The following is a 227,838-nucleotide window of genomic DNA, read 5'->3' as shown; positions in this document are numbered from 1 at the left end:
TCGGCGTCTTCTGGCCTGTCGTCAACTACTGGTGAGGCCGTTCCGCGAGTGGGGGATTTGGCCCAGATTTTCCCCCTTTTGAGTGCGTCATGGATTATTATGCTTAGCGCGATTGCTACGTCATCCCCGGGCACAGGTCCGGTAACCTGGTTCGCCAGTTTTCCGGCTGAAAATATGCCGTTAGTCTTTTTCACAAAACGGTGTGAAGGACATCCCTGTGGCGCTGGTGCCTGTAGGAGATAGATACATTAAAATCAAAAGTTCCCGTCTGATCCAGGAGCAGTTGAAGGATGTGACCAACCGCTATCTTGAAATTGCTGAGGTTCGACCTTTTGGCAAAAGAGGAATTCTGTGCAGATCATCTGATTTGGATTGCGTTGCAGACTTGCTGCAGTGCAATTCTTTCGCCTCACTCCCGGTGAAAGCGTTTATTCCTGAGCAACTTGCCTGCGTAAAAGGAATAATACGCGGTGCGGATCCCTCCGCTACACCAGAGGAAATTCTTGAAGATTTCCATGAGGCCGGTGTTGGCATCCTCTCTGTTTACCGCTGCAACAGAGAGGCTGGAGGCTCTCGTATTCCAACTGAGTCAGTTATAGCGACTTTTGCGGGGTCCTCTTGCCCATGTGAAATCAAAGTCTGGCCCATTGTATACCGTGTTGACCCACTGCAGCGCCGTCCGTTACAATGTAAGAACTGCTGGCTTTTTGGTCATAGTGGCAAATCTGCAAGTCGGCAACGCGCTGCCGCGTTTGCGGTGGCGATCATGCTTCCGACGTCTGCACTTGTGAGTCATTTAGCTGTTGCCTTTGCCACTCTGATCACACAGCTGACGATCCTACCTGCCCGAAGCGTGCTGATGAACAGTCTGTCTTGGACATTGTTCAACGCGAACAGTGCTCATGTGCAGATGCTTATGCCCTTCTTGACAGACGACAGCTCGTACGCAAATGTTGTCCGCACGACCGCTGCCGATGTGGAGACAATCTTAACAAAGTCGGTCATCGCTGCGGTAGAGAAGGCTGTTGCTGGAGTACTTGACCGCATGATTAATACGTTCAGTGATGCATTATCTGAGGTAATTTCCGCGAATACTGTTTCATCGGCATTAGGTAACCTAACCTGGTCTACTGGTTCTCCATCCAATGTATCTGTTGACAATATTCAACCAATCACCCCTTCTGCCTCCACGCCTGTGAGTGTAAATGTATCTGACCCAGTCCCCCTCTCTAACGCTTGTGAGTCGGATGTTGAAATGACCACTCAATCTCAGTAGCGTCGTGCTTCTTCTTCTCCTTCTAAATCAGACTATCTGCATGTCAAGACTAAGAAAGGTTCGTCAGGAACTGCAAAGAAATCAGACGTGTTGAAAGAGGCTGTTGCTGGCTCCTTTTTATTGCAGTAATCATGGCGGGTATTTCTGTTCTCCAGTGGAATTGTCGATCTATCGCATCTTCTTAACACGATTTACACCAGCTTATTCTTCATTTTTCTCCAGACATTATTTTACTACAAGAATCGTGGCTCTCCCCAAATCGTCCTTTTGCAATTCAAAGCTACTCTGGTGATCGCCCAAATGGCAGGAGTGGAGGCTTGGTAACGTTGATTTCATCAAAACTGTACCATCGTGCTAAAGTGTCTCATAAATTAATGCAACCTGATTGTGAGATTCTTGCAGTTGACATCCTTGTGCCGCAGTGTGCCCCTGTTGCGAATATCTACTTCCCCGCAGGTGTCCACAGCACGGACGGGCTAGACGCTTTACTGCGCAACAGCAAAAATGTAGTTCTGGCTGGGGACTTCAATTCGCACCATGTTATATGGGGAGTCAGGACAGACTACAGCGGACAGTTACTTTGGTCTTGGATGTCAGCAAATGGTGTGTGTTGTTATAACAGTCGTGCCATAACTTACATGAGGGCAGATTCTCGGTCAGCTATTGATTTAACTTTAGCTGTCAATGGTTTTAGGATATCTTCGTGGTCTACAATTGACCACGGTACGTCAAGCGACCACTATCCAATCACTTTCACTATTGCGTGCAGCCCGCTTAGGGCGTCTGGTTACGCACATAAATTTGTCAATACTACACTATTCAAGAGACTTCTAGGTGAGGCCTCCTCGTCGGTTGTTCCCTCGGATAATTCTGACCGTGGTCCTCAAGTTTTAACTTCCGTGTTAGACGCCACTCGGCGATCAATCTTTACGGTTCAGTCAACCGTTAAATATAAGACTCCTTCCAACTGGTGGAATGAAGCATGCGAAAAAGCTTATCGTCAGAGGAAAGCCGCATGGAAGAGCCTAGCGCATAACCAGTGCCCTAAGAATTGGATCAAATACAAATTCTTTGCAGCATCTTTTAAAAGAACCATATCTAAGGCTAAGGATGATTGCAATGCAAATCTGAACACCTATTTGTCCAACCCAGACAATCGGAAATCTCTCTATAGATACATGGAACGTGCTAACGTGCTGCCCTCTTCTCATATCGCTCTATCCACTGTGCTGCCCCCTCGGGATGAAAAAGAACAATTGCTGTGCGTTTTCATGCCCATACTGCCTTTCCTTCGACCCCGTTCTATTCGAGTGCAGATTTTACTGAGGTCTCTGTATCTGATTTAACGTCTATAGTAAATTGTCTGCAGTCTGCTGCCCCTGGGGTTGACGGAGTGACTGTTGGCATGCTGAAGATACTAATGCAAGACTTTGCCGTGGACCTCTTGCAGATTGTCAACTTGTCTTTGGGATTCCACAAAATTGGAAGACAGCGAAAATAATTTTATTGCTAAAAGACCAGACAAAGGGTTTTGAGCTCGATAATATTCGGCCGATTGCTCTCACATCAAATTTGGTTAAGCTTGCAGAACGGGTAGTATTCAGCCGCCTCACGAATCATGTTCTCTCTCTTCGAGGCTTCAGTGAGGCTCAGATTGGTTTTTCACACTGGGTGTTCAATTTGGACCGCACACATAGACTTGGAGAGCCGTATTAGAGTTGCTATGATGCAAAAAGAGGTGTCTGCTCTGGTTACCTTAGATATTGCTAAGGCGTATGACAGCGTTGAACACAGCATCTTGCTTCAAAAACTAGCTGATGTACAACCTCCCTCGTACCTCTTTGCGTGGATAAGGGAGTTCTTAAGGGCCAGGTCTTTCTTTGCTCTAAGGGCACATTAAATTCTAACACATACGCCCAGTCCAGAGGTGTCCCACAAGGCTCCGTTCTTTCGCCGTTTTTGTTTAGCATACTAATGCGTGATATCCCCATTCACCCGGAGGTCAAAGTTTATGAGTATGCTGATGATATTGCTTTTTTTGCTTCTGCCAAAAATATTCATATCCTGTATCAATTGTTGCAGGAGTATTTAAATGCTCTTGAAGTTTGGCTCGACAGCCTGATGTTAACTTTAAATGTCAACAAGTGTGCTGCCCTTGTTTTTCCACCGTCATCCCCTCTTTACATTTCTTTGTCGTATCATTCTATCCTAATCCCACAAGTTGATTCGGTTAAATATTTGGGTATACTATATGACCCGCAGTTAGACTGGCGGCCCCATATTAAGAGCATTGTGCTTAAAGGTGAGCGTGCCCTTGGCCGGTTGGTTAGGATCAGGAACAAAAAATTTGGTATGCGTCGTGACACTTTGTTCTTTCTTTTTAAGGCCTATGTGCGGCCAATACTTGAATTCGGCTTGGTTCTCTTTTCTGGGTGCTTAAAGCACAAGCTTGAACCCCTGTTTGTTATGGAACGCCGCGCTTTGCGCCTTTGCTTAGGTCTGCCTAAATCAGTGGCTAATGCTGTGCTGTACTTGGAGGCGCGGATACCTGATCTTAATTCGAGGTTTTTTCAGCTTCTTACTGTGCGGATGTTATTCAGGTCTTTGGAGCATGTTCCTGGATTGGCTAACCCCATTTTTACAACGAACCCATCTCTATTCTTTTGTACTTCTTGGCCTAGGTACAAGCTTCCTCACGTTGTGTTCACTAATTCCCTGCTGTCAAAAATTTCCGTATCAATAAATTCTGTAGTACCAGTTATCCCCCGCCGCGCTGACCCCGTGATCTCCTTTGATGACACCCTCCCAGGAAATGCGAAAGATCTGCCTCCCAGTGTATTAAAAGAGCTTATTGAGGAGTATCTGGATAATTTTCCTAACCATATTGCCGTTTTTACAGACGCCTCCCTGCAAAATGAAAAGGCAGCCCTTGACATTTACTCAATGGCTCTTGATTGGAGCTATTCATTTCGGGCCCCTGACTATATCCCTATTTTTGTCGAGTTTCTGGCCATTGAGGTGGCCTTAATCAAAATTCCCTGCAATATCTCTCAGGTTATTATACTGTCAGACAGCCTTTCCGTCTTGACAGCATTCGAAAAATCGAGGGATACCCCTATGAGCCGTTCCCTTCGATTTTTTCTTCCACCACATATTACAGAAGTTCGTTTTCACTGGGTCCCTGGGCACTGTGGCATTGTTTCTAATGAGAGGGCTGATTATTTAGCTAAGTCCGGCCTTGGGGGACCTATTGTCCCCCTCGTACCCAATACTGTCTTCTTGACGGCAGCACGCTTCCAACGGTTCCAGCGCCTCTACTACTTGAGCCATGAGCCTCTCCTTGCTGTAGTGGATTCCCAACATCTGGCATTTCCTTGGAGTGTGCGGATGTGCAGTTCGAGGAAATGTGAGGTGTCCATGACCTTCTTGCGTTGCAGAATACCGCGACTAAATCTATCTGTGCCGATCAGGGTTATCGCTGACCAACCTTTGTGAGTCTTGTGGCAAAATAGAGTCAATAGATCACTTTTTCCTCTTTTGCCGGCGGCTCGCTTCTCTCCGCAGAACATATATACTCGGAGATCCCCCTCGCTCGACTGGGGCTCCCTCTATCTAATCATATCCTACTCTCCTTTGGGGCAATAGCCAAGGGATATGCCTTGAAATAATAATAATTGGTTTTGGGGGGAAAGGAAATGGCGCAGTATCTGTTTCATATATCGTTGGACACCTGAACCGCGCCGTAAGGGAAGGGACAAGGGAGGGAGTGAAAGAAGGGAAGAAGGAGGTGCCGTAGTGGAGGGCTCCGGAATAATTTCGACCACCTGGGGATCTTTAACGTGCACTGACATCGCACAGCACAAGGGCGCCTTAGCGTTTTTCCTCCATAAAAACGCAGCTGTCCTGAAACCTGTGTGCGATTTTATTCACGGCTATATAATTGCATCAGGTCGATTCTTATGCTAAAATGTGAATTCACGGCTTTTTCATTTCCTTTTCTTTCACCTTCTTTCTCCAAATTTGCGTCTTCACAAAATTATCCAATTACTCCACTCCTTACCCATGTGTGCTTTTGTATCAACAATGTACCCTGGCCAATCCCCATGGAGGAGAAAAAAACTTCCTTCATGCCAATCCCCCATCGTGGGTACGTGCCATTCATCCAGAGGCCATGATGATCATCATCATCATCAAATACCTGCAAAACCATGCTGCAAAAACTCCCCAAACGAATCTGGTGGCCAGGTGGCTCTGCCCTCTTGTATCAAAACATGGCCGCCGTCGGGGAGAGCCTAATGCTTGAAAGAGGTAGGTGTGGTTACGGGTTTACGTATGTATTTTATTGAAAATGTAATGACCGTCACTTTAGCGAAAGTGGAAATGCTTATCGAAACGCTTGCACCTGAAACGAATATATAGTGTAGCCTTGTGTATGCTTGGCACCGCGCCTCCCGGAGCAGAACCAGCTCGTTTGCTTCTGCTTGCGCCACTCTTATTTTGCCTGTATCTCGAATATTTATACTTCGTGCGCGCTCTGTACACGTTCGAGCAATATTTCCGCCAGTTTTCAGACTTCGGCATTCCACAACCGGCGCTAGCGATTGTGTCTTGGGCAAGCTCGAACCTTCGAATAACTGGCATTGTAACTTGTTTGGTTACTTTACAGACATCAAGCGGGCCTGCGAGCTGCTTGAGAAACTTCAGCGCAGTGAGTAACACATACCAATTGCTGGGCCGTTGGACATGCGCCGTTATTTTCTAGTACCTCATTTTATTTGCCTCTATTCGCGTGCATACGTGATGTAATGGTTGTCCTACATACCATGTTCCCAGTGTTCCTTTCACATGCTGTGTGCGCTGTGTGTACGATTTATTGTCGACACATCTGTCCATGTTATTGCTTTCAGCATTTAAGTTGAGCGCTACTGAGCGTGTGGTTGACATGCAATACTCTCCTGCGCGCTCGTACTTGACAGGTGGTGAAGTCCCAGCGCAGAAGCTAGCTGCGCTTCAAAAAGTGCTTCAGAGTGAATTTTGCAACGCCGTGCGAGAAGTCTACGAACATGTTTACGAAACTGTCGACATCTCGGGAAGTCCGGACATCCGAGCCAGCGCCACAGCCAAGGTGCGTCTTGTAAGCGGCTGGCTTACTGATCACGTGAAACGGTTTGACTTAAATCACTGTGGCTGCTCGAAGTAGACAGTAAGATCTCGGTGCTGATTGTGAATCTTGTATCACGCATTTCATCACGAGCTTTGCTGTCACTGAATTCCAGTGCTGTTATGTTACTCTGTTTTGGAATGGGAATTTAATTCCAAAAGTGACGCGTAAGGATCAAGTGAGCCTTTGGGCTGTGGTTCAGCAGTATGTTACCGAGATTGTCATAGGGAAGGTGTCTTTGTTATCAACTTGCATGAGTCTTGTTTGCATGAAAGCAAAATAAATGAGTTAACTGATAAGAAGAGTGAAGTACTTAATAAAAAAGCTTAGGCAAGGTATTCCTTCTGCCGTCCTTGGCATTGAGGTCACAGCCTGTAATGATTCGGTAAGAGCTTGGCTGGAGTACCAAAATGTTCTGTACGAGGTGCTTTGTTTGGCTCTAGCCTGACTTGCACAAGCTTTCGTTGGCTACTACAGCTGACGGCTTTGTCACTAGGTAGGAATCTGAAGTTATTTTTGTATCTAAAAAAGTAAATGACATTCCAGCAACACGTGACTCAGATAATTGGTGCCAGTTCAGTGCTGCTATTATATTGTTTCTGGCCTCTCTTGCACATGCTTTGTGCATTGTTTTGGTTCTCTTTTCATTGGTTCCGTGCTCTGCCCTTCACATTCCAGCTGTTTGATCTGTGGTTATCGTGCCAGCCTTTTTTATGACATTCCTTATGCATGCTGTGAGAGTGATGTATTATTCGTGAGCCACACTCTAGAATGATCATTTATGGGATATTGCTTTCTGTGCGCTTCCTTTGTGTGAAAGAGCAGAATGTTGATAGAAAAGCTACTGGGTAGGCAACTTTCTGCCAGCATCTGTTTGCTATCATGTCAACAAGTTGATAGAAAAGCTACTGGGTAGGCAACTTTCTGCCAGCATCTGTTTGCTATCATGTCAACAAGTGCATAGCTACAAACACAATATTAATTTATTGATTGTCGTCCTGTAAGCACTGGTTTTTTATGAATTTTCAATTTACATACATTGGTCCTGAATGCAAGATTGATACTCCTAAGAAGCAGGCTCTGTAATCTTCCCTGAAAAGTGTCCAAAGTGTTACGCAGCTTTGCAATGTATACAGCTTTCCAGGTTTTTAATAATACTGCACAAGCATTGACTGCCTGGTGCTGTGGCGTTGAGGCAAAGCAGTGCAGAAATTGGGGGAGGGAACGAGCATGTGCACTGTTCATGCTACTGGAGTGAGTGTCATCTGCGTGGCTGTTCTCCTTTAAGCGAAGCAACCTTGCGAAGCAAGTTTTCTGCCAGGTTTGTGAGAGTGCTTGCTTCTATCTGCTGCATGCCTGCGGCTCTGGATTGTTGCAAATGCGTAATGTTTCATGCAAGATGCTAGGTCCCGATTGCATATGCGGATAGTTTCTCGAAAGCGCTTGATTTTTGTAAGTGACGATTGCTACTGGTTTCTTGGGCATGCTAGGCTGTTTATCGCAATAGGGTGCTCTTTCCAGATGTCACCTGCACTATATGCAGCGCAAATAATTGGAGGGGACACTTAAGCTTTGCCTTGAGGGTATGAAGCGATAGCGTAATGGGTTCTCATATATGCAGAATTGGTCTTTCTCGCATAGATCCCTAGGAGCACTCACACCTTTCCTGGCACTGTGGTGAAGCAGTTAAGCGATGCGCCGCTGCCCTGGGATAGCAGGTGCTGCCACCGGAGGGCCTTGTGCGACCCAGGTTGCTCCGCCCGAGCGACCATTAATTAATTTAACTACCACCTGCTACTATGGGCAGGTTGTGATGATGCCGCAAGGTCACGTGACGTAGGTGGCCCACCTACCTCCTAGGTTGCTTCTCTGGGGATTTTTCATGGATTTTTTGCTCACAGTCCACACTGCTGGATTTTCTGCGACACGAGCTCTTTAACACTATCGCATTAAAAACCGTTGGTTGCAGCTTCTTGGGGCTCTGATGCATAACGACCGATGATTGGCAGGGGTTGTTTTGCACTGATCGGAACAGCCTAGCAAACGACGCTCACTACAAGAGCAGGAATAGTGAGCATGCCCTTGCCCTCACATGCTTTCTCTTCTTCATATTCAGGCGCAGCAACACAGGTCAGTCAATAAGGGAGTAATTACTCATTGGCATCCACACAAGCGCAGCCGGCTACAAAGGAAAGCTATACAGCTTGCTCAGAGACTTCGCAGGTAAAGAAGGGTTTAGGGGGATTCCCCTAAACATTTGACCAGGACAGTCGATGCTCTCGTGATACTAATAAAAATCGGAAGGCTGTACAATGAGGTGTGCAGTGGGTGGTTTTATCGTGAGACATCACAAGTGGGTCAACTAAGTGCATATGAAATGAATGCAAATGCACCCACTTGGAAGCTCAGGTGTACATTAGCCCATCCCTCCCAATGCAGGCAACAGTTGCAGCATTTGCAGCTAGTGAGGGCCATGCACACCCGCGGGTCGTCGAGTTGCCCAAGACGGATGAGGGTCTTGGCTTCAATGTGATGGGAGGCAAGGAACAGAACTCTCCGATTTATATATCGCGGATCATCCCGGGGGGCGTGGCTGACCGTCATGGGGCCCTCAAGCGCGGTGACCAACTGCTCTCGGTCAATGGTGTGGTGAGTTGTACTACTATTCTTACCAGCAACCTTGGCTTGAAGCGGCTTAAGCTTTCAGGGCCCACTTGTGAACTGTGCTGAGCAGTTGTCAGCCTGAAGTGTTTGTTCGGGAACTATGTGTGGCTCATAACTTCAGTGGAGATGCTAGGAACTATACCTTTGTGCAGCTGCTGCTTGAATGGAACAGAAACTCCTTTCAGAAACTCTGCTTCAGAAACTCCTTTGTATACTTTACGGGCGCCAACTGGCTCCACATCCTTTGTTTTGCTGGCAAATTTTCCTGAAGTTTAATGATACAGGTACTGAGTGTTTTGATGTGCCAGTGGATACATTCACAAATTTTGACTTCCTAAATTAGGAGCTTAGGGTACATTCATTTGATGATTAGAACTTCTTCGGCACCTCAGGCTTGGCGCGTTATGGCCTTGATGGCTGCTGCACTGCAAAACCCCAACATAATGCATTATACATATGTTGATATGCTACCACTGTTTTTTGTTTGTGATTTCAAAACAGCCTAAATTGGCAAAAATGCATTTTTTTATCTATGTTCTGCAGGTTCTGTTTGTTGTACGATTCAGCTTTGGGTGATTGACCCTTCATATAATGATTTCGGCTCGACCTCCTCACTCAGGAGCTGAACACAAGAGGAATTAACATTTTTTTCCTCTTCTACCTTGTACTATTAGTAATGACAGTCACTTTTCACTGTGTACGTCTTTTTGTGCTTTTGTTTGTAACCCAGTACAACAGCTTGTAGAAGTAAATAATCGTAGATCTGTCTACATTGCTTTCATTGCATTATTATAAAGTTGATTCTCGATATTTAGAAGTCGAAAGGAGTTGAACATTTGTTGGAAATGCGTGGAGTTTGAATTAAGGGCCACGTTTTTTAATACAACTGTTGCTGTCAGGACCAAAGTATCAATTCGTATAAACCAGAGGTTGGTAGCACAGTGAGGCAGCATGATGAGATGAGGACGAATGGAGAGTCAACCAAAAGGAAGGTGCTGAACTGCCTCATTCCGCTGTTTATGATGAACAAGCTCAGATCAAAATTTTAATTCATCGCAAGTTTGAATTAAGCTAGTTTCACTTAACTTAACAAAGGTCCACGCTATTATTGTTACACCTTTATTATGGTAGTGATTGCCATAGTGTGATGCGTCTGGGCACAACACCCCTACTTTGCATCCCTTTGTTGTTTTTGATCTTCCTTGTTTGTGCTGTTGCAGAGTGTGGAAGGCGAGAACCACGAGAAGGCAGTGGAGCTCCTGAAGGCAGCCCAAGGCACAGTCAAATTGGTTGTCCGCTACACCCCCAAGGTGCTGGAAGAGATGGAGATGCGATTTGACAAGCAGCGTGCCACTCGTCGTAGGGTAAATGCCTCCTGAATGCACTGAGGCATCCAGGAAGCAGTACACAACCCGTGTGGATGCGAAGGTGCTACATTTGCACTTTGCTTGCCCTTGCTTTACTGACCCTGTTGTCACAAGGAAAGTGGCTTTTGACGATACCATTCGACGTGTGACAGTTGCCGCCCCCAAGGAGCTCTGCAATGTTTTTGTTCAATTTTTCCTGCTTCTATTTTTAATCTCTCGCTATCCTTGTAACCATCTTGCTTGAGGATGGTTTGCATATGTCATTGGATAACAATTATTGTAGTGGGCCCCTCTTTTTCTTGCATGAGATGGGAGGGGAATGGACGTTTAGAAGGGCTGTATTAACAGTGAAAGTAAAAAGAAAACGTATTGTGCAGTACGGTGACGCATGGTTTGTCGAGGACCAATAAGAGTGTGGCATTGACGAAGGGTGTTGCTGGGCCCCTTTTATTTCATGGAGGTCTGAAGCATTTGGATTCATTTCTAGGCAGTGGCCCTAAGGATGGCAGCTTAAAGGTAGAAAGGCCAACAATGCATGCTACACTACAAACATGTTGCCTGTGATTAAAGCACTGTGGACATCCTCCTTTTATGCTTTGGGAAACACATGAGTGTTTAATGTTGAGGGGTGGCGTGATTTCACACTAGGTTACTGATAGATGTTGTGTTTGCCTGGGAAATGAAGTCTTATTGGAATGCCGAGTCTTTTGCCTTACTTCTGAAATCAGTGCCAGTGAGTCAGTCCAAGATTAATTTGCTCATTCTGCTGTACTTCTTTCTTGAAAGTGCAGCCCTTTTCAACTTGAATTTTGGTATGAGTTGGAAAAGTTTCTTGCTTACAAAATCAGTGTGACCTTGCTTTGATGAGTGCCACTGTGGGATATTCTTTTCTAGCCGTTATATGCTAAGCCTAGTAAAATGTGTCATCCACAGAGGGGCGTAGTGAAATCTTCAAAGTTTCTTGATTCATATCGGGTATGCTTCATAATCGATTGGTTCAGTGGCAGGTAACCGTCAAAGTTAAGAGCTACCACCTGACTTGAAGCAAGACATTTGTTGCACTAAAGCATTTGTGATTGTTGCACCCTTGCATTGCTAGTATATTTTGGGGGGTTATGTTAGACTTCTGACCCATGTGCAATGCAGGTTTTTTTTTATTATTAAATATAGTTTGCATTGATGAGGCTGGTTTGTTCAGGCCTGCAAAGCCACGTTTGTTATACAATGTACTTTCCTTAATTTGAGCTCCGCATAATTCAAATTTTCGGTCTCGTTCAAGTTCAGATTATCGACAGCTGACTCTACATGAAGCATATATTGACCATGCATGGCATAGATAACACAATTGTGCTCAAACATACTGAGTTGGTCAACAGTATCGTCAGTAATATAGATCCTTTATGATTACGAATTGCATTTAGCACTTTGTCTAAGACAGTCCGAAATCTGTCGTCAGATTGCATTACTGACTAGCCTTGCAAAAGATTCTTCATTATAATTGTGCGTAGGTTGTCAAGTTAAAGATTGTTACTTGGTAGAGCCGACTAAAACAAGATATGCATGGCCAGCATGAACCAGCTACTTGCTGTTTTTGTGCACACATTTCAGAAAGCTTGTGCACATCCTCGCCCTCCTTGCACGTATATGTGTGAGATCTCATGCAGGCAAGCTTTTTCGTGGAAGAAGGATCTTTAGAAACATCTGTTAATGTGTTTGTTCTTGGGGGCAGGCAGTGTGTATTTATAAAGTCTCATGTTGTTTGCAACTGCACTAATGTAGAGTACAAGTTTTCTTTGTATGTGACTGATGTGGGCATATGCATCTGAACGTACTTTAGTACAGCCACCTCGGAGGGGTTTATTACCCATAAATGGCACGATTTTGCGCACGGCACTTCTGACGCGCTGGTTTTAGCCCACATTCTTTTTAAGTTCACTGCAAGCAGACCCCACAGCCTTCAGGCCTCTTACTCACTTTTCATATGAATTGTGGTTAAAACGGAAAGCTTGGCTTCTTGGGTAGCTGTCCTTATCTTAACAAAGGGCGATAGAGTGCAAGGGTGAAAAGACGGGGGAAAGCTATGCGGCTTGCCCTTTTGGTGACACTGTTGCTAGTTGTTATGCATCCACTTGTTACAATCCATCGTTTGAAAAATTACTAAGTAACACTAATTTCTTTTGCTGCTGGCTTTATTTCACTGTCTGTTGGGGGAGTGGAGAGATGCATTCCAATCGAAACTAGTGGGGTTTTGCTACCAGAGGGACTCAATGTTGCTGGAGCAAGTATATAAAAAGGTATTTGCTGAAACTTACTACAGCAACTTGCTGATGTAATGTTGCATGTACTAGTAATGCATTTTTCTATGGTAGGTGCCTCACTTTGCGGCTGTGGTAACATCGGGTACTAACACTGTGCAATGTTATTTCATTTTGTTTCGTCCTTTGTCTTGTTTTGTTGTTAGCCTGTTTTTGAGAAGTGGTGCCTGCATGGTTATGTAGCTGTGAGAGCACTTGATTGGATTTCACCTGACGTTGGTATGTTAACATTATGTCTGCAATGCCTTTGCTTGGGAAACCTCATTTGAAAGCATGTTACTTTATTTTGTAGAGCTCACCATGCCTTGTGAACTACTTACTATAGCTGTGTAAAACCTTGTAAAGCTCCATATAGTTATTCTAAACACTGTATGTTCCAGATAAATATCCAAGATGAGGCCATGTGTAGCCCTATAAAGATCTTTACACACTGCTTCTGTTTGAGCCTTTTTGAAGATTCTTTAGGGTGTGTTGGAGGGAAAACATTACATACGGTTTGGAGGCCAGTTAAATCTAAACCTGCCGCATGTCCCACATGCAGCCTTGGCCGTCATTGAAGGTGAGCAGAGAACACTGTGGACTGCTGCAATGCGCATACATATGGAGGCCATCCTGTTTATACTACCAGTAGTACTGCAGTGTTTCTTTCTTTTTTTTAAGGACGGTATTTCACATTTCACGTAGGCAACACCCAATATGTTTTAGGCAGATAGCACCCATTGTATGTTTGTTAGGTAGCTTTGGTTTTGCATTATTGGTGACAGTAAATAAGGTCAACTTTGGCCATTCACTCTGTATGCAACATTCAGACCATCACAGCTTTACGGCTCATATTTGAACAGCGCAAAAAAACAACGGACACAACGAAGAAAGGACACCACAAGCGCTTGTGGTGTCCTTTCTTCGTTGTGTCCCGTTGTTTTTTTGCGCTGTTCAAATATGAATCAGTACCAACTCGCCCAGTTCGCAGCTTTAGCTTTACGGCTCACTGAAGAGCAATACAGATGGGGTGATTCATAACCAGAAGAAATTCACTGCCTTTCGCTGTAGGTGTCTGTGATGATGTCAAATGCGCGGTGTCGCGCTGGCTGCATTTTCTGTTGCATATTCTTTATTCTAAAAAAGCCATCACTCCCCCCCTCCCCGCCCCCCCTTTTTTTTTCATCTTACCTTTGCAATATCTTAATGTTTGATGACTGAGTTATTTGTAGAATTCAGGACAGGAACTGAAAGCTCACTTTGTGCAATGTACTTTTCTGCACTTTTGTTTGCGTCAACTCACAGTGCTGGGTAATCTGTTGCTGTACCATCTGCATTGTCATTTTCAAACAGACCGTAAAAATAATTGTAACAATGACAGTGCATTTGGTATACAATGATGTGAATGTAGCAGTTTTGTAATGGGTGGCTTTTCACACAAGACGACAGAGTTAGACACACATTTTCTTTGCATTTTTTCAAACATAGCTTCCATTTATTTTTATTCTCAAGTCCTACATCTCACTTTCCACACATAAAGCTCATATATATATTATGTATATGTACCTCTTCTGTATTTGCAAGTTTACATTGTTTGCATTTTGCGAATAGTGTTCGGTCCTTTCTTTAACGTTGTATGAAGGCATTTATGTGGAAATGTATGAATAAAAGAGAAAAACCACAACCTAGAGCAATGTCGTTTTGATTGATGCAAAAGCAAAGGTTCATTGTCTGCTCAAGTCTGATTGTCCCCTAGAGCGTCGAATGGTTAGATTGTTTGCCATAAAGCACCCCGAGATTGAGGTGCTAGTTAGAGTGCAAATATACCTTAACAACACAACACAGATTTTTGGGTTTTGGCTACCATATTGTTTTCGGTAAGCTTTACAGGTGATTGAAATAGCTGCTGACATAGTCATCATCAACACTGATAGCTTGTATTGCTTGTCATGTCTGATTTGCAGAGCTAGTCTGCAGTAGAGGAGGTGTTGACTCCCTGCTAAAAAGGAACAGTAATAGAAAGCCTCACAGCAACATCAACATTGACACCAACAGCCAAGGACTCATTTCGTAACATTTAATTCATTGGGCAACACTTTCTAGGAGAACAGAATAATGCAGGCAAGACTCAAACCTGGGTGTTCTAGGCCAACGTTTGAGGAATGGCTGCATCAGCTGAGCTGTGCTTATTTTCCCCATGAAAAACTATACATTCGCTTCAACAGACCTTGTATAATCAAACATGACATAATAACAATGGGGCACATGTACAAGAAACATTTCTCCTAGGGACAGCGGCAAAAACCCAAGTCCAAAATACAAGACAATATGGCGGTCCGGGCCGCTTCTAATATGCTTCACTAAGAGAGAAAACGTCCATAGATGTATCGTAGTAATGACCAAGAGTACCGTATATACAGCAGATGTACACATAAAAGTAACACCCAGACAGTTGCAGATAGTAGATAGTACACTCACATTATCACATTATTTTGATGTGTTTCGTAACAACCATGTTGCGCAGCATGAGAGAAACATTTTTTATCATGCACACATATATAGTATTTTTTTTTAGCTGTTGCTTATTACTCGTTAGACTAGTTAGTTCAGGCTGTCAACTGTCTCAACAGTTGGTTATTACTTGATGGCCTTGATGGTGGTGTCTGGATTGCATGGCCATGCTTTGGCATTTGACAGTTGTCTTTACACGGTTTATGTATGACAGGAAAGAGATTGCTTCTGGGAGTGCCGGGGAGGATCAGTATGCAAGACGGCATTTATGGTGTGCAAAAGCTTGGTGCAAAGTGCTTTTTTGGTGAACTGTTGTTACATTGATGGCACCACATTCTACAGAGTAAGACCAGGGATCAGGTGTTCAGTGTGGTTCACAGGTTTTCTTTAAGAGAAGACGGCCTTCATTTTGACCACCCTTTTGATTTTATGCTAGGAAGTATAAAAAAAGAGTCCTTGCTTTGAGCCTGCGCTTTTAAGTCTATAGGGGAGTGACAAAAAAGCAACATTCGATCGTGTAGCTGGTGCAAAAGCGGCATACTGTAATAGCCACATGAACGGCATCCACTATGTCTACATGTGTTGGTGGTATTTACAGTTTATATAACAGTTGACCTCGATGAGCTTAAGTCGAGTTTTTCAGTGGCTAGAAGTCATGACACATGACAGATGACGAAACACAAAAGCGGCATAATTGCAGTGCCTTTTTTTTTCTTTGCCAGTGAGATCTACGTGTTTCCAGACTGATCTTGACTAGCGTGGATGAGCTTTGTGTCCATTGCTCTGAGAAGGCTATCTTCGACTAGCTACTCGTATACTGTGCACTAGTCCTTACAACTGTCTGACCACCTCCGCCTTGTGTATATACACTAACACTGTACGCCTCTCGGATTAACAAGGCAATTTATCGCGCGCTACTATCCTTCGCTGCAGCTAGCTCGAAGACAGTGGTAAGTAACAGTTAACGCGAAGACATAAACCAGGCCGACAAGACGAACTGGACACCGCACTGCAAGCAACTGACAAACAACTGTGCTGGATTCCTAATGCAGGATCTTGCATAAAACTAAACGTGCCTCGCGGAAGATTCTCATGCTAAGGCCCATGGCTCCCCAGTGGCCGGATCATGCGCAGGGTGAGTTAGTTCCATAGAATCCTGTTCATGGAAAAGCTTTCTTGGTTTTCCCAGTGTTAAAGATTTGCAGTCGCGGGAGCTGCATGGCTAGGTGGTGTGTAGTGAATGTACAGCTTGTGCATCGCAGTCGAACTGCAATTTACGGGGACCAAAGGCGCATGGTGGTGCCGCCTGTGCGTGCAAGGACGCTGTTGAGCCAGTCACAGCATTTTACCTCTCCACGGCATTTTCACAAAACAAAAAAAAGGACGCCGACAGCGCGCGGAGCTTCCTGTAACGAACTGAACAGTAGGTTTGACTCGGCATGCACAGTTACCAGATGAGAAGTGGCAGGCTACCGTTATGTTGCAGCATGTTTGAAGAGCGAAGGAATGCCTGAAGCTCTACCAGTTATCTAATACCGGATGTCCTCATATGGTCCGAATGACCTCATCCTGAACAGGATATCCGGAGTATATTTCGGGTGTACGACCAAACGTCATTCATTAAGGTGTCCCAGTTTGCACGTTGCTGGACGACACGAGGATCGGCCATCCTATATAGCAGAACAATATTGTGGCACTGAACTCAAATCAAGCCAGCTTTAGTTCGTGCATACGGCTCTCAGTACATACAAACTGCAGGTTTAATTGCAAGAAACGTATATACAATAGTGATGTAATAATCATTGATTCAAGAAATTTTACACATTCAAGGTAAATTTATTGACTCTAGATGTTAAATCTTGAGGATAAATCTTATATTTGCTGTTTAACCAGGCCTTATGTACTGCATGTTTCTGGTGAGGATGAACTCAAAAGGCTTTGCGTAATTTGTTTTTGTCAGAATCGACCACAAGCGAAACAAAAAAAGCTCTATTAGAATTACTGTTGATGCTGCCCAAAATAATTCACCAAATAATGCACATTCCATTCCAAATCGTCATCTTGCGTTCCGAAAAGAGATTAAAAAGTTGCTGCAGGGCAAGTTTGAGTATGTTCTGAGGCCGGGCAAGAAAACGAGATGAGGACTTGTTGAGGATAAGTAGCGGACATACTCTGGATGTCCTGAGGACGTATTTTTGTCTGAAGTGTGCTCAGTAGACGTGGTGCAATAGGTGTGAACAGGCTTGGTGGTGCGATATGCCTTGTTCTTGTCTGCTGCGAAGTTTAATGCAAAAAAAAAATTGCACTGTCCCTTGCTTTTGAACCTGTACCATGGTTGCGGAATTGCCAGGCAGGTACGGAAAGGCTTCAGAACATTTCGGTTACGCTTTTTTTATTGCGAAGACGTAATAAACGGTGCGTACTGTTTCCGGCCAGGTGCGACAATGAAATTGACAGACACACGGTAGTTGCCAAGATAGAGTTGCAAACAGGACTAGTCTTAACACACGATTCTCAGAAAGGAATATGATGGCAGAGGAGGTGCATTGCAGCGCATTGTGCTTTACTCTCTATGCCAATAAATGTTCTGATGTAGCTTGCTAGCAGGTCAGTGAATGTTTTCATTGGCTGCGCCCCTATTGGAACCTAGCTTGAATAACATAGCGAAGGACATTGGCTGTAATTTCAGAAGGACGCAAATCGCTCTTTGGTCGCCCACGCCGCAATTGCTATTCCAAGTGCAATATGTCGTAGTTTCGCCTAGTAGTACAGCCTTTGTCAAAACTATATAGTTCACATACTGGGTTTGCTTCTGTATCATGTACTGTGGCTTGTTCCGTATCTTAATCCAAATCTTTCAATGATGTCAGGAACCTCGCCTATTCGGAGCTTAGGTCATACGGGGTCACTAGGGGGTCCCAACATCAGACTTCGAAGCAAACCCCTTGGGCTGTATATTTCTGACGAAGGCTGTATATCTAATCCTCGGCTCAAACCTCATTCACTTCACGAGCAGATGCGACGCCATAGGGTGTGTTCATGACATCACATGGCGGCACCTACTACGTTCTGACGTCGCTATAACACAAGATCGACCTTGCGTTATATCGACGTTATCACGTGGCTATGACGTTGCATACGTTCGTTACTGCAGAATTCTTGCTTGGCCATGCTCAGTTTGGGCTTTGAGGACCCGTCGTTGTGCATGCTCCGGTCTCTCGCATTTAATGCATTCACATTTCGAACGCTGGAAAGAGTAACAGGGCCCGCTGCGCGCCGGCGCAAGGGATGAACGGGATGTACAGTGAAACGCAACTTCGGCAACGAGCATTACAATAACATAGATTTGGTGCGGGTGGGGCAAAAACGCTGGAACAGCCATCTACCGAAGACTCCGACTACAGTACGCCATCTTCTAGCACCCGTAGGCTAGCGCGCGGTAGAAGCGGATATTCTAGCGAGATTGAAAGACTTGTGGGTGTGTGTGTACGTGTCCTCTTTGCGAGTTGAGAGCGTCGCCGCCCACTCCGGAGCACTGCCACTGCGACGGCGGCGCTGCGACCCCGACCAGATCGGAGCAGGTAGCGTCGGGACTGCGCGAGACATCGCGTGAGGACGCGAGGCCTCGCGCCGCCCTTGGGCGCCGGGGTTTGATCCGGGCCGGAAGCCGACAGCGTCCGCCCCATGATTACATGTTCACAATCACACTGCTATACCTACACAGTTTCATCTACGAACACTACCACTACTGTATGATGCAAGGCAAGCAATCTGGGATCGTTGTGTGCGGGTCCGTAAGTACCATTTATAATTCCTTTTCTAGCTAGAGAACAGTTTCTTAGTACGCTGAAATTTGCATGCTAAATTTCGTTTTATAGCGCCTCGAACCGACATTTCGTGAAGTATAATCGGGCGAAACTTGTAAGCAGTTAAATTTGTATAAATTTGTACAAATTATCATAAAAGTATCAGTAAATAAAAGCGTTGGCAAGGCGCGTTACGCTGAAATAAACGACAGCTATGTGTTGTGTGGTGACGCCGCTACGCACTTTTTAGCCCCACTGATCTGGGGAAACTTATTATCGTCGTGTGTAGATTAATCCTCTTTTTGAGTACTTAATCGTCGTAGATACCAGATGACGTTCCACTCGTCGCTCCTACTCCAGCTGTGAGACGCTTAGTGAACAGAACCCGCCTACGCGCGTTCCCAGATTGCATGCACGTCCGCCGAGTCTATATATCGGCGTCGCTATATGTACAGACTGTGCTGGGAGTTGTGCTTCGTCATGTGTCGTGACCACGAGGTAGGCCGTCGCACCTCACTTGTGAGGCTTCTACAGGGAAGTTGGTGCATGTAACATCGAACAGACACGCCTAACGCACGTCGCCATCCCTCTCTTTCACATTCACACAGTCAGAGTGCGGTGATAGACAACTAATGCACAAAGAACACCCCGCGCATCGGTCGGTGGGCTCCCACGTGCAGAGGACGCTTTACCGTTAAGGGGCACGCGACGGCGTCACGCCACGTGGACTTGGACAAACAACACTGCAACTACTATACAGCTCGGACAGTCGTGGTGCGTGGTATTATTATTGTTTACATTACATGCGTGTGTGCGGGTTGTGGATGAGTATTAGCTGCCGCCGCGGGCGTTTTATCACAGTTTCCTCCTCTGTATGTATTATACAGCTACTTGTGACTGCTGCATGGCAACGACGCGAGGCGTCTATCCTGCGCTAAGCTCAGTGTTGTGGGGTTTCGCCGAGACGTGTTAGCCGCGCCTGCTGTTTTTTACAGCACGCCTTTCTTTATACAGGTCCGAGCACTCTTCTTTTCCAGATGCTGGTGGCCAATGGCCGCATGAGATCAGCCAAATGGCTGGTCCGATTTGCGATTAACGGTTGGTGCCGACACTCAAGGTCCGGCCGCAGCTCGAATGCTTAAGTTATTAGATAGCAATTGCCGCGGCCGGCAGAATTCTTTTCCTTCTGTTGTTTTTATTTATTTTAAATTAAACCACTACTACTGCTACTACTACTCAAGGTAATGACTGCAGCCGTCCTGGGCTCTGCTGCCAGGTAAGGCAAACGTTGCAGATATTGCGCCATTGGAATGTTCTGTAACCGGTGAAGGAGAAAATTTAGGTTCGCGTTTTGAAGAAGCCGGAAAATAGAGATTTAGCATAACGGATACCAGACCGGCAGGGTGTCTACCGCGCATGCGCAATGACAGTCGCGCGCCCCCATGTGGCCCGCTTGCACGTTAGTCTGGACGCCCTAAATCTCCAATAAATACTACAAATCCTGCATACTGCAGGGTCGAAGACTAACATTAAAGTTTTGTAAGTGTTTGTATTAGACAGTTCTTCATCTAGCTGGTTCGTTAAGAAGTTGAAAGTCTTGGGACCGTCATAACGGCGTATGTCGCCCCCAGGCGATACCCCAGTCCTCCACTGGTGCACTGGAACAGCTGTTATGATTCATGAAGAGGGGTGAGTATAAAATGGCTGCTTGCTACGACTAGTTCTGTAGAGGTTCTGAAAAAAAAAATGCGCAAAAACGAAGCCGCGTGACAAGCAGTCTCTGTAATTGCGCGTCGTTGTGACTGCTACGTATACGAGCAAGGAAAACGCAGTACTTAAATGGTGAAGCTATACATATAAAAACGTGTGGTGTTCCCGCCTGAAACGCGCGAAATATCTGAAACTGACCGTGCGTTTTTGTCGTGCATTCACACAAAAATATTTGTTGCTGGAATTGGAACACCAAAAAAAAAAAAGAACCGTGCTGATGCCGATAAAGTTCGTGGTGGTCGCGTACACATCTAGTATACTTTCTTACCCCTGCACCAGGCACTAAAACCCGTAGCTAAAATTCTGGTCGTTACCGCCATGAAATGAGCGCTTTTCCGAGGGCGCTGGCCAGACATCAGAGCCAGATGTTCGCCACAATCGCCACATTCTTGGGCTCATTACGTTTTGCAAATAAAAGTGGTATGGTGGAGTGCGAAATTTGCAAGGCGTCGAATATTTCGTACCACTGTTTGAAGTATTATTGAGGGCAGGTGGGCATAGATTTAAAGATCACATAAGCTAGAAGTCTAGTGTGAAAATTCAATTTCGAAAGTGAAAAAGAAAAAAAAAGCATAGATGGGATTGAAGAAGGAAACGTGGTTAGGAAATTCGGGGGCATTACATATCCTCTACCACAGAACACGGTGGAACGGAATACGGATGAAATGCAACTGTTGTCGCACTTTGCACCAGGCTCTGCAGCACCACATTTGCCGCATCGTTGCACACTACACACACACATAGCGATCGGCATATCGTACCACTCACGGCGCCAAGCAGCATCAATCAGCGACAGATGAGGACCATGTACAAAAACTGCGCTTTCCACGTCAACCGCAATGCTCGGTATCAGGTGTCACTCTCGTACTTTCGATATCTAGAACGCGTGCCTTCTGCAGTATAGCACCGTTCAATCACCACTACGCACTATTTAGTGGAGCACACACGTCCAGGCACTCGGTATCGGTTCGACCCAGAGCCAAACGCCGCTTTCCCGCTGACGCTATGTGCTAGCTTTGAAACTCCCAAGACGTCCCAATATAAACAAACTCGGGAAACTAGCGCGAAACCTTTATGTTGCATACGCTGCTAAGAAGTGCAACAGCGCTCTGAATGCATTCTTTCAGTGATTGTTATAGAAGAAATGTTCTTACCTACTTGCTTTTTTTTTTCGCTAACTTTTGGTTATAGTTTGGTTGAGTTTTGGTTTTGGCTGTTTTATTCTGTTCACCAGTAGATTACATGGTTTGGTTGATATTTTCATTATTCTGCGCTTATAGCGTAGCAGTGGTTCGCTGCGTTCGTGTAACACCGAGCACATATTCGAACAGGGCTGGGTCTTGCTTCCGCAACTGAACTGTTCGATTTTGAGCCCGCACGTTGTTAAACGTGCAGCCAAACCAAGCAGCTTACACAGCGGGAATGCGCGGCAAGCGGGAATTGACTCGGGGACGACCCAGATCACTATTCTGGCAACAATCCTTAAGCACACGGACAGACATACACTAGCATCTTCAGAAACATCAGCGTAGAAACACCGAACCTTTCGTGTTGCATGCCACACTCGTGACATACGGTGCGTACGTCGAAATAACGACGACCTGTGCACCTCTTTTCACAGGTCGGCAAGTCCATCTCGCACCGTAGCAGTGGCTCTGGTCCGAGCGAAACACCGCCATGCATTCCAGACACCACGGAGCCGACGCGGACAAGCCTCTGGACCGCTGCAGCTCCTCCTTCATGTTTGGTCTCGCGTTTTGCTGTCGTTCGCGCGGGAGCCATTTTAAACGCTATATTGCTTTGTTTCGTGGTATGGCCATGCTCACATCGACTAAGTATGTATGTACACGAGGGTAAACTACCGGGAGGAGAATTGGGAAGGCGAGATAGTCCACGTATTCCGGGGTATGTGCCACACTTGCTACGCCGCGGGCCGCGGCGGCTGCCTCTGCACACGTCGCGCAGCTCACGAATTGACTCCCCCCCCCCCCCCCCCTCCTCCCACTGCCTGACTTTGTCCAGCGGGCCGAGCTATGCACTTGCGTGGTGCTCTCGCAGTTCTGTCGTATACACCAATGCTTTAAATCTCTCAGGCAGCATCTAGCCCCACAGAAGGCAGTAGAGCGAAACATGCCAGCAGAAACAGTGAGAACAACGAAACATGCGTTTCGTAGTTTGCCTGTTTAGCGAGAACATCTTTTGCATTACTGTGCATCCCCGCCGCGGTGGCTCAGTGGTTAGGGCGCTCGACTACTGATCCGGAGTTCCCGGGTTCGAACCCGACCGCGGCGGCTGCGTTTTTATGGAGGAAAAACGCTAAGGCGCCCGTGTGCTGTGCGATGTCAGTGCACGTTAAAGATCCCCAGGTGGTCGAAATTATTCCGGAGCCCTCCACTACGGCACCTATTTGTTCCTCTCTTCTTTCACTCCCTCATTTATCCCTTCCCTTAAGGCGCGGTTCAGGTGTCCAACGATATATAAGACAGATACTGCGCCATTTCCTTTCCACCAAAAACCAATTATTATTATTATTATTACTGTGCATACACCATCCAGCTTAGCAAGGGGTTATTCCAAATGGCACAAGACGACAAGCGCACTTACGACGGCGGGAGTGCCAACGTAAGCTTTCCTCTTGCAAAACTTTTGAGCTTAACCGTGGCCGCCCTCTTCGTATTTTAGACTTCAATTGAATTTCGAGTGAGCGATCCTCAGTTCGTCACTCAACGTGCGTCAGTCACGAAGAGAGGAGAGCTCTAACGCGATTCATGGTTGTTCTTGCCGCAGTTGGGCTTTTTGATTACGTAGAAAAAACAGGAAGACGAGGATAATGGGGACTCCCGTTTGAAAGATCACTGCACCGCTTCGCGCTTTCCTTTGCCCTCTGATACCAAGTGATAAACAAGAAGTGCAACTCCCTCATAGTGCCAGCTCACTGTGAAGATATGCCCTTTCATTCAGCAGCAACATTAACGTGTAAATTGTTGTGTGAGAAAATCGACAAATATTCCCAAGATTTATCTAGTACTTGTCTCCGCGTCGTTTGCACCAGTAGCTACGACTATAGCTCTCGCTTCCCCATATGACAGCTGCTGGGATAAGTAAGATGCAAAAAAAAAAAAATCTCGAGTTATCAAGTGCAGTTTTGCCATTATGATGGGTGGCATTTTTCCGCTTTGGAAAATACCTCACCAGAACTTCATTGAATGAAAAGACGTTTTAGAACGTATGGGTTGGCGTCCGCCACTGGCATCAAAAACCTTCTTGCTGGATATACGTGCGCTTGTTCTGACGCCTCTGGCTTTGAAGAGGGCATACTCATATAGTCATTGGTTTGCAGGCCGGCTTGCTTAACCGCTTCTGAAATTGCTGGACTGCTTTTGGAAAGGGCACCCACTGAGAAGTCTACTCCCGCTTTATTTTTGTTCCAACCGATTTGTTTCTTTTTCGAAGTCGACGCTTACATACTTTTCTAGCACCGAGTGACTGGTCATGACAATAGAGAGTTATAGCATAGTGCGACCCGCGATACGCTACCGCGAACCGCTTCCGCCAGACGCTACTGCGCGTGCGCAGACGCAAGCCTGTCAGCTGCGTTCTCGCCTGCCGCGTCGGGACCAGTCAGCGCGTATGTAGTGCTGCCCCGTGGAAGCGTACCATTGTAGTGGATCGCGCATCACGCTATGCTATAATTCTCTAATGGCTGTTATCTGTACCACAGCTGATGGAGCCTTTGTTTATTACTCAAACCAACTTCGCATTGCTGTCAACCCTTACCAAACCGAAACACGTCTACAAAGCAGTGCCTACAATAGCGCATGCAAGTCAAACGAAGCTGGCGTGACCTGCGTCGACTTCATAGTGATTCCGGAGGCAGCCGCGGCAGCGCGCCTCACACACGGAGGTTAGAAGGCTTTCTTGGAAGGAGGTCAGTGATGGCACAACCACTGTTCTTTTTTTTTTTGTCTTTTAACCGGCGTCTCCCCCTCTCGCTTTTTTGTTTAGTCGAAGTATTTCGTGCTAAACAGCAACGGAACCCTATAAACGGATCCTGGTGGGCTGGAGAACGTGTGGCGTGGGTTGTCTGCATGTTTTGCTATACACATGAGCGTGACCGTTCCTAACACGGTTATGTACGCCTACCGGTTAGTTTTATTCATATTAGTATTAACCTGCATCTTACCGGAATTCCACCGCGGCACTTCTTATTCCTTCGAGTTGCTACAACTGAAATGGTTTCATCTTGTTTCATCGTGCGTCTGTTTACCTCGCATTTTGGCGACGTCCTTGCGAACGCTGACTTTCAGAAACATTCCTTACTCCTTCTCAAAGGCTTCGGCTCTTCCAGGCTTTGCTGCGCGAGTCTTGCTATGTTTTTGAGGGAAAAAAAAAACTACTACTAACGTTTACCTCAACGTGCACTGGAATGTCTAAGATGTCTCTCTCTCTCGACATGCGAGTAAGGTGACAAACCATGAATCCCTTGATATCGGCTCTATGTGCAGTTATTTCGCTATCGAGACCAAGGCTGAACTCAGGCTGATCTGCTATGCCTACTGTAATACTCACCGGGTCAGCTCGGACTTGAGCTTGTTTTTATTCGACCGTTAGCGCTGCGTTAACGCGCATCCGCAAAGCACGAACAAAGATGTTGATGCCAGATGCACCGTTTAACGACACTGCCTGGCTTCGATAAGTAGAAAGCAACTCTGCTGACCGTTTTTGAGGAAAAGAAATGAAGGTAAAGAAAAAAGTATGAAAACAAACTGGCCTCGAAACATGCTCCAGCTACGGCATAGAAAATCTTCATGCTTTTATTTTTTTTTTGTGTGCCTTCGCCCGAGCTGTTTGCAACGAACTCGTCATCTTGGATATAGTTCCTCACAAAAGCTACTTCTGTACTTGAACTGAGTCGCGCGTAAAATTGATGTTATGTAACGTGAAACCTAGAGTACACTTTTGCTTTCCTTGTTTTGCTTTCTTGCTGAGATTTTGTTTTCCTTACCAAAGGAACCGAAACTAAGGCCTTTTCAAAGTGAGCAGGTCGACCTGACCCTGTAAACCTTCGGTGCGATTAACCTTCTGCGCTGCCGAGAAAAAAAAACAGAGAAAGGATACAAAGAAAGCGAACCGAGGGATCACGGCGGGGTAGGAAAAGAGCCGTGACTGGCGCAGCTGCATGCGTCGTGCGTCTCTCTCTCTCAGCCTTCGTCATCGTCTTTGTCGTCTCTCTCGTCTCCAAGCCGGGCGCTTCATCGTTCCCCATGCCGCCGACCGCGGTGGTCGCGCCGTGCGTCCTGTCGCCGGCGTCCTGTTCGTCAGCGGTCGTCGCAGTTCCTCCCTCTTGTCTGTTGCTGTCGTCGTCGCCGCCGCTCCCTCCGTGTTCGGCTCTACGGCACCTCGGCGCTGCCGCCCACGTCTTCGTAGTACCCGTCCGCTGCAAAGCGGAAAAGAAGTTCCTAGTTTTTTACTTTTGTTTCACCTGATTAAACGCTAGCACCACAACCACCACCCAGAAGGATGAAAAAGTAAGAGCGGCTGCGAAACCCAAATTTATGCCATGCTGCAGACGTTTGCTTCTCCTTGAGCACAGGTGTCGTACAGGCAAAGCACGCTTTACAGGCAAAATTTAGTTTGCTGTTTTTTTTCTTTTTTTTCATAAATGCTAAGCCAGCTTCGCATCTTAAAATAAAATATTTGACGGCATTTAGTACTTTTAACGAAGTGAAATATGTTAACATGTTTTCTATGATAACACTACGTGCAATCGGACACGCACCAATACTCGTGCTCGGCACTTCATCCTCGCTTTAGTGATGCCATTAATAGGGGTATGTGCAATGTAGAGAAACCAACTTAACAAATTATGGAAGGGGCTCGTTAAGTTGTGAGAGACCCCAGTGATAGAGGGAAGAAAGGAGGAAAGCTAGGAAGAAAAACGGGATGGCAGCGTTTCACCAAAATCGTAGAAGGCGCTTCTAAAAATTTTATGAAACATGTATTTTTGCACATCGCTGTAGCGATCGCAAGCACCGTGAGTGTTTGAGCTGGACCCGATGTCACCGCTAAGAAGGCTATTCGGAAAGCATTTTACAGGCTGACGCCGTTTAACAACAACTGCAATCTCCAAACAATAATAGCGCATCGAATGCTGTGCAGGTGCACTTCTAAGCCACGCTGCAGTGGCAGTGAAGGCATCGAATTTTCAGTGATTTTTGGAATTCGAGGCGGACTCGGTTATCGAGCTACTGCCAACAAAACGGCACGTCAATAAGGCTGAGAGTTTTTCTCAGTGTTTTCCTGTACGCGACTCGTGTTGGTGAAGAGAAAGTGTTCATATGCGCACCCTTTATTCTCCGGCTAGAAGTCCCTCTGGTCGTAGACGTCCCGTGAAGGTTCCTGAACCCGTTCCTCACGAGTTTCGTACACGGGGAAGTTTGTCTCGGCCGTGGCGCCGTACGAGGTCTGGCGCTGGAAGGACTGCTGCTGATTTTGCTGCTGCGTCGCACTGTTCGCTGTTGAGTCCTCCTTGGTGCGGAAAGGCGAACAATAAATTGGAGTCACCAAACATCGAAGCGAACCAATATCAAAGCAGGTCACTGAAATAAGCGATCACTATCATTCCACTTTCTTTTTTTCTTCTTAAGAAATTACTGATTATAGTTGAAAAAGAATAGGGAAACGCCTGTGCTGTACTTTCAATTCCAGCCAGGGACGATTTTGGCACATGAAATGTGTTTTTATCACTCTTCCCGACTCTCTCTCTCGCCCGCTAGCCTTAGTGTTTGCTGCTTCACAAGTGGACTGAGAGAGGGAATACTTCTTATCTAATGTTCAGCCTCGCGATGGGAGAGAAAGCAAATTTTAATGTTCACTTTTTCTTTCCGAGGCGTTGCTATGCCTTGGAGCATTCTCCAATTAGGATTACGCTCTACGCCGTGGGCCACCGCTGCTTCTAATTAATGCCACATAACGGCGACCAAACGGACCGAGGCGTCCAATAGGGTCCTGCTGCAGGGCGCAGGATGTGACTGGTATTGAAACGGTAGATGAGGCGATGCGAAGTGTAACCAGCAACAAAAAAAGGGAACACAAAACGTAGTAAACAGGACAGCGCTGGACTGACAGCCGATGTTTTATTGAAAGATGGCCTACCCAGGTAACCAACCAACACGTGCGTATCAGGCGCAGAAAACACCAACATGAACGCAACCTAAAACACGCGCACCTCCAGGCAATGTCGAGACAAAAAATTCTGTTACTTTCGTTCCTACACGCGCATGCTGTTTTGCGGCAACTTAAATTCCTTATTCGTAAGCAGTAGTGACGGCGCAGTGACGCAAGTGTCACTTTCTTGTAGCCGTCCAGTGTTTCTCTTTCATCTGTTTTAAGGCGAAAGCCTTTATAGGCTCATGACTCGCCAGCGGGGATGTTCGCAGAAAAGTGTCACACTATAGCTGTCAATCAAACTGGTGACGTCACCGGTGGCGTAGTATCTCGTAACTATGTATATAGTGCACTAATTATACTTAATTAATAATTCGTTAAGTATTAACTAGGTAATTAGTAATACTGGTGGTTGGTGTAGTATGTAGTAACTGGAACTCAGTATACAATAGTGCACTGCGCATGTGTGTGACGTCACTGAGTGGCGCCACCATCGTTCGAGAGGAGCGCTCCCGAGGCAATCTTGCCAGACGCCTCCTGAACCCCGATCTGGAAGGATGCTGCCTAAAAGCTCTCCTGTGCCCAGCAACCAAGCGTGCGTGCGCTAATGAACGGCAGCGACACAAGCAGCAACACCGCGCTAAAGGCTATCGCCTCACCACACTTTAGGTCAACAAAATGAAAAGTTTTTCTAGCATGGAAATCTTGTGGAATGTCGGGGCACAGTTTGTACATTGTCTACAGGGCCTTCAGATTGCAAGGCGAGCACGCGACACAAAGGATCCAAAACCGCTCTGTTTTTTGTGAATAAAGGTGAACCTAGTGTATGAGTTTCCTTACGACTGGATGCTAATGACAGGTGTGTTATTAGAAACGAAGGAAGGAAAAAATATGTTTAAAAATTAATGCTTTCTTTTTGAAAGCGTGTAAGTAGTCTCAAGTGCCCTCCGTAATATTTTTTGTCTGCGCATTGGCTGAACGTGAGAATGTTTTAGGTTACGTTCCAGGTTATTGTTTTTTGCGTCTGATACGCATACATCGTTTGGTTACCTGAGTGGTCTATCTTTCAATAAAACATCAGTTATTAGTCCAGCGCTGTCCTGTGCACTTCTTCTTGTGTTCCCGTTTCCGTTGCTGGTTACATTATGTTTGATCCACGCCAACTATCCATCCCGCATAATTGCCCCGGTGCTGCACAGGCTGCAAGTATTCTACCAAGCATTACAAGCGGAGAAGTGTGCCTCAGGGAGTACCTTGAAGGCGTTTTCGAGAGGGTTCCACGAGGGTCCTTCTTCCTCGCGGGGCGGTTCCGCCCACGATTGCTTCTCTCCCGAGGCGAAGATGGCGTAGAAGATGACGCCGCCGAAGTGGATGAGGCTCGCAATCAGGAAAACTTTCTCCCAGCGAGATGCGTCATCACCGCCGTGGATCTGTTCGGTGAACCGGTCAGAGTATATCGAGGATTAGCTGTTGCACGGCGGATCATTGACGAGTCATTACACAAGTTAATGACTACGTGGTACAATGACTGGTCATCATACGGCTTCTTAACTTGGATTCTCTAAGGACATCCAGTTCAGAGCCTTTATCAACAATCCACTTTGTGATTTGCCGAGACGCCATGTTTGTTGGCCTAAAAGAGAACACGCGACAGGTTTCGAGGAGTTTTAGCTGCAGGCGGAGCTGGTCTTGCAAAGGCCTTTCGGGTGAATCTTTCGTTTTGGTGCGGCATTTTTAACCGAACCCTTACTGCGCACTGAGCGAAGTTAATAGCGGACCAAGTTAATGGCGTGTCATTACAGATGCAACGGAGACCAAATGAACAAGACCAACCATTTCTTTTGTGTGTGTATATGTGGCTCAAGGTTGCCACGATGTTTTAAAGGCATCGTTGTCGTGTCGCACGTACCTTCTTGTCAGTAATGTACTCCACCACGATGGGGCAGAGCATGCCGGCCAGCGTGCCGACGCCATTGGACAGCCCCATCAGGATACTTGCGTACCGCGGGGCGATGTCCAGGTGGTTCACGTTGAAACCTGCAGCCGGCGAGCACGAGGTCGGAAGAGGTAAGGTCAAGTGCTGTGAGCCCGAGCCATGCTTGACCCGCCTAGTGCAGTTTTTTTTTAAATTGCAGGTTGGTTAGCTTCAAATACGGAGCCTCGTGGTGACGGATATGACAATTCATGGCGAAGCTCATAGCTCGTCTCTTAGCCAATCAGAGAGCGAGTTTTCAGTGTCGTCGTAGCTTCCGCAACGTGACGTTGTGTCGGGAGCTTTTAGTTCCGACATGCTATACGAGTATGGCGGAGCTGTTTACTTCGAAGACAGTCTTACATGGAGCTATTTCTGTATAAGAAAGGATAGGTAAAGCGGTTTGTGACGTCACAATAGTCCGAACGCTAACCATCTGCAGACATCTTTGGTTAAAAGAAACTGGGACTGTCACACGTATGTCTTGCAATAAATAGCGAAAAATGTCTCAGAGGATGTTCATTAATGAAAATCTGGCCTTGTTCCCGTGAAAAAAAAAGAAACGATTGACCGAGCTCCTGGAGACTATAAAAGCGCTTTTCTCTGCGTCCATACTTGGTTCATCTTACGAGGTTTGTTAAAAAGCACGAGCAGGAGAAAAAAAAAACTGAGATCCAAGAATAAACTGTAGTTACTTGAAAAAAATTACACGCGTCGATTTCCTTCATTTTCTCTCTCTCTTCGCTGCATGATCTCGGAAAGCTTTCTCTGGGTCTGTCAGTTTGGTCATCGCGATGGCCTACAAGACTAGTAACGCCTCCACAGGGGGAGCAGGCACATGCTGAGATGCTGCTCAGGCACAGATAGATGTTCAAGTGCGTCTTTATGCATGAACATTGAGCAGTGTATGGGTGGCGGGTCCCGGTCAGGCAAAAATTCATTTGCCTTTTGCCCTGTCATTTTAGACGCCATTTCTTAAAACAGAAAATATCAAACAAGCAAAAACAACACTCCAACCTGATATGGCGAAACCACTGAAGCCCACGGCCAAGGTCAGGGCTGAAATGGCCACTGGGGTGCTCCGGGTGTATCCCACGACCAGCAGGAACACGGCCTCCATGCCGAAGCCTGGCACGGGTAAAGGAGAAAGGAAGCGAGCGCAAGCACGACACTTGTCTTATCGTCATCATCAGTCCATCGCAGTACAAAGGCCTCTCCTGTACCCTTCCAGTTAACCCTGTCCTGCGCCAGCTGAGGCCACATTATCCCCGCAGACTTCCGTACCTCATTCGCCCTCTTGTTATTTCCTCCGAGTTTTCGTAAGTTGTTGAACAGCAACTCTCTTTCGGTTCGCATCGTGTACATCTTGGCGCAACACCGTGAAGAATACGTCAGCACTGAATATTTTATTAGCTGCCAAGGGGGAATAGCCTAGATCGTTGAGCCGTCTCGTCAAGAGAGCAAAGACTGAAGCTAGCATTACATCGTTTTCTAAGTGCTTAGCGATACGTGGAGGACAAGAGACGAGCTCTGAAAAACACTGCTGACATGTACAGGACGTAGCGCTACCTCCTTTGCATGTCAACAGTGTTTTTCTGATCTTGTGTATTCCACCTAGCTCTAATTGTTCAAAAGATGAACTGCCTAGGCAGTCTGGGCGAAACGCATTTCTTCGACAAAAGGAAAGGAGGGGGGGGGGATACCGTGGTTTTATGGTTCGTCACTGAGGCAGTTGAGCACAGAAAGCGAATCGCACGTATGCCGCGGTCAATACAGCGCAGCACATCTATGTTCGCGGAGGAATGGCGTGCGTACCTCCACAGTTGAAGATCTTCCTGACGGTTGTGGTGCTGAGTATCTGGCGGGTTCGTAGGTAGTCCGCCAACTGGCCTCCCAGGGGCACCACCAGCGTCATGAACAGGTGGGGGAGGGCGCCCACAAGGCCCGACTGCGCAGCAGGAGGGGAGTCAAGGCGGCGCGAGTTGATACGCTGACGCGAGAGCAAAAGCGGCCACGGCATTCTCGTGCGCACCCTCTCTCCACTTTTGCTAATCGCCGCAGCAACCATTATGGTACGCCTCGTGGTAGCCTACCGCTGTGATGCGGTCAACATTCATTGCGTACTATTTTGACAGCATCGACCTTTTGTGATCGATGTTGGCCGCCATTACTACGAATATGAAATTGACAGACAGCACTGTACGCTGTTTCTGAGAACAATACGCCCAGACGTAAAAAACACACACACACACACACACACACACACACACACACACACACACACACACACACACACACACACACACACACACACACACACACACACACACACACACACACACACACACACACACACACACACACACACACACACACACACACACACACACACACACACACACACACACACACACACACACACACACACACACACACACACACACACACACACACACACACACACACACACACACACACACACACACACACACACACACACACACACACACACACACACACACACACACACACACACACACACACACACACACACACACACACACACACACACACACACACACACACACACACACACACACACACACACACACACACACACACACACACACACACACACACACACACACACACACACACACACACACACACACACACACACACACACACACACACACACACACACACACACACACACACACACACACACACACACACACACACACACACACACACACACACACACACACACACACACACACACACACACACACACACACACACACACACACACACACACACACACACACACACACACACACACACACACACACACACACACACACACACACACACACACACACACACACACACACACACACACACACACACACACACACACACACACACACACACACACACACACACACACACACACACACACACACACACACACACACACACACACACACACACACACACACACACACACACACACACACACACACACACACACACACACACACACACACACACACACACACACACACACACACACACACACACACACACACACACACACACACACACACACACACACACACACACACACACACACACACACACACACACACACACACACACACACACACACACACACACACACACACACACACACACACACACACACACACACACACACACACACACACACACACACAAGCTCACAGGTCTGTTACGAGTGTGTAATGTGAATGTTTGAGTGTTAGCTGCGGTGTCAGAGCAAATAATTTTTATAGCGCTTGGTCTAAAGTACTAGGCTGTTCTCCGATGCTCGAGTGCATGTGCTTGAAAGACGAGTCGCTTTGTGCACCATGCCTTTTCCGCACAGTCTCGCCGGCTTTCTTATCGTACATACATTGGCGTAGCAGGCTACCTTGGAGCACTGCCAAGTTCGCTGAGCGAGCTACCGCCTGCGGCGCTCCCGTCATAACATAAACGCGCTGTGCGGTAACTGTGGCGCAGTGTCTTGGCGCGAGGCCAAGGTCTGTGATGCGGACTGCGCGAAACTGAGGGACGAGCTATAAATAGCTAGCGCTCTAAACACATTGTTCTATTTGAAGGGGGGATTTGCTGATGGGAAGAGACGCCAAACACATGGAGCAGCTAAGGCAGATCGAGGGGTAACCACCAACGGGCGTGGACAGCTGAGGCAGGGGCACCGACCACCCAGCTCTTTCCAATTCTCCTTTTGGATCAAGTTTTTTTTCTCTCTCTCTCTCAAGCAGGACACTCGTGCGCGGGTGATCAGCGATGATGATGAAGCGCAGCTGGCGCATGGTCTTTATCGTCTTCATTGCAATTTTTATTGCGGACGGCGCCGACGCCGGCCGACGGCGCACAACCAAGGAACGAGTTAAGCAGAGCTAACGCTCTAAAAACTATTTTTAACAGATGTCAATCTTTATAAAATCTTATCATCCGCTAAGCAGACACACATCCATGAACGTGTGCAGTTAAAAGCGTGGGTTTCGCGCTTTTCTATGAAAGTGCTAGAGAAGCCGTTGAACACATTCAAAAGATGCACAAAAAGAAGGGATTTGATTTTCGTTTTCTGGTAACGTCATAGAGCTTAGCTCAGCGCCCGTAACGACCTGTGGCGTCACTGGGGCGGAAGCTTTTTCTGTACATCTCGTGCTTCCAATTTTTTTTCGGACAGCGTTGGGCACCTTTGCAGTGCGTAAATGACGGAAGCTTAAAAAGTTACTTCATGACTTAAGAAAACTTTGCTGCGGCAGTGCCAAGCCTCGCGAACTCGTTAAGTCCCGTATTATAGCCCTGCTGTGCCTACCTTGTCCACTTCGAAGTGGAAGACCTGTCCAAAATACATGGGCTGCGATATGATGAGCAGGTAGAAGGTCCAGCTGCGGCAGAAGTTGGCCACGATGATGGCGTATACTGGCGGCGACGTGAAGATGTTCTTCCATGGGGTCGTCTTCAACTGCACACAAATGCAATGCAATGATTGTTACTTCGACGAAGTCGTAAATTTCAGCGCCGCCGCTATGGAAACGCACTCTAACATTTCTCTTAGCTATATCCTGAATAGTTGTAAAGGATAGCGAATGGCTCAACTAGACAGAATGAAATAAATATTTTGTATATGTATCACAACTTCTTTAATTCTTTAATTTCCTTTAAGCCTTTCTTTAATTGCCTTTAAACCTTGTGCAAGCTTTTGTTCTCTTTGAATAAAATGCATTGCTGCGCCTCAGTGCTTCTTATGAATTGGAACTCTTCATTGCGTATGCGTAAAAAAACAAGCACACTGTCTCCTTATGAGTGCACTGTGCACGAGTGGAACATCAACGGACACCTCACATGATTTTCTATTGTTCTCACATCAAACAGCTCTCAGTAGGGCAAAACAAAGGACACGCACAATAAAGGCAACACAATGTAGGCAGTGTTTCTTAAAACCACTAACGAAGGCTTACTCTTCCTTGTTCACTTTCGTGGCACTTCCGTCACATCCCATAAAGGGAGCAAAAGCTGGAACAAAGAAAACCCCGACACTATGTTCTATGTGACGCATGAAAAGTCATCCTGACTCAAGGTAAGACAAGAAGGATGGCGGCGACGTTGAAACAAACACTAAGGTGGAATGACAACAGCGTTTCACTCAATCATTATTGTGCGATGAAAGTTCGAATATCCTGAGGAGGGAGCATTCAATTCAGCAATGCCCCACTTGTCCGCAGGTCGCCAGCGATCGCGAAGAGATTAAATATATGCACAGCTAATTTGCGTTCCAGAGATACTTAATGGAAATAAACGTATTCCTATATTTGATATTTTTGCTAGCGGTTCGGAGCCCGTTCAGGGATTACCATTCTGCTTTTGGCCCTGGGCTCCAGGGATCTTGGAAATCCAAGAAATAAAATTCTAATTCAAATTCTAATCAGTCGACTTGAGACTCGAAAAACTTTTGCGTCACTCCTTTTTTCCTCTTTGCTGTGCCAAAATCTCCACCCATTACTCATTAGCCGCCTAGCACATAGGACAATCAAAAGCTGAGCTTTTTGTGCTCAGCCCACGTGTCCGCCCCTGCGAAGATATTCCACAGTAGCCTTGTACAGAATGACTGAAAATGCAGAAAGATTAGTTGTGTTATACGCGCATCCCATATAGCCAAGACGCATTGATGTAATCGGTGAACATTTACCTTTTTTTTTTATTGCAGCAACATGCCTGCTGGCACGAAGTATTATCTACAAGTACATACACACCGGATTCTCGAAGGGAGTTCACTAACGTTCGGTGGTGCGGACCAAAAATCCATCCTTGAACACTGACTTGCGGAGATTACAGAACGAAGTTCAAGTCATAAGCTGCTCAACCTGGCAATAAACAAGTGTCCGATGGCACGCTGTGCAAAAACAAGGGATTGTCAAAGTCGAGCATGGGCTCTCGTAAAGCTGGTTCGTTGATTTATTGCTTTAGCGCACAGAATTTGCAAAAGAGCCACGCACGATAAAGACGAGGAGCGGATGTTGAGCATGGAAGACAGCCTTGTCTGAGGTAGCCAGCAGGGCGAGCATGCAGCTGAGGGTGCCCTAGTCTCGTGCTTTGCGGTGAGCATTTATTTTGCATGGATAGGAGATGGTGCAGAGAAGCTAATGGCGAAAAATGAATGGTTGACGCTTGATCACGGATACGGGACACAAGTGAGAACCTGACGTTAAGTTGCTTTTCCCTATATTTGCTGCATCGTTGCTTGGAAATGCGCTGGCGCTGACGTCACATCGTTGCTCGATTTTACCGCCACTTAAGAAAAAACAAACAAACAAACAAAAAAGCGAAAACGAAATAAAGCATTTCGCTTCTTTGAACTACGTTGCGTCCGTTAATGAAGGTGGAGTAACAGTTGAAATTCACTGAAGACAAAGTTCCGATTCACCAGACTTCATGGAAGACAATTTTGACGCAATTAATGGTGAAGTTCTTTAGGGGCTCTATAGGAAAATTTCTTCTAATATATTCCTACTAAAAACTTCGGCTGACACTAAACACATTGGGCGTGCACCCGGGGCAGGGTAGGTTCCACTAATTTATAGTTTCGTTCTTATTTTATTGCCGTCAAGGGAATAACCGATTATAATCCAATCTTCTGAGTACCTAAATATTAATCTCATCTGTTTTTTTTTAATTCTTTCTGTCTAATGGATATGCCATTTTATAGTAGCTGCTCTCATTACAAATGTGGAGCCAAGTATTCTTGGGAGATAAAACTGTAAGAGGTTCGGTAAACTAGCTAAGAGCACGAAAGTGATGCCTAGCATGAAAATTAAGCGCCAAAGCAACGCCCGGACGAATGCAACGCAATCGAGCGGGCACTATACAAGCGCGCTTACCAAACATTACGCTGACGCAAGACAGACTTAACGCGAACTTTTTAAACGTGACACCCATTCGTCGGTGTTAAGTTCCCAGGGCGCATTATGGCTTCAGTGAACGCGTCACTCGGAGCTCGTTGTTTTAACGCGACACTACCGTTTAAAACTATGGACAGAATGAGCGGTAATCTTTCCCGAGCGGTGAAAAACACAAAGGAAGGAAAAAAACAAACAAACAACAACACAAAAGCAGTGGACGCGTGGCGGAAACGGGGCTCAACAAAAGCGTCTCTGGATGGTTTAACACGGCGCGTACCCTCCTCTAAAATTTTAATACATTTCCATAACCTTTTAGCCGAGGCTTCGTGGGTCGAGCTATGGGCGCGGCATAAAAGGAACGCAGCGACCCTTCTTTTTTACATCCATTAAGGGGGCTCTCTGATCGAGCTGTTTGTTTCTTCGGTTTCTGTGTTATTCTTTAGCTCGGTGGTGCCCTTTGTGCGTGGCTTTTAAAGAGCAGAAGAGGAGGAGAGGCTGCTGCGAGGAAAGGAACGTTCCTCCTCGCCATCTTCTTGCGCCTTCTTTTGGCGTCGTCGCTCGCTCCCGTTCATATCCGCCCAAGTCTTTGTATCGCTGCCCGGTCGACGCGTGCTGCGCGACACACAATGGAGCCGGGGCTTTTGGACCGGAACGCGGAGGGAAGAGGCGGTGGGACACGGGGCCCGCATTGGCGTGCAAGCCAGTGATGTCACGACAAGCTTGGTTTTCGAGGGAAAGCTGTGTGTGTGTGGTTTGCGCGCGAGTCTCGGTGGCGCGAGTCGGCAGTTTGCGAAATGGTGTCGGCAAGGTTTAAGGTTGAGCTCGAGTTGAGTGGACCGGTGGCTGTCAACTGTTGGAGGATCTTGAAAGCGAAGGGAATAATATTTCGTGTTCGGAAAAAAGCTCTGGACTTTGTCAGCCGTAAATCGGTTTGCTCCGCTCGTGCGCCACCTTTTATACGCTGCTGGATGAGGCTAGTCGTTAATGCTGCAAGTTGCGAAGGCCTGCTATTCATGAAAAGTCGGTCTGCTATTCATTTTAAAATTTAGATGGAGAAAGAACGGCTGTACACTCGTCCTCAGACCTGTCTAGAGCGCTCGAACAGCGTGCCGTCTGCGCTCTGCAGCGCACAGAGCGACGTCTAGCGGCAGCGCCTTGTTCGAGATTGCGCATCTTTGAGCGTCGTCTGAGCATCAGACATGCGCCATCTCGAACAAGGCGCTGCCGCTAGACGTTGCTCTGCGCGCTGTAGAGCGCAGACGGGAGAGAGTTCGAGTGCTCTAGACAGGTCTGTGGACGACTGTACGTTGTTGGTTTTCACTCTGTCCCCTTCTTCGCGTTCCGAGCATTTCCGGAGGTTGTGCCACACATTACAAAGATTGCGGGACAAGCTCTTTTAGTTCCCTTGGATACCAACACGTGGCGCATGCGGTTTAAGATTTAAAAAAAATAGCTAGTTGGCATCATCCGTGACGTAAGAAAGAGTAAGCTCCCTCACAAAATCGAAACGTACGGTTCATTGTATTTGTTTGAATTACAGTTGACTTTGTCTCCTTACGTTGAGTGACCTGAGATAAGTTCACCCTCCTGCGACACATCTGAGCCACGCCTGACATTGTGGGTGTCGGGGGGGGGGGGGGGGGAGGCTATAAAGTCAGATTCCTGCCTGTAGTATGTTGCATCTTCAAACCTGTGTATACGCTCTAATAAACCCATGAAAATATCTGTCTCAATAAAACAAGAAGTGGTCATGAAAGAACCTGAAATGCTCATATATTACACAGTCTAGAGCTTACAGCCCAGTTGTACGTTACATGGGCGGATATGGAAACGAACGAACCAAAAGAGCTTTATTAATTAGGACCTTTCTCTTTGCAAAAGTCAGTGTTTTTGATAAATTTGTAGTACGTAATACAAATTATAAGTTGAAAAACTACGGTGCGCATGGTTGGGAATACAGAATTGGCCATCCCGCTTCTCAGTTTTGCGACGTGTGTTTCATTGCTCCTCTAATAGTTAATAGCTTTCCTCTCTAGAATATTGCTTTGACACTAGCTCCGGCACTGTAATTATGGTGCAGGCCAGCTTGTTTGCTACGGCTGTGGTTTCAAGCATTTGTGATATTTTAGATTAGAATTTTGTAACTTTTACAGTTACCGCGTCTCGAAAGTTATAGGGACCGACAAGTGACCAAAATGGATTACAATATTATAATGGACATTAAAAGACCCTACCTTACATTCGTAGCATCAGACATGGTATTGCCTTTTAAACCAGGCATGCTATTTTTCAATTCGGCCCCGGAAATAGCGAAAGCGACATCTAGTGCTGTTCGGCGGTGAAGACTTGTTGATATCGCTGTGCTGCACCGTTTTACCACATATCGGGACAGATAACTAAGCCGTTGTTATAAGCAGTATATATTGTTTGCATGTTTGTTATATTCAGTTAGAGTTTGTGTTATTCTCATAACGTTTCCTGATGCGAAGAAAGTTAAACTTAAAGGACAACTGTATATGTTTTAGATAACAACGAGCCCAAAGTTGAGGTAATGTACTTGCTTTCCAGAAAATTTATTCTTAAATATTTCGCGACGTTTTTCACGCAAACGTATTTGAATCGGGTCATTGGATCAGACACCAGGCATTCCATGGGCCCTTAAAATCAGTTCTCGTTCCTTCAAGAGGTGGATATACCGAATGCAAATAGTAAGTGAATCGATACTGCTACGCACTCAGAACTGAAACGAGTGTAACTTTGAGCAATACACTCGCAACTGGTGTTCTTCATTTTGTAACCAACAGGTCTGACCTCGTACTCGTGGGCCTACTGGGTATAAATTTGTCGAGATTTCTGTGTCAAAAAGAAAGTTCTTTCTCAAGAAAGAAGCTTTGTTACGCACACTAAGGTGAGTAACTGCGAAATGTGACGATCGCAAGCGAGTTTTGTTTCCTTCATGCTCGATTATGTGTGTGCGCGTAGAGCAACGCGCTCCCTAGCGCACAAAACCGAGTACAGCCACTCCAGTGCATACATACAGACTGCTACTAGAACAGACCCCATGATATATCCGCGCCAGCGCGCAACAGCGCCTCCACAGAGGATGGGGGAAGAACTTGCGCGTCTTCTCTCGCAAAGAGCCTCCGGCAGTGTAGAGAGAAACGAGGGGGGAAGGGGGGGGGGGGGGGGGGGCGGATAGAACGGTGGCGGCCGTCGCCCGGATAGCGGCAGCAGCCGCGACGGCATAAAAGCTCTTCGCAAATGGAGTCGTCACGTGAACCCATTTGGCGACGCCGCTGCTATAGCGCGCACGCGTCAGAACAGCGGAAAGCCTCCTTCTCCTCTCAACCGAACCTCGTTTCTGATGCGCTTCCCGACTCTCACTCTCTACGCTCTGCCCGCCCGGGTGAGAGGGAGAGAAAAGGGAACGGCGCAGAACCCCCGATCGGAACCCCCCCCCCCCCCCCCTTTTTTTTTTTGAACAGCGGGACCCTGGGTTCTTTCTCTCCGGTTAGAGATGAAGGACGCCACGAAGCGGGTGTACGGCAGAAGCTTGGTCGTGTGGGTTCTCGTTTCTTTGTTTTCGAGGAGGTGCATTAGGGATGAGGGGGGAAGAAGGGGGGTGTTCCAATCCTATACTGCAAGGGAAGGGGATTTGCGAGTCGCGGTCGCGAGGGAATCAGCTCTCGCGTAGTCGCCGTCGTTGCGACGATGTGCGCTCGGCCGACTCGGTCGGTGACGATGGGTTTTTGAAAGCGCCGCCGCAGGTTCGCCTTCTGCGTAGACACGGCTTTAGAAGGCCCGGTTGTGCGAGTGGTCGTGTTCGTCGTTACAGAAGTTCCGGGCATTCCAGGCCAATGCCGGTCTCGAAGGTGCCTTCTCTTGTGCAAAATATGAGGCTTTTTTGCAACTGTTTTGGTTGTTCCACAGGACAATCAAGGGGTCTCTACCCAGCCTATGCGTTAATAATAATAATTGTTTTTTTGCGGGGGGAAAGGAAATGGCGCAGTATCTGTCTCATATATCGTTGGACACCTGAACCACGCCGTAAGGGAAGGGACAAAGAAGGGAGAGAAAGAAGAAAGGAATCTATACTGAAGCAGTATAACCTATGAAAGCAGTATAGGCTATGTGTTCAAATAAGAAATAGTTAAGCGGTAACTGCATGAAGCGATGTCCCTCGCGATGCACGTACGATGGATACAGCCGTCTCCTACATCTGCTGCCAAAACAAACGCACGAAGTGACGAGACTCAGCGGCAGGGCTATAGTGTTCTAAATTAGTACACTATGGCGTTTCAGCAGTGTTGCTCGGTTATGGCTGCTTCAGTGTTCAGTCACGTCGCGTTATCAGATGATTAGACCTTTTTAAGATTTTAAGCACCTTACACAGGCCGACCTCTTCTCATTTCCTTTCACTAAATTTACTTCTCTCTCTCTTAAGCAACATGAAGCACAATACTAGCAATGATGAAAATACACCTTTGATAATATTTGGATTTTAAATAAAATATATGGACACGAGCAGCACTGCACTGTTACGCCTAAGTACATTTCTGTGGTGCTGAAACTTGTAACGAATGAGAGACGTGCCCTACAACATTCTTTTTTGTTTCAATGCTTTTACCAGACTTTTCTATAGTCTGGTAGGATTCCAAAGACCTACCAGAAACATCAACCGCGCCGTGTGGGAAGGGATGAGAAAGGAGTGAATGAATAGATTGAGATATAGGGGCAGTAGGGGAGGGCTATGGAATGATTTCGAACACCTTGGGATCTTTAACGTGCACTGACATCGTACGGCACTCGGGCGCCTTTTGCGTTTCGCCTCCATCGAAACGCGACCGCCGCGGCCAGCTTCGAGGTTGCCGTATGTATGTGTGTGTTCGCGCGCGCGCAGATGCTAGATGCAGCGCCTAATTGTTAGGCGTCGTTATGAACTTGGGACCTATTTCTGTGCTTTCTTGAACCGCTGAACTCTTCTTGAAGTATCCGGCAAAAATGACAGCCGGAAAAATGACTAGCGGTAGCGCTTCTTCAATAAATTCGCATTAAGTTGCTGTGGTGTCTTGTAAAACTGTAGTCAGTATTTTGTTTTTAGTCTGCCAAAAGTGCGAAATGTGACGGCAAGCATTCAGTCGCTGCAAAACATTGACGGGTAAAAAAAAAAGAATGCACGAAAGTATCTCGTAATCTCCATCAGTTAATGAAGACAATCTGATTTCTTTCCACTTTTCTTCAGAACCCTGCAACGTACTGTGTCCTCCTGTGTCGGACGCTTTCATATTTTCCACCTTCATGAAAAGATTAAAAAGACGCGGGTGAGGGGGTTACTGCTTTCAATATTTGATGCATTCGGACAAGTGCGCGCAGCTTTCCTGGCGTATTCCATTTTTTCTTTCTTTTTAACTCCAGATTTTCATACTGGCACTTATTGACTTTAGCAGTCCATGAGCGAGATACGTTGTACGATGGCGTGTGCTTGGCAGAGGTGTGTGAGGAAAAAAATAAATAGAGAGAGAGAAAGAGAAGGGCAGCGAAAAGAGGGAAAGAAAGAACGAAGGAAGCAAAGAGAAAGAAAGGAAGAATGAAGGAGGGAAGAAAAAGAGAGAGAGAGAGAGGTCCCGGTGGTGTGGGGAGGGAACGGCGGCTGTCGCAATCGTGGAGCTGAGATCTCCGCGACTACACGACGAGTACGAATCGAAAGAGCCGTTGCATAAATCATGGCCTCCCTCGGCGCGCCGTGCTGACTCGCAAAGCTCCGTCTCTACACAGGCCGCCTTCCGGAGTGGTGCGGTCACAGCAACAGTCGCTCTGCCAGCGACTCTGACGTGCGTCCGAGGGACGTCGTGCCGTCTTTGTTTTTTGAAAATTTTATGCGCAGCTTCTTGCAACAACGACGTCTCACATGGACGAGATGCGGGCATGAACCTCCCGGCGCTACGTCGGGTTAACCCGGTGGTTAACCAGGCATTATGCCTGTTTATTATTCCTACCTTTGTTTTATTCTCGTTATATAAAGGTGTTTCACATAACTAGAACCAAGGCCTAAAAAAATAAAGTAGCTCTCCGCGGATGTCTGGATGCCTTCACGTGGCGCAGCTCAGGTGATTTTTTAAAACCACCTAATTAGTGAATTAGGTAGGAATAATTGTGCCAAACGTGTCATATTCGTTTTAGGCCGAGCGCTGACAGCGGCTTCGGTCGCATCTTGGACATGGTCGTTCAGAGCATGGCTTACAGTAGTACAATGCGCTAGCGCCGAGAGCACAGTCACGTTTTTTTTTTCATATTTCGCGGGATTTATTTGTCAGGATTTTGGCACGTGACTGTGCCATTTATCTTCTTGTATTGTAACACGCTTCTTGTAACGTTCACGGCCCTTGCAGGCTGCCAGCCAAATAAAGAAATAAATATTTCTCCCAAAATTGGACTATGCATGGGGTACGAAAAACAAAAAAAAATTAAGCGGCTGTTTGTGAACCTCTTGTACAGCTTAACGAAAATGTCTGGAGGCAAAACAATATGACAAATTTTGCATAATCTGAATTAACCGACTAGTAAGAATTTTAAACACTTTGAGGTGCGCTACAGGACAGCAAAAAATATGGTGTGGGTGTCGCACATTTGCGCCGTAGTTTTTTTTTTAAAGCTTTAGCTCAACTTATGTGATACACCCTGTATGTGTGATCCCAGGGTGCAAAAAAAAAAACAGGAAAAGGGAAAATTTTCAAAATAAGTAATAAATATATGTCGGCAATTTTCTTTTTCACTGCCATTTGTATTAGAGAACCTACGCAGGTTTTTCGGCCTCGCTTCGGTTTCTAGCTTAAAACTACTGCATTTTAAAAATATCCTTAATTCCCGTTTCAAGTTCAAATGAATTTTTATGTATGCATTCCCCTTACTAACGTATTTCCGAGAAAGGCAGCACTTTTTACCTAGCAAACCAGCACTGCATGGGAGGTAGTCTGAAACTTGGTTGACACCGCCTACACATAATACTTCCTTAATACTTCCTTGCTAAGTTACTTTCGAATAGAAGTTCCAGTAATAGCTTGTCCTTGCATTCAAGCGTATAGCTCAGGGCATGAAAAATTCTATTTTGTTTTGCGAATCCTGCCGCGGAGTTCTGTATTATTGCGCCCACTTCACCCGTTAATCCTATGACCTAGCCTCACCCTCGCGCTTTCTTTTTTTTCAGAAAAAAAAAGAAACAAGACAAGTAAGTGTTCGAACCCGACCGCGGCGGCTGCGTTTTTATGAAGGAAAAACGCTAAGGCGCCCGTGTGCTGTGCGATGTCAGTGCACGTTAAAGATCCCCAGGTGGTCGAACTTATTCCGGAGCCCTCCACTACGGCACCTCTTTCTTCCCTTCTTCTGACACTCCCTCCCTTGTCCCTTCCCTTACGGCGCGGTTCAGGTGTCCAACGATATATGAGACAGATACTGCGCCATTTCCTTCCCCCCCCACAAAAAAAAAACAATTAAAAAAGACAAGTAAGCCTCGTATACGCATAAAGCTTTCTTTACTGATGCATATCGCACTTGCTGCCGACGTATAGTGAAAGGGCAACGAACAAGCGCGGCACTGCGCTGGTCACAGAAAAGTGGGCTTCCTTGTAAGCGTCGTAGAAAAACACACACTCTAGGCCGGATGGCTCGTGCGTGAGTGGTGTAAACACTCCTGAGCTACTCAGGCTTAGGGCGGAAGCGTTATTTCATCGATAAATGCCAAGCACGGCAATAGGGGGGGGGGGGGGTGCTGCTGCATGCACTACGGCTATAAACGATGCGCGCTCACTGATGTCAAGTGAGAGGAGGCCGCTTGGCAACATTTGCTGGCTGAATCGCGCCCGCTTCGTAAAAAAGAATGAATGGTTCAACGGAGCAGGACTTTCAGGGTATCACTGAACTGTTGGTAAGCTGCATAGTAGTTCAATGCAGGGGGGGTAAGACAGGATTCAGTTACTGCTTATTCAGTCACTGAAGCTCATGAGTGGAAAAGAAAGAATCAGTGCATTCTGGCGTTTTTCAGCTTTCTCTTTAATACTTTTTTGTACGAAGGCAAGAATTTTTTACAGAAATGTGCGAGAGCAGGAATTTGTAACGAAGTTTCGGAAGGGCAGTACTCGTTTTATCATCTTAAAGCTATGTTTGTGCGCTGTAATAACGCTGAATAACCCGTCGAACGCATTAAACAAAAATGCTGGGGATTGTTGCAATGTTCATTTGTTCCAGATTTGTATAGAAAATTTCTGTGCAACTGCACAAGACTTCTGCCGCGCTCTAGATAAAATCTTTTCTCACTATCACAAAAACAATCGATTTTGGACAGGAAATTAGTGTGAATGGCGCAGTATATTCTTTTCTATAATATTAGGCACACGGCAAGTTCCTACCTCGAAATCACGTGTAACGCACGTTCTCAAAATTTGTTTCGTTGGAGCCGTTTTTTGATAAATATGAATATATATCAATTCGCGTCGTGCTCTTTTCAACACCTCACTGACGGGGACAAATGCGAAACATCGCAACGGGTCCCGAACTCTTTATTTCTAATCTTGTAGCTCAATATTTTAACGAACCAAACAACCGGTCGACCAAACAGCCGCTTTGAATTCTGCTAAGATTGTCCGCAGCACTGTCCAGTACTGACTACTTTTCTCACACAACTGAACAAAAGTGATGCTCAGGTAATGAGAATGAACAAAGTGAATCACTATAGCAGATAAGAACAAGTCTTCTTTATTGTCGAAATCAACAGATTACGCGCTCATATGACGTAAGACACTTGAAGGAATCTGCGATATCTCACAGAGCACGTTTAAGGGAAGCTTATATAAGTCATTTGCTGCCCCGAACATCCAAAAAGGTGAAATAAGCGCAAATAAACGAGAGTATAGCTGCAACGTTCAATATATGTGCAAGCCATAAATGCATTGACGATAACGAAACTAGCGAGAATGGGAAATAAGGCTTAGCACTTAACTGATACTCCCAAAAAAAATAACCAGCAGATGGCATTCCAATTCTTTGCCTTTGCTGAACTAATTTCGAAGAAGCTTTGCTGTCGTAATTATCACGAGTGTTAAAAAGAAAGACGGGGGACAGTACTAATTAAGAAAGGTGCGCTCTTGAAGCCTGACAGCGGTTTTTAATACAAAGCAGTTTACTACGTAGATACTATGTAGCGTCCAAAAGGGTACTCAATGTTAACCTCCAAAGATGAAGTGAGATTCGCTCTGCACGTCTTCATATCTCTACGTGATCGCGATCACCACGGCATGCACGAATCACACTTCAGTTCTTGTCAGAAGCGACTGCACACAAACGTGTATAGTCGCAGCCTTTTCTTTTCACCTTCTTACACACTGCCATGGCATAAAGTATGATGGAAAGGGTTGTAGGCACCCATTACTCGGGTTTTTACTGCGGTGTTGAGGTAAGCGTCGACTCATGCCTCTAGCATGTCCATCATCTAGATCACTCGATACATCCAGAAGTTAAAGCGGAGAAGGATGTAATACGCAAAGCTTACACCTCTCGCTTCACTCTGTAGCTCCGAACTAGCGGCGTCTCGTTCACGCGCACCGAAGGAGCCCAAGGGGCGCGCTTCTCGTCTCTAAAAGAAAATCCCGAAATGACGGACAACGGAGGACAAAGAAAATGTAGGGAAAAAAAACAAGAGAGAAGCTGTCACGCGATGCCCCGCACCAGGCGGCGTAGCCGAAGGAAGCGCTTATACAGCCGCCAACTCGGCCATATTTCATCGTTGGACCGGATGATGCCACCAGGCTTCCAAACGAGGACGAACGACCTGCCGAGACGGAGAGGCGACATAAACAACAACAAAAACAAAGCGGTTGAGGGTGGGAGGGGTCGGAACGGAGAACTGAAAGATGCGCATCCAAGCAGAGCCGCGCCAAGCAAGACAGAGCGCGATGAAACGGGAAAGTAATAACCTTGAGAGCGTCTTGTAAAGAGAAAAAAAAAAAAGATGCCGAGAGAAACGAGGAAATAAAAAGTGCATGGCGCATAGGCTGTGTCGAGACAGCCAGCTAGCAGTCTCAGTCGGGATGAGGCAGAAAACGAGGGGAGCGCCCGCCGACTCGGAGGAGAGCGTCGGGCAGCCAATGGAGGCTTTTAGGTGGCTTCTCGTCGCTCGCTTTGCGACGTCAGCCCGCCTCGCTCGACGGCGGGCGCTCTCGTCCCTTGTCTGTGCGTGTCTGTGTGTGTGTGCCGCAGCGGTCGTCCCGCGCGTATAGAGTCGCGCGTCGACTGTCGCTCGCCGAGTGCAAAGACCGGATCAAAGCCCCCCCCCCCCCCCCCTCCCCCCCCCCCCCCCCCTCCCCCCCCCCCCCCCCCCCCCCTCCCCAATGCCCGAGCCGCTTCCCAGAGGCAGTTCGGGACGTCGAGAGAGAGAGAGAGAAAAAATGCACTCAGAGGGAGAACTCGCGTCAGCTAGCGGCGACGCTCTTTCATCTTTGACTCTCTGGTGTATTCTTTATTACGCGAACTGCTTCTGCAGGTTATACTTCTTGAACGGGTATTTTTTTATTTGACTTTATTTTGCCTGCCCTGGGATTCGGCTTACCTCTCTGTGAGAAACAAAATGTCAGAAAAAAATGTATCTTTGCTGTAAATTTTTGCCGCGATATTGCTTTTTGTGTTTCTAGGCCCAGCCTTGGCGCTCGGCTTCTTACTTTTGTGCTTATCACCTAACTTATTCAACGTCCAAAATTTTATGCTTGCGTCTTCTTTATACGTAGGCCATTCGTAGATTTTTGTCCGATGCGATACACCACTTGTTTTTTTTTTTCCATGAGTCTTGGACCGGTGGGGGGGGGGGGGGGGATGTTTGTACCGCGTAAGGGTGGAGGCTTTTGGCAACGAGTGTAACGGTACTAGCAGCTACACGATGTAAGAATGACGAAGTGAGAAAAGACGACGGTCGGGGATGAATGAATGGACGGAGGGTGCGTGGGTGGTTCCGCTTTGAGAAAGAGTGACACATTATAACCGCGGCGCCGCAACGCCATCCTCCTCTCCCCTCCTCATCGTGCCATCGCTGCGTGTGAGGAGATTATTCGGTGGTTCGGACGGAGTTCCTTTATTTCATTCGTCTTACTTTTTGTTTATTCGGTGTGTCAGTGACTGCGAGGGCCTGAGTCGCGCGCATTATGTAGCGGGCTTGTATATTGGGGCAAGGAATATGAAATATCGCGTAAGCCTCGGGTGAAAAATGGCGACAGAGAGCGCTGTGGTTGGGAGCTACTTGAATGTACATGCGCTGTCTGGAGTGTGGCGAAACGCGCCTGTTGCAGAGAAGAAACGACGTAGCCTCCTATACTGCTGCGCCCTCTGCAACTCGGAGGGATGTGAGTGTGGCGCGAAAATAACTAAGATTTTTCCTAATCGAGCGAACTCATTGTGTCAACATATCCTTCAGCGCAGATCGCAGGGACGCTTCATCCTCTCCTTACAACTGTCAAAAAAAAGTCCTCGCGAGTCTCAGCAGAAAACGGTGCCCAGGAGTATTTTGCCTATCGCAATCAGCGTTTCCTGCGCCTTTCCTCAATTATAGCTTGGTACTGAACGAGCTAATTCATTTCAGCTAAGATTAACCGGATGGAAAAACGTGCGTTTTTTCGTTTTCAAAGACTTCAGCAGCAGTTTCAGTTTCAGCTGTTTGTTTACCGCGTTGAAAACAGGACTCCAAAAGAAACTAAGACACAAAAGAAAAACCGTACAATACATGACCACTTTATTTCTGGCTTCAACAGCTCTCCAAAGCTCTTTCTGCGTTCTAACGTTTTGTCTCTCCCTTTCCAATAGGCTATGATAACTTACTGGAATCTACAGAACGCCCAGCACAGCACGGAAAATATGCACAACGTCGGGCAGTCAGGCATCAACGTACCGCACTTCATCATTTTAGCCAGGGTATCCTGGCCAACATGTCCTGATCTTCTCTCAACCATGAATGTCGGCCATTGAGAGCTCTCAGTTTCCAATGACGGAATATATACATTACCTACAACGGAAACCCCCGAGGATCGACTACGAATAGACGCAGAGAAATGTAGGAATGAGCCGGGAAGAGCGTTTCAGCACTGCTCCAAGCTACTTGATGACGTCCAGCACCAACCGGTCAAGTAAGTTTGCCGTTGTTATTTTGCAGCTCACTGTGTGTTCTCGCTTGTTAAACGCGTTTCTTCTGTGAATATGAAACGGAAATACGTAACCGCGTATGTCTAGTTCATGTTTTTTATTTGCTTGAACGCAAGACATGACAATAATAAAAATATCATAAATGAAAGGAATAAAATGTTCGCGTAACTCATAATATGACTGCCTTCAGATCAAGGTGTGAGAGGCAGCTTTAGTGAGTGGTCTATCTTACGCATGGCGGCTGAGGTCTCCTGTAGCCCAGATCACCGAGAAAATAATAGTTTACCACAACGTCTCCTCCCCACCTCTTCCGAATTCTTCACGCGCAATTGGAACCCCGCCGTAAAGACAGAGCAAGCCAAAAAGAAAAGGAAATTGGGACTTAATTCATGATGTGCGCATGTGTAACATGATTCGTTAATTGTTGGTGGACATATTTACGCTGGCCAGTCACGGGAATTGTCGACGCAACCGCAAGCTGCCGGCGATTCGCAAACCCATGTTTCCCACATATAGACGCAAACGAAGACGCAACCAGAATCATGAATGGCATAGCATTTCATCACAGAGTTTCTTATGAAACAAATGATGAAACTCCGCATCAGGATCCGGGCGTGACCAGCGGCTACATACCTAAAGTGAGCAGACGGAGGCTCCGCCTATGGGCCGCGCACTCAGCTATAGTGGCGCCCTCTCTCAATCATAACGGTGTTTTGAGCAGCGCTGAGCAGTTCGTCTCAATACCAAAGGGGGTGTGACAGTCGAGTAATATTTCAGAGATAACAATGGTGATGTAAATAAATCTGTGGTGGAAGTGAGAAAAAACGATTGGAAGACTGGTAGCTCAAAAGCAGAGAGGTGACATAAGGTTAGAAGTGTAGGACTGAAAACGTATTTATTAAAAAAGTGGAGTATTTTGAGATAAATTTATATCACAATTAAACAAAAATAAAGAAAAAAAGCCAAGCATTGCGGCAACTGCCACCAATCCACTTTAGAGGGGCTCCTATCTTCTATCCTTCCATCCATCCGTCCATTCGAGCATTCGACAAAGCAGGAAGCTGGACTTCGCAGCAGATGCGGACAAGGATCTCCGATTTTGAATCCACATGAATAAATTAAATATGTCTTTTTCATTGTCGACAATGGCCAGGGTCGAGCTTGAAATGGCTGATTACCAACGACATTTGCCAGCGAACCCCGATAGAGCGGCGCTCGCAGCATGCAGTGGCTAGAAGTGGCTCACCGTTGGCGCAGTCTGGACGACGTTTCCGAGGCTGTTCTCTATGTAGATCAGCTCCGCCTGGCTGATGGTCGGATGCTTGCTCGGCTTCTCGAAGGAAAGCCACAGCCAGAACACGTACCACGTCATGCCGAACACGCCTGCGTGCACCACAAGTTTCGTCATTAAAGTGCAGATGTGGACCGGCAATTCCGACTCACTATTGGTCTAAGTAAAAGTTCAAGCAAGGCGGCCTTCTGAGCATGCGTGGTTGGCACTACAGCGCATGCGCAGAATCGACTCCCAGACTTCCGCGCGCTAGCAGAGTGGCGCCGCCATGTTGGGAATGGATTCTCGACCCGTAATAACTTTGCACTAAGGCCTAAAGTACACAGGCATCACAAATGCTATTGAGCTTTGGTGGGCAATGTGTGCTTTCCTTTGTTTTTAATGACTACATTTTCTAAAGAAATGGCGATCCGACTGTCACGGATACGCTTTTTTTTTTTTCTGTAGCATGCATTCTGTAACAAACGACACTGGGCATTTTGCAGTTTCAGCCGTAGCTTGGGTTGTAGCCGCGTTTTTAAAACACAAAACTTACCCAGTTCTCCACAGCTGCGTTTACTTTAATTACTGAGGCTGACAAGCTTCCCCAGCCTGCAGCGCCGACGTATCACAGGTTGAAGCAAGAGCTGCTAAATGTTCTCCAGTAAATCATTACCTCCGTCCCGTGTGCATTATACAATTCACGAGTTCAAGCATGATTTCACTTAAGAAGGCGGCACTGGCAGAGCCCAGACGTAGAGCTTCAGACTCAGAAGACCTTCAATGTTTCAGAAGTAACAGAATAGTATTTCTTCTTCCGATATAGTGGAAGCTATTCTGATTAGTAATACCGGGCGCATCGTTCTTTCGGGTTTATTTTAGTAAATGCGAATTAGCAGGTACGCATCTGAAGAACCTTTTGTCAGTGAGTCGAGATGCATCGCCTAAACTGTAACTGACGATGCTCACTGTTGTGCAGTCAGTATATTTCACCTGAAGCTATTCACTATTTTCCGAGAGGCGCGGTTAGCAATGTCCTCTCCAAAAATATTAGCGCTGGTCAGCTTCACAAGAAATGTTTTGTTTTATATAAAGTTTGACCGCGATGGGTAACTTATATTGTTGCTTTAAATATCATATATTTTGTCGCAACGTTTACTTGCTCAAAAAACACCCCAGGACGTTAATGTCGTTGGAGCGAAACAAATTGGACGTTGGCGGAAGCGGCCGCGTACTGAGGAAGTAGGCAGGGTCAGTATAGCGCAACTATTATCCCGCTTTTAGGAGATACCGTTTCAATCCTATTTCTTGCAGCGCCGAGTGCCAGGTCGCGGCGATAGCCGGAATCGTGGCGTCGCTTGATCAAATAATGACAAACGACAAGCAAAACTAAACAAAATTAGGACATAGTAGTTGCATCATAGCAGAGAAGCAGTGTCAGTGCAAAACACCACTGGCCACTAAATGATGGATGCTTGCTGCGGGTGACACTTGTGGATCGGTGTCTGCACCTCGGCGTGAACTCACCGTAGAAATAGAAGCAGGCCTGCCACCCTACGTAGTCGGTTAGGATGCCCGAAAGAGGCATGCCGACTACGGCGCCAGCGTACGAGCCTGGAAGAAGGAAGAAGAAAAAAGAATGAATGAATGAATGATTGGACGTTAGAGTGGAGAACGTCACACTTCAGAGCCCGAGCCAATAGGACGTGACCTTAAGAAATGCGAAACAGAAGTAAAAGTTTCCCTACCATACAAGCCCGTGGCTTACTAAGCTAGTCGAAGCGACGCCAGCTTTTCTAGAGCTCTCAAACTTTTCTTTTTTTTGTGTGTGTGCAAAATACAAGTTTGCTCTGCCTGTCCAACGATATATGAGACAGATACTGCGCCATTTCCTTTCCCCCAAAAACCAATTATTATTGCTCTGCCTGGCAGTCACTGTTCTTTCTTGTCGTCTTTAGACACTTGATGATACGAAGGTTGCAGCGCTCACTCGCTACATCTTCTTCTGCACTGTTTTTTTTTATGCCGTTTCATGGCTGTTATATCATGAACTCTTTTATTTTAAGCAAGGAGGAAAAGTTTAGCATACGCACCGTCTAAGGGACGATTGCATAAATTAGCCAAATAGGGCTAATCTGCGAGTGGAACCGTTTAGCATTTGTTTTCTATCGTGAGTTCTATTCGCGGCCAACTGTAAGCGTCAGTTCGACAAATGTCGGGCATAATGAGGCAAATGTACAAAATCGCTATATTTATAAACATAATGAACAAGCCTATGCCGTAAAAGCTGAGAAACCTAGTGTTGTGAAAAGCCAGAAACTATCCGATGGGGGGAGAGGGGAGGGGGGTAGCCTTTAACAGCGAGACCATATCCGGTACATTGTTTCGCGCTTTACCGAAGTGTCACGTATTTGATATCAGCGTGCTAAAAGCGCAGGAAGCGAACGGTTGTCCGCTGCTTTGTGCAGATCCACTGTTTCAAAGCCAGTTCTCATGTCAAACTAACCTTCACCATGTTGTTATTTTATACCCCATTATAGCCAGGTTGTGCTGCACGCACTTGTAGCAGAACTTGTTTCAAAATGTCTTTTGTGTCGAAAGCGCTGCGGTTAAAAATAAACTAGGAGAGCAGTAAACCCGCGCTCACCACAGAAGGCAAACGTGGCTAGTCGACTCCTCTCCAAGGGCGGCGCCCAATGTCTCCAGATGCCGTGACACGCCGGATACGTCACGCCCTGCGTCGGAAAGAGACGAATCGATGTCACAGTGGACAGGGTGAGAAACCCTTCACCAACTTCCTGAGCTGCACGTGCAAGTTTTTGCGGCCTGCTAATTTAATACTGCTTTGCCACTGACCAAAGGCGCGCGGACTAACGTAACCTTCCCGAACAACCCATTGGGACGCAGGAAAGAAATAATACTTGCATTAACAAGCTCCAGTGCGCCCATCAACCGAAGGTGCGACGACACATGGCGACGTCGGCAGAGAAGTGATCACCTTGCTTTCACCGCCTGAACTGAACTGAGGCAGCAGCCTGAAACATCCTATACAAGGTGTTTCAGGGAAGACTAGGTAATTTTCATAAATAGGCTTTTTGGGCTAACGATACGTCTTTTGCGGCGTAGTATTATCAGTGTTGGCGGACACCGGAAACCCGGTGAATTGTTTTAAGTATTAAGCTAGTTCACTAATTACTGATAATTAACTTTTTAACTGTTACATTTGGGCAACTGGTTGTTCGAACATTTGTAGCCGGTCGTTAGTAATAGCCATATCAGTTTTTATATTTGCGAAAACGCGATTACCCTCGCCGCTATGGCTCGAGAAAATCTGGCTGCATCGTGCGAAAATACACGAGTTTTCGAAAGCATGCAGGCAAAGCAACCCCTTCAGTGCACGTAACTAGTCGAAGAAGCCAAATTTTTGTCGAGCCACAGCGCCAAGGGTAATCGCATTTTCGAAATTCGGAAAACCGATATGGCTATTACTAACGACCGGCTACAAATCTGTGTTGCACCTAGACGCCTAACTTCAATATTTAAAGAGGTAATTATTAAAAAGTAGTTAACCAGCTTACCGCTTAAAACGATTCGCCGGTGTTCTGGGGCCCAACAACACTGGTAATAATGTGCTGGAAAAGCCACGTTTTTATCTAAAAAAAAACCTATTTTGAGAATTACTTTAAGCCTTTCCTGAAACACCTGGTACACGGCGGTTCTTGTCGTCATTCAAGGGGATGGGTGAGCCAGCCACTGACTGGGCGGTGAGTATATATACAGGAAATCGCGCTTAGCTGTTTATAACTACGTTCATATTCGCGCAGAAACCACGTTACGCGCTACGCTCCACAAGCGAATCGGTCGGTGAATAATGAGCTACCCCGTGCGAGGCTCTATTCTAAACGCTGGCCGTAGGGGCGGCATATGCCACTCTCCAACTTGCGTCTAACATTTGCAGGAGAAGCTGTTTCTTTCTCCTGAAGCAGCCATATTTTCACGTCCGTCGCAAGCGCCGCTCGAGTGATCGCTCAGAAGACTACGACCGTGTCCAGCTATAGGCGCAGTTACCGCGCCGATGAATAACGCTCCCGCCGCTGTGGCGACTCCGGCGCAGGCAGCGTCCTGCTTATTTGCGCGATTACGCAAACATCTCGATAAGGCCGCCGCTCCCGCCAGCCGCCGCCTCTGCGTGTTATTCGCCGTCCGGAACAACCATTTCCCTGATACGATCGGGCATGCTCCCCGAAGACTGGGCCAGCGCAGAGGGGGGGGGGGGGGGGGGGGGGGGGGTCAGCGAGGCAACCATCGCGACCGGCGTCTGCGTTGATTGCTAGCGGCATCCATATCGCCCAACTGTGGCGGTGGATGATGTGGAAGGGAGCGTCCGTTTGAGGGAGGGGGAGGGGAGCATGACGGCGTGTGTTCATGTAGGAGCGATATGATTGCAGCCGCCGAGATGCGCCGGGCTTGTCTCGCGGGAGCGCCGGTGCTCGCCCGAGCGGCTGCGAGTTGCGTGAGGCCGCGGCAAATGCCGGGAGACTTCGCTTAGCTTATGGCCCAAATTGCGTCTTCGAATGTGGTCATGGTAGCTCCAACTCTGGCGAGTAAGGCACTGCTTTCGAGCTGGCGCTCCGTGGCTTACGTCCCTCGGTGAAAAGCTGTTGTGTTCGCGGAGTACGGGATGCCCTTACAGGTAGGACCTTTTTGAAATTCTCTTATAACGTACACCGACCGTCAAAAGTCTTGCGGACACAAAATTTCCTTTTCATTCGTGTAACAGAGCGTTCGAGGCACCCGTCAAGTTTAAACTTCTGTAAGGAGATAACAACTCCTATACCAGCCTTTCAAGGCGCTTCGGTCTTTAAGGGCGCCGTGAGTGCTACAGGAGGTGGCTCAAAAGCAGACCATCCGGCCCGAAGAATTTCGGCTAAGATTCTGCATTGAAATGTATGGGGTAGGTATGGTGTGTGTTTGTGGGTATGGCGATCGTGCGTGCGTGCGCACGCACGCACGCACGCACGCACGCACGCACGCACGCACGCACGCACGCACACACACACACACACACACACACACACACACACACACACACACACACACACACACACGCACGCACGCGCACACACAACCGCACGCACACGCGCGCACACGCACACACACACACACGCACGCACGCGCACACACACACACCATACCTACCACATACCTCGCATGTCTCCGTTTTGCTATACGCAGGCAGGAAAACCTTTCCGGATCCTTGTCTAGCTTTTACCTTATTTACATCGCGAACTTTTGAGAACGGAGAATGAAGTCCCAACGATTGGTGAAACAAACAAACGCATAAAACAATGAACCTACCTCAACGAGACCCTGGAGAATTCGGACCATCATGACCATGGTGAAGCCAATCTGGGCCGCTCCAGGAATGAGCATGTTGAGGAACGCCGACACGGCTATGGCGGTGCCAAAGACCCTGTGCGAACAGGGGAAGGAATAAGTCCTGCGCTCAGGTAACAGCAACAGTTCTATGCGGAGCCTGATAATGCAAGATATTGCGCTGGAACAAAGCACATTGTACGTTTATATATTTATAGTATTTCTGCGATACGCACACCGCCACTCGGGCAATACTCGTAGGGAGCAACGGTAACAACGTTTTACAAGACAACTTGCGGCAACCACGCTGAGGAAAATAATTCAACACGAAAGATACGGAAAGCAATTATATAAAAGGGAATGAACGCTTGGTGCCAAGAAGATGTTTGAGAGAACAAATCTGATATTTTCGGTAGCAGATATAACGTATTGAAAACAAACAAAACAATCTCTATGCACAAACAATACAATACAGTATTTAATACAGTACACATTGCAGATTGCAACACGTAGTTAAAATCTGAACAAAGAGAAACGATATATGCCTTTCATTCCAAACGAAATCCTCAGGCAGCGCATTCTATCCTCTTATTGTCCTCGGGAAGAATGAATCACCCGTGAGCGAATGAATCACGCGGAGTACACACTCAAGTTGGCTTGCATCGATAGATTACAACGCTATCGAATGGGAAAGCGGCTAGTTCCTCTTAAAAGGAACTTTTTGTAACCTAGAAAGCACACACATATAAATGAAATACAGGTATCGCCGCCACCGGCTGTTTTCAGAAACGAATAGCGATGACGTCCAACACTTCCTCACACGGATCTCCGAGGCTAGGCTGCGATCACGCCTCGGAGCGATCATGGCGTTCTATTCTGTCTTGACGTCACGCATTTGAATACAGTGGCAGGAAAAAAAATCTCATTTTTAAATCCCATTTTCTTAGCAATAAATGATTATTTTGCTGCCGAAGAAATATCAACATACCCAGAAAGCGCCAAGCAGTCGATGTTTACTGAGAACAAAAAATTGTATGGAGTTGCACTCATTGTCCTTTAAAAAGATTTAGTCGAGAGTTTCCTTCAGTCATATTGGCTTGTCAAGATATACAAAGGCAACAAGAGATACCGATTTTTGTTGTTGCCAGCATATCCCGTTTCCTTTGTGCCTTTGTCGTCGTTGGTTCCTTTGCGCTACATCTATCAATGATGTCTCACCGACCGGCCCACATGAAGGTACTAATTAATGATTTAGCCTCCTTTCTGTCTCCTAACGGGCAGGGGTTCTTATTCCAGCGTGATTTCTGTTTCAGACATATTCGAGAAAGGGTCGTAGTTATTAGTTATGACGCAAGCCGCCTTATATAGAATCATTTCTAATTTCGCTGATAAGGATCTCAGACGTCCTTTAAAGGATTCCATGTATAACATGCATAGTTTGGGACTGATTGCAGGTTAGAAAAATAAAGGATTAATTAACTTCCTAGCAGGCATCTTTAAAGTTTCTGCTTTTGAAATGGAACATTTGCTAGCGTTCGACATCTGTCCAATGTATCCAATGCATCCAATGTGTTTTGGGGAAACCTTCAACGTGTAGCAGATATGAATTACGGAGTAATTAATGTCTTGTAGCCATATTTCTGCATTCATGTGGTTCCTAATGAGTAACTACATCCTAGTTTACATATGTGCTTGTTATTTATAGCGTATTTTTTGAAGAAAACTCCTTAACATTTACACTCATGTGAGCGCGTGATTACTCTTTCTGATATTTATGTTCATATTCCAACTTTCTCACCGGCTGTGTTGTATGCAATTACTTCTGTACAATTCTCGCGTCTTGTATTGAATTAATTTATGCGAATAGCAGCGATCCAAAATACGCTTAGACGAGGGACTCCAGAACTAACTGGATCAGGAGATGAGTTATAATCTTTGAGATCGGCACAAAGGCCCTGACATTTTACATAATTATTTATTCAATTACGAAGGATACTAATAACGTTTAATGTTGGAAGTTTAATATTAAACGGTTACAGTCAGTTTTTAAAATTCAGAAATGATGCATGTACTTAGTTGATATCAAACAACAGTGTTTGCTATGTTATGATGCAATTTAACTTGCTACGCGCAACACGAACGACCCCCACGCTGGTATGGCGTGAAAAAGTTATTAGACTCAAGGTATTTAAGTAATTCACAATATATTATGCGCGAAAAGTCTGCAACGAATTGATATTGGAGATACGGGCTTGTAGTCTTCAGTTAATTTTTGATAGTGGATTTAAAGAGAGGGCCCTGACTGTTTCTTGTCTTGATGTGTTCGTAGCAGCTCATACGTAGCAACCTTTGCGGGTTCAGGTAACCAGATATAGTTGAAGGCTTTTTTATTGCGTTACAGCGAGCAGTGAGGGGAATGGAGGAGACTGGGCACCTGTTGGCGGGGTATTTGGCTGCGAGGAATCCGCCGGGCACCTGCGTGATGAGGTATCCCCAGAAGAAAGACGAGTCGATCACTCCGATGGTCTCTGGTGACCAGTCGAACTCTGCTCTCTGCACAGAACAAAAACGGACTTCGCTTACTAGTTACGTAGCCCTCGTGATGACGCCAACAAAGACGAGCGCACACATTCGTTCAGATTCTTGACAAGTTTAAAACGCTGAACTAACTGCAAAGCAAGGGTGAAGCTATTAGCATAGAACATTTAGAAATGGAGCGTAAAAAAAAAGAAAGGAAAATAATTAAGATTGAAAATATTTGATAATTTGCCACCGCATATTTTTTTTTCGCTATGATATTTCTTTGTATTTTTCGGCCAAATGTTTTTCTATAGCTTTAGGGTTTTAATTCTTCACGGTGTGGACAGTCAGTCGTCCTTGCAGGTGTGCATTACGTTTTCGGGAACACAGCCCTCAACACTCTCTGAATGTAATCCCCGCGCCATATGTACTGGAGGGCTTCTGAAACACTTTTTGTTCAGCCCTTGATAATTTATTTTCAGCTTCCTATTGTTTTTGTCTCTTCCTGGCTTTTGTCCCGTCTGAGCAGATTTTCCCGCGTTGTTTAAAATAGAACGTCATCGCTTGCCGGTTTCCGTGTGAGAGATGGACTAGTTTACGAGTCAACTGATTCTAGAATAAGAAAATGCACAAGATAGAACGGATGAGACTAGTCAAGTGTGTAGAGTCGCACTTGCTCTTGTGCTATCCTGCGCAATGTAGATATTCCGCAAGGAGAGCTAGAGCCATAGAGGCTAATTAGAAGACATCCGCATTGCAGAAAGTTTTCAGCCCTGGTAAAGACGACAACGATGGCTAAATGATACTTCTGACCTAATGAGTATTATCGTCAGAGAATACCTACAGAATACTCACAGAACCTCAAGAATAACTTCAAAGTATACTTGTACAATAACAACTCGGTCAATCTTTCAGGCAGTGAAGTTGTGGCGCAAATGAAATGAAGCGCGAAAATAAGAGGCTCACAATTGTTGTAACCCCCCCCCCCCCCTCCCCCAGATGATGCTCGTTCGCTCAAGAGGAGAAGAGCTGTAGGTGAGGTACCAAAGCAGTCAGCTATCGAAGAGTGCCCCACTCTGTCGAGCCAAACTATGGATGGCAATATTGCGGCCAGAGCCGTATCCGTAAGGCGCTAACGATTTATCCGATAGGCTGAATTCACCCAAATGAGATGGCGGTGCTTCGGGCAGAAGGTAACTAATTGTGTGCGGGTGGTCAGTGTGTCTCACTTGCCGCGGTGGCTAAGTGGTTAGGGCGCTCGGCTACTGATCCGTAGTTCCCGGGCTCGAACCCGACCGCGGCGGCTGCGTTTTTATGGAGGCAAAACACTAAGGCGCCCGTGCGCTGTGCGATGTCAATGCACGTTAAAGATCTCCAGGTGGTCGAAATTATTCGGAGCCCTCCACTACGGCACCTCTCTCTTCTTTCACTCCTTCCTTTATCCCTTCTTTTACGGCGCGGTTGAGGTGTCCGCCGGTATATGAGACAGATACTGCGCCATTTCCTTTTCCCCAAAACCAATTATTATTATTATTATTAATATTATTATTATTATTATTATTATTATTATTATTATTATTATTATTATTATTATTTTATTATTATTTAGTGTGTCTCCTCCTCTTCCCTTTTTGAGATAAAAACGCTCTCATTAATAAATATATAAGCCCATCAGCGCTGTAGCACGTTCGACGTATTTCTTGGCACGCTCGCCGTACGAATAGCTTTTCTTCTAGAGTGGGCGCCTAAAGAGTTAGCGGCATTCACAACGTATTCATCGTTGCGGTGGTACTGCTTTCGTAAGGAGACGAGCTCGGCTGTGCCGTCGCGGTGGCTTCAAATATTAGTTCTCACTCGCAGGGGCATGCGCCGCTTCTTTCTTAAGTGCGCCTCAAGAAGTGCGTAATCACGGCATTCTTGGGCCAGTGATCACGCGCAGCCTTCATATTGGATTCCCAGGCCTCTTTGGCTATTTTTTCTGCCAGCGGGGCGCGTGAGAGGCGACCCACTGCCTGGAAGTTGTTTTAAATGTGCAGGTAAGTATACGGGGAGCATGAAAGGAGTTCGAGGGGGAGGAGGGAGAATGTGTGGAGTACTGGGAGGCCAACTTCATTTTTACCTTGCACTACCTTGCAAAGGCATTGAAGAGGTGTCATGTGTGTAGAGGAAAAATACGCAGAAAAAACAGAACAATGTAATGCTTATCACACACACACACCTGGAGAACTACCGCTGAGTGCATGCTGATGAAGTGTACCCTAGTAGCTTGCGGAGTTCTTAACTAAGGAGTCCATCCACCTAACTCGTCCAACATTTAAAAAGCTTATCAAGTTTCATCTCTCTCTCACTCTCTCTCTCTCTCTTTGTGTTGCTTCGACCAGATTCAACCGCGTCTTATTTGGAGCAATCATTGAAGACAAAAGCAAAAAAGGATCACTAAATGTATCGTATATAACTTGAAAGCAACCGAAGCAGAATGAATAATCTCGCGTGCCTTCCGTTTTTTTTTTGCGGTTAGGTCGAATAGCCGTCCGTGGAATTGCCGCAAACGTCTCAAGGCATAATGGCTGACAAACCGGGGCGACCAACGCAGCTGATAGCACGTTTAAAAAAACTCGCAGCCTATGCCCAAACTATACTTGCGCCTCAAAGTTTCTCAGCGCACTGCAATCTGCGTTGCGCTCTTGGTCGGAAATCGCTTTGTTTAGTCGCAGAAAGCATCACTGGTTCCTTGATTGGCGGATTACAGCTCAAAGAAACAGACGGGATGACTGTCTGCGTCACTCTCCTGACGTTCATGTTTCTTTGCTTTGTAATCCACCATTCAAGATGCACGAACCACTTGGAGCCGCAAGGTGCCCAACATTATGCACAGGAATGGAGCTAAATCATTAAGTTTTTTTGTGAATATTTTTGTTTTTCTTCTCGTTTTTTTTTATTACGGACGACTCACTTTACGTACACATTTGCCCTAGAACAAAACTGTTCACATTAACGAAGCACGACTGTATAAATAAGAATTCTTTTTATATTTTCTCTATTCCATTCTTATTCCACTCCATGCAAGAGTGGTCAACGCCGGCGATAGTTGAGTGCAGCGTACAGGTGCCTGCAAGGTTTTTCAGAGCGTGCAAGTCACGACAAAGCCTATTTTCTTGGCAGGCTGACAGCGCAGCCACGAACTGCTTCCCTGAGCGACCTTCGCAATACACCGCTATTAAATGCCAGGCCGCGCTTCTATATATGCAGCAGGGAAATGCAGCTTTTTCGAGCTTTCCGTGCTCCGAAAACTTCTGAGGTCACGTGCACGTCGCTTCAGCGAGTGACGAAGAACGAATAAAAAATACCGATGAAATCTGATTGCTATGATTGGCTGTTTGTGGTCCCTTATGCGTAATTTTGTCTCAACTTAGACCGAAAAGCAGCAGTGACCTGCGTTTTTGTCGCGATACTTTCTATTTTGTTTTAAATCTACAACACAGTCAGGATCAGTGAGCGCATCAAGTAGGAATGGCAGTAACAAAACGAAAAGAGAAGATACAGGAGAAGGAGGGGAGAAAATGAGGTGCGAAATAGGTGCCGCGGCGTCGTTGGGGCGAGTCGCGGCGAGACCAGTAATCCGGGCGGGCCTCGCTCCCCTTTGGGGACCCGAGATTGTCCCTTAATCCCGCTTAATCCGGCCGCGAATCCGCGGCGTGACGAATTGCAGGGCCACCCCGCGCCCAACCCGGAATTCGTTCCACCCACGGCAGCTCGTGCACGCACGGGCGCGCGCTTGTTGTGCTCTTGTGAAGAGGGAGAGAGGGAAAGAAGGAAATAAAGGCGGGAACGGAAATAGAAACTTTTATTCTTCTTTGTGCGAACTTTGTGTGGTCGCTCCGGCATTTGAGTCCGTGAAGCCTTTTTTCTTTTTTTGCGGGGTGTCCCAACGTATCACAGCCAGAGCTTTCAGATGGACATTATATTTTTAACGCGATAGCTTCAAAGGCCCCGTTCAGCAGAAAATCAGGTGTCGTCGCTGTGAGCGAAAAATCACGAGCCTGGATCTGTCACGTGGTCCCCAGAGAGCAACGTAGGAAGCAGGTGGCCCATCTATGTCATGTGACCTTGCGGTGTGTTCATAACCTGTCCACCAGATAGTGAGCAGACTGCCCACCGTAGCAGGTGGCAGTTAAATTAATGATTGGTCGCGAGAAGTTGTCCCTGAGGAGCAACCTGGATCGTACAAGGCCCACCGCTGGTAGCTCCTGCCATCGCAAGGCAGTGGCGCATCGCTTAACCGCTGCACTATTGCGCCAGAATCTATGAATGTAAAGTAGAGAATGGCCTTCTGAATTTATGGGAATTAACCCACTACGCTGTGGCGTTATACCCTTAGGGTGGAGCTTAAGTGTTCCCTACAATTTCTGCTTTGTGTCTCAAACAGGAATGAATGGGGCTATGCTTTCCTAACAACTTCTATTCGATAGGTGCCCAGAAAGCAATCTGCAAAGTCACGCGACAAGCTTTGTCGCTGTGCTACAGTTAGATAAATAAACAGGGGAAAAAATTACAGCCACTTATCTCCAGGTTACGACGAGTAATGAGCGTCAGTTGGTTCGTGAAATGATTAGCACAATTATGACGCCAGGCATGAGGGTATACGGCGATTGTGTTTATGTTATGAGAGGATTATAATGAGTGCCACGGAACTTGACTACATAAGCACAAATAGCCGCTGCAGCCTATGAATGTTTGGGTGGATTCTTGGCTGAAGGAAAGTGCCGCACACACTCGACTTTGATAGGGTGTGGCTCCTGCACGAAAGCGGCATTTTTAGTTCACATTATGCCACATTCCTGGGGAAATACTTCATCGTATCATGCAGTTTGACGCTACATCTGGCGCATGGTTGCCGATACGTTCAAGGTTCTTTATTACTCTCGCTGTCGCCGTTGTTGGCGTCCGGCTCTTCACTAACCGCGTAAATGAAGTCATCTTCGGTTCCGTCCATTGAATTCTAAATTGCTGTAGCTTTAAAACTTTTAACAACAATGTCCGGGCACACTGCACTCCACGAATTCAAACTCCACGAGCAGACGTGTTGAAGTGATGCTCTTCTTCGCCTTGGTGTCGGCGTCACTTTATAGTCGGCCGACGCCGTGTACACTGTGCACTGGCGTCTAAATCCTGCTTTAAACGTCACACAGCTGCACAGCGCTTCATGCTGGAAGACGATAACAATCATAGAAATAGGCAATTTTCGTCATCTCGCAGCTCGGGGGGGGGGGGGGGGGCACATCACAGCGTATGTATTTCGGTGCCAAAAGCAGAGCACTCACACCGTAGATGTTCGATTGTCTGTTCACATCCACATATGTCACAGGCAGGACTGTCGGCCTTGCCAATGCGGAAGGAGTATTGCTTTGTAAAGCAACACCGAGCCACAGGCGGTTCAGCAATGTTGCTACAGGAAGATGAAGACATAATCAGGGGCCAGATGTGCTGACGCGACGATTGAAAAACTCGTCCGTGTTTCACGCAGCAAGTGTGAGCTCCCTAGCTAAGGTGCGAAGCCTACCCGCTGCGTAAACTCTTGATATAGAAATAGTGACTTGAAGTCCGTAGTTGGGGGCAGATCAGGTGGCTTCGTCCATACGGTGGTTTCCTGTTACGCCGCAGTGTCCTGGCAGCCATTGAAAAACAACTTTATCGTGAATTTTGGTTATTACGCTGTGGAACAGTTCGCGGAGTTGTCTAAAGAGCTGTTCATGCGAACCCCGACGTAGTGCAGCTTGCGGGCTTTGGAGGCCTGCTTCGGAATCTGATGAAAAAAGGACGATTCCTGTGGGTCTTCGTTGCTTATTAACTGAACTGCATCCCGAAGGGCAGCTAGTTCTGCATCCTTCGAAGAGATGTGGTAGGTTGTCTTCACCTTGATCAAGATGGACTTTGCTGGGACGACCACACACCTTGTAGAACTGGTGGAGTTAACTGAGTTGTCTAAAGTAGATGTGTATGCGGCGACTGTGTATCGAATGCAGGTGTTCTAACCTGACCTGCTTTAGAATAGCCGATAATACACCGCCTTTCTTTGTAATGCCGCGTATAGTAGGGTGCACACGAGTCTGATGCAGACTACATAATGCCGACGGTGATCTTGAAGGGGGGGGGGGGGGGTAAATTGTGAGGGCAGATAGGCGCGATGGGCATCACGGACTTTGGCGAAAGTAGTCGTGGCCTGATTGCCGGAAGAGTTGCGGGGTTTTGACAGAAGACCCAAGTGAGATGCCGCATATATGTTCTCACAGTATCAAGAGCCATGTATGTAGTAAATGGATGCTCCCGGGCGATGATAACAGTTGCTGCTGTAGAAGCGCATTTCGGCAGTCCAAGGCACGTACGGAGAGCTTGCGCTTGCACACTTTGGAGAACCTGGATGTTTTTCTTCCTAACGTTAAAGCGTGCGGGAAGGTTGTGGAGTAAGAAGCCCAGGCATAGCCAATTGTACAGTTGTAGCATCTATCGCACGGCTGCGCCCCCTGACTTTCCCCGAGGAAGGAGGGGACGTGCACGACCGCGGCCACTCTGTTTTTCATGTTGAAGATGTGTGTACTCCACGAGAGATTTTGGTCAATGATTACTCCCAGGATGCGACGGCTTCTGTCGTAGAGAACGGCTTCACCACCTGTACATATGACGTAAGGAACCGAGGTGGTGCTGCTTTAAAAGCCTACGTGCTGCTTCGGGATGTTAAATTTGCGCGACATTCTTTTTGGACGGCACAAAACCGAAAGAGTTTAAGTTACGATATTCTGCAGTATTTGCTATTGGCTTTTTTCTGAACAAAATATTAAGATAACATTTAGATGTCGGGAGAGCTTGCCTGCAGAAAAGCAGGCGAGATGTCACTGTACGAGCTCTGACAGCCTGCTCTCGGGTTTCGCGTGGTGCGCTGGCGGTGCGGCGGCCGCCACTGTCTATCTTCCTCTTTACAATTACTCCCAAGAGAAAAAGGAAGCCATAACATGGGGACAACAAGACACACGGGTCGTAGCGTGGATTGGGACGACACAAACACGTTATTATCACGTTCACGTCGTCGTTGCTCTGAGGCAGGCATTGCCAGTTTTCCGATGCAGCTTACTGGCGAAATGTGCTCGAAGACGCAGCAGGATACGGGATACTTTATCAGAAGTTTTGAGGAGAGGAAAGGTGTGGTAGAAGGTACACGAAGCCAGATTTGTGAGCCGGTTAGAGTACTGTAAGGAGCGCAGGTGGCATCAGAGCGGAAGTTTTGACGCCCCTGCTCAGCGTTAGTGGTGAGCGACCGAGAGATCTGACGGAATTCCTCTGTGTGCTGGGAAGCTTGAGAGACGGTTGTGCACTCGGATGCATCGAGCGGAGAGGAAGGTGAGAAGCCAGTGGTCCTCTGCATGGTGGTGTTTTAGGCGTATGCGACTAAGGGTAATATCATGTCCCAGATTGATCAGAAGCCAGGTACACAGACGCCATGTGGCCTTAGGTGTATTAAATCATTCTGTCATACTGTTACCCTGTAGATGGTAGGCCGGAACCGTTGAGTGAATGTCGTCGCCAGAAGAGATTTGAAGACCTTACAGAAAGACGGCTCCTCGATTACTCAGCAGCCCGCGGGGCGCTCTGTGGCAAAGGATGAGTGGTGCAAGATCTAAGATGTAACGCGTGGACTGCCGGTGGCAGTGTGCAACAGTCCGAAGGGCGGCTACCGTACAAAGATGATGAGGAGGTTACGTTGAAAGCCAAGGAATGCGCAACCGGAGAGTAGTTGCCAAGAGAACCTCCCAAGAGGCGGTTGCCGTGAAAGGATGAGGAAGGGGGTACCGTAGGAGGAGGAGAAGAAAAGTTACCATGCAAAGAGGAGGGAATGGTGAGAGTGAAAAAATGTGTAATCGGAGGGTGTTCGTCACCGGAACCCCCCGAAAGTTGATTGGAGAGCGGAGCGGTGTGTAGCCGGAAGGCGGTTCCAACCACAAGAGCCTGGAGGGTGCCTACTGCGGAAGGAGGGAGGACATGTGGCCAGGGCGGAGGGACGGTGCTACCCGAGGAGAGACTCAGCGTCAGTGACTCTACGCACCCCGAACGGCAGACCGGAGGGGAGTGCTAGTCGAAGAACGAATATGCGTTAAAAACTGAAAACAGTGCTACACATATATGCATATCGCTCTCGAATTCCTCATCTCGGCATATCGCAAAAAGAAAACACCTCAGCAGCTTTCGTAGAATCTCGCTTAGCCCAATAGTAACTGTTCTGTGAGTTTTTCTTTCGGCAGCAAAAACAAGATGCGGCGACATTGATCTCCTGAAAAAAATGATCCGGGGTATAAATTCGGAATTGCAGCTTCTTTGGATCGATAAGGCAATACTTATCATGGCTATGCTACATTGCTCAAGTCAACACCGTGTAGTGCTACAACAGGGATCTGGCGTTGCAACGCAAATGCGCTGCTATATTACTGCTTCCAGGCGATCGCGCCTTATGTTGCAATGCCGCGCATTTCTCTATGAATAGAGCGTTGCGACTGCAATGTACGAAGAGGATGGGCACTCTAGACGATTGCTTCTCATATATATTGCTGCGCAGTTCAGAGAGGTCGCATTCTAATTTCGAAAGCAAAGCCAGGTACGAGCGCTCTGTGAACTGGTAAAGGAACCTTCGCGAAGCTGGGGAATAGCGATGACGAAATGAAAGCCTGCCCTTCTCACCCTCTGAAATGGGAATAAAGCTCTATAAGAGTGGCACATTGGAAAGCTACCGAAGATAACGGTAGATGCGCATGTATAAAAGAAGAGGGAAAGAAGAAGGAATTGTTTAATGGAAAGAGTACTCAGAAACTGGTTCATCCAAATGACAAACGTTTTGAACCAATAATAATTTTCAGCGAAGAAAAAGATTAAAATAGAAAACAAAAACGAAACAAAGGCAGATACGAATAAATAAATAACAAACAAGAAAGACATGCGCAAGTGCAACGCTCACGAATATGGGCGAGCGAGGAGTGAAAAAAAATGCAAGGTCTGGTGACGTTAACTCAAATGACGATTTATGGCTAATCGGTTTGACAGCGCAGCGAGGTGGGGAAAGAAAAAAGATGGGTGTAACATTGAGAGACAGGAAGCAGGCCGTGTGGGAGGGAATAAACGGGTTAATGACATCCTAGAGGAAATCAAAAACAATGGGCTTGGTCAGGGCATGTAGTGCGAAGGCAAGATAACCGATCGTCACTTGGGATAACGGACTGGATTTAAAGAGAAGGCAAGCGTATAGCAGGGGGGGGGGGGGGGGTGCATAAAGTTAGATTGGCGGTGAGATTAAGAAGTTTGCGAGGATACGGTGACCACAGCTGCCAATGGACAAGATTAATCTGCAAAACATGGGAGAGACATTTGCCCTTCAGTGAGCGTAGCCAGGCTGATGATGGTGATGATGATGGTTGGAGTTGGTAACCTAGAGTCGCAGCCCGCAAGAGAGGCGCTACATACTACAGGCAGCCCGTAGAACATAGAAGGAAGCGGTACTCGCCTGTGTCTCCGAGTTGTTGGCGGTCATCTTGACGATGGCGACGCCCATGTTGCATCGGATGCCGAAGGAGATGAGGAACCCGAGGGAGCTGAGCAGCGCCACCGTGAACCGCTTGGAGAGGTCGCAGCAGGGGCAGTTGGGCTCCAGGTAGCGGCGCCAGGTCTTGCCGCCCTCGGCGCCCGGCTCCGGCCCGGGGGCGCCACCTTCGTAGTACTCCTCCTGGAGCTCGTCATGCTTCATGAAGCCCTTCTCGTCCTCCTGCTTCTTCAGCCGCCTGCGCAATGACCGACCAAAGTGGCGCATTCAGTGCGCGTCTTCGTCACCTCTCCCTGACAGCTCTATTCTCCTCCTTCAGTCGGAGCATACCGGGTGTTTCAGCGAACACTTTCAAAAACTTCAAAAATACGCTTTTTCAGGTGAAGATATGGCATTGCGACATAGTATCACCAGTGCTGGCGGACACCAGAAAACCGATGAATCGTCTTAAGTATTAAGGTGGTTACTTAATTTTTAATAATTATCTTTTTAACTATTGTAGTTAGCCGTCTAGTTACAAGCTAGATTTTCAGCCAGTCGTTAGTAAAAGCCATATCAGTTTTTAGAATTTTGAAAATGTGGTTATTCTTGGCGCTGTGGCTCGACAAAATTTGGCTTTTTCGACTAGGTACCTTCACTGGGGGTTGCTTTGCCTGCATACTTTCGAAAACGCATGTATTTTCGCGCGATGCAGCCAAATTTTCTCGAGCCATACCGGCGAGGGTAATCGCGTTCGAAATTCTAAAAAAATGGCATGGCTATAACGACCGGCTACAAATCTTTAACTGGAACTAGGCGCCTGCCTCTGATAGTCAAAAAGTTAGTTATTAATAATAGTTAACCAGCTTATTACTTCACACGACTCACCGATTTTCTGGTACCCGCCAACATTGGTAATATTATGCAGGAAAAGCCATATTTTTACCCCAAAGACTTTTTTGAAAATGTTTGAAAGTGTTCGTGGAAACACGCGCTATATGAACGTCGCAATCAATCAATCAATCAATCAATCAATCAATCAATCAATCAATCAATCAATCAATCAATCAATCAATCAATCAATCAATCAGTTACATTTTGTAGTTGTTTTTGTGATCAAAGTTTCGAAGGAGTTCGCGAAATAGTTCGATATATTGATAACTCGATATATGAAAAATGACAATAGCTAAATTTATCTTCAAGCAAGAATACATCCCGCAAACGCTAGTGACGCGCTTCATGCACCGACGCGCCTCTGGCCGATGCGCTAGCAACACGCCACTCGCTAGGCGTTGCTAGGCCTAAACTGTTTCGCATCGATGCCATCGATGCCGCAGTTGACTGTTCTTTAGAATTAGTCACTAACTATTAAAGATGTCTGATCCCATTACCAGTGCGCTATAAATAAAATAATCGCTCATTAATCTAAAGGCGCACTTGGTATCTCTAATGCCTTCGGCAACGGAACGAGCGAAGCACGCCAAACGACGGCCACCGCTAATCTTCAGTCATGTTGGCTTCAGCGCACGGCAGCTATGTGACGTAGAAAATTAGTACAAGAGACCGAAGGCCACCCTTAAGCACACCACATGTTCACCTTGTCATGCAGTTTCACAGCGCTAGCGCTGACAGCAAGGGCCCAAGGCCGAGCAACTGACCCGTCTAAGCATGCGAAAAATTACCAGAGAGTGCCGTTAGGAGAAGCGCCACTTACAAGGGCACGGCGCGCCGTTCGATATGTCGAACTACCTGCGAAATTCGAGTTGGACATACTGCGCAAATTTTCTATACCTTTGCACCAAATTTTCAAAGGGATAATCTGTGTGTTCCATGTAGCCAATCATTCGAAATATTTGGGCTCGACTTATTTTGTATTCCACCACAAAACGACTAATCATATTTACATCTCTGCACAGCATAACTAGCGCGAAGAAAAAAAAAATCCGGGGAACAAGTTTAAGAAAAACCGGACTTCTACCCTTTATCTAACTTAAGACGCTCAAAATTTTAGACCCTTCCGCCTGAATCTAGAGACGCCACCCCACTGCACAGCTCGGATAGGCACACTTTCCACTTTTTGGAGGTACGCGTTGATGTTGATTCACATGCTTATTAAGATGGGAGTATTTACCCAGATGAAAAACTGAAATACAGATACTCCTGGCAAAGCACACTTCACTACTTGCACACTAGCCGTAAATTTTCTTTCTTCACACAGCTTCCACACTGCACATGGCTTTTTCCTTTTACATAGTACTGCATCGGCATAAGCCGTCGGCCGGCCCACTCTAGTTCATTTTGAAGCTTTATTGAGATTAACGGCAAATGAAGAACACACCCGGTGGAAGGCTCTTCTGAGACGCTGAGCCAGTGTAGTTTAACTGGTCTGTTTTCTGTATCACCTTTGGAGTAGCCGTTTTTGACTATTTACGAATGTGCAAAATTTTAAACCAGTCCATCCATGAAGTTATTAATTTTTGAAACGTGTATTCATTGTTTGCTTGACTGCAGCGATTTAAACAAAAAGTGACAAAGTTGTAGGCAGGGCAAAAGTGTATGTATATGAGAACTATTCTTTATAGCACCACGGTTATATAATGCTCGGAACCTTTATACTTGGCACTTCGCTGACTCTTCCTAGATATTCGCCTAGATGATAGGTGTCAATGGAGATAGCGCTCGTGAGGAGAAAATATGTCGGTTTCTAGAAACTTTAAACCTATTTTGTTTTTCATGCGCTCTGCAGCCAAAAGGACGGTGGAAGCAGATCGTGCAGGCGCCTTTGCTCGTATTTGATTGATGTCACAGAGGAACTGGCTGCCTCATATTTACTTATTTCTGCCATGAAGCTTCGAACGCCAACTCTTGTTTTGCCTGCTATTCGTGGCGGCGATGTACTACGCAGGACAAAATGATAGCAGAATAATGAGGTGCTACGTTTGCTCTTGATCAATGAGAGCAAAAAACACATATATGACGCACAAAACAAACATTAGAAAGCGCAACCTTCAAAATTTTTTTTCCCTTTTTTGTGAACGCTCTGCATATAGGTCAGATCTAGTCATCTCAGAGCAATAAACGTTGCGATGATGTTCTGAGGAATCGATAAAGTTTGTTTAGCAGACTCAGGGATCAATACTGATTATCTTCGACCTGCACTCGGTGTAAACATGCCGTGAATAGCGACATGGCATTATTATTATTATTTTGGCGCGACGAGAATATAACTAAGAGCTCCATGGAGTTATTTCGTGCTACTTGTAGGTCATGGGTTACCTGTTCAGTGTGGCAGTTATGTTATAGTAACGGTGAAGGCTGTTGTGAAAGTTTTTTTTTTCACTTTTTTTTCAGACTGAAAAATTTTGGGACGTAATACCAGTCGCCTAGTCAGAAAGCACGCTAAATATAACGGCGCACGTCATAGATCTACTGCGAATGCTTAGTTTCTGCCCGGAGGAAATAGCAACTTCCAATAGTGCAGTCGAGAGTGTTCGGAAAGGGAGGCGCAAGTTATTATTTTTACAACGTCTATAATTCAGTCACGCCGAGCTGCTTCTAAGAGTACTTAGTGAAACGGTGTGCTGTGTTGCCCAAATACAGTGAAGTGACGCGGGCGGGTAATGAACTCCGTGTTATCTGTCATTAAAAACCCTGCAAGTTGACACACACAAAAAACCTCACAACGTAACATTTGCGAGGTATGGTGCATTGAATGTGTACCACATCATTACTCATTAGAATAGGCTGCAAAATGTATATGCCCGTAGTTTCAAACACTCAGACCGGAAGAGCGATCAGAAACAACAGGTTAGATATCAGGAGATGTTCTTTGAATGTAGCTTCCGCAGTATACGAGATAAGGAGAGAGAGGGAGAGAATAAACAGTTATTTCTAAAAAGGAGACCGGAGCGGATTGTGGATGGGGTCCTCAGTCCAAGACTCCAGTGGCTTCCGCCGACGTTTTGGCGATGGCGACTAGCGCCTCCTGGTCTTCCAGGGTGCCGCTGGCCAGCGTCACCTACCACTGCTCCAGCGCCGCGTTATGCGGCTTTAATTGGTTCGGTTTATCTGAGCATTTCCATATAATGTGCGTGAATTTGGGAGTATAGTCGCACCAAGGACATGTATCTGCGTATAATATTGAGGGAATTTTGTGCAGGTGGTGAAGATTAGGGAAAGTGAGCGTTTGGTTGCGTCTTAGGCGCGAGGTAAGTAAATTGGGGATATTGCGGGTAGAAGTACTTATTGCTGTGTCCCTTTCTACCCGTTATTATGGCTGGTTTGCGGCCCCTACAAATCCCGTGTCGCTTCGGTGTTTTGAACTGCGCATTTACGACAGCATTTTTAATTCACAGACGTAATAAAGATTGATCCAAAGAAAGGTGGATGAACACAGCAGATGCCGGCATAAGAAATAAGAGAAGGTATTGCAAAAAATGGTAGGCAGAGAAAGTAGAAAAATTATGGAGGAGACAGAAATCTCATGCTGCACGTGCCTGTAAAGCGTGCTTTTTTGCAGCACTACTGTATGCGCAAAAATGCACGCTTTACAGGTGCTTTTGGAATAATAGTGCCGAATCGACCAGCCTAAAGGTTCCTGAACGGGTCACCAAAGGGGAATACTAAATGAGGCTAGACTGATAGGTTCGCGTTATGTGATAGCAAATATGTTAATTTTACAAGACGCGAAGCTTTAATAAGCCAGAAATTGCGTAAAAGCGAAGTACAGGTGGCGCCGGCACGTGCGGATTCGTACAACTGCGGCTAGTAACGTATTTATGAGCGTTCTCGAGGAGCACTATTTCGCCGTCAATGGGCAAGTGCCGTCTAAATACGAAGAAAGCAACGTGGCATGCGCAGCCAAAAATTCAAAGAATCTCTTAATTAAAACAGCGGAAATTCGACGAAGGACAAGAAGGCTAGACGCAAAAACGAATGCCGGATCTTTCGCCTCACATTCTGTGCGTTCAGATTGCATGTGGTCGCTATGCGCGGCAAGTTCAGAAACGCAAACTTTCAACGGTATTCACTTTCTGTTGTCCTGCTTGGCGGCCGGTGAAGCGGTTTCGTTCTCACTACAGCCATCGAATCGGCTTCCTTGTGCAGGCTGTGTGGGTGTTCTGAAACTTCAAATCTTCTGCTTTCTTTTTTCAGTAGGCGGTCATGCAGAAACCAGCATGCGTGCATGTCATCGACTGTGATGCATGATGCAAGCGCGTGGTCTTCCATGTGTTCTGCGCAATGAAAAGGCGGATTTGCTTTGAGGTGTGCTGATAAATATATGAGAAGTATACCACATTCACGCACCATTATCTCTAATTTGGCTCATTAAAGGATAAAGTTCCCCAGCGCGGGTCATAACGCATGTGGTACGCGAGGAACCGGCACGCGAGGAATTATTTTAGTGCCTTTCATTCGAGTTCTCTATCTCTACGGCGAAGCTGCAGCACACGGGTGCGGTATGCAGCTGAACTGGTTTTAAAGGTGAACGCGCTTCCGCAAGTAGAATGTTCAGCCAGCTGATCCGCCTTTTTCGAGATCTTGCGTTAATTCCCTGTGGACAGCTCGACAGCTATAGCCTACAGGCGGCAGACTACTGTTGGGCTGAACGTATTCTCAATCTTTTCTGCTTACAAACCACGGGAGGCAATCCATGATCACGTGCATCGCAACAACCACAGAAGAATCAATCACAAGAGTTGCCTGTGATCACGCTTACTGCGTAGTCAGTCAGCTGTCATATACATACTTGTGGCTTGCATACCAAGCCACCGTTACAGCGTGTAAGGGTAGCTGTTCCAGTCTCACAGGAGATTCCCTTGATTTAGCGTGACATGCTCAACCAATATTCAAATACCATTTACAAAGGGCAGTGGTCGTTTGGTGCCCAGCTTTCGCCGGGTGCAAGTCAGAGAAAGAATCGGAGTCAAAGGTTCAGGAACAAAAACAATCTTTATGCGGAAAATGTACTATACAGAGGGATTACAAATCACTCACAACAACTACTTCAAAGTGTTCTACAGAACAATGCGACATATGCGAAACAATATTTATTAGAGTCTACATTACAGAGTAAAACCTTCCAAATAGAGTGTCCTAATGCACCAGAGATGTAAACAAAAAGGAAACACAAATTTTTCGTGGTGCACTGCGACAGTCATACGGCCGGAAGATCACGATGGGGCCTTGCTGAAGACTGGCATGCGCTGCCTCGCAGATCCGTGCCTGGGCATCTGTGGTGTTGAATACCGGGAGTCGTGCGAGAGCGTTTCTTTGAAGTCAAACTACGGTACGAACCAGCCGCCGGCGCTAAACGCCCTTAGTTATAGCGAGCGCCGCGTCTCTTAGTCACATCGTGCCAAGGCAGGCGCGCACACACACGCAACATCTACATTACAAGCGCGCTCTCACCCCCCCCCCCCCCCCCCCCACCGCTCTAAGTGACCGGCTTCGAAGAATTCTCCAGAAAGTCTAAGTCGTTTCTTCTCTTACCGAGCGCCACCGCTTCCGAGCAAAGTAAACAGGGTACAGAGCGGTGGTGTCCCATCTTTCAATTTTTTCATGCAATGTTCTTATTTTTTTTATGCGATGTTTCATGCCCGTTATGTGGCAGGGCATAAAGGGTATGAAAGGAGGAATGATGAGGGTGTTTAAATAAATAAAAAAAATTTTGAATGATGTAATAAAATCAAGGAGGGAACGATGATGTGGTCCCTGTGTCTAATCGATATATGAATCCGATGAGAGACCCACTGCCGCCAGGTGCCGATTCCATCTTTTTTTCGTCCTTGCCTAAAAGTTGCGCTGTGATGTATTCCTAGCTTTATCACTTAACTCGCGCGAGACTTTGCACCCTCCGCCGGTCATCAGTGGAATTTTCTACGCAGTTCTCGCACTTTCTACGGCGTAAGTGAGCATGTTTTCGTTACTGCCACTCCCCCGTTTTATATGTGCGAAGACCTATGCGGCATCAACAAACACGCGATAATCAACATTATAGCGCGCCGTTTGGTGAGCAGTGCGCTTTAAAGTTTTCATTGAGATGTGGTGTTGGATAAAATGCATTAGAGCGCGACTGCTGCACGCGTGCTTTTGAGGATCCATCGAAGCTTACGCGTAAACTTCACGACAGGACGCCACGCACCGAGGGCGACACGCAGGCGTCTTCATCGTCGATGTAAGCATGCGTGCGTGAGCGCGACAAGCAGTCTGTTCTGCAATGTGCGGCTGCCCTAGGTTACTTCACGTACTCTACTGTACGAGCACGCTGTAGAGAAACGCAGTGCACGCAATGCAGCAAGTAGCCTCTGCCTTTCAGTAGGAGAGGGGAGTCTGAGGCGAAAAGCATTTGCACCTTGCAGCCGTGAAACTGATCTGTGGACTCTGTCGACTATCGGTTTCCGGTCCCCTTTCAGGTCTTTTGAAGTGGCGCCTCTGTTTGGTCGGAGAACTCTATAGCAAATGTTTCATAGAAATGACGTAGCTGTGCTCAATTTTCGCAGGTGGTTTTGAATGTGGAAAGGCTTCGGGACATTCGTTTGCGATTTTCTCAGCAACGCAACCACCTTTCTGGGCAGGAAAATACGTCGTTAGTGGTCGCGACGAATATCTATTCATTTTGCTTAGTTTTTTGTTTCCTTCTAGTGTTCCTTATAGGTCACATATTTGACGCATACTTGTCGAAGAGGCGGAAAAAAGAATCTGGAGTACAAAGTTTTTGAGTGTTTTTAAAGGAGTTTAATATAATAGAGAATAAGAGATTAAGTAACCCGCACAACCCAGAGGTGGGTCTGCTACGTTTCGAAGGGTGGGTGAAAAGTTAGAAATTAGCAGCTCATTGTCAAAGACAATGCTAAATCGAAGCCCACTTTGACGAAACGCATAGCGTATTTCTCTAAACATATGACCTAAAAGGAATGCCTAACTTTCGAACCGTCTGCTTCGGCAGCGGATGGCTGTGCAGCCAATCATGTAAAAAGAAAAGCGCCTGCCCCTCAGCAATATAACAAGGGTGGCAACGAAGCTTCTTGGTTGTCCTGTCGAAACCCCAGGCATTACAGACTGGGCCTCCCGCCATTCTACTGAGGATGTACGCTCGTACAAAAAAACAAGAAAAAAATTGCCGACATGAATGATCATGCAGGCTTGGGCGCTCGTTGCATTGATATTCATACTTACCGTATTTATTTTAATACACTCTGCCAGCAGACATATGACTGAAGCTATTTTGGAATGAATTCAGTGTGACAGACATGACAAAAGACAGAAGATATAAGCGCGCGCATGTCCTGTCCATCTGCAGTCTTTTGTTGTCTCTGTCGCGCTACATGCATTCCCAAATAGCAGGATGTACTAACTCGCCCTGCTGAAAGATTTACTGAAAATGTCAGCGTCATCTTCACCATTATCATTAGTCTACCTTCTTGAAACAGCTCGAACAAAGACGAGCACAAAAGACAAGAAAGCGAACGACACGGCGCTGCGCCGTGTCGTTCGCTTTCTTGTCTTTTGTGCTCGTCTTTGTTCGCGCTGTTTATTCAAGATGCTTAACCAACTAGCCCGCCAAAACGTGTTAACGCAGTCTACCTTCGTCTACTGTGGTGCAGAGGCCTCTCTCACATCCCACCAAATAGCCATATGATGTGCCTGCTGCGGCCTCCTTACCCCGCAGTCTTGCTAATCTCATGCGGCCACCCGACCTTCTGACACCCTCTGCTATGTTTGCCCTGCCTTGGAATTCACTCCGTTACCTTAAGGAATCATTGGTTCTTTTGCCTTTGCATGGTGCCGATGTAGTTTTCATTGAGGATGACGATTAGTACATTCGTAGTATTTCGCTATTTTTTTTCTTCACTTTTTTCTTCAGCGGAGCCATCATGTCTTGATATTCAGAATCTGAAATGCCCTGCCATTCAGCAATTTTGCAAGAGGAAACCATCTTCCAGTAATACACGTCCGTCACACGAGCAAATTCATTTTCAGCTTCAACGATTGACACTCGCCTTCATTGTTATTCGTGCAGTGTCTCACGATGAACTTCAGTGAAGCTCGCTGCAGAACACACCCGCCTCGAAGTAAGCTCGGCGAAGTCACCTCGCCCAGCTTGAACTCAATCAATTCAGGCTGTCCACGTGCGCAGTCAACCTCTCTGAGCGGCGAAAATTTGGCAAAATGCCCGCGAGGGCATAGTTCGGGGGAATTATTCGGTGCAGTACCGACGTCGTCTAGGCCAAGCAGACGGGCCACCACCGTCGGTACATACAGCTGCTATGTACTACGGCCGTTTCGTGACTGTAAACAATTTTCGCCCCATAGAAAAGCCTTTGAGCCAGAAAGCGAGTGTATTGGTGTGTCATAAAACGCATTAAATTGCGCTGGTGGAAAAGAGTTTACAGGTTCATAACAAGAGCACTGAGTTGTAACATGTTTTAGTGTGTTTCTTGGCAGGCGTTCTTCATGCTTGTCTGTACATCCGATTATTAAAAAAAAACTCGCGAAATTTGCTTTTACTTGCAATATGAGGCCTTAAAAAAGCCGTCAAGCACACATTTCATGAGGTGAAATGCACTCGGCGAAACTGACACCAAATTTTCCTCTCTCTCATGAGCTAGACAGTCAAATGACGACTCAATTTTTTTAGCAGTCTGGCGTGGATCATATGCATTAGCGTATAAACGATCATCATTCTCAGTGCAGTAAAAATTTGCTATCGATTCGCGCACTCTGTGGGAAACTCTCGACTGCTCAGCCAAAGTCGACAAACCCTGTCGCAGATACAACAGCAACTCAAGAGGCAAGGGCATGGTCGCATTTTCCCTGGAGCCACAGGGCTTGTCTCGACCAGAAATACCCCGGATAGCAGCGTTGAGCCACCCCAACGGATTCCATCTGCACCGTATCTGCCGCAGCAACGCTGCTCTTAACGAAACACGGCACATATCCCCCGTTCCCCCAGCCTCTGCTCTCGGAGGCCCCGGTTATTGAGTACGCAACCACGTTTGTCTTTGTTTCTGCTGCGTGTGGGCTGTCACCGTAGTGCTCCTGCCTTGTCGATTGGCTTTGCGAGATACGCACTCCGACAGCCGTGGCTGGGTGAGAGTGCACGGCACAGAGATTGCTTTCACGGTGGTGGCGGCGGTGCTTGCGACACGCAGCACTGTTTCGTAACGTTGCGATGTTGCGGAAACATGTGCCTTGGATCGGGTTTGTTATAAAGTAGAGTACGTATTATCTTACGCTGCTTACATTGTGCAAAAAAACAAAAACAAATGCGTTGTAGAAAGTTTTGATAGTAATGAAAAGACGTTTCATTAAATATATCTTAATAAATAAATAAATTCACTCTATTCGCTATTAGATATTCTGGTTCACGGTGCTGTGTGAGTAGATGCATCTCTTCCTAAACACAGCTAAAGTATTTTATAATTAGAGCTCAATGAATGAATGAATGAATGAATGAATGAATGAATGAATGAATGAATGAATGAATGAATGAATGAATGAATGAATGAATGAATGAATTAGATATTCTGGTTGACGGTGCTATGTGAGTACATGTATCTCTTCCTAAACACAGCTTAAGTATTTTATACTTAGAGCTCAATGAATGAATGAATGAATGAATGAATGAATGAATGAATGAATGAATGAATGAATGAATGAATGAATGAATTAGATATTCTTGTTGACGGTGCTGTGTGAGTACATGTATCTCTTCCTAAACACAGCTTAAGTATTTTATACTTAGAGCTCAATGAATGAATGAATGAATGAATGAATGAATGAATGAATGAATGAATGAATGAATGAATGAATGCAATTACCTGCCTGTAGGCCCTGCGTTCAGCTAGTTCGCATTTAAATTATTGTAGCTATGCTAAAATGATACAGTAAAGAATGTACCTCTACCTTCTTCCTTTCTCCCTGACGCTCCCCTCTTTATTCCCTATCCCTGTCTCCTCCCTGACCTTTTCATTCCCTCTGGCCGCAGCTCAGACGCTTCAGGCTTCGATAGGAAGTGCCGCATTTAGCAAGAATCTTTGTATTTCGTTTTTATTTATTTTTGAAAAATCGCTAGGAAGAACAAAGAAGAATGATGGGCTTCATGAAATAATAACATCCCGCAGTGCGCATTTTCGTTTCGCTCAAACGCAGCATATTGTCATGCGCACATAAAGAACTTAGAAGCTCTGGCATTATGGCGCGCCGTTTCATGCGCGCGACCTTTTTAGTTCGCCCACGACAAGCATTTCGCTCATTCTTATAGTTCGCACCGCGAACTGTCGTGGTACTGATAAGAATTTTAAACACGCAGAGCTAGAAATTACGCCTTTATTATTCACCGCTCTCAGTTTCTGTGTTTTGCCGGCATATAATTTTTAAGATTTTGCGTTGCATCTGCATATTACATCGCGAGCTGCCGCGTCTTGCATGCCATGCTTAGAGACGCCAGAGCAACGCTGCCTGCTAGCTAAAAAGCCTAAAAAAAGCTTATTGATAAATAATATCACGCCACCGCCTCCGCCTGTATTAAAAACGCAAGCGTGGGCAGCGAGCAAAGATGTCAAGGGGAGCGAGAATATTGCTTCCTTGTATTAAGAATAATGTCGCTGTCGTGTTGCGTGCATTCTGCTCTGCTGGAACTAGTCCTTCGTGCCGAAAAACGCGTGAAAATAAATTCGGTGTCAGCTTCGTTGCTGTGTAGTTTTTATGCCTCGGTTAAACATTGAAATAGTAAAAATTTTGCTTTATTTACTGGCCGACTCAGTTTTACAGTGTTCAGTCAAAGTATCAATTTTGTGTCATTGAATTACTTAAAAGTCGCAATGAGACAAGAGAACTCAGTTTCTAAACAGTGGGTGCTGTGCAAAAGCAGTGAAACTGCAAAAAGTCAGAATGCCTGAACATCCGCTCAGTGTCTGCGATCGGCTGGCGTCTGCAATTTGAATGCTAATAAATGGCCCGTAATATTTACAATATTAAGTAAGGGCTACAGTAAAAATGCCCGTGCGCTTTTTCATCTTTTCAAGTTATTACTGTCTCTGTCTGTCGATGCATTTAATAAAAAGCAGAACGGAACTAATTGCCGCGGCGCATGTCGCAATGAGCGGCTGGCACCTGAGTTACAGTGGTTCGCATTTGGTCATTCAATGAGACTGCTGTCTTCGCTGATAACATTCCCGCTTTCCTGAGACCTCGCGGTTGGATTTCCCGCACTAAGCAGGCGCCCTTGTGTTTGTGAGCGTCGAGCTCAAGCGCTCATATAAAGCAGCAGTATCGTAAAAATGCGCTAGATTTTACAATGGCCTGCGAGCAAGGAGTCAAACTTTATTTCTACGGCTTCTCCTTCTCCTCGCTGCCTTTAGTCTATAACGTGCCTTAGCGTGAACTTGGTCACACTTAAATGTCTCTACGACGTTTAGCAGCGTGTGATACGTAGGGTTTATTGTCCTAAAGCTGTTCCTGGGTCATGAGAGAAATCGTAGTGGAGGGTTACGGATTATATCGACCTCCTGAGGTTCTTTAACGTACACTGATATTGCGCACCACACGATGATGTCTTGCTGGGATTCGATCCCGCGACTTTGGGCCTGGAGCCAAAAGCCATAGCCATTAAGCAACCAAGATGGGTGACGTCTGGCCGGGATCGGATTGGGAGCTACATCATCTTTATTACATGTGCACTACGATGCTATCAGAGAAATGGTCGCTAATTTCGTTTCAGTTCTTCACCGCATATTCGGTGACTGTTTGCGAGGAACCTTCGCGTTTTCATGAATGTACCAGGGGGCGTCGAGTTTTTTTGAAATTTGCGGCGTCCCTCCATCCTACCTTTAGAAGCACCACGATAGGTTGTGGCATGTCGTCACAATTTTCGTTCGGCAGCACGAGATGAGCACCGTTCTCTATGTAAGGTAACTTTCAGCCCGTTATAATTAATGCCATGGGTTGGGGCACTTTATATTTAATACTTTTTCTCTGTCCCAACAAGTTTTTGTCGAGAACCTTCGAGCCTGTGTAGGCGGTGGAACACACAGCGTTGCACAGCGCTAAAGAAAGTCTAGTTCTTGACGTCTGAGATATAATTTTTTTTGCTGATAGAACGTTTAAGTTCCGCAAAAGAATAAGCACTACTCAGTTCTCCTAATGTTGCACCAAAATATTTCGTAACAAAAAATATAAAATTACGAAAGGCCCGGAGTGGTGGAACCTTCGTAGTTACAGTAATAGTTATAGTTATGTAACCTCATCATGTTGTACGGGATTGTACGGATAGCTCATTTTTTTTATCAAGACATGCGCGTGCTGTGTTTTTGAAGCCGCAGTGACGGTGACAATAACTGATGGGCGCGAAAGTGATGACAATGTACTCCTTGAATTGCATAGGTGGAGAAGAATGGGAGCTCAATTGTAATTAATTGGCACCGGAGGGAATTCGTCTCTGCTGCTTCTAATGTGGTGACTGACCTCAGACGACAGTAATTCCTGCGTGTTTTGCAGACAAAACATGAAGAGCACTCCAGTGAGCTGACCAGACTGATACGACAGGAACAGTCAAAACCCATTCCCTGCTATCTTTGTAGAAGAGGGCAGCAAAATATTGAGAATGACCTGGGAAGCCCCAAGTGACCCTTCAATGACGTATTAAGGGACGCGCGGAGGGCTATCGGGGGCCATAGGGAAACGCATCAATGCCTTGGCGTCCCAGGGCTGTCATCTCGCCCCAGGAGGTCGAATACAATAGGCCATAAAGGGCGCAACTACGCACAAAGCGAATCGCATCTACGGAAGAAGTGCGGCTAAACCCAGAAGCCGTGAACGTGTTAAACAAAGAGCCTGGTCTCGGTCTTTGCTAGAAAAGCCTGTAGAGTGCTGTGAGGGGAGGGCCTCTGGCCTCCAGGGGGTTTCTGTTCCCTCGGGAAGTCGGAGCTTTGTTTTTCCCTTGGCAGGAAAGCGAGTCCCGAAATCCGCAAGGCGAGTAATTTAGAATGATACGAAGAAAAACAACACCGAAGAATAAATTCCGCCAATGGTACGCCGAAAGACAGGCCGAAGCAGAGAGGGGAGTGGAGTGAAACTCAACGATACAAAAAGGCCCGCAACCTCAGTCTGTAGACTATGTATACGAGAAGAGAAAAAATTGGGGTGGGGGGGGGGGGGGGTAGTGGGAGGGTACGATCCATCAGCGCCTGTAGAGCGGAATCCACTTTCGGGGTGCGCGCCTATGCGTGACACAGTGACGTCATCTGCATTCTGAGTGGAGCCTCAGCGTTCTCAGGTGGCGCTCTTGTTTCGCGCAGACAGATCGGAACGAAGCTTGACAGGAGCGGCGTTGTGCCGCTTGCTTTTTTTTGTTATACTGTTTTTCTTTCCTATCTTATTTCTTTATTGAATCGGTGTCAAACCGCTGCTTACAAAATCACGCTTTGTCATGAGCGCCGTGACTGTGGTTCTTCAGCGTTGTTCAACGAGATTTTAACCTCGTACAGTGTTATTTGGAAAACAAATATTTGCATTTACGTCACAATCATTCCTCATACGAATTCTGACGAACAAAAAGTGCCTCGCAGCATGGGGCAGCAAAACGAACAGCCTCATCCGAATAGAGGTGTAAACCTGCATATACAAATCAACATTGAAGAAGTACCAATAAACTTGCTCTTATAGCCCGTGAAAACTTCACGTCAGGTTCTTCGCCTATTCATTGAAGGAAAGGCAGTATTTCAGCCTAGTGAAAAGCTGTCACTGACGTCACATTGTCCAAAGTGTAGGAAAATGAGCAGCTGTCTACTGACATGTGCATGAGGGCGCCATTCTTTTCAGGTCTGGTGTTTCTAAGCACAAAAAATGTAAACATTGCATAGGGTGTGTATTTTTATAAAACGCGATACTATGTACGATACAGTGAAAGCTTGTTTTGATCAGCGCTTTTATACAGCACACGTTGCGATTCGCTGGTAGTACTTCTGATACGCAAACTCTAATACGAAGTCGATAAGCGTGATTCCATCATGTGGACTCTTATTTTTATACATTCGTCTTGTTTGAGCGAAAGATATCTGCTAGGGGCTGCCAAAATTGCGTCCCTGAACTCGCTGGGAAAAGGGAAAGAGCGGCGCATTTTTCAGTGTCCGGACAACCGAAAAGCCGGGCCGCCAATGACGGTGTCTATATAGGCGGGAGATGCGTCGGGGTGAGGAGAAGGGGAACCCGAAAGCATTGTAGCTATAGAGTACAATTTAATTAACTCTGTCCCCGCGGTTTGGAGCGCGAGGAGGGGTGGTCGCGGATACCAGACCAGCCAAAAGCAGCGAAGGGAAAAGGCGGGAAAGAGTGAGAGATTAAAAAGCGGCCCCGAATGACTGCGCTACGCTGCTTTTGGGGAAATAGGGAGCCGGAGAAAATGAGGGAAGCGAGGAGTGCATGGAGAGGGAGCGGCGCTGTGAAGAGAGGTGGCCGCCGCTCATCCATTTATGCATAGAGACCTCGTGGTATGAATGCGATAAGGATCTATGGATGGGGATGTTCCGGACAGGGGAAAAAGGAAAACAGGGTGGGGAAACCAAGGGGGGTGGGGAGTTGATGGGGCGTTCGCGGCAACAAGGGTCGGAGGAGGGGGCCGGTTGGGAAGGGTGATACTCGGGTACTACTTGCGTGGCCCGACAGAGGGCGGCACATTCAGAGTTCCCCCATTGTTTTCAGTCCAGAAAGATTCGCCCACGTCGGGACAGTATGTCCTCAACATGCCCTCGACTGTTTTGCTTTGTCTGTCACGCACTGCGGGTCATAGTGAATGCCGATTTTCAGGAAGTTTCAGCGGTACAGGCAGGGCATCTTTCAGTGCAAGCGCAAGCTTGACTGCTGCGTTGCTGAAACCTTGACCTTTCATGTACAACCACAGCGTGCGGAATCGGGGACGTGTAATCATTGCTATGCGTTTTTATTACGACGCCGCAAAGAAAGCGTTGTACAAGGTTATCAACGATTTGTCTGCGCGGGCTTAGTGTGGTTGCTGAACATTGTAACTGAAGTCTTTATGAACGCGATAGCGTTAAAGGCCCTGTTACGCAGAACATCCGGCGTCGGCGTTGTCGACGTTGTGAGCGATAAATAGGGGGCCCAAGCCAAGCAGCCACCCTCGGAGAAGCAAACCTAGGTGGGCAACGTTGGTCATGTGACTTTGTGGGATCATCACAATGTACCCACCGGATTGTGAGCTATCTAACCACTCTCGTAGTAACAGTTTAATGTTTGATCGCGAGAGTTTGCTCGGGGAGGGCAACTTGGGTCGCACTGGCGCATGCCTTAACCGCTGCACTGTTGCGCACAGAGTGGTATGAGGACTTCCAGGGACCTATTAATGCAAAGTTTAGAGTGACCATTTCCCCATATAAGGGCATTAACTCATTAACGCTATCCCGTCATATCCTTAAGGCGGAGCTTAAGAGCCCCTCAACTTTTTTTGTGTGTGTTTAGCGCTGGAATAGGGGCACTCACACGGCCATTACCATTGCCAGCTGATCGTTTCTGCTTGCCACAAAGACGTACTGAAACAAGTCTATTTTTGGTGACTGTCGTGTAAATAACAGAGAAGCTTCAAGAAACATGCACTACAGACCACGTAATGAAAGTAAATAGGACAGCTAGTAAGCACACAACTAGTTTAAGCAGCTTTGTCAGCGTTAACTTCCTACAGCCGAGTAAAAAGAAAAGTGAAGTTCACGCAGCTAGAGTATTCCAATGATAACTGATATTAGCATTTTCACTTCTCGGTCTGGTTACTCCTCCTCACCAGAATTTTACGCTCACATACGTTTAAAAAATATATAAGGACGAGGGTCTTGGCCACCCAATCAGCGCCCTCGTTCCTCGCACATAAAAGATGCGACAAAGCCCGAAGATTTTGTATCTTTTGAAAGCCTGTACTAGTGCTTGGGCGGCCGGTTCTATCCCTAAATCAGGCATGGTGGCTTTTATTGCTTTATTTTCTCAGCGCGCGTGAAGATTCGCGCATTTGAAACAGCTGAGTCTGGAAATGATGTTCTGTTCAGTGTGCACGCTTCCGGATGTCCGTCGAACCCCTAATCTATACGTTATGCCCGTGGGCGGCACCAGTTCTTTCATGTCGCGCAGCTTAGTGACCTCGCGATTGCAGTGTTGTGCGACACGGACACCTAACGATGACCTTGAAGGTTCGAAAGTATACTGAAGCCTTACTAAAGCCCTCACCGAACAATTTATGGTGTAGCACGGGCGCATAACCAGGAAGCCGTTCGTTGCTTCATCGGGGACACGGCCACCCAACAGCATAAATGATTCTCTCCATCAAAACCATGAATCACCATGGAACCTATTCTCTTGAACCAAAGAATTGCATTTGTGGAGACCAGCATAGTCTGATTTCCTTCGCCTCAAGCAACAGACGACCACAAAGAACAAAAACGCCACGTGGGGAGGCCTACATGCAGAACTAGAATAGACACGTCAAGCAGAGGCTTCACGACGTAGTTCTTCCCGAGCACACATAGGTGAAAACAGAACTACCATTAAGTAAGTTATACAAAGAGTTATCGCGTCTTTTCGCACTCGTAGTAAAGGCCTGTCAGGGCCCCTTGAAACCCACACCACTCCTCTTATACAACGAGGGAAAACTCTCGGACCTCCCTTCTCTCTTGGGATGAAGAAGCGAGAGCTGTGTCCCGCCTACCCCCATCGCTCATAGGTGGCGCTCACTCCCTGATCCACCGAAAACTTTCCTAGCCCACTGAAAAGCAGTGGGCTAGGAAAGTTTTCAGGTACCTGTATATAAGGAATGTTGACACGAAATGGAAAAAGCGAACTAGAAAATTGACAAGCAATTATCTGGACAGCAGTAGATGGGCAAATCAGCAATTATCGGTTAAGAAAAAGGTTAAAGAAACCGATAGAGCTCTGTGCAAAACAGGGATGCTGACGAAATCAGCACTGCCCAAAAGTGCCATACTTTTTTTTCCTAACTTTACGCGCTAATCACGTCTCCGGATTCAGCTTGAAATGACAAGCAGCTTACTTCGATAAGTAACAAACATCTACGACATTGGGGACGCTGAGGCGCACTTCCTGCGCCACACGTCGCTTTTTGCTGGCCTCCTCGATGCTGAGCTGCCTGTGAGCTGGAAGTCGAAAACTTGGCTCCAGCTCACTTCCGGCGAACAGGAAGCGGGGGACGCCAGAGTTGGCGGCAGCTAAGACGGGAGCGAACGGGAAGTGAGCTTGCGGAGGTTGTGAGCTTCAGGTATTTACTACGTCCACCGCGTAATGCGAGCAGCGCATGATGCCCGAACAAAGCAAAAACAAGAAAAATGTGCTGCGGCAGCAGTAGATATTCGACGTTCGCGATGCTTATACGCGAGCTAAGAATAGGGTGGATACCATATACAGGGGGGGGGGGGGGGGGGAGATGCCGGAGGCAGCAAGCAGCAGTAAAGCTCTCGCCATGAAGCGGCGCGTGTCAGGACACGGGCGAAGCCTTTGCCGACGATGCTGGAAGCCGTACGAGAGGAAGGTATGCGCAAAGCCGTCAGCCGCACCGGAAGAGCACCTGAGCCACTGGAGCGCTCAATAACCCGAGCAACGCGCGCCGATCTCGTCATGAATTGTTCAACGGCTTGGTCCAAAATACCATTAAACATATATTAGGTTTTGTCATTTAGGTTTATTGCATTAAAATTGGTTTCTTGATGCAGCACTGGTTATTTTTTCTACTAAGAGTACTTCTTCCGTTGCTTAAGTCCAAGAGCTTAGCTCGACAAAAAAAAAATGCGTGGGTGACCTTATTAAAGCACCCCGGAGATCCGCAGTGCGCCCACAAATTAAAAAGGTAGAGGCGGCGATGAAAGAGCGCGCAAGCCTTGAATACAATGTGTTTTAAATTAAAAATTGCGTGCTAGTCTGTACTACGCTAGGACTACCCCACTTGAGGAATGCATGCGTGCATATTGCGTCTTGTTTCGTTGCCGTGCTTATACTCGCACAGAGCGTCGTCAGTAAACAAATCGACGGGGCCGCACTGGGCGCCGTACCCCAGGATGGCAACCGCGCGTCCCATCCAGGCCGCTGCGTTGGGCTTTGCATTTGGCGCCTACGTCGCGGTGGCTCAGTGGTTTGCGCACTGGTCTACTGAGCCGGAGTGCTAGGGTTCGAACCCGGCCTCGGCGGCCGTGTTTCGATGGAGGCAAAGCGCTGAAGGCGCCGTATGTGCTGCTCGATATCAGTGCATGTTAAGGATCCACAGGTGGTCGAAATTGTTCTGGAGTCCTCCACTACGGCGCCCGTTTCTCTCATTTTTTATTTTATTCCCATCTTCCTCCTTTCGCTCACGGCGCGGTCGAGGTGTCCACTGAGATGCGAGACAGTTACTGCACAATTTCACTTCCTGAAAACCAATTTTAACGGAACAGCGTACCCGCCGCGGCGGCTCAGTGGTTAGGGCGCTCGGCTACTGATCCGGAGTTCCCGGGTTCGAACCCGACCGCGGCGGTTGCGTTTTTATGGACGCAAAACTCTAAGGCGCCCGCGTGCTGTGCGATGTCAGTGCACGTTAAAGATCCCCAGGTGGTCGAAATTATTCCGGAGCCTTCGACTAGGGCACCTCTTTATTCCTTTCTTCTTTCACTGTCTTCTTTATCCCTTCCCTTACGGCGCGGTTGAGGTGTCCACTGAGATGCGAGACAGTTACTGCACAATTTCACTTCCTCAAAACCAATTTTAACGGAACAGCGTTAACGGTAAGTTAGCGCCATCGCCGGTGTGTGAGGAGAAGCCGGATTGGTCGATGGGGTCGTGGCGTCACACGTGGAGCTCACTAGAGACGCGCGAAATCATTGAAGCATTTTAAGTCCACAATCATTGCGTAAAATGCGTCAGCAATCTTTCCGTCACGTTAAATGATAAAAAGAAAGGATATCTTGCCTCCCACTTGACATAGAAGCCATCTTTCTGGCTGCGTTTTCAAATCTGTTTTTAATATCTGTTTGATTGTTGGCTTTCACTGCATGTATCTACCTTTCTGTTCTTGAACAAATTAAGTTGTTAGTGAGCGCTTTTCCTGTCTATGTCCCGTAGCAGGTGTGCTGTTCCTCTACAATGAATTATAGATAAGCCCTACATGGTCAATCAGTACATACAGGTCGTGTAGAGCAGAGCAAAGTCTCATTCTTATCAGGCTCCACGTCAATAAAGAAAGTCCAATTTTTTTTTTCATTTATACCTTAAATGTAAGCTCTGAAGCCATTTCTACAGCATTTTAGATGCCGATCGCAGAAGCCTATTATTCTTACTTGATTGAATAGAGTTACGTCCGCGTTACAGGTATCGTTCACTCAGCGAGTCCATCTGATCACCCGTGCAGATTGTGCTGTATAAAACAATAAAAAAGACCAAACATATGCTTGTCTGAGGCTAGATAACGCCGGAAGCATCAGAATAGTGTCAGCCACATAGCATTAAAATGAATACCATATTGTGCATAATTCGCTCAGTGAAACCAGGTTGACTCCACGATAAGACGCATCCCAGTGTCTCCTGTAGCACAATGAAATTTTTGGTAATACTGCCCTTGTGTTGTCACATGATGATGACGTCCTGATATTTGCGCGTGGTTGAGTGAATAAAAATAGCCGCTTGGTGGCGCTAGTTTATGTAAATGATGTCCTACGCCCCTGTATGTTTTGCGTCGCACAGCCAAGCTTAAGTCACCGGTCAACACCGGAGATATCAGCCATTAGAAAATTAAATGAATAAAATATCGTGAAAAATCCTCCAAAGAAGCAAGAAACACGTATCAAACGTGCTTGTGAATGCACGAGTGCCAAAATGCATTTATCTTTCGCCTGACTCGCTTCACCCGAAAGGCACTGGAAGAGGAGTCTGCAGCGTAGCGCCTGCATCAGTGATGACTGAAATAATTCCTCGTCCTCTCTGTGCAGTTACGAAGGAGCTGAGTACCACATTCGACGTATGTATTAGAAAAGCAACATTCGTCTCTCATTTATACATTCAACAGCCCGCATTCGAAAGACAGTGTTTCATTTCCCTCGGTGTTCCATTTACGCGCTAACAGCGGCGCTTTGCGGCATCAATTTTTACTCCGTCGTTTATCGCCACTAACCGCTCGCGAACTTGCGCCGTTGAGTGCGACTCCTTCGACGCAGCCCGAGAGGAAATGTACGACGCCGAATACGGCCGCCGACGCTCTTCCATCGCGCGCAGAGAACGTCATTCATAAATGACGATCACTTCGAGCGCCTCGCTCGAGGAAGCGAAGGTTCGCGCCAGCGAGCTAAAAGCAGCGCGGGCTCCAGTGGTAAGTCCTGTTGCGAAAAGGACGGGGAAAAAAGAATAAAAAAGGGGGGAGGAGATACGACCGACAGTTAAGGGAATCAACGTGACTTGAGGATTTTATGGGCGCCTTTCGACAGAGTAGGGGCGGGCAAAGGCGGTGCGTGACCGTGTTATTACGTAAGAACGGCGTGCCGCTTTGGGGCCGCTCGATGCGAAGGGGGAGCCCGTATTCACGGTTGTCTTATATGCGCCAGGGGTTGTTGCCTATCCCCCTTCTTCGCACCCCTCGACCACCTTTCTGGCTGCTTTCTTCTTTCATTTGTATTGCTTAATGTCACTGCGCCTACTTCGTATACACTGGTCGCTGACATAGGGGTTGGATACATTCAAACCCGCTGGAGGGGCACGGTCCGAAGCGGTCGGGGAGCCCTGGAAAGGGAAGAAGAGTGGTGGTCGTGGCAAGCGTTGCTCCCCCCCTTAACCTCGTGGGACGTTCCTATATGCGGACGTGAAGGGGGAAAAGAGGAGGAGTATGTCCTATAATCCCCTTTAATCCTTTCCTGAAAAGCACTCCGCTATTCCCCTTCCTATTCCCCTTCACGGCGCCGTCCGACCATGGCCCCCTGTTCCTCTCTTTTCTAAATATCTTTTTTTGTGCTGGATGAAGCTCCGCGATGCTCTCGAACGACGTTAGAGACGGCTAGGAGCCCAGCGACGACCGCAAAACGCTGACCTCAAGTCCCGGGCCGTCAGGAACAACGTTGCGCTCAGAGGGGAATGAACGAAAAGAAAGAAAACAAAAATGCAAAGAAAGAAAGAAAAGAGAAACAGCATGAAGAAGCCGAGAGGGAAAGATTTCTCGGTTCGGACTCGGGCGCTGCACGCTAAAGACTACGTACATGTACAGACTGCCAACTTGGGGACGGGAGATGAAGGAGAACGGAATGTGAATGTGAGCTTAAACGTCTACACGTCATGCTGCTCTTCTTTCTTTTTTTTGTTTCCCGTTTTTTTTTTACATCCTGCGTTCCCGGGACACGGAGAGCGGAGGTGCGTTCGACGCGGGTGGCAACGTTGGCGAGTGGAAAATGGGGAAGGGATTTCGGGAGTTAGGGATCAAGCACGGGGGAGTTTGGGCTCTATGGGAAGGCGAGAGTAGCGTGAAGGCGCTAAGCCCCTGGCCGTGAAGAACCTGGGAGAGCGCGTCGTGTGCGGTTGCGGGGCTCTGTACGGACGTCACCGAGATGAATGGTCGACGGAAGAGAGAAAGGAGGAGAGGAGGCCGCGCGGCGGCTGTCTTTCCGTCCCGGCAGTTCTCCCGAACGAGAAGCGTTGTGCCACCCGCTGTGGCTGTTGCTAGCGCCGCGAGCTTTTTGTCATTCGTGCGAGGGTTGTAGCCCCGCAGCTTTTATCCTGCGTGAATTTAATGAAGATTGAAGCGAAGAACATTGGTTCAGTCGACTCCCCGGAAAACTCGCTCGCACAGGGCCGAATGAGAAATGAAAATTGAGAGTCGTTGATACGCAATAAAACAAGAGAATACACAGAAAAAATAGAACAGGAAAAGGCGGACGCAGAGTGCTTCCGCTTCTCTGCATCCTGATGTACAACCGACTCTGCAAAACCACCGTTTTCTCAATGCATGAATCGTGAGAACGAGATAATGTTATTGCAAAACAATCAAGCTCTACCAATATATGATAAAGTATACTGCCATGGGTTCAATCTTGTCTTCAGCAGGGTGGCTCTGGAGAGTAGAGGAGCTTCATTACCTGTTCGTATCAATATTTCGTGTGGATCTGCTGCATAAAATAATGTAGAAAAACTGGAAGCAACAAAAATAAAGCTTTATCATCGTCCCTTAATTAACGTCCTCCGGACTCTTGTAAATCTATATACCCTCTTGCGAACTACGTATCATGGAAGCAAAAGTTTTCTTGTCCAATATAACTCAACGAGAAAGATACGTCGATGATTAGCGTAGTGTACATAATATCCTAAGAATAGAGGATAAAGGACGCGTACTGCTACTTGGATGGGGGCAGGTTCTCGAAAAATAAGCTCGGCATATGGGCAAAAATTGAACGCTGTAAAGTCGTCTTGACAAGCAGTTGGCAAAGTAGCAAAAGATAAAACCCAAGGGCACCTAATACCGCTTTATTAAAACAAACCCACCAGGGGTGGTGGAGTAGCTGTAGTAATCAAATCCGACATAGAAAACGTTCGTCTTTCTGACCTAGACGACGTAGAATGTTTATGCTTAAAGGTGAAGCTATTTGGGCATGTCCTCTTATTGTATGCAGTATATAGACCACGAGAGTCGACGCCTGATCTTCTAATAAAACTAAGGGATCATATGGCACATTACAGCAAATATAAGATGATAGTGGTTGGGGACTTCAACTTTTCATGTATTGACAGGGACCATTTGCTTTCCACTGCCGACTCTGCAATTGATTCCAATACTACGTTTGATGTCATATTTGAGAATAATCTCGTTCAAATTATCAGTAAGCCTACACGTGTAGGCAATTCGCCTAGTTCTATTCTTGATTTAGTTTTTCTTCATACTTTTTATGATTATGAAGTGTCTGTGGATTCCGGCTTATTCGATCATAAAATGGTACCTATCTGCCTAGCACTTGCTCCCAAGTCTGTAAAAAATGACCCAGTGGTTAAAACAGAGAAAGATTTTGAGCGTGCTGACGACGATGCTGACTTCTCTGATGATGATGCTACTGTCTTTTGGAACAAATTTAAGAATTTAGGCCACTTTGTTAGAGTAATTTCGTACCTGACAAAATAAAGAAAACGGCCAAACATACGCCATGGATGAACAGGCATATAATACATTTAAAACGGAAGGCCAAACGCCTACGCAAGAAAAGAACAGCATAACATGGTTTCAGCGAAGCTCGCGCAGCTCTTTCCGACGTCATTATACGTGAGAAGTCTTTTTATTTTAACACTACTCTTCCGAACATCATTTCTGAGGATCCTACATGGCTTCTGGAAGTTTATGAAGAAATGCAAAAGGCATGTGCAACAAATATCTCACAACGGTGCAGTAATCACTAATCCCAAGGTTATTGCACAATAATTTAACCAATATTTTCACAGTGTTTTCTCCACGCCCGCTGAACCTTCATTTTCTACATTCCCGTCACACTTCCCGAATGTCAGTGATTTGATTTCGCATGAAGGAGTGGGTGGTGAACATGCTGCTCAGACTTAAAGTTAAATATTCACCGGGACCTGATGCTATGCCAGGCGCATTCCTTCGCCGTTTCGCTGAAACACTGAGCAAATTCCTCGTAGTTATATTTCCAGCTTCCATTAGAAATGCATCCATACCTGACGATTGGAAGACTGCACGTGTGGTGCCCGTCCTGTGGAAGGGTGGCCCACTTTCTTTGTCCAACTACCGCCCCATATCTATATTATGCTATTCTTGTAAATTCATGGAGCACATCGTGGCTGACCTCATTTCAAAATTTTTTCAAGAAAACAACATGCTGCCGCAACACCAGCATGGCTTTAGGAAAAAGTTTTGTACGATTACTCAGTGACCATATTTCCCTTTCTTGCTTCCGTCGTGGACAGGGACGGCCAGGTAGACTTAATTTTCTTAGATTTCAGCAAGGCTTTCGACATAGTACTCTATTAAATTAAGAAACTTCAACTGATAGGACTGCCAGATTTTATTATTGCTTGGGTATCAGTGTATTTAACACAACGCAAACAGTACGTAACTATTAACGGAGATGATTCTTGTGCTCTTCCGGTCCCATCTGGTGTCCCTCAGGGCAGTATGCTTGGGCCGCTGCTGTTTTTGATATATTGCAACGATATTGTTGATGTGGTTGATGAACCTGTACAGATACGCATGCACGCTGATGACTGTATTATTTTCAATGAGATCCGGTCAACTGACGATCAAGCAATACTAAACACGTCCCTTAATAACACGTCCACGCATGGTGTAATCAATGGGGCGTGAAACTTAACTTTGAAAACACTGTCCTACTACGTGTTACAAGAAAACTTAATCCATTCATATGCTCTTTTTCTCTGGGTTCCACAGAAGTTACTCAAGTAAACGAATATAAATATCTCGGTGCTACATTAACAAACCACCTAAGCTGTAACACTCACATTCCTAACACTTGCTCGTCTGCCTTACAAAAGCTTTGTTTGTTTCGCCATAAACTAAAAGATACACCACTTCAGGTTAAGAGACTGGCATACGAAACCTTTATAAGGACTAAATTGCAATATGCGTGCATCGTATGGGATCCCTATACTATCACTAACATAAAAACACTTAAGCGAATCCAAAGGAAAGCTGTGCGGTTCATGTCTTCGCAATACAATCGAACTGCTTCAGTCTCTGCATTAATGCAGTCGAATTTAATACCAACCCTTCAGTCCCGGCGCAAGTTTCTTCGGTTGAAATTATTATTTTTGTTATTTAACCGTAAACTTGGAATAAATTCTTCACCGTATCTTATACAACAGATCATCAGACGAACTCGACACTCCCACCCCCTTTCTCTGACCCCGTACATTGCAAAGACAAACTTATTTCAGCAGTCTTTCTTTCCGCAAGCCATCAGTGATTGGAACAGCTTGCCAGCTTCGTGTGTACGGTCTCTTGACCTGATAAGTGACCATTGTTAGTTTTTTTAGCTTGTTTTGTTAGCTTGTTTTTTTGCCTTTTCTTGTGATTTCCCGCTGCTCGTGTTCTGTTTGCATTTTGGTATTATTGCCCAATTTGTGATCGGTTTCTGTAAACCACTCCTGCTTGGGCCTCACGGCCGTCAGTATGTCATAAACAAATAAACATAAATAAATAAATGTTTTGGCAACGAGATGACATTAGAAGCTGTTGATGCTGGCGAAGTCACGTTTCTTCTGGTGACGTTAATTCTTTTTACCGAATAAGAGTACTGCGGTCTTGAGACGTCACTTCTCTCCAGCCAATGAGCTAATTTTATGACCGACGACGCATTTTAAAAAAAAGGAGATACACATTCGAAACCCTGGATGAATTTACTGCCTTAAAGCATTCCCGCCGATCGCCCATAGCTGATGTGCTCCTCCGAAGCTGGTTCCCGTTCTTCCCGCTCCCACCTGGGAAGCAAGAAAAGCCAACACCCCTAACTACGCGGCGGGGTACGCAAAAGATAATGAGAGAAGGACGTTACATTCACCGCATCAAAATCCTGTCGTTGAATCTCGCGTTGCACACTGGTAACCGTCCTGTAGGCGTTTTGTTTTGTTTTTTAATGTAGTGACTAGCAAAAATTCAGCTGCCGTAAATTTGGTGCATAGCCCAGTGAAATGAACATGACTTTGTGTCATGCCGCTACATTTGACATAACTTTGTCGTTCAGTGCGTTCATCACGTATAGCTCATTGACCAAGGTGGCGTGTTTGTTCGGTCACGGCGAATGAAAATAAAAAGCATGTACACAGGTTTGGTTACATGAGAAGTGAAATGAGTGCATCTATCCAGGTGTCATGCATGTTGACGACCGGCCAAGACGTTGTCCACCACCATGGTGGATGTTTTCCATTAGCGTTTAGTTTCTTTCGGTAGGGTTTCTATCGTCTTTCTTCCCTCCCTTCATCTTTTAGTATCTTAAGTTTTTACAATTCACCCCTGGTTATGATAGCGCAGCACGTGTCGTTTCTCTACAAAAAAGGAAAACCTTCATGATGAATGAATAGCTGTCAGTTTGCGCTTTGTGTGTCGCGTCATTTGTTTCGTGTTCGTTAGTAAAGTGTACAGCCCGTTTTATGTAACGAACTAGGCCCAGTTCTCCAACTTTTCGCCTTCTCCAGCTCTGTCACCAGCGACCTCCGCACAGCAGGCACAGCGCGTATCATCTGGAAAAGCTTTACCAAAATACACCATCGAAACGAACCCTTTTTGCTGACTCATGCTTGTGGTAATTTAATTCACGCTGCTTTAAGCAGAAATTATGGTTTGGTTTATAGGGGTTTAACATCCCAAAGCGACTCGGGCTATGAGAGACGCCCTAGTGAAGGGCTCCGGAAATTTGAACCACCTGGGGCTCTTTAACGTGCACTGACATCGCACAGCGCACGGGCCTCTAGAATTTCGCCTCCATCGAAATTCGACCACCGCGGCTGAGATCGAACCCGCGTCTTACAGGTCAGCAGCCGAGCGCCATAACCACTCAGTCACCGCGGTGGCGTAGGCAGAAATGACAATTCACGGTTATAGAATCCCACTCCATGCATAGGACGCTTTGAAACTGGGCTGGTACGATTCGAGACATTGAGAGAATTGAGTTTCTTGGATGGACGCAGGTTCGCAATTTCTACTTCCATCTGAATGCCGACGACGCCAAGAAACCGTATCTCAGCTTGGCGCCGCACATACCAAAAGTAATCTCGGGAAGATTGGGCAAGAAAGCAGCCGTAGCAGTTCTTTCTGCAACAGACCACCAACAATTTTCTATACCTTTCTCGAGTGCTGCCATTATGCGAACGAGAGGAGAGCGCTCAAGGTAATTTCGAATGACTTGACTCCCGCCTTTGTTTTGGACACCTGGATGAAAGTGATCCAAGACCAGTGCGAAGGCTCAAATTTTTGTTTTGTAGCGATAACTACATTACGGTAGCATTTCGAGCCTTCAGCGTGGCGGCGCCGCCACGCTGTCGCGTGGTTGGTCACGTGGTGTGGAGCAGCTGCCGGCGGCGTGAAGCCGTGGCTGATCACGTGGTTGGTCACGTGACCAAGTTCCACTCGGCTAGCTGTAGCCATCGCGTCACTCCAGGTTTAACGAAAGCTAAATCTCCGGCATTTTTTTTTTATGTGAAACGTGTCTGAAGATCATGTCGCGGATTTGTCTGACACGCCTGCTAGCTAATGTGTTGTGGACGTGTTCATTGTGTTGCTAACACCGCATGCTGGTCATTGTAATATAACGTTACTCTCTCTCGTTTTCTCTTTCCACCTCTTGCTATCATCCCTCGTTCCTCTACCTTTTCCTCTGTGTGACGTAGTAGGCGAGAGACGCGTTTCTCCGGCCGATCTCTTTACCATTCATCTCGTTAAAGCTCCCTTCATGTCTCCTGCCTTTCGCTATACTGTTATACGTGGAGTATTGCGTTTAGAAGCGCATTCAAACCCAACTTGAAGCAACAAGAATGTTGCTTCGGGCCGAAAGCTATTCGAGAAACGGCCCTACCAAGCCATACTCCGGCTGCCTAAGTCAATACGGGGTGACTAGATACGAGAATGATAGCAACGCCGTTCCCGTACTCAGCGAGGCTATACAAGAATGCTGCAGGCACTCTGCCGTCGAGCGGCATTGCTTCGGACCGCTCGAGAAGACCGGAAAGAGGGGGGTGATATTTAGAGCAACAACACTGAGCAAGAGCGGCGCTGGCACACTCAGCAATATCCGATCCCCTCTGTCGGAAGAGAAGGCGTCGATTGAGGACGTCGACACCCAGGCTGGAGCTCTCCATCCTCTCCTTCCCCTGTATGTGTATACACAGTCGCTGTGGCGACCCACCCAACACACGTACGAATGGGAGCTACGTCCAGGGGCTTGTAACTGATGGAGAGGGGGAGAGGATTCGAGGCCGAACCGGAAATGGACCGCTTTGAGAGGCGGAAGTCAGAGCGGCCGGCCCCGTACAGACGCGAAGCGGTGCCGCGGGAGATGCGCGTGGCAGCTGGCGACCGGGGATCTGCCCCGTGGAGTGGCGGCGATGTTGTCAGTGGAGGGAGCCGAAGAGTAAGGGATATATCCACAGGGATGTGCCGCCAGCGAAGATATTAGCCGGTCTAGTAAGTTACGCTATTTTTTTTATTCGAGATTTTTGCCATTAGGCATAATGAGAAAGGGAGAGAAAGTTAGAAGAAGGAGTGTAAACAAGCATATATCAGCAAATAAACAAAAACTAAAATAAAAGCGTGAGCTTAATGTCTGCGAACGAAGTAGGAGGTGCCGGCGAGCGATTATCGTAAACTACTCGTTTTGTTTCTGTGTGGGCAGCAACGAACGAACAAACTAGAAGGGCACTGTAAAAAAACCAATGGAAGAGCAGAAAAAAGAATAGGAGTAATTAACGGTGGTATAACATGGCACAGGCTCAATGAGTTCATCATTCATGGCGCGGCTATAGATGTTTTCCTGACTGCAAAGAGTATACTTTCTCTTGCGCAGAGAGATATTTATATACTAGCAGGTGTATTTTTCGTGGAGCGTGGGTGATGAAAGGTGCGCGCATATGGATTATAAAAAAGTTTTTCATGCTCGTGCGCGTGCGAACGTGTGTAATGATGAGCATTTATTTCATTTATCAACAAAATGTGCAAGTGGTGAAAAAGGGCGGCGGAGAAAAAGCTGCAAGTTTCGCAGCCTGACAAAAGCCCTGTCCGCCCCTCGAGCAGTGACAGGCTCTAATAGTATATGTAAAAAACGCGCATGCACACACACACTAATATAAAAAAAAAAACGTAATCGATGCTGATCAAGAGTTACAAAGACAGAAATACCACTCAGATCTATCATTTATGATAACATATGTTGTAACAGAAAACTGTCGAAATAGGACATGGTTATCAAATATGTAAATCTTGGAAGGCAGATGCATGTAGTACACAAGAGGCACAGAAAAACACGATTGCACTTATAATTGAATATTTCATTCAGTTTTGTCTAGTGAAATGTGATGCATATTACCTACAAGAATAATTCTGTTAGGCGCCGATTATTTAGTGTCAATACATCGAAACCTAGTTGATCATACTCCCAATTTGAGATCGTCCGCGTATCTGGGGCTAATTTCATGACGCGTCCTGTATTCTACTGGCTCTACAGCAAGATATTAGGTTTGGTAATTTCTTATCCTGGAGAGCACTAGGTCTGAACTATGAATCGAATGAAGGTTGCGATTTGAATCCAAACTATGTTTTCTAAAGTAATTGAACCTTCACAGCATGAATCCAAAAACCGCGGTACTTGTGACGCAAAGTGCCGCAGAGCGTTGCTAGTTTTCATGCCTGTTACCACGAGCTTGCAACTAGGAACGTTTATGCGCCAGCCAGGCTCGACCGCGTCGGAAATTTACGGTGTGCAGAACTGTCGACTTCCTTCTGTGAATTCCTGGCTTCGACAACGCAAAGAGAAAATGCCTAATTGATGCGCAGTTAGAACACAATTATCGGCGAAAGGTAAATAATGGAGACAAAGCAGCTAGGAATATGAACAACGATAATGTGTCAGTACCTTTAAATCACTTTGTCAAGCATTTTGCAATTTAATGCCCAGTCCACTGCCGATTTCACATCGTCTGTAACAGCCAGATGGCGATTCGGCAAGATGGAAATGAGAAGCCGGGTAATCGTGTTTCTGATGAGAACAGTCTGTCCCATGAAGCGGAGCGCTCGTGGGCAAAATGTTCTCATCTTCCTAATTTTTTTTAATCATCGGAGTCGCCATTACAGCTCCGCTGTAGGTTCCAGCACACCTAACGCCAGATTGTGCGACAAAGAACGCGCGTCCTCAATTCGTCGAAGCCAATCGCAAGACATGCTGCATACATTTGAAGGACGTTGGATGTGCCAAAATTAGACACGTTGTGGCAGGTACCAGAAACATTAAGCAAAAAAAGTGAAATTCGAAGATAACGTAAGCGTTTTTCTCGCCACAACAAGATTCTTACGGTCGTGCCTTTCGCAATAGCGTGGCAAGTTGTAACGTCGTAACGCAACTATTTCAAAATCCCTCAAACAATTAAAAATGACTTAAAGGCTATGAAGTTCGAATTCCTTAGTGCAAAAATATTTCTGGTGCACAACGTTTTCTGTTTGCACACCTGCCAGAAGTTCCTGTCACCATTAATGATTACCCCTTTAGCATTTCGGACGAGTACTAGCGATGAGATCGGAAAATCGCTTCACTGTTACGGCGCAATTTCTTTCTGCGCATACAGAAGCTAAATGTGCAGCGTGAATTACAGCTGCCTATACCAAGCAGAAGAAAGGCGCACCTGTCTTTTGTTTCCAAATTCCACCACTGTTTGCGCACAGGGCACGCATCAGGCGTTCGTGATAAGTTGCGTGTCCTTCAAGGAGATATGGCTTCGTTGGAACGCACGAAGAACTTAGATGGTTAAGGAAAGACAGCAACTAGGGAAACGCAGCGGCAAACTGCCGCATTGGCACCTCATTCCCTGCTCTGGCGATGCCTTGCCAGCCAGCAGGATGGAGCCGAGCGGGCAGACAGCGACGTTGGACCGTGTCCAAAAACGGGAGGTCGGGGACGAGCGAGCAAAGGAAAGGGGGAGAAAGGGCCGCACCGCAGGGGTCCGGGGGAGCGGAAAGGGCACTGGGGGGAGCGGCGTGGCCCCATTCCCTCTCCCCAGAGCAACGCTCGCTCCCTTTTCCCGCTCCCGTCCTGATGTCATCGCTTTGATGTGTGTCCCCATTTTGCGAGCTCGAATGTGTGTCGATAAATCGATGGCCGCCGGGAGATTGAGAGAGCGCGGCGCGGGCGGGACGACGGCCACGGGTCTTCCCCTCCTCCTCATCCCGCTCCTCCCTTTCCTCCCGTCGGATCCTCCGGCTCCGCTGTCCTTGCGGTGGTTGCGAGGGCGACTAGCTGCTCCCTTCTGCGTCCGTCGGCCGGGGAATGATGATGAAGCCGATCCCCGTCCTGCCTGGCTCTATCGCCGAGCCAACCTCTACGCAACCCGCCCTCCCCCTCCCCTGTCCCTTTCTCCCTGATCTTTGCGACCGCCGGCCGTTTCCGAACGAGAAAAGGCTGCGTATCGCCGTCGGACGTAGGATGCCGCAACCCGGAGCGCCTGCTTTGAGCGGCGGGGGGCTTTAAATCGAGTTTACGGGCGGCTCGTTCCAATATTCTGTCATTTTATTGTTATTTTGGTCTCTTTTCTTCCCTCTTTCTTTTTTGTCCATTTCTTTCGGTCTGTACTCTGTGGTGGTGGGCTCTTTGGCTGGGCAGATCTGGAGAGACCCAGTTTCCATACACGTCGCGAGTGCATGATAAACACCGCGCCACTCCGGCGCTCTCTGGTCGTATTTAGGGCGTATCTGGGTTTCTTCATCGATGCTTTGCTCGGTGTTTTGTTGCAGTATTTCGCAATGTAGAGAATTCTGACGCGCAAGAGATGTGTCTCCTCCGGCCGCAATATAGAGCGCCATTATCGTTCTTTGCTTACCCGTGCCGTTAGCGCTGCTGAGTTTCAGGGGTCAAGCGAGGCTTAAAAAAATGCTGTATTTATCCCTAACTTTCAGTACTGAGTCCCTGTCGAACAGCTGTGAGCTGTGTACCGCAGCAATACTGGCTGTGGTGTCATAAATACACGCTGTTCTCTGACCTCGTAAAGCTCATCCCTTTCCATTTTATACTATGGCGTAAGGATCTCGTTCTTCGGAAACCCGGCGTCATAAGAAAAAGAAATCCCAGAATTCCTGAAATAAAACATATAAAGCTGAAATTGCCGGCATTGGGGTTCGAACGCAGGCACTCTGCGTGCCTGACGGGTGCGCAAAGCACACGCCACGAAGGGTTCTCTCTTTTTTTTAAAACATGGTATTTATTACAATGATACTCATATGCCACGAAAGGCCTTTAATTAAAGCATGTGAGAGGCACCTAGTGAACGCGTTGTGGTGTGTATGACTTAGTAACCTGTGTTTGGGATGTGTACTGATCTTAAAGTAATTGAAAACCGAACAAATATTAATATGCAAATTATGCGTCAGTAATCGCATGGAATAAAAAGGCGGTACTATGGTGCTTTCTTGTACTGACACAAATGGTGTTTATGTGTATGCAACCTGGATAGTGATTGATGATTGTTAATCGATAATTATGATTGATAATCGGTAATATGATCAGTAATTATGATTGTAATCGATGACCGTGACCGGTAATATGATTGCGGATTGGTAATCCGTGAGAAATGAGAAAGAAACCGAATAAAAAGAGAAAAAAAAAGGAGGTGAAGTCGCTATCGCGTCTACTCTTAAGTCCAAGCTTAAGCGTCCTTCTATATTTTCTTGCTGCTTTACGCAAGCCTGAACTTCGAGAGTTTCGTCTTTTTCTAGAGCCGTTTTGATTCTTTCGCTCAGCCTCGAAGCTATTGGCCTGGACGTGTCATGAAGTCCGAAACGTCGTGGTCTGTTTAGCCTTCCGTCAGTTTAGTCTTAGGAGGCCTGCTTTTACCGCGCAGGCGGAAGTTCCGTGCCAGCAACCGCTTGAACGCACGCACACGTGCGCAGCCACACACATACATAATGACAGACGCATTCACACACACAACCGCACATTTTTCGTCAGCGTGTACTCACTTGACGAGGTCCGGTGGTGGCAGGTTTTTGAGCGCCTTGATGGTCGGCATCTCCAGCGACTCGCCGCCACCGTCCGGCAATCGTCTGCGCGAGAGAAAGACTTCATCTTAGTATGCACCAGAAGAATTCACTCAAAACGACGTGAACAAATTGCGCTTGTAATGGACATTGATGGAAACAAGTTTTGTCGTTTGAATCAAATCAAGCGAAACCAAATGAGAATTTCTTCATCTTTCCTTAGTACATGAGTTTTTCCTGTCCAACCTAAGCACAGCGTGCTTGTTGGTTGTTCAGGCAGTACGGTGAATCACCGAATGTGTACAAAAAATATAAACAAAATAATGACATTAGGCACACTAGTACGTGCGTATTATGCAAAAATTATGTATAAATATAGAGCAAATAGGAATACAACTCGAAAAAAGAAAGGAAAGATGAACAGCGGACATCATAACAGCTTGAAATGAGCCATATCTAAACAACTCTAAAATCTGAAGCAAAAACTGGGAAAGTCGAATACAGCATGCAAGAGGACATCATTGATTTATCTGCAAGGATGAACACCATTTTCTTTTTGCTTTGGTCATTTTACGTTTAGTTTTGGAACTCCAAAACTCTTCGCCTAGTTCATTGAATTTTGTGGCATGTAACATCTCATTATGTTTTCCCATAATCTGTAAAGCATCGTGGCTTAATAAAAATTTTTATTTTTAATAAAGATGAAAATGATCTTTAGCTGTGATCACGTTACCAGCATCATGGAAGACCAAAACCAAGTTCATTTAGAAAACCAACTGTGGCTTTTTCACACAAGTGCACCCCACGGCACAAGAGGCTCTGCCTCCTGTGTCTGTCGTAGTCACCATCAGTGGAAGGAGCACCTTGCCAGCATCCACCGCACAACTAAGATCCGGTGCGGTGACGAGGTCGGTGTTCATGAAGTTCAGCGCTGTTGTAGCCTGAATGCGACGGTGACAACGCAGTGTGAGTTTACCTGCATCCGGCTCCTTCCCTTTTTCGGAAGGCCAGCCGTAAACTGCCTCGGCCGAGAATGTTCTGCCGTTTCCTCTACGCATTACACGCTAGGTAATAAGACAACCATTCACCTTTAGACAAAAGTCAAGTTGGGTGGTGAGGATATCTATTGGGATATAGGGTGGTCATGACTGGCAAACGGTAGGGATAATCGGAGATCAGTGGAAGATGTTTTTGTCATGCAACGGGTATTAATCGGGCTGAACGTGATGATGATGATGCTGTTGATGACATGCTGTAATCGGAAAGCGCCTATATAAAACATGTCCAAGAAGAGGGCTTAGTCGGGCTGGTTGGTGCAGTCAGCGGATGTGTCTGTGTTCTTCTGTTCTTCCCCGTCTGCTAGCGCTCTTCAGTCGTTTCCATAAAATATATGCATGCGCCGAGGAAACTAGAGAATGCAAGCTCAAAGCGCATGTGCTAGGGTGTTTGCTCCTACAAGGAAAGCAGAATTATGTGTGGCGAAGACGGTGTAAGGCTTGGCGGAACATAATTAAGTAGCTTGAATTTACAGAGTTGTACTGACCGGCCTTGTCAACGCAAACCCAGTGTTGTTTGTTGCAGACGGCAGTACCCTAATATCCAAGTCACTGCCGAAGCAACGTTTTGCCAACGATAGCAAAGCACGGTGGAAACCTCTAACAAAGAAATTAACGCGGATTCGGAAAGTTTAGGAATACTCCAGTTCATCAGTCAGTTTTCTTTCCGTATATTTTGAACTATTTTAACACATCGGGACAAAAGTTCCTCAGCTCTTAATAAAAAAAGAACAAATATTAAAAAGCAACAAGTAACGTGCATTTGCAGAAGATGCAAGCATTTGTAACAGTCATACATGGTTGATACGGCTATCGTCTAGGCGTGTAAGAAGAAACTATTGTTAAGCCAAAACGTCGCTCGTCTTAAAACAAGCTGTCGAAAAATACGCACAACTATACAGAACGCCTTCATAAAAGTCAAACATGGCGCAAAGTGAATGGCAGGGACGTTGCGTGCCATGTGCCGGGAACAAGTCACTTGGACCGTATGGTCCCTTGCACCGCCATTGTGTCGAGTCACTTGATTCCTGTGGAAGGCAGGGATTATGCAAACAATCTGCGGAGTCTTTCTAAAGACCCTCGTCTCCGCACTCTGGTTTGGATTACTTTTTGTTCGCGATCGGATTAGCGGAGGCTGAAACAAAGGAGTTATCGGCTCGCGAAAACTTCCCCGAGCATTCCCCAATCCCCTGGGGGCAACCCCGATGACAGGATAATCTGTCGAGCGTATCGACGTAAAACAAACGTAATCTCTTCGGCATACACGCGCGAAGGTCAAGGAGGAAGCACCGGCTGCCTTTCATACAAAGGACGCGAGCATACTTTCTTTCTATCTTTGTTTGTTTGTTTGTTTGTTTCTTTCTTTCTTTCTTTCTTCCTTTCTTTTTTCTTTCTTTCTTTCCTTCTTTCGTTCTTTCTTTCTTTCCTTCTTTCTTTCTTTCTTTCCTTCTTTCTTTCCTTCTTTCTTTCTTTCTTCTTTTCTTTCTTTCTTCCTTTCTTTCTTTCTTTCTTTCTTTCTTCTTTCCTTCCTTTCTTTCTTTCTTTCTTTCCTTCTTTCTTTCTTTCTTTTTCTTTCTTTCTTTCTTTCTTTCCTTCTTTCCTTCCTTCCTTCCTTCCTTCCTTCTTTCTTTCTTTCTTTCCTTCTTTCTTCCTTTTCTTTCTTTCTTCTTTCCTTTCTTTCTTTCCTTCTTTCCTTCTTTCTTACTTTCTTTTCTTTCTTCCTTTCTTCCTTTCCTTCTTTCCTCCTTTCTTTCTTCTTTTCTTTCTTTCTTTCTTTCTCCCTTTCCTTCTTTCTTTCTTTCTTTCCTTCTTTCTTTCCTTCTTTCTTTCTTTCTTCTTTTCTTTCTTTCTTCCCTTCTTTCTTTCCTTCTTTCTTCCTTTCTTTCTTTCTTCTTTCCTTTCTTTCTTTCTTTCTTTCTTTCCTTCTTTCTTTCTTTTCTTTCTTTCATTCTTTCTTTCTTTCTTTCTTTCCTTCCTTCCTTCCTTCCTTCCTTCCTTCCTTCTTTCTTTCTTTCTTTCCTTCTTTCTTCCTTTTCTTTCTTTCTTCTTTCCTTTCTTTCTTTCCTTCTTTCTTTCTTTCTTACTTTCTTTTCTTTCTTCCTTTCTTCCTTTCCTTCTTTCTTCCTTTCTTTCTTCTTTTCTTTCTTTCTTTCTTTCTCCCTTTCCTTCTTTCTTTATTTCTTTCCTTCTTTCTTTCTTTCTTCCTTTCTTTCTTTCTTCCTTTCTTCTTCTTTTCTTTCCTTCTTTCCTTCTTTCTTCCTTTCTTCTTTCCTTCTTTCTTTCTTCTTTTCTTTCTTTCTTTCCTTCTTTCTTCCTTTCTTCCTTTCCTTCTTTCTTTCTTTCTTTCTTTCTTCCTTTCTCTCTTTCTTTCTTTCTTCGGTCAATTATTTGACCAAGCATCAATGACAGAGAAACAATCAACCGAACAGATTTAGACAGAAGTGGCCGCTTTTTTCCGGTTCCTAGACAGCTGATTGCTAAAATGAAGACAGGATAGATAGAATTTTCTTCAGGGGATTTTACGCAGCAGTGAGAAAATGGCTGTGGAGGCAAGCTCCCGATAAGCAACAGCAAGGTGTGGAAAAAAAATGGAAAAAGCAGTTTTATTACACAGGAAGAGTCAGGCAACGCGAAAGTACGAGGACGGCTACGATAGGCAGACAGAACTGGCGCTTTCTTCCTGCACGTCAGGAATGCGTTAGTGTTTTTTAGACAGTGTAAATATTCAGACCGTACTAATAACAAGGAATATTTAATGCGTAATTTAAATAACATGTTTGGTAAAATAAAACACCGATAGGCCCTTTAATTTCTTTCTTTCTGCAAAGCCCCTTATTTCATCTGCGTGCCACGGTTTTCTTTGTTACTTCGCATAAAGCCGACAGCTATAGAGTGACGGGACACTGTGTTACTACTACCCTCTTCTGCTACTTTATTCTGATTCTTTCTGCAGTTGGAGCAGTCATGCGGTACCTTTTAGAGGTAAAGGTCTACTTCACCACCAAAGCTGCAAAATCCGGGCCATCGCTAAACCCTTGACCTTCACCTTGAATAAATAAATAAATATTTGCCGCGAATGAGATTCGAACTCGGGGCGGCGCGAGCATACCAGCTTCGCCGGCCACTGCAACTAAGCTGTTACCGCCGCCGGTCACGCCTCGTGTTAAACTGCAACGCACTCTCACGCTGTGCATTGCACATCGTCGTCTACATCAACTTCAACTGCGGCGCGAACAAATCATATCAGCTTAACCTCGATGAGAGCTTGACCTGAGTCTGATATCGTCACCAGACGTGCCATCGACCCAGCAAAGCAAAACCAAGAGCCAATCACGCTAAACAAACACGTGCTTTCTCACGTCTACTGTGTTAGCTACGTTAAAACTCTTTTTTGTTTATGGTGCAGTCGAAGTTCGAGGTCTGTATAAGAATGGGAGGTAATTGAGCCTCCATAAAGTGCTACAGTCAAACGCCGCAAATCTGGACCCTTTTTCTCGCAGCATACGCCTTGGGCAAGCAGTACATGCAAGTGTGCCGGTGTGCTTTCCTTCTATCTGCAGCGACGTTGCGCTTACACACGTGGCTGCGCCTCTCTGTCTCCGCGCATCCCGCGGGTGAAACATGAAAGAGGGCGAGACTCATTCCCTGTTGTCTTCACGCCGAGCCAGTAAATAAGCGAGGGTGCATGCCGGGAGATGAGGAACGTTGAGGAAGGTCCACACGACACGAAAGCTTCGCCCTGAAGACGTGAAGATGCAATGAAAACGAGCTACGCCGGAAGGACAGGAGAAGAAAAAAGAAAGCGAACCCATATAGAGATCAGGAGGAGAGAGGAACACAGAAGAATGCCACGCGACCCTGCGGCGCCTGATGAAGTTTCCCTTCGCGCCTGGTTAGCTTCATTGTGGCGTGGGAATAGGGCGCGCGCTGGTCTCCGGCTAAGCCGATTAACGGGACCGAGGGGAGGCGGCTGCTGCTGCTGGGGGGGAGTCGCGTTCAGGGGAATAGAAGGGAGGGTTGGGGTTCGGTCGTCCTTGTGGTGCGCCGCTGTGATGCCCGCCAAGGAGGCTCCTCGGACACGTTGTTAGGTGTGATGCCGCTTGAGGTGTCCGTGCGCGAGGACACCCCAAGCACCGTCACACCTAACAACGTCACAGAATCACACCTAACAAGCACTCCAACCGGTATACCGAACCATGTTGTCAGTATACCGGTTGGAACGCTCCGCTGTCCCTTGATCTTAGTGATTTTAAGGAATGCCGCACAACGGGATCATAAGTACAGTCTCGCACGAGAAGGTGCGCTGTGGGCATGGCGGAATACTCGCTGTGCCACGTACAGGCGCTGTGCCGGTGCGTAGTACTACGAGGTGACGCATGCTTCAGTGCAGACAGTGGATTATTTTAAACAACCGCTCCGTCGCTCGTACTGCGGGGAGCGTGACGAAACGGAAGACAATGCTAGGTGTAGTGATGTTTAGTTCTAAAAGGTGACAAACAGAGGTTGTTGATGCGTTAGCAATACCAAATTTAAACAACGCGAAGACGAGGACCGAAAGCAAAACACTGTTAGCGCTGTCATTTTAAAGTGTTTCGCTATGCCTCGTAGCCTTCGCACTGTCTCCGTCATTAATCGCACGTTTCCGGCTAATCGGCTGGCTATGGCTTGACGCAAAGCGTCTAGAATAAAACTCCCAAAAGTTTCGCCCTCTACCACGGCTGATATTTGAGGGCTATAGCTGTGCCGATAATATTTCCGGTGGCATTCCTCGCAGCACCATGTACAAAAGAAGCGCCTTACACATGCCATAGTTTTCATAAACGAGACACTGAGCACAGCACGGCGTATTGACGTGTTAACGTAAGCGTTCACCCACAAAGTACGTGTGCCCTCATTTTTTTTTTCCATGCGAGAGAAAAAAAAAATCTCAGCCATTTTTTTTTCTGTATTCAGATTAAAAGCAAAAGCGGTGACCCCGACCAAACTCTTGTACGCGAAAAAGATTTCCAACGCCCTCAAGAACAGAAGTTCATTAAAGTAGCCCACCGCTCATATCTCGAGTATAAACAAAGCTACTCCTGCTTTAACGGCCCGTCACAAGAGCACCGAGTGGGTCGCTATACGAGTGGGCTGCGCGAAGAGAAACAGTGCTCGCATAAAAATAAAAGCGACAAACACACGCAATGAAGCGAGAAAACGCGCTAAAAATAAATCGGGGGCGAGCGATGTTGTTTCGCTGCGGGTTATCATGGCGCGCTTATTGCAGTGCAGCTTGGTGAGCCCATATTGCTACAGTGAGTGCCTCTTCCGTTTGCCTCACCCCCATCTCCACCCATCCTCCCCCCGCTCTCTTTCCCGCTCTTTACAACCTCACTCATACAAAGGCTATGCGCGTGAAGAGCAACGCGCGCGGCGGGCGAGCCGGAACGCATTAGCATTAAGAGAGGCCCGCATTAGCCAGCCGCGTACTGCTGGATACCCCAGTTCCTCAGCCGTCCTGCTGCGCCCTTGTTTGCAAGCGGTGCCGAGCTCCGGTCACGGGAGTCCCTCGACGCCCCGCGTCCGTCAGATAACAGGTGTGCCGCCAGCGTAGTACAACACCTTTCCGCGAGACACCGCGATACATGTTCGCTATGCGCACTCGTTTCCCCGGTCGAAGCGACTGCGAGAGAGTGAGAAAAAAAGGCAGGGGTGAGGGGGAACTTTTGGGTGAGAGAAGGATGATACGTGACCTGGAAGCTTTCGAGGACAGGAAAGCAGTTGGAACAATCCAAGACGACGAAATACGCGTGGGCTGCGACGACCCTCGATGCGTGCCTTCAGTCAAAGAACAGGTAAAAGCCGCCGTGCCGGCAAACGGACTGAAGGAGGGCAATAGAGAGAAAAAGGGCAGAGAAAGAGAAAGAACGCCGAAGCGAGGAAGGCGAGGCGAGAGAGGCGAGCCGATCGGGCCGAGGCATCCACCCTCGGGCGCCTCGCCTTCTGACTCGTTAATCTTTCGGGATTCGCTCCCTAACGAGCTAATGGAGTTTCGATGTTCGAGCGTCGGCGCGAACCGCTTAGTCTCCCCTGCAACCGGCGTCTTCTCTTTTTCTGTTTTTTTTTGGCCCGCGGAGCTCAGATCAGTGATGCTTCTCAGCCTGCTGTGCAGTTCTCTCGTGACTGGGTGACTATTTTTTCTCCTTTCGGCTTGTTGGCTTCAAAGTGACGCCAACACGCTTCCCCTTTTTTTTCTCTTATTTCCTTTATTCTATCGCGCCCTCGTGGGATGATGATCTCTCCGGGTTTCTTTTGAGCATCCTCATCGGAAGCGTCAGTGTTGCGTGTCGATGTGAGCCGGCGGGCTGTTGGAGAGCAACAGAGTACTCTTCTCTTTATGCGCCGCATAGATCCACTACTCGTGACACCCGGCGCATGCGCAGGACGATAGCTCTTCAGTGTAGTTGCGTGGCTGTCAACATCTCCCGCCGCCAGTCGTATTCCGGCATGTATAATGGACGCCTAAAGGACTACTTTTCTGCACCCTGCTTTACCATCCACGCTTTATATTTCTTTTTTTTTGGTGCTTCATTTTTTTTTAAATCCCCGACGTTACCGACGCACAATTGCTGCCCTCGCCAATTTCTGAAGCCGACCGAAATATGCAGTCGCCGGTATTCTCTGTTTTATTACTATGCATACGCTGCACCCTGATTATACGGACTCGTAACGCGGTACTTCCGTCAGCGTTGGAAAGTCAGCGTTTTTTTTTCTTTTCTCTTTCTACATGACTCGCGCGTAGGTGGAACTCAACTACCGCTGGTTATGAGGTGCCCTTTCTATTTATTTAGTTTCGCTACCGTATCAAGTTGCCGTGAAGGCTTCAAAACACTACGCGAAGGAAATCTGGGATGAGAGTTTTGAGTGACGTTCCTGATTGAGATAAATTTTATAGATGCTCATAACGCGTCGTGTCGAAGTTAGCCGAAACCCGATAAAGAACTTTTAATGCATGCTCTAAATGACGTACCTAATTAAGAAAAATGAGGTGCTCAACTTCCAGGAGTACTAAGTTCGGTGAAGGCTGAATAAAATGAGCTCGATCTTCTTTCTTCATTGCCTCGCTGTTCGCCTACAAGCGTTGCAGGAAGTCTCAAGCACTGGATGCATCAGGTAAACAAGCATAAAATAATCAGCAAACGATGTTCAGTAAAATAGGAGAGTTATATAGAGTTCTGTGGTGCACAAGGACACAGGAATATGATGCACTAAATACAGGATTAAACATGCTCAACATCCTTAAATAATGAATTTATTTAACATGCATACTTCTTATATCACCTTCAAAGCGAGTGAGGGGCTTACAAGTGCGGCTTCTCCAAGGAATAGGTTAGGGATCAATAAGAAAAAAAACATTAAGAGAATTAACATTAAGATGCCTAAGCTTCATGCATTTCTGGTAGCTTTTTGCTCTAGGCAGATGGAATGTGTGGAACCACCAGATTAGTTGCTCCTGCTAGCCACAGCGCTTCAAGCTGGGCAAAAATATGTGATGGTTTACACTTCCAGAGGACGTGTAATTTTGGTAAGTGAAAATGGCGTGTAGTGTCTTTTAAACGCTAAACGCTTGTAGAACGAGTCAGGCAGGGATGACCTGCGCGATGAGTGATCGCAGTGCCCTTGAAAGCATAGCACGTTTCTGACCAAACACGCATGGCTTCTCTCGATGTGCCAGTAATCAGACTTCGAAGGAAAAAGCATGCACTCTTATCCGCTAGGTTTTAATCGGGCACTTAATTTATTAACTGTAAAAACACCTTTCAGTAGACTCCATCAGGAGATTTTGTAGCGATAGCTACATTACGGTAGCATTTCGAGCCTTCAGTGTGGCGGCGCCGCCACCCTGTGACTGCGCCGCCACGCTGTCGCGTGGTTGGTCACGTGATGCGGAGCAGCTGCCGGCGGCGCGGAGCCGTGGCTGATCACGTGTTTCGTCACGTGTTTGGTCACGTGACCAAGTTCCACTCAGCCAGCTCTAGCTGTCGCGTCACTCCAGGTTTAACCAGTGCTGAACCACCGCGAATTTTTTTGATTAATTACTGCCCAGAAAAAAAAAAACACCGGTTCTGCCCTTGTTCCTGCGAGTTTTTGGCATATTATTATGTTTTCCGAAACGAAACTCAGGAAAATATGTTAACTCGCTAAGTAGCTGCGACCATTCGGGATACTGAGTTTGTTCAGCATACATGTTGCTAACCACCGCATAACGCTTTCGAATAGGAGACTTTGTTGTCGGTGGTTCCTCTGCAGGATTGTATATTATGCGACTCTTCCACAGATTGAACGTGGGTCTACAAGTGCTGTCTTGTAGTAAATAGGAAACCTGATGTTAGTGCCGCAGCACGCGCTGAGTTACCAAGGTGCAAGGAAAGCGACCTCACGTTGAGACGTGAGGAATACGAAGAGAGTAGCAATGACCGCGAAACAGGCGCAGACCAATGCGAGTACGTTTTCATTCTGGATATTTCTTGCTTAGCTACTGTGTCCGCTACTTGATAAGCTGAATTTCTTTTCTTGTAGTCTTTGGGCGCCGCTGTGTCTCGGTGGCTATAGTGCTTGGCTGCTGCCCCAAAAGATTCAGGTTCGATCCCGGCCGGGGCGGTCACATTTTGATGAAGGCGAAATGCTTGACCCGTGCACCGTGCATTGTCAATGCACGTTAAGGAACCCCAGGAGGTAGAAATTATCCGGAGTCCTCCACTCCGGCGTCCTTCATAGCCTAAGTCGCTTTGGGACGGTAAGCCCCATAAACGTAAACTTTCTTGCGGTCATTTTTACAGCTAAATCTGCGACATAATCGAGTCACGCTGGTGTCATTTTGATTTGCGGTCACATGACAGGAGGTACAGTCTCGTGGCAACGGGGCACACACGGTCCCGTCAAGCATCACACGGCCACACGCGGACCAGTGACGCAGGATGTGCGGGATTCGTACAGGAATGGCCGAAGGCACTGTGCACTAGCTCGCTCTCCCGTCCACACTGGCTGCTTCTGCTGATTTACATAGCTGAATCCACACGACAGAATTCATGGGATGCACATTCTACGAGCAGGCCTGACCTATCTCCAAGCGTGGCTTCTCGTTAGGGTATACTCAGCCCATAGTTGTCTAAAGTATTTTCGCAGCAAAAACTTGAGCCGTATTAAAGGCAGAGCGAAAACTGTACTCACCGACTTTCTCTCTCTCTCTCTCTCCCTCGCTTATTATATGCTCCGTGGAATAAAAAAAGAAACTAGGGCGAATACAGCTAAAAGATACAACGGTCGGGCACAAGACAGACGAAGCGTGTCCTCTTGAATCTACATCGTCGCGAAATTAGAGAGAACGTGAGAGGGAGAAAGAACACCATTTCGAGCTGTGCATACCGCGCGTGTCCACCACTGTTTCGCACATAACGCGGCCGCGAAAGAGACTACGCGCTCACGCTATGTCTGTCGCTGCGAGTCGTCGGTCGCCATGGAAACCGCGACGCAGACGAGAGGTGATGCGATTTCCTAGCGGCGGGACTGCGCACTCTCCTCTTTCTTCCCTCTTTTCGCTATCAAAAAAAAAAAGAGCCGCTATAAGAAAAAGAAAGAAGGAAGAAGAAATAACTTGCAAAGGAAGAATGGGGAGAGGACGGAAGAGAACACTGGCGAGGGAGTAGGGAATGTGTAGGGAAGAGGGCTGGAGAGAAGGCAACCACTTTAGCGCGAGATTCTTCCGATCTAATCAAGCCGTGCCAAACTCGGTTTCTCAGCCGCTGCTCACGCAGCTTCCAGTCGAGAAGGGAAGGCTGGAAAGAGGGGAGATGGGGAAGTGGGGAAGGCTGTCCAGTTCGGAACGGGTGGAAGAGGCCGCTGGCTGCCCGAAGTGCTCGGCGCGCAACCGCCGCGCATCTTACCGGAATAGAAGGACTTGGGAAATGGAAAAGCGTCGAGGGGAAGTGGGTAGGAAGAGGAGAAGGGGTAGGATAAATCCCGCCGCCAGCTGGAAAGGGCCGTGAGGACGGCAACAGAGAGCTCAATATAGAAAGCCTCGACTCAGTAAAAATAAAAGCAGAATGCACCATCGGCTGAAGCACTAAATCTCGAGCAACAAAGCAAAGGAGATAGAAATAGTTCGGAGGGGCTCGCTTTACAATTGCACGTTCCGGTAGTGTGTGTGCGTGGGTTCACGTGTGATAGGGAAATAAAAGGGGAAAAAAACTGAGCCCCCGAAAGAGGAACACGCAAGAAGCCAGGGGAGAAGTAAATTAAGGAAGCAGAGCCCCGAGCAAGGGGACGTGGAAGGGCGCGCTAAGACGCTGAGGTTGCGTGGAAATGACTCCGGCCCGAGAGATAAGACAGCTTTTAAAGATTGATTGCCCTGCCCGTTCTCCGGCGTTGTTTGGGTCGCTCGATGCTGTTTATACATGTGCGGTTGCTGCGAAAGGCCGCGGAAAAAACAATGGGGCTGCACGGGATGAAAGTGATGGTCGGAGAAAGAGTGAGAGGAGGTTGTGACACGTCTGGTGTCGAAAAGATGTGCCACGTACTCTGCCGCTCAATAGAGAGTAAGAAAACAGCAAGGAAAATAAATGAGAAAAGCCGATTGCGGGGCAGATATCTCTTTTTGAAAAGGTCTTCATTCAGGATCTTTTCTTTTCAATAGAAATAGAGTAGCCAGAAAGTGGGCTACGGTAATGAATTTTTTAGATTCGGATTTTTTTTATTGTTTTCCTGCAGGCAAAGAGAGAGCCTTCGAGGTGGGTCGCATGCAGCGAGCAGTATATACATATTTTCTAAACCTACAGGCGATTTCTTGTACCTCGGATCTGTTCAGGTATTGCTAAAGGCTTTCTCACCTCGCGTTTCCTGGCGAAAGCGTATGAACTCTAAGTTTTAATTTTTTTACCTAGTATTTGTATATTCTCGAGAGTTGCTGCGAAAAACTACATTTTTTTTTCACAAGGACGCTGCGAATCTTCACAGTAATCAGACAAATTCATGCACAAGACTAGTGAAACAGAATACGTTTCATTAAACTTTCAGGCATATTGGGCCGAAAATTTTCGTACGAAATTAAACCCATGCAAGCGTAAAAGCAAAGAGATTATACAACACTATCCTTTTTTCGAGTTAAAAAAAACAGCATCCGGTGGGTGTGATTCGAGGCCAACTTCTCAAAAAGAAAAAAAAATGGTTAGAGTAGATGCTCATTCGAGTGAATGCCCTGACGGGTGTTACACGTTAACTGGGCACATAATCAATTCCTGTCATTGCATGTTAGTCTGCTGAACCTTTTCTTACCCTCACTGTGGCTTGTTATGACCTTGTATTTCTAACGCGATAACGAAGGACACCTGATTAATTTCGAACAGCTGAGGCTGAGTAGCGATCTTTTATCTGGGGTTATTTAACGTGCACTGACGTCGCACAGCAGTCGGGCATGCAAATGTGACCGCAGCGGCTGGGGTTCGAACCAGAGGCTTAGTGCTCAGCAGCCGACGCCGCAGCCGCCCCTGTGGGCCACAGTTCAAATTTCCAACGGATTGAAGCGTGGTGGTCTTCGGCGCACATTTGAGGTGGTTCGTGAGCACTACTGCTCTGTACTTGCGTAAATCAGAGTGGGACAGAAGCACACAAGGGAGCGTAACGGATAACCAAAAGCGCGAATGGCTCTACAATTAATAAATGTTGACACACATATAGATGGCGCCAGAGGTAGATAATTTCACGCCACTGATCCCCGCATAACTTTATTTACTAAAAAAGTTCGCTATTTGTGTAGTCAACGTAATCTGCTCTAAAGAAAAGCTTCATCATTCAACGAGCGTTATGATAGCTGACAAATATCTATATTGTCGCGGTTCAAACCACCCGGTTAAAGAGAGGTGATTTATTAGGAAATACGATTACAAAACTTAAAGCTCTTCTGACCAGTTAGGGCAAAAAAAAAGTGATAATGATGGAGGTTAGACAGGTAGCCAGAAATGTTTTTCGGGGGAAGGGTCGAAGACAACTTTTTTTTATTAAGGTGGACGGAGGTTAGATAAGCTGGTTAGATAAGCCAGCAGCCCTTCTCAGTGCAACATGAAACACAAATTGGCCGTGAAACATATTGACTAGCGCAAACACAGACATGGACCAAAGTAAGAGTAACATTGGTGCTGTTGGCACGTGTTGTCGGTATTGCTGCAGGTCTCTCGTGCTGGTTTTAGCTTCCGGATAAGTTTTCATCTGATACAGACCACACACCCTTTTTATGTTTAACTTTTAGATCCTCCTCGTTTTTCGTTTGTGTTTCGCGCCGCATTAGAGCACCCTATCAAGTTAGATTTCAGTTATCTTGTATTGCTAGATGTCTTCGGGGTGCTCCCGAGGGCGTGCTCCTTGTTCATTTTGTTCCATCAAGCTTCATTTTCTTCATCGTCTTTACGCGACAGCAACTGATAGGTGGCACTGGTGGCGCAGAAGGACAGTCTAGCGTGTGTCCTGTCTCTTACTCTTACTTTGGTCCCTGTCTGTGTTTGCGCTAGTCAATATGTTTCACTGCGACAACCAACTAGCCCAAATGAAATATTTAACAAATTGGCTGCCGCAGCGGCGTCGGTGCTTGTTCCCTGTATGCTACGATGATGGTCAAGCTCTCTGCAAAACGGAATGGAGCTTTTTGCATGCCAGCTTATCTTGAGAGGTGGCTTTGTCTCAGTAACGTTCACCACGCATTCGCCACCGCTCCCGTTACACGTCTGCCTCGTCGTTCTCGATACGAGCCTCGTTTAGTAGAGCGGCAAGGCGAGCGGTTTCTCTTGGAGGATAACCTTCCAGGGAGGAGAGGTTCCTCCCCGCCTCCTTCGATTGAGCGCGTCGGCGGCGCATCGTCCGCGCCCCCTTCTCTTTCATCGGCGTCCCGGCTTTCGCTCCGCGCAGCATGGTGGTGGGCCGGCCCTGCGCTTTAATTATGCCGGCTTTAATCAGCGCCGCCGCCGCCGCCGGCGCATGGCACGAGCGGGAAAGCGGCGGCTGCCTTATCGGCCCGTACGTCAGCGCCGCCGCGTCATTCAATTATTCACGCCAGCTTGCGTGCGGGAAGGGACGCCGTCCTGGAGCCCGAGCTTGAGCTGATAGGGTCTGCCGCGGCCGATGACGTAGAAGGATGCGCTCTTTTTTGCTTGTCTGCTTTTTTGACGCCCCTCATGTACCGGATGATGAGCCGGAGCATGGATGCTTGTCTGCTGGAAGGGTTACGGAGTAATCGTTGCAAGTTTATTGTGTGTTGCTAGAGGCAGCGATAGCGCTGCAACATTACCGTGTCTCGTGAATGCTGGAGTAGAAGAGTAAGTAGAGGTGAACGAAACCTGGCAGGCCTTGCAGCAGAGCTCAACATTTGCGGCTGCTATAACGGATCATGAGTCGGGCGGTGCGAAAGTGTGGAAGGTTCCTTGCTGGAGGAGAGAATAGGGCGACCTCAGGTAACGCTGCTTGTGCAGTATTGGGCTTATAATGGTACCGCAATCCATCATGCATGCTCAACTAAGAGAGTAAACAAGAGGGGATGAAACCTTGCCGGCAGTGCAGTATATAGGTTAAAAATGGAGGGAAATTAAGATAAAATGATTGAAGAAAGTGAAGAAAACTGTGAAAACACTCAGAAGTCGATCAGTGCATTAAGAAGTTAAGCACGCAATCATCAAGTCGGGGTACGGCAGTGTTTTTAAACAAGTATGACAAAGCAGAAAGTGCAAAAGTTGATAAAGTTCTTTAGAAACTACAGTGATCTTCGATTTCGTGTTGTCGGTTTTCATCAGATCTTCGATGTTAAAAAGAAAACAATGTAAGAAATCACTTCTCTCATAACTTACAATCAGAACACAATGCCCATATGACCAACTACTTTTGCGAAAAAGTTTTCAACTTTGTTTTTCGTACTTGCTGATTACGAGTCACAAAATCGAACTAAAAACGCATATACTGGCACTGTGATCTAAATACTCTTATTGCAACAAAATAAAAACTATGGAGTGCAAATTTAGAGATTTTTTCAAGAGCTTCAGGGAAAGTAATTTTAGTTAAATGACCCTATTTTTCGTGGCATGCTCTAGAGTATTTCAAAACAAAACATGAACTGCTCTTTCAGAAGCCGGATTTCGCCAAATGACACCAATTGTTCATTCTCAAGCTGGAAACCTTTTCGTAGAAAACGCAGTTACCCTTTTTAGAACTGTTCAGGTTGTGGTACTTTCTCTGCGTTCCAAAATATTTGGGGCCACGTATCGTTTCTTTCAAGTCAAGGCTGGCATAGCTTGTAGAAATTGATTGCCGTTGCCTGGATTTCGCTCGCGGCTCATAGAAGTAACGCCTACTAACTAATCGAAAGACAACCGCTAAGGTCTGCGAATATTAAGCACTGAGACAACCGAATAGTTTTATAATAGTATAAAATTGGAAATCTGACTGATGTGCACAATTCTTGGATCAAGAGGTTGAATTTCGTGGTCCAAACCCATCCTGGAATACAATGCAGGCGCACACTCTGAAGACTTGTGTGACACTAGACAGCACTATAAGCAGGTCTTCGTGGTGCAATATTTATTGCAAAAAAAAAACGTGCTAGAGACAAAAGAGGGTGGCACACGGAGAAGCGAGATCAGCTTGGCTTTGAATAATCAAGAGAGAGTGCTCATTCATGGATGAATCGTGTATGTTGCCGCGCATATAACTGAGAAGGCTTGCGACGACTGAAGCTGTTAAACCAGTAATTTAAGCTTAGCCAACGTCACGACGCGTTAAACCGTCGAGTTCCGGCATTTACATAAAGTTTTTCCTATCCTATATCAAGCTTGCATTATTTATTTTCTCCTACTTTAATTACTTAACTTACAGTACCTACTTGAGGTACGTGTTCTTAACCTAAACGTACTTACTTGAACTAAACCTTTATAGAGCCTACTTTAAGCCAGTGCCTTAAAAATCAGTACAGTGCATGTTAAGCCAGTTAACTGAAAGTCTGCTAAGCTAGATTTACAGTACTGTTTAGGGAGTGAACGACAGGGTGGTAAATGTTTATGGGGTTTAACGTCCCAAAGCGACTCGGGCTATGAGGAACGCCGTAGTGGAGGGCTGCAGGCAATTTCGACTACCTGGGGATTTTTAACGTGCCCTGAACTCGCACAGTACACGAAAATTTTGCCTCCATCGAAAGGTGACCGCTGCGGCCGGAATCGAACCCGCGTCTTTCGGGCCAGCAGCCGAGCACCATGACCACTGAGCCGCCGGGGCTGCGTGGTGCACGTTTCCTTCAGCACAACGGCGACTCTTTCAACAAGCTGTAGAATGTATCACTTCCCTGAAACGCCGCACTAGCCAAGGTTTATACGCGTAGTAATAAGGCGAATTTTAGCGTACCGTTCTTTTTTAATGGTAAAGAAAACTGCGCCCCAATTTAAAGTACATGATTCAAGTGAAAGCAATTTTTTTTCGCTTCTGAAATCGAAATGAGATTATCATTTTTTCCTATCGCCCATCGTGTGCATGCAAAACAAAAACTGGCGGGGCACTTAAGCTCCGCCTTAAGGGTATGACTTGGCAGCGCTAATGGGTTAGTGTCCATATATGCGGAATTGGTCATTCTCTACTTAACGTTCATAGATCTCTGGGAGTCCTCATACCACTACTGTCCATCGCTGCAGAGGTCAAGCGACGGGCCACTGCTCCGGCAGGTGGCTGTTTCAAACACAGCCGCTGGTGAGGCTTGTGAGACCCGAGGTTGCTCTTCCCGAGCCACCTTTCACGACCAATCATTAATTTAACTGCCGCCTGCCACGGTGGGTAGGTAGCGATGACGTCACAAGGTTGCGCGACCTAGGTGGCAGGTGGGCCACCTGCTTTTTCGCTCACGCCGACGGCGATGACGACGGGTTTACTGCTGAACGGGACCCTCAACGCTGTCGCGTTAATAGGCAGTCTCTTAACCTAACCTCCGCAGCGTCCTGCGTTCTTCGGTGGCGTCCTCAGGACCCCCGTGCGGCCAGGGCTGTTTTCAGGTTGTGAGGACTGCAGTGCGAGCAAGACGAGCCAGCGGGGCGACCGAGGAGGATGGGGTGGAGGGGGAGATGCGACTGGGGGACCGGGTGAGAGAGGGCGCCGGGTACCGTGGGCGGTTTAGAAGCCAGCCAGCCTGCCGCTGCAGCAGCAGCAGCCACCGCCGCCATGTGCGGGCCCATCGATCGGGCCGCTCTGCCGCAGTGCACGGGAAAGGTGAGCGCGCACAATGGCGACACCGCGACCGCCGCCGCCGATGACGATGACGGGTCCGCCCGGGACATGGAGTCACGCGCAGACGGCCCTCGCGTGGTCCGCAGGGGACCGTAAGTTGGAGCAAGAGCTCGCAGGGACGGGGCCACGATAAGATAAGCAAACGACACAAGCGCACGCTCATACATAGCAACCTGTGGCGGGAGATGTGACTGTGGGGCCGGAGGCCATCACAACCTCACAGGGATCACTGCAGTGGGATCGAGTCGAGCTTAGCGAGCTTCTCCCAAGCGTTGGCTCCCACCCCGAGGTACCTAGGCTCCAAAGGGGGGACGCTTGTACCCTTCGGTGACAGGTGGGTGCCCGGCGGAAAGGAGTCGAACCCCCCTTCTCCCGCAGCTTAAGGTGGCGTTTAGCCAACTACGCCACTACTATATATGAATAGAATGAATAGAAATTAACTTATGAAGCACCGGTAATATCACTAGGTGCACACGGAAAACATAAATTGCTGGGACGCCTAATCATCTTCATCCGATCACAGTGCGTTAGCATTAGGTCACCTCCTTGCTTGAAGATGCCAGGTTTCCGGTTTAACGCATCGACCAGCGAAAGACGATTGGCATTGGCTGATTGGCCCTCCACACTGGCAGATGCTTGACAGGTGACAGGTGGTGTACACAGCACTACATCGTACACATTTACTTCACGGTGGAGCTTCTAATGCTAAAGCTTTCAAAATAAAAGCCAAAACAATAAAGGAAAACCACGTCTTGCGGAACTATTGTGGTTGCATAACTGGCCACAATAGCGCAAAAGTACAGAGATGTATGAAATTGAGCAGACAAGAAGAACGCCCACTCTGCAGTAGAAATTTATTCGTAAATAATTAATTGCATACCCCACTAAACACAAGATAAAAACAGAAAACAAGACTGAGCAGCAATATCTGCACCTTTTGCTTTGACAACGTAGGTGAGCGCAACAGCAACAATTTCCACACCGTTAAGTTCGCGTAAGGAGACCCAGCTGTGTTCCCGCACCAACTGGCTCAGATGTTCTTACCGCATGGTGTTGAGCGGTACCGACTTTAAGGCACTCTTTCTTCACAGACATAGCATTTAACTGCTCTCTGTGAACAACTTTCTTTATTCATGTGAATGCGGGAGGCGCAACTTCTGTGTGACTGTTCATGTTTTATTGCCGTCCTAATGAGAAATGTTACCGACCTGATGCATTACCAGGCAAATATCTCCAGCTACTTCTTCCTCCGTTTGGGCAATTTGGTCAAGCATATCGAAATTTGGAAGGACTGCAGAGGCATGGATGATCGAAAATCTCACAGCGTTCTGCAACGTCGCCCACGTCTTTGTGACTCCTCAGAGCGTCGGCATTCGCAGGCATGGACCGTTTGGTCCTGTTGGGATGACGGAAATGTGCACACGCACAGATGACTAGAAAAAAAAGTGAAATTACGGTTTAACTTCGACTTGGACCTGCCCTTGTTCTGTGTTGTTCTCTATTTTGTGCGCATAAATTTTTGGCTGGAAAAAATCGTCTTTAATGTCTCCTTGAGTCAAGTTGAATGGCTTCAAACCAAAGCTGTACGCCATCATATAAAATTCCTGCTTCTACGAGTTCCTGACTTATGGTTTTGTCATCAACACATCTACTCGCCATCCTGGTCCAGGTAAGGTCGTCGAGAAAGTGCGTGTCTTGGCGTGGTCACCAGCGCGATCCCTCGATTTCGATGAGGCGTACACCCGCTAGTAAGAGTGAAAAATTTGTGAGCTTCGTGAGTTGAGTTATGATTAACACCAACAGCAATCGTTCCGTTTTTAGAAATGCGTTTCTTTGGGAAGCGTGCCCTGAAGACTGAAATATGAAAACAGTAAGAGACAAACGCCGAATAATGCGCTTTATGGTACTCTCCGACGCCGTTAAGAAACTGTTGCAGCAATTTGCACGAAACTTCTTTTACGTTGTGTATTAGCCTCGTTCATCAGTGAGTTAAAATGTTAAAATTAGTGCCAGAAGCCATGAGCACAGTCGTTGCGATTTAATCTCGCGTACAACAGAGTGGAGTGGCAACCTGCTGTCTTCTTCATGCGCTTCGATCGTGGTCGCTTGTCTACCTGTTAAGAGCTACCTTTAAAACTTTTTTTTCAAAATCATATTTTCTTACGTTATTACACAGCCGAATCAATTTCCCCGATACAGGCTATTCTTGAGTCTGATGTTGCATAAGTATGGTTATATAACGCCTGGAGAGAAGGATGTATGACGGCTTTTGGTGGGATGCCCGTGGAAACTGTACACTATGCACTCTAGTATAACCTAAACCACGTATTGTACTAGAAACTCTACCTTATATTCTCCAGGATGTGAGGCGGCATAACTTGCGAGTATATATTCATTAGCTCTTATGAAACAATTTCCAAGCTCGCTGTATATTCTTAGGAGGCAAAGGGATAAGGTGGCCCAACTTGAGCTATTTTCGCATCGCGCTCGCAATTTATCTTATTTTTCATAACATTATCTCTCAATGTGCTAAGCTTCAGGGGCTCAGAAACAGCTGCGAATAGAAAGAAAAGACAAAACAAAGAAGAATAGAGGCTAAACAAACGTACATTATTTATTTCGCCCACACATCAAATATTCTCTCCGCGTGGCCCCAGCGGCGAACTAATGCGTGTGCGCACCTACCTGGCTGCAGCGTAAAACGGATTATATCGTTCCACCCTGCACACTTTTTGTTGCGCCTTTGTTTCTGGACGAGAGCCGGAATTGATGCGATCTGGGCATGCGCGCGACCATTATGGAAATTTTCGAACGGCACACTATCTCGTTACGCCGCCCACTCGTGTCTCTAACTCTCATTAACCCAGCTCGTTGCTATTACCTCTCGTTTCATTAATAATTGCCCATTCGTGGAAAATGCGCTGTTTTCATTGCCGATGAGCGTATGAGGAAGTAAATTTAAAAAGAAACAAGCATTTCTGTCATCGCGCAAAGCCAGTCGGCCAGTCAGCACAACAGGCGGTGTCCTTGCATGTAGCGCGGTCTATACCTGCATAACTTGATGCAGCAGTTTATTTCGGTCTTGCGTCTTGAAGATAGCATTTTTATACTCGTCAAGCAATACGTGACGCGTAGCATCGTAGGCAGAATGAACGCAGAATTATTTCTCCCACAAACTTTAGTCAATTTCAGCGTGGTCTTGATTACGAGCGATGGCTCAGTCCTCCAGAAATGAAGACGTCGAAGAACGAGAACAAAACATCACCCTCTTTAAGTATGAAATTACTTCTGAGTTATTACGTTCATCTGACAGCGCTGTGATTTTAACACAATACCTCTGATCGAACCTAATAGGTCCCCCCCCCCCCCCCCCCTCCATGCGGACGTGTATAGAGAGATATCTGAAGAGGTCTCCTGCAACTATAATTTACATGAATGAATCATTAGGTACCATTACTCATAGTTTATTTTGATATTTATGCATGCATTTCCGGCGTGTCCATTGTATTATTTATATTGTGGACTGTGTGTGCTGTAGTTGTGCTTTGTTGAACGTTATGTCGCCAGTTCAAGTGTTTTTCTTTCATTATGCGCAATAGAGTAGCCGGCGCCGTCATCGAGTGCCAATACCACCTTTTATGTCCATGCGAATAATTTAAAAAATGTGAAGTTTTGAACATACCCAGTGTAACGGCTTTGCGCAACCAAGCCCGTCTTTTTAATCCGTGTTTCATAACCTTCCCATATTTCAGTAAACCTACCCAGATTACCGCTCCCGAGTTTACTTTTATCTTCGTATATCTTATTTAATCATCCTCTAAAGACATCAATGATCTCAGCGTCGTCTTCAGCTCATCCGGTTGAGCCAATGGTCGAAGCAATTTTTCTGGCATGAAGAGCGTCCATCTGGGCAATTGGCCGCTCTGGGTCACACTGGGAGCCGATCAGTTGAGGAATCTGAACGTTTTCCTGCACCTAGAGCCACCTCTAACAAGGCAGAGCAGCTCCACAAATGCTGTAGTAGACGTAGGCTGTATATGCCTCTTTAGATCTAATTCAGTTCAAAGACGGAATCATACTATTCAGTTTATCAAAACGTTTATTTTACTACTTGTCACGCAATGCACTTGTCCTTGAGGTATTTTTAGTGTAGCGTGGAAAGCTATTGGTGGAAAGCGTTTCGTGCTTTAAGAATAAGGAAACCAGCTTGTAGCCGTTTATTCATCTAAACGATTATTACTCATGTTTTGAAGCAACAAAGGCCTCATGTTCGACGTGTGGTCCCTGCAGCATTCTTGGAAGAAAACGCAAGATGCTGCCGTGGGATGAGCATTAGGCAGACACGGTAGGTGCGGGATCCGCTGCGTGAAGCGGATGCATTAAAATCGGCAGTGTCCATCCATTGCGTCTCAGCAGCCAGCGTCAGTCCGGCAGTCCTTTCAAATTAGGACCCTTTATTTTTGCTTTGTCCTTCTTTTCCTCGTCTCTCTTGGTGTGTTCCCGCGGGCTGCACAAATCTAGCCATGCCCTTTATTCTCTTTGTCTTTGTGGCTATTTTGCGTGAAACCTGTTACTTTGTCTTGCGCAATAAATGAAATAATCTGTTCTTGATCCTACGGGCTGGGACGCGTCGCTTATATATCAGGGTGAATTATAAAATTAGCTACGAATAGTCATTGCAACTCAAGAATGAAGTGCCTTTTCCCCGTCAAAAGACCCCGTTCCTGCCAATGGCGTCGGCCGATGCTCCTGCTGACATCACAATGCAGGGTGCAGCGCGATAATGCAGGGAGGGGAGTATCCCCTTTCATCTGCCCCTACCTGCATTGCCACGCTAGCAGGCTCATGAGGATCGGCCGACGCCATTGGCTGGAAGGGGCACCTTTGACGGGGAAAAGCCGCTTCATTCTTGAGCTGTATCCGACTATAGCAGGCCTAAATAGTTCTCAGTATTCTCAGTCGTACCATTGTAATTCTGGCTCTTCTTCCGTGCTGGTTTCATGCGATTTCTTTTTCGCTTCAATGGTTGCAAAACAAAACTATTTCTGCAGAAGATTCACAACGTGTTTCGAGGCGGATTATAGAGTGCGTGTTGTTTTTTCAATCATATTCTTCACTCTCGCCGTCGCCACAACTGCAAAGGTGAAGCACCGGCAGAAGTGCAGCAGGAGAAATGCGTAGGAGAAATGCGTAGTGTGTTCATGGCTGCTGAGGAGGATACTACCAAAACAGGCTAGCGCTAAAAGTAAGCGTGAAATAAAGAATCTTGCGAAGAAAAAAAGAGCGGAACAGGACATTTTTAATACGATAATTCACATTGCTGATATAAAGGTTTTAGAACTATCTCCTTACCACCTATATGTACTTTTGGGCTATGCGATGTGTTTAGAAGCTATACGCGTGCATGTTTGCTGGTCCAAACATTGCCAGTTTGTGTGTAAGTGTTTGAACTGAAAGGCATCTCTTATATAAAGAGCTTGCGCTTACTTTTGCATATATGTGCGTCTCTTCGTACATAAACACTAAACACCGTTTACTGCCACCAGCGCCAGAGCAAGGCGAAAACATTTCCTCATGTTCGTGTAAACAAATGAAGATGAAAAGTCATCGAATAAATGCACTGTATTCCGACATCAGACGAATGCGACGCGCCACAGGAGGTCGGCATCAAAGACGCGCACGCAATGCAGGCGACCTCTAGCGGCTTCGCTGGCCGGGTCGCTCATGCTGATCGCTTGTAATAACAAGACAACAGCACCGACCGGGGCGGGGATCTAAATGAGATGGAGCACGATAAAAAAAAGAAGAGGATGAGGGGAAAGAAACCGTACACATGAATGAGAGGAGAGGCAGGCGATAGGCAAGCACGACGAATCAGGGAAGGTATGCAGCTGAACGCGAGGGGTGGGGTGGAGTGTTCAGACCGGCGCTGGTCGAGTCGGGTCGGGTCGCACCGTGCTTTGATGAAAGCGAAACCTTATACTTCCCCCGTCGCTCATCTCGGCCTCGCACATGCGCAGTACAGAGCGACAGCCAAAGCCGAGTCGTGCGTGCATGCCGTTTTTTTTTTGTAGGGCAGTACAGATTGTGTTGCGCTTGTTTTTTTTTTTTCTGCTCATGTTTAGGAGCTGAAGGGCTTCCAGCGAAGTCTGCGCGAAGCCACCGAAATAAACTGGAAATGAGAATTCTTGGCAACATTGAAGTCTGTTTTTTTTTTAAATTTTTTTACAAAGGTAATAGCAGCAAAGTCTGTCGACAGAATTTCTATTCCTTTTACAAAATGCGCCACATAACGCATAGCTCGAAGCCTGAGCTCAGTTTCTGACAAAGTATTGCAAACATTGCTTCCTCACTCCAATCGTCGTTACTGCATGCTGCAATTTTCTAACGGCACGTGCAATTTGACCAGAAAAATGCTTCTTCGGTGACTGTGCGGGATGCTTTGTGCAAGGGCGTGCAAGAAATGCGTTATCGATATGTATACAAGCTTTGAGAGTTAGTGCATGTTTTGCGTCTCACCAACTTTGATTGCAAAGCACAGCTTTCCCCCAAACAACAGAGACACATTATCTGTAACGAGTGTGAAATTTGTAAACGTGAATACTGTGATAATGGCGAAAATCAACCCCGATGTTTTTCCGATGGGGTTTATCTGAAAAATAAAATTTGGAACAAAGAAGTAAATTTTGAAATCGATTTTGTGCGCATAATGAGCATGAAAATTTCGATCTTTTTTTCAGTCGTGTTACTCAAGAAACGACAGTCCTTCCCAACTGCCTGAAAAAAAAAATGCAACGAGAATATAAATTCATGTTTTATTTTTTGTCGCAGGATGTCGGAAGTCACATTTTTTATTAATATGGCCCTTTGAATCCTTCCTTGAGTACCCAATAAGACGTAGCTCGCGCAGTATTCAAACCTTTGGTTATATAGGCTGCTTCGTTTTATTTGAAACCAGCATTTTATAGAAATGCTTGAACAACTAGACAGCACCGCTTTAAAAGTTGTGTTATCTCTCTAGACCAATATATTGTTGAAGGAAATTTGTAAATTCTATGTGATCATTTACTTAACATATTACGATCACATTTTAGTTTCTCTTTTCATAACAAATCTGTAATAAATAAAATATAACATTGTGTAAATAATATTGTAGAAAATCACAAAAATCTACAAGGGCGAGCTGATGATACATAGTTAAGCAGCAGCGCTAGAGTCGTGGGCGTAAGGAAGAACGCCCGTCCTGTATATTTATTTCTTCATTACGTCCACGTCTGTCGCGGTGTTGCTTAACGTTGTTTAGAAGTTTCGCAATAAGTTTCGCAACCACACTCTTTATATAAACACGAAGATGAACACTTTATTTAAATAATGAGTTGTGTCTCTGTAATCTACCAAATAATATAGACTAAGACTAATTCACTGTTGCACAATTTTCCAGATTTCAAGCCGCTGAAACTGCAGCCAACTTCGAAAAAGTACTCTATGGGCGGCTATGGCCAGGGTATGTATTTCTTTAATTCCATAACCGCACCTAACTTAGTGTTTGCACACGGTGGGTGATGATGCCATCCTAGCCGCAAACAAAAAAAAATACACACGAATAAAACATACTCAACAATTCTGGACAAAAGCACTTTTTAATGTGAAAATTTTTTTTCATATATTGTAACCTTTCAAGGTAGCAATCAATATATACGCTTATCTGCCGTCAAGAGGCTTGAATTTTCTTGCTATTAACATTTTGCTATCGTCAAAAACGCTCCCCATTGGTTTTCTATGACAGTCTTATGCTCGGTGCAAGCGATGGAAACGATATAAAACAAAGATCTTGCTACCTATCGGAAGAAATGACCATTACCTTCAATATTTCTATACCGGTGCCTTACAGTTTTCAAATATTCAGAATTTTTGTTCAGGAATTTTGGGCATGGTAAGTCATCATCATGCTAAACGAAGAGCACCAAAAATGGCAAGGGTGCAGGCTGCCGCATTTTTAAACCATTCGAGGCGCGTCCACACATTCCCATCCAGAAACACGACAGACAAGGTAGAATAGAAGAGTGCGTCTTATTCAAGGAGATACACGCGCATGCCTTGTGGAGGAAACCCTACTGTAGAATTTTGTTGTGCCCACATTTTCGCAAAGGAGGACGTCTTCGGGCTGTAAATGTGCATGAATGGTAACACTGATCTTAAGAAATAGAGTAGTCACTTGGCTCAGTGGTTATGGCGCCCGGCTGCTCATCCGAAGGGCGCGGGTTTGATCCCGGCTGCGGCGGTCGCATTTCGACGGTGGCGAAATGCTAGAGGCCCGTGCACTGTACACATTAACGTGTACTGTACACATTAACGAACCCTAGGTCGTCGAAATTACCCGGTGCCCGCACCACTACTGTGCCCCTCATAGTTCAGGTCGCTTTGGGGCATTAAACCCCGTAAACCAAACCAAACCTGGAAACAGAACACTTAAGACTAATATGCATTACGGACGAAAAACTCCAAAGCTCTCTAAAATTCTCGGTCCAGACAAATGTTTCTTAAAATTATTAATATTAGAGATATAAATACGAATTATGCTGTGAAAAGTGATGTTTGCGGCGGAATTTATCTCAAAAGCTTGAGCTCAGAACAATACCCTTTCTGTGCGTACAGGTCTTGCGGCCGCCTGTCCTGCCAATAAACTAAATGAACATAAATATCTTTAGGGCACTCCGCTGCTTAGCAGGCAGTTCAATTTGTGAAGACAGATCTGCGCATTTGCATAAAAGGTTCAGGAAATCGCTCTCGCGAGTGCGAAGTTGTAACAGATATGTTCAAAATAAGCATTTCAGGCTCAGCTTTTGGCGCGCTGTTAAATCTTCAAACGTAAGCTGCTGCTGTCGCCCAAGAAATGGTTCTGGAGGAATTAAAAACTTTTCAAGAAATCGTCTATTGAGGTTCGGTTGAGTATTTCGTAATGTTTTCGAAACTGTGAGCCGTATAGAACCACGGTAATTAAGCACGATGGGAAACGTAAAAAAGTTACAGAAGCAATGTTTTAAAAAATTTATGAATGAAACAAATAAATCAAAACTGGTATGTGTATTGAATTCCAGTCCCGTGAAATTCAACGCAGCAGCCCTTCTGGATAAATAAATCGTTGTCGCTCGATACCTAGTGGCCAAGAGTAGTTTTTGCTGAACATTCACGGAGCCCTCCGCTACGGCACCTCTTCTTCCTTTCTTCTTTCACTCCCTCCTTTATCCCTTCCCTTACGGCGCGGTTCAGGTGTCCAAAGATATATGAGACAGATACTGCGCCATTTCCTTCCCCCCCCCCCCCCAAAAAAAAAACAATTATTATTACTGAACATTCACGAAATACACGCCAGGCGAAATTTTACGGTTCGAACCCGACCGCGGCGGCTGCGTTTTTATGGAGGAAAAACGCTAAGGCGCCCGTGTGCTGTGCGATGTCAGTGCACGTTAAAGATCCCCAGGCGGTCGAAATTACTCCGGAGCCCTCCACTACGGCACCTCCTCTTCCTTTCTGCTTTCACTCCCTCCTGTATCCCTTCCCTTACGGCGCGGTTCAGGTGTCCAAAGATATATGAGACAGATACTGCGCCATTTCCTTTCCCCAAAAACCAATTATTATTATTAAATTTTACGGCATTCCTTCAAAACGCGGCGACATATTTGCACCCGTTCTGTTTCACAAAGCCTCTGTTCTTTTTTTTTTTTGAAGAATCACGCATGCTTTAAAATCACTGGTCGTTACCTTTGCAGAATTTCCAGAAAACAAGCTTAGGTAACATATTTTGGGAGCTAAATATACTGATCTCTTTCGCTGCCCTCGAAATTTCGTTCGCTGCCATTCACTAGCACATTATTTCGACAAAGCGACTACGCATTCGCTCAAGCGCAATGAATCGTTGCTTGCGGACGATTTTTCAACCTGTAATCGGTGGCACGAGTCAGAAAAAAATTCTGTCTTTTCAGCGATTGTCTAGGGCTCGTAATTCAAGATCTAAATAAGTTCACACATATGAAACAAATTTTAATTCAATGTGGATAGAGCTTTCGTCAAAAATTGATGAGTATTTCAATAACCATCACTAATTTCAGTGATGGTTATTGAAATAACCATCACAGAAGTCAACGATGGTTATTGAGTCATTGCTGTATGAAATGACTTATTTCTAAACAGAGAAAAGCGGAAAGCGATCAGTGTGTTTTTGTAGAAAAATAAAGCTCCAAGGAGCACAGCTCAGAGGAAGAGACGACGTTCAGAGTTACAATGTTCTCAATTCTTTTCATATAAGTGACCGAAAAGGGGTCACAGGTTTCGAATTAATTTCTTTTTGCGTGATTCGGGGCACAACAATTGCATTTTAGGGGCACCTTACGCAATACGCCGCGCGTGCTTCCCTTCCAGAAGCGCTAATCTTCCCTCAAGTCCACTTTCCTCCTCTCCCTTGTCCTCCTTCCACTCCCTACACTTCCCCACCTCCTCCCTAACCGCAACAGCAGAAACAGCCTCCCTGTGCGCTTCATCCAGCACTACTGCTGCGCCAGGGGCGCCGTATCTGCTCCCACACGGTCCACTGAACCCATGAAACCTGATCGAGCCGCGCGCAGCCGCAAATTCTGTTTCTTTATAACTAAGTTGCTCCCTTCCTCTCCCCACCATATCCCCCGTCTCTCCCTTTGTTCCCCACACACCAGAAGGGTGAACGCAAGATGAGAGCAGAAACCGGCCCATCTAGACTGGGCAGAGCTAGGCGCTTTGTTTCCCTCTCGTTTTTCTTCTGCCCTTATATACTTGTGCGCACGCGTGTGCTTCTTTACACGTTTGTAAGGAACCGCGCATTTTCGGGACTCATCTTTCCGCTGGACTGAACTGAGACGACCCGACTGTTTCGGTCCTTATTCCCTCCCTCCCGACTGACCCGTTCTTCCCCAACATGTACTACCTCATTCTTTCTCTTTTTCTCTCCTTTCCTCGGACTAGCTAGCCGTCTTTTTGCTCCTATTTATCATTCCACGGTCTCCTTTCATTCTTCTATTCCAGACCGTCGCTCCCCGACCAACCAACTCGGACAGACTGCCCCCAGTCCCCCTCGGCTCCCCTCCCTTGAAAAACAGCCGTGGCTCCCCGGCGGTGGCTCGTGCACGTCACGGCGGTTTGCTCGGAACTCGGCAACTTCATAACCGCGCACTTTGCACGCACCTTGACAGGATCCGCTCCCCGCTTTCACCGTGGCCGGGGGTGAGCTCCGGTGGAGCGGCAAATGGTTTGTGCCTTTATGTTCCTTTTTTCCTTTTTTAATTACATATATATTTTTACATTGTGTCGTGAATAGAAGCTGTGGACGCATCGATACTAAAAGAGACGCTCGTCGCCACCGTTTAATTAGCGATGCTTTTGTACTTAATAACAACAATCGTCTGAATGAAAAGGCATAGGTTCTGGCCTGTTTCTGGCTTTGTTCTTACGTGCAACGATTATTTGCGCGCTTGTTTATCGAACAAATGCTAGTTTAGGAGCAAGAAGTTGCTGAAGTTTGTAATTCATTGCACCTTCATTTGAATTCCGAGCCAAGGAAAGAGAATTGCTGCAGAACACGAGATGTGAAGGAAAATTATCTCAGGTCAGTCTACAAGGAAGAGTAGGAGCAGTGGAAGAAAATGTTGAACTTGTTGGTACGCCTTCAGGGAGAAAAAAATTCTGCTGCATCAGCACCACACGCTAATTTGTAATCGACATTAAAATATGAGGGGAAGAAATAAAAATGTGTCGTAAATTAACACTTAAATGTTAATGACACATTACTTTCTTTCTTTGTTTATTTATTTATTTATTTATTTCCTTCCTTCCTTCCTTCCTTCCTTCCTTCCTTCCTTCCTTCCTTCCTTCCTTCCTTCCTTCCTTCCTTCCTTCCTTCCTTCCTTCCTTCCTTCCTTCCTTCCTTCCTTCCTTCCTTGTTTCTTTCTTTCTTTCTTTACGATGTGATTGGCTTCCAAAGTTTCTCGCGTTAGCGTATTAGGGCACATGTCTAAAACAACACCAGTTTCACGAAAGCGTTGATAGCGTTATGCTGGTTGCGCTGTAGACCGGATTTACGAAATCCGGTTATTAAGCAGCAAGTCCGAAAAAAGCACAAGCAGGACGCCGCGTGAGCGACCGGGCACATGAGAATGTACTTATAATTATTATATGAATAGCAGACCCGCCGCGGTGGCTCAGTGGTTAGGGCGCTCGGCTACTGATCCGGAGTTCCCGGGTTCGAACCCGACCGCGGCGGCTGCGTTTTTATGGAGGCAGAACGCTAAGGCGCGCGTGTGCTGTGCGATGTCAGTGCACTTTAAAGATCCCCAGGTGGTCGAATTTATTCCGGAGCCCCCAACTACGGTACCTCTTTCTTCCTTTCTTCGTTCATTCCCTCCTTATCCCTTCCCTTACGGCGCGGTTCAGGTGTCCAACGATATATGAGACAGATATTGCGCTATTTCCTTTCACCAAAAACCAATAATTAATAATAATAATATATGAATAGCAGTGACATCACAACACGGTAACGTGACGTACTATGAACGGCGACGCGTGACATCGGCGAGGCGCTGCTTCGGCGACTCAGCTGTCGGTGTGCTGATCGCCATACCTGCCGTCACTGGCGCACCAGCCGGCACCTTATGTCGGCGGCCGAGCGAAACCTTCACGTCGATGAGACGATGACTGTCTTGTTTTGCACCTTCGCCGTAATACGAATAAGCGAAACGAGCGACTACATTTCATATGTTCACCCTTCGGCTCACCTGCAATACGAATAGGCCTAGCGAGTCCACCGGGTACGTATGTGCAATGTCGGCGATTGTGGAGAGCGAGTTCACAAGTTTTAGCGGACACATATGGTCATCGAGCGTGGTTTTGACAACAGTGACGTTAAATCGAAGATTGTTTACATATTAGGACGCAAATACATCAAGCGGGAAGCGCCGCTGCTAGGCGGTGTGACCCAGTCTGTCGGTCAATGCTGCAGGCACCCGCGGGGGCAGCTACAGTCGTCGGCGTCGCTTGAGGGCAACAAATTAAGCCATTTTGTTTATCTCAAATGGGCGCAGAACATACCTCTAGATAGACCGATTTAAATCCAAGGGACACATCGGAAAAAGCAAAAAAGCAGTTGCAATGAGTCAGAAACGTCGGTCCTGGCTATGACGCATTCCCCCTGGCGCTCGCCTTCTTCGGCGATTCTTGCAGAGTTATCGCACTGCGCGAACAAGTAAACCCGCAACCGGCGCAAAAAAGATGAGGTTGCTTAACCTAAGTGGAACGCAGCTTGCAATTCATGCCGAACTAACGCGCAATTGGCGCCTGTATACAGATGCAGATATGTAAACAAAAGTAGCGCCGAGATGCAGTCGTCGTCACGGGCGCATTCCTGGAGGAGTTACGTACCCGTGCGGTTAATGATGAACCCTGTACAATTAATTGTCTGGAGCGTTCATTTAGCGAATACATGGACTGTTTGCTAAACTAACAGCAGATATCGTAATCAGCAGCCACGAGACGCTGGGCAGTCTCGCAGCCCGGCTGCGCGGGCGGCGCGAAGTGAAGACAGAGACGGGTATTGGTCGGTAGGAAAAGAGAGGCATCGTGTCGCTGTAATGTGACCGGGGTCAGCTACGGGCCACCGACACAGACGTCCGCCGAGCATCGGCGTCGGCGTGGCAAAGCGAAATACAACGCAGAAACCGCGATTGAGATCGGCCGAAGCGAGCCGCTTGGTTTCAGGACTCAGTGTCGTTCCTCGCTCGCTTGGCTTTTCTCACCACATCGAGGTACCGACGAGGTACCGAAGTACGATGATTTCCAAAGGCGCTGCTATGCACAGCATGTGTGCGAGTGCAGACGACGCAGCAATACGTGCGTCACAACTTTTGGGGCCCACGTGGCCAGGGTTGCTGCTCTGCCCTGATCGTTACGTTGCAGCACACCCCGGCGCTCAGAAACCGAAACCGAAATCGGTCAGTATAAATAATGCAATAAGAAATTATTTAACGTACTTATATGAACTGGGCAGCGTGTATCACGAGTCCTGGTGTAATACGCAACGTTTGAAGCAAAGAACGCGGCAACCAAAAATTTGGTGTCTCCACCCCTTTAAGGACAAGAGGTCATACTTCTCAGCGCAGTGCCCTTTCTGCCAGTGTGAGCCATGCTTTCCGTTTGGATTAGGGTACGGGCATATGTAAGATCAAGGTATAGGAGTTGTAAGATTAGGATGTAGGAGGCTTATGGTTTGAAGTTAATAGCTGTCGGAATCGGATAAATGCAGACTGCTTTTCTATAAATAAGACTGCCTGCAGAGCTTCTCGCGCTCCGTCCTCCGTCTTCAGTGCGTGCTCCTGTTTTTTTTTTCCTCCGGATAATTTTTCCTAAATAGCAGCAGTAACATGTGAGCTCCAGAATGGCTGGTATCATATTTTACTCTAGTAACCCACGTACTGAAATAGGATAAGATGAAAATATCTCAAACAATATGTTTTGAACTAAATTCGTTACTACCCTTTAAAAACTATACACCTTTTTACCCGCTCCTGCGATTCGTACATGTGACGGTTTGCTGCTGCACCCAAAGTCACGAATTCGAATCCGTCTACGGGGGCTAAATTTTGGTAGAGGCGAAGTACAAGGACGTCCGTGTGCTGAGAAGTGAGAGAGCCCGTGTCTCACAGCCCATAGTGTTGCCTCGGAACACGAGTATCTACCCACAAAACCGTCTCGTCAGCTGCCTTTCCTGGTAGTATTAGAACTATGAATACAGTTTGTTGGCTATGACTTAATTTATTCTAAACAGTAAAGAGGAGGGGAAGGGAACGGAAGTAGCGAGGCTATTCCTCATAATTAGCTTGGCCAGCTTAAAAACAACGCCCCCAATTTATTCTTCACATTGTCAACCGAAATTTCCTCCAAAGACGAATCTCTCTCTCTTTTTCTGCGCATGTGGTGATTGTTGTCGTCAGCGTTTCATAAACCACGGCTCTTTGAAAAGCGATGCAAGCGAACTCGTTGTGCGGCCTATTTTGAATGCGAGAAACGAGCCCGTTTCGAAGCTCCTTTTTTCTTCACTCAGTCGTTCTTTCGCGAGGTCTCGCTGGAGTCGTTGCTGACGCGATAGCATTGCACGCAGAACGTGATTCCTTTACGTGATTGCAGACTCACTTGCGGGCGTGTTAGTTCATTAGCCGTAAGCTCTCGGCAGCCGACGGCTTTTCGCGGGGGCCAAGCAACAAGAGCAACACCGAAAGAATTTCGCCCGCTTCCGAGTTCTTTTGAACTCCGAAGGCAGCGATTACACGAACGTCTTGATCTCAGCCCCGATCGATGCTTTAACGCCAAGACCCGGGCCGCTGGGTACTTTAATGCCAAGGTCGGTACTTCCACGCCTAAAGCGAAGGCGCTAGGAAACTCCAAAATGTGCGTACGCTCAGTGACATCGCCACGTGCGCTTAAAAAGCGGGAACATAAAAACGAGTTCCAGGCGCATCGGTTTTGCCCATCGTCTTTCCGCATGTAATGCAAGATAGAGATCAAGAGTAAGAGGAGAGGCAGGGATGTGAACCAGATGGGAGTTCCGGTTGGCTACCCTGCATGTAATGCGCCTATTAGAGACTACATTGCAGGATGTGGAAAGGTGAGTTTGTTTCGCTTGTGGCGTACAATGTCATGAAAGCGTTAAGCTACCAGCTTTAACTTATACTCGAAGGCAGTTTGGAGCAAAGGAACGACAATATTAAACCTCCTTTCTTTAACCTTCCTTAACTTGACACACATATGCGCCGCGCACATGCACACGACAAAAAAAAGGCATCCTTGCTTGAAGTGGTTTCGAACCGAAATTGCGATGACGGCAGAATTGTGCAATAGACTACAACCAAACGACTCTGTTTCATGTTCGGCTCATAATCTTGCTTTCCGAGTGCATCAGCTTCTTAGTACGAAAGCACTTGAGGGTGACATTGGCCAAAACGTAAATAAATTAAACAACTATTGCCGCAATTTGGATTCGAACCTGCACCGACGCGAACAGATCAGCTTCGTTGGCCACTGAACTAGAGCACAACGCTATCGTGGCAGCCGATCGCGCCTTGTGTTATACTGCAGCACACTCTCGCGCTGTGCATTGTACATTGTTGCCTTCATCATCTAACACTACTATCGAACTAATATCGTCGACAGAAATTTCGACTATCCAGGAAAGAAAAGCTATGAGCCAACTAGGCTTAAAACATGCTTTTGCGCGTCTATTCGGTTCAGCTACGTCCCCCCACCCCCTCTATTTTTGTAGCGATAGCTACATTACGGTTGCATTTCGAGCCTTCAGCGTGGCGGCGCCGCCACCCTGTGGCTGCGCCGCCGCGCTGTCACGTGGTTGGTCACGTGGGGCGGAGCAGCTGCCGGCGGCGCGGCTCCGTGGCTGATCACGTGATTCGTCACGTGGTTGGTCACGTGACCAAGTTCCACTCGGCCAGCTGTAGCTATCGCGTCACTCCAGGTTTAACCAGAGCTAAACCATTGCCATTTTTTTTTTACACTTGTCCAGAGTACTAGTCCTCTGAGTGACTATGACCGTCTAAGAGGGATGGGCTGAAATGATAGAAAAAGTATGTGGTTAGTGATGGCATGTTTACAATTAAGAGAGTAAAATAAGTTGCATGAAAGGTATCGGGGAAATTCCTAAATGATGGAGTCCTGTTCTTATTTCAGAGATAGCTGTCACTAGCTCTTTCCGCAGTCGTTGGCGTTGACGTCCGTTAAGTGGCGGCTTGATTGAGGTCAATACATGGGCGTTAGTCGCTCGTAACAGACCTGTAAAATTTTCTTTTTCCTTTCTTACCAATTTTTTAAATGTGAAGGAAATCCAGCGATTCTGCGAAAATACCACGAAGGCTCTGTCACAGATGCGACCGAGAGAGATGTTTTTTTCGAAATTTTGCCAGCTTTCATAAACTTGTCCGCCTCTCCTCCAACTCCTGGTAACAAGATCCCGACAAAAGTTCTTTCTCGCTACAGCTCACTTTTCGTAAATACAGAAGGCAAGGCGGTCCATTTTAAATCAGGTTCGCCACCCGCCGGTATTGCTCTGTGGCTGTATATACGTTCTTCTATTTGCCACTAAGTCACATTTTCTGTTCCGGTAACGGCTGCCCCCATCTGGTGGAGACGAAATGTGAAACTGTTCGTGTGCCGCGATTTCGACGCAGGTTAAATAACCTCAGATGATCAAAATAAGACCGGGGCCCAGTTTTACGGTGTGCCGATTAGCCGCTCCTTTGGACCGGGGCGCAGAAAAAAGAACAAACTATTAGTACGGAATCAAAGTCATTTTATTATAATCGACGGAAAACTTTCGGATGCATTCACACAATGCAATTGCTAACGAGAGTATTCTCAAAACTGACGCACCGGCACAGCCCTCCTTGGAAAAGTAGTGTGCCCACCAACAAACACCGCCTTATCATCAGACCTGGTAGTCTTGGACCCCATGATCCTTAAGAAAATCCGGCTGGAGCCGATACCAAGAAACATGCACACCGAACACAATTCGGTAAGGAGGCAAGCCGCAGTTGATGAGTTTGAGCGTAAATTTTGTGAAGATCTTTATGTCCTTTACACGGTTGTTAGAAGCTACCCAGACACCCTGGAAGCCATGGGCATAGCGACCACAAACCGGACCGGCGACAAACCAATATCAGGTCCAACATACACGCAATGAAGCAAGATAACAAAAGAGGCTGCTATTGTTCTCGCTGTCCGGTGCACGCTTCTGTAGATGCGGCGAATGAGGACCTCAAAATTGGCACCGTCATAACCGACTCATAAGCGGCATGTCTGGCACACGCCTCTGGCCTGTTATCGAAACAGGTGCGACACATCCTTGAACTGTGTTCCACAGACACACTTCCACTCATTAGAATCGTCTGGGCACTATGTCACGTTTCCCTTCTTGGTAACGTGCGTGTCTACGCGCTCTCCTGAGACACGACTCGCCGGGGAACCTGGGGGATAGGCAAGGACGCCTAGTAGGTGATTTACGGACGAAGAGTACAACGTAACGTCACCACCATCCACAGAAACTTTAACATACACACTCATCCTTGAACAATGCACACCACAGAAGCACCCTTCCCGTACACACGCATTCTCACAGCCCCCCCCCCCCCCCCCCCAACAGAGCGGACGCCATTGTCTGGCGCCAGCTTCACAGACACACTTCCAAACATCTACTTCAAGCACCTCTTGTACACGCCCTACACCCACACTATGTCACTCCCTACTGGGCCACCAACCACCCATTCTGCACCCCACTTTGTCCTCATGGGAGGCTGTTCTGTCCACCGTAGACCGACAGCCGCCAACGGAGCCTAGACTAAGGACACAGCTCGAACAAGACAGCGACCAATTACCACTGGTTAAAGAAAAGTTTCTACTCTTCGTCCTCTCGTTTCTTTTTCCGGTATGAAAATAGAGTTCATAACTCTTACACTGAAAAAAGAAATGTGCTGCTGTGCGTGCAAGTAATAGCAGTGCAATGGTGGTGACTGCCATCTTAAGCTTGTATTTGTGTCAGATTATGCCGTGTACCTAATTCGTCTCCCTGCCCCTTTACCCCTTAGCGAATGATGTGAAGAAATATTATTTCTCAGTAACAGTTTGACAACCCTAATAAAGCCTGGCGCAAAGGCATCGCAATACATGCATAGCATCAATGAATCGCCGTCAGCCACAAAAGAACTGTCAAAAATCGGCGTTGTACATTGTGCTCTGCAGGACACCCAAGATGAAATGAAGTTTCGCTCTGGAATACATCGATTGTTAAAGTGCATTAAAGAACTGATTCACTTCGCATTGACCAGACTCAGACTGCACCAGACGGATCTCGTTGGCTGTTACATCTGTTACGTCATCTGTTACATCTGTTGGCTGTTACGTCATTTTATCACCTTTTTCCAAGACCTCACCCCTCTTCCGTAGGAAAACACGAAAAAAATGGGAGCTCGCTAAGGAGAGTGACACACTTTGCATAGCATCCCGCTTGTTTGTTTTTCCTTAAATAAAAAGACCCTTTGAAAATGTATAGATTTCATTTTCATCTAGCATTCGACAACAATCAGTTCTTCTGAGACAAACATCTGCTCATTACAGTACCCTTATAACTCTTCTGCGGGGTCCTCATGAGTGGTTGAGGCAGTCGCGAGCGACATGAACAACCGCAGAATTCACCGAAATAGTGCGTACATCACCTGCACGTAATACACGTGATGTACTCAGTCTACTGTGTCTGTGTCATCAATGTCAAGGCTAGCGTTCCCGGTATGTATACACTTGTGACATAAAGCAGAGGCACTTGTATATTAGAATGCGCGATTGCGCTGCCCAAAAAACAGCGTAAAACAGCAGCGAACACAGCGGAAAGGCAGTGAGCATTGTGCGTTACGACCTAGTACTTGGTCATTATTTTTACCACTGTAGAGATGAACAAACCCGTTCAAAGCTGAACTGCACCGTGTTCGGAATGTGGCATAACGTCAAGTTAACATCGGCAACACATTGCTTTCACTTGCAGTCATTTTTCAGCCCCTATAGGACTATTGCACCCTTGTATCAAAAATCACATGAATAACGGTATTTTTGGCCACCTTATCTTCACAAGAAGTAGCGCTTTATTTCCTAACCAGCACTGTTTGATTGTTTCATTTAGGCTTCGACATTGTCCTCTTAGTACTGCCTGTCCACTCCGTGCTTAATAGTTTTGTTTCATTCGAAATGATTTTGGCCATCTGTCAGTCTTTCTCTGAAACAAACCCGCAACGTTTATGCGGGATAAAAAAAAAAGAGACCTATCCTTCTCCCCTTCCTCACTTTTATCCATCCTGTCTTTACGAAGCGATTTCTGCAGCGTATATTTTGTCTCTTCTTTCTTTTATCTTCCCATAAGCTTCGGCATCAGAAGAGCTCCCTCTTCAGGAATCTCGGTCCTTCCCTAGACGACTGGGTCACCCCCTGGCGCGGCGCGGGAAAAGCGGATGACTGCGGCGTCCGCCATGTTTCTCCACCTCTTGCGTCGGAAAATTGCGTTTTGATCGCTTCCACTCTCCCGCATCCCTTTCCTCCCCTTCTTCCTCATCAGTCCGCTTTCCCTCCACACTCTCTTCCTGTCCCCCGGGTCCGCTTCGTTCTCACTTCCCTTTCCATTTGTTCTTCTCCCTTGACTCGCACACTTGGTTCTCTTTCCGTATCTCTTCCCGATTCCCCTATGCCCGCCAGAGGAGGAGTGGGGAAGTAGGGTAGCGGAAAACCGAGCTTCGGTCGAAGCCTTTCGAGGCAGATGCAGTATTGGACGGGAAACGAGGGTTAAGGAAGAAGAACAAGGGAAGAAGCGCTAAGAAAATGGGGAAAAGCAAAAGGGGAAATGGGGAAAACGACATTCGTCTCCACGACTGGATCTGACGAAGTGAGAGAGCAGCAGCAGTGATGGCGGTTGTAGCTGGCGCTTGAACGCGCTGAGGAATAAGCAGCGAGGATGGAGAGAGGAATAAATAGAAAAGAGAGAAAGACGGATGGCTAGACGGAGGCGGAGAGCGAAAGAGGGACGTAAGAAAAAATTCGTCGGGCGCAAAATCGGCCGTTTTTCACTGATTCTTCCCCTCCCCTCACTTCCTTTCCTCAGCTTCCCCAGGAACAGTTCCTGGGTCTTTTCTCTCCTTTGCTTCCTAGGCTTCCCTAATGTAGTGAGAAAAAAATCAGTCTTGTGGGGGTGGTGGATGTGCGGCGGTTGGCGGCGGGGGGGAGGCGCTGTCGCGACTGCGATTGGAGGACAAGGTGCCAAGCGGTCGCCCTCCTCCTCTCCCCTGGTGGGCCAATCAGGACCAGCAGTTGGCTGTCGCAGCGCGCGCAGAGAGACAGATACGAAAGAAAAGAAGGGCGCTGCGAAGAAGGGCGCCGCGGTGCGTCGGTCCCAGAAAGAAAGAAAGAAAGGAAAAGAAAGTTCGACGCAGAAAATGTTTTCCTTGTTTCGCTGGGGTAATTTTCTTCTCTTTTTTTTTGTTGCTTTACTTCGGGCTCGAACTGCACAGGAATCCTGTGCTTCTCTGCTTAGTATCTGTTTTTGCTGTTTTTCTTAATATTTTGTTGCGTGCCTCTGCTGGCAGTGCTAGTCGACAATGGACGCCGCGCTGCGCGCTTGCAGGGAGAGCGGCAATAGAGGGGACACGAACAAAAGAGAAAAAAGGAAACACGCGATTCGGAGAAGAAATTTTTTCGGCTTCCGGAAAATAAAACAAATATATGAAATGTTGGCGCAGAGATGTAGAAATGTACAACTCGGTGAAGGTAAGGGGCGGGTCGCATTTTCGGTGACTCTACGCGACAGAGAAAAGTGGCTCGATGATTGTGAGGCGTGCAACAAATTGTAACTGCAACATGTGTGCCGCATATATGACGTACGGGCTGCGCGACAAAATGCCTCCGCCGTCACCCCCGCGTCGGCGTGATTATGCGAAAGCTTCTACGACGTGCGGTGTGCCGTACATTATGGAACTGACTCGCTGTGCCGCAGAGGAGCTGGAAAAATGACTTCTCTTTTCTTCTGCTCGGACAGTATTATTATCTTTCTTCTATGGGCATGTAGTTTTGCAGATAAGCGTGTTGCAAGTTATTCGCCTATTTGTTGCGCCTATTTGTGCGCTAGTTTTTTTATCCGAGGGAAACAGTGCAAATTATGTCGGTCGCAGTTCAAGCTGAGGGCTGGGAAGTAATTCGGATATTGCGTTGTTCTTCACCATTTACTGCTATTTTAGTAAAACGCGGTAGCTTTTAAACCTGGTTAGCATTGAAATGGGTCACTTGCGTCCACATATCCAATATGGTCTTGTGTTCAGCACCTAACGCATGAGACAAGGAACGGCCACGTCAGGTGTGTGTCCTCGTATTGTCATTGTTGCAATGCCACTTTTTGATTACGCAGGAGTTCCCACAGGAAGACGAAATTTCGTACGCAACTCGTGTGAAGCATTTTGCAAAACACTTGGCACGTTATTTTTTTTTTTTGGGGGGGGGGGGGAGGGGGAGGTGTGATTAGTTTATTCTTTTCCACCGCATGAAATGCATGGACAACGATGACGTGCCTGCTTGTCACCTCCTCTGCATTGTGGACAATCTTGTGCACGTATGAAACCCCTCTGGGCTAAACATATATTTTGCTCCTACTAACACTTTCCTTCGTCGAGCATGCCGCCTTAGACATTCTGAAGCAAGTCTTCAGCAACAGTTGCGGTAACCACGCATATATGAAAATCCTCGCCCCCAGATTAAAAGTTCAGAATCTCGCCACAACCCTCTCCGTATGGCTTCTATTATTTTTATTTGAAATGGAGCCATGAAAATGACAGCCTCTGTGACAGCATTGTCTCGGAAGCAGTGTTCTCGTTGAATTTACTTGTTATTAGTATTATATATATATATATATATATATATATATATATATATATATATATATATATATATATATATATATATATATATATATATATATATATATATATATATATAAAATCACCGAGAATTGAAAAGCATAGCACGATTTAATTCAATTCTTGGTGATTTTATATTAGATTGACCAATCAGCTGCCAAGAAATCACTTTGGTGTGTGTGTGTGTGTGTGTGTGTGTATATATATATATATATATATATATATATATATATATATAAATAAAAGAGCAGCGGACGCTATATTCGGAGGTCGTGGGTTCGGCTCCCACCGGCGGCATGGTTGTGTTTTCTGCTGCTTTATAAGTAGTTTTCTTTAAATCAAAGCTTAATGGAATATTTTTCTCCCACTAATCCGCACTATAAATTAAAAAAAAAGACATTCCCCAATGCACCTTGGTTTCGGTGACTGTTGGCTTCGTTCATGTATTTGTCAAACGAGCGCCTCATTTCCCTTAACTTGTCTGTGTATATATATATATATATATATATATATATATATATATATATATATATATATATATATATATATATATATTGTTTCCTGAAGTCCTAATCGGCTGTCCAAGTACTGTCAGAAATATTTATGACCGCACAAAGGCCTTTGGAAACGACGTTTACCTAATGCTTTTCCCCTGTCCTTAGAAAAACCCACCCGTTCGGATATCCGCGAGCTAACGCTTTAAGCGGCATGTTTGAAAAATAAAAAGGTCTTATTTAACACAACTTTACGCCAGTAGAATTAAATTACGACAGTCACGAATTTTAACTAGGCAAATATGCAGAAAATACATTTTTTTCCTTAATCATCACTCAAAATTATCTGCACGAAGCGTCATTAATCAATTGGGCACAGCTATCCGTTACCTTAATACCGCAACAGGATTCTGTGCATAGGTTATGGTCAGAGCTCTGCGCAAATATTCACATGCTTAAAATTTGCAACGCCGCTGCGACTGCAATATTTATTAGTGCGAAAGAGCAATACATAAACACAGACTGAAGGAGAAATGCAAACGCCGTCTAGTAATTACCTTACGAAGTTTTGAATTCAATTACATCGAGTGGGAAGACTGGCTTCATTATAGAACCACTTTTATGTGGTTTCTGTTTTCCAAGGCGCGGCAGGGTGCCCACAGAACATCAAAAAGATCATAGGCACGATAAGCCGGAGTTAATGCACCTAAGTGGCCGGCGAGATTCAAGCAGGGTACGAACTGCAGGAGTATAGTGGTCCGTGGCGCGTTCTTTCTTTTTGCAACAAAACAAACTGCTGAGTCCGCCCTGTTAATATATGGGCGAAATGGTGAACACTGTTGTGCGGGCTTATTTTGTTCTCGACATCATTTTTTTTGTCGTTTATTCACTGATTGACTACAATAACAGCTGCTGTGTCACATCACTCTCGGCTTGAAAGAGCGAGCTTATACAATGTGTATGTCGACCACTTTCATTTCATTAATGCTGACGCCGATTTGTGCTTCGCATCCTTATGACGAAGTCCTGAGTGGTGGTTAGTGAGAACCTTATAGCTGTTTGGATTCTCTCAAAATCGAAGTTACGCGCTTTTGATCAGAGAAATCGAGATCAACACGTAAACGGATTAATATTGCCGCGAATTTTGTAATCTTTGTTTGCTCAGAGCTCCGGGCTCGCGGCTTCATCACCTCTCTCGATCTCGAGTGGTCGCAGCTACGCGCAACAGCTTCTACTTTGCTCGAAATTGTTGAGGTTGTTTCTGGTGCTTTATCCCGAAGGAAATTACTCAACTTTAAATTGAGCGCGGCCGAGCGCAACGGTGATTTCGTTCTTCGGTGACCGCCAAGCACACTTGTTGCTCGCGCCGCAGCCGAGTTGTCCGGTGCTTTTGGAAGCCTTTCGTTGCCTTCCTGACTGCCGGACAGCCGTCAACACTACGTGACATCTCGCGGAGGTGATGGGTTTTCCAGAAAGAAGCTCTTGCAAGTCACTGACGCCAGCTAAACAGAAAACCCAGCTGGAAGGAGCCGTCGTCTTCTAGGACGGCCCACCTGAGCACGAACTCCTACCGGTCTGTGCTAGGTAGCGAAAAGAAGCTGAAAGCCTTACCGGAGCTTCGACGCCTGCCGCAGCAATTTTTCAGCAGGTCTCCTCCAACATTCCGCGGTTCCCTTGGCGCGAACGCATAAAAATGGCTCTCTCATTCTTATCGTGTGTCCGCCTTCAGAAACTTCTAGCATTTCGACTTCATCAGAAAAGTAAGACTGTTGGTGCGAGGCGCTAAAAGACAACTGTTTTCGAACTTATACTTATTCCTAGCGAAAATTTCCGAATTCATTCTAGAAACATATATAGCAGAAAAACTCTTCCAGACCCGAACCCGCCAATAAAACCGCCTAGCCCAAGTCTCAGTGATCCACCTGGACACGATGTCTGAGAGCAGCAAGCACTTGCAAAAGATTACACGTCAAGTTGTCCGCGAAGTACTGCACCGACTCCTACTATTGCCAACAGGCACTGGGCTCTCTTCAGGCGAGGACTCCGACCAAAGAATCTCAAGCCAGGACTTACGCCACCGTAGTACGCATACAAGGGAATCCCGCCAGCCCACACACCACAAGCCCTGTGTGCCGTTCCAATGACCCCAGTCGCCCAAACACCTATGCTTCAGCAAGCCCCGGCAAAGAAAGCAGACATCCGGAGGACCCTCGACCAGCGTCGCCTACTTTGTGTTCATTGCGGTGAAGCCGATACTTTCCGCATTGAAGAATGAGCCTCTGGAGGCTTCTCCTGCGACGCGCGGTGACAACATCCTGGCCAGAGACCTCACGGCGAGAAGGGGGTGCCTGCTTGTCGCCGAATACGTGCCAAGCCGCTCATGAAGGTCCGCGTCGCTGTCATCTGTGCGTTTCGCTTCGCCACAGCGGCTGCGAGCGGTCGATCGCGGACGATCTCCAAACCCACGTGGGGGAAACTAAAGAGGGCAACATTCGGAGCTGAGGTTGCCCGCTGGCGAAGAGAGGAAGATCGTTCACAGATCAGGCCACGTGACGCCGACCCACCCTTGACAGAGTTACGCAATACTACGACGATCCAGCACGTAAAGAAGCTCGACGACGACGCGACCCGAACAGAAAATGACGCCACCGCCCAGGGAAGTTTTTCAGACGTGCCCCAGCCGGAGTCACAACACCCGAATAGGCCTCGAGCCGACACCACGGCCAACGCGCAAGACGAGGACACGAACCACCGACCTTGCAGCGGCACTCAACGGTCACACGGTAACTGCTTTAGTGGACACAGGAGCGGACTATTCTGGCATCAGTGAAGCGTTTGCGGCTCAGCTCAAGAAAGCGACGGCCACAAGAGACGGCCCACAAATCAGTACAGCTGGAGGCCACCTTGTTTCGTAAAGACCAACGGCTATACTAACCCTGTCACTATCATAGCCCTGCAGCAATGTTCCTGAGACGTGATCTTAGGCAAGGACTTCTTGACTGAGCATCGTGTGATCATGGCATTCGGTCTAAGTTCATCAAGTTTACGACGGCCTAAGCTATACTTTCGATGACAACACTGCAGCATTACATCGCCCTGAGTGTGCTTGATGATAAAGACAGTTACTGTGCCTTTCAATGCCTAATAAACAATCATTAAATTTCTCGTATTGAAGAGGCGGCCTTCTCGCAGCAAGGGGCACACATGCATTCATACAGAAACCTCCGATGTATTACCGAGCGCACAAGGAAACAATAAAAAAATAAAACATGAAGCTAACAGCAGTCGAAGAAGAAAGTCAAGTCTTCAGGTTGGCAGACTGCGGCCCGTTGCGAAGCAGAGCTCAGAAGAAACCAGCGTACGTCGGAAATCTGGCACATTGAGAAAGAACGACCCGCACGGCCGCCCTAACGACCGCTGAAAGCCCCACAAGGGCCGTCATCGAAACCGCAGCGCTTATAACAGCCAGCCACGCGGCGGCGATACACGGGAAGGAACGGTGCTAGACGCCGCGAAGAGAAGACGCTGCAAACGAATTCAGCGAGGAAAAAAAAGACAAAAAAAGAATGGAAAGAGGGAATTGCAGAGGAAGCTCGACGCCTTGGTTCCAGTTCGGAGGGCTGTCCCGTGTGTCGCTCTGTACCTCAGGAGCGGTGCTATCTTCCGGAGAGTAGCCCAATTTGGACAGTAGACGCGCGCGAGCAGCGAAGAGGAGAAAGAGCATCAGTTCTCACCAGTAAGAGAGAGAATAAAAAAAAGAAAGGGTAAGAAAGGTGTATGGCAGGCAATAGGAGGCACGTTTCAGCTTGGCTTCTTGCCCTTTGTTTCTCTCGCCCACTGCCTGCTCAGACTCCTGGATCCTCGTCACGTAGCTTTCGTCGTCGGCACGTCTCGGGCCAAACGCGGAGGCCAGGCCGCCGGCGTTGGAGCAGCTCTCGGGTGCGCGCGCTCGCGGAAGCGTGGGATGCAGGCCAGACACGTCGCGTCGGTCTCCTCCTGACTGCGCGCGTCCCGGCGCCAAAGGGTGCGCGGATCGGCGATGGCAGCGCTTCTAGGAGATTGGGCTCAGAGAGGAGATCGCCGACCGCTGCTCGTCTGATCGCTGCTTCATAGAGAGGCTCGTCGAAAGCCGGGGATGAAGAAGACCCTTCCGTCACCCTCCATCCGCTACGCTACGATGGATTGCGCGGCTGTTGCGCTTACGCGCCCTCTATGGTATATCGTGCGCAGTTTGCTGGTGAGGATATGAAGGCGTGTGATGTACTACACCGCGCCTGCACTTCACTGCCACGATGACATGACGGAGATAGCTTCAAGAAAAGCAAAGACGAGATCATTGGATATAACAAGCGTCTGAAAACTGCTATAGTACGTTTTTATTGTGTGTGTGCGCGCGTGCGTGCGTGTGCGTGTATGTGCGTGCGTGCGTGCGTGCGTGCGTGCATGTGTGTGTGCGTGTGTGTGTGTGTGTCTGTGTGTGTGCGTGTGCGCGTGCGTGTGTGTGTGCGTGTGTGTTCGTGAGAGAGAGAGAGAGGGAGTGTGCGTGTGGTTCGAAATTCCCAACGCTGTCTGTGTTCATTGTCCATACTGTCGCCCTATCCCTTTTGTTAACTACGATAGTAAGTACGATAGCTGTTGCTTAATCTGGACACATATATCTTTCCACTGAGGCACGCGTCCCTTTCTTTTTGGGCGGCCATGGCCAACGCAGAAAGCGCTCCTGTCCTGCCTTCACTCTGCTCAGCTTCCGGCTGCTTTAATAGGCTGAGCGATTGGCTGATGACATTGACTTGCCAAGTCACTAGGTGAATTGGAAGTCATGGTCAATGAGTTAGACAGGCAGAGCACTACTCCGGGCCTGAACATTAATATGCAGAAAACCAAAGCAATGCTCAGCCGTGTGGGAAGCAAATACAATTGATAGCGAGGGATACGTCTACATATGGCAGGTAGTAACCAATGATCCGGATCACGAAAGTAAAATAACTAGAAGAATAAAAATGGGGTGAAACGCATCTGGCAGGTTCTCTCAGAGCTTTAGTGGCAGTTTATCAATGTTCCTCAAGAGAAAAGTATATAACAGCTGTATCTTACCGGTACTCACCTATGGGGCAGAAACGTGGAGGCTAACGAAAAGGGTTCAGCTTAGGTTGAGGACAACGCGGCGAGCTATGGAAACAAAAATGATAGGTGTACAGAAAGAAGGCAGAGTGGGCCAGGGATCAAGCACGAGTTATTGACATGCTAGTCGAAATCAAGAGGAAGAAATGGGCTTGGGCAGGGCATGTAATGCAAAGGCAAGGTAGCCGCTGGTCCTTGACTGTAGCGGACTGAATTCCAAGGAAAGGGAAGACCAGCAGGGGGTGGCAGAAAGTTAGGCGGGCGGTTGAGATTAAGAAGTTTGCAGGCAAAGGGTGGCCGCAGCTGGCACAGGAGAGGGTTAATTGGGGAGATGTGGGAGAAGCTTCTGTCCTGCAGGAGAAGTAGTCGGGATGATCCTGATCAAGCACATTGGCCTTCAAGCGGTGAACGATGAATCGCGGCTTGATAGCACCTATTTCATCTGCCACTGCTGCCGGGGAATATACTACGCGTTACAACGTTAAGTTGGGCTAGTTGGTACCGGGTTCCTATAATCCGCGATTACAAGTGGATTATAGGACGCAGGCATGACTCACAAGAACAAGACCAAAGCTAGTTGTCCTATTCTTTTGTGCCACGTCTAGCGCTTACCCTGTCTGCTTGAATCATGTTTGTATCTTTTAATTTGACAGTAATTGCGAATTTAAGAAATCAGCAATGCTTCTTTCGCCTCGGTCCACTACACGGGTCATGACTATACCGAGCCCCAGAAAACAGTATCAACGCTGCCGCTCCACGGCGTGGCAGTCGATGCCCTTTTTTTAATGCAGTTGCATGAGGCTGCACCTTTCCCTGCCGACTGAGCTTTGTTCGGGTAATAGTTATTTCATCCCCTCCAGTCCAATTCCCGACCTCTAACACGCGACACGCAGCATGTCGTCGCCACTGGTTGGTTAAAGGTGGCCGGACACGAACCGTGATGATTGCCCGGAGACACTCTCCGGCAACACATTCCAGTTCCGCGAATTCTAGCGGCATACCGTTTCAACTCTTGACTTCAAAAGCCGCTAAGGCTTCGGACTTCTTGGTGCATGAAGTGGGAATTACTGGAACAAGCCCACTGCATCGAAACAGGGCACAAAATCTATCACCTTAGCGACGGAACTGATGTTACCAGGCGTAAGGGTCTAGAGTACGCAAGTGATTAGCATGCCGTAAGCGCCACAGCAAAAAAGCACTTGTGCAGCCTGCCAGAACGTTCAGTTATACACGCTGCCCGTAGCAGTCAAAACCGATTAAGCCTTGCATAGTGCTGGACGGTGAGCATTAGCGTTGTTATTGCAGCGATAAGTTGCAAACTTTGTTACCGCATAAGCTGAACATGGCGAGGAGGCATGAAAGGAAAAAAAATCTTATATGATTTTGACAAAAAAAAAAGGCATACTACGTTCTACGTCGCATCGGCTAGTTCTTCAAAATTTTTCCTTTCTCTTTCATGGCACATGAGACTGCCAAAAATGAACAAGGGCTACTCGAGATGAGCCCCAATCCGCTAACCAACATTTTGAGAACAGGGTTATCCTTTGCTTACTAAGTCCTTTCGAAACGAGGACAAGTGCTCTTCTGGAAACGTTGGACCATGGACTGAGACTGCACTGCCACCACTTTCTATGATTATGGGTGCGCGCACCGAGATGACGGCGCGAGTACCGTAACGCGTCGTCAGATCGCGCATTGTTCTCAACAAAAGGGACGTTGCCAACTTTGCCGGGCGACTTGCGGAGATAAAAGGGCAGCGTGCAGTGGGAAAGGGAGCTTTACTTGGGATGGCAGGCTGAGTGCTTGACGGACGGTCGCGGGTTCAAAGCCGGGCCACTTCTGCTGTTGACGGATTATGTGAGTCGAGAGCCCCGTGCTGAATTTCATTGCACGGAAATTTCACTGTCTTGTGCCGCACTGCTATGTGTGGTCGTTCCGTTTTGTTTGGAAACGAAATCGAACAATTTTTACTGGATTTCGAACGAGTCATCTTTTTTTCGGATGAGTGACGCTCCATGAACCCTGCCTATAAAAATGCGACGCCGTCTAGTTTGTGCTCTTATGGTTTCCAGCTTGCCAGCTGTCTATGTGGCTGCTTATGTTATGTGAGAACCAGTTGGCTTATCAGGCAGCACTGATAATGATATGCAAGTTTACCTCGCAGACGGAAGGCATGAAATATGCATTTCAGGAAAGCGTTTGTCCACTTTACTGCCATTTTTCACGTTTTCCTTCGAGAAATGTATGCGCCCAAACGGCTAGACGAAAGCATTCTGGCGCACGTCATAGGTCGAAACAGAAGCTTGACTTTTTCACAAAGGGCATCACACCTACAAGAATTGGGCAGCTAGTTGGTAACTTATGCGTTTTTCTAGAACTCTTCATTAGGGAAGTTACAAAAAAGGAAGATAGGAGGCGGGCAAGAAAGATAGCCGGGGAGAAAGAAAAGAGAAAGATGAAAGAGCCATGGAAGTAACAAGATAGAGAGAAAGAGGGAAAGAAAGCAGGACATAAAAAGGAAAGGAAGGAAGGAGGGCAGTAAAAAGCTAGAAATAAAGAGGAGCAGAGAAAGAAAGGAAGAAAGAAGCAAAGAAGTAAATCAAACACGCACATATTTTAATGTGATAGCATTAGATGCCTCATGGGGCCAGAATGCAACATCGGTTAAAAAAGTTCGCCATTGGCTGGACGAAAGCGACGACTCCAGAGCGGAAGTGACGTCCCTACCGGTAAAGGCATCAATAGCTGCAAATCCTCTCGTACTGCCAACACATACTGGAATCAGGTCTCCCTGTGAATATTCATTGTAATATGCGGTATGAAAAGAAGCCGGCAAGCGTCTTGTTGCCTGCAAGCGATAGCAGGCATTGTGTGGCTCAAGACCTCAACGCTATCCCTCTTGTGTACTGCCCGATATCTGCGTTGCCTTTTGGAAAATTAAACAACTCGTGGCACGTAAAGAGTTGCGCCAGCTGAGATGACGACGTTGCTGACACGCTTTCTGGCGCTGAGATGCAACACCGCTCAAGATGATCTCTCGGCGCGCTGGAGAACTCTAGTAGGCTGCAATTCCCCGCCACCGTGGTCTCCTGCATCGCCTGAGGCACCGGCTTCTAGCATAGCACGTGCGCATTGGGGGAAAAGTTGAACGTCACGGGAACGCGGTAGGGGAAGAGTACGGCGGCCGGGTTTATGCGAGAGCGGAACGCTCATCAATGTTCCATACCGACGGCTGTTCTCGGCTCGTCTTTAAATATTTAACTCGCCTCGGGTCGGTACGTGTGCGAGTGTGTGTGGAATAATTCTGCATGCGCGTTGGAGTCCTCCCCGTGTTCAGTTGTCTCAACTCGAGAGGAGAGGGTGTGTTTCGGTTTAGGTTGAGTTGTTCAGCTGTGAAACCAGGCTGAATTTTTGACGCGGGAAACGTGTTTGGAACGAATGTTCAGCAAGCGTATGCAAGGAGGGTCTTCTTTCGTTGGTTAAAAGTGTGCTGGTGACACATACTTCTGAATGCGTGGAAGAGGTCCGTCCTTTTTATAGGGAAGAGTGCTAGCACAATGGCATCTCTTATATGAGCGGCAGAAAATAAGCATCTATTTGGTAATTGTACAATTAAGTCACTGATAAGATAAGTGAAAATATGAATTGAGTATCCTCACGTAGACGTTAATGTGTGTCGATGCATGCCTCGCTCCTTGTCCCAAAAATATCGAATCTTGATTCTGGCAAGCGTTAAAAAGGTTGCCTCTTGGTTGAAGCTTGCGGTTTGTTTCACATTTACCGGACATCTGGGAAAAAATCACTATCCCGGGTACTGTCATTCTTTCGTGCGGGGCTTCATGACCCCGGTGCGCACTACCGTTAAAGTTCAGTATCTACAAGATACTCAATGAGAGAGAAAAAAGAAAAGCATCGTTTGATATTGGAGACTGGGCTCCCCAACAAGGGCAAATTCACTTTGATTCTGAAGTTGCTTTCTGGGGAAAAGTTTGCACGATTTCTCAATCGCAGCAGCGGTAACGTTTTTGGAACAAATGCACACTGCGCACCGGAATAGTTAATGAGAGACCCTAGCCGAAAAGTCCTCGGACTGCTAGCGAAGTATAGTCTGTCGTCCTTCACTATAATCCCAATCGCCACTTAAGCGCTTTTTTCTTGCCTTCTCCATTCCTCCCCTCATGTAAAACCCTCTCTCCTGGTGTCTTTCTGGTATAAAAAAACAAACAAATAAATACAGCAGTTCAGTCCGCAGATTCGTCCTTTTTCCTAATCGCTCCCAGGAACTGTTTGTGGCACTCTGTCTCAGCACAGTTCAAGCTCGACTATGAACATTTTTCTCTGATGTCGAAGCGATTAAAAAGCAGGCGAAAACGAAGAAATACAACAAAAAAATATGGGCACCTTATCTTACGCTCGGTCGACACGGCGCCATTGACGATCCTAGAGCGCCATCTAGTTGCCAATGTTTCTTTTTATTATTTTGTTTAGCGCTGCTTACATGCATAGTTTCCACATGATTCCATCTAGCCCCAAACACCGTCTTCTTGGTCATCATCCTCGTGTTTATCGCTCGTTGAGTCCGTTTACCTGTCTCTTGCCTCTTATTGATAGAAAAACAAACTTATCTAGCTACTTTAAGAGCAACGAAAGCACCATTCATGTTTGTTGCTTAATCTAAGCCACCGGACAAGTCTTTAACTAATCATTAGAGAAGGCGCACCCGAGTACACCAATGCGAGGCGTCTCCATTCCTCCGTCATTACGAGTCGAGTCACAGCCGCGGCGTAACAACACTTCGCTCGGGGGACGTCCACTCCACTCGAAGCAGCGCTGTACTCCCCCTCGCCGCGGTGGCCCCAGGAGAAGAGCGGGTGAACGTTTGTCTTCATCCCGACGGAGAAGCGCGCGCACGGTGACCTTATGCTCGCGCTCTTGGCCGTCTCGTCCCGGGAAAGAGTACAGACGCCGCTCTTTCATCTTTCAGAGCGAAGATCGGAGCCGCAGCCGGCCGTAAGAAAGTAATTGGAACGGCGCGATGCTGGAGCGGCCGCCGACGCCGCTTGGGGGCGTCGTGGTCGTTTCCCCTCCGGCGTCGATGGGAAATAAGTGATGCCGCGAGGTGTTTAGCTTTCCTCCACCCACACGCACGCATGTTGCGACGGCACACGCGCGAACCCGTGCACTTATCCACGCTTGGACAGTGAATGTAATGAAAAGGTCGGAGGGCAGCGGCGTTTCAAGCTTCAGTCGGTTGGGAGCATTAAATGCAAAGCCTCTTTCCCGCCCTTTGCGTTGGAGAGTTTCTTTCTTTTTTTTTTCCCATGGAAGAGTGACTTACTTGCGAAATGTATCGAAACCAAGGAAGAGGAGCGTCAGAGAAAGGGCGGTGGGCGGTGTTATGTTTCGTGTGTGTTAGGCTCTTTTTTCTCAATTCACTTTTTTTAAACGTGAGGCCATTTTTTTTTTACCTTCAACGTGCTGCTGGCCTTTTCAGGGTAATAACGACTCAAGAGCGGCGCTGTTTGTACGAGATCAAAGCTGCGCACCTGAAGAAAACGGAGTAGAGTGTAAACACTTTTATAACCGTCTGTTCTGGCCGGGCGTAAACAAAAGCTTCGAATCACTTTCTAAGCTTGAGGCCAGCCTGGCTGTGCAAGAGCTGCTTACGCAACGGTAAGGAAACCAGCTTTAGTGGAGCCAGTTGACATTTGGAAATGCCTTGTTTCAATTTAACAATCGCTTCCGAAACGTTGGAAGTCTTTTTTCAAGAGTAAGCAATGAGGTTATGGGTGTAAAAATGGCGTAAAGTACCCTCTAGTACGTAATGGCCCGAGAGGTAACCTCAAAGTATTAGTTTGCTCGAAATGACCCCTGAGACTGAGCATCTCGTTCTGGTCGCCACAGCATTTACTCCCCTGCTGGAGTGACAGTCCGCTTAGCTTATTTCCGGCAAGCAGATTATCGTGTCTGGAAAATTTTCTGAGAGCACTTAGGACTACTTAAGGGCTTTGAATGCGAAATATTGCCTCATCGTGAGTTTTTTATGTATTTTAGTTTTTTCTATTTTAATAAATTTTTACTGACCTGAACTCGCAGTGTCTACACACTTTCCAATTTTATTTATTGAAACTTTTCACCCGACGTGACTATACAATAGTCACTGCATTTCCAAGACAACTTGTTTTCAAGTTTCGTACCATGTGACCTTCCCTAAGCCACACCGTATCCAAGTCACTTAATATCATTGGCTAAGGGTCATGGGTCAAGTGTCGAGGCTTGAGAGACCCATCGGTTTTTTCAGGATTTCTAGTGAACTCTTGCTTTCGCACTAAAAGGAGCTCCAACCGGAAGGTGTGCATTTCCGGCAGACGTAAGGGTGTTACTAACACTACAGTATTTCAGCAGCTTAGACCTCAGAACTGGAGCGTATTTTCCTGCCTGCAAGCGGAGGCTCCTATTTTTTTTAATAATACCTCCAATGCTCACCTGTCATATGTCCATTACTTGTTCCATTTAGATCTCGGACTTCAGGACCTGCACCTGTACACGTATGTGATCCTTACGAAACAGTTCATGCTTTAAATAAATAACACCCTGATTCTGGCATATGCTTTGGCATGCCTCTCTTCTCAGGCAGTTGCTTGCGAACCAAGGCAAGTGGCCAAGTTGAATCCTCATATGTGCTACAGGTGACATTGGCGCGTACAGAAGACGCCACTTCGCTCTCACGGTCTTACTTAATCAGACAGGTTCAAAAGCACAGCGTTGACTGCGGAGATTAAAGCAGTCGAAACGAAATCGAAAACGTACGTGCAAAATGTGAACGAGGAGACAATTCGGACGGTCGCACTTAAGATGAGATGTTCACAGATTTGCTAAAAGGTTACCGTGACTTAGACTTCATATCTTTTCCTTCAAGTCGATAAGCGAAAAACGCCGAAGAACAAGAAAGTATGCCCTTTGAGGCCCAAAATACCTCTGTGCTACCAGGAGTTTTATAGAGGGATCTTTTTTTTGCCCTTTCAATTAAGAGAGCAGTAAAACAACTGGTATCAGAAAGAAGTACTTCTCCGTAAGGTGACGTGAGGCACTAGCCGCTTGGAGCATTTTGAGATTATGCGCTTCACCTCCTTGATATCCATCCAATGACAGAAAAAAAGGATATCCTCGAATGCTGGCCCAGACCACCGTCAGCCATGCAGGTTTACCACGTACTCCTCTGTTTTCTGAGAGCAGCCCGATTTTTGACATGCTGTGACAACGTGGGACACCTCTCGCGTCTTTCATTTACATCTTCCATTATCTACCTTACTATTCTCTTTTCATTACTTGTTTCTCCTCTTTCCTTTCAGGGTATCCAGCTAGGAAGTGTTTATGGTTAATTTCCCTTCTTTTAACAGCTTTCTGTCTACTTTCTTTCGAGACCTGATCACCTGGCGATGACGGCAAGCAAGCCGGTAGACGCAATGCAATTTGACAGCCAGCTGTCTACTGGGCAAACCTATGCCCTCAACGAAGGGTAGTAGCTGGACGACGCAGGGACACGGACGCTAGTTGAGGGAGCATTATTATCCGGAATATATACAAGTACCTGCCATAGCTCGGTTGTGGCGGTTGAGAGCACTCCATAGCTTCAGTTGGTAAAATCATATAGTGCATGCTTAGCACGGTCTCCCGTGCATGCATCTACCAAAAAGCGAGCTTTTATCGCTAATGCAGGTTTCAGGAAATAGAATGCGATCCGCTTCCCTGATCCCAAAACTTTCCTTGCCGATAATACCTTCATACGAATTGGGAAGTTCTGAAAATATCGGGGGGGTTAACAAAGCCTTTCGCTCCTGCCCGCACTCCCACTCCGCGGATGCAGCGTCCCCGCTCGCTAACCGCGGATGGGGTTCGTGCTCGACGGACAAAAGGAAGGGACGACACAGCGTGAACACTCATATGCTATTTATTACATTTGCAATTAATACAAGGAGCGGGCCAGCTAGCTACAAAACATCAACGAGGCGTTCCTCGGAAGTAGAAGGCAACGTAAGAAGGACTTCCGACTTACCGGCTGAGGCAGCTGGGGGCGCGACTTGGAGGCATCGGCGGCGAACGTTTGTATGCGCCGACAATGGCGGCCGGGTTCTCCCGTGCGCGCCGCATTCTTGAGGCAAATCCATTCCCTAGCATTTGCTGGGGAAGGCGACCAGAGCGCGCGTTTGCTGCGCTCGCTTCGCTGCCTGGAACCAGAAGTCCAGCGGCAAGGCGCAACGGATCCCCGTGCGCCTGCCGCGGAAGGTGACGGGAGCGGGCGGCTCCAACCGCTCGTAACGCTGGCCGGATCCCGAAGCGTCTCTGTCCGGTTCCACAGAATTCCGCGTAACCTACGAGGTGGCGCTCCCCTCGCCGTTCCCTTTCCCCCATGAGGGAGACTTCCCTCCTCGCCCAGCCGTGGCTGTCCATTACCGACGGCCGACGATGGAGATGGGCCGCATCGAAATGGAGGGGGGAAACAGGTTTCCACAAAGTATATAGTAGACTATGCAGTGGAGTTCCTAAAATGTCTACGTATGCACTATTATTTGTCAGAACTCTACCTTGCTTCGCGTACCGCAACCTTCACATGCTGCGCTTAACATCACTAACTTTTTGAGTCCCTGGAATTCTCTCTAGCCAACTACAGCAATCTTACAACGGCTTATTCATGCCTGGTTTCTGGCGCCTAGTTGCAGTCAGCACCCTTGCTCTAGATCAAGTCACAAACAAAGGATTACGACGCCACGCCGAATTAGCCACGTCGCGAGAGCTCCCGGGCCTGAGTGTGAAGGGGAGAAAGGAAATCGCGTTTGGGAGTAAACAAATCATCCCGGCCGGAGCGCGCAAGGCCCCGTCTGAGACACCCGGTGGTCTGAAACCTTGTTAGTGGGCGCGCTCCCCAAGAGGGAGACATCCCCTCGAACATGCCCCGTCTCCCACTAGCTGTGGTCTGGGCTCCAGACCGCAGCTGACAGCCATGGGACGAAATGAATAGTATCATACATCAGCAAGTCGAGATAATGCGTGCATGAAATGGACAGAATCAGCGAAGCACGAGTTTTGCGAACCGGCCGCCAGCTCCAAAGGGCTCAGAAGCCTAATTGACAGGGTGATTAGCGCCCATAAAAATTGGTGAGGACACTTATACACCGCCTTAAGGGTTATGACACGATAGCATTAATGGGTTATTGCCCACATATGCGAAATCGGTCATTCTATACTTAACATTCATAGATCCCTGGGAGTCCTCATTTCACTCCTGGTGCTGTGGTGCAGCGGTTAAACGGTGCGCCACTACCTCGCGATGGCAGGTGCTGCCACCGGTGGGCCTTTTGAAACCAAGGTTGCTCTTTCCGAGAAACCTTTCGCGTCCAATCATTTTTTGAACTGCCACCTGTTACGGTGGGCAATTTGCTCAAATTCCGATGAGCAGGTTCTGATGACGCCACAATGTCACGCCACCTAGGTGGCCCACGTGCCACCTAGGCTGCTTCTATGGGAAGTTTTCGCGAAATTTTAGCTCAGGGACAAAGACGCCGATGCCGGCTTTTCTGAGACACGCACTCCTAACGCTATCACGTTAATAATGTGCCGCACGAGTTCTTGTGGAATGTACCTCATCATTGAAAGTACATTTGATGATTGGGCTCCTTATAGTTTCTTTATATATTTTAGTGCGATAGCGTTACGGATCCCGTTCAGCGGAAACTCGGTGTCGTCGTGGGCGTGAGCGAAATCTAGGTGGCCTGGCAGGAGAGCAACCTGGATGACTTGACCTTGTGAGGTCATGACAACCTGCCCACCGGATCGCGAGTAAACTGCCCGCCATGGCAGGTGGCAGTTAAATTAATCATTGGTCGTGAGAGGTTGCCCGGGAAGAGCTACCTGGGTCCCGCCGGTGGCTGTGTGTTGAAATAGTCACCTGTCGGGGTAGTGTAGCGTCACATAACCGCTACACTACTGCCCCAGGAGTGGTATGAGGACTGCCCTCAATCTATGAATCTATAGTAGAGAATGACTACTAATTTCGCGTATATGGGCATTAACCCTTTAATGTTATCACCCCCTTAAGGCGGAGCTAAAGCGGCGATCCCTTCCAGTTTTAACGCAGTACCATGTAAAGCCCCGTTGGCCAGAAAATCCGGCATCGGCGTTATTAGCGAAAAATCACGCGCATGACTCTGGCAGGTGGTGCCCAAAGAGCAACCTAGGAGGCAGGTGTTCCGCCTAGGTCACGTGACCTTGCGGCGTCATCACAACCTTCCCTGCGGATAGTGAGCAAACTGCGCACCATGGCAGGCGGCAGATAAATTAATGATTGGTCGCTCGGGGAGCAGCAACCTGGGTCGCACAAGGCACACTGCTGTAGGAGCACCTGCCATCTGAACACAAGTGGCGCATCGCTTAACCGCTGCACCACTGCTCCAGGACTGGTATGAGGACCACCTGGGATCTATGAATACTGTAAAGTAGAGAATGACATTTGGCATATAACTGTATTAACCCACTACGCTATAGCGTCATACCCTTAAGGCGGAACTTCAATGTACCCCCCCCCCCCCCGTAATGTTTTGCGACCAACACATACTCGCACACGATGGGAACATGCTGCTGCAGTATGAGGGGCAGGCTGACCTTCAGTCAAGGAGAGAGCGTGCCAGAGCTAGAATATGTGAATCGTGGCCCATAATGGATCCTTGCAGTAGTCGCGTATCGCCAATACAGGTTTTTTTCTTTACTCGCACACGCTAAAGAAGCGCTGTCATGATAGCTCCTCATCTTGAAAAAAGTATAAATTACATGATCGCTTTTGTTTTTGTCTATTAATGTTTTATATGCGCTTGAATGCAACGACATCAGGATCTCGTTGAAATATGTGTTGTGAACTTTTTTTTCTGGCCGTTTCTATGTACATTTTTCTTCGCATCCTGAAAGGGCGGAACGATGCTTTTTGTATTCCGAATTCCTTGGTCTGAAATCCACGGCTCCCGTTTCAGTGGACTCTGATGTCAAATCCATTCTCCGTTTACTAACGACACCGCATGAACTAGCGGGTATCGCTCAAACCCGGACACTCGTTAGCGTACGAATTATTATTCGTGTGTGTAGCAGGTAATTAATTTATAACTCGTTCATCAGTAAGCACTTCGCATGACACTATGAGTCTATGAGCATAAACGTCTGTCACGACAATTGCTGGCCGTACAATTCCATTGACACAGTAGACGACGTTTTAATCACTCAGCGCCCCTTAGTGCGGGTACAATACGCAGTGGGCACAGCACCGCGCAAACGCGGTGGTCAATATAGCGCAGCGTCCTGCAATGAGCTAGAGTGGGAAAGTGCGCGGGCGCCCGTTGGGTGGCGGCGCACTGACGTCTATTTCTGGAGTCCACGCCGAACGCGCACACGCGCTCACCCTATCGAGCGCCGCTGAGCAGGCCGCAGACGCCCGGGCTCCTCACTCCGCTTATAGCCGCGGCGACGGCGGCTGAGCGGGTCTCCCGAATCGATGGCTCACTCTGGCGCAACCTCGCCGGACACGCGCCCCAGTGTTCGCCGACCATTGGAAGAAAAAAAAATGAAGTGGACATGACGCGATGTGACACGAGTTTGTGCGTCAGCTGTTAACAGGCTCAAGCTGTGTAAGAGGGTCATGGTAATGCGTAAAGGTTTGACCGATTAACAAATAACGTGACTCGTTTGTGAGGCCGCAGGCGACACTGGGGCGTGTGAGCAAGTGGCAGTGAGGCGTGCGACTTTTCTAAAAGCTAAAATCAAGGCACTCTTCCTCCTCACTTTTCTATGTGTGTGGGAATCATTCCCATGAAATGGCGTCATCACTTAGGATGGCAACGTGATTCATTGTTGTGACCGGTGATAGTGGGTAACGTGGCCTTTCTACTGGTGTGGTATTTTGTGTGGAATGTCACCATGAGAATTCAGAGTGGAGTGGTTGTCGGGACGGTGCTTGGCTGTAAGAACTGACGCGCTAAAGGAAACACTGGCGAATCGAGTATGGCGTGGGCTTTTTGGTGCAACTTTCCACCGGCCCATGCTGCATTGGAAGTACAGGCGCATTAAATTCTAGAGGCCCGCGTACTGTGCGATGTCATGACACGTTAAAGAGCTCCAGGTGGTCGAAATTTCCGGAGCCTTACGCTACGGCGTCCCTCATAGCCTGAGTCGCTTTGGGGCATTAAACCCCTATAAACCATAAATCAATCCTAGAATTTTAACCGGTGATGAGCTGGTGTCATCACTTAGCGTGTGCAGAAAGGCTTTGGTGCGCACATACGGAGCTTGGCCTGGCTTGGCAAGTAGCAGATACTAAAGGGTGGCCTACCAGATCCGTTACTGTTCCCTGGTTTGAGCGCAGTTCTCTTCTTCAATGTGTATTACGTTGATACCTGTACCTGGATACCCCTCCCGAGCCGTCGGCGGTTTCTGTGGTGTTGTTTGACACGACGAGTGAGCAAAGGGTGAGAGAAAAAAAAAGAAGAGACAGAAGACTTATTTCGACTTCCTTCAGCATGGCTCTTACACCCAGGTGTAGTGCTAATTTCCAGTGAAGAGCAATCTTTTTTATGGTCACAGCAATGGTAAGGAGCATAATACGAGGAAAGGAAGTACGCGTTAGCATAGTCCCACTCTTGGTGCGTACCTTAGCCACCAACAAGGAAATGTGTGATTGTGATGTAATAAGGGAGACCTAAAGCAGTGTGTGTACAGGCCGAAATTACACAACTAGCCCACACGACCATGTCAGTTACCAATGGAGCAGCGAGAAGGCAGGAAGTTCCTTTTCAGATTAAAAATTGACCTTGGTTTGCATCGGCCTTTGAATCGTAAAGGCCATAATATCAAAATTACTTCTTCGTACCGCCAGCCGTCATTTTAGTTTTATGAATAAATAGAAAAGGGCAGTCACCTGCCCCGTGCAGACATGCTTCTGCGCCCATAAGGTAAGACGATGAACTACGGTCGCACTTATCCCTAACAACGTCCACACCGCGGTCCTCAGCACTCAGGGAGAGAAAAGACGACGTGGAGTGAAAGCGCAAATTCACACAACCTTTTTTGCGAGGTGAAACAAATGCTGCAGAATGGGCAGAATGGATTCGTTACACTGAAGGTGAAGGTAGTGCTATAAGGAAGACCATAGGGCGAAAGGACGACACAACATAAAAGAACGCTTACAGCGCTACCTCAGTTTCAAAGAATGACTCATCAACTAGCTCAGTTCCAAGTTTCATTGAAGGGTTCGTTGCTGCTGCGCATGAATACCAGTAACTTGTCGCAGTAGCAAAGTGGCTGTGGTGGTATAAATTATTCCACAGGAAGTGACAATCCACTCGTATGGTCTAAATTGACTTGGAAAAATCTGCTACGTATCGATTTTGGCACTTAGAAGTTCATTAATCAGTATTTTAATGAGTGAGGCTGATCGCATTGTACGCAACGGACTCAACCCCGTAATTTTTAATGTAGCGGAGTCGGATCATTACTACGTTGCAACTCCTTGCTATTAATTTTTTTTTTACCACATGAAACACACCAAAAGAACAAACTGAATATCAAGCACTCGCGCCCAAAAGTAGCCAAAGACAAATGACTTCCCGAAGGCGTGAAACAACATTGGTTCGCACCAATGCGACGACCCTATTGGCTGGAGAACCTATTGCGAGCGCCAACTCTCGCTCTAGCTTTAGTCAAGGCACTCCATCATGCAATCTGACACGCAGCCCCACAAGCGTCGACCTCTGCTTCTTGCTCTTTCCTGACCTTCGGTCTGCGCAATTGTGCCGGAAACGCGGGGAACTTGATCGTAATTGCGGAGCTAGTGTGAAGCAAGCATTGGGGAGGGGGGGGGGGTGCCTTCAGAGAGGGGGCCTTTCTTTGTAATCACATTACAGTCGAGCCGTGCAATCGACGCCGCATGCAAATCGAATCGCATCGCTCGGCGCGCTCACTAAATGACGTTCGATTTCGAAGCTCCGCGAGGTCATCCCCCAATGCGCTGCTATACGCTTGATAAGTCTGCCTTGGCGCTCCCCGCTTTCGGACTGTATATGTGCACGTTCTCTGCAATACGTTTCGGGGGTTACGTGTTGGTAACGCCCGGCTCATAATTATAGGAACGGTCATTAATTATCGCCTGCCTAATTGGCGTTGCTAGGAAAGTTTCCGGGGGGTGATACCGGTTGTGATTAGACCCGGAAAATTGACCCGCGGGGAAGGGCGGGGCAAACAGTAGAGTGATTTGCTCATCTGCTGAGAAGTGCAAATTTTGTATAAAGAAGTGGATGATGCGGCGGAATTTACCGAAATGTGTTAGCTTTAGGCCTAATAATGATGAAATTTTACGAATAATAAGTCACAATTTTGTGCTGTGTCCTGATCAATTAAAACATAATAAAACGGCATGCAAGTTGCGTCGTATCACATCGAACAGATTGCCGTCACCTCGATTCTGGGCTGACACTGAAAGCACCTTTCTTAACGATAGTTTCGGGCTAGTTTTTAAGTCAAACTACGGCGTGCTTTGCGATATCCTCATGAACAGAGGCCGATTAGCCTTTTAGGCATATCATGTTGCTCGAGAAAATCAGTAAATTGGGTTGAAATCAAGTCCGTTGGTACGCTGTATGCAACTTTCAGGCTGACAATTCCTTTCCACGTTTCGCAACATTCACGCTTCGCAGACGTTAACTGAAACATTGGTTGAAACTGCTAATAAATAACCGCTTTCAACCTGACCCGTTCATTGTCCTATAAAACAGCTATGTTCTGAAGCACCAATGCGCTTCTATTTGAAACTGTAGTTCACGACGCAAGCTTCGTTCTGTTCAACCAATACTGAGCATCTGCTGCGACAACGACTTTTTAGTTGTCAATGAAAACTAACTTGCCTGTACTAAACGCGCTCAGTCAGCAGCGCGACGGCCGGGCCTGTAGTGTCTTTCCTAATTTTTTTTTCACCCAGGCTTAGCGGCACACCTCCGGCCAAACCCAGTTTCCGGTTTTCTGTGATTTTTTTTAAATAAAGACGATGCTAATCGCTGCCACGCTCTTCCTAGTAAGACAAAAAAAAAAGCATTCATGAACAACGCGTGTAGTTGGCACTCAAAGCTAAATGTGAGAGACTGCGCTAATATACAGAGAAGGTAGATAAGCATGATTCTATTACGTCACAAGTGCGAAGACACACACAACGTTTTGGTTGAGTCGCGTTAACTATCTTTTTGGGTTGCGCAGTGCCCCCGCCGCCTTTGCAGCGTTAACGCAACTACGCCGAGCAGCCGAGCTTACCTGCAGCGGTAACGAAGTCAGGGATGTTGAATAATTTGGTCGTCGGCATCTAACTGTTCCTATTTAAAAGACGTTATACGCATATGCAGAAAAGAAACCTAAACTTAAACTAAAAGGTTCCGTAATCAAAACAGTCAAGGAAATAGAGAGGCGCATTCAGGAACGAAGATTCCTGCTTACGTATGCAAAATTGATGAGTGGCTGACGTCACGAATTCATTTCAACCACAGCCGCATGTTTCGCAAACCTGTTTCGCGGCAGCAATGAAATTTCACGCACTTTCTCGACATCTTTTTTTAAATACTGTTGCAACAGCAGACGACGTCGTGAACACGGACTGCACGTCCATTCCTTCTATATCTATTTTTTTCTTTCATTTCAATTTACCTCAGACGCGTCGTTCCTGCGAAGCCGGAGCTGTACGCTCATATCTGCTGTGATTTTTTTGCTTATGGTTCAGGTATTTTCGGCGTATTCTTGTCCCTGATACCTTGTATCTTCCGTCTTTCCCGAGGGCTATATTTTTTCTCCCTCCCGGGTTAGCAGATTCTTTGCCATATTTTCTTTCATAGCTTTCTGTGATTTTTCTTTCATTCTTTCTTTCTAGCTATCTTTCTTCCTTTCTGCTTCAATGCTTCGCGTGGTAGGGGGTTCTTAGGAAAATAGCACTCAGCGATATGAATTCGTGGCCGTGAGGGTTTTGCTCGTTGCGTGCGCCTAGTACGCAGCGGTCGCTTATGTCTCGTGTGCTATGCGTGTTTCCTTCCTTTTATGCGTGACTCTGTGCCGTGTTCTCTGTTGAAACACTCACGCGCTCCTCTGCTCTTATTCTACTGCTGGCGGTTCCGCACGATGACTCTCCGAGTCTCTATGATGGGAGTGCTTTGCTGCAAGACGGTATCGGCGTACGTGCGCCAGTCTCAGAAGGAAACTAGTGCTTTTAGATGTTTAAGAAATACCTCGGAAACACAAGAACAAAAACAGCAAGGCACCCTGTAACTACAAGACGTACTCTAAGTACCATGTCTTTCTCATTCAGTCAAAAAAAGGCGTTTTTAAATCTATAACCACCACTGGTTGCGTGAAAACGGCCGGTAATAACCTATAATGACAAATTTAGCATTCACCCACATTGTCGTAGCTTTGTAAGTAGATTTCAAAGTCAGAACACGTATTGTGGTAAGTGCACCATAGAGTTTAGCCTTTTTTCTTAACGCTGTTTTATCAAGCTTTAAGAGCGTGCATCAACTAGCCAAACGAGACGATTTATTAAACTAGAACTCATGGGTGGCCGAGGCGCGTGTGCTCATCCGGTTGTCTCGGGAGCTGTCATGGGAACTTTTAATGAAAAGATGAGGGCTCGACTTCCGAGGTGCTCCCGCAAACAGCTGCAAATGACGTATTAACTTTCGAAATCACGTAGCATCTTTGAACCTTCAGATTATATTAACAACCATACGACTTGCTGTGTTTGGAATTTAAGCAGTAGTTTCGAGTGGACGTGCATGCCACCCGGTGCACAAGTCTGCAGTGCTTCATCCAACACAGAAAGGCGGTCACCTTCACCTTCATTAGTTTCTTCTTTTTTCGCCTATATATATAAGCATGAAACATAACGGCTAAAGTTGGTAACACAGCTTAGCTAAGATGCTATATATTCGAAATGTCGTCGTGATTTCGTCATGGTGGCTTTGTCAGCTGTCAGCCAATCTGATCAATGATTCTCATGTAATACTTTGAAGCATTTAAGTAGAACTTGGGCATGGCGGGTCGAGATGTAACGAGCACTAATTATTTTTCGCACATTTAGGAAGCTTGGGGTCGTTTAGTACCGTCATTAATCTAGAACGACTGCTGAAGACTCTAGTGCTTGGTTATCTCGATGCAACGGCAGATGCTGAGTCACGTGCACAGCCTTAGCATTACTGTCTTATTAATTTATTTGATTAAGGAATAAATTAGTCGATATACCACCCGGTGAGCTGTTTACTAATGGAAACGAATGATTTCTGCTCGCAGCATTACAGCCTGCAAGCAAGAACGACTTCGATAAATGATCGAACAGATAATTGATGAGGGCACGAGGGAAACCATTCCATCAAGAACACTTAAATAGAAAATGCATGTGTGCGCTACAATGCAAAATCTCAAACGAAGGCCTATGTCGTATTTTCATTGCTATACCTAGTTTTGTGACACAGTGCGGCATTTAGCTCTGTCTTGCCTGTAGGCATAAGCTTTGTTGATTTATCATACAGCCCCTTTTTGGAGCCTTACAGAATCGGTGCGCTGCGTTTGATAAAGTTCATGCTTCTAGTGGGACGACTAGGACCGCTTATTTTCTACTCGACTGCGTGCGATGCCGATCAACAGGACAGTTTCACGCAGCGGCCGAGTATTTATTATTATTACTTTGTTTTTTCTTTCGCCTTTTTAATATTGACGTTGCCAGCTGTGACCTACAGAACTGGCCCAGTTTTTATGGCGCTCTCTTTCGGAGCCCAAAGACACTAGATCGCGTCTCGGCCGCGACGTCTTCATATTGAAGGAGGGCGCAAAAAAAAAGCCATGCGCTGTGCGATGTCAGTGCGTGTTAACCCCAAGTGACGGAAATAAATGGGGATCCTTCCATTACGGCGGGCTACAAATACGACATTACTGTTGATCTCTAGAATACCAAAATATATTCCCAGATTCTCGAAACACTCAAAAACTACACTTTCCTCTAGTTGATTAGAATGCACGTCAGGAACGGCCGCTGTCGTGTGGGATGCTGCACGGATACTGTCAAGCTTAGATGCCAAGCTTGACTGTCGCATTCGCGTGTCCCGCATCACGTTTTCTCCGTAGTTCTACAGCGTTCTTATGGGATGTTTCATGATTCGTGTTCATTTCGGTGATCGAAATGCTAGTTGGCTAGTTGATGGATATTTTGCATCCTCATCATCACTTATTGTACCCGTAAGGGCCCAATGAGCAATATGTAAAGGGGTGATATAAAACACAGGAAATGGCACACTCAGCACTATAGCTTGTGTTTCTCCCGCTTGTCCCTCTCTCCAGCACACTGGATTGTTTTCTTTTTGGCAATGAGAGGTAAGCAAACGTTTTCACGTTTGCTCTGGTACATTAACCGTCATGTGCTTGGCAGAGCCCTTCAGGTTTCTCTAGACAGTTGAACTTCTTTTCTGTGTGCGGAGAGGACCAAAATAACTAGAGAAATGTGAGCCAGAAGCAGGATTGATGGAAGGCAGCGCCGACAATGTATGTCGCGTGATCCGCGCAGGCCCCACAGGTGCGCACATCGGGGCGTTGACGACAAAAGGCCGAGCAGTTCGATCAATAGCGACAGGTTGGAGGGACGGCGTACAAAGCAGGGACGCGACTGCATGAGGGAAAGGTGAGATGGTCATTGGAGGCGATACCAGAGAGAAGCCCTGTCCCTGACGATGCAGCGAAAAGAAAGATTAAAGCTTGGCTTGTACCTGAAAATAAAATCAGGCGTCAAATTGGTATAAATTATAAGCCTTTGCTGTGCACAGCGACTTCGTGCCTATAGCTAGCTGTCTTTCTACGATGTGTGACCTTTTTTCTCCGCTTTTGAGATGCAAGACGCGCTGTGCAGGCAGTATTAGTAAACCCAGGCTGGACGTAACGGTGTTTATGTTCAGGCGGTGTATGCCTTGCAGCAGTTTTTCCGCTTGCGCCGCTTAATAAAATGAAAACTTTTCTCCCGCTACTGCCCAACATGACACTAAAATGTTCAAGCGTATTTCTGTCGCTGTTCGCTGCTCATTTCATGTACCATCAAGACAAACAACGTCAGGTACTTTGTCCAATGGCACGTTCATTCTCCTGAGATGGCGGACTAGTTTCAGGCTCGTCACAATAACATGGGCATAATACCAATTTCTAAAACAAAATTATGCACGTCCCCCACAACGACACAACTGACGCAAAGAGCTGGCGCGGCATGGAGAATTTCGGGAAGCCATATCAGCAGTTGCTTCTCGGCTTGCGGTTGACACCTTTCCTTCTTTTACCACAAGATGACCTGCGATTAAACGTTTTTTTTTCGCTAAGAGCTTTGATGGATTTTGAATATAACCTCAGCCGCATTATCTTTTTATGACGCTAAACGTATCTGAAGATAGGCGACAGAAAACCAGTATGTGATAGCCCTTTTCTCCGGATTAGCGCAGTTTCCTAAACCCTGTGCGTGCGCACCCTCCAGCATTTCTTACGTGGGGCTTGCAGTGCCAAGCTGTTCCAGCATCGTGAGGGAGGAGGAGGGAGGAGAAAACATTATTGTAATCTGCGATTTTGGGGCATCTTCAGAGATGTTCACTCCTTGGCTGTAGCCCCAGGACTCTTCTCTGTCGAGCTCGTCCATTTTTAACCAATGGTCGGTTGCCCTCAGTCCACGGCTCCGCTGGCCACTGCCGCCCGTCAAGCGCGCTGTACCAGACCTTGTTGGTCTTCCCAGCGGTCGCTGGACAGCAGGGTCTCCCGTTGCTCCGCACTCGGGTTTTGTACTTTGGGCACCTCGTCTATGTTTTGACAGGCCAATGCGATGTGATATAGTGTGGGTTTTTCGTCGCAACAGGGACTCTTGTCCGCGTATATCGTAGGGTGCACTTTGTTTAGTATGCGTAGGTTTGGGTAAGAACCTGTCTGTAATTGTCTCCAAGTGACAGTTTCCTCTCTGTTGAGAGATTTATGCGTTGGGGTGTATCAAATTCTTCTACCGCTGCAGCTCCTTGGGGGCTGGCACGAGTTTCACGGTCTCGTCGGATTCTCGGAAAGTAGTGTATCCTCGAGGTATCCTGTCAGCCTCTTGGTTCCCTGCCACCCCCGTGTGTCCCGGTACACACACAATTTTGTGTGTGGTCTTGTCGCTTGCTTCTTCGTGTTTTTTAATTCTGTCTTTCGCTGCGATGAGTATACGGAGCGCATGACGACCTATCTTGCCATTCATGCAATTTCGGCAGGCTGTTTGAGAGTCCGTGAGTACTGTTAGCGACCACCCAGTTCTATAGCCCTCCGCCACCCCTAGAATGTTGCCGCCATTCCCGATCTTTTTGGTGGAACACAATACTACAACGTTCCTTCCCAACGTTGTTGAATAGACAGCGACACTGCTAGAAATGAAAGTGAAGCCTGATGTGTGCACCTTCTGGGAGCAGAGTTAAGCACGACGTCCCTCATAGCCCGAGTCGCTTTGGTACGTTGAACCACATAAACCAAACGAAACCAAACGAAACCAAGCCAGAGTTCTCTGTTGTGTTGAAACAAACTGCCTTTGTCGCAATAAATTAGCACTGGAAATTTATCAGTCATTTTGTATGCACCTTTGGGTACCAGCGCATAGACCTGCGGCTTGGCTGTTTCAGTTCGTTCAGTCCCGCAGGCGGGCGCCTTTCATGCAGGTAGCTCGTGTATCATTCCTGTTATGCATATTAACGTCGATACTGTGATATTAGACGCAACGATTGCTCAAATTATAGGCACAATATTACTAAACATAAACATATACTGCTCACCCAGTAAAATGTAGTGTAAATAGTACACTTCCCTGGCGTGTAATAAAAATTGTTTTTTTTTGTTCCCTCTCTTTTATTAATTTTCATGACGCGAAAAACATCTACAGCTCTCGTCGTAGACGTCAATTAAACAATGAGTATTCAGCGGATATCAAGAAGACATGGTCCCGTTTCACGGTTCGTAACAAACGCGTTTGGACAATGGGGTAGAGTTTACTTTTGTTTTTACAGCAGTCACGGACTATCTGAATAGACGTTTGTACAGTGTGCTTGTTTGACAATGAAGTAAAGCAGCACAGCTTTTCTACTTGCAACTTAAAGAAATAAAGCAACCATAAAATGAGAAAAGCAGCGAATGTGTAACTTTCCTCCAAGTTAGAACATGCAGAGGGGAAAAAAAGTGCTGTGTTTTTTTTTCTGCGGGATAACATTAGCCACGTGCTAAAAATAATACAAAAGGGATCTTTATGGGCTTTTTGGTCTGCTCTATGCCCCGGCGTTGCTCGGGCTTGAGCGTCGACGTTGCTGGACATAAACTCGCAGGTTGTGCCGAGGGAAAAAAGCGCTTCGCGTGGTCATCACTGGGTTGCTTCACGACTCGTTTGTGTAACGGCCGCGTCGAAAGACGCAACGTCTTTTTTTACGAGCGATAGCGACCAGCAGAGAAGACCCATCATACGCCCAGAAAAAAAAAGCAAACGAAACAAAAACAAGACAGGAAGTTCATAGGGTGACCCAAATACATGAGGGAAAAAATACAATCATAATGTCAGGGAGGAAACAAGAGTTAATGAAATCACTCGCCACGAAAAGACGGTCCAGACGCTAAGCGCTATAAAACGGACGCAACACGTGCTCACCAGCGACCCTCGTCCTTTAAGCTGACCTGTACCACACGCCTAACTCGAGCCGTCTTCAGGCTGCCCTGTCCTCAGGCGCCCCGCTGCGGTGATTAACGACGACAGAATGGCTTAACTCGTGAATGTCGCCTCAGGCCAAGGTAAACAAGGTGGCATCCTTCCTCGACTGTTTTTCGTCCCTCTGTTGTATTTTTTTTATCGCATCTTGCCTTCGTTCTATCTTTTTTATCGTTGCCCCATCTGCAACCTAGCTTCGACTCCTTTGCCAGTCGTATATGTCTTTCTTTACTACGTCCTTACTTGGTGTTCTTTTTCCTGTCGTCCCTTCGGGAAGGGGAGCCTCGCGCCCCTAACACAATTAATCTGTTGCTTCTGTGGTCCTCGATTCCGGGACCGTCGGATGCTGGAGATGGCTGCTGCAGCATGTGATCCCGGCATGTGTAGAGAAGCGACAACCCTCAGCGACGCCTAGTATGCGGTTGTGCGCAAATGAGTTGAAGTAGTCGAGCGATGACAACGACTTTTGGTCACACGCTGTCAATGCGGAGTTCGTCCTGCTTCAATTTGATATTAGTGCGAAGTTTTGCATGTTTTTCAAGCTTTCCTCTGCCCACAGGATACAAGGTGCAAGAGTGGACAGGACCAACGAAGAATGAGCACAGACAAGGTGCTTATACAATCTCACATGCTAGAGGTTTTTTTTTGCAAGCACATGCGTGCGAATAGCATGAATGAGAGTCTTGTTTCTGCCTCCTTTAATGAAAAAAGCGTATAATTTTTTTTTGTTCTGAACATGACATATTTATGGGCGTAGTAAGCAGCGTTTGAGCCAAGCCCACATACACCATTGCTGCTGTAGCGTATTTTCGCAGGATCTAGTGGGGTACTGCTGTACGTCAGGGCTCTGAATTCGTTTCGGGAACCAATCGTTGTTTAACTGCACTAATGTAGCACAGAACACGAGCGCTTTTGCATTTAGTCTTCATCAAAATGCGTGCACTGGGGCCGGGAATCCATGCCGCAACCTTGGGATCAGCAGCCAAACGCTGTAGCCACTGAGCCACCATGACTGGCTCTCTCAGAGTCTGGCAGTTCCCGCAAAGTGTCACAGTTCTTGCGAAGTGCTTTCAAAAGAGATGCTCTCGTCAGTCAGCATGTAATTCTGTGCAGGGCAAAGCCGGATTTATATAGGTTTACTTAGACTCTGGTCAAGCGAGGATCCGCGCAACTAGCCTTCAGCTATTACAGCAGTGTAGGGGCGCGTAACTTTCTTGTCGAACATGATGTGCCAAGCGCCACACAAATGGCATGTGGGGACAGAATGCTGCGCCATATTTCACAATCATCATCATAATTATCATCATAACTTGGGAACTATCAAGTGAAGTTTTATTCTGGAGCCTGTAGCTCGAGTCATCCCCTTAGCAAATCACAGAATCGCCTCAACTAGCTTAGCGTCACGTTCTGCCAGCTGGGACGCACCAAATTTGGAACAGAAATTGAGCCGCCCACCTCTTCGTTCTATGACGACTGCGCAGCGAACTGAGTCATGAGCCCAAATTTTTTTTTATATTACGAGAAGGAAAAAAAACGCTTATTTAGCCTACAAGTCTAGAGCTTCCTTATGTAACATTGTAAATAAAGAAAAACCGAGGCAGGCAGATGTACGCGGCAAAAACGGCGCTACGGCACTCTAAACACCGATGTGCCTGTATAAGAGTAAAAAAGAACTAAGCTGTCCCCTAGCGCACCTTCCTTTATAAAAGGGTGCGCGATAAAGGACAGCTTACCTTCTTTTGACTCCTTTCTGTTTAGACTGCATTAGGTGTTGACTGCGCAACATGCATGCCGCACGTCAACACACACTGCTAAAAAAAGAAGACTTTCCTGTAAGCCCAGCAAGCGTCAGCTCTGTGCTGAGTAGAGCTAAATCTCCTGACGTAGAGTAGCACAGTGCGAGTGACGAAAGTGGAGAAAATTTCGTAATATGTAGCTAACCGAGATACGGGGATGGTTGCCATGGGCACACGACAGTGCGCAAGCGCAGTGGATGTTGATTCGCTGTGCTGATAAAGTGCAAAATATACTCTTATTATAACAGTCATTACAATTTTTAGAACCTTTTCACGCTTATTTTTACTTGAAGCTACACGAAACAATGCAAACCTTTTGCATTTCTGCGCTTGAGTGAAAACTTTCATGCGTTTACGGTTTCTATTTCCAACTTTCCCGCCCGCCATCGTTATGATGGCAGAAAAACATGCAGCCTGTCTGGGTTAGCAGCCATACTAGGCGCAGTTCAGACGGCGGTGCTTCCGTGCGGAAACCCTACAAGCTTTGAGCGTGCCGGTTTAAAATTTCCCCAAGCGTGGGCGGCCAGAAAGAGCGGAATAGAGGGACATTGCTACATGAGACGAGGACACCAACGACTATCGTCAAACTTTCCCTGAGCGTAACTGTTCCCTTCGTTAAAAGCTAAAGATGAACCCATTGATGAGAGTTAGTATCAGTGAGGGGAAGCCCACTAACACACCAGAAGGAAACCTGCAACCATCACGGCCCCGTCGCTGCCGAGCGCCATCATTAGGGAGATAGAAGCCGGCTTCCAATTGAGGAGAATGCAGTCTGGCATTTCCGGTGTGCTGGGGTGCATTGCGTTCGCTAGATTCGGTTACAGGTGCCTTTCATCGTTTATTCTCGGAAGTTATAATAGGAGCGAAACCTTACACGTCGGACAGAGGCGAGCTGCGCTCAATGGTCTCTTGCATATACCCGACGTCGATGGTGCTGCCTGCCCGTAGCAGTGAGGGCATAAAATATCGCACGTCCTCCATGCAGTTATTAATGCGGTAAAATTAAAAAGCCTCCTCGGCGAAAAAAAAGATGTGTCCTCGGTAAAAAAAAAAAATTGCGCACATTAACTGAAGGGAAGTGACTTCATAAGACCGGTAGTGACGTCTTTCCGCAGTAAAGACATCAACAGCTTCTAATGCTATAGTATTGCCAACGCATAAGGTACTCAGTTGTCCATGTGAACTTTTTTCCTGCTGCCACACCTCCCTCGCCTCCTCTCTTTTCTGCTACATTTTAATAAATGTAATGGGACATTTTAACGGCACATTTTTTATGCAAATAAAGAAGGTTCTCAGTGCTTCCGAACCGTCTGAGGAGCGCACTGCTCACCTGATTCTTGATATTTTGTTCAAAAACAATTAGTGTGCATATATCCCCATTTGCAAATTAATCCGCAGATTTCTTCAACGGGTCGGCTCACTTTGACTGGTATGGATAGCAAGACAAGTAGGTTGATGTATTGAAATAACCTTTAGCCCAGGGCGCTATTGTCGAACCAGGTTTTAAACCTTCAGAACCCAATGTGCCTCGCTGCGTATGAGGTACACCAGAGCTTCTTCGTCTTCTTTGTGTACAGCGTGCTCGAGAGCACGACCTGCTGCATTGTGGGTAACGTGGAAACAGCTCGAATTCCACGAAACTAAAATTCCATGTTGTATATTCGTTGCTTACGTATAGGTCTTGAACATCTTCTTTGAGTGAAACATTGAATGTGCGAAATTCCTTAAAGGACGTGCCTAGTAAGAATATCCCGAACGTAAACAAATAAAGTTCTGCCGTTGGTGACGGTGACACGCTAGTTAATGCTTGAAAGCCCTGTACCATCAAAACATGCACGAAAGAAGCGAATGTAAAGTGCACATCCTCACATAGTCCAGTAGTGTATACCTGAACGTGTTCTCGATGCGTAGCATATCTACGAGTATAAAACAGAATGAATTGCCTGGCTGTTATTGTCAACATATCACTTTTGCAAGTGACCTCCGAATTCAGGGGGAAAATTTTCAAATTCCCAAACCTGGTCAGCTGTTCACAGCATTTTCTTTGACATTTTTAGCGAGGTTTGTTTTATCATATGTTATCACTTTAACCAGAGTACCGGGCACTTAATACGCTGCTTATTATTAAGCAGTTGCGCAGTTGAAACTTGAGTGCTTCGGTTGTTCCTAATACAGTTAGGCGTATTTGCATCTGCTCGCGGGAAGGGGACAAAATGCTTTCTAAATTAGGCTAAATTGTTTGCCCCTCCCCCTCGCTAAATTGGCTCTACATTTTGTGTTTCTTTTATTCAGCTGGCATTGACCAGATGTTTTTGGAGTCCTTTAGATTTCATGCATCTTTTTATCTTATTTTATAGATCTTTTAAAAGTGCAACGCAGGCATGCAGTTTATGTTTTAGTAAAACAGTACACCCACAAAGCAGTACTGATTGGTGAAACGGCTCGCACAATTCGTACGGCTATTTGCATCCAACAAACGCGTGTTACTTGATGCTACAGGCCACCAGCACCTTAAAAGTTTTTACACTGCATGGTAGTAACGTATACTTCACACATACTTTGGCCAAGGACGGACGTTAATCCCGTTTTCAGTATGTGAACTGCATTTCGATAGCATTACTTGACTATCTCGTGCTGAAATAGAGTCAAGTAAATATATATCCCGCTAATCGCACTCAGCATAGACTTGCATTGGCGTTATTTGCTGACAGGCTTAATGCCGGTACTCATGTCTTCATAAAGTGTGAAGTCAAAGCATGCAAGAACCTGATGCACTATAGTTATTTTGCAAGTAAGCGAAGCGTACAATGATATAAAGCAAATAAGAAGAATAAATGAACTCCGTGATATCATCTCCGTGAGACCTCAATGCTTCTAAACAAGACCTGACTGTAAACAAAAACACCATGCTAGAGAGTTATATAAATCAGAAGCAACCGACGACATTCAAACTGCAGCAGACAAGCAAGCGGAGAAGACGAAAACATAAAATGTATAGAAGATGAAAGCGATGTAGAACACATCTTCCGGAAAAGCAATGTCGGGGAGCCGCTGATTCAGAGCGCGGCGCCTCCACGACATCAAAGGGAAGTAGTGACGTTCACTGCGGCTTCATTCTCCGCATATTTCAGCTCCCCTGCCTTGCAGGCGTTGGCGGCGCAGCGAACACTGGTGATGGTAGAGGGGGGTGGCAACAGGGAAGGTTCGAGGGAGGGCGGGAGGGAGGGAGGTAAGGGGGGTAGAGAAGAGGGCGCTGGCGTATAGACTCGTTCCACGCATGTTCTCCCGGCGTTCGGGAGCAGATATTTTCTCGCATTCCGGACAAGACAGGCGACATCTCACTTGTCGTCGGCGAGCGGCCCTCTGACGCCTCACTCGGTCGTTCTTTATTTATCCGCTGAGCTGCCTCTATCGCGCGTTGCTTGCTGCGTGTTGTGAGTGTGCTGCTGCTGCTGCTGTGTGTTTTGTGTGTGTGTGTGTGTGTGTGTGTGTGTGTGTGTGTGTGTGTGTGTGTGTGTGTGTGTGTGTGTGTGTGTGTGTGTGTGTGTGTGTGTGTGTGTGTGTGTGTGTGTGTGTGTGTGTGTGTGTGTGTGTGTGTGTGTGTGTGTGTGTGTGTGTGTGTGTGTGTGTGTGTGTGTGTGTGTGTGTGTGTGTGTGTGTGTGCGTGCGTGCGTGTGTGTGTGTGTGCGTGTGCGAGCGTGCGTGCGTGCGTGGCAGCTTATGTGAACGCAGACATAATTTGTTTCAGGCGTTTAGATATCCTGCATTGCAGTAATACCTGAGGCAAGAGGATGAACACTATCGTTCAATTGGGTTCAATTTACCTATTTTTTGTTGGAATCATGCATGTGTTGTCTTTGGTTTTTCTATCTTTTAATTTGTGTGCTAAATGTTACCATGCCTTGTATCTCGTTGCATTGCCCCTCCTGCACGGGCCTACCAAGGCTGGCAGTATTGAATAAATGAAATGAAAATGAATGAATTGCGGTAGGACATTGAGCATGACAGATTTGCAGGCACCACCTGCGCATGCAGTCTTTGCTTAGAAGACCTCGAACTAAAGGTCTGGGAGCAACAGAGAATGTCTTCTGCCTCATTACATAATCGAACATGTAAACTTATTACGCTGTTAATTTATTGGTATCTGCAGGCAGCTGTTAGGCCGAGACTGCTATGCAAGAGAAAAAAAATTGCAGCATCATAATATTTAAGATCCGCTTCGACGTTCAGCAAAAAGTATGAACTTTAATAATGTGCGAAGAAGCGGCAGCAATAACTGCAGAAATAATACATGCACCACTGGGTGTAACTTCGTTGCAGAGTTGTTTTCACAGCACACACAGACAAACACAGGAGAGATTACCAAGCTTTTCTGCACGGTAGAGCACAGTCGGTACAAGCATTAAATTATGGGAACCACATGTGGAGCAACGGCATGTTGATGCGCTCGTTAAAACTATGCACCTAGTACTGCTGCGTGTTCCCTTTCATCGGTGATCACTTTGCCGTAAAACGCGCCGTAAGCATTCAAAAATATTGTAAAAGTTTTTCTCATGGTGTTAGCCGACCTGCGCCCAAGCGGGGTTCAGTGACAGCAACACGTAGGACAAGAGTCAGAAAATCAGCCAACTACACTTTTGCCCTTGTACGCAAAAACCTATACGCAAATTTGGGCCACAGAGTTTTCTGTTTCCCTATCTTGCGATGACGGCGTAAATGCATCACACACCACATATTCATCTGTAGTTTGAATTTGGCTTTATGATACTGAAGTTGGCGTGTTCGTGGCCTTTGAAAAAGTGCTTAACCCGATAGCGTTAAGGCTCCCGTTTTGTAGAAAATGCGGAGTCGTCGTTTCGCGCTGGTATGAGCGAAAAAAGCAGGTAGCTCACCTGCCATCTAGGCCACACGACCTTGCGACGTCATCACAACCATCCCACCGTTGCAGGTGGCAACCTGCTGACCGGAAAGCAACAGCCCACCGTGGCAGGTGGCAGTTTAAGTAATGATTGGTCGTGAGATGGTCTCATAAGCCCCTCTGGTGGGTGCGTTTTAAACAGCCAACTGCCGCGACAGTGGCGCATCGCTTAATCACTGCACTACTGCGCCAGGAGTGGTATGAAGGCTCCCAGCGATCTATGAATGCAGAGAACGGCCAATTCCGCATATGTGGCCATTAAGCCATTACAGCTTCCGCGTCAAACCCTTAATGCAGAGCTTAAGTGTCCCCTCCAGAACTTTTTAACGCCATGAAATGCATTAAATTGTCGCAATTTTACTTTTTCCGTCCGTCCGCTGAGGCGCCTGAACAAAGATCAATTTACCTCTGCTCTCTTCCTGTGCTCATCGTCTGCTCACCTGCGTGAGGCATATGCGTGGGCGCTGAACGTCCTGACACCGGCCTGCGTTCCTTCTAGAGCTGGCGGGATTCAGTGGGAGCTCGTTCCACCAATGCAGTTCTAAGCTCGTCCGATTACATTGAAGAACGCGTGTGTTTGCAAGTGTACGTGAGAGCCCCGAAGAATTCATGGACCTTTATGGTAGCGCCGTTAAGAGGAGACAAACGGCAAGGTAACGGCTTTGGAACAATAACCGGGCCGCCTGATTTGCTTCTCACCAAAATTATGGATCCGTTGTAGCTTTCCTAATGATCAAAAGGTCTCGAGAGGAGAGTACAAGAGTTCTACTTGCCTTGCACAGATGTAGAGGTGAATGGATGGCATAACTGCGTCGTTATATACGACTGTGAAGCAAACCGTGCAGCCTGGCTACTTCTGGTAATGACAGTACCTATAGCATGGGGATTACTCAATTTTATGAAGGGCAGTAGTGTAATCCACGCACAGATCGGATTAGAATCTAAGCATTTTTTTTCCACGAAGAGAAAAAGTGTCCATGCGGTCACTCCGTTTTGTGATTTGTTTTGTGTTTGTGGGCAGTTAATATAGAAGCTTTTTTTCACCCTCTCTCTGTCTCTATCATGCTAGTAAGCTTCGTTCTAAGCTGTATAGCGATGGCTTTTCAGTCGTCGGCGTGTCTAGCAATCTTATTTGTTGGTGGGTCCAGAAGATAAAATAGTACTTAAAAGTGTTTCAAACTTAACAGGTCAGGAGGTGAGATCGATAAACACCCCTCGCACTAAACTGATCAGACACCAACAGAGAATGCAAAATGCGGCTGTCTAGCATGCATGCCAGTCCCATCAATGAGCGCCCTGGCTGGGTGTACGGGTCACGCTGCGTGTGTGTATATACTGCGCCCGTGTACACAAACCTAGCGTGTCCAGAGGCTCTGTTTCAAGCCCCCGATATCTCGACCGGCGTGTATCGTACGCTAATAGCTGAGTGGCCAGACAGCGTCGCTAAGCAAAAACAGAGCTCGCCATCTAACCCCCCCCCCCCCCCTCTTCCCACCCCCATTTCATCCGTTCTTCTATCTGTTCCCTTCCCTGGTTGCGTATCGATCGACTGAAATCGCAGCGACGCCAGACGTTCACAGTGGAAAGAAGGATGCATCTAGTTCCGCCCCTCCCTCTCCCCCCATCGCTCTCCATTTCCAACATTGTTGCTTCCTCCGACGAACAAAAGAGCCGTGCTTCTCTCCCAGGAGTCAGCGTCGCTGGCTTGTGTTTCAGCGAGTCGGCCAGACGCCGCAAAGTGATCCGAGCTCCGAAAAAGAATGGGCCTAACTGTAAATAAAAACAAGGCAGCCCCTGCACTGAATGCCCGTGTCACCTTTGTTCAAGTCAGCCAGTTTTCGAGTCGTGCTTGCACAAACATCTTTTGTTCCACTAGCAACAATTTATTGTTTTCTTCTTTTTCGGAAGTATTCCCTGTCCTCGCTCTGTACAGCGACAGAGTTTGTCCCTTGCCAATGGTGAGCGATTGTGTCCTCGCTGTATCCACGGTCAAATCTGACCGCACATTTTTCCTTGGACCTGACATGAGCATGTCGTTCGTCCCACCATCGGTTTGCCTCATGGCTTTATGGCCTTATGGGTGATCATGTGTACCGTGGTGTGTATTCCGTGCTGTGTATACCGTGCTGTGATTTCGTGTTGGCCCCCCTAGCAGCATGACGCTGTGTATCTTTGTCCGATTGTCGTGGCGCGGGCAACCAACGGCCGACTTGCGACGAGCGTGAAATGCAACCGAACGTTACGGTTACGAACATGGTTGTCGATTACGGATGCCCGTTTCACTCTAAACGTAACGCAAGCTGCGCTGCTTGTTCCCCGAAAATGTAGTTTCCACATTTTCTGTACATTCCGTGCAACGTCCTTTATTCATCTGTGATGAAAAGAGAGCTCTTGTTTTCACTATATGACGGCCAAGAATTATAAGAAAATCGGGTCTGGGTAGCTTTACTACTGCGCGCAATGGTTGGAGAAGAGGTGGCGTCCGTTGTTTTAGACACGAGTACAGTCCCGACCATAATATTACGAAGCACGCTTCGGTGGTTCGAACTCTCGCCACACCTTACCTAACGAAGATTAAGAGGTACTTCTTACACTGCTTGGTACGCGTCACTGACGCGTTCGCGTATGAACTGAAGACACGCTCATATCTCCTCTACAGACCACGTGAGAAAAATTTCGAACCCCAAAGCATGCTCCGTAATATTAATTTTGGCCGCACCTGTACATGGCAGCTAAGCTCGCTGTTTTAACGGGTCGGTATACAAATGGCTTTGCCGTATAAGCTGCCTCAGTTCGTAAGAAGGCCTCTCACTTGAACTTAACAAGCAGTCTCAGTGACAGGACACTAACCGTCGATACGACAATGGAGAACTCGAGAGAAAGACTATTCGACTAAGTTCCAAGCTGCGATTTTAGCCCTCGGTGACAACATTGACATTTCAGTCAAGGTTGTCACGATAGCAGAATGACTCGCAGTTAACCCTTAGCCCAACCTTTGTCAACTTCAGTTTCTTAAAATCATTTCTATCGGACTAGCATGTGCGACGATTGTCACTGCGTAAAGGCTCCAAAAGACGGAACTTTAATGCAAAAAAAAAGAAGCTTTCATTTTTGTAAGAGTGTTGTTTATGTCACCACTCACCAGTATAGAGAGACGGCAAAAGCTATTGTGATCGTCTTTGCACTTTTGAAACTTGAGCTGAGAATGAACTTCAACAAACAGCGGTTTCGTAGTCCTACACTGTGAGCTGTGCTGCGTCAGCGTTGTCGGTTAGTCACGAGGTCTAAACAAAGCACTTTATTAGCAAAGTGCACTAGGAAAAGTACTAAGCTTAGGCTACGAGTCGGACCCGGATATAGCCACTCTTTGCCTAGAGCAGCTGAAAGAGTGGTTATGTTGCCGCGAACCTACGAAAACAGTTGCGGTCGTTAATGTTGTAATCAAGCAAAATGTTTCCTGCTTCATTTTGCTGCTAGGCCACTCTGGCCTTTCAATTCGGAAAGAAACAGCGAAATTGCGATGTCCTAGACATATCCTTTCAAACGCTGCCGGAGCTTTAGGAGATTTATAAACGTAAAATAAGGTTATACACAGCCCAAAACGTTCATTACTACGACCTACGACGCGTTCTCTTGAATAAGGTAGCAGTGATGGTTCTGTGGCTTCGACACTCGTGTTCTGATGATAGGATCGCGGGTTCAGCACCCTAGCCACGGGAGAAGCATTTCTATAGAGGCAAAATGCCGGAACGCCCAAGCACTAATATTCTGCTGCACGTTGTAGAACCTCAACTGGTGGAAATAAATCTTGCGCCCTCTACTATGGCGTCACTCGTGATACACATTGTTGCATGGACACGTAAGCGATCTGCTACCAATTGTCCAGTCCGCTGAAGTAGGTACACAAACTGGATGTTTCGCTAATGGAACTCGGATCAGATAAATAGGAAAAGTTTGTCTCATTCCGCTCCACTTATAATCGTCAACATTGGGCAGGGTCTGACAAAGGCAACATCAATCATAATCATGCGAAGTGTCCGAATAGTGAGCGCAGCTTCTGCATAGTCACAGCAGCACTCGTTATAACTTAACAGCATAACAGCGCTGTTCAGTCATGGTATCAGAATGGGTTAGAAAGTACTCCATATTGTCATCTTGCTCTGTGAGCGTTTTCAATCTATTCGAGAAGCCAGCTGGCCCCTCACAAATAGGCTGACTTCATTTGCGTGCCAGACTTTTCCCAAGTGATGTTTAATTAAACCCTATATACTTTCGGTCCAGTTCTCACGTTCGAATGTGTAGCAAAGAATGAAGAAGCCCAATAAATATAGTCGTTTATAATAAAGCCCTCCCAATGATAAGAATAACTTGACAGAGTTCTGCAGTAAATCTAATTTGGCTGTATATGCGTATCACAATTCTATGCGATAAAAGCTCTCATAAGTGGCAATAAATATAATCTTTACGATACATTTTCTGTTACGCTAGATTACGAGCAAGCACAGATAACTTAAAACTGGCAAACTGTCAGAAATTGCAATTTCATGACGACGTAATGTGACGCAATCAACGTCTATTCAGACCCGGTTTCTACGAGCGTGGAATAACACTAGCCAGTCTGCTCTCGTTTTTTTTCCTAGCATCTTCCTTCACGCTTAACTTTCCGCAGCATCATCATAATTTTCTTCTTCAACTATTAAGCAAGTATTCAGCTCAAGTTGGTTTGACGACATTCGCCTGACTATCACTTAGTGTTTGCCCGGGCATCTTACAAGCCTCGGCCTCTTGGAACGCCTCTCATTTTTGCTCACTGGCGTTTTCGGCAATAAAATTATCTAAGCCCCGCCGGGTGATCCTCGTGTGTTCCGCTGTCCGGGCAGAGGAGGCCCAAACTTGCTCATCGCACGATGACGATTCCCGGGGCACCACAACGGGCCGTCGCGCGGCAGACGGCGCCGCCGGGGAGAGGGAGAAACAAGGCGCCCGTTCCGCTCCCTAAAAGGGAAACAGCAGCGCATCCCTCCCCCAACTGCATCCCCCGCTGCTCCCAACGGCGAAAAATCAATGGCGCCGTCTCTGGCCCGGGCCGCTTCCTCTGGCCAGCGAGCGACCCAAACTTGACTCACTTTACTCCCTGCTTTGGGGCTCCCCCTTCCTTTCTGCTGCAGCAAAACTCTGTCTCTCGATCTCCTTCACCCGTTTTTCCTACTTTCTTATATTTGTCCTTTATTTTTGATTGTGCTTTATTCGCAACAGTACAACCACACTGCCCTGAACTTTCTGTCTGCCGTCCCCTGCTCCCGCTTCTGAGACAGAGAAAGCCCCGTTGCTTGTATTCCCCGCCATCCCTTCCCTCCCCGCCATCCCCACTCTACTTTCTCTCTCTATCTCGCAGTCACTCCCCTGTTTCCCTATACTTGCATGTCGAGAGAGAGAGAGAGCTGTCCCGTGGGCTGTTGGGGCCCTCGGGAGACCGTGTGTTATTCCTCTCTGCGCGGACAGAAGTGCTTTAGGGATTGAGGGACGCGAGGGAGGTTGTGAATGCGATGCGGCGGTGTAGTGGCGAAAGTTCTTCCCTGCCTTTTCTCTCGCTTCTGCGGGTTGTTTCGCTCGCTGTTTGACGCCATTTCTCGATGATGATTTCGTGCTCTTGTGGTGCCCATGAACGCGTGCTCTGCGGCTGCACTTCTGCTACCACGTTTATGCGCCAAGTAGGTGCGACAATAGCTGGCGTCGATTACTGGGAGAAGCGAATGGCGGGACGCGAAAACGACGGTATAGATGCGGCAGTTATGTCGCAATGCGTAGCCGACACGTTTTGCGAACATTCAATTCTGCTACATGTGTTGTGCGCACATCCCAAATTACATTGTCTATGCAAGCTCCATCCCGTGTTGTGTATTTTTTATGTATTGAGACGCACGTCCACTAGCTCTAGCGACAAACTAAACGAACAGCCTTTCTGCCTTAACAGCAGAGCTCCTGCTACTGCCAACGCCACTGAAGCTGTCCTTGTACATCTGTCGAACGAAGCGGGACATCAGAAGCGGTTAGTGCATAGTCAAATTCAAACAAACGCCTCATTGGCATTGTTCTGTCGTCCTAGACACGTGGCGTTGCATAGAATTGAAAACAATAAAGAAAGATTCAAGTAGCGGCTATCTTGAGACCTTTCGGTCATGCGTGACCAGAGGCGTCTTCTATTCTGTCATATATACTGTTTTACAAAACGTTATATCGCCCTTTTTTATGCTCGTTAGCTCGTTCAAGCGTCTGGAGGGCAACGTTGCCGTTGCTTTTGAAAAACGCATGCTTATAACTTCAAACGACCAATTTCCTTTTTTCTATTTTTCTCTCTTTCGCTTTTACTTTTTTTCGAAAGCACCGAGACTTGTGAGCATTCTAGTGGATGTTGAATACCAGTTCTGTATCCACCCCGGTCATCACTTCTCAAATTTATCCCGCTCACTTTCAGAGCACCCAGCACATTTTGCGCATGCGCAGCTCATGGCCAATTATTTTCACCCCATGCATTTGCAATGGAGAGGCAGTCGATAATAAAAATGAAAGAAATGACAAAGCGCTCCACTCGAATCGAGACCGAGCGGAAGTCCCAAAAAGACTGCACTCGTTCCCCGTTCACCCTTTGTCCTCGGCCCCCCGTCCTCTCCCTACAGCACCGCTTCCGGTTCCTGCCTCTCGACGAACCCTTTTGTCCCGGCCGTTCCCTTTTCCAGCCACTGCTCCCTTCGACAACGCGCGCGCTATTGGTCTTCTGCTGACGCGGTCGTGTATTTAGGCGCGAGAAAAAATTCCTTATGAGGGATTCAACTTCCCGACTTTAATGAGACTTAGGGAAGGCAGGCGTTACGAGAGAACATCCACGCACTAGATATTTGGTTCATTTATTATTTAGCATCAATTTTTATTTATTATAGAACGATCTGTTCTCTCCTGGTTAGAATAATTGATCGCGGTTGCTGCCCACAGCTCCTCACCCCCACCCCCTCCTTCGCCATCCCTCACTGTTGCTCTCTAAGTGCGGCTTATACCCAACGTACTTGCACAACTCCTCATGCAGTGCTTTGGTTTTACCTAGTTGGGTCACAGCTGCCGCCCTCTCCTGCTGACCGAACAGGAATTGGGCTAAGGTTGATTCTGAAGGCGGTGCAGAAGAGACAAGGACAAGGAAGGCACAAGAAAACAACAGGACTGGCGCCTTCCTTGTCCCATTTGCGCCATCTACAGAATCAACCTTAGCCCAATTCCTCTTCGGTCAGCAGGAGAGGGTGGTAGTTCCTGTTCGGTCAGCAGGAGAGGGTGGTAGTTCCCGATTACAGCACAGTACGCCATCCACTAAAAACGATGCATCTCTAGTAACTGTGTTTTGAAATGCCACCAACCATTCCGTTCGCATTTGTTGGTCCTTTTAAACGCGCGTAGAACATCGGAGCCCACGCGTCACCACTGTCGTTCTGCTGACTGCGCGATGACGTCATCGAACGCCGCTTAATCACGCCCCCTCGATATTGCTCACCGGTCAGGGCCGATCGGTCGGCCGCGGGGTCGCTGTCGTCTCGCTTAAGTGGTGCGCCCCTCGTGCAGGGGGGACGACGGCGAGGCCCTCCTCCTGTTGACTTTCCCTCGCATCCCCCTTAGGGAAGAGCGCGCGCAATTTCCGGCGACAGAAGCAAACCGCTCGGGTCGCCGCTAGGTTATACCGTCAATCCCGATCCGGTCTCGATTCGCTTCCGGACGCTGCCCACCTTTCTTTCCTGCCGCGGCCGAAATACGAGAGGAAAGTGACGAAAGCGAAACCTGGCGGTCGGAGAACGAACCGCCGCGCCCACTACTGCTACGATCATATTACACCTGGCAGACAGAATGAGATGAAAAAAAAAGGGGGGGGGGGGCAAAGATATAGATGGGACCTTTTCTGGATTTCTGCGTTCGCGGCGTGCGCCGCTTTCAAGAAGCGGCTTATTTTTGTGGCGCCATAGAGCCTCAGCCCTCACTCCCCCCCCCCCCCCCCCTTCTCCCCTCGCTTTTCGTGTATCGATGGCCGTGGCGCTGTGCTTCTGTACCCAACTCTACGGTCTCGATTTTCGTCGACTACGCCGGCCGCATATTAGAGAAGGCGAAATGCAAAAACGCCCGTTTATTGAGACATGAGAATGAGAGCCCACCTACAACCCCAGCTAGTCAGTATTAAACCAGAACGTTGGTGTTAACTTGGCATGAGAAAGCGTAGGCATATACCCAGCTTTATGACACCCGTTACTCTGACGCAGGAAGGCATCGGATGAAATGTTACGAACTCAAAATTACTTCCATGCCGGAGACGCATTTGGGTGCTTCATGAAACGAGCGAATGTGCGGGAGTAGAGCGCACACCGTTGACTTCGCTTTTGGCCCTCTTTGGTCACAGCTGCACTTGCGCCGAAAAATCGATCATCATAATTATGAGAACGAGAAGAAACATCGACCAACTGGCACCGCAGTGAGTTGAAAAATTTCAGACCAAGGAACGATTAAATAACGGAATTTCTGGAAAGCTAAACTGAGGCTGTGTAGCAGCTGTCGTGGCTGTTGAGAGGCAGGCGACTGCAAAGAGGACCGTCTCGTCAACTTTGTGGAGCATCGGAGCGCCAGGTGTGCTACAGTAGCGTCATCATGCGGCCCAGTTACATCCTAGTCGTGCGCGAAATACACCGAGAAAGAAGAGGCAGTCGTGGAGTAAGCAGGGCGCAATAGTAAGACCACTTTTTAAATTCACAGTTGGCAGTGGTTAGTGAGTAGGTGGAAGGGGCACTAGTTGAAAGTTGTATTTTTCTTGAGACTATGCGGTAAAGGCGGGGAAATTGCCGACATCTTCGAATAGAAGGTAATACCGCGTGCCTATTAATTCCACCACCACCACCACCACCGCCAGTCCTGAGCTTTTGTGCAGGCATCATTCACGGTCGGTGTTTGTGTTTTCTTCTTTAGATAGTCTACGCGTTTTTCCCTTGTCTGTTAATGTGAACATTTTTTTCGCTTGTTAATTTATCGCGGGACTGGATATTCGCGTAGCGTTTCCAAAAGTTTACAGTATGGTAGGTAATTAATTGACAAAACAGCCTTAGTGGCCTTAAAACAGGAATCGGTACTGGTAATAAGGGTTAGAAGTTTTCTTTAATTCAATAACCAATTGGCCAGATTTGTACGCCACCAGCACCACGCTCAAAAAATGCCTCTAAGATTATGCTTTCTCACTAATACAGCCATTTATGCTTTCTAAATTTGTACTTTTGTGATTTGCGAATACATGAAGAGACTCCACCAACACTAGTATGGAATGCGAACGGATGTTTCCTCGCTGCAGGTTCTGTCACGTGACGGTGACGCCACGGTCACGTGAGCTGCACTGGTCCCTTGATCTGACAGTCAACTCTCAACGCAGGAGCCAACGCCTGGAGTGAGCATCTAACAGCTTTTCTGTAAAATAATTACTAATATTTCTCCTTCGTAGATTAGCACTGCACTCTGCTTTTCAGCGCAAATACACGCGGCTACTGAGCCTGCGGCAGACTGTAAGCAATATTATTCAGGTTGCCTCACTTTACGACACGTTTCGGCGTAGCTAAACGTGAAAAAAATTGCGGCTGAGTGTAAAAAAAAAATTACCCACCGGATGAGAAAAAAAAATGGCCCTGGAAGGGACGAAGAAATCAGCAGAAAGAACGTTAAGCGTCTGGCTACACAATTCCACAGCGCTAAGCTTCAAAGTAATGCGCAAGGAGAGCGAATCAGATACATCTCCAGAGCTCCTGCAATACCTTCTGTGCATCTTTGTGCTTTAATTCTCTTTGTTGGTGCTGCTCTTACATTGTGTCGACATAAACAATTGTCTAGCCCAAAGCACAGTCCTTTTGGCACAGCTCCAATGTCCGCCTCGTTGAGCTTGCTGAAAGCGAAGACCAAGCCTTGGAACGTTTGGTACATTCGGGCTGCGAATTTAGCGCAAATCATGATAAGAAGGGCTGCACAGTCAGTCTTTCTTTTCCACAGCGCTAGCGCAGTTAACGAAAGTATCCAATTATGTATGCTAATATGCCAACGAGGTCACTTTCACAGCAAGCTCGTGCGATACTAAAGAAAAAAATGCTAAAAAGAGGAACCACTCCTCTCTTTTTGTTAACACTCAACAAGCGAGGAAGCTTCATTTTTCTTTGCTTCATCGACTTAATTTAAGACATTAAAGAATCAATCTGAGCAGTATGAGCTGCATAATCACTTAATCAATTTTGAAGAAGCGTAAACACTTGAGCTGGTGTTTTTCTTTTACAGTGTGTTTTTCCATATTATTTTTCAATGACTGCTATGTCACCTGTCCCATCTCGGGTCCCTGTTTCATTTAAGTCGTTGGCTAGATATTTAAAATATTTCCTATTTTTTGTAAATGTTGTCATAGCCAACTCTATACTCTTCGCATGTCTATCTCAAGAAAAGTTCCTCAAGCTGCACATCAGAACATCAAAGCCAGCAAGCCACAACGCGCGCGCTTCTTTCTTTCCGACTGTTTACATCTCCTCATTCTGTTTAAAAAGTTCTTGCTAATGTGCGTACCCGTCAAGCCTGACGCGCACAGTGCATCGCCTCGCAACCTTTTCGCGATGACACCTGTTCAGCCTCAGTGTAGTGAAGCCAAGCGCATTGTCCGCCGTTTGCTGGCGCACTTCGAAGATGACCTTTCGATATAAGCCAGCTGCGAAGGCTATCGCTTCACGAGCGACTAAGTTGTCGAAAACCGAGCCAAGAACCCAAACAAATGAGATCTGATAACTGAGAAAGATCAAGGCAGAAAGGTGCACTACAATTTGCTACTTGTGACAGCATGTATCCGCCAGCTTCAAGGCCACCTTTCATCCGCAGTGACAAACTGTCCGTTTGTAAATACGCCTCTCGAAACACTGATGATGAATGTTTGTTAAAGGTGGAAAAATTTCCACTAAATGTGAGCTCCTTTCTCCAAAGAAGTCGAAAGTTAAGACGTTTGCGGAATGAAAATTTCTGTCCTTTGCGTTCTTTGAGCTTTATTTTCAGTTTTCTTGCTTTGCCAGTTCCGTCATCTTGTCCTGAACTTCTTTCTTGCGACATTACTCATCCACTTCTTATACTTCACCGTAGCCACTAACGGACACAGATGTCCTGCTCTTTATGCTGGGCATTTTCGGGCGCTACAGCACTGATCTACAGCGGTGCTCCTGATCTACAGCGTCCTTTCAGAAATGCTGCGTGATTTTCCCGCAGTGCTTGACACAGAAGGCCGAGCTGGCCTTCAGCTTGGCGCACAGTTCACTCGCCTCGAGACCTGCGCAGGCGCCCCTCGCTTAAAGGGCGACGACTGTGCCCTTCACAGCAGTCGTGTTTCCGGGACGTGAGCGTTCGAGCTTGACATCTGGCGTCAGCTGCGCTAGAAGATGTCTAGACATTATCTCTAGCTCTGCGACAAACTTTGGCCACAGTTTGTCGCCCAATTACGCCGCGACGTTCACAGCGAAAGTTGCGCAAGACTAGCCACACACACACTAATATTCACTACTTTGCCATTTCGAGAACATCGTCACAAAATTGTGATGCTTCCATAATTAGTGGTGAGACGTCTGTGGAGAGCGAGAAAGACCGGGGAAAATAAAATAGCAGGAGCTATGTAGAGATATGGAGGCAGCAAACACAAAGAAAAATCAAAAGTCCTGAGAAAATCATAAAATCATTCCAATGTAGCGCCCGATGTGGAATAGGCGGATGAAAATAATTATACAAGCGAAATGCTGTTATAAACCGGTCAACAATGGTTTCTGATTAATAACAAATTCCAGATCTATGTTAGATGTATGTTGAAGTTTAATGGTGTGATATGTTATACAGCTGACAATGTGTTTCTTTTCTCTTTTTCCTTTCATCTTTATCTCCTGCCTTCTTTTTTCTTTTGGCTTGGGCTTTTGATGTTCTGGGAGGATAAGTAGGCTTAATATTTTAAAGGCACTATACGCATTTTTCACTCAGTCTCCAATGTAATCGGCAGATCATTCCTTTTATTATCGTAATTTTTTTACTCGAGGAAAGGAAGAGGAAACGGCTTGCATATCGTGCATTGTCACATAAAGCAATCGCTTTCCTTTGTTATGTCACCATGTGTCTGGCCGGCTGTGAAAGCGCGTTCTATGACACGCTTCGCGAAACCACAGGATATTTGATGAAAGAACAGGTGCTCTGAACACCCGCTCTATCTTGCTCTATTATCTGTTGTTTTCAATTGAGGGCATTTTCGACTATACCGACATTTACAGTATATTCCGGTGTGGGCGTCACCTCCTCGAACACTTCTATAACTGTTGTCTATCGGCGCCTTATATCGGAAGAAATCAGCGGTTTCATAATAAAATATCCTAGAATTTGTGTACAACTTTGACTGAATCACAAATCAAAACATATAGATTCTTGTGAAATGAACGTCAGGGATCCGATCTGTCGTGTATTGTTTCCAGATATGTGGCGATGAAGGCAATCAGTTGTTCTTCTATAAGATCAATGGACCTAGAATCAGTCATTCGGACAGGAATGATTTCAACAGCCATGCCACCTCACAATGGCGTTGAGCCCTTTTATATCCCTCTTGCAGTGCCGAGCGGCTCACATATTCTTCACTGGCACATCGTTCATTTCCTGCGAAAGCCGCGCTACGGCAATTAAAGTTTGAAAGAAAAGAGAAAAGAAAAATGCATGTGCAGCCGAGTCAAGTGTTTCTTCCCCGCCTTAAAAATACTTGCACTCTCTGGGTTTCACAATAGCAAATAAAGAAACATGTTCGATGAGTAATTGATGTGTGCGTAATTATGTTTCGCTGAGCGTAAGTGCTAGCGTTACAAAGTCAAAATTCCCAAATAATCTTAGTCTTTGCAAGCAGTAAATAAAACAAATATTCTCCACTGTCACAATCTATGCAAGTGTCTAAAAGCTGGCGAATGCCGCAATGCCCTGATAACCGGGAGTGCATACGTCATCAGTTAGGATTAAATGTTCAATACGTGCAACAAGTACAAAATTTGGAGCACCTTTGAGCTTTAAAGTAGCCACTGATCATCTACAAAAAATAGTGACGCATTCTTCAACCACCAGAATGGTTTCAGTCTTCTTACTATTTTTTCTTCCTGTTCCAAATCATTTGTGCTACAATACAATGCATTTTCGTGCGAGCACGGGGCGTTTTCATCACGCAGCCATATGAAATCGGTACTGCAGAAAACATTTTCAAGCTAAATAGCAATGGCATCCATATTATTTTTGATATCTACTGGCCAAAGTTAGTCCAGGAAGAAAGCAACTTGGAACTAAGGAACCCATTTAGAAGTGTCACATTTAATTTCGAGGAGCCATGAAGTCACATATTTAGGCAAGAGACACTATATGCAGAAGACGTTACATCGAAGTTTTATTTCTTGATGAATTTTCTCGCAAATTACTCCAAGGCCTTACTTGTCACATGCTCAGTACTATTTCTCTGCACCGGAGAAAATTTTATCACATGGTCAAGGCTGATACCCTTAGCACCCACCTTTTGTGCTTCGCTTAATCGCTCAAGTTTCGGAGCGGTGAACGTTAAATAGAACCACCGTGCATACGCGGCCTCCTGACTCACCCCAGCTTCTCGAAGGTCGCCGACGACTCCAGGTGGTAAGAATCGGCGGAAATCACGTGACCTTCGTCGTCATCGCAAGACACGCTCCTCTGCAACCTCAGCACACCCATTTCCGTGGGACCGCCGGACGGCACTGTCCGCGCAACCGCAGCACTGCTACAGCACAGTACACTCACGACGACCGCACAGCATACGTTCCCGGTTCGGGCAGCGATCGCAGCCTAACAGCTTGCACCGGCGGGGTGTTGTTCGCCGCACGTGAGGCAGGCGAGCCCCCGCATGACAGCGACGGTGAAAAGAACCTGCCTACGTTTCTCTCCTTGCTTTCCAGCCAGCCGCCTTGCGCGCTTGGGGAGTCCTCCAGGGCGGCACCTCTCCGTCGACATTCACGAGCCAGTACCGTCACTCGTATAGACCGTCACTGCCCGTCACACTTTGTGTATATTCGCTTTGTTGTTCCGAAGATACGTCACCAAGCCCGCACTTGCCGAGCGTCCGCTCAGCAGCGCTTGCCAACAGAAGGCGTTCTCGTAAGTCTCCCCTTACCCCCTCCCCCTCCTCTCTCGCTCCCTTTCCAGGTGCGCAGCTGCGAACAAGAAAGCATTGTTGTCGCCTCCGACTCTGCTCTCCTCTGCCTCGAGTTTTGCACTCTCACTGTGAACGCTTCGTCTTTTCCCCGTCTCTGTCTTGCGCCGGACGGCGCTGCGCGGGTTTGCTTTCGGGAATGTGCGTTAACACACCCGAATGCTGGTTAGCGTTTCATCTATTAGTTTGGTGTTCAGGCGCCAACCTAGCTTGCACGCTAAGATGCGTTTTAGTGCCCTTTATTTTTCGTTCACTTCGGCGCACTGAATTCAAGTGTATTGATTGCCATTCCGCTTTGGCAAAGCGGGTGTTCGCACTTCTCTTCGCTTGCGCCTACCGCCCGTTTGCTCTCGCAAATGTTTCGTCACCCGTAGGCGACCGCAATAGGAGCAAGTGATTACTAGCGCTATTCTTACGATAGCCGTGCATGCAAATAATTGGGTGACTGTGCAACAAAACTCGAGTCAGGAGATCTTGACATGGCATGAAAGAGGCAGCTCCTAGCCTACCGTTCGACTGTGCTATCGGCGACAAAACTCTCCAGGACGCATACCCGGGAACAAAACCCGATAGCTCCGTTACTATTAGTTTATTAAACCCAAACTTGCGGAAGGGATAGTCAAACACACGTGCTTGAATGTGGTGCAGTGAGACAAGACGTTCGTTGGCAAGCGTGACACCTATGAACCTAGATCGCTTTTTGCGCGCCCTGGAGAGTTTTGTCCCCGACAGTACGTCAAAGACGCCTTTCAGTGCCGTCTGCAACGCTTCTCTGTAGCATACTGAGCCTGTTTCTGCAACCTGGTGGCCTCAAGGAGAAAAACTTGCCGTAAAACTTGTGATCAACACCATGAAGACAGTTCACGCGCTCCATGCTTGAAAGCTGTCGTCAGTGGGTGTAAAAAACTCACTATTATGAAAGCGACAGAAAAAAATAAAAAAAGGGCACTAAGTGTGCACTCGCATGCGCGAAGCCACAGCGTCATTAAAAGTCGTTCGAATCGGCAACTTGCCTTAGGAAACTGCAAGGATGCTTTCACAGACGTGTGAACTAAAATGTGGTAAGCGCATTGCTAGAGAAACGTTTGCACATAAATAGGCAGGTCGTGCGAAGGCGAGAATGTTTTTGGGGGACGATGTCCTTTCCGACCTCTACTGGAGGCATTCGCAAAAAATGTGGCCCACGCGTAATGTAACAGTCCGCCAGCGCAGCCACCATAGTCGGATACAAGTTAGGAGCCGCATCATCTGGCCACTACGAAGTGTCACCGGCACTAGATGAGGTTAATCCGGTAGACAGGCATCGAAGTCTAAACGTAAAGGAAACTATTCTTGTGAACTGAAGTGAGGTCTCAACTCTTCTCAATCAGTGTAGTCAGGTACGCGCATTTTTTTTCTGGTTAATGCATCAAAAAAGTCAACCACAAAGAACGATATAGCTCCACGGAGGAACACCACACTGTAATGACGATTCTGGTGTCCGCCAATTTGGAATTGCTTTTAAGTTGTGTCGCGCTATAGAGTAACTTCTGTTTAATCCTACAACACAGAAGCTACGAGCGGGCAGCGCTTGCGAACAGAAAGTCATTTTCTAAAAGAACTTCAGCAGCCACCGTGCGAACCGCATCTGTCCGCACAAAAGCTGCAGAAAGAGCAATGGTATATGCCCAGGGGCTACAGAGAAAAGGAAGGAGCCACGATAGAGGCGGCTCTCTAGATGAACCTGTCGGCTTCACGGTCGGCGGGGCAAGAGGTTGGCAGGGGGGGGAGGGGGGGGGGGGGGGGGAGGCCGAGCAAAGGTCAGCGGAGCAAGCGAGCAGCCGTGATGAGAGCACGGGGCTCTTCCAACGAGACGGGAGGCTAATGCTCTCCGCGGCGGCTTTGCGGGGAGGGCCAGGCGGTGCACGAGGCGCCGAATCCTCCTTTCCCTTCCCTCTCACCTCTCTCCCTCTCATGCAAGAGCCGGTGTCGAAACCACCTGTCCGATTCCCACGACTCCGCTCGCTCACACGTCCTTACCCCCTCGTGCGTCCGTCCCGGCGTTGAAGAAGGCTCCGGTTGTTCGTGCCGCTGCTGCTCGTATCGTCTGCTGTTCGCCCTGTCTGTGTGGTGACTCTTCCACGAGCTGGCTTGCTCAAAGCTCTTTCTTGCGACTTTTTATTTCTTCCTACTTCTTTCATCGCGCGCGTGTGTGTTGCTGCCCTTTCGTTGGAGTTGATTCCCCGCGTCAGCAATGACGGCCTCGTTTTGCCTTTTTGGCAGGCTCCTATTTGGCGCCTGTCAACCGGTGAAGCGCCCCTTCCCTCCCCCTTTCCTGCTTTCTTCTAGTGTATTCGTGCTGCTTTTGAGGGTAATGAATAACAGTCAAGGTAGAGTTCGGTGAATGAAAGAGACCGATGCACTGGGCTTGCTGTATCGCCTGTAATCAGTACAAGCTACTGCCTGCAGTTGGTCGAATTTTGTGATGATTATTTTATTCAGTCGTAATTTTCGGAACGTGTATCGTTGGTAACAACAAGGCGGATGCATAGGGCACTGTTGAGGTGTTAAAAAGTAGACTGCTTTACGTCATAGCGCAGCTCATATAAGCGTCATTACTGCTATTATTTTTACGTTGCCAATATTAAGACCAGCAAATAGTTCACTGTAGAATGGGAGGGTGGGGGTCGTGATTAGAACATTAAATATTAATGACAGACAAGTAACGAAAACTGTTCCACGGTAAGAAGAAAGAAACACAAAATAACTCATTGAGTTAATTGTGGCAGGTTAAATTTTCAAACTATTTTCATAACCTTGTGAATTTTTTTGCTTAGAGCAATCAATTCTAGGTAGTTTAATAAGGTACAAATGAAAATGGAGATAATTTTTGAAGTCTAGTGCTCCACGTAGGTTTCTACGAGCCGTTTTAAAGCTTTAGAACAACGGGCAAAAACGCGTAAAAGGTCACCATGAGAACTCAACTTCCTTTTTTTTTGTTTGTCCTGTACAATCTTCTCGCCAACCCGATCAGCATGTATAAACAACAGCGTCTGGTGCGACCGATTTCTTGGCGCTACGTGCCTTTCTAAAGGCGGCATTCTAGACATCCCCGCATCACACTGTGTGTCAACAAGCACGTACATCTTTCGAATGAAGCGAAAGCGAATCATTTGGAACGGTACAAAAGCATTCCTGGAAGTCTTGTTTCCATTTGAGGAGCAGCTTGAAAAAAAATCGCGTCGCAAGCTTAACAAAGCCTGACCTCTGTTCATGCCATTCTTCAGCCCAGCGCTCTCCTACGCAGCCAAGTGTTAACGCTTTGCTACGCCGCGAAGAGAGTAGGGCTGCGTCGGCGGCGGCTTTGACATCGAACGCAATAACCGCGAGACTCAAGCTAGGGAGTCGCGCTTTATCCTCTCTTCCCGTCTCTTGACGCGTACTTCGCTTGCCGCAGCGCCGAATTAAATTTGGCGCGCACGGGTTCCCGCCACTGCCGTCTCTTTCATATCCTTGCTGTTGTTTTGTTCGACGCCTTCTTCGAGACGTGGCCACTTCAGGCAGCGACAAGGTCCGGAGGCGGTAGACAGACGTTCATGAGCCGACCAGATCGGCGTTGCAATATCGAGCTGTTGACCCCTGACGGCTGCGAGTGTCACTAAATGAAGCCTGCAGCGAGATAGGTGAGCTTCAGAGAAAGGAGACTTTCCTCCTTTAGCCACGTAGAGTAGGGGTGGCCTTAGCGTGGGAGCAGTTCTTTCAGACTGTGCAGGTTCGATGGCCGCTTGTTTCAACGCCTTAGTGAGTAACGCAAGATGCCGCTACAGCCAGTTCAGCGTCTGAATTCGTCGCGCGAGCTTAATAGAATGTAAGACGCGTGTTTTCTCGTTTGCCAAGGCCAGCTTTCCTGAACATTAACAACAAGCACAATCTGTCCGGCGCCAGTAGCAAACACCACATAACCCAATAGAGATATCTTCGCTTGCGATTGTGAGAAAACCATAAAGTGCTGTGAGTTGCTGAGCCAATATGTTTCCAATGATGCCCAGCTTGTCCTAAGCTTTGCGAAGCCTTGCTTATATTGTGTTCCTTACACTCACACCGACGACATTTCACGGCCACTGAAAATAAACTTGGTGCATCAAGAATTCGAAATTGCCGCGTAAATATTGAAAGATAGTCGTCATGCAACATGAGGTAGCAGAAGCGGGAACTAAAAACGTTTTTTTTTTTAGATTTTAAGGACTGCAAAAAGGCACTGCTGAACCACATTTTTTAGACCAAGAACGTCTAAGAAATACTTGGTTGGAATGTTTTCACCCCTCTCACCCGCCCCCGCCAAGGGCGACCCACACATCCGTCCCTGCTACCTGACCATGTACTAATAGCTGTTTTATTTATGGTTTGATTCGCTTTCGCTTGCGTGATGGCACAATTGTTTTTTCTTGTGTATGCTTTACCGCAGTACACTCGTCTGTGCATGCTTCCAGTCTTTGCACTGTTTCCTTCTTAATTTCGTCGACGCAAGCCCCCACGCGAGCTTGCTAACTTTCAGCTCAACTCTGGAAAGAATTGCGCAAAAAATGTACAGTACTTTGAAAGAATACTGTACACTTTTTATTCGTCGGAAGAAAAACTTAGTTCTCAAAGAAATTTTTAAAGCTGATGAATCATGTTGTTATTGAACAGCTCAAAAGACCTTGGACGTTATCACATTTGCCTAAATATGTGCATTACGCAAAATAGAGAGAGAGAGAGAGAAAACCAGGAGAAAATAGGAATGACAGGCTGGGAGATAAACGGGAATTCAATCTTTCCTTCTAGCAATCCAGCATGTCAAAAGTCAAGCATTCTGGCATTGTCAACTTCTCAGCTTTTTCCGGCCACCGCATATTTCTTTTCTTCCTCCGCTTCCGTTATTCGGAGTCTGTAAACTCAATCTACGCGTTCATTCGACCCTGAGAACGCAAACAGCAGCGACGATGAATTCGGCAAATCAAAACTAATTAAACTCCGACTCGGCACAACTCCAGTTCACTTGGCTCTCTGAATAATGTGCGACTCGAAGCTTCACCTTTTGTTTTGCTTATTTACCGTACGAGTGCGAAAAAATGCAATAAATCCGGCTTCAGGCTAATTTTAGTATAAGTTCTATGATTGTCTAGAAGACTTCTAATCGCCATTTCGAAAATTTATCTCTTTTGCTGTACTGCGCTAGCGTTTTCTATACAATCGTCACTTTTCTATTTTTTGTTTGAATTTCAGCTATCTAATTCTTCTCTGTAAGGCTCCTTGCGCTTGCACAAAGCAAGAGCTGTTAGATGGTAAAGCTGGCTCTTTTCTTTTCTTAGCTTGTTTTTTCGATAAAGATAACCATTCAGAAAGCACTGTTCTTCGAAATTCGGCAAACAGATCCGGTCTTGATACGTCTCCTTCCTTTTTGTTGTGTCCTCGTATTCGTTAACTCAAGTCACGCTGATTTTTCGGGAAACTAAAAAGACAGATCATCTCAACTACACAAAACGATTTCAGGCATCGTTATAGGCTCTGAAAATAATAAAAAGCAATTAGCATCATAATTCAAAGCTCGCAAACCAGCACAGTTTGCGGAGGGGGGGGGGGGGGATCTTGGATAAACGTTTAGCATTTACCGAGCCACGCGTTCTGTGACGCAAAGCCAATTCATTACTTTCATATGGCACAGAAGTATCTTCCTCTTCTTTCCTGTCTGTCTCTCTTTTTTCAATGAGCCATCAATGTACTCGGCAGGGCTTCTTTCTTCGGTCTTTCATCGTTCAGTAGTTTTTGTCTAACCTGTAGTGTTTTTTTCTTTCAAAAAGGAGCACATTGGCCAAACATTACGACACTTGCAATCGGAAGGATGCTGGATTTCAAAAAAAAAAAAAACTACTATAAGGTACACCCTTCTTATAGGCGAAAAGGAGGCAGTTATATAGCAACGCTTGAAGGACCCAAACGTACCAAAACCACTTGAATCACGTGACAAAAGAAGGCGCATTATTAACCAGAGACCACTCCGTAACCAAACTCGTTAGGATTCTCTTTTCCCAGCAGGCCAACGTGGCGGCATACTACACTGCCGGTGCCATCTACAGCTTAGAAAGTTTGCTGAACAGGAAACGAAACAAAAGTTGCAGCGACATCCAACCATAAAAATAAGAGGCTCTTTGTACATTGTTTTGCCAGGATCCAGCTTAGCAAGCCCAGTGGCTCGCATCAACCGTTTTGTATGCTCTTTTTACCTGATAAAATCACACAGTGCATCTGCGGCATCCTAATCGTTTTCATTCGTCTTCCTTTGCGTAGTTCTGCACTTTTACCTCATTTTTTGTATCCCTACTGTCTACTTAATTATATCCATACTGTAAATGATTAGTACAGCCAGAGATGTTGCTCCAGAATTAACGCACTAAGCTTAGAAAACAAATAAAAAATGAAGCGAGAGATTCTCCTTAAAGGAGGCTTTCTAGCCAATGGCCTCGGCCTATTGTCATGACATAATGGTTAACCCGAATGCACGTCTGCTGCCGTCACATCACAGGAGGCTGGAAGGTGTAAGGAGATTAATCACGAATTAACGAGATTAACCGTGGCATAATGGCAACTGGTCGACATTGGCTGCAGGCCGTCCTTTGAGGGGCATTTGCCGCTTCGTTATTTAGTTGATCTACTTTTGGAATGTGGGAGCTTTTCTGAGAGAAGATGACGCCGATGACGACTTTCCTGAACAAGAAAGGAAAGTGAAGGATAAAACGATGTATATATGCATAAATCGCATTACTTCTTAAGCGTGACAAACTCGCGCAACTATACTGACATGCATTTGTGGTCTTATGCAGCTTTGTTGCTGCGTCGCGGTTAACTCATCCATGAAAGGCGCGGGCATTACAAGCGAAAAGCTGGCAAGACAGACATACTTTGTTACCACACCTAAAGTAACCCTGATAGTTAGCCGCCATATTTGTCGCACCCCGTATATGTACTGTTTATCTCTATACGTTTTATTTAATTGCAGAATTACAGCGCCCGCATTTAAAATGACTGCCAGACATGTTTTCTGCTCTTGTATAGAGTATAACTTTTCGTGCGAAAACATTACTCCAGACGTACCAACCCTGAGCAAGAATTTTGTAATCTTGTCTTGTTCTCCGATCTAACCCGGGATTACCCGAGCTATTCGGGGCTCGGGTGAGCTCGGATTAGTTCGGAGCGGGTTAGATCGAAGCAGCGGCGCACAAGCTTCAACCAATAGGAGGAAGCTCGGGTAAGTTCTTGAGAGCGCCGCGCCAGCTGTAGCCAATGGGAGGAGGAAGTCGCGCCACCTAGGTCACGAAACCTTATGGCGCAATCACAACCTTCCATGGCAGGTGGCAGTTAAGTTATGATTGGTCGCGACAGGTTTCTTGGGAAGAGCAACACGGGTCGCACAATCACTATCGGTGGCTGTGACAGAAACAAGCAGCTGCCAGTGCAGTGGCGCATCGCTTAACCGCTGCGATACAGCGTTGGTCGTGGTATGAGTACTCGGCGCCACCTATGAATGTTAAGTAGAGAGTGACCAATTTCTGCATATATGGGCACTGACCTACTAAAGATACCTCGTCATAAGGTATCGGGGAGATCAAAAGTCCCCTCCAAATGAAGTATGAACGCCTGCTTTCACACGTCTACTCCACTTTTTGTGTACCTATTTGTTCATTATCTATAATTTTGGAGTGTAGCGCGACACGTGATTAATTATCTCATTTGTTTCTCTTGCTTATTTATTTATTTGTATGTTTAAAATCTCTTGTTTCACTTCACTTTGCTGTGATCTGTTAACCCCAGCAAAGTGCGATTACGGTGAACTCCCTAAAACTTTTTAAGGTGCTCTTCATCTTTTTTTCCATCGCTTCCAACACCTTAGTATGGGGCTGCTGTTGGAAACAAAAATTGGAGGAAAAGAGCAAGATAAACGTAGTAAAAAAGCCCGAAAAAGCTGCGCGTAATGTTTTCCCGCCGTTTCCAAACATCGAGACTTCACCATTGCCGTAAATCGCGTTATTAAGAAAGAAAAAAAAAAACAGCACAGCTCGCGCTGCGGCTCCAAGCAGCGATCAGCCGTTCTAGGCACGTCGTCGCCCACAACGTTACGGCGCGCTGTACTCGACGCCCGAGAGGACGGCGCTGATAAAACGATGCACTGCACCCGCAGCGACGAAGGTGTCAGCGCGAGCCATTTCGCGCTGGTCGACGTCATCCAGCTGAGTCAGTGAGCGGCGAGAGAGACTGTGCAATTAGCGAAACCTCGCCTCAATCTCGCCAGAGAGCCCTGCCTCATCTCAAACACGGGAGACGAGATGAGATGAGATGAGATGACTCCAGTGGATTTCTTTTTCCTTTCTATCACTCTCCTTTCCTCTTTCATCTTTTCTTTTCTTTCCTTTCTTGAGTTGTTGCTTCATATTTATTTTTTGCACCTTGCCGTCTCGTTTTTTGCTCGAGAGCGGCCTGGGGGCGGAGGTGAGAGAACTCATATGATTTTTCTTTTTGTACGTTTGTCTGCGGAAAGTACACAGGATCTTGGTGCCTGTTTCTTTTTTTTTCTTTGTGGTCCTGTCTGCCTGGGCACGGCTTCGCGCTGTCTTGTGTCTTAGTTCTGCCCTGGGAGCCGCCAAGACAGCAGGGCAAACACGGCGCAGAAGGCCTTGACCGTTACCACGATGAATTTCGAGCTCAGCTTTACTGTGTTTAGAAGGACCCACCGAGAGATTTCATTTGCAGGCATTTTTTGTACAGTATATTTTTTTCCTCAAGAACGTTCAAATTGTCTTCTAGTAATGTTTCCTTTCCTTGAGTGCCCGTAGGCTTGGTACAAAGTCATGTACGTTTCTTGACTGGACTACTCCTGCTATCCATACGTCATCATCCACTGAAGCAAAAAAGTCACTATAAACTCACTGAGCTGATCCCTTCTTATCAATACCAGCGTAACTGTGCGCTGTTTATGCTTTCAAGCAACGGAACTAGAATGCTGACTTCGGAGAATTTAGGCAAAATTTATTTTTTAAAACCCTGGGGCATTAATGTAGAGACAGCCGCGCACCAATAGGTATGCATTTGTGCCTATAATATTTTTCATATTTTTCATGGTGATATGTTCATAATCATAATTTTTCTGAGTTTACACGGCATTTATACTGTATTTACCGACGCTATCATCAATGCTCACCTCCCTCCTCCCCTCTCTTTCTCTGCCGTATTTGCTCGCGTAATGAATGCACTCCCGTAATGAACGCACCCCTCTATATTGTAGCTAAAGAAACAGCTTTATTTTTCATTAGTGTTATGGGTGAACCTCATTCTTTTGGTGCACAGTCTAGTGCACGTGCTGCTCTGTGCTAGCAGGCGCCCTTTTCTGAAAGTCGATACAGCGGCGCAATACTAAAAAGCGCCATTTGTCGAGCGTTAAGGTTACTATACCACACGCTACAGGACAAAGAGCCACTAAGGATGCTCCGCCAGAAATCCCAGAAGCAAGAAAGTCCACACCTTCACGCAATGTTTCATACTAAGGATTATACAAATTTTTTAGTTGGGCTCCGCACTGAATGCTGTGAATGAGTTCTGCTACAGTAAACTCTAGTGCTCTCTATCATGGAAAAGTACTATGGCCCACTAGCAAATTGTAGAGCGGCTTTGAGATAGTGGTCGTTGCCTATGCTCTCGAACACGGAAACCTTGCTGAGGGGTACGTCGTTAATTATTTCGAAAGTGAGCCGCATCACATGAGGCGTTTATCCCACTCGACTACTCTTTGTGGTCTTTTTTTACTGCTTCGAATTTTTTGTGAATGCTTTACTTGGCGTAATGAACGCACCCTCCGAAATTTTGCAGATGTTTTCGGGAGAAATGTGCGCTTATTACGCGAGTAATTTTGGAAATGCCCTCGTAAGGATGGTTTCTGGGATAATCTGAATCAATAAGCAAATAAATAAATATGACACATGGTTTTTAAAGCCTCTCATGAATTGTCGTTGACCACTCGTGCCTACTCATTATCCTTGTGGGATCAACGAGAAAAACACCAGCTATCAAAAACCGCACACTCTGTCAATTTCTGTGCATGCTTCGAGCGTTACCGTGTTATTTCTGCATCAAAGGCATAATATGGCGAGGACGTTTTAGAGGAAAAAAATTCCAGGTAATTGTTGCTAGAGCAACACCCCCCCTCTGATTTTCACTCAGCCAATCATTAGACGCATGTTTTCGATTGCATCCTGTAGTTTTGTATGGCACTACTTTTTTTTTCCATTCGTCTAACCCTTAGCAAATTTGACGGTGTTACCGGTTTATTACGGCTAAAAACAAAGCCGACATAAAGAAAATTTAATCGCCGGTGATCGAATACCTCAAGATGAATTGGATACCCAACATTTTTTTTTAAATGTGTATGTCTGCGTGCGTGGGCTTTCACTTGGAGGAGTGATCTGCGTCGTTTTTCTGTGCAGGCCTTTCTCGTAATTTGCGCCATCAATGTGTTTTCTTTCGATTTCTGCCTCCCCCTTCTTCTCCCGGGCGTTATTTTCAAGTTCGTTAATAAAATAAAACAAGGATGCTGATTGTTTTTCTCCTCGCGCGAGTAATCGTTTCTTCTCACGAGGAGAAGCAGGCTTGCTCGAGATCGCCCCGTGACAAATCCGGGACACACAGCCCGAAGAGCCGAGGACGACCGAATGGGCCTGCGGCGCCTCCAGGCAACCGCTGTTTGTTTCTCGGGGCAACGAGGGTGAGAGGGAAAGGGGAAGGGAGGGTGTCTTCACCATTAATGAAGTTGGTCTCCGCTAGAGCGAAGCTGAATATTTGATTTCCTCGGTGGCTTGCTGCACGCCACGCTACGCAACACCCCCTCCACCCGCCTGCCCCGGTTGCAATCTACCCGCAACCACCAGAATAGAGTGGTACACCGTTCTTCATTTTTTCTCTTCTTTTTTTTTCTTCTTTCCTTCCAGGCCTCCGGCGGAAAGCAGAAGTGGCGCAAAAGCAAAACTGTCTGGGCCACACCAGGTAAACAATCTGCCCCTCCACCGAGCAGAGTGGAAAGATTGGAAATTAACTAAGCAAAGAAAAATGATACGAAGGCGCCACTGAGAAGCGCGCGAATCATTTTCATCCCGGCCAGATGGAGGGCATTGCGCGAGCAGCGCTCCTGGGGGGAAATGCGCCCAAATACGATTCGAGAATGAAAGAAAGAAGGAAATAAAGAGAGAGAGAGGGGAAGAAAGAAAGAAAGAAAGAAAGAAAGGAAGAAATTAAGGAAGAAAGTAAGAAAGGAAGAAAGAAAGTAAGACAGAAAGTTAGAAAGAAAGAAGGAAGGAAGGAAAGAAAGGAAGGAAGGAAGAAAGAAAGTAAGACAGAAAGTAAGAAAGAAAGAAAGAAAGAAGGAAAGAAAGAAAGGAAGAAGGAAAGAAAGTAAGAAAGAAAGAAAGAAAGAAAGAAAGAATGAAAGAAAGAAAGAAAGAAAGGAAGGAAGAAATTAAGAAAGAAAGAGAAAGAAAGAAAGAAAGAGAGAAAGAAAGAAAGAAAGAAAGGAAGAAAGAAAGGAAGAAAGAAAGGAAGAAAGAAAGGAAGAAGGAAAGAAAGTAAGAAAGAAAGGAAGGAAGAAATTAAGAAAGAAAGAGAAAGAAAGAAAGAAAGAGAAAGAAAGAAAGAAAGAAAGAAAGGAAGGAAGGAAGGAAGGAAGGAAGGAAGGAAGGAAGGAAGGAAGGAAGGAAGGAAGGAAGGAAGGAAGGAAGGAAGGAAGGAAGACAGAAAGTAAGAAAGAAAAAAAGAAGGAAAGAAAGAAAGAAAGAAGGAAAGAAAGAAAGTAAGAAAGAAAGAAAGAAAGGAAGGAAGAAATTAAGAAAGAAAGAGAAAGAAAGAAAGAAAGAAAGAAAGAAAGAAAGAAAGAAAGAAAGAAAGAAAGAAAGAAAGAAACAACGAAGGAAGAAAAGAAAGAGCGGACGAAATGTAAGACAAAGCACGAGAAAGAAAAGGAAGTTGAAACGACGACGAAACATAGGAACAGTAGAGCGCTCGAAAAAGTGTTGCGTAGAAAGAAAGAGAGAGAGAAAAGAAAGCAAAAGAAACGAAGAGACTATAAACGCGTTGAGGCAGCATACAGCGAGAAGCGATCCTGAACCACTCTGCTCGAAGAGCTTAATGAGAAACGAGACGCGAGTGCGGTTTTCCACTCTTCTTTGTTTACCAATCGCGTGGATTGCATCGTCGAGAAAGGCAGTGGGGCGCGGCCGTGGGTTGCTTGCAACGCACGACGCTTGTGGCTTGCAAAGAAGCCGACACACAGGCCAGTGAGCGCCCGTAGAAACTGGTCAGGAGGTCAAATGGACAGCAGCTGTTGGTTCGTGTCTCGCTGCGCTTCACTTGTTGTCATTCACCAGAAAGTTCTTCCGGTCTGCTCCTCGCAATAATTCTTTATTTTACGCGTCACATGCCTACTCCCTATTAACAGCCATGTCTGTAGACCTCTGAAACGAGTAAGGACCTCATCTCTCAGCGAGCTCAAGCGAAATATTGAATGATCGCGTGCAGCGTACAATGTCGCGGAGCGGTAAGCTGCCGTTGGTATCGATACACAGCAACCAGGTCCGATAAAGTTCTGCTTGTGTCTTATAACTGCTTTTCTCGCCCACTGTGCATGTACGTGCTGATAAGAAACGTAGTTTTGAAAACTATCCCCCGCAGCACAAGTATGCATTACCTTATGCCCAAGGAAACAGTCCCGTCTTGTATATTCAGTGATGTTTCGATGGAAAGAAGTGTCCTTCGGTCTTGCTCTGCGCCCTAAAAGACATCTCGTTTAACTCTACAAGTTATGCTAGCTCAAAAAAAATAGCAAGAAAAGATGCAGCCCTAGAAACCATTAGGACATCTGCTCGGTCTTGTCCAGCCGTTTTCTTGCAATCGATCCTCTATATACGTGTACGGTTAGGACTCGTAACCCAGAACTGAAGCTCTCCGCTAAACAGCGTGGTTGCAGGCCGAAGGCAACTTCGTTCGCATTGACTGAGCAGTCCAGCCCCCCTCACCATGAGGCATTCGCCGCGTCTCGCTCCAGACGTGCGCTCTTTTTATTCCTATTTTTCTGCTGCCCAGTGTATTCACGGCAACCAGGGCCTGCGTGACACTCCGCCGTCTGGCCTGCAAGACGGCGCGTAGGCTTCTTTCTCCGCAATGCTCCCCCTTCTAGTGTCGCACGTCACGCGACGCTCAGGTAGCGCGTGCTCCGGTTTTTTTAATTTCGACGAAACAGACTCAATCGTCTGCTTCTGTTTTCCCTTCCTGGTTTCCTCGGCTGTTTCCCCTGTTCACCCACTGCGACCTTCATTCGCTTTCCACGTTTTGTTCTTGAGCACCCAAGATACTAAAAACAGAAACGGGGGTTAGGATATTGCGTTACGCGCGGGAGGCAAGCGAAGCAGGCGAAAAGAAAAAAAAAACGTGCATGCGAGGCAGCGTCTTTGCTCGGCGTGGACTCTCGCCAGCAAATACGACGCACGGCTAAGGAGAATTAAAGGAAACAAGACTGCGCTTTATATGCATACGGGAGAGCGCTTACAGATGGGGAAAAGGGAAACATAGGGGAGGGTTCAGCGTGCATACAAAGGGACCAATCGTGGCCTAATCACGGGGTATGGTCGCCAGGAAAGACGTAATGGAAGCGATCGCTGAGCCCTACAAAGTCCACGTGCACGTACGGTGGACAGGTGGGGAGAGAATCAGAAAGATTAAGATACGTTGAGTGAGAAAGAGAGAGAGATGTTTCTCGGGAATATACATGGAGAAGCAGCGCACAAAGCGGTACCAAGCAGTGGTACGCGCTTTTCCTCAGCACTCCGTGAACGCAGCTATTCCCTATTTCCCTCTTCGGGTTCGATCCCCCTCCTCCCTATACTGCCGCCGAACGCAGCCGCCACCGCTTCCACCCCACGACGCGAGGGTCGCGTGTGTCGAGTTCAATTTGCGATCTCATTCGTCGCCCCAGCCTCGCTTCTTTGTGCCCGCGGCGTGCGCTGCTCGCTAATAGATGATACCCACGCTCGCTAGCGCACTCACAACCCCGTGGCAGAGGCACCGTGTTGCCCGCTTCCCTAGCCCAGATCGAGGATTCCGGGAACGTATACTAGGGAAGTGCCCACACCCATTCCTGCTCTCCATACAAGACTACGCGCAAGCCTGCGCGCGTCAGAGGGGAGGAAAAAAGAGGAGAGGGAAATATTGTCGCTAGAAAAGCTCGTGCAAGCCTGCTTCTATGAAACACGGTTCCTGTCTTCAAGTGTGTGGAATGGTACTGACAAGGAGAGCCGCTCTTCTGTTCTATTCCAAGAAAAAAAGTGTGTTTCTAACGCTTGCCAAGCGCCGTATTTGTGTATAAACTTGCTCCGACGCAGCGGGTTATTCTATTTTTTCCACGAAATCAACTGTAGTTATTACGCATTCCTGTTTCCCGTCAAACCATAGAATGGCGCCAAAGTGGCGGGCTATACTGTTCCTTTTCAAGATACGAACTGTTCTTCGCATAAATCACGGCTCTTGCATTCTGGCGCGGTCCGACATAAAAGCTGAAGGCCGTGCGATTTTCGTTGCTCAAAAAATCTCTTCGCATATACGCTTTTTCACTTATCTTTATGGGCTGTCGAGACAATACGGAAGTCAGAAGCCAATTTATTTATTTATTAATTTATTTACAATATTTTTAAAGACCTTCTGAAGGGTACAACATTAGGGTGGGGGGGGGGGGGGGGGGGACACCACAGTGCACTCACACAGAACACACGATATAAAACGGCAGGCCCATACACAGGATGTAGCAAGCACAAAATGCATCAGAATTACTAATAGACGCAGCGACTCTTGGGAGCTGTTTCCAAAGTTTAATGGCTGAAAGTAGAGAAGAGAGTTTAACAGGTTAGTCCTGGAATGCGGCAGATATACTTTAAATCGAAGATCAACCTCCGGCGATCAATCTCAAGTCCGATAAGAACCTGCATCAGGGTTAACAATCGCTGTTTGCTTCGTCAGTGATGAAAAGTCTGTCGCGCTCTTCTATGCAGCGCTAGCTATATTTCGAAATGTAGCCGTCCTCTGTCAGGATCACGTTACTAAGATGAACTAACACCTTCTCTATCGGACGGTCTGGTCACAGGCGGACGTGTGACACGAACGGCCGAGTGTTTCTTTTCTTCTTTTGCTTTAAGGGCGGAATTTTTGGAGAACGCACGGTGGGACAGACAGTCACGACACGCATGATATTTCCCCATCAACAGCGCCAATCAATTTTGCGCGACTGTCATCCGGCTCACATTGGTGGAGCAGAACTTTTGTCCCCCAGACACGCGATAAAGAGATTTACGGTCTCTATGATTTGGCAGCGACATCGCGCACACTAGATGGCGCTTTCCGATAGTTCGTTTCGCTTCTGCTTTAAGTGCGGCAGGTGACGTACTTCGCCATGATGTGCGTTCTCGACTTATTGAGCCGGCTGAACATGAAACTCTCCGCACGTCCTGAAGCTCGGTAACTAACTTGACGAAAGACAGTCACGTGGCTGATTGGCAATAAAGTCTCGAACGAAGCTTACCGATTAGGAAATGCTTCGAGGACGAATGAAAAGGGCGCGAATCGCTGCAGATTTTGTTGGGTTGGTCTAATGAATAAATATTCAATAGCTGTGCTGCATCGTAATTTATCGAACCAGTTTAGACAGCGACGCACTTGTGCCTAATTCAGTGCTGCGCACGAGGTACTCTATTAGAATTTTGGCCGCACTCTGCATGTTACGGAAGATAAAAAAGCCTCACTGATGAAGCGGTAAGGCTACGCCAAATCTATCGAACTACGTATTTTGCAATCACGATATTATTCTTCTGTTCTCGACTGTGTACCTTAGTTGCACAGGGTGGCTATACAACCATGAGTCTCTCAAAGCCCATGTTGCTATATGACGTTAAACCCCACCTACCTAAACATTAAAAGCATGATACTTATGCTCAGATATATAGATCGAATGGACACTTCCAGAGCTAGTACAACCTTGCCGTTTTATCTCTTCTTAAAACCGTATGAAGCGTCAGTGCTCAAGTCTGAAACCGCGTCGCATCTGCGTCAACGCATGACCCACATAAGCTACACACACACAGACGCACTCACGCACAGTCCACATGACTAACAACACTCTGCTTTTTGGGGGAAAAATTACAAATTACGCGGCCCAAATTGACGAAACCTGGTTTTTATGTCTAAATGCTAATGTGTTGTAGCTTTCGCCCCCAAGCCTTTGTAGGTGGCATTGAGCGCAACTTGTCGTCGGGAATCATTCGAGAACTGAATCGTATCGCACAAAACAACTGCTGCCTCATGTTTCGAGAAAACGCCCTTCGGCAATCACTTCAGGTCCATGCGTGTCATTACCAAAGTGTTGTCTAGCTACGAAATTTAGGCGTAGCGAGAAACCACCTGTGACTTTTGTCATTTGCTTAGGAGCAGTTGAACTTCCTGCCTGAATGGCAGAGAGCGGTTCACGGCATACGCCCTTACAAAAATTTATTCAGACTCTCTATAGAGTGTGTAAAGAAACAAAAAGAAATAAGGACTGTTACAGACGATCTTATACCAAAAATGACTTTCCTTGGAAGCTGTGCTTTGCGCCGTATCTAGTACGACGTCCGGTTCGCTCTTTCTACTTTATTTTTATTTTTGTTTCTTGTTCTTTTCGTTTTATTTTGTCATTAGTGGAGATATTCAAAGTAGAGCGTAGTAGGTGGCTCCGCCTAAAATTCCAGTATATTCTAAACGCTAACATAAAAAAACAACCAACAAGTTTTACTCCTTAAGCACGTCGTCAAGCCTATTCCGATTCGATCTGCTACAAAGCCGTCCAGTTCTAGTAGGTTTGTCTACCGTACTCTCTCTTTATCGATGCTGGAACATTACGTGCAAAGGAAACGTCTTTGAAAAAGAAAAGAAGTTTAAAATAAAGGCATGCTTAGTAAAACGGGTGGTCCCAAATAATTTCGGCCACAACGGGTGTTCTTTGATGCGCGCTGATAGTTTTTCATAGCTCCTGCAACAAAATGCGCACGCCCCTACTGCGATTTGATTCCGCGCCCATTTAGACTATAAGCCTCCGAACTACCACACACGGCACAGCCCATGCAAAAGCAAAAAAAAAGGAAAATATATCACACATGCCCATGTCCGAAAAAAAATCACCGCAGCCTTAACGCGATGCTCAGAAATCAGCGAACGAAATTTGAGGACAAGCTTAAGCTCCGCCCTGAGCGTATGATGCGATAGCGCAATTGATTAATTCCTGTATATGCAGAAGGGTGTTCTCCACATTACATTCCTAGATCCGTGGGAGTCCTCATACCCGTCCTGGCGCAGTGGTGCAGCGGTTAAGCGACGCGCCGCTGCCCTGCGATGATGGCAGGTGCCCCCAGCGGTGCGTCTTGCGCGGCCCAGGTCAATCTTCCCGAGCAACCGTTCATTAATTTAACCGCGACCTGCCACGGTGGGCAGTTTTTACACAATATGGTGGGCAGGTTGTGATGACGCCACAACGTCACGTGACCTAGATAGGTGGCCCACCTGCCTCCTAGGTTGCTCTCTGGGCACCACCTGTCAGAGTCATGCTCGTGATTATTCGCTCACAACGCCGACGCCAGACTTTTCGGGGAACCGGACCTTTAACGCTATCCCGTTAAAAGAAGCCGACGGAAGAGCTTAACCTGTCGGGTGCAGATTTATCGGCTTTATAGAGTGTATTTAACAAGAATCTTTCGTGGCCTGTTTCGAGGACGTGAGTGGGTGAGCGTGAAGTTATACTCATTCGAGGAAGCATCAGTCTGCATTCTGAACTCCAGGAGAGCCACACGACAACGAAAAAGGACGCCAGGGTGAGCTACAGAATGCATTGCCATCGAATTAAGAGGCCAATGAGCAACACAACAGCGCACATAAAATAAACACGGGGCAAGGACGTTCGATTCGTCACCTGTTTCGGTGGGAGTCAGAATTAGAAAGAGGACAATTGTGTTGACGGCAACAACACCCATCGCCGAGTAGTGGACGACGCGATACCAACTTTGCCCACGGCGTTTAAGAAATAAATCCGGCGCGCACATCTGTGCCACGCCGCTGTGTCAAGACGGTAGTACTCATTCAGATACTTTTGCCGGAATTCGAATACAGTGTCAAATAGAATAAATGAATGAGTGATTGAAATATGCTTGGCCATATACTCGATTTTCGTGTGCTGAAGCGACATTTTATGCTACGACTAGGCCAGCACAGATCCGAATGCGACCATTTGTGTGCGGAATGCAGATACATGGCGGCACCATCTCCAGGCTGCAACGGGGCTTCGCGGGCACTACTTTACATTTATCCGCCGATCAACCACTGCAGTGAAGGCAAAAAAGAAAACTCATAACCTTGTGATGAGAGAAGAACGTTTCAGAATTTCTTAATCGGCTGAGCAAATTCAAAAATCATAAAGGCTACATTTGTAAAGTATGGACGTATTATCATTGAAATTGTTGTGCAACAAAAGCCAGTCACTTATGAACTATCCACATGGCACCACAGAGAAGATGTAGTGAAGAGGCGGACAACGGTCAACTTAGTGAAGTTTCTGTATAGTAGCAGTCTATACCTTACTTTTCATCGCACAAGGGTTGAACATCTGTAACCGAAAAAGACAGATAATTCTTCCACGGGACGTAATAACGGTCGAAAGAAAGTCGAAAATTGTCTTCGGGAATGAGCCCTGAAAAAATTTACTAAATTTTACAAAGAATGAAACCCGAAAAATTTTGTTTTTAGCTACGAGGAAAGCCGTACTCGAGGACAACCTGGAAAAGGACTCAGAACTGAGTGCAAGGTTGTGAACTATCAGTGTGTGCCCTGTGTACCCTGTAAGTAATGGGCAACGGACGCGTGGAAAAGTGATCTCTCCTTCCTCTCTCCACTTTCTATCTCTCCCTCCATTCCTCTTTCCACGTGTAGGGTAGCATACTGGGCGTCGCGTAGTTAACCTCCCTGCCTTTCCGTTCATCCTTCTCTGACTCCGAAATCCACACAGGAATGGTTGTTGCATTTTCATTTTATTCAAACGCGCCTGCCCCTTCCGGGAATTGAACCCACGGCGTAGTGCTCAACTGCAGAACATAGCCACTGCGCCAAAGCTGCCTTCCGGGGTTAAATTTAATGCGATACAGAACGGCTTGCTATGTTTCTGGCCTCACCGCAGCTGCGCGTGAAGTTAATTATTAGAAATAATATATGATTAAATCTTTGTGTGTTAAAGTAGAGTCCTTAAATTTGTGTTCCTGCAAATTTTGTCATGACGAGACCATTTTTCTGCCCGCATAGTACACCATTCCTCGAGGCTTCCTCTGAGACCCGGCGTGTCAGACGGCACGCTTGAGGGAAACCATTTCCTGTAAGCCTTGCGTTGATAACCGCATTCTTCCGAGCGTGTAAAATAGTCTTTTGGCATTGTTACAAATATAGAATTTTTTGTTGTTGGCAAGCGCCCATGCCTTATTGTAAAGTGCACATCAGCAAGGTTCACGGCCCAGGATGCGCGTTACTGCCACAGTAAACGAGCCAAACATTTTGAAAAGTTTCTTTGGCATATTTGTAGCTCAATAACACAGTACGGTTGAAACAAAATATCTACCATTGCTGTCGAATTAGTGTCATGCGATGAAAAACTACTCATCCCACCTCACAAATTGCTTGTAGAGAAAAATTATCTGCGTCTCAAATGACAATTTACGGAGAGAGGTGAAATAATGCTGTGCCTTTGGTTTGTGTTTTCATCGTGGTGTAAAAAATGACTCATTTTGCCTATTAAAGGCACTTCGCGTTTTTAAACACATGCTTGCCTTTATATGTCTGACGGCCAGCAGACAACCAAAAAGCGTTCAATATTGTGGTCCGCCAAGGCCTAAAAACCGCTTGATATTCTTTGTTCTCTTGGTAGAATAACTTGGTTATATCAAACAACAACCTTAATTCGAGTTAAGCTGCGCATTTCACTGCGCGCTCCCAAAAATCTTGTTAGCGTCTGCCAACATCTCCTTCTCTCAGGGCGCAAGCCCAAAACTCCTGTTGCCGTGAAACATGTCAGTGAAATGACAATTCGTGCGCTGAAAATAAGGCATGCTATTCGGGCGGTGAAATCATTCGATGATGAATAAACACGTAGAATATTACGAAGTTTGAGACGATGTTATTCTAATGAGCTGTATAGCAGAGACCATAGAAATAATGTTATCAAACCTTCCGTACGCCTGCAATTACTGCAGACCGGCGTAAACCTGAAGCTCGTAAATACGGAATATAAGACAAAAACATAGTTTAAGAGCCCTGGATAGCGTTATAAACGCAGGTTTTTTTTTTTGCATAGGCCGCGCCGTAGAATGTGCAGTCGGAACCTTTTATTCGACCAAATTTGTCATGGAATATGAGATATGCCAAGAACCACAAGAATACAAAGTGCTCTAATTCACTAACGCAGAAAGTCACAACGATTCATGCAGCAAACACTCGTACCACTGTCAAAATGATCTTTCTCTAGCATTGCGACTCACCACGAAAAAGCACGCCCAAATATGCCACACCGGCTATAGAATGTGTGACAGAGTTGTTACTAACTTACACTGCTGTTAGTTAACAACTGCTCATAAGCCTCCTGGTTCTTCATGAGGGGCAGCGCTTAGGCATTGCCCTTTTCGTATCATGCATAGAAACTCTGTACAAGAGCATTTTTCTTCGGGAAGGTGTTTACGAACGCTACTTTTGTTATATATTTTAAGATTCAACTATAACAATCAATATATCCGAAGATTTCCCGTCAGAACGCTTGCATGTTTCTGCGCTTAACGTTTTTGCTATCGTAAAAAACGTTTCCCTAAGGTTTTCTATGGCAATATCAACAAATTGAAGCCAGCGATGGACAAATGTGCAAAGAAAAATTTTGCTGCGCATCCGAATAATAAACCATTACCTTCTATAGTTTCATAACAGTTCCTTACGATATTTCACAGCTGCCTCACAATTCAAATTTATGTCCATTAATCTTAGACTTGGGAGGAGACGCTTCATCGCTTCTTCAACGCATCAACAACTAAAATGTTTCAATGCTGAAAGAGACTCCATAAATGTCATCGTGAAGTTGCATATGGACAGCGCTTCCGCTTAGGTTCGTGCTCGTGGTGAAATGCAGTCACCCAGCTCATATGTGCGTATATGTTTGTAATTACCAGTGGAGGGCCCCGCCTCTGTCCCCATTTTACGGAAACCAGTTTGTTCTTTACAAGGATGATCAATACAGACTTGATAACGATACTGACAATCATTACAGACTAGGCTTACTCGAAACAGAAAAAAAACTTTGGGTGGACCAAATTATTCCTAAACAATTTCGCATGTCTGTCTTGTATCCCTCAGCATTGCTACGGTGACATAAAAGCGATTGCAATTTTTTTGTTTAATCCGCAAATGACGCGCCCTCATCAGCAAAGTGCTCCTTCTCATAGGTAGAACTATTTCATTATCACCTACGATTCACCATCACCACTATTACGACACCACGATGAAAATATTGTCAGTTGATACTAGGGCGGCGTAGAGCCAGCGAGTGTGACATCGTAGATTTCGAGACTGACTAAAGCAAGGTAAAAATTCTGTTGGTGATAGAACCATGTGGTTTTAACTGTTTTTAAAGTACTCGCTCTATTCTGTACTGAGTGGTCAAAGAGGCATATTCATCGAATACCGATATGCGCTAATGGGAACTCATTCGATGAACACAACTTTGATAAAAGCATTCGCAGAACAGTTTTGGACCTTCATGAGCCCCGCAAGCATGTTGAGGATAGCAGAGAAGGACGTCTGATAATGTCATCATAAAACAGATCAGAAAGTTAGTTTGAACTGCTTTTCGTAAGAATGCTAAAAACTTGCTGCCAGAATTCCTTGTGAAATGATTACATTCTCGAGAAAAATGTCAAAGCCTCATAAGCTTGGTTGCTTGGCGGGCTAGTTGGTTCATATCTAACATGTGTTGCAGCGCGAACCACAAGAAGGGACGACGACAGACAGAGTGAAAGGAGCGCTGGTCAGCGCTCCTTTCACTCTGTCTGTCGTCGTCCCTTCTTGTGGTTCGCGCTGCAACACATGTTAGCTCATAAGCTTGCAACAGCAATGAGAAATAAGTCGGAATAACTGCGATGTAACCATTATTATCGGGCCAATGTTAGCCAAAGAAACAAGCACGAATAATAAAATGCAGCTTACTACCAGGACAGACTTTAATGATCGAGACCTACTCGCTCATTGAAAGAAATAAATAGAAACGCCAAGGCATAATCCCGCACCCTTGTGTGTCCCCTTTCTTGTCCATGCTTGCTGTGTGTGCAAACTTTCCATGCATAATCCTACCATAACCTCAAATATCTCTTGACAATACAGGCATATCGGAAGTATAGATCATAACGCTCCTTATTTATCAATACCATGCAAAACGTAATTTACAACGCTTTGAACATTTTTTTTTAAAAGAGGAGAGGGGGAGGGAGAAATTTCATGTATTGCCTTTGATACAATTCAACAAATACATAAAAATCTGCCTTTCTTGCACAAGCTTTCTTAATGAGCCGCCCCGTCGTCGGGTGTCGCCACTTTCAACGTCGTGTGCGGATTCGATATGACACGTCACTGCACAATAAATCCTATAAAAAAGAACATTCCTAAGCAAGAAATAGTGATAGCGGTTTTTATTTTTGTTCTCAACAATTTCGCTTTCCATAAAACCACTTTCGCCGATATAGAATTGCAGGCACGTTTTGTAACCCTCTGTCATGTTTGACGTGTTTTGTCGCCTTCTTAGTAAATTGAGGTGTCTCTGTGATTTCCACCCTGTGAGACATGAGCGATCGCGGCTGGTGTCCATGAGACTGCAAGAAAAACTACAGAGAATGTTTGCCACATCCGAATCGCCGCGAAAGCACAAATTTCTGCAACGTAGAAGAGGAGGGAGGACGAACTGGAAGTTCCACGGGACGGAGCGCTGGGCCACCTGTGGCCTCTCAACAGACAATTCTGCTTGTGCCAGAACCACCTGATTAGTACCACGTAGAAGACGACGAAGTGCAGGCAGTGCCGCAGGACGCAGAGCGCGCGCTAGGCGAACAGTCAACGGACGTTTTTTTTCGGGGTTGGTGCCCTTAGGATCAGTGCTCAGGCACTAAGACCTGTATTACTTCTACCAGATAAGCCAGCAGCTAAAACATTTCTTGTTTTTAAGCAGAGCAAAGATGGTCTCCATCGAACGTATACGGCTGCTAAAGCGCTTTTAAAGAGACCTCCTTTCCTTTCTTAAGACACCTGAAGCCATCTTAGGAATCCTGGAGTGTTCAAGTAAGGGGTCATGGATGTCTCCTAAAGGAAAGAGATTCGCATCATGTACGCCCGGTATTTGCATCTGCATTGCAGGTTCTGCAGAAGTGGTGGTCTTTAACAAGGGTGAATGAATGAGTACAGGATGGCGTAACTGAGATGGGATGTAATAAAGCAACAATAACAAAGATTACAAAATATAACATCTGAAACCGTGCATAAAATCGCGACTGGGCAGCGGCACAGAATCGTCCGAATTTTCCAAGTTGAACCATAACGTACCCCTGTCCACAAAATTCTTCCTAGTGCTGTGCAGACAAAAGAGACGTCTCGCAAACAAATATTTTACGTCAGCTAAGTGTCATACAACTAACGAGACTGCCCTGGTTGTTTCCTGCGCCGATGGCCACGGCTCGACGAAAGAGCCCGTGCGCCACAAGGGGTCGCCGCTATCGACTGGTGTGCGCCAATGGCCCACATCTTGGTGCTGTCCCGTTTCGGGCTGACCCCTTTTCTGTCTTTCCCCTAACCTTCTTTCCCTGCTTGCCCTCCCCACCCACTGCCGACTTCCCTCGCCTCCGCCCTCACCCCAACGGGACGCAGCGTGGCGCCTCACCCTCTCCACTGCGGCGTGCTCCGTCACCCGTCCAAATCAGGACCGTCCGCCGCCATGTTTTGTGCCGTGGGGAAAGTTAATGCGGACGAACCCGGGGGCGCTTAAAAAGGCCGCCCCGCATTGCGGGAAGGCGTGTTGACGCTTTCAGGGGAATCTGTGAGTTTTCTTCGCCAATAGCTTCTCCTTTATCGTTTCTCCTTATCAAGGAACCATTGCGTAACATTTTCTTCTTGTTGTTCAGCACTAAGGCGCAGTAGAGTAAATTAGAAAAAAAAATCGTGAGTAAATCTGAAGTGAATATTGTATGGTGATTATTCTGACCACTGCAGGGTGATGAAAGAGAGCAAGCGGCTTTTTAAAAGCCCGGGCGCAATCTTCCATGAAAGCTGTATACACGATAAAAGGGATTAGTACATCATTCCATCCTGAAAATGAAGTCATTCAGAATCAAGGCGTTCCGACATTACTCACTGTAAACGCTTATGTACCATTTCTCGAGTATTAGGAACGCACTTTAAAAACGCTCGACGGCTCGACAGTGACCATGCCTGCGTACACGGCAGATATGTAATGGGCACCCAATCGCTCGCTAATCGGACCATGAAAAAAGAAAAATTCGCACTTACCCAGGTCCGTTCATGCCTTGATCAAAAAGGTTGCCTCTTCCCACCCCGAGAGGCATCTTCGACTACTTCTTGGGGGCAGCCGGACTCTTCGCAGGAAAGATGTGGAACTTCGCACTCTCCTAACTCCCGCCTAGAGATTCAACTTTGGGATGCCCCTTCCCGTTTCTTTTTTTATCTTGTCTTTCCGTATTGCAGTAGCGTTCCCCGGGGTTAAGATTGTCCAGCTCCGTGCTCAATTAAAAGCCGGTGCCAGGAGGAAGAAACTAGGCCCGCCGCCGCCGCCACCACCCGCCTTCACCGTGGTGGCTCAGAGTCCTTCTAGATGCGTCGATGCTTCCATCGAGGACGACGCGAGGCCTGCTGTCGTCTTCTGCTCTGCCGTCCAGTCTGCCGACGGCGACTAGTAGCGCGCGCTCACTACGATGTGACCCGGTCCCGCAGCCAGAGTCGACATCGGTAAACTTCACTGCTTGGTGCTGGGCTGCGTCTCAAAAGAGCTCTGGTCAATGTCTTTGCCTTTGTTTTCTACGCGGCGGCCACGCTCAGGCTGCGACAGGCACAGGGCGAGGATCCGGCGGTAGCGGCGCTTTCGCGGTCCGCTCTGGCGGCGAGCAAGTCGAAGGCGCACCGAGCAAGGCCGGTCGGACGGCGCCGGCGGACCGAAGACAGCGCGACCGGAGTCGATCTGAAAAGAGCCGCTCGCGGCCGGAAGGAGGCGGGGGAGGAGGACATCGGCGGGGGCGAACGGGACCGACGGGAGGAGAAGGAAGGAACTCCCGCGCTCGGCCGCGCGGGATCTCGAAAGGAAGAACGATCGACGAGGGTAGCGATCGGGAAGACGCGGCAAAGAGGGCGGGAAGAGGAGGACAGCGCGGAGAGGAGAAGAGAATGTGCGGAGGGAAGAATGGGTGCGCAACGGGAACGTCGGCGGGGCGCCGCCGGCGCTCGTGGCGATGACGATGGCGGTGGCGGCGGCGGGCTTTTCCTCGCGACGCCGGTGTTCGGCGGCGATGCGTGGCGACGGCGTTCGCGACGACGCGGCGGCGAGGAGGCTGATTGGGAGAGGAGGGGTCGCGGAACCGGGGGCGGAACCGGGGCTGCGGTCAACGCGGCACTGTCATTGGGCGAGACAGCCGGTGACGTCGCGGTCCGAGGAGTGATGAAGGTGGAGCCTGGCCACGACGGAGAAGTCGCAGCGCTTCTCCCACCGGCATCGGTGTCACGGCGATGGCGGGAGAGGAAGAAGCGGTGAGAAAGAGCGGCCGGCGGGGGAGGAAAATGGCGCGCTCAGGTAGCGAAGGGGAAAAGGTACGTGCGTTCGCGGCACACGCTGAGGGGCTTCTGCTGCCGGGTTTCCCCGCTTCCCCCTCGCGCCATCGCTGCCCGGCGTCCGTCGGAGAAGCCTGCCGGGAAAAGTTTCGGCTGGGACATTCGTCGTCTGGCGGCCGACGGCGTTGAAGCGCAAGCGATTTCACCACATCGTCTTGCCTGTTGTGCCACCGGAATGCAACCCTGTGAAGCCGCTCCCTTCTTGGCTAACTGTCCGTTGCTGATAAGTTTCATCCAGCTTGGTGGCTGTACACGTGGTTGGATACAGCTTGCTTCTCTTCACGAGTCTTCTTGTTGCTTTGTTTCACTGGATTACCTCCCGACGAAGTAAAAGTGCCAGTGCTGTGTGCAACTCTCTCCGCTGAAACACCCTGCTGACTGAATTTTTTTTTCGTCCTCGTCATTTTGTTGAAGTCATTTTCAATGCCCAAAAAGAGTCTGGTATATTAGCCATTCTGTGCCTGTGCTGTCATATTGTTTTCCTTAGTGCGTGCGTGTTATTACTGCTGTGTCACTTTAAGCAAACTCTTGGACTTTTGTTTGGTAGAAGCAAGGAGTCTTCTATAAAATTTGATGATTTACTAATCCTTCACTTTTACCTAAAATAAATCTACATAAACTAACAAAGAAAGCAATTTACACTTTAAACGGCGCTTCTAAAATTTTTAAATATTACCGCGTTTTGTGCGTAATATAAAAGTTGTGTTTAAGAAGTTAATAATTTTTGGTATATTCAAGGAAAAATCAGCCTCTGTCATGCATCAAATGCAAGTCTGCACTACATACGAACTAGAGAATCGAATATGATAAGTATGGAGAACTTTACAGGGCTGGAATATATTCTAAAATATTCATTTTTGCTGAAAGAAAATACATCAATTTCTTTTGTAAAGAGTGCATCGGCCTCGAAATTTCACCTACGTCTGCTCATTTAAGCGGACAATAACACACTTCCGTTTCTTGTATGTCCGAAAGGCACCGTTTTACTTTTCACTGTAGTTGTTGAGATGGCTTCACCTAAGAAGCTTGAGTCAAACAAAAAGCACGCTTTACAGGCGTTTTGTTACCAAGAGAAGTTTGCCAAGATTAATGATGAAATAGCTTTTGAGTGTGAAAGGCATGCGTATGATGATGCCGGAAAATACACCGTAGCAAGTCAGCAGATCACACGAAACGCTTTCCATAATTTTCCAGATAAATCGTGTAGCATACCTTTATCCAAGAAAGAATACTCCGTACTGAGGATAAGTCATCTCGTCACTTGAAGATAGGAATTGGGTATGTTAGTATTTTAACACGGCGATGCATAGTGTTATAATTGCCCCTAAGTATCATCACGCTGATTTGAAAACAAAATATGGCGCCAACACCCTTATGACATGCAAAAACCACTGAAGAATGCGCAATCAGCTTAATATGGAGTGTTTAGCATTTAGGCGGCGTCGATAATCCTTACAGTTTTCGCCTCGACAGCCACATGTGTGGCAACCAAGCAATTTTTTCGTGCCTTCTACTTTCTAACACGTGTGTTATGAGCATGGATACCATGGAAAGCCGTTTTGGGTGGCTCAACTTAGCAGAAGGGTGTGCGATGTTTACGCTAGTTTCTGAAGTTCACCGGGCGCTGTCTTGTTTGCATTGAGAGAGTTTTAGGCACAACAACGATCAAGGCTGAGCAAAAAAAAAAATGTACTATTGGCTAAACGTTCATTGTACGAAAATAACGCTTTGTGTCGTGCAATGCATTTCCAACTACCAAGTTCCGGACATTTCTCAATTAGGAGTTTTTCGCTGAACGACGAAAAAAGCGTTTTGTGTGCGGCATGCAAGAACAGCAATCATGTAGAATTCCCGACGGCAACTGTAATGCTCTCTCACAATATCCTTTCAACCCTTTATAGGGTCTGCTGTGTCACGCTGAAGTCCCACCCTCCACCTATGGGGAGACAAAATCGCAATTCACCTTACTTTTATTGGGAGCACGGGTCACATTCCATAAGCACGGTCGAACTTTGTTGATACTCTTTTCCGCACTGAGCGGAATAAGTCTCGCCAGGAATACTAAAGTGACCGCGAATAAGCGGCGCATCTTCGGTAAAGTCTGGAGCTGCTGTTAATATCTTCCCGCACAAAATCATGCGGTCGTTCCCTACGACGCAAAGCGCCGCCAAGGTGATGTTGTACCTTAAAGTGAATAAACACGTCTATTGTGAATTCGTGACCGATTTCTCTAGCTGGCCTATTACCAGAACACAAGAGAGCTTCCATGGCTTATCATCAAGGTTATTGCACATTTTCAATGTGTGGTTGGCGGCAAGCAACCGTCGAAAGCTACAGCTGTGCCCCATTGCCACGCACAGTGAAAACAGTAGTCATATTTTTTTCCTTCATATCAAAAGGAGAGCGCTACTGATGTCATTGTCATCCCGCTTTAGTGACGCCAAGACATGCAGGACGTGGCTTGGTGCTCCTTTACGGTCGCTGGTCCATCGCCGCTCTTGCTAGAGGCTATACTTTTTCATCTATACGTTTCTCTCTAACACCCACAGACATATGCGCGGTCTAGAATGCCTGATTCTGGTGAAATGCCTTCTCACCACATGTCTCATTGCATATATGTCACATATCTGGCAGTCGTGAACTATTTGCGCCTGAGATTGTACTGCAAGCGCCATTATTTTCCAAACTCCCGAACAATCACGCTGGAAGAAATGGCTTCATATTTATTTAAGCGGCAAACCCATTGCTACTACTTCCAACTCTTAAAAACGCACGGGGCGTTGCTCTGCTTCCGCCTCTTCACGATTGCTGGCCCTGTCCACTGGCGCACTCGCCGTGTCCTTCTCCCGAGCTTCGTCACGGCGTTCTTCCTCCATGCGACGACTGACGCGTGCCTCAGCGGGACATGACAGCTCCAGGATAGAACAGGATAGGAAGACTTTTATTGTCCAACAGAACAGGCTATCCGCCTAGACGATGGCCGAAAGGTCTTGACGCTCAGCGGCGGCTTCGGCCAGTCGGACGAGTCGCCCTAGGTGGCCCTAGGTGGCCCTAGGTAGCCCTAGGTGTGGCCCTGTGGCCCTAGGTGGCCCTAGGTGGCCTTAAGTTCGCAGTTTCCGCATTTTTCTGAAAATTGCCCTGGGTACATGAGTCTCCAGAGGGCCGGGTTTGGAAAGGTGTAAGTCTGTAACCGGCGGCGCTCGTTGCAAACGATGGTGCTGTGTAATTTCTCTGTATCCCACCATGCGACCCCTGTCTGTGATGACAACCTCGCTTGTGTCCACCCGGAAGGAAAAGCCTCGGGCAAACTCTTGGGCCGTCTCATTACCAGGCAGGGATGAATATGCTGGTGTCCAGACTAGTGTAATTATTCGGTCTTTCACCTGAAGGCTTAGAATTGCATTCGTTAGGGGGGAGACCCGACCCCTCCTGAAATTTAGCACTGATTATATACCTCGCTTGTGTGCCTACACAAGCCAGTGCTATGGCGGCTTCCTTTTCAGTCTCTGGATTCCCCGACAGTAAGGAGACACTTATTTTGAGGAGTTGTTTGTTATTGATGACAGCAAGGGTAATCGTGTTCTTATCATACTCAGCGTAATCCATGTAGACCACGTCCTCGTCTTTGTAGGGGCGGAAGCGTTTTTCGAGCTCGTCTGCTCGTTTGGCCCGACGCACTGTGTGATGAATAGGATGCATATTCCTGGGGGGGGGGGGGGTGCGATTTGATTATTCTGAATTTCTCCCAGCATGTCGACTTTGGCGGTTGTTCTGTTGCCTCGACTGAGATGTAGTTTGTCTAGAATGGCCCTGCCGGTTGCGGTACTGGCTAGACGTTCGATTTGGGACGTTCTTACTGCTTCCGTAATTTCTTCCAGAGTATTGTGCATGCCTAGCTCTAGGAGGCGGTGAGTGGATGTACGGATGGGCAACCCTAGAGCTTGCTTCGTCCACCGCCTGATAATTTCATCTATCTTTTCCTTTTCTGCCACTTTAAGGTCGAGGAAGGGGGCGGCATACAAGATACGGCTAACTACGAAGGCCTGCACCAGTTGCAGGAGATTATGCTCTTTCGTGCCGTGTCTCCTGTTAGCAATCCGCGGTATGAGGAGCATCGTTTGTTGTGCGCAGTTCTTCATCTTAGTTATTGCATCACCGTTATACATGTTGCTTTGTATAATCATGCATAGAATTCTGAATTTTTTCAACATGCGAGATCTCCACCCCTAGCGCTTGTAATTTGATGTTAGGGATGGTTCTAGTTTGTCTCTGATGCAGAGGTCGATAAATAAGAAGTTAAGACTTCTGCGGGGAGCATTGCAAGCCCCTTCGGCCGACAAAGTTTTCAACCTCATTTATGGCCCTCTGTAGCGTACTTTCGATGTGCGCGTCGTTTCCACGGGTCATCCACATGGTGATGGCGTCCGCATACATGCAGTAATTCAAGCCATATATCCCCTCCGGCCTCATCGATAGCCGCATCATAGCTACGTTGAAGAGAAGAGAGAAATGTGCCGAACCCTACGAGGTGCCTATGCTTCGCAAGTATATGTCATGAGACTTACTGTCACCAAATTGAATGCGCGCTATCCTGCCCGAGAGGAAATTGGCAATGTAGTTGGTGGTGGTAGTGGTTTTTTATTAAAATAATAGTAAAAAAGAAGCAAAAGATTTTTGATAGCCGTGGCATCTGCCGTCGATACTGAAGCACCTGAGCTGGGGCAGCGGAAGTAAATGATAGCAGGCAGAATTGAGAAATTAAATGAAAGAGGCGAGGGGACAGGAAGAGAGGATAGAGGGAAAGGTAATATACAAGAACTATTTACACAATAAGAAATGTGTCCAGGTTGTGCGTGTGATTAGTTCATGTTGGAGGAATTAAAACGCACGTGCACAGCACTATATTGACTACAACTGGAGTGGGGCGTCCAATTGTGAGTCGTCCAAGGTAGAACTCGCGCAGCGTGGAGTTCGCGCAGCGTTGAGTTCGCGCAGCGTTCGGTCACTGCGTGTAACTACCTGGCGGAGAACAGACGGGACACCAAGCCCGTGTGTTCGAGGAATACACAGAGGCTCACCAAGGTTCGCTCACGAGTGCGCGCACTTCCCTGCGGCAACAATAGCGTCTTGAGGGAGTCTGGTAGTATGCCCAGCGCCCTATAGGCCGCAAGCATATCGCGACGAGCATCGGCGAACGCGGCACAGTGAAGGAGCAGGTGTTCTGCTGTTTGCACTGCACTGCATCCGTCACACGCAGCACTCGTCGCGATTCTGTGACGCTCCCGTCGTTCCCCGGGCCACACGCAGCCAATGCGCGCGCGGAGGATCATTGCACGTTGTGACCGTGTAAGTGCGCGACAGCCAGTGACACTGTCGATGCGCTCACCTCCTGCTATGCGTGGGTCGGAGTGCTGCTTTCGGAGATGGTCGTGGATGGCCGCACGCACGTCCTCCAGCGCAAGGGGCAGATCGCTGGCAGGTAGTTGGTGTGCAGCGGTCGCGAGGTCGTCAGCTTCTTCGTTGCCGGCGATGCCGCAGTGACCGGGCACCCACTGTGCACGCACGGCACAACCTCTCTGCGCGAGGCGCTCGATGCGCGAGCGAATTTCCCGCACTAGTGGGGTACCGCGGCCGTTAGATTGCAGGCGGCTGAGGGCGGCGCGGGAGTCGCACAGCAGAGCACTCCTGGGCGGCGGAGGGCCGAGGGTGAGCAGCAGGTCCAGCCCGAGCCGGATCCCCATCAACTCCGCCGTGGCAATGTAGTTATATGTGCGTTCCCTGACATATAAAATAGTCGGGTTTTACAGTGTCGCCTCGTGTTTTGCATCATCGAAAGCTTTTGAGAGGTCAAGCCCGAATAGTACTTTCGCATCGAGCGACTTAGTGTCTAATATGTCATGTCTGAGTTGTATCATGATATCTTGCGCCCTGACAGCGAAAGGTCGGAGCTCCCCGGCAACCTGCAATGAAGTTTTGAATGAAAATTGAGGAAAGGAAAGGCACAGTACCTGACTCACTTCTCAGCTGTTCCATGAAGCGTTCGTAGTGCGCAACGCAAGCAGAAAGCAAGAAAACACAGAGCCAACGCTTGTGCTGTTTATTTTTTTCTAAAATTTTCGCCATTCATTGCACTTTTTATAGTTTCCAATACCTTTAAAATCATTGAAAGATATTGTTCTGCACATATACAGCTACAAGCGACAAATCCAGTAAAATAATCTGATAATCATCATCATCATCATCATCAGAATCCGATAGTAGTGCCTTTTAAAATATTTACAACAGCCCCGTTTACAACTACGCGTTTTCTTTGATTATAAAATTCTTGATGTGTGGACACGGCTGCGTTTTTCACTGTGCTTGGCGTAAAACATAGAAACGCTTGCAAAACATCAGTGATGAAAAGCCAGCCAGCCACATATGAAGGCGAACCAGACTCCATTTTTGAAGAGATAAAACTGCTGCTGCTGAAGTCATTAAGGTCAAAATATGAGGTCGACTTATAACGGGGCCACATTTTATTCTGCTTTCATATCCGTTAGTATGCCAACCAAAATCCCTCTATCACTGTGCAGTCATACAAGGCACGCGGTATACTCACGCGCGGGCACGCACGCCCACACGCACACCCACACGTACGCACGCCCACGCATGGGCAGACGACACGCGCCCACGCACACGAACGCACACGCACAGACACAATTGAACACTGTTGCCTGCACAATAAGGCCTCAAATTGAAAACATCACATAACAACAAGCCAGTAGAAAACGGCCAACGATGAGCTGCAGAGATTGATGTTCGGAAAAAAAAAAGACGTCGTACATGACTACTGCTGCTGTGTTTCTCATTAGTACACTGATTTTTCGAACGATCCACAGATTTTTGCTATATTCTTTTTACTTGAAATACGCTGAACTTAAAGCTACGTTGCTACTTAAACTCACGCACTTTACGTTTTGTTGGTCAGATGTCTAGGGGAATCCCCCAAGGTGGAGTAGATTTGTAATAAGGGGGTAATTATTAATTGACATCCACCCGAGCGCAGCCATACGGCTACAAAGGAAAGCTAATACAGCTTTCTCAGAAACTTTGTAGATAAAAAAATTCGTCCTGATCAAGTATTTAGTGTGATCTGAACGCACACTTTGGGCGTCGCTAACAGTCACCAACGCCGCAATGAAAATAAATACCAGCTGGCTCTAAGTGCTTGTTTAAAACATAACTTACCCTTGGTTTGTCACTATTAATAATAGCGATTACGGTCACTAATTATAGCCACTAATTATGATGATAGTTAACATTGAATATTGTTCAGCCATCAGGGCAGCCGTTAATTTATATACGTCAATTGCGTTTGTATTGGAGCCTCAGGAATAAGCAACAATAGTGCTCGAAAATCTGATTGTTCTAGAAAAAACGCAGGACAGCGTCAGATCCAAAGATATCACCTGGAAATGCTAAAAACTCAGTTAGCGTGGTAAATTTATAACTTGCCCCGACATCTTCGAAGCTGCTGTCATTGTAATGATCTTATCTTTATTCCTTTTTATCTGCCCACACTCCTTTATGTTATGTGGTCAAGCTTATATGACTGCACTTACGTTTAGTTAAATAATAATATAAAACGAAAATAAGTTTATGAATAATGTTGACGTTCTTTATTTCAAACGGCAGACATTACGGGATTTAATTTATAGCACTTCAACTTTCTCAAGTAAAACTTAACGTTTCAGTCTTAGGCAACGCCCTAGTAAATGAAGACGTGGAATACCGAGAAAATCTGAATTCTCCATTCGCTCCTACGGAAAGTACGAAATTTATTTAGCCGCAGCTTTTTAGCACTAGGAAAAGCACTGCGGGGCTCAGGGTCCAGGTGACCGACAAGTTAGTTTAATTTAGTCTTGTCCTTGACCCGACATTTTGAGATACAAAGGTTATGAGATGAGTTTTTCTTCTTGATCTCGATGTTTTTAACTGGCAAATAGAATTAAAAAGCTTTAGATTCAGAGCGGGTGAAGAAAAGAAGACGCCCTCCTTGATCTACGACTGCATACAAAACTAGTTAGTGCACTGGTGGCGAAGTGAACTGCTCCTAGTTAGTAAGGCTTTGTCGACAGGATGTTCTTCTGGGAAGGAAGCACACTACAGTACCTCCCGTCAATTTAGCATCCATCAATTCCATAACTTAAAAAGAAGTTATAACTGGGGAGACCGAAAGCCCCTCGTAAGTTTTGGATGAACGTTTTGCGAACGGCCGTTCACTGCAGCGTAGCATTTGTATGAAACACTCCGTTCTTCCTATACAGGTAAATCTGCAATTCTACGGCGAAAAGCTGTTTAAGGGACATAACCCTTAATAACAGTCAAGTAATCTGGCGATTCGTGCCGTCACCGAAGAAGAAGACGAGAAATCATTTGCATTTACTATAAGTATAGACTTTGCTCTTCTAACTCAAAAACTCTACAGCAGCCAAAGCAGATAAAAAAGCGTAGATCTCTAAAAGAACTTCTCGCTGACTTATCTTTTGTTCTAGCTAAATTAGAACAAGTTGACCGCGTCAAATTATAAATTAAATGAACAATTTTTATTTGTTTTGCACTTTGCACGGCACTGCATGACCGGACTGTCTTCTTTTATTTTTCTGGAGCTTTTGTTTGCTGGCCATGAAATTCTTATATTTCTGTGACAAAACCAATCACCACTACGCCCCAGTGACCCTCCTGTATTTCTTTTATTTTCACTCCACAAGTGGAAGCACGTTTGCATTGCTTCTGTTCGTCCAGGTTGCGCAATAAATCAGCAGGTTGGGCTGGTAGGTGATAGCTCATGACTGGAAATCTTTTACTGCGACATAGAACACTGACACCACACGAAGAGCAGGACAACCGCATGTCCTGTTCTTTTCGTGGTCGCTTCTTGTCTTAAAGCGCTGTAACGCTCTTCCATCTAAGAGGTTTTGTGACCTCGCGAACACGATACGCCCGTGCCGTCCTGAAATATGGGCACTTGTAACCTCTTCTTTGCAAGTTTCCATGCGCTACACGGCGATGAAAACGCAGATCGCTCGTGGCCTTTTGTCCTCGAATGGCAGTGATGCGCCACAAGACCGGGTTTACGAAACAGCGAGTGAAACGCCTTCATATTTTAAGGCTGAAATTAGGTCCTGCTCACAAACAGCTATTTTAAAAGACTCATGATTTCGTTTCTTTTACTGAGTCCTAGAAAAGCACCCACAAATGTTCAAACGTTCTTCCAAGGAGTAAAACAAAGGTTGATAATATGCGTTGGAAACTTGGAAAATGGAATAACTGCCTTCAGCCAGTGCCGCTACTGCTGGTGCTTCTAGTAGTAGCAGAGGTACAAGGGACAGTAATAATTCTCAAGCTACACAGGCAAAAGAAAGAGAGAAAAACAAAGGAAGAGAAAAGAAAGAAAAAGTAGAACGGAAGAAGAAGAGAAAGAATAAAGAAAGAAAAACTAGAAAGAAATATGTAGAACGAGAGAAAGAGAAAAGAGAAAGGAGGTTCAGGACCATCTCTCCTTCAGGTGTTTTTGCGAGCAGCTTAATCATCGTCCCTGGGCACCTAGTTTGCAGTTGATGTTGAGGAGGTTGTTACGTAATCATGGAATTAGCCGTACAGATGTTCGGCCAGCAAGTGCTTCACCGTAGTGACGCTAAGATGTTAATTCAATCGGCAGTTTTCGACACATATATGTAACATAGCAGATCGACGTAGGCTTACGCACAATCCCCACAGTAGTCAACCACTGCTGCTGTCACTATCTAGGGTCCGGGTCACAGTCACGAAGAAATTTTACAAGGCGGGAAGCCCCCGTTCTGTATGAGTGGTGTCCGCGCGGGTGAGGAAGGTCTTGAAGTGAAGGGCACTCCTGCCCGCTTGAAGGAAGCGAGTAGAACACACCTCCCCGCGCTGTAATCCTGGCAGCATATGAGGTACTGTTCTACATCACCGCACAAACCACGTGAAGAACACAGCGGAGACTTATGCATCTACCCTGGGGTACGAGCTCAAGCTGTGCGAATGCGGAATAATGAAGTGGCTTGAGGTTTCTTGAGTACTTTGGTCACGCACGGTTGATTAGGTGGACACCACTTTGAAGCGTCACTTGGCATCTTGAGGGACGTTTCTCGATGGATTCGCAGACAGCGTTTCATGGATGAGGTTTTCTAACATCTCGTTGCCAAAGACGCTTACGTGCAGAGCACCCATTGGAAACATACACAGTAACCTGTGCTATGCAGATTATGCGCCAGGAACAGAGAGCTAAGCGCAACCCATCAGAGGGGAACCCACGCTCTAAGCTTTGAATGGCCAGATATCGAATCAGTCAAAATCACAACAGGCTGAGCCGGACGAGACCTAAGTCTTCTAAGCCCGCCTCAGTGGTCACGCTTTAAGCCGCTGTAGACGACACGACTCGAATAAGGCGAACAGACTAGGAAATATTCAAAAATGAAATAAGAAGTGCCGCTGCGCCAGCTCCGCTGACCTTGTCCACAGAGCCGTCAGTGAAAACTTCGAGATGGCGAGCATAATCTGTTTCAAAATTCTCGAGTACGAGCGAACACGTTTCCGCCAAAGAAGTACTCCGCTCAGCGCGAACTCGAGGAATGGCCCAAGCACAGTCTAGCTTCTCATTATGAAACATGGTACCAGCGCAAGAAACAAGGACGAACGGAGAAGACAACACAAACGCCGGACTTCAGCTGAAATTTATTGCACACTTGCGGGACTTTCATATGCAGAGAAGCACCACTATCGCCACCAACCGTTCACATCTATCAACACACGCCGGTGTACAAATGACGAATGCATCTAAACTAAACAAAGGCAAATCAACCAACTGCGTACAAGAGCACGTCGCAGACTTTTTTGTTTTCTTTTTTTCTTTTTACCTGCCTGAACCTACAATCACATTTGCCTGCAAATAATCGATTTACTTTTTTCCGAGCGCGACAGATGAGAACGTCGCCGCTCTCAATGCCAGCATTCCAGCGCCGACCGGCACTCGCATTGCCCGCGCACACATTAGTATCACAGATATACTGTTGTCAGTTTCTTCATCCCTGGAAAGCGCATGATGTCTGCGGGCGAAGCTTTCAACACGCCGTAAGTGTTTGCATTCATCCACAGTCGGGGACAAAAGTATCTGTAGCTCGCGTCCAGTAAACTAAACCGATATAGCTCTGTTATTAGCCGCAGGCTGACAACTTCACTTGTGGAAGTGAAAGAACAGGATTTGGAATTTCGTCTACACAAGTGTGGTCTCCATCCGGAAGCTAATAACGGAGCTATCGGCTTTTCGTACAGAACACGCAGTCCAGAGACTATTGTCCCCGACTGTGCTTTCACTAGCTTCCGCAGACGCTCCTTGAAGTGTCGGCTCACTGTTTCCCCTATCTTTGCCTTTTCCTTTATCTTCCATGCAAAATCCATCGGCGGGGCTGAGAGTCATGACCACACCCTCACGACTGAATATCCCGCGTCACAGCAAAGTGCTCGGGTGCTCGCAGCGGCTACTGGCGGCAGGCATCGTAACATAAAAAAAGAAAACAAACAAGAATAAAAGAAGAAAGAAAGAATGGGCAGTCCGTCGGAAAATGAACGGAAGTTGATGGTGCAGCGGGTCAGCTGGGGTGTGCTCGCGTGACTATATGGACGCCCATCGTCGTAGCTGCTGCGTGCTGCCCGGAAGTACGGCCACAACCGGGGCCTTTCCGGCCTCCTCATCCCTCCCCACCCTGTGTTACCTGAAATAGTTTCGCTGACTCAGGCCCCCGCGGTCACGCCATCGGTCGGCCGCCATTTAATCGGGCGAGTCGTTTTCCGCGGCCACCCGGTGTGCCGAGGTATCCCTGCCCCCCGGTGGACGAGAATAACCGACGCGCACGCACATACGACGCAAGCGGAAGCAAGGTGAAGGAACAACATCTGCTTCGGATGCAGAGTGGAGTTAACCGCAGGTTCGATAAGGAGGTTCCAGCCAGGGATTGTGCAGGTTTCGGGGC

The 227,838-nt window shown here is 46.9% G+C and overlaps 2 protein-coding genes across 3 annotated transcripts; one reads left to right on the top strand and one right to left on the bottom strand.

Annotated features, from left to right (window-relative positions):
- The first annotated feature begins 5,495 nt into the window (after positions 1–5,495).
- On the top strand, positions 5,496–14,446 carry veli (L27 and PDZ_signaling domain-containing protein veli). Its single transcript, XM_077661912.1, has 6 exons — positions 5,496–5,584; positions 5,943–5,984; positions 6,253–6,401; positions 8,877–9,086; positions 10,322–13,615; positions 13,773–14,446. Exons 1-5 carry the CDS (start codon positions 5,548–5,550, stop codon positions 10,478–10,480), a joined length of 597 nt encoding a protein of 198 aa, XP_077518038.1. The 5' UTR covers positions 5,496–5,547; the 3' UTR covers positions 10,481–13,615; positions 13,773–14,446.
- Positions 14,242–215,488, bottom strand: LOC144128483 (vesicular glutamate transporter 1-like). 2 transcript variants are annotated; one of them, XM_077661911.1, is made up of 16 exons: positions 214,475–215,488; positions 101,523–101,606; positions 67,823–68,096; positions 58,196–58,314; positions 55,744–55,858; positions 53,033–53,120; positions 51,913–51,999; positions 50,362–50,498; positions 34,358–34,507; positions 31,804–31,936; positions 31,006–31,116; positions 29,926–30,053; positions 29,270–29,446; positions 27,196–27,377; positions 23,388–26,286; positions 14,242–23,056 (listed from the first exon to the last, which is right to left on the bottom strand). In XM_077661911.1, the coding sequence occupies exons 1-14, from the start codon at positions 214,528–214,530 to the stop codon at positions 27,210–27,212; spliced, it is 1,827 nt and encodes a 608-aa protein (XP_077518037.1). In that variant the 5' UTR covers positions 214,531–215,488; the 3' UTR covers positions 14,242–23,056; positions 23,388–26,286; positions 27,196–27,209. The 2 variants fall into 2 exon arrangements, with proteins under 2 accessions (XP_077518037.1, XP_077518036.1); XM_077661910.1 differs by lacking the exon at positions 214,475–215,488 and adding an exon at positions 189,200–189,706.
- Positions 215,489–227,838: the final 12,350 nt, after the last annotated feature.

Source organism: Amblyomma americanum, chromosome 4 (assembly GCF_052857255.1).
Source record: "Amblyomma americanum isolate KBUSLIRL-KWMA chromosome 4, ASM5285725v1, whole genome shotgun sequence".
NCBI classification, from domain to species: Eukaryota; Metazoa; Arthropoda; class Arachnida; order Ixodida; family Ixodidae; genus Amblyomma; species Amblyomma americanum.
Note: the sequence above shows the minus strand (reverse complement) of the source record. Positions and strands in the feature narration are given on the sequence as shown.

Bases quoted from the DNA above. Each gene is read 5' to 3' on its own strand.
- LOC144128483 (XM_077661910.1), bottom strand. From the start codon at position 189,309: ATGGGTGTGCTGAGGTTGCAGAGGAGCGTGTCTTGCGATGACGACGAA. The intron at 101,607-189,199 runs GTGAGTCAGGAG...TCTCTCGCGCAG, and splicing joins GCGACCTTCGAGAAGCTGGG to ACGATTGCCGGACGGTGGCG. The intron at 50,499-51,912 runs GTGAGTTCACGC...TGGTGCACGCAG, and splicing joins GGCCTGCTTCTATTTCTACG to GCGTGTTCGGCATGACGTGG.
- veli (XM_077661912.1), top strand. From the start codon at position 5,548: ATGGCCGCCGTCGGGGAGAGCCTAATGCTTGAAAGAG. The intron at 5,985-6,252 runs GTGAGTAACACA...CGTACTTGACAG, and splicing joins GCTTGAGAAACTTCAGCGCA to GTGGTGAAGTCCCAGCGCAG. The intron at 9,087-10,321 runs GTGAGTTGTACT...GTGCTGTTGCAG, and splicing joins TGCTCTCGGTCAATGGTGTG to AGTGTGGAAGGCGAGAACCA.